Source organism: Eumetopias jubatus, unplaced genomic scaffold, assembly GCF_037043125.1.
Source record: "Eumetopias jubatus isolate StellerSeaLion01/CBP00866 unplaced genomic scaffold, mEumJub1_p1.0 scaffold_1, whole genome shotgun sequence".
Classification (NCBI taxonomy): domain Eukaryota; kingdom Metazoa; phylum Chordata; class Mammalia; order Carnivora; family Otariidae; genus Eumetopias; species Eumetopias jubatus.
In genome coordinates this window covers 167,373,978-167,632,172 of record NW_028274807.1, presented here as the reverse complement: position 1 = coordinate 167,632,172, position 258,195 = coordinate 167,373,978, and the positions used below count along the sequence as shown (strand labels likewise).

Genomic DNA, 258,195 nt, shown 5'->3' with positions numbered 1-258,195 from the left:
ATTTTAATTTAAAGTTGTTTTGTTTTTGTTTTTTTTTTCTGCAGGGATAACCACCTTAACTCTGGCATGTAGCCTTTCAGATGTCCAATGCAGATATACAGATACAGCTTTTTTCTGCACAAAATATTATTATATTAAATGCACAGCTTTGTCAACTTGAGTTTTCCGTTTGTTTATTTAACCATACATCTAGAGACCTCTCCGTATTAATAATGTACATATTTACCTCATTCTTTTTCATAGCCACAAAGTCCATAACATAGATGTACCACAATTTATTTACCTACCATACTGTGGAGCGTCTGGGTTATTTCCAGTTTTTCACTATTGCAAAGAGTTGCAATGAACACACTACCTATATAAATCTTGGTGCACTTGGGCCAAGATATCTGGGGGATGATTTCCTATAAATGGAATTACTAGGTCAATTTGTGAATTTGTTTCCTCTTTTAAAATTATGATAGCACTATATGATTTTCCAAAGAGGCTGATTTATATTAATACATTTATACATTTATACTCTCACCAGGCAAATATAAGAATGCCTGTTATCAAGAAGAAGAAAAAAAAAGAATGCCTGTTATCCAAATGTGAAGCTGACCAGCACACCGCCCAGTCTGCCCATTTGACTCAGTACTCACCCACTGCTTTATGTGGGTCTCTATTGCACCGGGTCTCAAGACCAGCTGGTCAGCAGTTATGTTGCTCAGGGCAGACCCACTGCTGCCCAACATCGTCCGTGCATTCATTCATTAAACAAATACTTTTTTTAGGTGCTTACCATTGTCCAAACACTTGAGCTACCCTATGAAGTAGGCAGAGGTAAAGTTGTTGTTGCCATCATACAGACAAAGACACTGAGGCTCAGAGAGGTTAAGGTTTTACTTTTTTCGGCTGTCTTCATAAGAAACTCTGGCCTCCAAGCCAGAGCTGTATTCAATTGAATTTTCCCAGCCTGTGCCCAAATATTCATTGGGCAATAATATTAACAGCATTTGGACAAAGGACTTTAATACCCATTACAATAATAGCTGACATTCATTAGGCACTTGCATGCAAAGCACTGTTCCAGGTGTTTTTATACAATCTGACTTATTTCAGACTCACTCCAACCAAATGAGGAAAGGGGACTAAAAAGATAAGTTGCTTAGGGCATTCTTCTGGTAAGTGGAAGAGGAAGGATTTGAACTCAGGCAGTCTGGCTTAAGAGTCCGTATTAACCACTACAGAATAGTCTCATAAAAACATATATATATATATATATAAAATCAGGAGAATTATTCCCATCTTATAGATGAGGCAACTGAGTCTCAGAGAGGTAAAGGGACTCATTCAAGATCACACAGCTTGTCAGTGGCAAAGTCCAGCCTTGAATCTGGGTCTTTTAATTCCCCATAAAAGATCACCCACTGACACTTTACAGAGGAGTAACTGAGCAGACAAGGCCACAAGTCAGAGGTCTGAGACTCCCAGGGTGCCTCACTTTGTGGGCCTCCAACAGGACGGTGGGGAGCGGCCGAGAGGGGTGGAGGGTCAGGGGGCTGCAAAGGGTTTGTATCAACCAATCAGAAAAGGGCATGCAAATGACCTCCAAGAGGCGTTGCCGGAAGTGGGTAATGGGGCGGGGGACACAGGCTTGGAGAGACTAAAAGCAGGTCCCAGGCCTGACTGCACTAGTGATCTCCCCTTTATAGTACTTGTAGGTTGGAGATGACAAAAGGCTGAGAAGGTGAGAGAAAAAGAAGAGAGAAAAGAGAAAAAGAATAAGGAAGGAGAAAGAGAGAGAAAGAAATGCATTCTTCCCAGTGATTCAACCATGAAAACAGATTTGGGACGGGCATCACTTGTTGGTCCTGGGCTCCAGATCCATCTCTCCGTCTCTGGAGAGCCTCCAGGGCAGAGTGAATGGCCCAGTGCCATTCATCTCTTGAGTTCCTGCCACCAGCTGCTCAGTGCGACTGAAGAAGTGAATCACCGGAATCAGCCCACATTCCCGCGAATCTCTTCCTCGCAGGCTGAACGATGCACACTTCCTGCCCTCTTCGACAGTGCCTACTCAAGCCTACCTCTGGGCCCGGGAAGGAAAGTCCAAGCAACAGCACAAGCAGCTTCTGAAAGCAGCTCGGACTTCAGGACAAGGCATTTGCCTTGCCCTCCCCATGGTATTTACCCGACCCCTTGGAGCTAATCTGCTCTAACAAGCTGCTGTTTTCGCAGACATTCTCCTTCTGTTAGATCAATAAAGAGACTGTACTTCCTTATTCAGGGTGAAAACAAAATGTTCCATATTAAAAAAGCAGGCTAATGCTCAGAAGAATCTCCCTTTGCACTTAACACAAAGTGACGATCTGGGGTAGGGCCACCAGAGAAAATACAGGATGCCCTGTAAATTTCAATTTCAGATAAACAGCGAACGATTTTTTCAGGCGCCTGGGTGGCTCATTTGGTTAGGCGACTGCCTTCGGCTCACGTCGTGATCCTGGAGTCCCAGGATCGAGTCCCACATTGGTCTCCCTGCTGGGCGGGGAGATTGTTCCTCCCTCTTATCCTCCCCCCTCCTGTACTCTCTCTTTCTCTCTCTCAAATAAATAAGTAAAATCTTAAAAAAAAAAAAGAACAGCAAACAATTTTTTAATATAAATATATCCCAAATATTGTACATGACATATACTTAAAAACAGATTCACCGGGGCGCCTGGCTGGCTCAGTCAGTAGAGCATGAGACTCCTGATCTCAGGGTTATGAGTTAGAGCCCCACGTTGGGCGTAGAGATTACTTTAAAAAAATAAAATAAAATCTTTAAACAAAAAAAGATTCACTGTTTATCTGAAACTCAAACTTAACTGAGAATCTTATAGTTTCATTTCACAAATCGGACAACCCTAATCAGGGAAACATCCTCCCAGGGGATTGTGGGGGGCAGCCAGGCTGCCCCCCGAGGCCTCCCAGGGCCCCGAGTTCCTTTGCAGTGTCTATCTTCATCACATTCCTCTCTGTTCTCCATTCTCTCCCCCTGAGGACCCATCCTTGCTCTGGTCCTGGGAGGGAGGACATTGAAGGAGCTTGGGACCTAACCCTCCTTTCTTCCTTTCCGCCCTTCTTCCCCTCCCCTATTGAGCCGCTAGGGGGTGCTAAAGCAGCCCTTCTTGTGGAAGGCTGTGGAATCACCTTCTGTGCTGGAAGGTGGAAGTGAACAAGAGAGCCGTGGTCCCTGCTCTCAAGGAACTGACCCCCTGGGGGGAGGATGGGGCCCAGACAGAAACAAGCAAGAATGTAAGAAAGTGAATAGAGAACTTAATAAAATGCTTAAGTGATACGCAAGCAAAAAATGATGATGTCATCAAGAGTGGGGAGCATTATAAACTGGCTGATGTGGGAAGTCCTCTCAGAGGGTGACATTGGTGTCAGGACCCAACTAATAAGACAGGGGCAGCCATGCAGAGACCTGGGGGTGGAAGGCTCCAGCCTTGATAAAAAGTTTGGATTTTAATCCGTGTTAACTCAGACAAGTTTTTGAACCCCCCTGCACCTCAGTTTTCCTATCTGTAAAATGGGGATGATAATAGTATTTGCCTCATAGTCATGTCATGAGAATTCCATGAGTTTTTGTAAGGAAGGTGCCTGGCCCAGTGCCTGGCAACTAAGGAGAGCTGTGTAAGTATCAGCTGCCATTGTTAGTATGCGGCTCTGGGCACGGAGGGAAGCCCTGGGGGGGGGCAGGGGGTTTAGGTGTGTGTGGGGGGAATAACATGATTTGACTTACATTTTTTTTTAAGATTTTTTATTTATTTATCTGACAGAGATAGAGCGAGCACAGGCACGGGGAGCAGCAGGGACAGGGAAAGGGACAAGCAGACTCTCCGCTGAGCAGGGAGCACGATTCAGGACTCGATCCCAATCTGAGAGGAAGAACTTCTAAGGGAGGGAGCTGTATTACTCAGGATTCTTTTGGTTACAAGTGTTGAGTTAGAAAGCCAACGCAAAATGGCCTCATCAAAAAAGGGGATGTATTTGTTTATGTAACTGGAAAATCCAGGAGTAGGTAGGTATTCAGGTGTGGCCTGATCCAAGTGTTTCCAGATTAGTCTCTTTCCTTTCCTCTCAGTCTCTCTTTCTTAATGCCTTATATCTGCTTTCTTCAGCGTAGGCTGAACAAGCAGCCTCCCCGGGTGTGGCGGCGAATACGGCTTCCAGAAGCTCCGAGACTGTAACCCGCTAGCGCAGCTGCCTGAGCAGGAAGAAAAGCCCTCATTCCCAGTAGTCTCCAGCTGAAGTACCGGGTTGAATCTCATTGGCCAGAATCGGGTCACACGCCCATCCTTCGCCCAATCATTGTGCCTCAGGTGGTCTAGGTCTGACTTTGAGGGTAGGGGTGGATACCCCAAATGAACACTGGGGTGCTGTATACAGTAAAAGAGGGAATGGCTGCCTGTAAACAGGCAGATTGCAAAGATGGTTGTAAATTCTTCCCCGTCCTGTATCCATGCCTATTTATGATATGACTCCTTCCTTCAAGACAGGAATCTGTTTTCCACGCCTTGAAGCTGGGCGTGGTCATGTGACTTGCTTTGGCCAATGACATTAACAAGGGCGAAGCAAGCAGAAGCTTGAAAAGTGCCTTTGCACTGGAGCTTGCCCTTTCTCTTGCTGCTCTTGGAAACCTTACCACCACCACCCGAACAAACTCACAGTTCCTTGGACAATGAGATAGGTGGCCAAGTCATCTTTGTCACCTCAGCTGACACCAAGCCACCTACAAGACATGGGAGTGAGGCCATCCCAGACCATCTAGCCCCAGCTAAATCCCTGCCGTCCCAGAGATCAGCTTGGCCAGCCCCCACCAGAAAACTGCTCAACGTACCCACAGGCTCATGGTAATAATAAATGTTGATTATCTTAAGCCACTAAGTTCGGGAGTGGTTTGTTACACAGCTACAATGGCTAACTGCTACAGTGAGCAAAAATCACAGTGGCCCTCCACAGGAATCTTCTGTCTGCCTGCAGCCTGCCTTCAGAGCCCCCGGGCACAGAACTGTGGGAGCCCTAGTCTTATTGGTCCGTCTTCCCCATAGCAGTCTTCTCCTGATCTCTGATCCAAAAACTTACCTCCACTCTGCTTCCGATCTAGTGGCAGACTTTATGGGTCCCAGGGGCGTGACAGCCCTTCTGGTGAAGAACAACTCGTACTCAACTCTTCTCTCTGCAGACTTCCAGCCATTCCTCCTTACAAGGAGGCAGCCAGCTATCAGGAACAAATTGAAGGATGTGTAGCTGAGTCCTGTGCCTCCACCATCTGTCCTAATGTCTGGATACACATCCCCCATTCAAGCTCCAATTTTTTGGTTCTTAAAGGCTGTTTAGATTCCCAGGGTTGGATGTTCCTCTGGGGGTGCTAAAACAGGATGCACCTCAAAGACACTCTATGGAAATGACTTAAGTCTCCCAACAGGACCATCCATGCCCTCACTCAGCTGTAAATGTGGAAGGGGGCCCCCAAGCACTCACAGGAGGGATCCCCTGGAAAGATGCCAAATGAGCGTTGGGACACAGGGAGCAAAGCAAGGAACCAATGAAAGGCAGGGTGGAAATCACCGAAGACAGAATTTTTTTTAAAAGATATTATTTATTTATCTATTTGTCAGAGGAAAAGAGGGAGAGAGCACAAGCAGGGGGAGCAGCAAGTAGAGGGAGAGGGAGACTCCCTGCCGAGCAAGGAGCCCAGTGCGGAACTCGACCCCAGGACCCTGGGATCATGACCTGAGCCAAAGGCAGATGCTTAACCAACTCAGCCACCCAGGCGTCCCCACCAAAGCCAGAATTCTTACCAACCATTACGGTCTTTAGTGTCTCAGGGACAGGACTGAGAGTCACACAGACCCCAATTTGCATCCATGCCCTTCCACTTGCCATGTGAACTTGCATAAGCCACTTATCGTTCAGAGTCTCAGTTTCCTTTTCTGTAAGGTAAGAATAAGAATGCCTACCTCTGTGGGTTGCCATAATGATTACGTTTTTTAGATGTTAGGAAGAACCTAGCAGGGCATCTGACAGTAGCTCTGGAAATAGGAGTAACAGTCCCAATTATTACTGTCATTGTCACTAATACACATTATTAACCAGAGGGCATGGAGGTTAAGAGCCCTAGCTCTGAAGTCAGGCTGCCTGGGTTCCAATCTCAGCCCCACTGAGTGCTAGCGCACAGACTGTGGTCTCCAAATACTGTTTCCATGGAAAGGAATCTGGGCTCCTTGGAGACATGGCTGATTTGAGGTCTGGGGGCAGAAGAGGTGCAAGATGAGCCTGAAGTATCTTATTGTGCCCCCAAATAAGGAAGGTGTCAAAAACTAATAGAACTGGATATTTATCAGGTTCCAAATGATCAGACCACAATTTACTTGCTGTTGATAGGAAAAACTCAGCTTTTCAATGGAGGGATGAGGGTGAATCCACCTGAACCTACTGGTCAATCTTACCGTCTGTAGAAGTGGGTACCACATGGCAAACACTTCCAGATGTGATACAAGATGGAGCACACATCATCTAGGGAGCATTCCTCCCAAAAATGGTGAGCCTGAATCTAATCAAACATTTGGACCCAACTTCTAGTCTACAACACATACATGGAGGATAGCAACCAGGGAATTGAGAAAACAACCAGACAAATCCAGACCATGGGGCATTCTATAAGAAAACGAATCAGAGCAATTCAACAGGTCATCAGCAGAAGTCACTGTTCTAGAATAAAATCTATAAAAAACTTATCAAACTCAACACCCAAAGAACAAATAATCCAATCAAGAAATGGGCAGAAGACATGAACAGACATTTTTCCAAAGAAGACATCCAAATGACCAGCAGACACATGAAAAAGTGCTCAACATCTCTTGGCATCAGGGAAATCCAAATCAAAACCTCCATGAGATACCACCTCACACCAGTCAGAATGGCTAAAATTAACAAGTCAGGAAACGACAGATGTTGGCAAGGATGCAGAGAAAGGGGAACCCTCCTACACTTTTGGTGGGAATGCAAGCTGGTGCAGCCACTCTGGAAAACAGTATGGAGGTTCCTCAAAAAGTTGAAAATAGAGCTACCGTATGACCCAGCAATTGCACTACTGGGTATTTACCACAAAGATACAAATGTAGTGATCCGAAGGGGTACGTGCACCCTGATGTTTATAGCAGCAATGTCCACAATAGCCAAACTGTGGAAAGAGCCAAGGTGTCCATCAACAGATGAATGGAGAAAGAAGATGTGGTATATATATACACAATGGAATATTATGCAGCCATCAAAAAAGTCTTGCCATTTGCAGCGACGTGGATGGAACTGGAGGGTATTACGCTGAGCGAAATAAGTCAACCAGAGAAAGACATGTATCATATGACCTCACTGATATGAGGAATTCTTAATCTCAGGAAACAAACTGAGGGTTGCTGGAGTGGTGGGGGGTGGGAGGGATGGGGTGGCTGGGTGATAGACATTGGGGAAGGTATGTGCTATGGTAAGAGCTGTGAATTGTGTAAGACTGTTGAATCACAGACCTGTACCTCTGAAACAAATAATACATTATATGTTAAAAAAAAAAAAAGGTAGTAGGAAGGGAAAAATGAAGGGGGGAAATCGGAGGGGGAGATGAACCGTGAGAGACTATGAACTCTGAGAAACAAACTGAGGGTTCTAGAGGGGAGGGGGGATGGTTTAGCCTCGTGATGGGTATTAAATAGGGCACATATTGAATGGAGCACTGGGTGTTATATGCAAACAATGAATCATAGAACACTACATCAAAAACTAATGATGTAATGCATGGTGATTAATGTAACATAATAAAATTAAATTTAAAAAAAGAAAAAAAAGACTTATAGCCATCACCCTGTTATACCCTTGTTTGGACCCTGATTTGAACAAACTAATCTTTCAAAGAGATTTTTGCAAATAATCAATGAATTTTGAATTTGAATTAGGTATTACATTATAATGAGAAGTTATTATTAATTTTCTTAGGTTGACAATGGGATTGTCATGTAGAAAAATGTCATTTTTAGAGATACATGCTGATGTATTCCACAGTAAAGTGTCATGAGACATCATGACAGTGATTTATCTGACATTTTAAAAAGATGAAGCAAATTCAGAAAAATTCAAATAATTGTTAAATCAGATAGACATAATGGGTTAATTATACTATTCCCTGTATTCTCCATGTTTGAAATTTTTCACACTAAAAATTGAAGAACATTGATCCCACCTCCCATTTTACAAATGGCCACATGGGGACAGTAGAGTACTGAGTTTGATGTGTTCGCAAGCTTTGAGTTACAAATGCCGAGGAGTAATCACCCTGTTCATCCTTTATTCATTTATTTCATCATCCTTGCATCTAATCCACCTTTAGTGAGCACCAACTTACTAAAGGATTCTGAGCTGGACCTGCAGGGGATAAAGAGTCAAATGCACCCCTACCCCGGCCTTCCCGCAGGAACTTACCTATCTGGGGGCAGGGACCGGGTGTCACCAGGAGCCTCTGTCTTGGTGGGGAGGGAGTCTGTGCTAATATGGGTGTCTCTATGTTTGATGTCACTGGAATGGAGGCCTTGGCTGGGCATGCCGAAAACAAAGACATTAATATGGACACCCAGACCTGGGGGTGGGGAGCTGTTGACCTCTTCCACACGCATTCGGGTTTACACACTTAGCAACGATATGATCTTGGACAAGTTCTTTTACCTTTCTGAACCTCATTGGGCTATGCAGAGTTCACACCTTATAGCTTTTCTGTTGGAAAAGAATGAGAGAGTCTATATGAATTGCTTAGAATGGGGTCTGGCGCATAGTAGGTGTTCAACGTGAACATATTTAGGTCTCTCCCTGTTCCCCTGTGGAGCCCTGGGTTGGAAGCAGGCAGTCAGGTGGTCTGATTTACATGAAGGCCCCAGTTCTGCTGGGGAAAATGATGACTGTGGCCTTGAGACTGGGGCACTGGAATTAAGACTGTCCAAAAAGCAAGATCGTAATTATAGGATTAGAGCAGCTACTTCTCTTGAGGATTTTGTCTCTGCTCAGCACTATCCCACATGTGCTACATGTACTAACTTACTTCTCTCAACAAGCCTAAAAGGCAAGTACTGTCACTATCTCCACTTTTAGGCTGTGGAGACTGAGGGACAGAGCTAGTAAAGAACTTTTCTGAGGTTTCTCAGCTGGTAAGGAGAGGCCAGGATTTAAACCCAGGCAGTCCTCATTCATATCCACGAGTCCTATTCATATCCATTGTACCCTGCTTTGGCAATGGGCGCTGCAGAAAGACAAAGCATTTTCCTAGAGAGAGAGTGTGTCATCCTGCCATTGACAGGAGTCTGTGGACCTGTGGAAGGGTGGCAAGAAGGGCCAAGGTCATGATCTGAATGCATTTCTCAAGAGCATCCCCTGGACAATGGGGACCACAATTGGCTTCTGGGGTTTGGTTGCCCAGCATCATTTTTTGATAATAGAATCCATCTCTTCCTTTCGGAGAACCACTCTTACCCTATTCTCAACCAGGTGGTCAGGCAAGGCTCATGACACCAACTACTAGTTCAAAAATGGCCAAAGGACGAGACCTGGTCAATGACAGTAAGGTCCGCCCTCAACTCGGGGATTGGTTCATGGGAAGCTTGTGACTCAAGCCCCACCAATCAGAGAAAATTCTTGTCATCACTTGGAAAGAGTCAGCCTGAAGGAGAGCAGAGCTGAGAGGTAGAGAGATGGAAGCTTGTTGACATTGTTGGAACACCTGGATCCAGTCCTGCCTGAATCCTGACTTTCTTTTCATTCAGATGAGGGGCAAAAATTATTCCTTTCCATTTACGCTAGCTGAGTTGGGTTTTTGAGTCCTAACTTAATGCATTTCTCAACAGCATGACATAAAGCAGAAAGAGCTGAGCTATTTATCAGGGCATCAAAGACCTAGGAGCACTGGTGTCGGTTCAGTTAAAAGAATGGGCACACGAAGAAGGAAAATCTTGTTCCATACATGATAGGCCTCTGTAAGTTGCCTATAAAGAAGGTCTGCAGGTCTGCTCCATGCCTGAGCCATTGATCTCCATATTGGGAAGAATTCAAAAAGACGCCTTAAGAGGTTTGATGGGTGGTATGTGGATGGAGAAAGGGAGCAAAGCTGGAAGTCCAGAAACAAAATAGGGTGGTGGTGCTCACAGCCCATAAATAACAACAACGACAATTGCCCCTCCTCCTCCTCTACATCAGACCTCAGGTGAAGAGAAGCAGGTTCATTATGACCTGGGCCCATGCAATCCTTGAATCTCCAATCATCACCCAAACCTCCATTGTTAAAATGTAGCTGTGATCTAGAAGCCAGACGTCATTTTTAAACAGCAACAAATAGGATCAAGTAATGCCCCTATTAAAACCTTCCAAAGGTTTCTTAGAACAAAATTCTCAAAGGGACTCTGTATATGCCCTCCTCCCTGCCAGCCCATTTTCTCATCTCTCACCCCTGCAGCCCCACACTGGCTTTCTCCATTCTCATGTGCCAGCCTCTTTCTCACCTCAGGGCATTTGTCCATGATGTTCGCCCATCTGGTCCCCGCTCCAGCCTCAGCTTCACCCCTGCACATGATGAGCTCCTTCTCAGGTTTCTATTCCAGTTTGAACTTCTTCTCCTCAGAGGGGCTGTCCCAACCTCCCAGTCTAAAGCAGCCCCCAACATCCTCCCTCCCCATACACTTGGTGATTCCCGTTTCCTTGTTGTCATTGTTTGATCTCCAGCGTTTGACCATGAACTCCAAAGGGATCTTGGTCTGCTTCATTTACAGCTATATCCCCAGTACCCAGTTCAATGCCTGGCACACAGTAGGTGCTCAAGAACAATCTGTTAAATGAGTGAATGACAGTCAAAGATGTGATTTTGTTTAGTTACCACAGGCTCCTCTCTCAGAAATGGCATTTGCCTCCAGTTGTGCATGAATATTCATTTTGTGCATAAATAAATATTCACTGAGTGCTTACTAGGTGCTAGGCACCACACCACCGTCAGGAGACAGTGTGGACAAATAGACAAAACCCCAGACTTTCGGACATTGCAAACATTCTAGTGTTTGCACTAGAAAAAATAAATTGCAATGATAGGGTGCAATGAGGAAAATAAAACAAATTAGCCTGATGGTGACTGGGGGAGGGGCAGCTTTAACAAGGTGGTCAGGGGAGGCCCCGGGGAGGCAATGACAACTGAACAGAAAGTGTAGGGAAGAGGAGGCGGCAGCAGGGGGAGGAGGCTGGGCGGGAGCGCTGCAGACAGAGGGCTGAGTGAGGACAAAGGCCCTGAAGTATGTGGCCCTCAGCGGGGCCCAGGGAGAGGAGAGCGGAGAGTGACAAGGACGGGGAGGAGGTGAGGTAGGCCAGATGGGCGGGGGCCGGTGCCGTGGGGTCTTGTGGGATTTGGCGTGGAGATTCCAGGCCCTCTGGGGAGGCTGGGGAGGCTGCAGGTGAGCGGGTTGTGATTTGCCCCAGGCTGGTTCTGTAAGCCGTCCCTCTCTCGTTATTTGCTTCTCGAATCCCAGGCTGGACTTCCTGAGGTAGCCCAAGAGGCTGGGAAGTTTCTTTTCCTCTCTGCCTCTTCCTAGTGCCCCTTATTCAGGCACAATCCCCACTCACTGCCAGAAGGACAGCTGCCATTGCTGCTGGTAGAGGTGGTCTCTTTTTGGTGCCCCCCACTCCCTCACCCTACTCCGCATGCCTCTACTGCTAAAGGGCCTCGCATGGCCGTTCGCAGGGGGGCCCTGCGGCTGTGTGCCCTGAGGCAGCACCGGGGTCATTTCTAGGCCTCGTTGGCTGGCGGGGCGGTGGGGGCGGGGAGCGGTATAGGTGTCTCTTGGAAGGGTCTTAGGAAGGCTTCCTTCACTACCCACACGCCCTTTTTCTCTAGAGAATTGTCCACTAGAAGATGTTTGTTCCTGTCAGAGGCAGGAGGTGGTCCCTGGCAGCAGCCTGAGGTGAGATGGCCTGGGAGAACTTTGAATCCATCCTGTCTTCTTTTTCTGAGGTTGTCTGAGCAATAGCCAGTGGCAGCACACCACCCATCCCCACCACATCTGCCCCCGGGGCCAAGCACAAGGGCTCCCCCAGGTGAGGTATCACAGTTCAAACGCACCCAGACCAGCGAAGCTCTCAGTCACACGCTGTGCTCTGTTCCGAGTCAGGCCCAGGGGCCTGTCTGGTCCTCTGGCCTGGGAGGGAGTAGCAAAGACCCAGCTGCAGCGTGAGACTGTCCAAGTGGGGACCCCAGCTCTGACCTCCTAGCACACGTCTGATGGTAAGTTACTTACCCTCTTTGTGCTATTTCCTAGTGAGTAAACTGGGAATAATGATAGAACCTATTTTATAGGGGGGTCGAGAGGATGAATGGTTAATTTATATGTGGAACGGCTGAGGAGAATGCCTGAAACATAGTAAGCCCTCCAAACACGTTGGCTATTACCATTCTTTCCTCTCTTTCCTGCTGGTTGGAAGAAACAGAAACCTACTCAGGTTACACCAGGTAAAGGCGTTGAGTGTAAGGTCTTCTGGTGAAGGAGAGGCTTGGGGCAGGTAGCAGATGGCTTGGCTCTCAAAGGCCACCGTCGCCTCCATTTGTCTCACCAGACCCATCGGCTTGCTCGTGTTCACCGGGTCTCCTCTCCCGTGACTTCAACCTCCATATGGTCCATAAGGGTCACCTCAATGCCTCCAATCTCCTCACCATTGTGGCCATTCATCTTCCTCTCTTCCTGCTAACACGTCATTTTCTTATTCGCAGCTCAAACTTGCTTAAAAAAGGCCATTTATTGACCCAGCTTACCAAGGGCCAAGGTTACTAACTAACCCACCATCAACTGCCATTCTTGCCCCAATCAGCTGGGGCCAGGGGATGGAGTGACATGACACCAAACGTGGCCACTGAAGCCACAGGGGTGATAAGATGTTCCCTGTAAACAGCAGGGTGGGCATGGCAGGGGATGGTTGCCGTTTCCCATGTGTGTTTCTATAGCCTTCTGCCCAGGCACCAAGTGAGCCTTCAGATCTGGAATAGTCAAGATCAATATCCTCAACCCCATTATTTTATAGATGAGAAAACTGAGGCTCAGCCGGGGGAATAGACTTGCTCCAAATCTGGTCGCCAGCAAGCGGCAGGATCCTGGTTCAAGACTTCCCTAAAGCTCGTTTGGCTCTACCACCCACTCTTCCTTTCTCAGACAGTGACAGCCACAGCAAAACCTCCTCAAGGAGTAGAAGTGACCCGGGACTAATACAGTAGCGCTGTGGAGTGCTTGGATGGCTTGGGCATGTTACACAGCTCTTACCTTCCAGACGTCACTCCACCCTGAGAAGTAGCCTCTCATTAGCCCCACATTCCTTAGGAAACGGTGGCTCTGGGAGGTTTGTGGCTTGCCAAGGTCAACCAGCTGATACAAGTCACGGCTGGGAGCCACGCTCAAGTCTGTCTGAACTCAGGGCCTTTGCACTTGCCCCCATGCCCAAAAGCTCACCAAGATCACCCAGTCAATGTAGAATGTGGGGGTAGGGTGTGCTAGGAGCGGGTGTTGGGGGGAGTAGCTAGATCCCAGGGAACATGGGCCCAGGGCCAGGAGAGCCAGAGGTGTCTTCTCTCACTTACTGTGATCCTGGGACTTTGGGCAAGTCCTGGCTCCTCTCTGATGCTCAGCTTCCCCATCTGGAAAATGAACATCTCATCCACTATCTGTATGTTCTTTGGGGAGTTGGAGTAAAAAAAAAAAATGAGAAAATAAATATGGCACTAATGCAAAGAATCCCTAATACTCACTTCTTCTCTAATATTTAGAGTTTAAAAGAAATTAAACGAAATTGATAAATAATAGAGTTATCACGGGTTTCAGGAGAAGCCGGCATAGACTTTAATCTTAAGGTGGTGGTCAGGGCAATGAGGCCTCCCTACATCCAGGTCTTGGGGGACCACATAATCCTGCCTGGCCTGAAAGGGCCGAACCAGTAAGTGGTGCCTACATTTCGTCTGGCAGGCAGGGTGGCAGAGCGGACGGGTTTGGGCCCCAGCACAGGGTCTGTTCTGGAATCCCGGACTGAAACCTCCTACACATCGATTTCCTCATATATAAAATAGGGATACGAACATAATTCAGCCCTGCAGGTGGTTTTAAGGGTTCGATGTGAAGTGTGCAAAGTATTTTGTACCGTGTTCTTAGGAAGAGCATAGAGTATGTACTCCATGTATTAGCTTTATTATTAAGTTAATCTGTTGTCCCTGCATAAGTGCAAAGTTGTAGTGTATTTACCTGGACATTTTTCTAGGGTATCAGTTAGCTCTTGTTGCATAACTAATCACTCTAAAACGTAGTCACTGAAAATAACCTCCCTTTGTCACTTCTTATGGGTCTGGAGGATGAGGACAGATTCCCTAGGATCTCCTTTGGGCGGCTCTTATTTCCTGACACAGGGTTTGGGTGGGGTCGACACCACCCTTGGAACCACGGACTGCTGAGGCCCATTGGTCTCTCCTATCCCTCGGGCCTGCTTCGGGAGCAAACCTGAAGCTCACTTCCAGCCAGTGTGAAGCAAACCTAAGACCTGCATTGTACTGACGCCGAGGAGGTGCAGGCAAAGGGAGCTTCTGCAGAGATCCCAGACAGCCTGTGTGAGCCTGAAGTTGACGCGTGGAGCTGAGGAGAGCCAACCAGAGGGAAGCAGAGAACCCCAGCCTGGAGGCAACACTCACATTCTCACGTCCTCCTGTATTTGAAGCCGGTCCTAGCCTAGTTTCCAGTTATGTGAGCCAATAAATTCGTTTTTAAAAGGCTGTTTGGACCGCATAGTTTGTCACTTGCAAACAAAGAGTCCTAAACAGATATGCCCAGAAGTGGACAGTCCAGCAATGGACTACTTTGTGGCTAGCAAAGCAGCCAAGCACTTAAAATGTGCCTTCTCTTTGTGCCTCGGTGGCACAAAGACACTGTCCTATTAATCATTGTCATAATGAGTCAAAGTTGACTTCAGAATCCTGGAGTGATCATTTTGTGCAATTAAACTGTGAGCAGCTTGAGGGTAGGAACTGGGTCTTATCCACCTGTTTCCCCAGAAGCTAACTCGGGGCACGGTGCACACAAAGGTGCTTCCCACACTCCTGTTGAATGAATGAGAGGCCTCCGATCTGAGGCTCTCAAGTGAGCATGGCTAGGAGCAAGTGAAAGGTGATAGAATGTATAGAAAATGTAGCCTGCCAGAAGGTTTCCCGGTACTGGGGCCTGGAATTAGCAAGAGGCCGGCACTGAGTGCTGGGAGCTTAGGGTGAGAATAATGGATTCCCTGAGGCTGGTAGAAGACCTCATTCTCTTCGGCACAGAAGCCCCTGCATGAAGACCCACCACAGAGTTCATCAGAAGGGAAAGGCCCAGAGCCTTCTTGGACTGCGGCAGGCCACAAGCTACCTTAATCGTGGGATGCTACCACCAACACTGGGGTGATGGGCGTGCTCAATGACAGGCAGCACAACAAACTTGTAGAGAGCATGGCTTTGGGTTCAGATTGGGCTCCTTCACTTCCTAGCATAGGCTTGAGCGAGCCACCTAACCTCTTAGAGCCTCAGTTTCCCCATCTGCAGAATGGGATTTAAGAAGGGTACTTACCTTCAATAACCATTATGAGAATTTGATGAGAAAATGCATGTAAAGGACTTTAATCTAGTGCCTGGGACAAAAATAAGTGATCAATAAACACTTCACAAACACACACACACACACACACACACACACACACACAGATTTAAAATAAAAAAAAATCCAAGGGGCAGTATCACATGTGTGAAGACACAAATGCTAAAATGTTGCATATGCCTTCATAGGGAACTCAGTCTCCTGTAGCCTCTGGTGACCGGTCTTAAACTTCTGAAGGCACTCTTGCAGATGACCACTCCTTCTCCCATTTCCCCTTCTTTGACGTTTCCAGCTCCACCTTCCCACAGTTACCTTTTTCTTTCTTTTTTTAAGGATTTTATTTTTTTATTTGACAGGGAGAGACACAGTGAGAGAGGGAACACAAGCAGGGGGAGTGGGAGAGGGAGAAGCAGGCTTCCCATGGAGTAGGGGGCCTGATGCGGGGCTCGATCCCAGGACCCTGGGATCATGATCTGAGCCGAAGGCAGACACTTAATGACTGAGCCACCCAGGCGCCCCGTTACCTTCTTTCAATTAGCTCTACCGTTGAAGCAGCCCTCCTTGGAACCTTGGCCTTCCCCTCCTTGGATCTGAGCTAAAGGAGATTTCAGGGACGGTTCCTGGAGGAAGCACACAGAAACACCCCTTTGGGACCTCCCCATCCCCCACGTGCCACCTCACCCTTCCAAAAAGCCACAGGAGCATGTTTGAGAAAAGTTAAGCTGTTTTATTTCACAGGATAGCTCCACGTCAAACCAGCAGGCACCATCAGAATACGCAACAGAGGATCCAGTCAGACACTCTATAGGACGGGCGTTGGGTGTTAAGGTAGAGAAACGATACCGGAGGAGGGCGACACTTATCATCACGTGGGGACAGGCAACCAGCAATTTCCTAGGGTTGTTTTCGTGGGGTTTTTTTTGTTTGTTTGTTTTTTGTTTTTTTCCTGACACAGTCTGGGGAGGAAGGAAACCAAAGGAAACTAAATTGACCAGCCACTCTGAAGCAATCAGAACCAAATCTATTGCCAAACCGTGTAAACAGTCACACTGCCCGGAACTAGAGTCTGAGCCGGAACTCTAGCCAGAATCGACTTCCGTCTAAGGAAGGCCAAGTGCACTCTGGTTGCTCTGGTTCAAGGAACAGCTTTGTTATTTGCCTGGGACAGTTCACACAGGAAGGAGGTGTCGGCAAGGGGCAGCGGTGGCCATTCGGCCAGTCCCAGAGGATGGGACAGCGGGACGCTCGGCAGACCGACCTCAGAGAAGCCAGGAGGAGTCCGGCAAGGCAGTGAAGCCCCTTCTCTCGGCTCCCCCCGGGCGGCTTTGGGTATGTGGGGATTTCTCTCCACGGCTGCTCTGAAGAGAGGAGGCCCCAGAGAACCGGGGAAGTTGACATGAAACGTCAGCATTAGCTCTGCATAGCAGAAAATCAGCTAAGCAACACCTCGCTCACCCCTTCCTGCCTTGTCCTCCCCGCCCGTCCTCCCGAGCCCCACAGGGCCCCCTGCCAGGGTTGGGAGCCAGCCATTCTTCTTTCTGGGATTCTCAGCAGAATGAGGCATTTGCTCAAGTGTGGAACCATCTGGACGTGTGAAAAGTTAGGAATAGAAAGACTGAGAGGAAGAACCATCACGTTAGTCCTTGTGGTTTTCCATCGGCCGCGGACGTGTGCTGAGTGCCAAGGAGCGACCAGGCCCCAGAAGTCCTCTGCATTCATGCCTCCTGAATGAGAAAGTATACCCAACAAGGCACTCCAAGGGACTCCAGCAGAGAAGCCGGCCCCACGTAAAGGCCCTTCCCCTCACTGGCGCCCCTTTGTGTACCACAACCCAGTTCTGAAGTGTTTATAAGGCAGATCTCTGAGGCTGCTACTTCCAGCCGGGAGCCAAACGCTGGCCCCGTTTCCCTGCGTCTCTTCCCACTTGGATTTCTTCGTTGAATAGAAACCTTTTTCATCCCTTGGGAATCCATTTCTCTCCTGCCTCTTGGCCTGGTGACCTCAGAGAAAAGACTCCCAACTCTAATTCCCAAGCTTACAATTCCCTCCAGTTGTGCGCTCTGTCCGGGGTTCAAAAGGCGCTTCAAGGTGAGAAATCGTTAGCACTGAAAACAAGGAAAGGCAAGAATTTTTCATAGAATCCCACAGCTCAGAGCAGCTCTTTAAGAGGAAAGGGGAATACAGGGAGAGAGGGAGAGTCGGGTAGGAAGCACGGCTTGTTCTCAATTTTATCGGAGAAAGGTCTTTAGCGGTGGCTGGGCCCCAAGGCCCAGGAAACTAGACCAGGAATGAATTGTCTTTGGTCAGTTTTAAATGAACATCTTGCTGGTTCATTCCTAAAATAGACTAAACATCGGTTACACATAAAGACAAAAGGCTTGACCTCAGGGTAAGTCGAAGGTTAAGAAATCATTCTGTGAAGAAAAAAAATAAAATGCCCGTTATCAACGAACTGATCAGTATAGCTCTCAGTAATGGCGATGAACAAGTAGGTAAACACCACTCCCCCTTGTACAATTGGTTATATTGAGGACTACTAACTAGGTTTACTACATTTCCCCCACACTCACTGTACAGTTAGGTTTCTGGTATTTGTTTTTTTACATTGATCTATCTACTAGGTGCAAAGATTTGGTGAGTGGCATTGGCTATAATTTAATCGTAGCCTTTTTAAAAATTACAGTTTCACATTTTAACACTTTCCAGCATTTAAGCAAATACAGCAAATATATAGTGGACTATCACAGGCAGGAGTCAGGAAGAGAATGCCAATGCTCAGTGACCGTGGATGGGACGGGGTATGCGTGGAGGGTGGTGGAGACATGCATAGTGGCCAGATGAGGGAGTGGGGGGCGGGGGGCCGCGGGAAAGGATTTTTCCATTTGGTTCTGCGTCAAGGGTCAGATCTGGGGCTGGATGAGTGGGGTGTGATCTTCCCTAAATGTGAACTCATCAGCCGTTTCCCAGTGGAAAAATAGGTGCTTTAAAAAAAAAAAACAGCTAAGGCTCTGCCTTCAGGTAATTTGGTGAAGGGCAGATCCATTTTCAGTAAGGAAAAAAAGCAGTGAATTCATGGAAAAACCCACACGGTCTGACTGGTGTTCTATGTATCAGGCAACAGATTTGTCAACTCAGATTTTCCTTTTCATCTGGTAGTCATGGCAGAGAATGTGACATCTGGCACAGGAGGCTACTGCATTTAAGGTCTGGGGGTATCTCTGGGGTAGAAATGAGAAGCCGGTGTCCTGGCTGGACGGCATAGCGTCCTTGCAGGTAAGTGTCTGACACGGCCCTCGCTCTCGGCCATCCATTAAATCTTGGGCACGTCAGAGCACATCCCAAGGCCTTGCTTTCTTTCCTAAGCTGTAAAATGGGGATGTCGTCATCTGCTCAAAGACAGAGGGGCTCCTAACTGGTTCTGAGGCTCTTTCATTTCCGGGGGCTCAAACAGAACGGTTGGTTTTAGGCTAAACAAGGAAGGTCAAGTTTGTCATTGACCTCTCTCTGGCACTCTCTGTGCCCTTTCTCGACTTTTCCACTGAGTGAGCAAACTGCCAATCCCTACAACAAGACAGAACGGCTTACCACTCCTACACACCCAGGTATTAGTGATTTAATAGGTCCCTCCCCCTGGGGTGTATTTACCTTTTTATGGAGGACCAGAAGAGATGGCAAAACTTAATCCAGTGGGGTGAAATGGTAATGACAGAATTTCAAGCATCAATAGGTAGTATCTCTGTAGGGCTGTGCTTCAGGGCTCTTAAGAAACTGTTAGGAAAATTCCACTGCCCAGTTCTCAAATGCCATTAGGAGACTTCAAAAGGAAGATCCTGGATGGGTTTTGATCTAAAAGACTTACCTTACTAATGATAATAAAAAGAGCAATCGTGTTGGGACAGTGCTTTCCAGCTTACAGAACTTGCTCATTTACATTTTACCTTTGTTACCTTCGTTTTATGGAGTAGGAAACTGGGGCTCAATGAGGTGGAGTGACATGCCTAAAGTCCCACAGCTCCTATGGGGTTGGGGCTGGGACGCAAACACAGGACTTTTGACTCCAAACCACAGCCATGGAGATACACTCAGAGGCCTCGGGAGAAAGAGAGAAAGCTTGAGAAGAAAAAGGAGACCCTTGGCTTGGAATGAGGGGATGAATAAAAGTGGTCCCCGTAGGATCTGATCCGCCTGTGTTCCATTAGCCAGAAACAGCCTATCTCTGAAAAATGAAAAGATCAAAAGAGGAAGTAAAATGGAACAAGAGTGATCCAGAAAAGCCTTTTCCCAGCTGAGAGGCAGAAGTCTAGCTCCTAATTCCTAAAAGTCACTCACCTCAGTTCAATCACCATATTTGCAATTACATTAAATGCTCTGGAGGTCGTGGGAGAAGCGTGGTGGGGGGTGGCGGGCAGGGGTTGGGAAGGGAGAGAGGGAAGCCATTTCACCTGCATAAACTCAACCGGAGTGTTTTCTGGGACGGAAAGTGCCAAGGATGGCCCCCCTCTGGCCCCTGCTGAGAGGCTCCTGGGCCTCATACAGGAGGGCACCAGCCAAAGTGGGTCATGGACTGATTTTAAGTTAAAATGATATGACTGAAAGCCTCCTTGCCTGTTTAGTTCCAGATCTGACACAGTATAATTAGTAGAAAGAAGAAAAGAAAAAATTAAATATTTTGAAAATGGTATAAGTTAAACCTCTATAGTTATCACAGGTTTATTCCTACAGCATGTCTAGATTTTGAAGTGTTCCACACCACTGTTTTTGTTTTTCCTTTTTCCCAACCACACAGAACACTGTGCTACGACGGGGCTTAGGTTCTCACTATACCCTTTTTCTACGTACAAACACAAGGATGCTGTGGTCAGGGGCCATCTCGCCAACATCCTCCCGTGCCTTCGGGGATACAGTTGGTCCTCGGCCTCCGGGTGGAAAGGCAGGGTCTCTGGGGTGGACGGGGGGGGGGGTGTTCTGTGAAGGGTTCCCCACCTCTAGGAGCAACCTGCTTGCGGGTACCGCCTGCCCCACCCTTCCATTAGGGGCAGACTATTCTGGAAGGCCACGACTTCTGGAGACAGTGGGAGACTATTTTTGTGTGTTTTTCTGCAGGTTAGTGGTGTATTGCTTCGTTCGAAGTCACTGAGGCCTCTAAATTCTCCCAGAAAGGTCCCTGCAAGTCCCACCAAGTAACTCAGCAGGAGGTGTTTGGTGGCATGGGTCTGAGGTAAATCTAAGTTTCATAAAAAGAAAAACGGAGATCCTATATACATTTAGTCGTGTGTCCAGATCTAGTATATGTATACAGATGCATAAATATATATATCTACACACACCGACACATACATGTATGTGTGTATATATGCACACACATATATACACCCATATTTATGTATGCAGAGAGAATGTCGAGAGAATAATTTTCCAGTGACCATACGCTGGGAAGCCATCGAACATTTTGGCCCAAACTTAGGAGATGCTTTAGTGGGGCCTCCTGCCCCACCCCCCGGGGGGCCTGCTCGCACACGGGAGGTCTGTGGGATTCACATGGCTGAATACCAGCTGCGGCCAGCGCCCGGGCCTCGGCTCTGCACAGACGCGCTTCCAGGCAACCTTCTGGTCCCTGCCCGACAAGGCCAGGAGCCCGTGGCAAGGCCGCGGAGGTCACAGAGGCCACCCTCAGCCGTGGCGGCGCCGCCCCGTGCTGTAGGTCACATGGTGCCCGACTTGTCCGCGGAGCTGTTGGGGAACATCTTCTCGGTGGGCGTCACGGCCGGGCTGCCCACGCCCGAGCTGCTGCTGCTGCTGGAGCGATGCTGGACCACCGGCCGCACGGGCCGCATGGGGGGCGGGCGCAGCTGGGCGCCGGCCAGCCGCGCCGACAGGGCGGGCTTGAAGGTGGTCATCATCTCGGTGGACGAGCTGCTGCTGCGGCGCATGGCGGCGTCCGGGTCGCGGATGACAATGGTGTGCAGGGGGCTGGCGGGCTCGGAGCTGATGGGGCCCGGCGGGTTCTTCAGGGGCTCCAGGGTGTCCAGCACCACATCTGGCGCCTGCTTGACCGTGTTCTGTCTCTCGAGTTCCCGCAACTCATGCAGAGCCGTGCTCATGGTCTTCTCGATGTCCTGCCCACGGAAAGAGCTCTGGTCAGCACAGGGGCCGGACACGTGGGCCCCAGGCCTTCCCCAGCTGCTAATCGGCCTATGGGCTTCGTACAGAGGTTTCCCCACACACGAGCCTCGCGCCTGGGATAGAGATGAAATCTCCAGGGTGTCCTACGACCAACTGAGGGAATCCGTGTGGGCATCACCTGCACACTTGCCTGCACAGGTAGCAGACTGCAATGAGGGTGGACTACTGCTTGAGAAGGTCGGCTCTGGAATCAGATAGGCATGGGTTCGAATCCTGACTCTGCCACTTCCTTGCTATGTCACTTTGGACAAGTTACCTCACCTCTCTGAGCCTCAGAATCCTCACTGGTGAACACAGATCATGATAACACGACCTCAGGGGGCTGATGAGTGTGTTAAATGATAGGATCCCTGTGAAGAGGTTCCCATGGCCCCTGACACATAGTAGGCACTCACAAATAATAATGGCAGTAACAATGGTAATAAGAGAGCACCAATCCAAGCCCTTTCCTTTCGTAGCTCATTTAATCCTCACACTTATAAGGTAGGAACTACCATTATGCTCATTTCACACGTGAGAAAATGGAAGTTTAGCCTGGTTAAGTAACTTGCCCAAGGTCACACAGCTAGTTAGTAACATAGCCCAAATCTCAACCTACAGCCCAGGCCCTTAGCCGTTATTGTTATTTTTAAAAAATTATTTATTTATTTAAGTAATCTCTACCCCCAATGTGGGGCTCGAACTCAACCCTGAGATCAAGAGTTGCATGTTCTTCTGACTGAGCCTGCAAAGCACCCCACCATTATTGTTATTTAAAAAAAAATCCTTGGGGCGCCTGGGTGGCTCAGTTGGTTAAACCGCTGCCTTTGGCTCAGGCCATGATCCCAGGGTCCTGGGATCGAGCCCCACATCGGGCTCCCTGCTCATGCAGGAAGCCTGCTTCTCCCTCTGCCTGCCACTCCCCCTGCTTGTGGTCTCTCCCTCTCTCTCTCTCTCTCGCTCTCTCTGTGTGTCAAATAAATAAATAAAATCTTTAAAAAAAATAAAAATAAATAAAAATAAAAATAAATAAAAAATCCTTGCCCATAGAAAAATTCCTTGGTGGTTATATATTAGAATGTCCACAAAGTTCACACCAGAATAATGCAACTGTCACTTTCTTCTCTGTATTGTAATCAGAAAAGTTTGCTTTTTTAAAAAATGTAAATTTTAAAAAGCAAAAAAACCCTCTCATTTGCCTATGCAATTCCTGGAGATTAAGAGCTCACCAGTATGAGAGCACTTTGGATGACAGAGAGAGCCATTAAGTCAGTCCAGGACCTGGGAGCAGCCAGGCCGCCCGGTCAGCCTGGGTGGGGGCTCATCATTCCACCTTCCCAGGGCTTCTGTTCCTCCTCGAGCCGGGAGGGGGCGCTGCAGCTGGCAGTCAGCATTCAAACCAGGAGCCCTGGGCTACGGCAAAAGGCCTGGATTTTTTAGTGGAAAGACTCCTCTGCCATTTGCTGGCTGTGTAACCTTGGACAAGTCTCAGGCCCTCTGCACCATGCTTTGCTTCTCTGTTACTCACCGTAAAGATGGGATGAGATAATGGATGTGGTGGAGCTTTGTGAACTGCCAGGCAGTGGTTTCACACTCCCTTTAGCCAGAGCCCTTGGCTCACACAGCTATTACAGGGATGCCTCCACACAAATGGGACACAGGGAGCCGCTCAGGCTGAGCTAGGCCACAGCCCAAGCGACACGGCCACTGACGGGACAACAAGGGATATTGCTTAAAACCACTACTAGAAGGCGCGGTGCACAACCTCCGGTGACCATGAGCACTCTTAAGACACATTTGCTTTTCTGCCCTGAGGCAAACCCAGAAAAACTGCAAGTCTGGTCACACTGATGGAGTTGGAGCCTAGAGATGTCCTGCCGGCCCCTTTCCGAGGCCGTGGCTTCCTTTACTCTCTCCTCCCCAGCCCACAGGCGGCCTCCTGCCTGCCCTGGGCCCCCACAATGGGCTCCAATCTGGCACAGGCAGGGTCCCTGCCTATCCCTTTTGGTTTGTTAAGAGACTATGGGATGACTGGTCAATGGCGAATAGTAGCTTTTATGCTTCTTCATGACATTTTATCCCTTGCCCAGAACACTAGTTACTTTAAGAATGGGATTTTTGTGCTTTTATCCAAAGGATTAGTTGTGGGGGACCTTCTATATGAGCGGAGAGATGGCAATCCTCTCCCCATCTTTACTATATCCCAGCCCGGCAGTGATAATGCCCGCTTTCCACGTCCCATTCCGCTTAAGTGAAGTCCCCGGTGGACTTCACTGCTCTCTGCAATGCTCCAGCATGAACTGAAAGGTAAAACTGTAAAAATAAATGCAATGATTACCCCTCTACCACCATCCCCGCCACCACTCCACCCTGGCAGAGTGTGAGCCAGAAAGACAGAAAGCTCAGAGAAAGAGCAGCTGAGTGGTTTAGGCATGAGCCTTGCATTAGTCTGAGAGGTAATGCAGCAATCTGCAGAGTGGGGCTGCAGAAAGGCGCTCAAGGAAGATGGACAGCGGAGGGCAGGGTCTGGGGCCATTTTAGGTCATCACTGTACTGTCAGTGCCTAGTGCAGTGACTGGCACACAACAGCAGCTTAATTGATATTTGTCAATAAAGGAACAAATGAATGAACAGATGAATGAATGATCAGACGAATGAATGAATGAACGAACGAATGAATGAATAACTCAACTGTGCCATCTTGGGGAGACAGACACCTGCCATGACCACATCCCTCTCATCCGGCCTGCCCCCAGGGCAGGCATTCCCCCTCCAGCCCTGGAGACTGGAGGTCTTCGGTTTTTACAGAATCCCTAGCCAGCAGCTGTACCCACTCAGCTTCCGCTCCCATGGGGAGGCCAGCAGGGGGACAGGAAGCCAGCTTGCTATCTACCTTGGGTTCTAGCTTAACCTTGAGCCTGGTGTGAAGGGCAAAGTGGCTCCCCAGTCTGCAGGCTCCCACCCGGCCGCCCCTCTGGAGTTCTCAGCTGGCCCCGCCTGCCTTCCCACTGGCCCTTACTTCTGCCAGGGCCTCAGCCTCCAGGGACTTGTGGTCCCCCAGGCTGCTGTGCCTGGTGGAGCCGCATGTCGACCTCATCGAGTGCCCTTCCGAGAGAGCCTTCTTGTCAGGGTAGTTGATGCTGCCGGCACTCCCAAATGTCGCCATCCTCCGCTTCTCAGGGCTCTCGATCCTCCCCCGGGTGAGGGGGATTTTGTGGGGGCTGCTGGGGCAGGCGGCAGCCCGGGGCGGCGTGTCTATGCTGGGGCCCAGGCCCCGGGGTGGGCTGTGGGTGTCGCCCCCGCTTCGGCGCCTGGGGATGGCCGCTCCGTCAGATCGTAACCGCACTCTGCAAAGGAGCCAGGGGGCGGGGGCATGGGGCAGAGGTCAACCCTGGCAAGTCTCAGAATGGATCAGCTAACCCCAGGCCACACACTACACATAGTCTAGGAAACAGGTATAGTAAAGCCTCATTAAGCCAAACTCAATTGTGCAATGAAAGCACAGGCTGAGCATGTAACTCCATGGCAAGGGGACGGTTTAATCTGCACACACGAAGGAATCGGAAGCATTCTGCTTTCCAAACTGCAGACGGTGGTGCTACTAATTACACAGTGAATCTTGTCTACATGTCAAGTCAAGGCCAGGAGAATTTCAACCTGGGAACGCTTTGGTGATGGTTAGTTGGGCTCATGATATGTTCTTATGTGGTTCAGGTATTTCCATGATTCTGCAGGGCTTCTTAATTGGTCTGAGGCATTGAGGCTTGACTGTACCAAAAAGTCACCAGCTCCCTGCAAGCACAGGAGGGGGTCCCGGGGAACTGGACACCATCCCGTGTTGTCACCCACCCCCAATCTTCTCAGCAAAGGGCTATTTCTATGGGGCTTTTCCAGATCTTGGGAAATTAGTCATTCAGGAGTAAAAACTGCATCACTCAACATGCCTTCCATGCATCTGGCCACTTTCACTCTTTAGGGAGGCTCTGTCAGAGTAAAAAGGGGACTAGAGTATCTATTAGGAGGGCTGGCTTTCCTGTGTCCTCTTTCAGACCCATTTTATTAATCTGGTAAGTGGGCATAATATTCCTTGCCCACCTTCCAGGGAGCTTTGGTGGGTGTGAAAGCCCTCTGAAGATAAAAGGCTCCACCCGCAGATGATTTTGCTACATCCTAGGGAGGTCAAGATTTGAAGGGAGGGGAGGCTGGAAGTGGCAAGGGGGTGGGAAGGAGGGGCAGACTGTTGGAACAGACTGTGACTGAAGGGCCAAGTTCAACGTGGTCAGTAGCACTTCAGATCCCAGAGCCACCAGCCAAGCTAAGCACCGCCTGTGGGTACCCCACCAGGACCAAAGCATAGGTGTTGGAGAGAAGGAAGTATTGAGAAAGAAGAGAACCAGAATAAAGTAGGAGAGGGAGGGAAGAGGGAGAGGAAGAGCAAGGCAGGAGAAGATATGGCCCTCCTAGAATTCAAGGAACCATGGCTTTGTCTTCTACCTACCCCAGACTTCCATTTTGCCCCCAATTCCTTTACCTATCACACTGCCTGAGCCGTTAGCTGAACTGAACGGAATATACTGAAAGGAGGCACGGAAACTTCTGCCAAAGTAAATTCATAAACATATGTTCCTATAGCGACTGTATCTCTGGCTCTATCTCCAAATACACATATGTGGAAGCTGATCCCATGACCACTCCGCCGAAAAAAACGAAGAATATGACATTTTGAGAATCTGATTAAGAAAGCAGCAAGAAACTGTCAGCTTCTCTTTTCTTCTTTTTCTTAAAATTTTTTAACCACCACATTCTTTGGACCATACAGGCATGCAGAATGATGGGCACAGCTTCTTGCCTGGCAGAAAGGTCACGTGACACAGCCCAGCCCACACACCGGGAGGGAAGAAATCGGCAAATGTGCTCCCACCAAATCAGTGGGGGGAGTCGAGTGTCAATTTCCCCCACCACAGGTGTGGGTGTGAGATTTCTGTGTGTGTAGTGCACTTCAGGGAGTACCTGAGCCTTACATTTTTAAATATAACAACTTAGGTCTTCAACAGAAAATGGGGAGGAGGTATAAGAACTGGAGAGAGGTAGGAAAAATACTTGTCAGTTTATAACTCTCTCTTTCTCCCCATTTATTATTACTATTTTACATAAAAAGCATTGATTTGCCAATATATGTCTTTTTTCCTCCTTCTCCACACCCCAACTCCAAGCTGGATCCTTTTACGCCTGGCATTCTGGGGCCAGTTCCAGCCAGGAACCCCCCGCCCCCGCCACAGTGTGCCTGATCCCACATCCTGCAGGGAACAAGGGGCCACAGTAGCCTCCCTCTCTCCCCTCTGCCCCCCTGCCTCTCCCAAATCAGACAGAGCTGGGCATGGCACTAGCAGGGAAAAATGAATCCGCATTTCCTACCGGCCCATCACCCCCCCAAAGCCGTAATCCGAGATGTGCTCCGTGGGCGACTGGAGGTCGTTTTTGGAGGAGGCCTTGTCATCCAGCAGCGGCCCACTGCTGGCCTCGCTGTCAGCCTTCTGGCTCAGGCTGTCGGAGAAGGCATCATCCCTGGGGAGAAGGACAGATGTGAATCGGCAGTGCTTTGCTCCAGAGAGCCCCAGATGTGCAGGGCTCCTGGAGACCTGTCTGAAGGGTGGATCCACACACACCTTACGGTTAACTTACGCCCATCCTCGGGATGAGGCACTTCCCACTCTGCACCTTAGCATCACACACACGCCCACTGGCTCGCTCTCTCCTAAGTTACTGTCTCGGGCGGGAGACCAGCCCCCCCTCTGCCCCAGGCCTACCTTCTCCTCTCCCCTCCTCTAGGTTTTTCTCTCCCGGGCTGCTCCAGGCTAGGACAAGCTAAACGCTGGAGGGAGTGCTGGAGTAATGCGGGGAGGAACCTAAAAGCTGAGCACTGAGAGCTGAGTCTCCATGCAGGGCCCTGAGAAGCAGTTTAGGGCTAAGCAAGGGAGGAAGAAAAATGCCTCCATCCCTCAGCTCCCGACCCAGGGGTTTTGGATAATTGTGAGGTGGCTGCCAACGTTCCTCCACTGGCATTTCTCTTGTTGTCTGCCTGGCCTTGGCCTTTTCTCTGGTTTCACACCATCTCCTCTGCCATCAAAGCTTATGCTTTCCCTTGGGAGCCAGTATGGTGGTTGCTTGCTTGATAAATCAGTTCCACCTGAGCCTGACTCAGAAGGAGTGCGTGGCTTTCAAAGAAGAGAAGGTGTAGACTTTCTGGATCTTCGGGTAGGGCTAGGTATTTGGGATGCAGGCCTTTCTTTCTAAAAAAAAAAACAATATTAAAAAAATAACAGTATCCCGCTGACTGGAAATGAGGGGATGACTGTTTCTGTGCATCCTCTGAGCGAGCCACTTGGGGGATAGAGACTGGTGGGCTGTGAAGGGGACGGTGGGCTGGCCGCTGAGTATAGGGAAGGCCCAGGAGGGTAGAGGAATATGGCAAGATCCACTGGATGCTGAGAACCAGGGCAGGTGATGAATGCCAGGTGGATCAGGATGGTGAGTCAAAGGCACCAAACGCTGCCTCTGTGTGCTCTAAAGGATGACCAGTTCGCTTATTTGTTAAGTGGATCACCATTTAAGGGGAAGTTAGATATAATCCATTCTTACAAAAGACCGAGTGTGTCATACCAGTGAGAGCAAATGGTTCGCACACAGCCCAGAACTCCTATTCCTGTGCCCATTCAAGACATCACTAATCGATTATGGCATTCTTCACAGAAGGTCTGGATTCCCACTCACATGTCCTGTACGACTATGTACTGATGTGGGATGAGTCCGTCCACGCCATTGTGACGACCCTCCCACCAATCCTCGGAGGCGCGGTGGTACAGTAGCAGCGAGGCCCCCTTCTTGAAGGACAGCTCACGCGGGGACCGCCCCACATAGTCAAACTTGGCGATGGCCTCGATCTGCTCCACTTCTAGAAGGAAAGCAAGGGAAAGAACAGCCATGAAGTGAGTTGGATGGCAGCCAGGAGCCTTGCTCAGATGGCCTTGGCTTCCGCAGGGCCAGCACAGACAGCAGGCCGATGGAAACAGGGTGGGCTGGGGGCTCAGGACACCAGGTTCTAGCTCAGATCTGTTCCCCATGCTGCGGCCTCAGGTAGGCCATCTAACTTCTGACATACCATATCTTTATTTTCCACTACCCCTCTTGTTTTCCGCTTTCTAAAACTAATTAAAATAATATCTTAAGAAATTTCTCCTTCTTCTACCTCTTGATACAAGTTCCATTTCTATTTGTCCATGAACTCTCTCTTTGTCTACCTACAATACTTTTAGTGGTTCTTATCTTTTGGGTGTATGTGGATTCCCATCCATGCAAAGACGCTGTACACAATTTTTAAGGGCTCCCAGAATTCTTCAAAGCTCATTGTAATGGACTGTTATGGTGTCCCCCCGCCCCCAAATCCATATGCTGAAGTCCCAACTCCCAATTTGATGGTATTTGGAGATGGGTGTTTAGGAGTAATTGAGGTTAAAGTGAGTAATTAGGGTAGGGCCCTAATCTGACAGGACTGGGGTCCCTCTGTGAAGAGGAAGAGATACCAGAGATCTCTCTTTTTCTCTGTAAATGTACACAGAGGAAAGGTCATGTGAGGACACAGTGAGAAGGCAGCTTTCTACAAGCCAGGAGAAGACGCTTCACCAGAAACCAGCCCTGACAGCACCTTGATCTTGGACTTCTAGGCTCCAGAGCTATGAGGAAATAAATTTCTGTTGTTTAAGCCACCCAGTTCTGTTCTGGCAGCCTGAGCTGAATAACACATTCATCCATGGACTTAATGTGGGAGGAGAGAGAATTCTTACTGGGGCCACAGCTCAAGCTTATCTCTTTGCACACACACATTTACCAATCAAACCTTTATTCTTCACTGGTTAGTGACAAGCCCTGACTGGATCAAGCAATGAGGCTAGGGCTCTTGCCCCTGAGGCACTCCTACGGCCCAGCTCCATCACCTCAGGCAGGTCACGTAACCTCTGTACACCTCAGCTGATTTTGGAGGATTAAAAGATAATGCATGGGGGAAGACATCCAGATGGCCAACACACACACGAGAAAGTGCTCGTATCACTCATCATCAGGGAGATGCAAATCACAGCCACCATGAGATAGCACCTCACACCTGTCAGAATGGCTACTATAAAACAACAACAAGAAATACAAGAGTTGGTGAGGATGCAGAGAGAAAGGAACCCTCCTACACTGTTGGTGGGAATGCAAGCTGGTGCAGCCACTGTGGAAAACAGTATGGAGGTTCCTCAAAAAATTAAAAATAGAACTACCTTATGGTTCAATAATTCCACTGCTGGGTATTTCTCCAGAGGAAACAAAAACACTAACTTGAAAAGATAGATGGATAAATGGATGAAGAAAATGTATATAGATACAGTGGAATATTATTCCATAATATTATGCCATAAAAATGAAGGAAAATCTTCTATTTGAAGCAACATGGATGGACCTTGAGGCATTATGCTAAGTGAAATAAGTCAGAGAAAAACAAATACTGTATGATCTTGCTTATGCGTGGAATCTAAAAATGAAAAGAAACCAAAGTCTCAGATACAGAGAACAGTCTGGTGGTTGCTAGAGGCAGGGGGTAAGGAGTGGGCAAAATGGGTAAAGGTGGTCCAAAGGCACAAACTTCCAGTTCTAAAATAAATATATTCTGGTGATGGAATGTAGAGCATGATGACTACAGCTAACAATACTGCATTGCATTGGAAGTTGCTAAGAGAGTAGATCTTAAAAGTTTTCATCACAAGAAAAGAAAATCTGTAACTATGAATGGTGACTACATGCATACTTCAATGTATGGATGTATGTTAACTAGACTCACTGTGGTGATCACTTTGCAATACGTGTATGGAATTGTTATGTTATCCACCTGAAACTAATATTTTATGTCAATGATATCTCAATTAAAAAGAAATATACTAGACTTTAATAGATTTTTTTTAAAAGATTTATTTGTTAGAGAGAGAGAGCATGAGAGGGGAAAGGTCAGAGGGAGAAGCAGACTCCCCACTGAGCAGGGAGCCCGAGGCAGGACTCCATCCTGGGACTCCAGGATCATGACCTGAGCCGAAAGCAGTTGAGCCACCCAGGCGCCCTAGACTTTAATAGATTTTTAAAAGCCATAATGAATGAAATTCCTTAGCATAGTACAGATATACATGAGGTCTTCAGCTGATAGTAGCTCTCCTGATTACAATTATTATTACTAGTGGCTTTACCCTATGGGGTAGGTCCAGCAAGAAATCTAGGCAGGTCACATAACCTCTGGATACCTCAGTTGATTCTGGAGGATTAAAAGATAATGCATGTGGTTTTACTTATTTTAGTTTATGTAGTTTTCCCAAAGCCATATAGCTAGTGAGGTTTGGAAAGAGACTTTTGGGGGAGCAGGGGAGCGATGCCTATGATTTATTTAATCTGTGTTAAGGCTGTACCCTAAGAGATGCCCATACTTGGTAGAAAACTGACTGTGAGCATTAATGTATTTATACTTTAAAGCAAGCACAAAGATGTTTGACACTAGAAAAATACACATATTTATGTGTATATTTACATATATAAAAACAATAAATGCCTTGAATTCTAAAGAACAAAAGAGTAATGAGAATGATTCCCTGCTCTCTCTAGCCTGCAGCTACCTTCCTTATGCTGACTCTCTATTGCTCCATTCTTTATGGATTATCTTGTATCTGTCCATCCAGCCATCAAGGAGTTGCTGCCTGGGTGTCTAGGTCCTGCCTTCCGCATCTCCAGAGCCTCCCACAGTCACTGGGGGTGGTCTGGAGTTGGGAGTGGGGGGACGAGGAGGAATGGGAAATGTAAGGGGGAAGAAAAGAGGAGGAGCAGAGCTGAGCCGCGGGGGCTGAGAGAGGGCACGTGTGATTGCAGACGCCATTACGGAAGTGTGTGTGGTAGAAGGAGTAATCATAGCCACCATTAATTAGGAAGTGTCTTATTTGGGTTTATCATACCTGAAATAGAATATGTGATTCTCCCCCTTATCACTAGCCCACACACCCCTCCCCAAACTTACTTAATTCTCTCGTCTTCCCCATCTTAGGAAATAGAACTGTCTGCCCGCTTGCTCAGGCTAAAGCCTTGCTCTTGAGCATCACACATCTTAGCCATGAGCAAGTCCTCTGAAGTGTCCCCTGAATCAGACCCATCCCGCCACCTCTCCTGCCACTGCCCTGGTCCAGACCACCGCTGTCCCTCTACCAGGCCTCCCCCTTTCATTCGTGCTTGGTAGAGCCATTTCTCCCCAGGGCAGCCAGAGGGATCTTTTAAAATCATAATCAGATCATGCAACTCTCTTGTTGAAATCCCTCTGAAGGCTTCCCTCTGTGCTTGGGGCCAACCCCAAATGTCTTCTCATAGCTGCTGAGGCCCCTCTGTGCTCAGGGCTTCGCTCCCTACTGCTCTCTCTCTCACTCAGTCCCTCCCTCACGGCCTCACTAGCCTTCTTAATGTTTCTCTTCCAAAACTGTATTCTGACATTTTTCAAACACAAAAGTAAAGTTGAAAGTGAACATGCATATACCTGCCACCTAAATTCTGTTAACATTTTACTGTATTAGCTTTATCACATATCTATCCATCCATCCATCTATCCATCTTATTTTTTAGTGAAATTTAAAGTAAGTTGCAGACATCAGGACACTTCACCCCTGAACACTCTAACATAAATATTCATAGAGCCTTCCTGATGTTTTTAAAACATTCCAAACCTTTTCCTGCCATAGGACCTTTGCACTTATTATTGCCTCTCCCTGGGATAATGTTCTCCCAGATGTTTGCATTCATTCACATTCAACAAATATTTATTGACCCTTGTGTGCCATTTCCTAATTTCATTCAGGTCTGTACTCAAATGTCTTTGCCTCAGCAAGGCCAAAGGACTTGGCCACCCTCAACTACAAAAGTACTAACTGTCAAATCACTCTAACATTTTCCCTTGCTTTATTCTTCTTCATAGCACTTAGCACAACCTGAACTTGTGTGTGTGTGCGTGCGTGTGTGTGTGCACTTATAGTTTGAAAACTTGTTTATTTTTTATCTTTCCTACTAAAATGTGAGGTCCATTAGGACAGGGATTTTCATTTTATAATCTACTATTTTCCCCCTTCTAGAACAGTTGCTGGGATGAGTTGGCACTCCATATTATTTGCATGAACAAATCAAGCTTTACTATGTGTTAAGTGTTCTACTTATATTATCACATTTAATCCTCACAACAATACATGCAGCACTATCTTCATTTTACAGATGAGGAAACTGACGCTGAGTTGAAATGATGTATCACACATGGATCAGAAGACTTAACGCTGTTAAGATGGCAATACTCCCAAATTGATCTACACATTCAGGGCAATCCCTATTAGAATGCTAGCTGACTTCTCTGCAGAAATTGACAAGCTGACTCTAAAATTCATATGGAATTGCAAAGAACCCATAATAGCCAAAAAAAAAAAAAAATCTTGAAAAAGAAGAACAAAATTAGAGGACTCATACTTCCTGATTTCAAACTTACTACAAAGCAACAGTAATCAAGACAGTGCAGTCCTGGTACAAGGTCAGACATATAGTTCAGTGGAATAGAACTGAAAGTCCAGAAATAACCCCCTACATCTATGGTCAACTGATTTTTTATAAGGGAGCCAAGATCATTCAATGAGGGAAAGAATAATCTTTCCAAATAATGATGGTGGGACAACTGGATAGCCACACACAAAGAAGGAAGGGAGTTGGACCCTTACCTCACACTGTATAAAAAAATTAACTTAAAATGGACTACCAGACATAAGACCTAAAACTTAAAACTCTGGGAAGAAAACGTAGGGTAAATCTTCATGATTTTGGATTTGCTGAAGGATTCTCAGATATAACACCAAAAACATGAGCAACAAAAAGAAAAAAATAGATGAAATGGGTATCATCAAAATTAGAAAACTTTTGTGCTTCAAAGTACACCATTAAGAAAGTGAAAAGCACACAGAACATGTTTGCAAATCATATATCAGAAAAGACACTTATATCTAGAATATATAAAGAATGCTTACAACTCAATAATAAAAAAAAAAAAAAACGGCGCCAGGGTGGCTCAGTCAGTTAAGCGTCTGCCTTTGGCTCAGGTCATGATCCCAGAGTCCTGAGATCGAGCCCTGCGTCAGGCTCCCTGCTGAGCAGGGAGCCTGCTTCTCCCTCCCCTCCTCACTCATGCTCACTCTATCTCTGTCTCTCTCTCTCTCAAATAAATAAAATAAAAAATCTTAACAACAACAACAACCACAAAAAAAAACCAGGGGCGCCTGGGTGGCTCAGTCGTTAAGTGTCTGCCTTCGGCTCAGGTCATGATCCCAGGGTCCTAGAATCGAGCCCCATGTTGGGCTCCCTGCTCCGCGGGAAGCTTGCTTTTCTCCCTCTCCCACTCTCCCTGTTTATGTTCCCTCTCTCGCTGTGTCTCTCTCTGTCAAATAAATAAATAAAATCTTAAAAAAAAAAAAACTGAAGTGACTGTTCCGTTTTATATTACCACCAGCAGCATGTGATCTTTCTCAACATTTGTTATTATCTGACTTTTTGATTCTAGCCATCCTAGTGGGTGTGAAGTGGTATTTCACTGAGATTTTAATTTGAATTTCTCTCATGACTAATGATGCTGAGCATCTTTTCATGTGCTTGTCATTTGTATATCTTCCTTGGAGAAATATCTCTTCAGATCCTTTGCCCATTTTAAAATTTGGCTATTTGTTTTTTTACTTTTATTTATTTATTTATTAAAGATTTTACTTATTTTCTTGAGAAAGAGCAAGAGAGAGAGCACAGAGGGAGAGGGAGAAGCAGACTTCGTGCTGAGCAAGGAGCCCAACGCAGGGAACAGGGACAGGAACAGCCCTGCTTGTGCACTCTCTCTCTCTCTGTGTAAGTGTCAAATAAATAAAATCTTTTTAAAAATGTATTAAAATAAGATGATGGATGGATAGATACACAATAAAATAAATATAACAAAATGTTAACACATGTAGAAATTAGGTGGTGGGTTTATGGGCATGACTGTACAATTTCCATCCACTTTCCTGTGTGCTTGACATTTTTTTCTTAAAGGAAATATCACAAACTGCAGGCCAATAGAAATGTTACCCTGATTTCTGGTAGACGCCTGGAACAATCTGATGAAAACTATGGACTGTTCTCAGAGGTACGCATTCCAACAGAAACAAAATGTTGCTCACAATGGACTTCCTAAAGCCCATTTATGGACCCCTCACATAGCCAAAGAGTTAATGGCTTAATGGCTTTCCAGATGTAGATGATGGGCAAGGAGTGGGAGGCCACTGGGAGAATTTCGGGGAAATATCAGTGAGAGAATGGTGATGCCATTATAATTGGAAACTGATGTATTATAACTACATGATCATGTTTCTGTTACTGATTTGGCAGCCTAGGTCCTCATTTAGCATCCAATTAATAAAGCTGCTATTGAGAGGCTGCCTCAATGTCTTCACTTGGCATTGTTCTGACAATCAAGGGTTCTTAGCCCAACCACGGTTTCTTTATAAATCTTGGGAGACCAAAGAGCAAGCACAAGTGAATTTTCCAGATATATACCCACGATGTGCTAATAGACTCCAGGCAGGGCAGCAGGCATCAGCTAGGTACAGAATATGTTGAGAAAGGAAAGGCCAAAGAACTAAGTTTTTCCTCCAGTTCGGATGGTCACTCACTGGGCGAGCCATCTATTACAAAGACATGGGGTCGTGGTTTTCTGGCCAATTTGACCTTTGAAGTCTACTGGGCTCCATTCATAAGGCTGTTTTCAAGAAAAACAAAGACACTGATGATCCCCCAAAGGAAATGTCTTAGAGGAAAGTAGACAAAGGTATCAGGAGGTTTAGGCTGCCAATGAGCAGTTAGATCTGTAAAAATCCCCAGGTTCAGTTTCTTGATCAGAATTAGAGGGTTTCTACCAGACACAGTGTAATGTTTCCTACCCGCCTAGTTGTCCCAGACACTGCGCTAAGCTCCTTCAGCTAGGTCACCTCATTTTAACCTAGGCCACAATTCTCTTGGTGCTGTCATTCTCATTTTACAGATAAGGAAACTGAGGTCTGAAGTTACATGGCTTCCCAAAGATCACAGGGCCATGAAGGTCTCTCCCTGTCTTTCAAATCCAGGTCTCCTTTCTCAGAGTCTAGTGTCCCTCAACTGTTCCTGCAACTCAGTATTTCCGTGAATGTTTTTGACTGGGGCAGGCGTGTAGGTAAACACTGAGGAAAGGCAATTAATTTTCCTCCGATGAATGCTCCTGACCCCACAGCCACCACCAACACACAGGAAGCAGTGAGGACCTTTAGGGAGCATGAAACTGGCTCCCCTGAAGCCGGCTTGTTGCCCTTCCAGGATGATCTTTCTGCCTTTGTCATGCTCAGAAACCAGCAACCCGACAAGTAACAATCGAGAAGGGACCTTCTGGGGAAGCAGACAAGAAGCTCTGACTTACCCTGTTCTGGGGATACTGTAGGCCTCTACTCCAAGAGGAGGGAGGCAGCATTTTATGAGGAGTTTCCCTTGATGGGGTGAAGCCTGCTGGGTGCGCCCTGTGGCTGTTTCCTCACGCACCCACCAAGAGCCGTTCCCTCTGTCCCTCTTCCTCCTCAGTCCTGGGCCCCACAGCAGCCTTCCAGCCCCCAGGCTGAGGAGCTGTGGGGAAACTCAGCATGTGCAGAATGACCCGCAGTGACCTCAGCCCCCAGGCAAGCAGGCTGCGAGGGTCCTCAGAGGGCACCTGACCCACCCTCCTGCAGACACACACTTCTGCCTCTACCAGCAGCAGCCCTAACAGATCTGAAGGCTGAAAAATCAGTCTACCTTGTTGGACAAGAGCTGTTTTCCCCCAGTGGGAGAGGAGAGACTGAAAGCAAGATCTAGAGCAAGAGGTGGCTACACGCGCACGCGCACATGCACACGCGCGCGCGCACGCACACGCACAGAGAGAGGGCAATAAAGCAAGCAACAGATAGGACAAGAAGGGAGAAGGAGAAGAGCTGGAAGTAATAGGGCAGGAGACAGAAAAAAGAAGGAAAGAGAAAACCAAACCGCTACAAACAAGCCGAAGGTGGCAGCCTTCACATCCCCAAACAAAGGCTCTGCAGGACCTTTTCCTCGGCTCAGGATGACTTGAGCCTCTGAGGAATCTGGCAGAACTGAAGGAACATTACGCCTAGATTTTCTCTTCCCTACCTGTGCCTCAGGCCTGACCCATGGGTTCCCTCTGGGGCCACAGCGATTGGTTCTTGGTGGGATGTGTGAATCCAGGCAGTCCTGAGACTATCCCAGGAGCCTTCTTGGAACTGTGATGAAAAGGAGGCTCTCTTCCACGGGGACTTTGGACAAAAGAACAATGAAAGCCCGGAACTGCCAAAGACCACACCACACAGGGATAGCCTACCTGAGAATGAAGCCAACACAGAGGGAAGCAGAACAGAAGATGGAGACAAACGTCCTGACAAGATCAACTAAGCTGGATCCAGCCATGCCTGAAGCTATGCCCAACCTGGGATTTTTCAGGTATATGATCTGAGGTCTTTAATGCTTAGGTCAGTTTGAGTTGGAATATCTGTCATTAGCAAGTGCAAACCCACCTATCAGTCTTGGAACCAGCTCTTTCACCAGCTCCCAGAAACCACACCTTAGTACCACATACCAGCTCTCCTGACAAAAATGGTGGCCAACAGGGCCTAGGACTGTCCCAGAGGGAAACACAGAAGCCCATAAGAAAACCTCTACATAATGATTTTTTCAAAGTAAAATTATCACAGGGAGAAAGGAGGGCTATGCTTGGTCTACACAGGATTGCACTATGGCTTTCATGGGTCCCTTCCTCCATTAAAAAAAAAGTTAAAAATTATATCCTACAACTGAATTGATATAAAATGAATACAATACAGACTGGATCATATTCCTTTTCCCTCATTATTTTAAAAGAAACTAAAACATTTTCATGGCTCCTTAAAAGTAGGCTGGGCCTGGGTACCATGCCCATTCTGTCTAATGGATTCATTGGTGTTGGGCCCATATTATCCAGATTGCTTGTCTACATGGTCCAGGTTCCCTAGAGATGAACCCAACTCTAGTCTCCTTGTCTAGAAGGGGTGGAAGCGTCGGATGAGTCCCTCAAAGCCCAGGCCCACCTTCCCTCTCTCCCACCAGCACTTCCCTGGGTCATCACTGCCTGGCTTCATCTTTGGGGCACCCACGCACTGGGGACACAGCTGTAGTTGGGCATTATTTCTGTGGGTCACAGGGAGCCGATCCTCATGTGTCAGGTAACAAGACTGGGAGCTCCTCAACAGCCCATGTGTCTTTCATCAAAGCACTCCAAGTCCTAGCACAGGCTGGAGGCAGAACAGATCCCTTGCGGGGGCGGAACAGGGGACAAAGAGTGCTTCCTACTTAGCACACTCTTGTTACTCAGGATTTGCACTTGGGCCAGGCAGGACACAGAAAGGGAGGAGACAGGCGGGTAGGAGTGTGGCAAATGGGAGTGCACATGTCTCCGAGATCTTTCTGGGTCCCCCCTCTATTCTGGAGGGCAACGTGCCGACTTGCAAAGCTGGAGGAGGTTGTGTGGGCCAGCCCAGAGGTTGGGCAGGCATGAGTCAGCATGAGAGGCTCCAGGTAAGCTCACTGGCCCCAGGTTCCCCCTCACTCACCTTCATCACTGGTGTGCGGCTCCGTGCCATTGTCGTGGTCAACTTCATCGATAGTCCCTGGCTCGCTGTGTGGACTGTCACTGCAAGGAAACACGAGAAGGCGACGCATTGGGCTCTGTACCCTCATGTTGTCCTCAGCTTCCCTTAGGTGCCAGCCCTGCCCACCTCTGCGCTTGACTCAGGTCAGGCCCAGGCCTCCACCATCCTATCTTATCCAACTGACCACCCATGGGCCCTCCTAATCTCCCAGCCCCTTCAATGGGAAGCTATCTTGAATAACCTCCCCCAGCTTCTCCCAGCCCTGGAATTTGCCGGGTTGCCAATTCCTAGGTGTTCCATATGACCCAGAGATCAGTGTAAAACCCTGGTATTTATCGTCGGAAGGACCACAGGCCAAAACAGGAAGGAAATTTGGAAGTGCGGTGAGTCATTCATCTAACCTGGTTCCATGTCTTACAGAGGACGTAACATGCCCAGCAAGGTGGAGTGAAGCTTGCAAGGAGCAGGGTTCTCAGGGCTGCCTCAGGATGCTGTGTGCAAAAGCCTGGGCCAGTCCACGTGGCATCAGCAGGCTGGCAGCCATGATGGGCATGGGAGGAGGTAGAGTGACTCCAGGCCTGTCAGATTTGTTATCAATACACTCGATAATTTCACCAGCCACTAACCCCTCTCTAAATGATAAGCTTCTTGAGGCCAGGGTTTATTCACACAGTCAGTGTTCTAACTGAGCCAGTGATGGAGTCCTGATATATGCCAGGCACTATGCTAGGTAGGAGGGACGCACTGATGGGTAAGTGGACGCATACTCTGCCCTCATGGGCCAGGAAATAAAGCTGCTGCAAGTTGAAGTGCGCTATGGAAGAGCAAATGAGCAGAGACAAGCACAGCAAAGGGGACCTGCACTGGGTGGTCAGGGAAGGCTTCTTGGAGGAGGTGACATTTGCAATGGCATTTGAGAAGATACGAATTTCATTATTAAAAATTATCCACTGCCTCCTGGATAAGGTCCAGACACTGCACAATGGCTTAAGACCTTTCATAACCTGGCTCCTGCTGGCCTGTGCAGCCTCCTCCCTCACCATTCCCTTGACATCTGCAACACTCTGGCCACACAGAACCACTTTCCAACCACTTGCAGGACCAAGTCCAGAACATTCTTTGCCCACTCTTCACCTGGCTGACTCTAGTCTATCCTACAGGCCTCCGTTAAGTCATTATTTCCTCCAGGAAGCCCTTACTGGCCTCGCTACATTGGCTCAGGGAGCCCCTCTTCTGGAACTGCCTGTTTCCTCCTCCCCCAGAGCTCCCTGCATCAGGGATTAATCCTGTTCAGGTTACATCCCTGCCTTCCTGCCTAGGGCCTGGCCTGGGACAGACACTCAGCAACCATCTGTCCATTCATTGAATGAATGAATGAATGTTGTCCACTACAGTGAGACCCTCAGCCAAATCCCCCTTTTTGGCTTTGAAAATACCTCCAATATAATTAATAGTTTTCCTTTCTCATGGGACACAAGTGGGATTAAGAAAAGTGTGGTTATTGTGTATTGTTCTTTGGTAAGTACAACAGATCTTGAGGACCTTCCCAGAACACTAATGATATATATTGCAGCAAGAAAAGAGAACCGATAATGGTTGCAAACACTGCATGAAAAGCTTCTCTTTGTCCAGAAAGTATGCTTGCTGGCTGTTTAATGTTTCTGTGACAAAACAGGGACATATGTGCTCCTGGTGTCTCAGATAAGGTTACAGAGCTGTGATTACAAGACAGCAGAGCCCGATATTTCTGTGGGGGACGGGGTGGGAAACAAAGGGGCTGGAATGTCTCCCGTTTTTGAAGCGATTTAAGAGCCCAGGAATGCTGTGATAATCAAAAGACAAACTCCCCTGTAGGCACCTAGCTGAAAGCAGTATGGGGAATACCTAAATATACAGCTGTGTGTTGTCCTGGATTGGGAATAAAGAATGAATAGGAACCCTTTGGCTGGTCTCTGTCAGCTGGTGTTCTGAATCCACATTTAAGAACATTTCCTATCTTTACCACATTTATCTTTACTACATTTCCCTTCATCTGGGAAATGTAGTCAGCCCTGACTTTGATTGGTTCTAACATTTTTCTCCCAAGACCCCATGTAGCACCAGGTACCCAGAGGTGCCCAACTACCAACTGCTGACCTGGCGTGGAGCTCTCAAAGAATGTGAACTCACTGTGTCTGGAAAAAACTCCTTTCTCAAGAGGTTGAGGTAGGGATTATTATCCACCCCCCTGATGCCTGAGATGGGTTTGTGACTCACTTGGCCCATGACAGCTGGACATCTCCTAACCAATGTGATTTGTTTGCCAGACCCGAGCCTCTGCAAGGGGATATAATTTTTGGATTTGTGTTGGGACATTTGGGAAGAAGAAGCCCTTTTTCCACTGGGGCCGCTGAGAGAATGTGCTCTAAATCTGGAGTTACCAGATGCCTCCCTGAAGCCACCAACGGAGAGACTGCCTAAGAATGAAGCCAACACAGAAGAAAGAAGAGCCAAGGGCTGGGGATTACAGGACCAAGTCCTGATGATAATAGTTGAACTCCTGGATCCAGCTATACCTGGAGCCATGATGCTAGACTTTTTAGTTAAGTAAAGTAAACCAATTACTTCCCATTTAGCTTAACCAGTTTGATTTGTATTTCTGCCCCTTATAAACCAAGAGAGTCTTGCTGATGCAACTATCTCTCACATAAGGCTACAGCAAAGCTCAAATGAGGAAATGCATATGGGAGTACAGACTATAAAGCAATAAGAAAATCGAAGGGTTTCTTACTGTTCCTGTTCAACAGCAACAACAAAGATAGTGATGATGATAGTAACAATATTAAGAAGAATGGAATCTTACCAATATTCTTCCCCTCCAGCCATGCATTTTTCATACACAGGTCCCTCTAGCTCCCGGGGGCTGGGGAAGATGGCTTCATGATGGATGATGATGGTTTTGATGACTTCATTGACGTGTGCCTGGCAGGACACAGGGTCCTGCCCATCAGGGATGTGCATGAGGGTGGGCCCGAAGCAGATGGCCAGGTTGTAGGGATCCATCATGTTCTCGTCGCTATACTGCGAGAGGCTACAAGAAAGGAGGTACTCACAAGTCACCCGGGAAAGGTGAGTCTTCCCCCCTGTGGGTTCTTTCTTTTGAGGGCTCTACTCAACTCCAGGAGGGTTCCATGTTCTATTTTAGGAACAGCTGCACCTGCAAAAGCCTCAGGACACCCCCTCCCAAAGGAGGCCAGAGCTGAGACAAAGAGGGGACCACCCCCCGCACTTGGCCAGGCAACTCACTGATTGAGGAAAGCAAAGAGGTATCTCATGACCACGATGACCACTCGGGGAAGGGTGATGAGGATTTGCTGGATCTGGTGCACCCTCTCAGCTGGGTTCTCCAGTTCTGTAATACAAAGGGGCTTTTCAGGGTGTCTTTCATCCTCAGAGAGCCAGACAGCCAACATCTGCTCCTAGATCAGGCCACATGGTTCTGAGGGAGTCAGTTCTCTCAGTTCTGGAGATTGATCTGTGACTCTTGTCTGGCCACTTGCAGCAAGTATATGAGTCAATTCATTCCCTTTTATGGATGAAGCCCATATAGATCGAGTTTCTGTCACCTGATACCTAAGAGCCCTGATGAATGCAGGCCTGGGCCATGTTCCGTTCACCTCTTTAAACACCAGCTGCACCACAGGCACGGCACATAGTAGGCTAGAAGTGAGCGCTGAATACACAACCAACTCTAGAGCTCTGTATTGGCCAATGAGCTTGGCAGATGCCTGGGATCCTGTCTCTGAGCCCGGTTTTCAGGCCTGTCCTAGAGAGAGAGACACTGATATTTTTGTCAGTTGGGCCAGGGGCAGGAGCAGCCAGTTGGGCTTAGTAAGGAGACAGGTTTTGTGGGCTCTGCCTTGTGGAGAGGGGAAGTTGGCGTGAAGACTGACCTGCCAGGGTTCTGATGTGTGTCTGCAGGGCTTATGCCCAAGCCTATGCCAGTTTCTTTCTCAGAAAATGTTTTTCTCACAGAGCCCCTCTCTCCAGCCTCCACATTCTGTCAGCATGTTTCTTCTAAAACACCATTTCTTCTGTTTCTCCTCCATATCCCAGGCCTTTCACAGCAGGGCTTCCGCCAACCTAGCCTGCCTCACCTCCTGGTGGCTGCCCCTTCCCCAAGTATCTTAAGATGATATGGAGTCATGCTTCTCAGATGAGGTGGTAGTGCACCTCTGGGCATTTACAGATCCACAAGGCATTCTTTGGGGTTGTCACAGTGACTAGAGAGTACCATTGGCATTTGGGATCCAGGGGTCAAGGTGCCAAGTGTCCTGAATGTATGGGACACACAATAAGGCACTGCTCTACCCTAAATGCCAATAGCACCCCCACTGAGAAACTCTGTGCCAGGTGGCCTTAGCCACGATCTCCCTCTCACAGAGGGCCTTCCTGCCCCTGGGCCTTTGCACACACTGGTGATCTCTCTACTCTGCCCAGCACACTCTAGCTTACCTTCAAAGTCTAGCACTGAGGCATCTCATCCAAGTCTCCCCACAGAGCTAAAGGTTCTTGGACATTTACTGAACCCATTGGCCTTTATACAAGCCTGTATAAAGTTGTCCCTGTCCTCAGGTTCAGTCATCAGTGCCCCAGTACCCCTCCACTTCGATACATCGTTTTCTTAAATGCATTTATTTAAAGAGGAAATTTTACCTCACTCTGTAAATGAGAAACCAGGACCACTTGCTATAATTAGGAGGTAACATAAAAATAGATATAATGAAAGCAAAATAATGTCACTAAATTCTAGGTAGGCACTGTTCTATACAAAAGTTTCTGAGACTGAGGCCCCATGTCTATGTTTAGAAGGGAGAATGACCGACCTCTGAAATTTTCTCCTTGATACAATCACAGGGTTTGGGAGGAAACTGAAAAGGGATCTTTTTTTTTTCCCCCACAGTGTGATTCAAGGTGTGATCCAAGGTATGCAATGTTATGAGCTTGTACCAGCGGTCAACAGCCTTGGCCACTCAGGGCTCTGCTCAGGAACTAGACTAATGGGGCTGAACATGCGACACTAGCTGAACATGCGACACGGGGCTGAACACATAACACGAGGTTCCGATAGGGTGGGGCCTTTGTGGCCTGGAATTTCTGAGGGTGATGTGGAGCCTGAAGTGGATCTGGAAAGATGAGCAGGAAGTAGTGTGGAGGGGAGCAGAGCAGAGGAAGGTCTTTTGTACAAGGCAGGCAAGAGGCTTGAAGCCTCCCACCTGCTGGAGCACTTTCCTGGCTGCAAATCCCTCTCAGAGCATTGTGAGAAGCATCCCTAGTACTACTGGGCGTGGGGCAATTTTCTGTAAATCAGAGTTTATTCTAAAATACTAACATTCTCATACTGTAATATTAATAGTTTATTTTTAAAAATTCCCAAAATGTTGCCTTGGACCTGGGCATCTTACAGTCAAGGTGCTTTTACTTCAGCCCCCTAGACTGGGCTTCTGCCTTCATCCACAGAAATACCTGCCAAGGAGAACTCTGATGGCTCGTGACATCAGAAGAAGCCCACAGTCAACTTATTTTCACCATTTTACTTGTCTGTTATGTTGCTGACCTGACTCCCAAATCCTCTATGGCTCCCTATTACCCAAAGGGAAAAGCTCCAAAATCCTTGCAAGGTCTTTCCCCTCTTGCTCTATTTTACCCTTCTAGCCTCTTGCACCATTCACTGCCTGGAATACCCTCCTACTGGTCCCATTAGTCTGTGTGTCCCCAAACTCTTCCCAGGATACTCCGTGCCCACTCCTCCTGGAAGGCTCAGCTCACATCTCTCTCTCTCAGCTGTGATCTGCAAAACCAAGTTTCCCTCTGCCTCTTCTGAGCTCCTTCCATACCCAGGGTTGTACCATGTCATTTTCCATTATAAACTGTCTTGTTATCTCTACAACTAGGTTTTAAGTTCTATGAGAACGAGGGCCCTACTGCTCCTTTCATACTATCCCTCCATGTGCCTAGCACAGAGATGAGCCCATAGTACAACTTTAATAAAGGTATGTCACACAATTGATCACTCTACTGGTCCACCTAGGAAATACTTACTAATAGTAGATATCAAATCTTGAAACCTTTCCTTAGGAAAGAGTGGGTTTTCCAGTCCTCGGAAATACAGTTTTAAAACACCAGCAACTGAATTGATATCTCGTTCATTTTGATCATCCACAAGGGGGTCTTCGCCTGAGAGGAAACAGAAGACAATAATTCAGCTTGGTAAGGAGGCAGAAAATGTGCAGATGACAGGAGGGATGGCCTGAGCTAGAGGAGAAGCAGATGGGACAACCTCCTTGACAGAGCAAGTTTAGAGTTCTCCCTGTAACTGATTTTGAAAATGTTCAAATCTACAGAAATATTGTAAAAATAAAATACTGAAATCACCCTTCACTCACGGTCATTAACTTACACTCCTCTTGCCATATTTGCTTTCTCTCTTTACTCATATTTATTGCTCAATGATTTGAGAGTATTTTGTAGATGTCACAAAATATAACTGCTAAATACCCAACACGTTTCTCCTGAGAATAAGGATATTCTCCTACATAACCACATAACATCATTACACCTAAGAAAATTAACAACAGTTCCAAAACACCATCTCATATACAGCCCACATCCAAACATTCCCAATTGTCCTTTCATAGAATTTTTTCAAAGGCTAAGATCTAATCAACACAATTCATTTGGTTATGTTTCCTTAGTCTTTTGAATGTAAAAGAGGCCCCAACATTTTTTAATCTTTAAGTTTTTTATAATATTGCCTCTTCTGAGGAGTCCAGGCCACTTGCCTTATGGAATGCCTCCCACTCTGGATTTGTCTTTGTTTCCTCATGATTAGATTTAAGTTAAACATTTTTGGCAAGAATAGTACATGGGTGATGTTGTGGACACCTCATTGGATCCAGAGGCACAAAACATCAGCCTCTCTTGCTCCTGGTGATGCGAAGTTTAATCCATGGATTAAGGGGGTGACCTCCAGATCTCTGCATCGTAAAGGTCTATTTTCCCCTTTGTAATAGTAAGTGTAAAATATAAAATATTTTTGAAAAATACAGGTGATCTGTATGCAAGTCATTGTGCTCAACATGTTTCACTCAATGCTTTTAACCTCCAATGATGATTTTAGCCTAAATCAATTATTATCCTGGGGTTGCAAAATGATGATTTTCTAATTCTGTCATTCCTTCTACATTTATTAGCTAGCATTCTTCCATAAAGAAGAGGTTTCCCCATGCCCCCTTACTTCTCCTATTATTATTATCAGTTATTATTTAACATCTTTGTGGGATTGTTTTTGTAATTTTTAATTTAATGTGTCATCACTATTCTTTGGGATGCTCAGATTCTCCCCAATTTTGCCAGGGACAAATGTCCTTTATAGGTGACCTTCACTGAGCATATCCTTGCTTTCTGCAACAGAAGATGTTCACGGATCACCTTATACTTTCCTTGACCCAGATCTGGAATCAAACATTTCTCTAAGACACTCTGTTTGCTTTTTATAGGGGATGGCATTTAGAGACCAAGATCTAAGTTCCAGGTGTGCTCATTGGTACAGGAGTGCTATAAAGAGCTTCTAAACCTTTTCAGTGGTTAGAGGGAGAATACATATATTTTTTTTCATGAGTTCACACAGTTATTTCTAATTCACATTTAAGATTCAACATTTTCTTTACCTTCATTTATTTTATATTTGTATTTCATTTTTCTTAGTGAAAAATCTTGGTTCTGAGTCACATTAATAATGTATTTCTGTATCTGCCTTATCCTACAGTATACACAACATAGTTTTGAAATTTTAATAGCAGTATCACCACTAACAATAAACCTACTACATAAAATTTAAGATTACTTTGCAGGGCTTTTGTTTTCATTTGTGGGGGAAGGGGTTAGTCTTAAGAATGTATCCCACTAAAGATGTGTGGTCAGAAGACAGAAAGTACATTAGTTGTTGCCTAGTGTGGGGGGCTGGGGTAGAGGGAGTCTAGGGAGTAACTACAAATGGGTACAAGGTTTCTTTTGGGGATGATGGAAAATTTCTGAAATCGGATTATGGTAATGATTGCACAACTCTATAAATATACCAGGAACCACTGAATTGTACAATTTAAAAATGGGTGAGCTTTATGGTATCTAACTCAATAAAGCTGCTAAAAATGTATGACCAGAGCACATGTTCAAAAGTAACTCTCTGTGTGATGATCAATTTGATACACAGCTTGTTTCTATTTCTATTCAATTTTAGGGACTGATTTTTTTTTTAGAAATCCTTTCTTAAAAAATTTGCAGTTTTTAAAAATATAAAGTATTTACATCGTCCAAAAGTCAAAACCAGATAAAAAGTTACATGCAGACAAGCCCTACTCTTTTCCTTCTCCCTTCCCTACCTTACATTTAACCATTTTCATCAATTTCTGGTTTGCCCTGTTATGTTTTCTTCTCCCAAAACAAGCAAATACATATATGAGAATTTTTTATTTCCCTTCATTTTTTACACAAAATGAAAGTAGTATACAACATTGCGACATACACTAGTTTCTTTGCTTCACAATAAATACTAGAAATCCCTCCATATCAGTTCATAGAGATTTTTCTCATTTTTCTTCTTCTTTCTTTTTTAAGTGGCTGCAAAGTACTCTATTTCATGGATCGACCATGATTTAGTCAACCAATCTCCTACAGATTGACATGTGACTTCTTTCCCATCTTTAGCTCTTACAAATATTGCCACAACAAATAATCTCTTGTGTGTGTTTTTGTATTTGTGGAAGTGCGTCTCTGGTCAGGTCTCAAAGTGGGATTGTGGGTCAAAGGGTACATTTCATTAAACAGAGCCAAATTCTCCCCCGCTGGGGCTGCACCATTCTCTCCTCCTACTGGCAACATAGGAGAATGCTTTTTTTCCACAGCCCTGCCCATAGAATGCTCTCAATCTTTCAATTTTTTTTCCCCCCATTGGACAAGGGAAAATGATATCTCAGGAGAGCAGCATTTTTCAATTTAATCCTGGGCTGCTCAGCTAAGATCCCCCCAAGTTTCCAGTGGAGGAGGTGAAAGGAAACATAGAGCAATCCAGCCCCTCCCTGAAGGTGCTGACAGATGTCTGCACAATGAGCTTTTTCTCCTCCCAGAACAGCCCACAGAATGTTCTGAGACTGGCAAGCAGTGAAGAGCAGAGCTGGAAATTCATACTTGGATCTGTTTACTCCACCTTCGTAGGAAAAGAATGCATGTCACTGCCAGGGCCTCTGCTAGCCCCAATGTGCTTTAGTGCAAATGAGAGAGGGCGCCCCCACTTCCTTCCTGAACCAGGTCTTATGGCTTACAGAGTATGAACCAGAGTTCAGCTCCCACCTGCCCCCTTTGACTGAGCACCCCTGCGCAGTGCTCAGCCTGAATGACTGTATGTGGTGGCCCAGACACTGATGTTCCTGAGGTCAACCTCTCAGATATCCCCACAGGAGAACAGGAGTCCTTGTGGGGAAAGAAGAGAGAAAACATTAAAAAAAAAATCACTTCCTATACTGATATAGCACTTCTCAAGTGAGAGGCACATTTGCACACATGATCTCCCTTAGTCCTCACAAGAACATTGCATGGTGCCGAGGAAGGCAGGGTTCCAACACCACCATTCTCTCACGCCCAACAAGCAAAACAATTTGCCCACATTCACACAGTCAAAACACACACCAGCAGCTCCCAGGTCTCATAATGCCTGGGAGATAGTATTCCTTTGACCAGTGTCTGTCTGTCCACTTTACATGCCTACATGCCTATCTCCCTCCCTTGCTCTCTCCCTCCTTCCTTTTCCTTTAGAGTAGAATCCCAACCTTTTCTTTTTCTTTTTCAAGAAAAAAGTTTCTCTGAATGCTCAACACATAAAACAAAGCTGTCTTAGTTGAATTGGGAGGAGAGGTCTACACCTCCCTCCTAAGCCCCCTCTCGGGTCCTGTAGCACCTCTTGAGGCCCCTCTAAGGGAAAAGAAAAGTTCAAAAACTCTGGACTATACTTAGCTATTTCCCTATTATTACCACATATGACCTTTGGGGTCTCATGATTCAAAAGCACACGGATTTTTCTTCTTCATAGTACATGTCAGCTCCCCTCATCAAGCACGATCAACATATGGACTTTATATATACATACATATACTACCTATGTGTACACACACACAACCCATTTGTTCTTGCTCTTCCTCCCAGAAGGCACTCAGTCCATAAAAGGAACCATCCAAATATTCCAAATATTCTCTCCTCCTAGCCCAGGCCTTTGGCTCTCTGCAAGGCCAGTCAATTTTGGCTCCAGAAACGAGCAGAATTCCAGAGCTCAGGATGAGCAGGATGGTTTGTGGGAATGATGGCTTCCTTGAGGAGAATTACAGCTAAAACTCTAGGCTAGTCTGAGAGAAAGCTGTGTTCACACTTGGCTGGCTACCGTCCTGGGGGCGGTGGAACTATTCCCCAGCAGCCCTGCCCACAGCGCCCTCTTAGCCAGGTCACCTGGGCACTGCCGAGGACTTGACGGCAGGGCTGTCCCCAGGGCAGAGTGTGAACACAGTGTGTGCTCACAGGCTCTCAGGAAATCTGCCGCCAGATGGTGTGCATGGCAGGAAGCTCGTGGGTGGCCTCTCACACAAGGGCAGTTAGCTCTCTGTGGCCACAGGTCCTCCCAAGCCCAATCTGTGGCTCCTCAACAGGACAAGCCCTCCCAGCGTCTCCCAGTCCCAGGACAGGATCTAGATCTCTGAAGGGCCAGCACTAGAATGTGTCAGACCCTACATGCCATGACTTCAGCCTCAGATCTAAAACCCTATCCTGACCCGCACCAGTGAGAGGGCCATGGCCTCCCCTTCCGGCCGCCCCTCCACGTAAGGAGGCCCCCCTGGCAGCTCTCTCCTCGTTGCATACAAAGAGGACAGCGGCTGGGTCTGTGGGGCAAAACAGAGTTTTCCCAGGAAAACTGGCCTAAGAGACAACAGAAAAGCAGGGCTCTCTCCATGGTGAGGCTACTGATTTCCTGCCCTCTTGTGGTGTTTCTCCTTCGTTTTGCCAGACTGCAGAAAGAGCTCAAAACTTGCGTGATGAACTTAAGGCTTACTGACAGAAAAGAAAAAAAAAATTGTATCATTAACATCACCACCTCAACTAAAACCCTGGCTGACTCATGTCAGAAGAAAAAGAAAGCGGGTTTAGGAATAATAAGCCAAGAATGAATTTCCTACATGTTGCAATTTTTCAGAACCTTAAAGAAAACAGATCTGTGCTCCTTTCAACAGCCTTATACAAGGAATGTGGGCAAGAACTTCACCCAAGAGAGAAGGAAGGGGGCCAAGGAAGAGAAAGACCCAAATCTCCTTGAACAAATGGCAAAGGATAGGCACCCTGCAAAGATTGAAGGACTTATATTTTAACAAATAAAAGGAAGAAAGGAAAAATGCACAACGTGCTGGTTTAGAGAGAAAATTCAGTCATAAGTTAGAGTGTGTGGGATGGAGGAGTGAGTGAGAAGAAAAATACTGAGCCTCCCCAGCCTTGGTCACCTGGCTGCCTGGGACTGGGATGCAGAGAGATGCAGCAGTGGGGGAGGGGGGGGGCGGTGGGGCAGGGAAGCTACTAGTTTCACGAGAGGTGGGAGGTGACCCTAAGGGTCAGCTGAGTAAGGAGCCAAACCCAAGGCAGTTGGTTGGTGAACTTCAAGAAGCAGAAAAAGTAAGTGGGAAATCTGGGCACTAGCCAGCCCAGAGAAGCCAGGAGTGGATTTTTCTAAAAGAGATACACCAGGAACTTTTTTTTTTTTTTTAAGAATAAGCCACAGTTCACCATAGGCTCAGGAGGAGCAAAAAGACAAGGCTGCCGCAAGAATGAGATTCATTCTGGAATGACGGAGAGAGGGAGAAGAGCCAATTTGCATACTTCAGGCAAAGAAAAAGAAAACATTTTTGCAGCTGAGATTTGGGTCAGATGATCTCTGCCCAGTAGAGCTCTGCCTGAGGTGATCCAAGGCCTGTTCGGAACAGGCACCCAAGCCAGGGACAGAAGGCACTGACCTTAGAAAATCACATTCAAGAAGGAAAGAAAGCAGTGCTCTTGGGGCAGGGATAGGGCCGGGCTGCCTGGTACAAGAAAGTTACTTACAGAGCCTAGGGAAGCAGGGAAATTCAAGGCAGGGGCTGTTGCCAGGCTGGATGCGATTTAAGGAATTCTGTATAATGTGATGAGCCCAAGAGGATGGAACCAGCAAAGATTCCAGACCCTGGTTCTGTTCATTTACAATGACCACAGGGCAGCAGGGGTGCTAAGGAGTTGGGGGAAGTGAAGAAACAAAACTTTGGATTGGGCTGTCCAGTGTTGTCAAGAGAAGCTCAGAGAATGACGAATGACACTTCCACCAGGGAGGAAGATGGGAGATAACTCTTGCTTCCTGGCCTTTGCACATGCTGTTTCCTTGGTCTGGAATGACCTTTCCCTCCTTTTTCTGGCTCTTACTCTTTAAGCCTCAGCTTGAGGATTTCCTCCTCTAGGAAGACTTCTCTGGCTTTACTATTCCTCCCCACCCCACCCAAACTGGGCTAGGGGTTCCCATACCACCCAGGATTTACTCCATTGTCTGCTAAACTGTCTCCCTCCTAGTCATGACTGTCTTTTGTTCCGGTTGTATTCCTAGGCTCTGGTCCCTCACCTCATGCAGTGGAGGGCCCAATAAATGCATGCTTGTTGGGAGGGCAACAAATGTATGAGTAGGACCTTGCAGCTGGGGAATTCTGGGGCTCTGTGGTTCTAAGTGCCCAAGATCCTGGAGCAGACTCCAAAACAGAAGCTCCGCAGGACATCAGGAGGCCACTGATCACCACATCCAGTCAAATCCTGCTCTCTAAACCCAGTTCAAAGCCAGAGTGCCACGGGCCACAGAGGTCTGTGCTGGGGGCTGTGGTACTGACTTCCTGGGGCTCACAGAGTGCTTCCTCCACTCTAGAGCTAGACGGCAAATGGAATTGGGGCGAACGGGGAAAGGGTAAGTTTGCTCAGGAGGCAGCCCCTCCAGAGGAAGCCAGGTAATAAGGAGGGAGAATTCCAGAGCTGGAACCGGGAGGAAGGCCTGTTCAGAGCACAGCCAACAGGGACAAACCAAATACCTTCCAAGACTATTAGGAAGATTGCGCAGAAGGAGGGATAAGAACATGCTCTGTAAATTGGGATGTGATTTATTACAGGGAAATGGGTTTGGATTAGGGTCCTCAGACAATACTTTTTTGCCAAAATACTACATAAAAAAAAAAAAGATAATTAGGATATTCTAAGAGCCACTCAGTGTTATCTGTATTCTTCCAACTTTTCTAAAAAAGCAGCAGCCTTTTTGCTCCACATCATAATTTCAAGTGCTTTCCTAGGCCCTCTTTCCCAGCAACTACTGTACAGTCGCTCGACAGAATTGCCCATGTGTGCTGGTAAATGTTTCACAGCTAACTCTTGAGATGGAAAAAGACAAAGAAAAGATCTTGGCATCTGCCAATTTCTGCAGTGTAAATACTCCTGCCTCGGCTGATTTCAAGCTACCAAGGGGGAAGGCACTGAATGCAGCCGGAAAGAGATGTCGATACGAGCCAGCCCCAGCACATTGCTGGCTCTAAGACACACATCAACACCCATCCTGGCTTCCTATGGACACAAGCTTGAGACAGTGACTCTGCACCTACCTCTCTCAAAGGAATTTTTTATGTCATTGACTTCGACCTGAGATCCTGGTACTCGGAAGATCCCTTGCTGCTGGAGTCCTAAAAGAAACAAACAGAAAATGCCATGATGCCTTGAGCTCATCAGACTGCTGGGGACATTGATGATTCTCCCCATTGCTTGTCTCCTTCTCCCACCACTCTTTACGAGAGTCGTTCCCAATAAAGATCTCCCGGCAGAAGCCCAAACGTAGCCTTTGCAATGGACTTCAGCTGGCCAAAATACTCTGCACCATCCTGTTTCATGTGTCTGTGATCTCTTGTTGGGGTCTGAAGGAAAAGGCCATAAATTAAGGTTGATATCCACACGGGACCAGTGAATAACAACTTCCAATGTAGCCAAGGTGCACTTTGCCTACCAAGTCTGCCAGGGACACTGGCACCAAGGAGCTTGGCCTGAGTTTACAAATGCCATTTCAGTGTAACAGCCACAAAGATTTTGAACAAGAATGATCAATATCATTCATTCGACCATTTCCACCCCCTCCCTATACAGACACCTTCTTCTTTCCAGGAAAGCTCAAGTCTAGAGTACATGCTGGCCTGGGATCAAGGAGCTTGGGGGACATCAAGTTATTATAGAAAAATAATCTTTTTTAAATATGCTTCTACAAGGCCGTAACAAGGAGGATACCCCGATAGCTGACATAACAGTAACAACACAGGATCAGAACCTATAGGGCTGAACAGTAACCTATGGAACTGAAGGAATTAAAGGGCCTCTCTCATCTTGAATGGGAATTCACGGGGTGACTGTGATCTCCCTCATGTTCAGTTTTTCTATATAAAACAACTCTCCACATTATAATTTAGGAAAGTGTTCACCTCTAAAAGGCAGGCTTTAGTCCAAGTTTGGTTTGTACATAGTATGTGCTCAATAAAGGTGTGTTTGTATCTTTCCTTAACCAATACTGAATCTCTACCACCTGTGTCTTTTATCCCATCCTCCTGGCATATTCCCATTCAGTCGTACTTGCTTCCTTCCCATATTAGACCTTTACACTTGCCACGCACGGCTGGCTTCTTCTACTCAAAGATCACCCCCTCAGAGACGTCTCTCCTTACCACCTTAGCCAAAACAGCCCTGCCACCCTCTGGCCATTCTCTACCCCCTTTTAATTAGTTTCTTGGCATTACCACTACCTGAAATTATATTATTTCTTTATCTGCTTATTTCCTTGCCCTTCTAATTGGTAACGTAAGTTACCGAGGGCCGGCACCTTACCTGTCTTATTCAGGCCTATATTCCCATTGTCAGAACAGTGCCTGCTATGCACTCTGAAAATAAATTTTTGGAGGAGTGAATGAATGAATAGAGGGAAGCACAAGGGAAGTGTTGGGGACACCATGGTTAGCACATCCCAGACGCTACATTTCCTTTCTGGAGCTGACTAGAGCCAGTTAACTGACCAATTGCCCAGCTACCTTCAGTGCTCAAAAGACAGACCTCTGAGGTTGGGTGGAGGCACGAGGGAACTGAAGTGCTTCTCCTATCCATGCCCTCCCTGATCATCAGTCTTCCTAGTTCCTGGGTCTTCTCACCACCACCTTCGTCCCCAGACATACAAGGCTCAAGAGAGCACTCAGCACGGCAGCTGTGCCAAGGAGCATTTTCTCTCTGGGAAGGAGGGCAGTGACAGGACATCTTCCAAGATGAATTAAAATCTGATTTCCTATGAGAACAGCCCAGCCCCTGTTCTGGAGAGAGCTGAAAACACTGTCCCAAGATTGAGCTTACCGTATAAATTGATGTACCGGATGCAGCTCTCGACTACAAGCGGTATAGCTTGTCCTGAATCCTTAAGAAAAAAAATCGTGAGTTGTACTGGGCTTGGCAACCACCACAGGGAAAAAGACATTGCAAACATAGGTTATACACTCAAGCCAGAATATTAGTACCATCGGATTAGTAGGAAAATAAGCAAGGAACTGCTAATCCTAAAGTCTCCACAAACAGTTAAACAGAAAATCTTCAGTTATGTGCAGAGAAAGGCATAGCTATGGTAACTTTAAAGAAATGCTCTGTCTTCTTACTTAGCTGGGAAGAAGTCAGGGCTCAAAGGCTTGGCAGGTGCACCTGGGAAGGGGAGGGAGCCCGCTGCTCGGAGAGGGCTGGAGTTCACTCTTGGAGAGTGCTCTGCCTTCCCCTCCACTTTGCCCCACTCAACCCTATCCTCCCAGGGCTCAAGGACAAAAAGGGAGGATCAAGGCCTCCTTCTAGCACTGCAGTACCTGACGCTTGACATAAGAACACACTACGGGAAGCAAGGATGGCCCCAAGGGTCCTATTGAGCTCTGAGAAAGGAAGGCCAGGTCTAATGAGGTTACAACCTAAACATCCAGGCAGATACTTTGTTTGACAATAAACGTGTTATAAGGAAAACTTCTAGAGACAGCTAATGTCAGCCATTGACCACTGAGTGGCCAACCTTAGTCAAAAAGGCTGAATAAGATGCAGTTCTAAACATACGCATGGCAGGGGGTGTGAATGAATTTTCAATTACATCTTCCTAGATGGGCCCACAGCCACAAAGAGCTAGGCGAGGGCTAGTTTTGTCTTGGATTCCATGACTAGTTGATCTATTATTCTGAATCACTTAAAGAGCACAAAATCTTTTTTTAAACTTTCATTAAAATGGGCCAAACTAAATTACTAACCTCCTCAGATGAGGAAACAACAAGGCACACGTAGTATGTTCTTGTAAAGAGACAGAAAAAGCCACGAATTTCGATGCCTTTGTGGTTCCTCCACACCCCACCTGTGAATCCTCTCCTTGGTTAACGATAGTCAGGGAGAGGGGGATAAAATGGACCCTGTGGCAACAGGCAAGGTGGGCCCTGCTCTAGAAGTCAGTACTAAAGACAGGTTCCATCCAGTTGAATGGGGCTAACGGACCTTTCTAGTAAATACCTGGTTCCTGGTTCGAGCATTTCTTCTTCCTCTGATAACAAAAAATAAACAGGCAGCAGAGCAGGAGAAAAAGAAAAGATTACGCAGGAGTAAGATCAGTTAGAGTAAGCAGATCCTTCAGAGTCCGTGAACGCGGAAATGCAATGGCAGCCAGCAACGGTCCTAGGGAGACTGCCAACCAGCCTGCTGGTGGGGAGGGCCGCCCCTGTGCCTCTGGGCCTCGTAGGAGCTCTGCACCCTGCCCCTGGTCAGCCTGCCGGTGTGCCTGCCTCGGACACCTGGTGGCAAAGGGACCTCTATCAGTCCTTGTCAAGCACAGGGCCGGTGTGTGCTGAGCCCCTTTCTCGTCCCACGTTTAGCTTCTCCTCAACACAGGGGCTGTTCACTCACCAACGGGCAAGGGCCCACCTAAGACACCTTAAGGTTAGCCCAGCTGCCCACAAGAAGGAGGGACAAACAACTTCAGGCATCTACTCTAACACTATCCCTGCAAGTCAATTCAGGAAACCTCATTCTTAGTAAAAAGCTAATTTCACCAAGATTGTGTTTATTAGGTGCCCTCTGGCTATAACCTGACAGGATTCCACCCGATTCCAAATTCAAACAGCTTCCCATGCTTTCCTACCAAACACCCTGGGTAGCTTTTCCTGGGTATCCATTGGCTTTGCTCTCCTCCCTGCTCCCTGACCCTCACACTGGTACTGAAAATACTGCAGGGAACCCCAAGGTTGAGCAAGGCCTGGGGGAGGGAGGGCAGTGGCGGGGGGGTCAAAACACTTTTATGATCTTGCAGGTAGAACTGGAGCCTTTTCTTTCACAAAAGCCACTGTAGTCATCCATTTTCAGGGGAGCCCCGTGTGCCCTTTCTTCCATGTCTGCAGCAGGTCAGGCTCTGGGCTGGGAGCTATGTCTCAACCAGGCTCCTTGAGAGGACAGTGGAGGAGGCGTGCCTTCTAGCTGGTGTCATCTGTCCGGTCCCCAGCATCTCCACAAGTGGAATTATATGTTGGCTAAACCTACCTGAATCCTAGAACTGAGCAAACAGCCTGTCAGATGGGACTCTATGAGCAATCTCCTAAAAGCTCGTGACCACAGTAACGGCTAGCATTTCCATGGTGCTTACTCTGGGCCAGGAGTGCTCTAGAAACACGGCACAGATTAGCTCATTTGAACTCGTCACACACTCATGAGGTAGGTAATCAATATTCTCATTTTATAGAAACAGGGTGGGGACTCTCCCTCCCAAAATTTATAATACAATTGAAATGGGCTTCAAAATTTATAAGAAAAAATGGATTTCCTTCTGAGGGGAAAAAAAAATGAAGGATTTTGAAAAGGGCCAATTCCAACGATCCTAGAAATCTATCAATGTAACTGTCATTCTTAACTTGGGGATGCTGCCTTGTCCCACTACACCCTCATCATCACGGAGTCCGAGCGATGTCATTTTACTGAAGAACCTTTCACAGGTTTGGCATTTCAAGCTGGGCATTCTCCGTTCGTGCAGAGTTTTCTTCCAGATAGCACGTGAATCATAAGAGAAAATTAAATTCCATTCACAAAGGTTGAAGGGTTGAATATATTATAACTGCCTTTTCCTTCTCTGAAAGCTAATCGTCCTTGAGGGCGAGCCCCTGCTGCATGAAGAGTTTTTCTCTGCGCTGCGTGCTTAGAGCAGGCGTGCGGAAGTTTGTTAACTGCCCTGACAGCACGTGGTATAAGTACAGTGTGACTATAAAGAAATGCAGTCGTGTTGAATAAATATACCTTTTTTTTTTTTTTTTGTCAAATGAGTGTGTTTATTCTTTCAACTAGTCCCCCAAGGACTTATTCCAACCACATGACCCATGCTAAGCGGCTTTTCAGAGCCAGTCAGCCAGCCCCACTGTAGCCTATGCCTCTTGCCATTTTGTACCATCAGAGGCGTTGCAAAGCTGAACTGAATGACGCTTTTCCTTCCAATGGCAAGGGTGTCCATTCTAATACGAAGTTTTGGCACCACCCACCAGGGCCATGCTACAGGCTCTAAGGAAGACTGACCAACGGGACCAATGACGATGTATTTAGAATAAGAATGTGGCTTCCCAAGGTGACTACCTCCTCCAAGGGGCAAACATGCAGTTGAGTTCTGATGTGTTTATCACGAGGAATAAAGTCAGATTGTCTGACAGTCACACATTTTATGTAGGAGCTATTTAAAAAAAACTATTTCATTAAACAGAACACCTAATTTTCAAGTCCTGTCATCTAAGAGTCAGTTCCTTCCAAGTGCCCAGACTGATCATCCGTTTCCAAAGAGCTGAGCAAATTCGGGAAGTCATGCCTGTCTCAGAGCCTTCATTCATTGTGTTCCTCTCCTTTCAGGGACTCCTGTCCCGCTCCTCTCCACTTTGTCCCTACCCACCCGCCAGAAGCCTCCTGTGCTCTGGGGCTCATGGCTCTTCATGTTCTGCGCTCTCACAGCACTTGCTTCCATGTGGTCATTCACAGACTACTCATCCTGAATAGCCTATTCTTTCAGTTTTCTGTGCTAAAAACCTCCTGAGCGGCACTATACGCTCCCTGAGGGCAGAGAGAATAGCTAGCGTATCCTCCTGGCTATGGAGAGTGGCTTTTCCGAGGGCAAGGGTGAATGAGATGAAGTCTTGGTGGAGACAGGAGGGAAGACAAAGAAAGAAGGACCCTTGACACAGCTGCATTTTCCCATGATCTACTGGATGGCAAACTGCTCTCTCAGGGTCCCCTCCAAACAGTACCTCTTTCCTGATGCACCCGGGGCACTCCTTCTTTTGGGATCCTCCATGCCTCACTCCTCTGAGGTAGCCTAAAGCAGCCCTTGTTGCTCCCCGCCCCTGGGCAGTCCCAACTGGTGCCCTACTGTTCCTCCGTCCCCTTCCCCTACTGTCCCTTCCCCAGAACCAAGCCCACAGGCAGAGACAGCTGGGACCCAGGCTGCTGGCCCTGCCTACCCAGTCCCATGCCTGCCCGCCCCCCAAACCCCATCCTGCAAATCCCGTGAACAGCGTGTCAGGACGGAGGACAGAGTACCTGAGCAGGGGCAGCCTCCACTGCTCCAAAATCGCCAACAAAGCCCAAGAGCATTTACATTTCTCCTGATTGACACCAGTCTTCTTTTCTGCAAAAAGTGTCTTCACTGGATAATGGAGGGCTCTCGAATAACTGGCAGGGACCTTTCCCCCCTGCTCCCTCTAACTCATGTTCCTCAAGCATCTCCCCTACCTGCTGCCCTTTTCAACTCTCTGGCCAGCTTCAGCTGCCTTGAGCTACTCATTCTATCTGGGATGCCTTGATTCTGTGCCCTTTGCCTCCGGGAGGCAAGAAAAAGAAACTCGCTGGGCTGAAACACTTCATTTTTAATTCAGGATGTACAGGGTTCACGTGGAATTCTAAAGGGACTACCTCAAGAAGCAAAACAAGGTGGGAGAGTTTTCTCTTAAAAATTATATGTGTTTTCTTTGTTGGTATATTCTCAACCAAAAAAAAAAAAATTACTTGTATAAAAACCCACTGTTACCCGCAGGAATTTTCTTTGTGTTGCTTCCAACCAACACTTCTTGGGAGGCGTGGATGCGAAGCGTGGTAAGGTGGTTTCTCGAACTGTCCCTGGGGCTAGCTAGGACCGCAGTTCCTGAAGCAAGAGAATAGGGCTGGCAGGGACCACAGCGCTGGCCTTTCAACCCCACTTGGGACTTCATGGGCTTCATCAGGATCTCATCCCTCCCCTGGGGCTGAGGATCACCGGAAAACACTTAGGATCAACTGGTCAGAGAAAAAAGCAGCTCTGCTTTGAAGCCCTGACTAAAGGTTAAGAGCAGGCTGCGTGAGGAACTATGTTGCCCCAGGCCTGGTCCAGGGCAGGACTGAAAGTTCTGGTTGGTCAGGGCAGGGCTGTGGGCCAAAGGGAGGAGGTAGAGAAAGGCTGCCATTACATTGGGTGCATTCGCGGACTCCGTGGCTCCCCAGCAAGTACCTTAATAAACGCTTCCATACAGCCGTTAAATAGTTTATGGCTACACACTGAGAGAGGCCTAGGTCTCCTCATTTTCTGTGGTTTAGGGGGAAGACAGGGGGGCCTAGGGAAAACGGAACAAAAGAAATCAAGAAAGCAACCAATGCAAACATACAACTGGGAAAGACGCTCTTAAAACCCATGACTGGAGAACACAAAATGCAAATGGAAACCCCTGAACCCCCAGCACATTGGTGTCCAATGCTCCATCTGAAGGCCTTTGGATGTTTAAGGGGAATCTTAATTTACCCACAATGTCAGGCAGGAGCAACGCTCGTATAACACAAATGCATTCTAGATCACAGGGGGGAAATAGTATGTATCCAGTAAACCACTGCAACTCCAATCAGAGGCTGTCATCCCGCAAAGCTGACCAGATGGAGGAGGAGCCAGGGGAGAGAGATGTAATCTGCAGCCTGAGAAAGCAAGAGACTTTCAATGATGATTGGAAGGGTTAATTCTCATTACTTTGGCTTAAATTCATAACCAAGTCTCAACTCCCAATGTACCAGGGCACTGATCTTTCTAATGCCTCTTGGCATTTCAAATGCACTTGACTAATCTTTATTGCATTGATCTAAGAGCCAGGCAATTATTATTCTCATTTTAGAGATGAAGGTAACTGATGCCTGGAGGGAGGCTACAGCTCTTTTGGGGTCCCCGGGTAACCCGGGGTGATGATTACACCCTGTGCTTTAGTCAAATACACTTTTGAATAAAGCACTTTCAAATCCATTATCACACTTAACGTCAGTTCAACCCTGTACGGACAGCCCCATTTTACAGAGGCAGAAACTGAGGCCTAAAGAGGTGAACTGGCAGAGCCAGGCCCCAAACTCAGGCCTCGTTGGCTCCAACGCCAAGATTTTTCCCACCAGGCCAGTGATGGAGCCTTAGGGACTGTTCATTTCCAGCCAAGGACTCATTTCATCCCATTAACCCTTGCCAGCAGAGGACCTGTTGGGTCAGGTTGAAAGTGTCTTGCTTTACTTTAGGATCTCCATTCCCTGTGCTCCACTGTTGGCTCCAGGGAGGGGAAACCATACCACAGTTCACCAGGAACAGTGAAACAGCCACAAACACTGGACCAGTTTCCAGAGTTGCTCACCATGCATATACCTGTGTTGGCTTATTTGCTCATCTTTCGCCACCCAAGGTTGGCCTGACTCAAGGCTGCTAGCCTTCCAGGGCAAAGGGCTTTCTGGGTTAGGAGGAGGGCCCCTAACCGAGAATGGCAATTCATTTTCAAATGGCTTGGTTCACAATTTGGGAGCAACAAAGTGGGGACCCAGCCTGGTACACATAATGTCCACACATGACGAGCAAAGACCTGGTCTCCCAAGTCTTAACTGATTTCTGTGAATGGGCAAGAAATCGTATGGATTGTGGAGCCAATCGCGGTGAAAGAGATTCACACCGCCTCTGCTCACTGGCCTTGTTGTGCCTGTGCCCCTCAGCGGCCTGGCCATCTAGGGAAATCTCAGGAGCTTCTCCGACATGTTTGAGTATTGAGCAAACGCTGCTGGCTCCAGGACATGCATGGGCAAAGACACAGCTGAATCCAAATATCATGCCACCCAAACACTGGAACCAAAATAACAGCACAGACCAAAATTTTAAAAAGAAACAACAGGCAAGACTATTTTGAGCCCATCTTGGATCTCTGTCAATTTGGTTAGCTAAGTCCATGTCATTTCTTTTCATCAGTTACCAATTTTTTGAGGATGTGGGTACGTGGGGGTGGTACTTCTTACAACTGATCTACTTTTGAGTTTCCAAATGCCAAAAGAGAGTGTAAAAAAAAAAAAAAATGTGACACGAGGCCACAGGTTTTAAATCTTGGGATTAGGAATAACTTGAGGATAGCAACTGCGCCACCTTGTTCCCCTAGTGTTTGGGGTTTCTATTTGTGAGCGTTCTCAAGATGGTTTCCTTATCTCACACTCCATGATACCCTCACAACTACCCTGTGAGGTAGGCAGGACTGATTAAATCCACTTTAAACATAAGGCAAATGAGCCCATGAGAGATTAAGAAACTTTCCAAGAGTCACATAAAATAATATGTGATTGAAGCTGAGAACTGAATTCAGTTCTTCCTCCTCCAGATTCTGGTGTGAGTGGGAAATTTGGGAAGTTGATTTTATCACAGAACACCCAGCAGTTGCTCTGAGTTATCTCTTAAACTCCCATGGCCAGCAAAAGTAGAGATTCTTAGTGCAGGGGCTGGACACCCAGCTGGAGAGTTTTCTTAAAATAAGTCTTAAGGAGTTTTTTTTTTTTCTTTAAGTTTACAAAATGGAATGAAGGGGGAAAAGGATACTTTCCCCATTTCTCCTGCCCAATCCAGAAGGCAAAGGACTGCTCAAATCACACTGGGATTTCTTTCTTTGTGTGGTGTTTCTGGGCACCGACCGGAAGTCTCTGACAAGGAAACGTAGCTATCCCAACTTCGCATGACATCAAATCGATTTTGACTTACTGAAGTGCTGGGTGGGGCACAAGGTGGGGAGCAGGGGGGCAGCTCAGCCAAGGAAAGGGGGGCAGCCTAAGCCTTCCATCTCTTCTGCTGCTCAGTTGCAGAGCAAAAAGGAAAGAAAGAGAGAGGCAGGGAAAACAGGAACAGAGAAAGCCACGGAGAGGAAGAGAGAGAAACCAGAGACCAATGTCCCCTTTCTGTCTTTCGACCAAGACGAAAATTAACATACATTGACAACATAGGAATTGGCCTCAAAATTCTTTTGTGACCAAAAGAATGGTGACTAAAATGTTCCCTAGATAACCCCATAGATGTGGGTGTTAACATCCAAAATGGTGGCAATACTGTAGTTCAGTGGCAGTCAGGCCCTTGGAAGCTGTGCGTGGGTATGCATCAGGTCACATCCTTTTAGACAAGAACTCTCACATGCTTTCATCGCTAATCCCGACCATAGGGACAAGCCAACCTGGGTTAGGGAAGCCAGTCTGTAGTTAGAATAATCACAATCAAACCTTACGTTTGCATCTCGCTGTCCCATTTATCATGCACTTTCCAAGTGCATTATTGCATCTGGACCATCTAGTTACAGGGTTATGAATTGGGATTATTCTAAGATCAGGTTCTTAAATGTGAGAAAAAATGTACCACGTTGCAGCCCATATGCAAAAATTGGTCTACACAGGCCAGCAGCAACTTGGCTGAGGGGACCTGCTCAACGGATCATCCAAAATGACACTAACATTGGGCAGGAAACCATGGAAGATACAGAGAGCCATAGCATAGAAACATCTCACCCAGGGGCCTTTAGGATTAAATTAAAAACCACCTCAAGTTGGCAGCGCATTGCACACAAATTTTAAATGATTTTTGGAAGTAAGGGGAAGTGTTTAGTTTACTAACAAAGTTGCCTCCGACCTTGGCCAAGGGCCAGAGTACAGATGGCTGGGTTTGCAGTTTAGTGTAGTATGTCTAAGTGGGAGGTCTGTAGTCGCAGCTTGCATTTCCCAGGCCCTAGGTCAAAGAGGGTATGGAAGACTACATCTCAGATGGCTTTATTTAAAATTAAAAACAACAACAACAACAAAACCCTCAACTTTTCTCTGAGGTAGACCCTGGGACCTAGCCAAGGATTTGATTACAGATCTCTCCTGCAATCTGCTGGAACCATCTTCCTTTGCATGAGTTCTAGGAATTAGGAGGACGTGAGGGATGGCTCAATTCGTCCCCCATCTGTTTTCCTATTTGCAGACTTTGGTGTAAAATGCGGCTTCTGTTGTTTGGGGACTACGACAACATCCTCTTGCCAGAAAAACTAACTAACTAACTAACTAAATAAGGAGTTTGTTTCTGGAAAGTTCTTAGAAAGTGACCCTGCACATCTGCTGACCCTCTGCTGGAAGGTCCTCGCCTGGCATTATGAATCATCCTGATATTCCCAAACTGCCGGGGCCCAGAGGAACAGCTGCACAGCTAAGCTTCTGGAAAGCCCTCTGTCTCCCCCATCCTGGGCCCAGCAAAGTGAAAACCTCAGAGCTTTCCAAGCCTCTTCCCAGCCAACTCTCTTCCAGATGAACAGGAGGGAGTTGAGGGTTCATCTTTCCTCTCGCCAAGTAGAACAGTTTTCCAGGATTCTGGGCCACTGGCTCAATTCGTGTTAGGCAGTGGTATAACTATTTGCTGGGAACCCGAAAGGAAAGAGATGGGTTCTAAGGAACAACTTGGGCAGCAACAGGGCTGCTTGGGGATCTAAACACTCTGAAAGTAGAGGAAAGGTCCAGTTCGCTGAAAGTCAACCCCTCAGCTACCAGCTGCTGAGTGGAAAGTGTTCACTGGCTCTGGTCTGCTCAGGAAAAAGCGCAAAGGGTAATGTTGAGCAAGCTGGAGAGAAAGCAGAAGTTGCCCATTTGTTACTTTCCCAGCAAGGGACTCCCCCATCAGTCCATCCACGTGCCCAGGAGGTCTGAAGCCAGGCTGCGGGCAGTAGGGGCATCTGGGCACACTTATGTGGCTATGCGCATGCATATGCCCAGATGTGTGCCATACGAGCCAAATCCAGAGCCCTGGCAAATGGGGACCCCAGGCTGGGCCCCCTGCCTGGGCTGGGCAGTTTGCTCAGCAGCCAAAGAACAGATGGGGAGACAGGTCAACAGTTACCCCACAGCCTCTGGCCTCTACTGGTTGTCCTCAGCCACTTTGCAATATACATTACCCTCCCACCCGATGGATAGCGCCAACAGAACATACCCCACTTTCCCACAGCAGCTGGGAAAGGCGCCCTCCCCACCACAGGCCTGTAGGGGGCGTGGCTTCACCAGCACGATGCTAGGACAAGCAGAACAGCCAGCCTTCTCAGCACAGCCACACCATCCTGGAGACACTGGTGAAGAGCTATCCCGCTCTAAAAACAGCCCAGCTTCTCTGAGCTCTCAGCAGCATCTGCCTTCCACCTTCCCGCCTTCCTGCCTCTCCTGCACCCCCCCATCGCCACCTCAGGCAGCAGGTGCAAAAAACAAGATGCCCAACTCTTACCTGGTTGTGCCACATTCTGCTCTCTCTCCTGGAAAATAAAGTATACATTGATGTTTAATTGTTTTTTGTTGTTGTTGTTGTTTTAACCAGCAAACATTCATCTTTTTCTAAAAACAAGGAACAACTGAACTTAATTATTTGTGAAATGGGAAACTGAATTATGCCTAAGAAATGGTCTGTTGGAAAGAACCAAGTCTTATTAAATCCCCAGGGCCTCCTATCTGTAAGGCTATGCTCACATAAATTTCATTTTGTATTGTTCATGTATATTTTTTTCAGTGACTTTCAAATTACCACTTGCATCAGAATCTTCTGGGGACCTTATTAAAAATGCAGATTTGGGGGGGCACCTGGGTGGCTCAGTCGTTCAGCGTCTGCCTTCGGCTCGGGTCATGATCCCAGGGTCCTGGGATCGAGCCCCCCATCTGGCTCCCTGCTCAGGGGGAAGCCTGCTTCTCCCTCTCCTGCCCCCCTGCTTGTGTTCCCTCTCTCGCTGTCTGTCTCTCTCTCTCTTGCCCCGTCAAATAAATAAATAAAATCTTTAAAAAAAATGCAGATTTGGGGGCTTTCCCATGGGCCTTCTGAATCAGAAATCTCTGAGCTAAGAAGACAGGAATCTGCATTTTAATAATCACCCCAGGTGATCCCTCTGTGCATGCCAAAGCTCAAGAACTCATGCACTGCTTTATATCAACAAAGGTTGGTTGATGGGGCGCCTGGGTGGCTCAGCCGGTTAAGCGTCTGCCTTTGACTCAGGTCATGATCTCTGAGTCCCAGGATCGAGTCCCAAGTTGAGCTCCCTGCTCAGCAGGGAGTCTGCTTCTCCCTCTCCCTCTAGCCCCTCTGCTTGTTCTCTCTCACTCTCTCTCTCAAATGAATATACAAAATCTTAAAAACAAACAAACAAACAAAGGTTGGTTGAGCACGCATCATAGACTTGGCCCTGAAGAGCAACATATATAAGATACCTCCTGTTGTTCCTCAACCCAGCCACACACCCACTCCAACCCTTCCTGCCTTCATTCTCAGCTGAAGACCTTCTTGCTTCCTTCACTGGAGAAGAAAATCAGTAAGACAGGTCTTGGCATGCCTCCATAAGACACACCCACCTACCTGTGCCTGCTCATTCACTCTCTACCTCCTCTCCTCTCCGGTACCCCGGAGAAGCATCCGGACTCTGTCAAGGCCCAAACCTCCGCGTGCTCTCGGTCCCAGCCTCTCTGCTCTTCTCGGGTGCTCTGTTTCTGCAAGTACCCCCCACCACCCCAACCATCACCGATCTCCTTTCTTCTGGATCATTTCCATCTGCCTATAAACATGTTCTGGATATGTATAATCTAGCTTTTCAACCTCCCCTGAGCCCCCTTTCTCCCTCTAACTCCATCCCCATTTCTCTCCTTTACAGCAAAGCTTGCTGAAGGAGCTGTCTAGGAAGCCCTCTTGCTTCCCCCGCTCACCCCACTGAGGTTGGCTTCTGGCCTCACCATCCACAGAGACTGCCGGCTCTGTGTGGACAAATCCACTGTCTTTTCTGCTCTTATCTGACTTCTGGGCAACAACTCAGTGAATCGCCCTTCTTCTTCTTATAAAGCTTTCTCCTTGATTTTCATGACTCCGCACTTGCCAAGTGTCCCTCCTGCCCTACAGGCTATTCCTCTGTTTCTCTTGCTGTCTCCTCATCTGCCCAACCTCTAACCTCTAAATGATGGAATGCCCCCAGGAGGTGTACCCAGATCTCTTTCTACAGAACACCTTATCTGCCTGACCGTGACCAAAGTGCTTACCAAGGACTCCCTACTCTTATCTCCAGATCTTCCATTTCCCTGGAATTCCAGACTCCTAGTCACTGCCTTCTTTTTTATTTTTAACAGCTTTGTTGAAGTATAATTTACAGAGCATAAAATTCACCCACTTGAAATGTATGGTTCAATTATTTAGTAAATAGTCAAGTTGTACAACCATCACTGCAATTCAATTTTAGAACATTTCCTTCTAAAAAGAGCCCTTGTGCCAATTCACAGTGACCTCGCCCCCTTCCATCTCCAGCCTACAGCAACTGCTCATCTATTCTGTGTCCATGGATTTGCTTATTCTGGACATTTTATAAAAATGGAATCATGTGATCCACAGTCTTGTGCATTTGGCTTATTTCACTTAGCATACGCTTTTGGGGTTCACCCACACAGCACAATTCAGTACTTCATTCCTGTTACGGCGCAGCAGAGAATGTCTAGGCCAGGGTTGTCCAATAGAAATGTAATGGAAGCCACAATTTCTAGCAGCCATGTTACAAAAAGTGAAGAGAAATAGGTGAGATTAATTTTAATAAAATATTGTGTTTAACTTAATACATGAAAAATATAATTTCAAAGTGTATCAATATGAAAATTCATAAAATATTATATGCATATTTTTTCTATTAACTCAGAAATCAAAAACTTTCTACCCTTTACCTTCTGAGACCTGTTGGGATTTTTAAAAATATATTTTATAGTTAGTGGTTCAGTCATCTTCAGAAGGTCAGACTGTCTGGTCCTGGTGGACACTGGCTCCATAATGTGCTATTAAATCTTGGTGTGAAAAGGTTATGTCCCATCCCTTTTATAGACAATGCACTCTTCATTCTTGAGGGGCTACAGTAAATTGAAAAGCCACCCATATCTTGGGTATAAACCCTGGAGCTTACAGACTACCCGGAGCAGTAAAAAGGTCAGAGATCTAAAATTCAGACATGATGATAAACTAAGAATCCTCTGGCCAATAAAACAGCATAGCAACAGCCAAGGGCATATACGGGTGTGTTCTTGTTCCCAAGACATGCCAGTGACATTTACAACAAGGAATGCCAATTTGCAGGACACCTAGAAGCATTTTGACTTGTGTGTCTGGGATCAATCATGTTAAAAAAAAAAATTTGCTTCTAAGTGAGTGCTTCTGTTTCCTCTAACTTGTGGCTTTGAGCTATGCTGTCAAAAGAGTACTTGAGAGAAATGGATTACATGATACACTTCATTAAAAAAACAACAACCTTGTATCTTCTCAATCAAAATATTCTGCTTGGCCCCATATTTCTCACCTGTTTCCAAAATTTTCAGAGTGTCCCTCCCAATACAAAATAGCCCTCTGAGGACATAAAAAGGCCACTGATGCAGGTGTAACCCTACCCCAGCCCACTCCTGGAAGAGCTTTCTACTGGATGGAAGAGTCAGTATGTGCAGGTAGAGGTGAATCATCCGCTGACACTCCGAAGGACGAAGGAGCTGAGATTTTGAGCCTGCTCTGGCCTGTGCAATTTTTTCATGCCCCCGTTGCCCAGTGGGCAAGAACTTGACCCATCTAAGTCAGTGCACGTTTTCCCCTTTCACCCAGTGCCCTAAGAATCCACATCTACCTGTATCAGGCAGCAGGGATACAAAAGTGACTCAACATTTGGTCTCAGCCTACTGTTCTTTTCAGTAATTTGGTAATTCATTAATTTGAGAGATAACAATGTACCAGTGTTCATTACTTGTGACAAATACACCATACTCACTGATGTCAATAACAGGAAATACTGGACGCGGAGTGTATGGGAACTAACTGTACTATCTTGTAACCTTTCCATGAATCTAACACTATTCTAAAACAAAGTCTATTCTATTTTATGTATTTATTTTTAAAAGATTTTGATTGTTTGTTTATGAGCGAGTGAAAGAGAGAGAGTCTGGGGGAAGGAGCAGAGGGCGAGGGAGAGACAGAATCCCAAGCAGACTCCACTTGGATCGTGGATCCCGACGCTGGGCTCAATCTCACGACCCTGAGATCATGTCCTGAGCTGAAACCAAGAGTCAGATGCTCAACCAACTAAGCCACACAGGCATCCCTAAAACAAAGTCTATTTTTTTTTTTTTTAAGGCAAAACCTCTCCAGAGCTGACCAATCTAACGAGGCCCATCCCAGTTTTCAAAAGAAGCACAGTGGGGCTTTTCCATGGCTGGGTTATTAGAGAAGAGCACTCTGGAGATTCTTTTCAATGGCTCTTTCTTAGCGACCCTTATACTTCAGAAGCTGCATTTTCCTGCAGTTTTTCATTGCTATTCAGCCTAAAACTCAGAAGGAGGACTGGTAAATCACATCTCAAAGCAAGGTGTAGCTTGGGATCATGATCTGAGCCGAAGGTAGACGCTTAACCGACTGAACCACCCAGGCACCCTGGGATCTTATTTTTTTAAAAAGAATATCTGGTTTTCTAAATCCAGGGCACCTGATTTTGAAAATACAAGTAGCCACCAACGCACATGGACCTGCCTTTTGGTGCATGGCTCTGAGAAACAGGCCCCGGGGGGTCATAAAACGAATCCTCCTCTTCAATGCTAGTTGTGGGAACTGCCCCTGTCCCCATCTGAGCTCCTCTCTAGGAGGAGCTTTCCCTCCCTTCTTGTTGCTTTGGTGCCCTCTTCGCTGCCCTACTCCTCTGCAGCCCCACTCACCTGGCCCAATGTGGCAATGTCAGGGATGGGCAAACTGGAGTGGGGTGTCAGGGAAAATGAAGAAAAAGCTCATTGCAACTCACTCCTCCCCACCCTCAGTCCCCTCCCCACCCTCACTGACCCCCAGTCAATGAGTTTTGACCAATGTATATACCCGTGTCCAACCAGCACCCAAATCAGGATACAGGACATTTCCATCACTCCCAGAAATTCCCCAGCTAGAAATCACAAAACTGATCTCTGCTGATAGAATTCTAGGCAGACCAGTGGTTGCTTGGGGCAGAGGAGGGAGAATTAACTGCAAAGGGATACAGAGGAGCTTTTGGGGTGACAGAAATGTTCTATATTGTGATCTGGGTGTGTATGTTTTTCAAAACTGATTTCTACGCAAAATGGGTAGATTTTATTGCATGGAAGTTACATGTCAATAAAGCTGATTGAAAAAATTCTACTGATATTAGTTTCAAAACCCTGGTTTTTCCTCCAAGCCCTAGTTATTCATCTTTCTTGAAGCCTTTCTGGCTCTTCTGGGCCTATGGTGATCCCTTCCTCTCCTGGCTCAGACCCCCAGAGTCTGTCCTGTTCATCTGGCAATTCAACCAGTGTTTCTGTGTGACTTAATGTTACTGCTTTTGATTTTTTATGAATTTGTGAACTGTCTCCTCACTAGATTATAAGAGCCTTGGGGCTGGGAAATGGTTTAACTTCTCACTGTTTCCTCTAAAGCACGGGGCTCACAAATGCCAAGCATCTGCAGAGTCCAGCTACCCACTTGACTGGTGCCGACTGCACAGCATCAGGGAACACTTGGGTGGCCAGGGCACAGCCACTAGAGTGTGCACCCCTCTGGAGAAGAGAGTGATCCAGTGGGGGGCAAGGACACATTGTGGATGGCAAATACCCAACGGCCACTGAGCGCCAGCCCCATGCCCCACTCTGACTCTCATCCGTCACACTCCTCCTTCCCCGAAAAACTCAGGTGATCCCTAGGCCTGCTTCAAGCCGTCATATTGGGATCTCCTGGCATCATCACCTTGGAAATTCCCTTCATCTCTCTCATGCTGGTCTCCTATTTCCTGGACCCCATGCCTTTTTTTCTTTAGGTAGAACACATCGTTCAGCCAATTGTCCTCGCCAACAGAATACAAGAATATATCTGGATGTGGGGCTCCAAGCAGCATCTAGCAACTTCAGAAACCCTAGGTCAGCTCCTCCCCTCAGAGAGGAGCCACACATCAGTTTCCAGGGCTACCAGGATTTGCTGCAAACCATCCCTGACCTTGGGGCCTAGTTATGTCCTAATGACCTTTCCATGCAACATTCACTTAGTGACTATTAACTGAGTGCGTACTGTGACTAGGTACTCTTCTAGGCACTGGAGATAAAGGGGTGGACAAAATAAATAAGGAAGTCCCTACTCCGATTGAAGATATGATACTGTTGGGGTGGGGGTGTGACCAAAGATAATAAGTAAATGAACAAATAATAAATAGGATAGTGATGAGTGAGATGACGAAAATCAAACAGAGAGAGTGTTGGGACAGAGGTGGTGATTTCTTGAGTTTGGGTGACAAGGAGAGTCTCCACTAAGGAAGTGACATCTGAAGGATAAGGAGCCACCCATAATGAGATCTGGGGTAAGGGCATTCCAGGCAAAGAGAACAGCAGATGCAAAGGCCCTGGGGCAGGAATAAGCTCAATGAGTTTTGAAGGGCAGAAAGGAGCTTAGTGGGGCTGGAGCTCAGTAAAGGAGTACAGAATGATAAATGAGCTCAGGGAAACAGGCAGAAGGCAAACGATGTGAGGCCTCACGTACCCTGAGACCACTTGGATTTTCTTCCAACTAGCACTGGAAGACTTTGTGTAGTTTTAAGCCTACTCCCCACACCCCTCAAGGACCAAACTTTGCCTTCCATATATGAAGTTTTCTTTTTTGGACCAAGCCTCCTGGCCAGGCACTCCACTAGTATTCCTGGCAAATAGCATCTGCTGACAAGCATCCATGTGGACCTCTGTGCTCCTGGATTCCCACTCCCTTCCTACTGGGGACCCCTTTCATCACTTCGCCTTGGACCCTCCCCCAGAACCTAAACTAACATTTCTGGTTTCCCTGTGTTTTCTGCAGCCAGACTAGACCCCTATCGGCATCTGTACCAGCCTGCCCCGTCCTGCCCGCTGGTTCTGGCAGCAGGCCTCATTCTGCCAAGTGCCCCAAGTGCAACAGCTCAAGGGGCCACAACAAAACAGGCACTCCTCATAGGCCTGTGCCCCCCAACCAACTCACCTTCACCCAGGGTCTGCTTGAGCAAGTCGTGCTTGGCCTGTAGCTTAGTGATGAGGTTACTCCCATTCACATATTCTTTAAATTTCTGTAAGACACAAGGCACGCGGGCATTACAGACTGCAGGGCCAAGTCACACAGTCTCCACCCCTGGAACCAACCTCTGGGCGCCAGGGAGGTCGAAGGGAGATGGCGCTGCCCTCCAGGACCCCAGCATGGGGAAAAGAGGGGCCTCTGACCTGCCACTCTGCTCTTCTCCATCAGACCCCAGCTCTGCCAAGCAAGCAGTCCCGGCCTACACATTTCAGGCCCGTTTGGGGAACACAAAGAAAGCTCGGGGGCAATGTGAGCGATGAAAGGCGCTTTTGTCAGGTGAGGACTGCGGGGCGGCGGGGGGGGGGGGGGGGTGGAGAGCCCTAGCAGAGGGCTTCTTTAGTCTTCAGGCTCCGCTGTGCTTCTGGGCCACGAGCAATAAAAATAGGAACCGTCTCTGGAGGCACGCAGCTGAGGCGAGAGCGCTTTATCAGATCCGTCACAGAGGAGCCTCCTAACGAGCCTTTCTCTCATCTGGCCCCACTCGGAAGGAGGAGGGGCTTGGCAGGCCCCTAAAGACATTCCTGTTAAAATAACGTGAACTGCATTGGGGGACACAATTTCCTTCTTTTTACAGAAGAGACAGGTGAGGCTGGTATAGGAAACTGATTTGCCCAGGGTCCCTAGGGCCCTCAGGCTGCCTCTCGTTCAGGGGTCTTGTCAAGCACAACGCACTTCAGAGCAGAACAGACGGACAGGAGCCACCAGAACAGAAACACATCTACCTCCGCCCAAATCCAGCTGGGCCTCGGCCACCCCTCTCTCCACACAAGTACCGGCTTTCCTTGGCCCACCCTGTATCACCCAAACCCAGGCCCAGAACCCCCTCTGATGGGGTGTCTTTGCCAGACTGTGAGCCGCTGTTGGCGGGGTCCACACTCAGTTGGTTTTCGGCCCCCCAGTGCCTACCGCTGTGCCTGGCATAGAGCCAGTGCCGAGAAACTTCGTGGGGGTTGACACAGAAGAAAGGGAAGAGAGACAACAAGCTAATAAAGTAAAATACAGAATTGGTCAGCTGCTGGTGAATGCTGTGGATAAAAATTAGGCAGGGATGGGGGGGACTACGAACAGGGCAGACCTCATGGCAGAGTTGCCCTGTGAATCCAGGCCTGAAGGAGGGGAGGGAGGGGCCTTGTGGGGACACACCGGCACATGTGGGATGGAGCGTTCTCAGCAGATGGAACAGCAATTGCAAATGCCCTGAAAATGAAGGCACAGGATGATATGATTGCCCCAGAGCTGCCAGCTAGTTTCTCACAAAGAAATCCATTTTATTGCCCCAGCCAGGAGGCTCAGAAGGGGGTGCAGAGGAGCAAACAAGTGAACCACAGCAGCTCAGGACACCCCGACATGACCTGTAAAGGAGCATCTGGAAGGCAGTTGTAGGGTAAAGGCCCAACTTGACAGGTTTCTGGAACAGTGGGGCTGGCAGGAGATGGTGGTATCCTCTCTCCTCAGCCAGAGTCCCTGGTTCCTAGGACCTTGTCTTCTGGTTATTAAGATCCACTCCCCCTTGTACCTGTAGAGCACTCAGCAGTTTTCAGGCTTGTACCTTTGGTCTGCATCACAAACCTGGATAGCAAAGGTGGGGGGCATCATTATTCCCATTCTAGCCAGAAGGAGACAGAAGCTCAGAGCTGTGGCCACTTAGTGTGGCACCTTGAGCAGAAGACCCCCTGCCTCCTGACAGCAGCATTTCTCCAAGTGTGATGCAGGCCAGTGGCTTCCTCCCCGGCTGCCTAGCAAATTCCTGCTCAAGAAGACTGTGAGTCGAACCCCTGATTTTACACCTGAAAAAGACACCACGGAGGCTCAGACGTTTTCAAATTTCCAGGGCCTACCTCGGGGCAGGTGGTATGCTGGGAACCTACATTTTAACAAGCTTCCTACATGATTTGAATGCATACTTCAGTGTGATAACTGCTGTCCCTCCCCGAGTGTGATAACTGCTGTCCCTCCCCCAATACTGGATGCTTCCAGTATTGACACCCTCTACTCTTATCCCATGTTTAAAAATTCGCCACAAGAAGCAGAGCTGAGCTTTGAGCAGGTATTTTCTCCATCATGCCCTGCTGCCCCTGGCAGTTGAAGCTCGAATGCCAAACACGGAACACACACCTTGGTGGGTTATTCACTGGTTAGTAGAAACTATACCCCAGGGCTCTGGGGCCCATGAACTCTGCCTGCTTTTTCCAAGCTTCATCTGGGCTTCATATGTGACTCATGATGGAAAGAATGCCATCAGATTGTATTGATGTTTGCATTAAAAGGAATATTATGTCCTCAAAAATGCCTAAGATAATGTCACATCAGGTCATGAAGTGTACTCGCCAACCAGGTTAATAGATGGAATATTAAAATTAAAATATAAAATCCATGACCCTTAATCATGAACATTGGTGAATTCTGTCTTTTAACTTCAAGCAGGCGAGACCCCATTCTCTGCTTCTACCACCTAGATTTCTTTGTTTCTGCTGCCAAAGGGAATTAATATTCATACACACTCCTTACTTAATCTTTGTAACCCATAAAATTCTCTTTGTACACACAGTAGGTCCTCAGTGGAAGTGCTGAAGCCCAGAAACTGGCATGGGCTGACTCACTAAGACCAGCTTCATTTTCTTTCTTGAAAACAACAAAGTCAAACTGTGATGCTTGAGGAAATGCTATCCGTGTTTTTAACAAGGGATTCGACAAGGCCTATCACAAGGTGGAGCTGGATGTCAGAAGTGGGTGGATTTGTGACTAGTTAAATGACCACAAGCTAAAAGTGCTGATTAGTGGATCAACATCAGCTATGGCATGTTTTAAACAACTCCGTCTTTGGCCTTGGCCCCGGGATACCCCCTGGTTTTTTTAAACTTTAAGGTGTGAAAGCCATACTCACTGACTCTGCAGACAACACAAGGTCTGAAGACACAGCACAGATGTTGAACAAATGGAACAAGATCTTGACAGTATGGAGCCATGAACTAAATCCATCAAGAGGGGACCTAATTGGTACCAACCCAAGACATCACCTTTAGGAGGAAGGTAGCCTGATTTAATGACAGTACGTAGGGAATAGAGATTTAACTGATACTGACTTAAAAAATATATACATATTAAACACATGTATATTTATATATCTATATAATCTTAGTTATAAGAGAGTGTTATGAAAAATTACATGCTAACAAATTGAACAAGCTAGAAGAAATGGATAAATTCCTAGACATATATAACCTCCCAAAACTGAATCAGAAAGAAATAGAAAATTTGAACAGACTGATCATCAGCAATGAAACTGAATCAGTCAAAAAGCTCCCAACGAACAAAAGTCCAGGAGCAGATTGCTTCACAGGTGAATTCTACCAAACATTTAAAAAGAGTTAATACCTGTTCTTCTCAAATTATCCCAAAAAGTAGAAGAGGAAGGAAAGCTTCCAGATTCATTCTATGACACCAAAATCAGATAAAGACACTACCAAAAAAGAGAACTACAGGCCACTATCAATGATGAACAGAGATGCGAAAATTCTCAACAAAATACTAGCAAACCAAATCCAACCATCATTAAAAAAAAAATCATTCACCACAATCAAGTAGGACTTATTCCTGGGCTGCAAGAATGGTTCAATATTCACAAATCAATCAACATGATACATCACATCAATAGAAGAAAGGATAAAAACATAGATGCAGAAAAAGCATTTGACAAAGTACAACATCCAGTCATGATCAAAACCCTCACCAAAGTAAGTTTAGAGGGAATATATCTCAACATACTGAAGGCCATATATGAAAAACCCACAGTTAATATCATACTCAATGGTGAAAAATAGAGCTTTTCCCCTAAGATCAAGAACAAGATAAGGATGTCCACTCTCACCACTTTTATTCAACATAGTACTGGAAGTCCTAGTCACAGCAATCAGACAACAAAAGAAATAAAAGGCATCCAACTGTTAAGGAAGACATAAAACTTTCACTATTTGCAGATGACATGATACTATATATAGAAAACCCTAAAGCCTCCGCCAAAAAACTACTAGAACTGATAAATGAAATCAGTAAGGACACAGGATACAAAATCAATACACATAAATCTGTTGCATTCCTATACACGAACAATGACATAGCAGAAAGAAAAATTAAGAACACAATCCCATTTACAATTGCAAAATAAAATACTTAGGAATAAATTTAACCAAGGAGGTGAAAGCCATAAAACCATACTCTGAAAACCATAAAACACTGACGAAAGAACTGAAGACAATACAAACAAAGGGAAAGATATTCCATGCTCATAGACTGGAAGAATTAATATGGTTAAAATGTCCACACTATTCAAAGCAATCTACAGATTTAATGTAATCCCTATCAAAGTACCAAGAGTATTTTTCACAGAACTAAAACAAATAATCTTAAAATTTGTATAGAACCACTAAAGGCCCCAAATAATTTGCCAAAGTAATCTTGAAAAAGAAGAACAAAACTGAAGATATCATAACTCCAGATTTCAAGATACACTATAAAGCTATAGTAATCAAAATTGTATGGTACCGGCACCAAAACAGACATATAGATCAATGGAACAGAATAGAGAGCCCAGAAATAAACCCACAATTATACGTTCAATTAATCTACAATAAAGGAGACAATATGCAATGGGAAAAGGTCTCTTCAACAAATAGTGCTGGGAAAACTGGACAACTACATGCAAAAGAATCAAACTGGACCACTTTCTTACACCATGCACAAAAATAAACTCAAAATGGATTAAGGACCTAAATGTAAGACTTGAAACCATAAAAATCCTAGAAGAGAGCACAGGCAGTAATATCTCTAAAATCAGCTGTAGCAACATTCTTCTTGGTGTGTCTCCTAAGACAAGGGAAACAAAAGCAAAAACAAACTGTTGGGACTACATCAAAATGAAAAGCTTCTGCACAGCAAAGGAAACAATCAATAAAACTAAAAGATAAAAGGTCAGTATCCAAAATATATTAAGAACTACAACTCAACATCAAAAAACAAATAATCCAATTAAAAAATGAGAAGACATGAGCAGACATTTCTCCAAAGAAGGCATCCAGATGGCTGACAGACACATGAAAAATGCTCAATATCACTCACGCAAATTGAAACTACAATAAGCTATCACCTCACACCTGTCAGAATGGCTAAAATAAAAAACATAAGAAACAACAAGTCTTGGCAAGGATGTGGAAAAAAACCCTCGTGCATTGATGCTGGGAACGCAAACTGGTACAGCCCCTGTGAAAGACAGTAATGGAGGTTCCTCAAAAAATTAAAAATAGAACCACCATATGATCCAGTAATTCCACTACTGAGTATTTAGCCAAAAAATACAAAAACACCAATTCGAAAAGACATATGCACTCCTATGTTTATTGCAGCATTATTTACAATAGCCAAATTATGGAAGCAGCGCAAGTGTCCACTGATGATGAGTGGATAAAGAATATATATACACACACATACATATACAGACAATGGAATATTACACAGCCATAAAAAAAGAATGAAATCTTGCCATTTGCAACAACATGGGTGGATCTAAAGAGTATAATGCTAAGTGAAATAAGTCAGAGAAAGACAAATACCATATGATTTCACTCATATGTGGAATTTAAGAAACAAAACAAACGAACAAAGGGGAAAAAAGAGACAAGCAAAAAACCACTCTTAACTACAGAGAACAAACAGATGGTTACCAGAGGGGAGGTGGCGGGGGGGCGGGGGGGCGGGGGGCAGATGGGTAAAACAGGTGAAGGGGATTAAGAGCACACTTACCATGACGAGCACTGAGTAATGCAGAGAACTGTTGAATCGCTATATTGTACACCTGAAACTAATCTAACACTGCATGTTAACTCTACTGGAGTTAAAATTTTTTTAAATAAAATAAGAACAAAACAAAAAGAATACGATTTTAGGACATATGAAAAACATCAGGGCAGGAGGTGGAAGGTTAGCTCTATTCTGTGCTGGTCAGACTGCTGCTGACTTTAGAACAGGCATCAACAAAAGGAACACGTTTGGGAAAGAGTCTAGGGCGCTGAGACCACTAAAAATGAAAGCTAACGACAAGGCAGGATTTACAAAACCAGGTATGGTTAGCCTGGAGACATGAAAACCCAGCTCCCTACAAGCAAGCCAGAGACTGTCTTATGGAATTAGTCTCTCTGGGTTGCCCCAGAGAATAGGATCAAGATCAATGACCAGAAATCCTAGTAAAGCAGATTTTTGAAGATAACAGAGATGAGGGAAGACATTATAATACCTACGGCAAGCCACAGGCCAAAACAAAAGGGCTATTTGGGGCAGGAGGGAAATTTTCATCCTGGGGCTATTCAAGCAGAGACTGGATGACTTCTTGGTAGGAATATGATTGAATGAGATCAAGCATCAGATAGAAGATCTGAGATCTCTTACAACCCCCAAATTCTATGTTCACTAAACACATGTTGAACTAAAGCCCCAAGGCCCCTTATCCTTGCTCTTCCTCGCCCCAACCGAATGGAATGTAAGTGATCTGGGATTTTACATGAAGGGCTTACAGCTCACCAGCAATTTGCACAGATCCCCCAGGGCATGGTTTCCAAAACCCACACCCCAACTTAAGACACCTCAACATGACAACCATACACTACACTTTAGGGCTGTTACCTGAGGCTTCCCCCAGGCTCCATTTGCCATTTTCCTCACACCTTACTGAACACAGCTCCCTGGTTTTTTCCTAGGTTAGCTGTAATAACCATTAATCCAGGATCAATGCTGATGCTCCCCACTGGTAATTCACTTTTTTGCATTTTACAAAGCCAAGCCAGACAACTTAATTTGAGAAGCGTGTTGGGAACGTTTCAGCTCTCACTGATTCACGTGGTGTTGCTGGCTCCTACTAGCTCGGGCTGCTCCCCAAAAGTCACTGCCAGTAGGTCAGCAGACAGTGGGTTCTGGGTCCAAGACGCCACTTACCGTAAAATAAAACATTTCTGTTTCCTGCTGGTTAGCTCTCCTTTTGGCGATGTTGATCTTGCTCATGTAGGTCTCGGAGGCGGCCGACTTCACAGACTCTGTAGATCGACTGTGCTGGAAGGCATCAGAGACATCGAAGTCCTCCACGGTCAGCATGTCCTGCAAGGTCTGCATGGTGGCATCCAGGGTTTTCCTAACCTGGAGAAACACAGCATGTCAACAAAAACCCTTCTGCCTCAGAACACCTTTGACCCCTCAAGGTCCCTTTGCCCACTTTATTTCTTCCATGTAAAGCCTACAGGAGGTGGGCAGGACAAAGATGATCATTCCCATTATACTGATGTGGAAAGTAAGGCCAGGGAGCTGGCTGGGGTGAGAACCCACGTTGCCCAATCTAAAGTCATTTTATTGGATTGCTTCTGCTGAGGAGAACCTTGGAGAATGTTGTGACGAACAAGGAACCTGGGTTTCTAGGTTTGTTTCTCTTTTCCTGATTATATGGCCCCAAACTAGCTCCTTCTATGGGAGGCAGGTCTCTTGAAGAGGGATGACATTAGAAATACTCTCAGGGCTCATCCAGAGAGAAGAGGGGACAAAGTCTAGATAGGATGAGGGGCCATCCTCAGTGGAGAGGCTCTCTGGCTATCCGCCCCTGACTTATCAAAAGGCTGACTGAGAAAAGAGAACTTGAGGAAGACACATGCTGAGCCAGTCCTCCAGGACTCCAACTTCTCTCCTGGAGTCAAGTAGGACCCACAGAAGGCTACACGTGCAGAGCACACGAGCCCTGACCTTGCAACAACCCTTCACTGACTTGTACCCTATACTTTGATGGAGGGTCACTCCAAAAACAGTGGGGTGGGGGTGAACTGTGTCTACATTCATTGTTCAATTGTTGTCACCCGAAGTCTTTGTTGTCATTCAGATCTCAACCGAAATGTCACCTCCTGGTGACATCAGAGCTCCCTGATTACTGTTCCTGACTTAGCGTGCATCACCATTCGATATTGTGCGTACCCATTCATTTGTCGGTTTGTTTGCTTTCGTGTTTGTATCTATCTATCTTTCCTCACTAGAATATAATCTCCATGAGAGGAGGTACCATGGTGTCTTGTTCACTCACTTTACTCTGCATCTAGCACAGTGTTTGGAGCATAGTATGTGCTTAATAAATACTTGAATAAATACGGGTTGAATGAATACTCGACGAATGTATAAATGAACGGATCAGTTCTTTCTAAGATAGCCTAACAGAAGTTCAGGTACAAAATTAAGCATTTCCATAGCTATACATGGCCCATGCAGAGGAGCATTTGCTTCATTCTCTCTGGGGCCCTGATTTCCAATTTAAACCCCATCAACATTGATTTGCATATACTGTTCCATGTAAACAACTGAAAATGCTTCAGGGGAGGATGTAGAACACAAATAAATACAGAAGACACTTTCTTCATCTCCTTTGTCTCCTCAGGTGTGCAACATAAATATATAATTCATTTCTGTATAACCCCCCCCGCGGGGGCAGCTTTGATTCGTTATCATCTCAAGTGATAATCTGTCTCATGTCTATGCTAGCTCTGTCCTTTGTGGAGACACAGAGCAAACCAGCCCTCTCTGCCCAGGACAGCCCTCTTGAGATCTGAAAACAGGGACCGTGACTCCCCACCTCCAGCTGGGATTGCACTCCTCGGTGATAAACCTGACCAAGATTTTAGGTGACATTCCCTGCATCCCGCTGTCCTTTCTCCAGGGGCCTCCAGCTGGTCGACCCCCTCCCCGCATGGAGGCATCCAGGCCGGAATAGGATGTTTCCCATCTGGCCTCCTCAGTCCACATCAGAATAGAACCACCGCAGCTGGTGTTTCCATTTGTAAACTCCCCGTGGTGATCCTGTGTCCCCAGCTCCATTGGAGGCACGCGGCCATGATAAGACAGACGTTCCTTGGAGCTCACAACCCATGACACATTTAGTGTGCCCTGGCTTATTTCATTGTGTCATTTAAAATACATGTAACTATCTTTGATGATAAAAATAACACAAACTCAACGCAGATCCTAGAGAAAAGCATAAGAAGAAAACAGAAATCACCTGTAATTCTTCTACCCAGGTATAACCACAGTGAACATTTCAAAGTATTTCCTTCCAGGCTTTTTTCTTGTGAATAAACACAGACACATAGGATCCTACTCTAGTTTCCCATCCTTAGGATAGTACTGAACACAGAGTTCTACTTTCTGTTTTTCTTTAACATCTTGTGAGCATCCCCCCACGCCATTAAAGATTCTTGGTGTGCCCAGTTTTAATGGTCATGTAATAATCCATCCTTTTTTTAAGACTTATTTATTTTAGAGAGGGGGCAGAGAGAGTGAGAGTGGGCGAGGGGGAGAGGGAGACAGGGAGAGAATCTTAAGCAGGCTCCACACCCAGCGCGCAGCCCCATGTAGGGCTCCATCTCATGACCCATGAGATCATGATCTGAGCTGAAATCAAGAGTCGGATGCTTAACTGACTGAGCCACCCAGGCACTTCCCCCACCCCGTCGTGTAATAATCTATCTTACAGATGAACCCTAATTTCTTATGCGTTCCGTGGCCAGAGTTCCAGCACAAGCCAGGCCTTCGTCAGGAAATCCCTTGCAGGGCAGAGGGGCCCACTCACCTCCTCATTCTCTATCTTGAGAGTGGCCAGTCTGGACTGCAGCTGGTGGTACCGCATGAGCAATTCCGTCTGGACGGGCTGCTGAGCACTGACCTGGCAGACCTGTGAAAGGACAGCCACCAACTGTGGTTGCCTGGGGCTCTTAACCACCTGGGTGGAGCCACGGCCGGGCCCACCACTGACGTCCCTACCAACGGCCAAGGAGACAGGCTTGGAAAGGTGAAGTGACCTGCCCAACATCACAGAGCTTGCACCTGGCAACACCAGACCAGAACTGGGGCTCTTCCTCCTCCGAGGGCCACCCTCTCACATTGCAAGTTGTGGCCTCTTTGTCATGGCCTTTGAGATGTGCGCAGCCCTTGAGGGTTTAACCAAGAGCTTTAATGTAATCTCATTAAGTGAGACTAGCTCATTTCAAGGCAGGAATTTGTGATAAAGCAACAGACAGACGCCAATGAGAAGAACGGTGAATGGAAACATTCAGTGGAGCACTCCGATGCCCCAGCAGGAAGGTGCTTCAGGGAGGCAGAGCACTCTCAGGGGGCACGGGAGGGAAAGGTGGATGCAAATACTGTTCTCCCTGCACCCACTCCACCCAGGGCTCTGCTACTACCCTGTGGGCTGGGCCACCTGGCGTGACTCAGGGGAGATCACAAAGGAGAACAGGGCTATATGATTGACTGTCATTTACCACTAACTAGGCAGTCACCCGTGGTGACTATCAGGCCAGAATTTTCAGGTCCAGATGATGGACCAAAGGGCTGGACGCAACAGCTGAGGGATGGGCCAGAGGCTGTGCGGAGGCCCCGCAGAAGGCCTCTCTTTTGCAAATGAAGAAAGTGGGGAGGGATGCAAAGGAAAAGTTCAAGGAGCTTTTTGCATGAGGGCCTTTGTACAACTGGAGGAATCAGTGCGGCCAGTAACAAGTGCCTTCCCCCAGGTACTTATTAATCTATTCCAGAGCACGGCAAGGAGCTGAGCAGCACAAGCACTGAAGGGAGCGCAGTTGGAGACACACCTCCTGGACCGGAGGACAGGCAGCGCCCCGGCAAGGCTGCTGGCCAGAGTGACTGAGGTGACGCCCAGCCTCCCGTGATCCGAGGTCACCCGACGGAAGACAGGGAGATGCCTGTGTGGCGATGCAGGACTCCCTTGGGGTCTACACATAACTAGGAAGGATCTGAGGGAGAGCAGAGGTCCTGCATTTCTGCGGGCAAGATACTTCAGCCAGCAAAGTCAGGATATTAGTGGTAAATGCCTAAGCTGGGCAGCCCCTGGACCGAGAACTTGACCTCAGGCCTCTGAGAGAAATGTCCCATATGTGAACGGGGGCTGGTGTCCCCCTCCCACCGATGTTCTGGGAGCCCCTGGGAGAAGAGGTGGAAGCAGCCTCCGGCATGGGCTCCTTGGAGAAACCTACCTCATCCCCCATGTGGGGCTGGAACTCAAACTTGAGCGGGGGACAGAAGACCTGGTTGCACATGTCCATGACTGTGTGCTTGTCACTTCGGGAATCCAGGTTGTCCACCGCGTTCTCGATGACGTCCAACCCCTCGTGGCGAGAGGTCTCCAGGTTGTACTCAGCCGAGAGGTAGGTCCGGAAGGTGCGGGCCAGGCTGGCATGAAAGCCCAGATCACAGCACTTGGAGAGAGGCACACAACAGAAGGGTGCGGGTAAGGGCTGTTACATGGAGGTGGGGGCTGCCGGCATTCCCTTTCCCATCACGGTGACTTAAGATGACCTCCCATTCCACAGTCAAATCTTTCATCCTGGAGGCCCTTGTACACTCTGGACTCCTACGGCACAAATCACCCCAAAGCCTTCAGAGGGAGCTGGGGAGTGTGATTTGGGCAGCAGCAGAACTTCTCCTAGCTCCCCAAAGTCATCACATTCTTTCTCATCTCTAGGCCTTCACACATGTATTCCCTCTGCCTGGAATAGAGTTTCAGTACAGAGGTGACTTCTTCCAGGAAGTCTTCCATGATATTCTCCCCACTCAGAGTTTGTGCCAGGCATCCCTCCTCTGGGAGTCCACATCTCCCTCCACCTCCCTCACTGGGACACCTGCCACCTGGCTTTGCAGCTGCCTATTAATGTGTCAGGGTTAGGCACCGCAAGTTCCATGAGGGCAGACCCACAAGTTCTTGTCCATTGCAGTGGCTCAAGACCTAGGGCTAGTAGATGTTCAAGAAAAATGTGGTAAATGAAGAAAGGAGAGGACTGGAAAGAGTGAAAAGTTTTGAGAAAGAGGAGGGGGTCTGGCCTCAGGCATGGGAAAGCAGAGCCAGGGCTGAGCAGCTCCCTCTCCTGGGGATGGAGGCAATGGGTCCCTTCTGCAGCCCTGGAAAAGCGGTGACCGTCTGACTTCCTGACAGAGGAACAGGATCCATCCACCAGTATGGAACCTGTCCTGAGCATCTGCGGGCCAGACCCCTGTCTGCGTGGGATGGGCGGGACCCAGGAAGCAGCCCCGGCTCCGACACAGATGATGCGGAAGCTCTCCTTGATGATGCCACTCGTGATGTTCTTTCTCCAACCCAGCCGCCCCTCCAGCGAAAGCTGGACAGCTGCTACTCAGGAGTCAGTGTTCCACTCTTCGTTGGCTAAAACTGCCTGATTACTCCCATGATAATAACCCCTAAACCTACACACATCTACACCACCCTGGGAAACAGTGTGCGATCACCCCTGTACCCCCAAACCCAGCAAAGGGCCTGGGGCAGAGGAAGGTACTTGGAAAGGGCAGGTGGAATAGAGGCCTGCCTGACCCAACCACGTGGAGGCTGCCAGAGGCCCACTCCCACCCATGGGCGTAGAAACCAGGAGGTGATACTCATCTCCCAGGCCCCAAACGCCCATTACCCTGCCCTGCCATCAGGGCTCAAGGGACATGCACATCAGCTTCAGACAAGGGCCGGTCTGGGACTAGTCCCGGACTCCCCAGGTGCTCACATCGATTAGGTCGGAGACGTCGTGGATGTAGTATTTGCTGATAGCTGCATTGGTGGCCGCCAGATTCAGCAAGTAGTCATTCCGGGCCTTTGTGCATTTCAGCTTGTTCTCAGAATACTTGGCCTGCCTCTGGAAGGAGAACAGAGTAGAGGTGAGAGCTGAGGCATTGACCTGGTTCTCGGCCCTCTCTTGAACCCTCTTCCTTCCGGCTCCGTGCTGCCCAGCCTCCTCTGCCCTTCCCTTAAGAGGCCAAGTTCACTCCTGCCTCTAGGCCTTCAGACTCGTTCCCTCTGCCTGGCAAGCCATCCTTCCAAGTCCCTACGTGGCCTGCTTCATCACATCCTTCAGGTCCTTACCCAAGGTCATGTGGTCAGAGAGGCCTCTTGTCTGGAAGTGAGGCTTCAGCGTCCACACTGCCCCCCACCCTGCATTCCCTTGCCCTGCTCTATTATTTTCATTTATTCAGTCTTTGTTCAATTTTTAGTGATTATTCTTATTTTAATTTACTTTTTCAAAGACTATATTTTTAGAGCAGTTTTAGGTTCACAACAAATTTGAGAGGAAGATACAGAGATTTCCCTTACACCCCATGCATAGCCTCCCCTGTTATCAATATCCCCCACCAGAGGGTACATTTGTTACAACTGATAAACCTACAGTGACACATCATAGTCACCCGGAGTCCCTAGTTACATTAAGGCTCACTCTTGGTGTTTTATATTCTATGGGTTTAGGCAAATATATAATGATGTATATATCCATCATTATAATATCAAACAGGGTAGTTTCCCTGCCCTACAAATACTCTGTGCTCCATCTATCCATCCTTCCCTGCCACCTAAGCCCCTGGTAAACACTGATCTTTTTCCTGTCTCCATAGTTTTGCCTTTTCCAGAATGTCATTTAGTCGGAATCATATAGTATGCGGCCTTTTCAGATTGGCTTCTTTCACTTAGTAATATGCACTTAAGGCTCTTCCATATCTTCTCAGGGCTTGCTAGCTCATTTCTTTGTAGCACTGAATAACATCCCATTGTCTGGATGTACCACAGTTTACTTATCCATTCACCTGCTGAAGGACATCTTGGTTGCTCTATTTTTCTTCATAAGCATTGTTCACCACCTGAAATTCTATTTTTTACCTCTTTGTTGACTTGCTGGCTTTTGGTGTCCGCCACTAGAAAGTAAGTTCTAGGAAGTCAGGGACCTGATCTGCCCTATTCATCACTGGGCCTGTAGCACCCAGAACTCTCTGCACAAAGTAGGCATTAAGCACTTTTCACTGGCTGGCTGGACATGAATGGTGGGAGAGGCAGAGTGGGCAGCTAGAGGTGCCAGTCTTGGCCAGGAACTGGACGGCTTCCCTGGGAAGCTGCTTCAGTCCTGGGCCAGCCTGGGCAGGTAGAGGTAAAGAGAAAGTGGGTTGGAGAGTTGTCCACTTGCCCCTTTCAGGTGATGAGTCCCATTCTGGGTAGAAAAACAGCTCTCCTTAAAGAAACAGGATTTCCCCCCTTCACCTAGGCACTCTTAAATCTTCTTTATTCCAAGCAAAACTATGGAAATGGTCCCAGTGTCCACTGATGGATGAATGGATAAAGATGTAGTGTGTGTGTGTGTGTGTGTGTGTGTGTGTGTGTGTGTGTGTGTGTGTGTGTGTGTGTACACATACACACAGTGGAATATTATTCAGCTATAAAAAGAATGAAATCTTGCCACTTGCAGCAACATGGATGGACCTAGAGGGTATAAGGCTAAGTGAAATAGTCAGAGAAAGACAAATACCATATGATTTCACTCATATGTGAAATTTAAGAAACAAAACAAACAAACAAAAAGAGACAAACAAAAAAACCACAACTCCAGAGCAAACGCACCGGTGTTTACCAGAGGGGAGGTGGGTTGGGGGATGGGTGAAATAGGTGACGGGAATTAAGAGTACACTAATCATGATGAGCACTGAGTCATGTACAGAACTGTTGAATCATTATATTGTACATCTGAATCTAATATACTGAATGTTAACTATACTGGAATTAAATTTTTTAAAAATTTAAAATTTTTAAAAAAGCACCTTTTTTATTCCAGATCGAGTTCTCCTAGCTATTTAGTAGAGATGCTTCCATGTCAACTTTTGAATTCTCTTCAGAGATCTCCTCTGACCTTTCCCCAGGGTCTGCCTAGTCTAGGAAACAGACTTCTCCTGGTAGTACAATCCCATACGAGCCATGCACCCGCCCCCTCACAGAGAGCTTTGACACTCCTCACCCATTTCCAGGGGGCTACAATGACCCCCCCAGACCACTTTCAGCCCTACATGGATTCATAAAACTTTATACCTAGAAAGGATATTAAAGGTATCTTAGTTTAATTCACCCATTTTACAGATGAGAAAATGAAAACCAAAAAGATTTAGTAGCTTGGGGGCATCTGGCTGGCTCAGTTAGTAGAGCATGTGACTCTTAATGTCAAGGTCATGAGTTCAAGCCCCACCTTGGGTGTGGAGATTACTTAAAAAAAAAAAAAAAAAAAGTGGCTTGTCCAAAAGCCAAATGGATAATTAGCATATAACTCTGAACTAAACTTAGTCTCCAGACCTCCCAGCAGGCGGTCTCTCTTCCCTTCTATTTATCCCCCACGTTGTAGTTCTGTAATTCCCTGCGTGCCTGTCTTATTTTTATTTATTTATTTATAGTATATTCACAGAGTTGTACAACAATCACCACTATCTAAATTTAGAATATTTTCATCAGCTCAAAAAGAAACCCTCTACCCATTAGCAGTCACTCTCCATTCTCCTGGGCCCCAGCTCCTGGCAGCCAATAACCTACTTTCTGTTTCTATTTGTCTATTCTGGACATTTCATATGAATAGAATCATAATATTGTGACTGGTTTTTTTCACTTAGCATACTGTTTTCGAGGTACACTGTGTGGTAGTCTTCACCAGTACCTCACTCCTCTTCCTGGCTGAATAATATTCCACCACACGGCCAAACCGCACTTTATTCATCCAGGTGGACATCTGGATTATTTCTACCTTTTGGCTATTATGAATAGTGCTGCCAGGAACATTCATGTGCAGGTTTTTGTGTGGATGGATGTTTTCATTTCTCTGAGTGGACACCTATGAGTGGAATTGTTGAGTCATAGGGTAACTTTATGTTTAACGTTTTGAGGAACTGACAAATTGTTTTCCAAACTGGCTAAACCATTTTATGTTCCCTCCAGCAATGTATAAGGGTGCCAATTCCTCTGCAACCGCACTAACACTTGTGATTGTCACCTTTTTTTTATTTTAGCCAGACTAGTGGGTATGAAGAGGTATCTCACTGGGGTTTGGATTTGTATTTCCTTAATGACTAATGATGCGGAGCATGTTTTCATGTGCTCCTTGGCCACTCCTGTAAGTTCTTCAGAAAAATGTCTATTCAAATCCTTTACCCATTTTTAATTGGTAATTAGGTCTCTGCCTAATTATTGGGGAGCTTGCTTTTCTTTGCCTTTGGAAATTACCCTGGAACCTTATTTTATTTGCCTACGGCTACTTTTCCAGCTCACCCAGGCCCTGGTGAATTTTGTTTCCACTCAATCTCCTATCATTTTTAAGAGCTACAGGATCATGTAATCATAGAATGAGACACAGAGAAGCCCAAATAAATATCTGGTGCAATGCTGGGCACACAGAAAGAGCTCAGGAAATGTTTACTGATTGCACGGAATGAATAAATGCAGAGAACTCAACAAGAAAGTCATAGCTTTTACAAAGAAACTTTAGAAGTAACCTAGGCTAGGATAACAAAAACACGTGTGCTGCCCCTCTAAATTCCCTGGCCATCACAGACATCATTAATTGATCACAGCTCTGTTTTTAACTAATGCCTGGAGGGAGCTTCACAATCTTCAACACAGAGCTCTGGGAAGCTACTACCAATCAATCAGAGTTGACCCGAGAGAGAAGTGTCATTTGCCCTCACTGTCAGATTTTAAAACCGAGGCTCAGAGAAGTACTGTAAATGGGGCACTTTCAAAACCCAGGCTGTGTGACTCCAAAACTATCACTCATTTCACTGTGCCCTACTAAAGCACTTATCCAGCACCAAGACACAGTGATTCTAAATCTCCCATCTTTGGCTTGCGAGCAGCATTCTGGAATGGGTTCTTTATTGGGTTCCCAGGTACTGGTTGGTAGCCCAGTGCTGTTTCCTCTTACTGGGACACGCTCAGCCCCAACCAGCCCTCCAGCCACAAAATGGCCTCCTGAGCAAGCCCCGGCCTCCACAAATGCCTGGTGATTCCTGCCCATCCGAGAATGTGCTTGCTGCGCGAGTCTTGTCACAGTTCAGCTCTCTTGTCAGCTGAGTGCTTTCCCTGCCTGTTGATCCTGGCACGAGGCCAGGCCTAACAAGTGCTAGCGAGGCACAGCCAGCCCTGCCTCCTCCATGACACTGACCTCCAAGAGTGCGTCTGCTGGCACCATGCTTCTATCCCCCCACCCCTCAGGGTGCAGAGGGGGAAGCCGAGGCTGTCAGCAGGGAGTATGCCCCCCTCCCTGCCCTGCCGGTTTCTCCTAGGCCCTCACTCACCTTCTCCTTCATCTTCTCAATCTTCTTCACAGAGCTGCGGCGCTGGGGCCGGTCCTCGTGCCGCAGCAGGTTCATGCTGAGGTCTCCCGACTTGTTGAACTGCTTCTCCTCCTGCTTCTCGGCCTCCTTCAGCTTGCTTTCTGCGCTGATGCTCTCCGCGTGGTACATGTGGTAGGTTTTCATGACCTGGGGACACACACGGGCAGGAAATCAGCAGCCTGCAGGCCTGGCATGCGGCCCCGGGGCTCCCGGCCCCCTTCAGTTTCTGCGTGCCAGTAAGCTGTACCCTGCCCTCTTCCCACCACAACTCTGAGCTCCCCATGGTGCTTTACTTGCACACAAGCTCTGTGGACTGGAAACGATGATGATCATCAGTAGCAGCTTCATTGCCATTATCATCCTCAGCAACATCATGGAGTCCTTACTGGATGCCAGGAATGGATGAGTACATTTAAAAGCCCCCATGCATTAGGGGGTCTCAGAGGTGATAAGACATACTTGGGCCTCCCTCAGCTCCCCTCTTTGGCCCTGCCAGCCATGACTCTTGTCCCTTTCCTCCCCCCTCCCCCAGGGTCCCTGGGAAGGCCCCTCCTCAGGTACTCATGGAACTTCCATGGGAACATGAAAATCGTTTTCTCAGCTGTTTCCTTATTGACCTGCAAATGGCTCTGTCCCCAAAAGGAGTATTACTGGATATACTAATTGCTATTCTATGCTTTCTGAAATAAACTCATCCTTGGCTATACAATGAATTCCCACAAAGCAAACCACACTTTGCTCTTCTACTCCCATAGTAAAAGTCAGATATTGTGATAACACGGGAGTCTTTGAGAGAGAAGAAATCCTAGACGTTATCTAATCCAAACACCAAATTTTACAAATAGGGAAACTCACGCCCAGAAGGACAAAGTGACTTATCCACAATTGTACAATGTCATCAGTGTAATCTCCAAACTTTGCAACCGTGGGGCCAACACCACAGTCAAGCTATAGAACACTTCCACTACACCACAAAGATCCCTACCCCCCTCCCCCAGCCCCAGACAATCACTGATTTGCTTTCTGTCGCTGTAGTTGAGTTTTGTGTGTTCTAGAACTTCATATACACGGAACCAAAGCATATAAATTCTTTGGGGTCTGCCCTCTTTCATTCAGCATAATTTTTCTCCCATGTTGTATCAGTTTTTTATTGCCAAATAGTATAGCATTGTATATCTATATCACTATTTGTGTATTTATTCATGTTAGTAGTTACTTGGGTTGTTCACAGTTTTGGTCTGTTATGAATAAAGCTGCTAAAAGTGTTCATGTGTAATTCTTTGTGTGGACATACGTTTTCATTTCTCTCAGGTAAATACCTAGGAGTGGAATGGAGGGTCGTATAGGAAGAGTACGTTTAACCAAATTAGAAATCTGGTCTCTGACTTTTAATCCACCACTCCTTCTACCATATCATACTGTTTCTGTAATTCAATACCATTTTCTCAGCAGGTATGAACAGTCTGGGCAGACTTAGAGCAAGCCGGGCAGTCCCATACCCATAGGACTCTATCTCCCGGTCCCCAACCAGGCGTACACCTTTCCTGTGCAATATCAACTTTATGATCATCCTTCTGTGCTAAGAAACACAAGAAACTTCTGGATTCCATGGCTCCTGAGCCTTGTTTGTTCTCTTTTCCTGTTTGGATAATTACAGCAGCTAATAGAACAGAAGCTTCTATGTGGGGCTGGGATATGCTCCTCCCTAGCGGGGCCATTTAAATCAGAGAACTTGGAATGGATTCCTGACCAGCATTATAACCTTATTCATTCCCGTCTGATGTCCTGCGAAGTGAGTTTATTATAATCAAGATTTATTCTGTAACTCTTACTATTAAATCACAGCAGTGATCTGTTGTAAGAAAGTTAATGGAGGGAACATCTGTTGTAGAACATGGGTAGGTATTCTAGAGTATGAACTCTGGTACAAATGTCTGGGCTGAATCCTGATGGTGCCACTTACCAGGTGTGTGACCTTGGGCAAGTCACGGAACTTCTCTGACCTCCGCTTCCTCATCCGTAAAATGGGGATAACCACGGCACCTACCTCATAGATTTGTTATGAAGACTAAATGAGTTCATTTAGGTAAAGTGCTAAGAACAGTAAAAGCCACGTAGACATCAGCTGCTAAAACCACCACCACCATCATCATCATCCCTGATTTGGGCTGAGGGTTTGAGAACCTTGAATTTACTCACTTGACTTCAGGAAAATGCTTACAAACTCTAAAGAACATTAGCTAATATGCAAAATTTTATTCTATACCATCTTTCTCCTTCCTCTTTCATCTTGAAAACCTTCCCAAATTTCAAAACAATAAATGAATAAAAGATGTATTTAACTTTTCTTCATTGGTCTTGGCGGAAGACCTCTTCTCTGCATCCCACCCACGGCTGAGTTTTTGAGTTGCCCTAAAGCCTCTAGAGATGCCATTCTCCGAGATTTCATCCACTCCTTATGCCAGTTCCACTAAGCTTATTTCCAAACTCAGTGGACCAAAGTGTGCCAGACTGATGTGTTCTCGACATCTAGTGGCCAAAAGGAATGACTGCAGGCTCATAGGTAACCAAAGCAATGACCAATTTTTCCACCATCTTTATTAGACCAGGGCTCCCTCAATGTCAGGCGGCTAAGACTTGGGACTGCCTGCTGAAGTCTGTCTCTCAGGCCCCTGCCTTTCTGTTCTCAAAGCTTTTCTCTTTTCCTCCACATTCACCACTGGTTTCTTTGCTTCTCTACCATGCTGCTGGTGGTGTTCATTTCTGGACTCACCCCTTTCTGGGTTCAATGATTCCTGCTAAAGCCACTTTTCCTGTTTCAGCTGCTGAAGTCTGCTTATCTCACCACTAATCTATCATCTGTGTTGAGCAGTTCAGAGGAAGAGAGAGCATTTCTATTTGTAATTAGATCTTCCTGTCCAATCATCCATGCATCCATCCATCTATTCACTCAAGGTCAGCATCCCAGCTGGGTGTTCTCAGCCTCCCACATTTCCCTTTGCCTAGTTTTCCACTCGAACCACAGAGTACTCTTCCTGCTCTGCAACAAACCAAGCTTCCCAGTACACTCTCTGAATTGAGTTACGAAAGTCCCATGCTTGGAGAACATAGCCAGAGGACCCTGGGACCAAACTGTCAGTGATCCAATCGGTAATTCCTGATCCTAAGAATAACAATGAACTTGATTGCCCAGGGTGATTTATGTCAGACAGCTGCCACGAAAGAGTTTACCTGAGGACCTCTCAGAAATCAGTCTAACTATATCTAGAATCCTCTAGATGTTTCCTTATTTAATTACCTGAAACATAGGCTTTAGCATGAAAGGTCCTTAGCTCAATAGCTTGGAAGAGTCTGTTCAATATTGCCAGTCCAGGATGCGTTAAATAATATTTAAACTTATCAATTACTTCACAGTCTGCAAACATCTTTTTTTTTTTTTTTTTTTTTACCTCCAAGGAGCATTTCAATTAATCTTCACCCCAACCCTGGGAGGCAATATGATACCAATAATGGTGATAGCAGCTAACATTTAGTGAGCACTTACTACATGCCCAGCCTTGTTTTAAGCACTATACATATATTAACTCTTCTGTCTCTCACAGAAACCCTAGGAGGTAGACACCACATGACCTCTGCTTTACAGATTCAGAAACCACAAAATAGGGATGAAGGGATCCTCTACCCCACAGGGACTCAGGAGACCTGGTTTTGAGACTCAACCCTCTCCCTTAAACTTGCCGGGTGACTGGCAGCAGCTCATCCTCTGTGTGCCACCTGGTGGAGACCAGAATGGGGGTGGATAGGAAGGTGCTCCATAAGTTGTGACTATAAAGTGACTGGCTGACAGCAATGTCAGGGCTGGAAAGACAGCAGAGGTGGATGCAAGAGTTCAGCTGAGGCCAAGACACTGAGACCCAGCCTTCACCTTGGCCCCTCTGAAGAGCCCCTCAGAGGCACACGCCTGGCTTAATGGGATGTTCACGTTCCAACCCTCCAGACCCTATCAGGGAGGACCCTTGGAACAAGTCTAGCACAGGCCGAGAAGGACCCTGTAGGGACATATAAATTGAGACCACTGTTCTTCGACACAGATCAGTTTCATACGTTCTCAAAAGGCTCTGCAGAAATCTTGGTGTATTAACCCCAAATTGAAAGAAACAGGCTCAGAAGTGACAAGTGAATTGTACAAAGTCACACAGCAAGCCAGATAGCTAGAACTTCTGAGCTGTGGACACTGCTGTTTGTAGTAATCAGGCTGCCTTCTGCTGCATACACTTTGCTTTCTGCATCTTCCCAAATCCTCAGATCACAAAAACAAGAAAGTCATAGTCCTTTGGACCCTCGTTTAAATGCAAAAGAAGCCAAAGAAAATATAGAAGTTGACAGCATCAAAAAAGGCACATGCTGGAGCGAGATAAGAATTCGCTGTTTGACAATAGGTTCTCGACAGTGAAGTTCACTTGCACTTCTCTACCCAAGAGGCGGGGCCATCTCTGAGCCATCCCAGAGCTGTGTATGGGTGAAATCCTGGGCCAGTGCATGCCAAAGACATCCTTGAAGGAAAAGCGAGTTCCCAAATTTCAGTATGACCGCCCATACTCTGCGTGGCCTACATTCTCTCTAGAATTTATAATTGTTATCTTATTTACTCGTTTTGCACATCTACACACTGTCTCACTGCAACTAGAGTGCAAAGTCCAGAGGGCCAGGATCTTGTTCATGAACATATTCCCTGTACTAAAGCAGAGAGTGGTACCCAGCAAGTATCAGCATATATTTGCATGAATGAATGAATGACAGCTGGCTGGATGTATAGGTGGAAGGACGGCTGGATGGAAGGATGGATAGATAGGGAGATGGTTGAATGGACAGATGGGTGGGTGGGTAGATGGATGGATGGAAGGATGGATGGAAGGAAATAACAGAGGAAAGAGAGGAGGGAGAATAAAGTGGGGAGGATACAGTTCCACTGCCTTTGACCCTGGTGAATACATTTGGAAGTAGGGAGACAGCTACATCTTTGATCAATATTCATTTGTTCAAATATTATTCAAATATTTGTTCAAATATTTGCTCAGTATCTAATGAACAGCTCATTATGTGCTAGGTTCTATACGAGGATATACTATAGTGTGAAAGACAGACAGGGTCTCCACCATCACAGAATACACTCTCTAGAGGGGACATGAACAAGTTTACAAGCTATCATCACATGGTGTAAGAAGTGCTCTAAGGGAAGCAGAGGGTGCTAAAGGATGGCTTTCTGGAGGAAGTGTCATCCAAAGTGAACTTTGAAAGGGGCACCTGGGTAGCTGAGTTAGCTGAGCGTCTGCCTTGGCTCAGGTCATGATCCCGGGGTCCTGGGATGGAGCCCCCACTCCCCACGTGGGGCTCCGTGCTCAGCAGGGAGTCTGCTTCTCCTCCCTCTGCCCCTCCCCCCGCTTGCACATGCTCGCTCTCTAATAAAGAAAATCCTTAAAAAACAAAACGAAACTGAACCTTGAAAGAAGAGTAGCTGTTACCTGGGTGAACAGGGCAGGAGCGGGGGTAGACTATTCCAGAAAAAGGGAGCAGTGGGAGCACTAAGCCCAGAAAGAGCAAGAGTAAAACAGGTTTGAGGAACAGCTTACAGATATATCAGGTGGTTTGCTGGAGTACTAGCCAATGGAGTCACCTCCATATTCTCCCCCAGATACTCCCCCTCGGTGGACACCTGTTGTTTTTCTCTGCCTAGGATCATCCAGTCTTCCTCCTTCTGGAACACCTTCCTGATTTTCTTTGAGGAAATCCCCAAAATTCCCCTCCAGCGTTCTAGTCCTGGCGGCTCACGGGAAGCTGACACCTCCCTCCAATCCCAGGGGTGGGCATGAGATGCAGGCCTGGCCAATCAGTAAACATGATGTTAGCCTGACCACAGTGATTGGAGCCCATGATCCAGCCAGGCCAATCAGAGACAGCCCGGGGCTCTGCCGGAAATGCTGGGAAGGGTATATTAGTTTTCCACCAGGAGGCACTGAGCTGATAAAGAGTGAGCTTGCACTGGGGACCACTTTTGTCACCCCGGGGGGGGAAAAGCCTGCCTGATCGTGAAGACATCACAGAGGAAAGCAAATGGATGGATGGATGGATGGATGGATGGATGAACGGATGGACGGTCGGACCGCTGGAAGAAAAGAGGGAAGGAGGACAGGGAGACAGAGAAAGGAAGGAGGGAAAGTGAGGAGGGAATAGGATAAAATGGAGGAGGTGTGGTCTCCTGCCTTTGATCTGGTGAGCCCTATTGAAGATGTGGGGGGAACAGCTACACCTCGATCATTAGGCATCTACTGAGCAGTTTGTGATACGCCAGGTACCATACCAGGTGCTGGCAATACTACTCCGTGGAAAAGGGTGTGTGTGCCTCACAGAATACACACCCTACTGGGGGGACAGCCAAACAAGTGTGTGAACCTCTGAGATTCAATACACTGATTTTTCACTCCCGTCAGCTTGCATGGATTCCTAGCCCTCGCTACCGAAGGAGTCCCTGCTTGCCTCCCCATTGCCCGCCTCAGTCCTGCGCCCAGCCGGCCCACCTCAGTGCCCAGCTCACACACAGACAGTACTGACTCCCTGAGCTCCCAGCCTCCTGCTTCACTGCTGCCTTCAGTGCTGCTCCCCCAGCCCAGGGAAATCCAGTGTCCTTCAGACCCAAATCATATGCCACATCTTCTCTGTGGCCTTCTTGATGCCCAGGTGGACTTCATCTCCCCACGCCTCCTCCCACTGTGTCCATGTCCCCACAAGGACACCTGTCACATGGTGTAGCCACGTCCCCCACTCCGGACACAGCGGAGGATCAGCAAATGCATGCTGAGCGAGTGAACGAATGTCTTGGAGGGAGAACTAGGAGAGATCAGGAGGTTGTCTGGAGGGAAACCTCGTCCCCCTGTTCTTAGGACCACTTCCATCCCTAGATGAACCTGGACCACACCCTGGCCAGCTGGCTGTGATGGTTCAGCAGAGCCCGCCTTGCCTCACCCTGAGCTGGAGACATGCCCTCGTCTCCCTCTGAGGGGAACATGACCTGAAGATAAAAGCTGGAGAGGAGCCTCAAAGTTCCTCTAGCCTCGTGCCTTCGTGCCACAGATGGGCGAAATCAAGGACTAGAGTCCAACTAACTTGCACTGGCTCAGTGTTTCTCAAAGTATGAGATGGAAACCACCTGTGTCAGCAAGATGATTTTTAGGTGTTACAGATGTGTTATTAACCCTTCCAGTTCTCTTCAATCCTATCAGAAGGAAAAACTTGGCTTGGTGCTCACAGGTCTAATGCCTCTACTGTGCAAGCACCAGTGAGAATGAACACTGTCATACCTTCATTTAACTTCTGGAACTCTTCGGTTCACGCCAAGCTGTTTGTCGTCCATTAATGTGATAGATCATATCCTTCCAAAACAAATGAATGGAGGACTTATATATATTTATGGAAATAGTTGAATATTTCTATAAGTAACTTCAGGGAATAGACTAGGAGCTGGCTCTGCCACTCCCCAGCCAGGTGACCTTGGGCTGGCTACCTGACCTCTCAGTGCCTCTGATCCCTCATCTCTAAAATGGGGTGGTAATACTATCAGCCACCTCAACAGGTCATGGTGAGGATGAAATGAATTAAGATACATAAAGCATTTAGCCCAGTGCCCAGCACATGATAAGCACCATATAAAAGGGAAGCCTCTAATTATTAGGCATATGAACCAATCTCCAAAATATAACTACAAAAGCAAGATGCAGACTGTAGGTCCCGTTGTTACCACCTGCATAAAAACAGAGGTGGGCAGGATACATGCATATGTGTATGCCCGCTGATGAAGCAGACATCTCTGCGAGAAGGTACTGCTGAACTAGAAACCAGGAACCAAGGTTGTATGGAGTAAGGGGCACTCGGGCAACAGGAGACCTACTTCTGTGTAACTCATACTGTTTAATCATTGCTTTTAACCAAGTGCATGTTTATCCGTTTCTAAATTTTTTGAAAAGGAAAGTGCCTCCGGGTGGAGTAGGGAGTATGCATAATAGAGAGCAAGCCTCAGGGATGGGAGAACGGTCAGTGAGTGATTGCCCTTCTTCAGGCAAAACAATCTCTGGGCTCTGACTGGCCCAGTGTCAGTGAAGGATGGAGGAGAGAGGAAAGATGCCCAGGTTCATAGGAAAAATATTTATGCTCCATTCTTTCACAAAATACACAACGATTTACCCCGGCATCATGCTATGCTCTCTGTCACTCACTCTTCTTAGAACAATCCAGAGATGTGTTGGTGGTAACATCCCCATAGTCAGAGGGTGTGACAAGGGACAGGGCCTTGAACCCAGGCCCAGCTGACTCTAAAACCTGTGATCTTCCCAATGCACAAGGCTACTTTCCCACTAATTCATTAGGACAGGGAGTTTTTTTTGTTTTTTTTTTTAAGTGAGTCAATTTAAAGAAAAATATTAAAGAAAGGAGAGAAGGCCCAATGACATGATGGAACCATGAATGGCAACAGACATGGAGGCGTCATTCCAGGAAGACTCACAGTGAGCCCAGGATGGAGCTGGAGACAGAACTCGGAAGGCTGGGCTCCTGGTCTCAGGCTCTCTCCACCACCTGTATCCCTGAGGGTGGACATCAGAAAGGAGATGCCTTCGCAAAAATTTGCCTGGGGGCCCAGAGATGATTTCATACCCCTGAGCCCAACACAAAATCAAATCAAAGCCTGAGCAAGTGGAAAATACAGTCCATTCATTACTCCAATCAGTCTCTACCTGTCACCAGCTGTGGCTGGGTGTGGACCCTCCTCGGGCCCCCTCCACGTCACCCCAAGCCAAGTCTTGGGGGCCCCTTCCGCAGCTAGGGGCCTGGACAGCAGGCAGCCCTGCCTGGGAAAGCCTGGAGAACAGCGACTGAGCACAAAGAAAGGGCCACCCGGGGGATGCTGCAGCATTTGTCGCTTCAAAACACGACAGATACATTTCATGATCCAGGACTATACTGAAAATCTGAACATATTTTTAGCTAAAGGATGAAAACACAGTGGGGTTTCTCGTTGTCTGTTTGTTTTGTTTTTGCCTCTTCTGGAAAGATTAGCACATTGGCCTACACTCTCAACTTCTGCCCTTTTTTCCTCCCAGGCCGACATATGATGATCAAGGGCTATATTGTGTCAGGCTGACTGATGGGAGTTCAGGGAAAAACAGGTGAGGTGGGGCGTGGGGGGGGGGCGTACACGCATGCTCAAACATGTACGTGTGTTTGCACACATGCTGGCATATTTTAGAAAGGAGGGCACCTCAAGGTGATGAAGTCAGATGGAAGGCTTCTTGAGTGAATGAATGGACAAATGAACGAACGAACGAATGAACGAACAAATGGCCAGCTCTGCAGTCTCCTCTGCACCCTGGTCTCAGATGGAGACAAGCCTTTTCCCTAAGTGGGGGACAGATGGCCCTTAGCATTTATCTCCATCATCGCTGTGCTCAGTAGTACCGCCTGACCACGTCCCCTCCTCTAGAAAACATCACAAGAACAAAAGTGAGGCTTACTGAATAATCTTTTCTCAACATCATTAGTTCCTCAGTCACCAGTGGTCGTGACTCCAGGGCTGGGAGAGGAGGGGAAGTTGTGTAACCAGGCCTGGTAACTAGAAAGTGCTTGAAAGAAATCCCTAATAATGAAGCAGGGGTTTGGGGTCCACGGTGTCCTTCGCAGCTGGGTGGCTGCCCCCCTGGCTGCAAGCATGCCCCTCTGCATTGTGATTTGGCATGTAACTCCCATCAAGAGGTGATGTTTATTCTCCGTGCCTCTGCCATGGACTTGGCTGTGTGACTTTTGGCCAATAGCCCATGTGCAAGTAGGACACAAGTAGAGGCTTGAAAAGTGCTGGCACACTGGGTATTTCCCACATGAGGCTCTTTTTCTAATTGGCCAGAAGCCTGCAGTCATGTCAGTGGCCCTGAACTCAGCCCGAACTGCCGACCTACAAAATCATGAGCCAATAAAATGGTGGTTGTTTTAAGTCACTGAGTTTTGACATAGTTTGTTGTGCAGCCACTGAAAACTGCTACAAAGCCCTTCAAGCAAGGTGCTTCTTTGTGCCTCAGTTTATCGGTAAAATACGTTAAGTAAATAATACATATGAAGTACCTATTACAGTGTGAGACCACTCATGAAATGGCCACAGTTGTTACTACCCTTGTTCTGGCAATAAAGAAAACGAGGCCCAAAAATGTCAACTGGCTTGGCCAAGCTGGTAGGTGATGCAGTGAGACTTCAAACCCAGATCGGTCTGTAATCAGTTTGTTCTGCTGGCATCCTGCCCTGCCGCCCCTGCTGAGAATTCCCTTTTCCCGCCTCTTTTCCCTTCTGCTTCTTTCATTCCTACCCCTCCAAAGGCACCAAGTTCAAAACTCACCCTTGATCACGGCAGCCCACATGGACCCAGCACTTTCCTGAAGTCTCGATCTCTCTTGCATGCACTCACTCTCCCTCCCGATTCTGCACTCGGTAAATAGGTGTGGGCCGCCTACTGTGTGCCAGCACTGCTCTGGGCACACAGCGGAGAACACGGGGCAGCCCTCACAGGGTTCACGGGCTTGGTGCCCCCCTCGGAGTCCATGTATCCAGCACGCACTCCACTCCATCTTGGACTGCTCTACCACCAGTTCACGTACTCTACTCTTGTCTCCCCACCCAGACTCGAAATTTGTGAGCAAAACCACTTTCTTTCATTTATTCATATATCCCTCTCCTCTCCTCTGCTTCAGCAAGCACCCTGGCAACACTGGGGATGTACAAGATACTTCAAAGATAACTCTCGAAATGTTCACAGCCCAGCCCGCTGCTCTGCCTCTTGCAGCACTGGGTCCGCGGCAGGTAGCCCCAAATGCTCGAATTTAAATGATTTCTGGGCAACCACAGAAGACTCTGTGTGCAGTCAATAAATGATTGGGGGGGGGCGTGCTGCTGGCCCTCTGAGGCCCTAGTCCTCCACAATTGGCTATAGGAGAGAGCTGGGGAGGTGCTGGCCCTTTCTCCTGCACCAGCTCTGAGGCCATCCCCCAGGCTGCCATGAGCCTGGTCTGAGCCTCTGCCACCAGCAGCAGTTCTGTCCAGGTGCCCTGCCCCGTGGCCAGCAGAGGCCAGTGTGCATGGAACGACTGCTGGATTCAGGGCACCGTGCTGGGCCCCAGCACCAGCTTCCCAATCCCCGCCTGCTTCATCCGGTTTACAACCTGCCAGGTCTGTTGATCACAGGTGAGACTGAGAGGTGAAGTGACCTGCCAGAGGCCACACGCTGGGTTCAAACTGAGTCCCTGGGCATTAAGTACAGTATTACTGACCAAGATCTGGCTCTCGGGAGATTACATGCCACTGGGGACATGAGGATAACATGACAGGTTTTTTTAAACTGCTGGAAGAATTCAAAGCCTGGAGGTAATAGCTTTCCAAAGGTGGAGTTTGGTCTGGGTTTGAAAAATAAGTATGACACAAACAAGCAGAGAAGGAAAGAGGGCAATTGTAAGCAGGGGGAGGGGCTGGGGTAAAGGAGCAGAGCAGAGTGGTACTCAGGGGTAAGCAGAGGGCCTGGAGGAGAGGAGCCCAGCTGGAGCCCAGAGGAAAGGTTAGAGACCTGGGTGGGAGTGGCTTGGGGGGGCGTCCCTGGCACCAGGATCCAGGTGTTGAAATGCCACAGAGGAAAGTGATCCATTCAAGGAGGTGCCTGAGGACCATTAAAAGGACCTAGACTGGGGAACGCTGGTCTAGCCAAATCCTCTGCAGAATTCTGAGTAAGGAAGGCGCATCTGGTGACCAGCTTTGCACATCTGTCACCACCCTTCCCCCACTGGGGAGGCACAACAGTCGGTTTCACATTCGCCAGGGAGGCAGAAATCATGATGATGGTAGTACAAGAACTTCTAATACACTGTGCCTTCTTGTTCTTTGTTCTATGCATGCTTTATGTATCTGGTATCCCTCAACTCCTGTGGGGTCTGCAAGACGTAGGTGTTATAATTTCTGTTTAACAACTGAATTTGAACCCAGGTCTCTGGCTTTAGGGTCTGGAGACGATTCTCCCCCCACAGTGCAGGTGACTCAGTCACTTGAGAAGCAGCAATTCTTCCTTTCCCCTAAGCGATGATCCAGCTAAAAACTGTCCGGCGCTCAGGTTGTGCTCCTTAACTTGAAATAACTGAAATGTGAGTTTCAGCTCTCAACAGGTTAACCTCTAGGGGCTCTCGCCCCCATTTTACTGAGTGGGAGACTGAGGCCCAGAGAAGTACCATCACTGGTTAGAATCTGAGGCAGGAATTCCAACCTGAGGTCCAGGCTCTTGGGCAATAGCTCTCAGCCTCTGAGAAGTCCACTACCTGCTGGCCACACAGGACGTGACTACAGAAAGATCCTAACACCAAAGAGAGGGGTCTTCTAGCAACCTATTGTTCTTTCCCTTCCTCAAATATAATTTTAGCAGCAGAATCCCCGCTTTTAATGAGAAACTTTAAAAGGAACCCTAACATATTTAAAATACAACAGCTTTATTCTACCCTGACTGTGTTTGAGGGTGAAGTGTCTGGAGCTCCCCTTGCGGGGGCTACCTGACCCTACTCCCCTAGGTTGTCCCTGAGGTTCACCACATTCCTCCATAAAGAAGCCCAAGGGCCCTCAGGGCAACAATCAGTAAACTCCTCCATCATAACTTGGTGTGCCTGCATTCCCCATTTCCTGACCCTCTTGGATTCTAATACCTATCCCAAGTTCAATGAGATCTTGCCTCCATGTAGGTAGCAAGGTCAGTTCTGGGCCAAGCTGTAATGTTCTGAAATCATTCCTTGGAGATGACAAGGCATGCTCACCTCCTTCACCTCATGTGACTCCTCAGAACAGTGCTCCATTTTGCAGATGAGAATGCTGAAACCCAGATGAGCTACATATCTGCCTAAGTTTCCATCACCAATAGGGAGCAGACCTCAACTTCAGCCCATTGCACCTGACCCCAAACCCACATCCCTGCCTCGGGAGGTTTTGTGTCCATGCTGTCCCCGCCTTGACCTTGTGTCTTCTGCTTTGGTAGGTAACACATTCCCACAGCTGGCAGGTCATGCAGATCTCTTGTGAACGTATACAAACTAAACATGCCCAGGGCCCCACCACAGGCATATAGAATCAGAAGCCAGGGTTGTAAACCATTACACCCCACCATGACAACCCCCTGTCACTCGAGCACAAGACACAGCAAAAATGCCCGGGGTCATCGCATGTCTCTGGTTAGACTTCCTTTGGCTCCTGGTACTGAAGAAAGAGGACCCAATCCCAAGCCCAGCAGCAGAGCCTGAGTAGGACTTACTGTGTAGAGCTCATTGGTGACCTTCAGGAGCTCCTCATGCATCTGCAGGCCAATCTCCTTGCTCTGGAATATGGAAGAACAAATGTCAGAGGGGGAGAAGGCCACTGGTTGCATTGACCAATTTCCTTTTCAACAAAGAAAGGGCAGGAATACTTGGTATGGGGTGGGAATAGGTACAGAAACGAATATAAACCTTATTGATCTCGACTTGAATTACTCAGCTCAACTCTAGACATGAAACAAATCCACAGGGAGAGGTCCCTTGCAAAAGGAATTCCCTGGCCAAATAAGTTGGGGAAACTTATACCTCCCTGCCTTGGTGATTTGCAGAGACATCACCATGTTAATGATTTTGAGAAGCCCACAGCCAATCAATCTGTGCATCTTTCTTTAATTCTGTGGGTGGGTCCTAAGCTGATGTGTCCCTAGCTCAATACTCATTAGCACCTCATGAGAGTGGGGTTCCATAGAACACAGTTTGAGAAATAATGATCTAGCATCTCATTTCATCATGAACTATAGAGGTTAACAGACAGCCTACAGAACACAAGGCAGGAGATCAAGGTTGTTACCTCCATTGCATCACTGACTGGCCATGTGGCCTTGGAGCCTTACTTACCACATCTACGAAAGAAGAAGCTTAAACTAAAGCATCACCTCCCAAAGCTTGGTCTGGGGGTCACTACTGAGTGGCTACACTAAAAAAAGGGGGCAGAGGCTTCTGTAAGCAAATGCATTTGGGAAAAGCTGGTTGGACCAAGGGAGACAGGTTTTCTTACAACAGGACTTTTCAGAGGCTTTCATACTCTCATGTACATGGGCTTTTTAAGGAGAGCTGTAGTATACAGTTTAGATGATCTTGAGGTAACTTACACATTTAGTATATTGAGAGAGACAATTCAGAAAACAATGAACAAATTTTCTCCAGGTCCCACCCAGCCTGAAGAGTCTAGGATTCTCTGTTACTTAAGGTTTCTTCTTATTATTATTATTTTGGTTAATACTCTTCCTGTTTGCCTGGACTATCATCATGTGAAGATTTCCATGTTGAAAATGGGAGACTTAAAAATCAAAAACACAAGAAATAATGTGTCTTGGCAAGGATGTGGAGGAAATGCGACCTTTGTGCACTGTTGGTGGGAATGCCAACTGGTGCAGCCACTGTGGAAAGCAGTATGGAGATTCCTTAAGAAATTAAAAATAGAATTACCACATGATTCAGCAATTCCACTACTGAGTATTTATGCAAAGAAAATGAAACCACTAATTCTAAAAGATATAAGCACCCCTATGTTTATTGCAGCATTATTTACAATAGCCAAGATATGGAAGCAGCCCACGTGCCCACTGATAGACAAATGGATGAAGATGTTGTATATACATAAAATGGAATATTACTCAGCCATCAAGAAGAATGAAATCTTGCCATTTGCAACAACCTGGATGGGTCTAGAAGGTATAATGCTAAATGAAATATCAGTCAGAGTAAGACAAATACCATATGATTTCACTCATATATGGAATTTAAGAAGCAAAACAAGAAAACAAAGGAAAAAAAAGGGACAACCCCCCCAAAACAGGCTCTTAAATACAGAGAACAAACCGGTGGTTGCCGGGGCGGGGGGGCAGTGGGGATGGGTGAAATAGGTGAAGGGAATCAAGAATACACTTATCATGATGAACACTAATGGAGAGAATTGTTGAATCATTATTTTGCACACCTGAAACTAATATAACACTGTACGTTAATTATACTTGAATTAAGAAAGAGAGAGAAGGAAGGAAGGAAGGAGGGAGGGAGGGAAGGAGGGAAGGAGGGAGAGAGGGAAGGAAGGAGGGAGGGAGGGAGGGAAGGAAGGAAGGAAGGAAGGAAGGAAGGAAGGAAGGAAGGAAGGAAGGAGGGAAGGAAGGAAGGAAGGAAGGAAGGAAAGAAGGAAAGAAAAAGAAAACAGGAGCCCTGATCTCCGCTCCCTGAGAGCCAAGTCATCCCGCTCCCCCTTTCAGCTCCCTCAGCTCAAGCACGACCAGCGGCTGATGGGCAGAGACCAAGACTTCCTCCCTCCCCCACAGAGGTCAGGAACCCCCGGACTCAGCAGTAGCAGATGAAGGCTCAGGACCAGACATGATACCTTCCTTCCTAGGCTCCTTTTCCTACCTCATAGCCTTTCTCTCAGCTTCTGGTACTTCAATTGCCAGAAAACACCCATCTGAAGGTCTCTTAAAAGGTAGCCAAAGCACTGGGCAGTCCACAGACCTGCTTAGACCTCCCTGCAGCTCTGGTGGCTAAACATAGGGGACCCAACCCCAAACCACGGCAGAGCCTGAGCAGAACCTCCTGTGCAGAGCTCCCAGGGGGACCTTCAGTTGCATCCCATGCATCTGCAGCGATGCCCAATGAACCCAACCAGCTATGCCCACCTCCTTCTATTCCGGATTCTCACAAGGAAGTGGACAGCCTGTGCCTCAGTTTCCCCTGTGGCCCCTCTCCCTGACTTTTGCCTCTCTGATTGGACTCTGGACTCTCTGACACCCAAGACCCAGTTTTTTATGTATTTATTTTTATGATCTAACATTTTTTTATAGGTAGTAAATGCACACGGCTAAAGAAACTCTAACAGCCAGCAAGGTAAAAAGTAAAAAGTAAGTCTTCCAAGCTCCCAGAACCTCACCCAGAGGCAACTGCTATTAGAAGTTTCTTTTGATACCTTCCAGAAACAGTCTATGAATACGCAAACACACATTTGGATAGCATATATTCTTTTTTTTTTTTAACACAAATGGAAGTATTCTATACCCATCTTTTCATCTTGCTTTTTCCCACCTAACCATATGTTTGAGATTTCTCCTTTGCAGTCACAGAGGTCCTGCATCCTCCTTTTTTAACAGCTGCCTGAGGTACCATATACCCGATGTGTCATAATGAATTAAACAGCTCCATAGCAATGGACATTTAGGTTGGCTCCAGTCTCTTAACATTTCAGACAACGAGGGGGTGAACATCCTTGTACCCTGTCACTGTGCACATGAGCAGAGACCCTTGCCCAATAAATTCCTATGAGCGGCTCTGCCAGCAAAGCCCTGCCTCTCAAACTCCCACCAGCCTTGCCTTCTCAGGCCCTGCCCCAGCCGGCTACCCCACACGCTTCTGCCTCCAGCTTCCACTTCTCAGGGACTTGCAGCCCTGTCTCCACTTCAGCAGTCCTCTCCTGGGCTCTGTCCTGCAGTACTTGGAGCCCCAGCTCAAAGACCTATAGCTCCAGCTGTTGCAAAACAATACAGTTTGAAGGTCTCCTCATCACATCAAACTCAAATTACCCAAAATCAGATCTGAAATTTCCCCCAGCCCCTTGAGTTCGGTCGATGAGATAATACCATCCCGAGCATGGCAATGGGAAACCTTGGAGTTGTTTCTGAAAAAAAAAACAAACCAAAAACATGTTGGTCTTTCCCCTTCAATCCAATCTGTCACCGTGTGCTGCCCTCAAACTGCTCAATCTTGTGCGCCATAGCAGGTAAGGCTGACTCCCTCCCCAGGATCCATCCCCAGCGCTCTTTCTGCTTCCTAAGAGAGCCATGAATTTGGTTCTGTATTGATTCCTCCCGCTCAGCTTCCAGGGAAGCTGACCCCATCCCAACTCGAGACGGTAAATTATTCTGGTATGACCTATTAGTCCAGGGCTGAGCATGTGACTTAACTGGATGGAAGAAAAGGACTTAGATGGTTGAGTGGAGGTTTTAGCTTTTCTACTGAGTACTCCAGTTGTGACGAGCAGGCACCTTAGGACCAGAAGAGGAAGTAACCTTGGGTAGCAGAGCAAAAGAAATCTGGCTCCTTCATGAGCTGCTGAGAAACTGGTTCAACTGAACCCAGAGCCTGACCCCAGGCAACTTCCACTTCTGTGGTTTTGCTGGTTAAGCCACTTGAAGCTACAGTTTTCTTTTACCTGCAGCCAAAAGCATCCTAAGCATCTGCAACCACCAGTCCCAGAACACACCATCATTGCAGGACTCAGACTTCTAAAGCTGTGCCTTAACTAAGTCGCTAACTCTGGTCCCCAGTTCTGCATGCCTGTGCCAGTGTCATTTTATATTTTCTTCCCTCCAGAGCCTCCTCAATCCCTACAAGATCAAGACCAGCTCTTTAGCTTGACTTTTGAGGTTCTAGGTGATTAGCACAGGCCTGATTACACAGTAGAGAGGGCTGAACTTTGTAGCTAGAGACCAGGATTGGAGATGGGGCTTTAAGTCATTAAACCTCTGGACATCTCAGCTTCCCTGTGTATAAAATGAGCACTTGTTTCTGTCCTTCTTTGAACTTATTAAGGGAAGTGTAATGATCTTGCTTGTTTACATGGTAATTCATTGATCATTTGTTTCCCCACCTTGAATGAAGTCCCCATGAGCACAAAGAGATTTTCTCTCTGACGGCAGATGCTCAGATATCCCAGCTGCTGGGAGGGTTAGCAGCAGACTGCCCCCAGCCAAGAGCACCCTTCAGGGACGGCCTTGGTAGACAAGGTGACATCCCTTCCAAGGACCGACAGGTTCTGTCTGAAGACAAATGTGGGGAGAGGGGGGCATAGAGGTCTGCCTCTCCCCTCTCAACTGGGAGGTTGAGAGGGGAGAGATCTGCTCTGAAGGTCTGCTCCATCTTTAGACCTGCTCATAGAGCTGTCCAAAATTTCTAGCAAGGCTGCCAGCAACATGGCTTGCCTTCACCCCGCTCCTCCCCTGCCCTCCCAAAGTGTGGACCCCAAGAATGCTCCCTCGCCGTTCTGCTAGACGCCAACTTCAGCCGTCTCAGAGTCTGCTTGCTGGGTGTCCCACTCCCATGTCCCTGTAACACCACAGAGCCTGTGGCATGGTGGGTGCGCTCATTAAACACGTTTGTTGAATGAGTCTATGAATGAAATGAAAGTTCCTCTAGCCTTAGCAGGATGATGTCACGAGTGTCACAGAGTCCCTGTGAGGATACAGAGAGATGACACTTATGGGAGCACCCGGCACCAGGCCAGGCACAGATGAAGAGCCAGCAGCAGGCTGAGTGGACACCCACCAGATGCCAGAGACAAGACTAGCAGGTTGCCCAGGAAAGGAACATAAAGTTGAATTTTTTAATCAGTTTTTCCCTTGAGAATCTCCCAGTTTGGTAGGTCAAGGGTCAAGAACATAAATAAGGAAGGAGGCCCACAGAGCTACAGAGTGAAAGATGAAGTGATGTGGGATGAAGGATGGGGGGAGCACCACCAAGGCCGTCTCACTTTGTGTGAATGGCCAGAAATGGCATGCTAAGTGGTGGAGGGGGGGCACAGCCCGAGCAAGGGCAGGAGACTGGGCCTAGGGCAAAGTTTGGCTTGCAAAGAGATGCGCACAGCAACAGAAGAGCAGAAAGTAAGCTTGAAATGGAGACTGGGTCAGATCACCCAGGCTAATGGAGTGCAGGCTTCATTCAGAGTAGAACTGGGAGCCATAGAAGGTTTCTGAGTGGGAGAGAATGGTGACCAGAACAGTGCTTGAGGCAGATAAAGACACCGGTGTGCAGAGGGTGGACTGCAGGGGGAGGGCTGTAGGTCTGGTTCTTGTGTTTTCTCCGCAGGATGGTTAAGCCTCCAGATGGACCCGCCCAAGTCTCGGCTCATCTGCCCTGCAGCACCAAGTGCTGGGCTGGCCACAGAGCAAGCCCTCAGCAAATCATTACTGAACTGCACAGAACTCAGAGACATTTTATTTTGTTATGGTTGGGAAGGGAAATATTCTCAACTACAATTCCAGAAATGACTGACTGAGGAACCCAAACTAAACATTCCACCAGGAACAGGGGGCCAAAACCCTGATAACGTCTAAAAGACCATCACACCCAGCCCTTGGGGACCCAAGTGGCAACGTATTAGCACTCACTGTCTGAATTTCTAGCATGACTTTCATGCCTGTAGAGATTGGGGGTGGCAGGCTGCTTTTCTACAGGAAGTGTGCACACTGTAGAAAACAATTCTACCTGACCAACAAGGGCCCGGCCACGGCAGCTGGGGCTCCTCGGGGTTGAAGGGCAGAGCCCTGTCTCTCTGACCCAAATAAGTCTGTAAAAATCAGGTGGCAGGTGTCTCCGGCGCTGCCTTTTTCTTCTGCCCACAACTCATGCCAGCTCAACTTCCTTTCTGGCCACATAACTCTTTGAGGGGGGAGCGGCGGCATGCGCATTGAGGGGGGTTAGCAGCACCCCGTGCCTCTAACCACTAGATGCCAGTAGCATTCCCCACCCTCACCCCACGCTGGGACAAGGAAACCAATCTCAGACGCAGCCAAATGTTCCCTGGGGTGCAAAACCACCCTGGCTGAGAACCATGGCCCTAGACCGAGGACTCCGGGTGGCAGCTCTTCTCTGGCCTACAGACATGTTTTATTTGGCCTTTCGGTGTTTTAAAAAATCTGACTTGTTTCTCAGCATCTAAAAAATCAGGAAATTCCTTTTGTAAGTCTTGATTTTCAGCCTCTCTTGAAAAAACTAGGAGACCTGGCAATATCAAGTCCCCACTTGGGAGTACGGCTCCCCTCTAGATGAGGCTTGTGCTCTCTGGTTGGCCGCAGTGCCCAGCATCTCCCTTCACCCGTCCATGTCACCCATCTGGCCCATGGAGACGTCTGAGTTTGTGACCCAGAAACCAGTGGGGTCTCTCAGGGGGCGGCCCTCTGAATCCTCTGGCACCCGTCAAGGATGGTGATCCCAGACCTGCTAAGATGGACCCTGGGAGAGTGCCTTTTTACCAAGTGCCCTGCTCCTATCTACCAAATGCCCTGCTCCTATCCTGACACTTGAGAGCCACTGAAGAGTCTGGCTCCCAAGACCCAGCCCCCTGGCTCCCCCGTGGACCCTGACACCATTGCCTGCTGCGGATTCTCAGAGGGCCCCCCCCTCCGCCCCATATCCATCCTCCGGCCTGCACTAGCTCCTCTTGTACCTGTGTGGCCAACTCCTCACCTGGCTTCAATTCCATCTACACAAGCACTTCCTGAATACTTACTGGATACCAGCCTCAACTAGGTACCAAAGACCCAAAGCTGAATGAGACACGGTCCCTGCTTTATCAACCGCAGCTAGCACTTATGAAGTACTTTCCATTTGCTGAATACTGTCCAAGGTCACTTCCCATACATTATCTAATGAAACCTTGAAGGTAGGTACTATTATTATGCCCACTTGACAGACGAGGGCTGGAGGATCAGAAGGGTGGGGCGACTCGCCCCAGGTTGCACAGCTAGGAAATGGCAGAGCCAGGATTCAGCTTTTGGTTGGTCCAACTCCAAAGACGGCCCTTGTCATGCCTTTCTGTGGTCAGCTTCTGTAGGTCTAGCATGAGATGCAGGCACACCGATGAAAGAAGCCATTGCAATGCTGTAAGGGCAATGAGTCCAGGCCACAAAGAAGGTATGAAGGAGGGTGTGCCCTCTGGCAGGACACCACCTGCTGTCCAATGTACTTCCCCACCGTCTGTGCAGGAATCTGCATCCTTGGCCCTCGTTCCCACCTGCGGGCAGACCTAGTTCTTCTTAGCCTGGTCGTTCTTGGCCCACCTGCCCTGCTAGAAAGAAGCCAGCCATGATGACTACCTCCCACTTCTCCCTTTCTCCTCCTTCTGATAACAGGAGGTGAGACATGGTGGGACTGACCCCTGCTTACATCGTCATACAGGATGGTCCATCAGTCATGGGACCCAGTCTGACCAGAGTGCTCCAGCACCTTGGGTCTAGTGACTGGGTCAGAGACAGAAATGTATTCCAGGCTGAGCCAATGAGAATCTTCCCCAGGAGCTTCCTAACAACCACACTCTCAGATCCTCGCTCCTCTGGGGTTGCTGAGCTAGGATGTCAGCAGTCTCGGGATGCCGGCAGCCATCTTGCCCACCACAAGATGAGTCGAGGCCTTGACAACAGGACCTTTGTCCTGGATCTAGCTAAGGCTAAACAAGACTTTACCTCTGGACTTTCAGTTTAGAGGGTCCAATTAATTGTCATTTTTGCTGATGTGAAAGAATACTGAAATAATCCATGCTTGTGTCAGTCTAAATATACCAGAATACCAGAATATACCAGAGCGAGAGAGCCTTCTGAAAACCCTCCACCAAATACAAGCTTTCTGGCAAAAAGACCAATTCTTACCAATCAGAGCATAAGCTCCTTAAAGGCTGGGACTGTGGCTTCCCGTAGTTCTGATCACAAAGACTTGCATACAGAGGAGCTCTGTAAATGCCTGGTTATGAGCTAACTAATATGCAGAAGCAACAGGAAACCAGAAAGGAGTAAAAGGGTATTTTTTGAATCTCTTTCATTTTTTTTTCCAAAAAAACCACACATTCATGTCAACATGGGATCAACTGGCAAAATTTTTTTTGACACACCAGTTCCTGAGTAAAATCAATTTATTTGCTCTGTAAAAAACCTTGCCATGGGTGACTGATTTATTTTTGCAGGGCTAATCATGCTTTTGGGGGAAAACCCTCAAAACTGTTACTATAGGTCCTGGGACTTTATGACTCTATTTAAGAAGTTCTATTTTAATTTTTTTTTAACATTTTATTTATCTATCTGTCCGAGAGTGAGATGGAGAAAGAGAGAGCACAAGCAGGGGAAGCGGCAGGCAGAGGGAGAAGCAGGCTCCCTGATGAGCAAGGAGCCTGACGTGGGACTCGATCCCAGGACGCTGGGATCATGACCTGAGCCGAAGGCAGCTGCCAGCCACCCAGGCATCCCAAGTTCTATTTTTGAAAAGCAAACTAAAAGGTGGGTCATTTCCAGTGCTAAAGTCTAGAAAAAATAACACCACCCTAAAATGTTGGGTTTTAATGACAAGACTCCGTCCACTTCTCTAAAGGAGACCAATCTAAACAATCCTCGAGAAAATGTTAAAGCCAGGAGTGAGATGGAGGCTTCCTCAACTCTCAGGTATCCACGGGGCCTCTCTTCCACCTGGGCAGGGCTGCTCCAGCGAGGTTTATCTCTCTTTGCTCGACTAGATGTTCTCATGTTGGGTGACTTTTGGGGACAGTTCTTGGCTTTCCTAGTTCTGGGGTTCCAAGCAAACAATAGGAAACAAACAAAACTACATAAAACAAAATTTTTTCTCTCCTTTAGTTCTAAATCCCACTGTGTTTCCACCCTCCTGCTTGTTTTCTAAGAAAATAACAAAACTTGAGACCCACAGATGTTCCCTATTTAAATATATGATATATGTACCACTGGCCATCTCCCAGAGCAATTGTGCTCCTATTTCCCAAGCAAAGGCTAAAAAGGCGTGTCTCAGAGGGATGGGGCTCCTCTAGATTGTCCTGGAAGGTCAGCTTATGCCTGGAAACAGCAGTTTGGACAGCTCTCTGGCTGTTTCTCCCAGCTGTGTCCTAGCTTGCCAATAACAGCTGCAGGCGTTCCGCCACGTCCCCGCCCCTTGTCCCCAAACATCATCCGTAGCCTAGTCTCTGTTCCACCTTCCATCTGAACCCTTGTTACTCTTCCCCCTCTCCTCCATCGTCCTCCCTTCCCTGCTCCTGGACACCTCCCTGCTTTTCCTCCCCTTCCCACATGAGTCTATGTCTCCTGGTGCTGCAGCTCCAAACGCTCTCATCTGCATGTCTGTGCAAGAGTCTGGACTCTCGCCCCTGTTGCCGGGGGGTGGGATGAGACTGCAGGAAGCAGGAAGGCCCAGGGACCACTCATTAGACGTTCTTGGCAGGGGTGGGCCCCACCAATGCATAGCCGGGAGCCCGGCAATGTCACCGTCCTCCCCCTGTAATCACTCCCAGCATCACTCTGGGACGCCGTTTGCACCGAGGGCTTCCATTTTCAGAAATGCTTACAATAACAGGTCTGAGGAAGTCCAAGCATACCTTGGAATGACTATGAGCAAGTGACCTCACAGGCTGGAGTTTCTGGATCTCTACTAGTAATACTAAGTATTATGATTAATAATACTTATTATCATTGTTAATAATACTGCAGTGGACTATTGCTACTAATACTTGTGAGTATAGATAATGATAATAATAATCACTATTGTTCATTGATCTCGCAGTATGTGCTAGGCCCAATGACACCTGCTTTACAGACGACACCTCACTTAAGCCTAATATCAGCCCTCTATGGGAGGCACCATTATTAACTGCCCCCCCTTAAAGGTTAGGACACAGGAGCTCAGGGAGGGTAAGTCATTTGCCCAAGACCATAGAGCTGGTAGATATGATTCCCTCAACCATTCACGCTGCTTCCTCCACTGGGAGGGATAGCACTCTCTGCGCCTTTAGAATTTTTTTCCCCAAACATTCCAAAATAATTATAAAACATGGGTACTCCTCTGCCTTTAGTATAAAAAGCATACTGACATTTACAAGGCTCTGCTTTGGATCATCGTAAATATCAGATAACACACAGTGCCGAGTGCCATTTTACAAAATCTTCTGTTATCTGTGACCAAGTCCCTGCCCTCCCCCGGGCCTCCAGGTCAAGGCAGAAGGACACGGGGTGGAATGCTAGCCTGAGTCTCTGTGGAGGCAGAACAAATTCAGGAGTAGTCTTTCTGGACTATGTCCCTGATGTCAGCCTACAATTTCTTTTCTTTTTTTTTTTCTTTTTCTTTTTTTTGCCTTGAATCTCTTACAGATACGGAGAGAAAAATTTGGAGTGAGAGAAGGGGAGTCTCTGTCCTGGGGAGCGTGACAAAGCTATCTTCCTAAAAAACCAGTACCTGTGAAAACCCAAAACCAGTGAGTTTTGAGCTATTTTTTTCCCCTTCTCTACATGATCTTCAAGGTGAATACAAATGTTGTCAGACTTATTTGTTGGATTCAAAACATGATTAATCGCTTATTACTGCTGCATCACTGACCCAAGACATCACTTTCACCTCCTTGTCATTTCATCATCTAATCTTCTATTTCATTTGCATTGTCCGTGAACAAGATGTCATGAGGATTGCGTTGGCACTTCAAAAATGTCTGTACCCGGGTCGCCTGGGTGGTTGTCAGTTAAGCATCTGACTCTTGATTTTGGCTCAGGTCACGATCTCAGGGTCATGGGATCGAGTCCTGCATCAGGCTCCACACTCGAGACGGAGTCTGCTTCTCCCTCTCCCTCTGCTCCCTGCCCCCACTTGCACTTGTTCTCTCTCTCAAATAAAGAAATAAATAAAATATTTGAAAAAGAAATGTCTCTACCCATCTATCCACCACCTTTGCACCCATTCACCCATCCACCAATCTACTCATCTACCCAACTCCTCATCCATCTACCCATCCACCCATCTACCCATAAGCCTACCCATCGACCTCTCTACTTGCCCATCCATCCCTTCCTTCCTTTCTGTTCCCGTATTCCCCTCCCTGATTCAGGCCCCTACCACCCTTCACCACCAATCTGTGTATCAGTGTGTACATATAATAACATTTAACTGCTCTCCCTGAGTCCAGCATCTCTCTTTCAAAGCCATCAGATACACCACATTAATCATCTTTAAACTTGGCTCTGACTATGCCATCCCTTATGCAAGAACCTTCGGTGGTTCTCCAGTGTCTAGGAAATAAAGCCCAACTTCTCATTCTGGCATCCAAGGGCTTCCTTCATCTGTCTCCAACTGGCCTTTCTTTCCCCCCCCCCCTTAATTTCAGTTCTCCAATATTTCAAACATCCAGGAGAGTAGAGAGAACAATAATAAATGCTCGTGAATAGGCCATCCAAACTGGATTTTTCCCTTTTGGCTTCAAAACTACTCTTAGAAAGCAAAATGTTACAATATTCAGATACAATTGGAGCGTTCTTTGTCCCCTTTTTCCCTCCCTTATTTCTCAACTGCTACCCTGCAGCCAGTGTATCTTCTTAAACAGCCCACCTTTGTATAGCTTTAGGTCACATAGGTGTCTAACAGTATAAACAATATGAACAATTACTTTCTGTTTTAACTTGTTTAAAAACATGATAGCTCACCTTGCTTTTTTCACCCAACATTGCATTTTCCAGTTTTATCCACAGTGATACATACATTTAGGTGATTTTTCTTTTTTTCTTTACTATAAACACTACTGTAGCAAACATCCTCGTACAGAGGTGTGTGTGTGTGTGTGTGTGTGTGTGTGATGCAAGAATATTTTGATAGGTTATACTTAGAAGTAGAATTGCTGGATCATAGGGAAGATCACAGGATCTTCCTTCCTGTTGCCAGACCCTGCCCAGTTGTTTTCCAAAGGGGCTGGACCCATTTGCATGCTTACTAGGAGGTTTTGAGAGCCCATGTTGCTCCACATGCTTGTCGGCACTTAGGACTGCCCTACCAATCTAATGTGAGTCAAACTGCGTCTCATTTTGTTTTCTCTTCACTTATTTGTTGTTGTAGGAAGATTTTTCATTTTTATATAATGGCATTTATCAGTATTTTTCTCTACAGTTTGTGCTTTTTTATGTTCCTTTAGGCAAAAGAAACATTCCTTTTTATCTTTCTTTTCCTACCACCAAGGTTTTAAATATCACCTCCTACATTTTCTTTCATAGTTTCAAAGTTCTGCTTTTTATCTTTAGTGCTTTCATCTATCTAGAATATATTTTTGTGAACTAAGGTAGAGGTCTTACTTTTCTATGTAAAAAAATATATGTGTGTGTGTGTATGTGTAAAATCATTTCCTAAAAATAACCCCCTACATGACAACCAATGGAATCCACTCTATTTCTAAATAGTCTACCGCCCCTCTGACCAATCCGGAATGCACCACTGTCACCTACTGTGCTCTCATTTGCGAAAGGTGCAGTTCTCCCACTAGTCAGCTGACCTAGTGCTGCTCTAGTACCTGCTATTTTCCCGACTATCACTTTAGAGGATATCGCAATATCTGATAAGGCAAATGCTTCAACAAAAATGCAAAAAATAACCTACAGATCTTATTTTCTTATCACACTGAGATAAAGTAAGTAAGTAAAAGCAAGTACAAAACGTTAAAAAAAAAAACCTTTGGAACTAAAATAAACATAATTCTGAATAATGCATGGGTCAAAGAAGAAGTTGCCATGGAAATTATGAAATATTTATATCTACATGACAATGAAAGCATCACTCATCAAACTTCTAGGATGCAGCTAGCTAATTTGTAGCATTAATGGCATTAATTTTCAATCATTCTTGTTTTCTGATGTATGTACTTTTTAAATTACATTTTCTAATTGGACATAGCTGACACACAGTAACATTATTAATTTCTGTAACCAGCCATCTTGCTGAATTCTCTTCAGCTGGAAGTATGATATTTGCTGTTGGCTTTTGGTAAATACCCTTAACAGGCTAAGGATGTTCCTATTTATTCCTATTTGTTAAGAGTTTTTGTCTTAAATGGTGAAAAGTTAGAAGCATGCCTTTTAAAAGTCAAGAATACCGGGGAGCCTGGGTGGCTCAGCTGGTTAAGCGGTCTACTCTTGATTAGGCTTGGATCATGATCTCAGGGTCCTGGGATTGAGCCCCACATCAGGCTCAGCGCTCATCGGGGAGTCTGCTTCAGGATTCTCTCTCTCCTTTTGCCCCTCCCCACACTTGCTCATGTGCTCTCTCGCTCTCTCAAATAAATAAATAAATCTTTAAAAAAACACAAAAGTAAAAGTCAAGAATACCACTTCTCTCCCATTTCCCTTCACACTGTACTAGATGAAGGTCCTAGCCAATATAATAGGGTAAGGAAAAGAAATAAGAGGTTATGAAAGAAGAGACAAGGCCACCATCATTTAGAACTAATCAGTGAGTGGCTTCCTGAGCATATTTTCTTATTATTGACCCTTTGTTTAACCTTTGTGAGCTGAATAAAATATTCCTTCATTCCATCTCCAAACTTAAGTCTCACTATGTTCTCTCTCAAAATCCCAATAACCATCCTAATAATAGCTAATATTTATTGATTGCTTACTGTGTATCAGGTAGTTGTTTTATATCATCTTTTTTCAATCCTTACAGCAACCCCACAAAGAAGGTTATTATTAGCTTCATCTTCAGAATGACAAAACTCAGAGATTAGGCTGAGCTCACATGGCCAGAAAGTGGTAGAACAGGGACTGAGCCAGAGAATCTGTCTGCAGCCCTAACCATGGCACTGAACAGCAACACCAACCTACCTGTTCATGATGCAGGACCCAGACATTTCCGTCCACCAGCCTCTGCTTTGGTCTGGATTCCTGTGTTTGACTTTTCTCAAATCCCTGCATATCTGTAGGGACACAGTGATGGGCCACCCAGGTCCCTTTCAGGAGCAGAGTACTTAGTTCCCTAGCTGTGAGGAGTGCTGTTGGCAGACACCCCAGCTGTTGGCCCTCCTTGGAACTGCCTTAGCTAAAGAGGTATCTGCTCAAGCCCATGTCATGCCCCCTTCTGGGAGCAATAAGAACATATAAAGACCCAGCCTCCTCGCTCCTACTCAGGAGAACTCAGAAGGGCCACCCCAGCTTTGGAGCTCCCCCAAGGAGTCGATTGAGGCTTTAGTTGTGATTGCACCATAGCCCAACTTCTCCATTCACTGATTCCTGCTTTCCTTCCTTTCCTTCTGCAGGTGGGGACCCCCAAGAGTACTCGCTAATACACTCCTGCATTACAATCACTCTCAGTCGGCTTCCTGGGGAACCCACAATGGAATAAATCCTAATCCTTCAAGAGTCACTTCAAATGCTGCACCCCCAACATTCAACCTTCCCTGAGCCCCAGCCCCCAGCCCAGATTAGAAGTCCTCCTCCCTCCGAACCCATGTCCCTCTCTGCTGTATTCGAATCACAGCTACACACCTGTGTCTTTGCTTCCATTCTACAGTGTGATCTCCCTGAGAGGGCGCTGGGTCTAACTCATCTCTCTGTCTTCTTTAGCAACTGTCTGCCACCAAGCATGGGCTCCAGTCAGACACATCTGGACTCAAATCCCAGCTCACCTTTATCAGCATCAGTTCCCTCACCTGTAAAATGGGATGATGACAGCTTCTTACCCTTAGGCTTTAAGATATCTGTGGACTGCTTAGCCCAGAGCCCAGCACACAGTCAGCACTCGCTGTTTGCTTTCTATCATTATTGTTTACCTACTGTCATGATGATAACACTGATATATGTTTATTCAGTGAGTCGAGAATGCCTGATGGTGACCAGCTCAGCAGGCTCTACTAGCAGAGTGAGTGTTCACGACTTCATCTCCCTGGTAGCCAGTGAAGATTGGCTGAAGGTTTCTCATTCCCTTGGCAGCTTGCCCACTTTGCTCTCTCTCTCTCTCTCCATGTGGGCCTCCTAGCTGGACCCGCCAGCATGCAAACCCTCACTCTCTCCTGCAACCAAGAAATAAAAAATAAACTTGGCTTTGAATCCAAGGCCATTGGTGCTTTTGATCTTGGTTACAAAGCAAGGCAATTATTGGACACAAAAGCCCTGATTTATTTATGAAATGCGACGGACATCTTCGAGGCGGGAACGAGAAAGCTCACTGAAGACCGAGACCTATTGCCACACAGTGAATGGCTGCTTTCAAACACAAGCCCCCCAGATGCCTTCTCGTCTCTGCTGAGAGTCTTTCCTCATTAGTGCTTCCTCCAGAACACCGCAGTTCCCAACAATCAAATTCACTTCACGGCCAGGCAAGTAATTAAATTCTGCAGGCATCACAGCACAGAATAATGGATGGCTATTGTTAAGGAGGCTGAGACTGAAAATGGAATGAATGGGCTTCCATGCCCGTCTCAGACACCGTAGGGGCAGGAAGGGAGAGCAGGCAGGGTGCAGATGGACCCTCCCCCCCGGGGCTCTGCAGGGGTCAGTGGATTCAGCACAGGAGCTGGAGTGGAAAACCTGCGTTTGGGGCCAGACACTGTGCTTACCAGAGGCAGGCCTCAGTTTCATCACCTGTAAAACAAGGAGGTAAGTCATTCTCCGTGTGTGGCCCCCAGCCCATAGCAGCAGTCTCACCAAGGGAGCTTGTGAGAAAGGCAGATTCTCGGGCATCTCTCCATTCCCCTGAATCAGACACTGGGGCGGTAGGGCCCAACAATCTGTTTAACAAGTCCTCCAGGTGGTGTTTCTGATGCTAGAATTTGTGAACCAGTAGATCACGTTTAAAAATGAGGTCACAAATTCAAATGCAGAAAGGGCCAGGGAGGCAAAATAAAGGAGCCACGCAGGTGTGCTGCACCAGACAACAGCAGGGACCCTAGCACGGTGGGGACAGTATGCCCTGCCTAAAGGGGCTAGCAGCTACTCAGTTCCAGCCAACTACTACCAAGTATGGATCCATGTGGATCTGATATTGGCAAAGTTTCTCCTTTTTTTTTTTTAAGACTTATTTATTTATTATTTGAGAGAGAGATCGTGGGGGGCAAAGGGTAGACAGAGAGAGAGAATCTCCAACAGACTCCCCGCTGAGCATGGAGCCCAACGTGGGGCTCGATCTCATGACCCTGAGATCATGACCTAAGTTGAAATCAAGAGTCGGATGCTTAACTGACTGAGCCACCCAGGTGCGCCTCAGAGCTTCTTATTTTTGAAGAGAAACACAAAGTGCTGATTTTTATGTGAAATCCCACAATTTTTAAATATTGGTTTAATTTCTCTTAACATAGTGATGAGGGCCATGCAGATTATCCTTAAGAACCAAATTCAGCTGAAGCCTGCCATTTTGCAGCCTCCCTTCTGAGTTGCCCTGGACCTCCATCCTCATACACTCTACCCACTGTGCTCTTGACTTTCTCGGAACACTGAACTCCAAACCCCCTTTCCCCATTTGGCAGACTCCTATTCATCCTTCAACACCCATCTCAAAGGTCATCTCCACTGTGAACTCATCCTCAACCCTCTGACCCACTTTCCACCTCTCCACTAAGAAGGTAAAGAAGACTCAAACATGGAGTTAAAGAATTGACACACAGCAGAAGGTAACACAAAGGGAGACATGGAGAAGCTATAAAATGGGCTTTCCCCACAGAGGAGGAATTAGGACCTCTTGGAAAAGTTACCCTCTTGCTGCTTGAAAAATCACTTAAATAAAAACACTGATCCCATTTGATCAGAATCTAATAAAATGGAGTTTTAAAAGACCAAATACAGAGAAAAAAGTGCAGAATTCGAAAGATAGATTAAAAAACAGTTGGCAGTCGGAGGGGGAGATGAACCATGAGAGACAATGGACTCTGAAAAACGAACTGAGGGTTCTAGAGGGGAGGGGGGTGGGGGGATGGTTTAGCGTGGTGACGGGTATTAAAGAGGGCACATTCTGCGTGAAGTACTGGGTGTTATGCACAAACAATGAATCATGGAACACTACATCAAAAACTAATGATGTAATGTATGGTGATTAACAATAAAAAAATTAAAAAAAAACAGTTGGCATGAAAATACCCAGGGATTCAAGTGGGGAGCTCAGAGGGGGCCAACCATGTGATGAGACTAAGGTCAAAAAGGCAAACGCCTGCACAGGTTTCATTATTAGAAATAATGTGGCTAGAGAGCCCTGCTCTACTCTTAGTTGGTCACACCTTCCTGGAGTATTCTGAATGGTTCTGAGTATTAACTTGTGCAGGCTGGGGAAGCCTGGGACATGACCTAGGTGGGGGGAAAACACAAAGCCAAATCACAGAGGAAAACTGAAGAGACCTGGAATATTTACCCAGAGGTGGGGAAGACCTGGCTGGGGGGTCATGATTTCTGTCCTCAAGCAACAGACAAGTTTCCATGTGGATTAATCTGTGTGGCCTTCAGGATGGGACCAGGACCATGAGTGTCAACACTGAGATTTCATCTCAACACTAGGGAGAATTTTCTGTTGATCATGATTGTCCCCAAATGGAATGAGCCATCCTGAGAGGTAATGAAGACCCTTTATGAGGGACATCTAGCAGAGGGAGAACAACCACAGAGGATGATAAAGGGACTGGAACAGAGGCCTGGTGGACATCTATTGTTTTATTTCTCCCTTCTTTTTTTTTTTAAGAGAGGGAGACAGAGCAAAAACAAGAGCAAGCAGTGGGGGGCAGGGGGGAGGAGGGGCAGAGGGAGAGAGAGACTCTTAAGCAGACCCCGATGCAGGGCTCAATCTCACGACCCTGAGATCATGACCTGAGCCAAAATCAAGAGTTGGATGCTTAATTTACTGAACCACCCAGGCTCCCTTCTCCCTTCTTCTTGTAAGAGTACTCCATGGGTTGGGTAGAGTTGAATGCACACCCGGCTTCAGGGGTGGGGATGTTTCCAGGCCCAGTCAGTCAGAGCACTGCATCTCACTGGCCGCTGGTGCAGCTTCAGGAGTGTGAGCCCATACTGGGCAGTCAGAGCCCAGAAGACTCCATTCTGGGAGAAGGGCGCTCTCACTTTCCACGGGACTTGAAGCAGATGGGATGTGAGCCCAGAGCTGCAGGGGGCCATGTGGTTGTCACATGGAGAGAGACTAAGAGAGAGCCCTTCACCGCACTCCAAAAAAATGTTAGAAAACAGAGAAAAGTGGAGCAGAGCTGCAGAGAGATGGAGTTCTTTTGTGCCCCTGAAGCCAGCCAAGCCTGGAGGTAAGTCCCTTTCCTCCTGAGATGGGTTTCTGTTGTTGGCCACCAGAAAAGCCCTGACCACTAGGATGGCCTCTAAGAGCTCAGCCAGTTCCTTTTGCTCTGACAAATCTTTATCTGACACTTAAAGCAAGGGCCACCTGCCCACAAGAATCTTGGGACGGCTTGCGGAATCTGAAGTGCTGCCTCTAGTCGTCCGAAGAGACTGCACTGCGAGAGGGGAACTGGAGACTCGTGAGGAGGAAAGGTATTAAGTCAAAGAGCATCCTGAGTCAGGGAGAAGTTGGCAGACAGAGCCTCTGCCCCAGACCCAAGCCCAGGAAGGACACCTGGCCTGGAAGCTACTCCCACCCCCTGCAGATGCGTGGGCAGAGCGTGACTTGGTGGGATGGTGAAGGAACACCCACCCGAGTGCTACCACCAAGCTCAGGAATGGGGAGGGGGTCCCATTCTTTGGGATCAAGATTGAGCCACCATTTAATGAGTACCTGCTGGATGCCAGGCCTGAGCCAGACACTTGGCCTGCCTCGGCTCTTCCAAGCAGCCCCCTGAAGTGGGCGCCGAAGTAGGCAAACATGGAGGCTCAGAGACTTGCCCAGGTTCATGAGTCAGTGAGGGGCAGTTCTGGGACAAACTCCCAAAGCCCAGCCATACTAGGCTCCTGCTGGTGGTGACCACAGGCCAAAAGTGGACAAGTCTAGGTTCTCCTGCAGGTTTGCAGGCTGGACCTCCTCATCTGTAGAATGGGGTGACTGACAATACCTTCCCCAGTCTGACCAGAGGCTGGCCTCCCCGTTGTTCCGAGGTCTGCGGGATCTATTAGTACAGAAGGAGTGCAGCCTCCGTGCCGAGATTTTCTCTAACTGATGTGACACAAAGGGCCCGCACTGTGCTAAATCAGCCAGCCAGGCCCATGCCCAGCTCTCTCCTGGCCCACAGGGGCCAGGTCGCTTCCTTTGTTCCACTGGCCCCGGCCTGGTAACAAGGCAGCCAGAAGCTCAGCTGTCGACCTTGTTTCATTATTTTCTACCCTGTTAACCTCCATCACCAGTGACGCTGCTGTCAGCCTAAATGAGAACTGAAAAGATTGATCTCACTTGTCCCAGGGCTCAGTCAGGAAAAAGACCCTTCATTTCCTAACGGCCCTGATGACCCTTTCTCTGCGAGTCCCTCCCACCCAGGACAAAGATGTGACAGTAGCAGCAGGCGGGGGCTTGGGGCCAGAGCAAGTGATCGGGATCACCTCAACCTGGCTTTGCAAAGCGCCGTGGTTTTTTCCTTTATTGCCCTGTATTTACCTCCCTAATTATGTTTGCTTACACAAATATTCAACTTGGACGACGTTTCATAAACACAGCCCCAGGAGGGGACCAGCGCGTATTGTGCCGTGGGAGGGAATGAGCCTGTGATTACAGTTCCGCTGCAGAAGTCGTCCTCCAAGTGGACAGTCCAAATACAGACCACAGACAGATCATTATATTTCAAATCAACTTGTCCTATTAACCATGCTTCTAGGATTCCCGGGTCACCTAATCCCTAAAATTGGCGCCTGGCAAGAACAGACGAGCTCGATAATTTTACTTTATTTATTTTTTAAAGATTTTATTTATTTTTTTTGACAGAGAGAGACACAGCAAGAGAGGGAACACAAGCAGGGGGAGTGGGAGAGGGAGAGGGAGAAGCAGGCTTCCCGCCGAGCAGGCTCCATCCCAGGACCCCGGGATCCTGACCTGAGCCGAAGGCAGACGCCCAACGACTGAGCCACCCAGGTGCTCCTTGATAATTTTAGTAGTAACACTCTTATGGATTGGTTGGTACAATGGTAGCCAGCTTTCCTGAACACTCATTCTCGGTGCCTTACTTGGGGTCAACACCCTCTTAATCTTCCCCACTGCCCTGTGGGTCTTTTTATCCTCATCTCACAAATGAAGAAACTGAGGCACAGAGTTAAAGTAACAACGCCCAAAGACACACAGCTGATAAATGGTGGAACCAGGATCATGAATCCAGAAATTTAAGAACTCTGGACCCAGAGACCACACCCTGAGCCACTCCCTCAATAATATACGTGTTCCTCCTTCACACGCGCAGGTTCCTTTAACCCTCACACTGCCCCTGGGAAGTAGTTGATCTTAACTCCTTTTGATCAACACAGAAGATGAGGCTCACAGAGGCTAGAGGACTAGCCCATTTTACAGAGGAAGAAACCAAAGTCCGTAGAGGTGGGTTCAGTTCTACAAACATTTCCACAGCATCTACTGTTTGCCAGGCACTGTGCAAGGAACTTGGGAAACAGAGACCTCAGGGCACATATAAGTGACTGCTCCCTGCACACTTGACTTCTGGGCATTTATATGGGTAAAACCTTCTGAAAACAACCAAGCACTTTGTTAAAAGCCTAAAAAATGGGCAAACTTTTGACCCAAAAATTCTTGTTGCAGAAAACAACCATAGAATAATAGCAGTGAATGTGACAAAAGTATATATACAAAGTAGCTCACCGCAGCGTTTTAGAAGAGTAAAATAATGGAAATAACTTAAGTGTTCAACAATAAAAGATTGGTTAAATAAATTAGGGTCAGCTCTATCATGAAATACTATGGAATCATTAAAAATGGCACAGAAATAAGTTTATTGACCTGGGAAAATTTTGTAATGCAGTGTTATATAATTTATTAGGTGAATAAGCAGACAGTAAAATCATATATGCAGGCTCATCTCATTCGGGAAATGTACACTGGAAAATGTACACATATGAGAACTTACAGAAAATGTATTTGCCTATGTTTGTATAAAGAAATCCCTATGGCACCAAAGTGATTATTGCAGTGATAACATTCCCAGTGATTTTAATTTTTGTGTGTGTGCTCATATCCATTTTTCCAAATTTCCTACAATGAACATGTGATACTTGCCAACCATGCAGAGATTATTATTTTTGTGTGGGTGGTGGCTGAAGTGGCTGAGGGCACCAGCCATATCTAGGATTCAGACTCAGGGTCTGGGACACCACAATCCAGCCCTCGGCCCCTGGCACCCTTCAACACACCTGCCCTCCTGGTCCCATGCCCCCAAACCAAATCCCACCCTGGCTGGCCATTTTGTAATGCTCAGCTTGGGGCAGAGATATCTGAGCAGGTGGAGTGGCCCCCTTGCCCACCTTTTTGAAGAGTCTGATGACATCCTCACTGATCTGTGAGAGGCGGACGATGACATTGTTCATGAAGATGTCATTGAGGGTGGCATGATCTCGACTCTCCCGCCTGGTCTGATGCAGGACCAGATACCAACAGTTCACGGGCGAGAGGAGGTACTGGTCCTTCCTGTGGAAACCAAGGCAGCTCAGGTTGGCTTCATTGGAACTGTCATCCACACAGTGTTCTGCATTGTCATCCACCGTAGCTCTTTTGACCCTCATGGGGCCCTTTCAAGCTCAGTTTCCTTAGAACACATTTACAGCTAGCGAAGTGATCCCCCCTAAGGTCCCAGAGCAGCGCTGAGGCCAACTCCAGGTCTTTCGGCTCTAAGGCCTAACGCATTCGCCTCTCCCCACTGCACGTGGCATCTGCTATGTGCATCACTCCCTTCTGGGCAGAAGCTGACTTCCCTGGGGCTAAGAAATACTCAACTAATTGTGTTTGAAATACTCGTATTAGTTCTAAAACCATGCAGTGGAAAAACAAAAAGTGGACCCCTCCTTTTCCCTTCCCTGCCTCCCCCAACCCCTTTGTCCTCTCCCAGGGCCATCTTCTGTCTTGGCCTCTTGGAAACGTATGTCTTTATCTCTCAATGGAATTGGGGGCTTGGAGAGTTTCAGGTTCTGTATTTGGGATGATGTTAACCCATCTTCCATTTGGGAAGATGGGTTAACATCATCCCAAATGGGATGTTTGGGTAAAGTACATATAAGACAAATAAACCTTTCTCCTGTAACAACTGAGAGATTCTTAGCATCCTCTAAGATGGGTGTTATGCTAAAACAGGGGTTCTCAAAGTGTGGTCCTCAGACCAGCAGCAACATCACCAGGAATCTTGATAGAAATGCAGATTCTCAAGCCCCACTCCAGACCTGCTGAATCAGAAACTCTAGAGGTGGTAGTCTGGGTTCTAACACGCCCTCTAAGGGATTCTGATTCACACTAAAGTTGAGAACCACAGATCTACCTAGCATACTTTCCCAAGGCTTGAGAAATGGGATGTTTCTGAAAAATGAAACGAGAGACTATTCCTCTCTTATCTATGCTTTCCCAAAGGCCCCTCTTTTATCCCCAGTAAAGGGTATATACATCCTATTCTCCAGGAAGAAAGAGGGAAGGGTAATTAGAAACCAAAATCAAACCCAGAATCTCATGTTGCCACAGGTGCTGTGTGCCTGCCCTCTGACCCTGGTTCTGCCCTCACTCCGCTTCCCAGGGGGGGAGGACAGGACCTCCTGAGGGTGGTGGTCTCCAAAGTCCCTCCCAGACCTGCATTGCTCCCCTCGTGCTCCAGGGTGGGCCACCTCCAAAAGCTGACCACGGACGTGCTCAGCCACCCACTAGCAGCGCTTTTGAGGAAGGGAATTCTGCTGACTCTCACTGTGACCACATCATCCTCCCACAGCCAAAGGGATGTGCTGGGGGGTGCAGCCCTGACAGCCTCTGGGCATCCGTAGCACTGCCATGCCCCACACCCCACCCCAATTCCTGAGCTTGGGAAGGACAGGTGAGGGGGCGCCTTCTGATTTACAGGGATTTTCTTGCTGTCACCAAATGAGCTAAAGATCTATCTAGGTAGCAGGAGCTGGGAAGAAGGGAATTTTGTTTAGAGGATGGTTATGGTGGAAAATGCCTAAAGAAAAGGGAAGGGACAGGCTGCCAAAGAAAAAATGAACAAATTGCTCCTTGCTTATAGCCTAGAGAAAAAGCTAGAGCATGAAAATTCAACCACCCCGCCCAAATCCCTCAGCATTTCTCTGTCAGGTCTCAGGTGGGCTATGGGTGGCAGTGACACCGATGTGCCTTGGAGGGGCTGCTTCCCAAGTGGCTGAGGCAGAAGGAAGGATTACAGTGGAAGGTGGTAAAGTGCTATAATAGAGACACATGCAGAGCGTCAGTTCTGCTTGAGAAGTTGGAGAAGGCACTGCTCTCCTCCTGTGCTCTCCACATCCCAGGGACACAGGCCCCTTTCCTTTGTGCCAGGTTCCCTCCTGCCTGGGGCCCTCACACATGCTGTTCTCTCCATCTAGAATCCATGAGCCCCAGCCCTTCTCATGACTGCCTTCTTCTCTTCTCTTCTCTTCTCTTTTCTTGGTCTCACTTTCAATGATATCTCCACAGAGAGAATGCCTGTGACCGCACACTAAGGCATGGGTCCTCAAACTGTGGTACCCGGACCAGCAACATTGGCATCAGTTGAGAATTTGTTGGAAATGCAAGTTCTCAGGGCCACCCCAAACTATTTAATAAGAAACTCTAGGGATAGGTCCAGCATCCATGTTCTAACCAGCCCTCTGGGTGTTCTAACACACTCAGGTTTGAGAATATTTGCCTTAAGGAGTTTCCACCCCCACCCTTCACCCTCCTGTAAGTTCTTTCAGAGGAGGGATTGTTCTGTTCCAGGCACCACATCCAGCACCCAGCAACGTGCCTGACTCAAAGTGGATATTATGGAAGAAAGACCCATGAGAAAAGTACACATTTGTGCTGGGTCTTGAAGAATGGGTAGGAGTTTTCCAAACAGCCAGAGGGGCGGAGAGAGATATAATTGTAGACAGAGGGCACGAGGGATAAAAGATAGATAAGAGCTAGAATTTCAAATATGTTAGGAGAAGACTGGTAGGACATGAGGCTGGAGAGACAGATTAAGGGTTTGATTATAGGGGGCAATGAATGCCAGGCTAATGAGCTTGGAATTTATTCTCTAAGCCACATGGTCTCTACATGGGTTGCACACTAGAATCACCTGAGGAGCTTTAAGAAAACACCAAGACCCAGGCCCCATCCAAGACCAATTAAATCAAAATCTCTAGGCACAGAGCCTTAGTATTGGTATTTTTAAAAACATTTTCTATAAGAGTCTAATGTGTAGCCAGGGCTAAGAATGCCCTAAGGAGTCATCAAAGTTACTTAAGCAGAGGTATGATCTAACCAATGTGTGTTTGAGGATGGACAGATTGCAGGATGGGTGATTGGATAGATGGACGGATGGATGGATGGATGGATAAACAGATGAGTAAGTGGAGGGATGGTGGATAGATGGGTGAGTGGATGGATAGATGGATGGGTAGATGGGTGGGTGGGTAGGTGAATGAATAGATGGGTGGATGGGTGGATGGATGAGTGGACTGATAGATGGATGAGTGGATGTGAGGATGGATGGGTGTGGGCACAGGCTTGGGGCTGGAGGGAGGACCAGTCAGGACTTGTTTAGTCCAGGAGAAGAGAGAGGATGAGGGCCTGGGTGGGTGGCAGTGTGGCCAGAGAAGGCTGGACTTGAGAGATACCTCAACAGAAGAGCAGATAATCTTGGAGACCTCCTGGAAATAGAAAGGAAGGAGGAGGAGGGAAGAGTGCATAGTGATTCCAAGCTTTGGATCTCAGGCAACGGGGTAGATGCTGATGACACGGACTGAGATAAGAACTGCAAGGGAGAAGCAGGTTTGGGCAGAAAACACTTTGCACATCCATTTTTCACTGCTTCCTAGGTGCTGATAGAAATGGAAAGATTAAAGGAGAGATGAGATAATTGAGCTGTTACTTAAATTACTTCAGGGGCTTAGCTCAGTCTGGGATGCAAGAATTGAACAGCATCAGGGAATTAAATGTACAAAATTTATGGAAGTCACAGCCAGAAGGTGAATTTCAGGCGGGGGAGAAAGAAGACGAGTGATCTTGAAAGGGTACGGAAATGCTGGCATGGCTTGGGGACCACTAAATTAGGTCGCCTGGTCAGAGAGGCTCGGTAAGAGAAAGACAGAAAGGACGGCACTTTCCTTATCAGAAGCTGTGGGCAGGAGGCAATCTGAGCCGTCTCAGACGGGAATTCTGCAGGGAGGCGGGGTGGCGGGGTGGGGGGGTGGGGGGGTGGGGGCGGAGGCAAGGGGGACAAAGTTACCTGAAAGCAACCGAGCACTCATCAAGCTAGAGCGAGCAGCTGCTGGAAAGACGAGGGCCTTGGTTCTCTCAGGCTTCACTCACCGTGTGTGTGTGTGTGTGTGTGTGTGTGTGTGTGTGTGTGTGTGTGCGCGCGCGCGCGCGCGCGCGCACTAGGCACAGCGAGACACGGAGCATGCAGCAGGGACCACAGCAGGCAAGACCCTGTTCCCACATGCCTTGCACTCACTCGAGTGAGGGGGACACACAAGGGAACAGAAGATGATGACACAGCCTCCTGAACGTAGGGATGAGAGGGAGCTGTGGAGCAGAGGAGGGCCCCCTTGCCCACATTTGGTGGCGAGGTGGTGGATGGCTTCCCAGAGGGAAGCACTTTCTAGCCTGACAAATAAAGGCTGCAATGGAGTTTGAAAGGGCAGAGCTTTCTAGATCAAGAAATACAGTGAACAAAGGCCAAAAGGGAGGCTGGAAAGATGTGGGTGAATAGAACGTAGTCAAGGAGGGGCTCGAGCGTGGTATTCTGGGGTGGAGGTGGGAGTGACAAATGAGGTTGGAGAATTAGGAAGAAGACACATAGCCAAGGTCCCATTAGAGAGTTTGAGCTTTGTTTTCAAGTCAGTGGGGAGCCATTGAAGAGTCTAGATCAGGGGAGTGAAAGGGTAAAATTGAATTTGCAGATTCTCACTTTGACTACTCTGCGGAGGATAAGCTCAAAGGGGCCAAGAGAGAAGTTGAGGGACTCAAGAAATACCTAGGTAGTGAAAAGACTGGGCCTGGAGATTGACTGGATGGGGTCTGGGATGGGGGTGAGGAGGGAGGAAGAGACGTCCATGATGAATTCCAAGTTTCCTGGGTTGGGTACCTGGGAGAGCAGACGTGGCATCTGCTAAGCTGAGGGGGAGGAGGGCAGTGGTGAAGTAGGGAGGGAAGGAGAGGAACTCTGTTTGAACATGACAAGTCTAAAGGGCTCCTGGAACACCCAGATGGTGATATCTGGGCTAGAGAAACAAATGGGGAAGCTAGCAGCAAGCACTCGGATGGTATTTGAAACCACCGAATGACGACGCGGAACTCTTTACAAATGCGCATGACCATGTGGCAGAAGAGGCAAATCCTTGGGAGGCCTGGCCAGGCTGCAGCTGGAGGGATGGGGCAGGGCTGGGCTCCTCCCTTCCCTTGGTTACCTAGGATGGGGATAATGGGCTAGCCCATCCTTCTCTTCAGAGAGGCTGCCCGGGCCTGCCATCCAACCAGCGGGCCCATCCTCTTGATTCCTCCCAGCATGGGAGACTGCTTGTTCTGCTCCCCTCACCTTCTCCCAGCCCTGGCTCCCTTAGTGTGGCAGCTCATTTGTAGACTAAAAGGCTGGGGTGAACAGGGCTGTCCATATCCAAGGTCAGGGGCAGAGCTGACCACTCCGTGGAAAGCTGCCACTTGTGGTCTTGGCCACAATGGTACCAGGCTCTCGCAGTATCAGAAAGAAGAGGCAAGAGCCATAGATGGGACCCAGCATGGCAAAACAGAAAGATGCTTGGACTTGAGCGGGGGTGTTCACCGGTGGCCACCACACTGCCTATGTGACTTTATGCAGGTCACTTAACCCCTGTGGCCTGGTTACTTAAACTGTATCATGAGCCTGGGGATTAAACGACAGAAAACAGCTCCATGGTCATTCATTCAGCTGTTCATCCATTCAATACATTTTTATTGAATATTTCATATGGACTAGACGCCAGGCACATAATTTTGAGGACAACAGACACAGTTCCTGCCTCCATGGAGTTTACAGTTTAGTGGGGGAGACAGACACCCCTCAAGGAATCCTGCAAATGTGTGTCAAGTTCCAACTCCAGAAAGTGCTAGAGAGGACATAGCAGGGTGCCATGAGAGCCCATAACAAGGGAACCCGGCCTGGGGCATCCCTGAAGTAATCCCTGAGGAAGGGGTCTTTGGGCTGGGCTCTAAAGGAAAAGTGTTGGGGGGGGGTAGCTAGGTAAAGGGGATGGAGCTCAGGGGACAGGGGCCCAGGCAGAGGGAACAGAATGGGCAAAAGCTCATGGCAGGGCAGGGGAGTTTGGTGCATTTAAGGAACTGAATAAAGGCCAATGTGGCTGGAGCCCGGGAAGCAAAGTGGGGGACAGGACAGGTGCAGGGGGTCAAGGGCTCCAGCCAGCGCATCAGCCACCATCCCACTGGCCATCTGGATTGTACCAGACCACACGAACAAGCACCCAAACCACACAGGGCAGAGCTGGACACTGACCTTCCTTTCTTAGGAGGTTACTTGTCCCTTTTGAGAACAGGACCCCTTTGACCTGAGACCCAGCTCTCCATGCCAGCAGCGATTTCTGCCTGTTGTGGCCACACTTTTGGAAGCTGTCACAGTGAACCTGGCGGGCGCTCTCTCCTCCAAGGCACATCTTGAGCAGCCTTTCTGCTTTTCCCATTTTGCATCCCAGTGTCTATGCAGCAGGCAGAAGCTGCTGAGCTAAGGCATGATGTGAGAACTTTCACATATATATGTATATCTATTTTCTTTCTTTCTTTCTTTTTTTTTTTTTTTTTTTGGCCAGAAAACAGCAATGAAAATTTCTGGTGAGTCACAACTTTCTTTCTTTGGCTAGGGGAGCTGGGTATGAAGCTCCAAGAGCCTGCAGCTAGAGAAGCGAGGTCTTGCCAAGCTGGGGAGCTAGGGAAATGAAATTAGCAACGAGCCACCTTCTCCAGCTTCTCAGCTGGGGGCCGGAAAATTCCGCTTAGCAAACAGAACCTATTTCCAGGCCTTGCAAAGCCCCACGCTGCAGATGAATCCAAACCCACTGCCCCGGGACTATGGTTCCTCTGGGAGAGAGGCAAGCTCGTGCAGCTGACACCATCCCCAAGATGCCAAATGCCTGCCTCTGGCTTCCTGCTCTCCTCCAGCACGTTCTTGGGTCTTGCTCAGCAGGCTGCCAGCAAAGCTGCCCCTGAACAGAGCTCCCTCAATTAGTTCCAGGGCCCAAAAGGTATGGGTAACTTCTTGCTACCTAAGCTGCCCCAAGCAGGATTTGGAATTCATCGCCCTTGCTTGGAGCATGATTCAGTAATTCCACAAATATTAACTGAGTGCTGTCTTTTGTGCCAGGCAATGGTAAGCAAAATGAGTCACACTTCCTGCTTCGTGGAATGTACAGCCCAGTGGGGGGCCTCAGGTGATAACCAAATAATCACATAAATAAATAGAAAATTGCATCAGTGGTGGGGGCTCTGAAGGAGAAATGGCTGGTACCTCAAGGGTCTATAACGGGGGTTACCTCACCCCAGGAAGGTGGAAGTGGGTGTCAGTTGACCATGCGGGTCCTTCCTGTCAGTGAGACTTCAGTTGAGATGTTTCTCCTGCATGAGGCCTTCCCTGACCCTCAGTGGCTCCCTGGTCTCTAGCACAAAACCCTACTTTATCGTCATTACTGCACTACCATTCCTGCGATCTGTCTTGTTCATTTACTTTCTGTTTCTGGTCTTTGACTCCTCTCAAGCTTCCATCCGTTATGTTCACCACTGTTCCTCTGGTGCCAGGCAGGCCTGGGCACACGGTTGGCTGAAGAGATGAAAAGTATCCAGAAGCATAAGCTGGAAACAGAAGGATGGGCAGGTTTTGGCACAACCCGGGGATAAGGGAGAGCATTCCCTACGGTAAGTGTGAAGGCTCTGTGTGCATGCATACCGTTGGAAACTGAGGGAAGGTATGCGTGGCCAGAAGGCAGAGAGGAGGCAACCGAGGGTGGAGACAAGGCTGAAGAGGGAGCACGAGCTGGGGCCTTGATGAACAGGGCAAGCATCTGGGCTGGCTACTGCCGTAACGAAGGACCACGCTGGGGACGTAAACAGCAGACGTGTTGTCTCACAGTTCTAGAAGCTACAAGTCTGAGATCAAGGTGTCAGCAGATCGGTTCCTTCTGGGGGCTGTGAGGGAGACACTCACATGCCTCTCCTCTAGATTCTGGTGGTTTGCTGGCAATCTTTGGTGTTGCTTAGCTTGTAGCCATATTATCCAACCTCTGCCTTTGAGCTCACATGATGCCTACCCTGCGCGTGTGTCTGTGTGCAAATCTCCCCTTTCCATAAGGACACCAGTCATGCTGGATTAGGACCCACCCTTACACTTACGTTAACTTGATGATCTCTTTCCAAATAAGGTCACTTTCTAAGATTTGGGGGGTTAGGACTTCAGCCTGTGAATTTGGGGAGGACACAATTCAACTCATAATAGACTGCTTCCCCAAGTGGATCAGGAGCCCAAGGAGAGTTTACATGACCACTCAGGCATCTTTCTTGTGGTCCAACCGAGGAGCAAATGCGCCCATGATGCAGAGGATAAAGTTTGACCCCATCAGCTGGCATACAAGGCCAGTCCAGCCCTCTCCCCCATCGGCTTCTCCACTTGCAGAAACCTTCTCCAGGCAATGGACAAAGCTCTTAGCCAGGGATGTGTTTCTTCATTTATCTATTTTTTGCCTCCCAAGGAATCTAAGGCCATCATACTGGGAGCTGGAGAAGTTCAGATCCTGACTCTGCTGCTAATCGGCTGTGTGTTCTTGGGCTTGTCACTCTACCTCTCTGAGGCTTCACTGTCTCATCTATCACATGGGTGGGTGAGTGATTCAGTGGCCAGTGAGGGCCTTCAGATATTGACAACATCGACTGTATTTTCCAAAACCAAAATGCTTACACATGATCTGACAAAGGCTTTCATGTTCCTGATCACCCAACTTATTTATTTGAAAAGCCTCATAAGAAGCACAAAAATGAAAGCAGTGAATGGCCATTACATAGGACCCTTTCATGTATTTGGCTTCAATGACAGGACAATGAGGCTACTGAAATCTGGGAGGGGGGGCCGCTCCTCCTAGTTCACGGGCATTCCTGCCTTGACGCCTGTGCCCATTCCATCTTCATGCGCTTGGAATGCCTTCTGCTATTCTTGCCACACAGCAAAAGCCTACTCTCAGAAGTCCTGTTGACAAGGCTCTTCCTTCAGGGATTACCTGAGATCTGTCTAAACCACTCATTTGGATCTACTCAGTTACCTCCAGACATCTTTTATGTTGTTGCTTAACTCCTCAATCACCACTCACATGTGTGGGGCTGGTTCCCTCCCTTATTCCATAAGCCCCTTGAAGGCAGGAACAATGTCTTGTATTTCTTTGTATTCCATCATAGTCCTTCGCAGAACCCAATTCATTCATTCATTCACCCGTTCACTCACTCACTCTTCTAATGTTTTTTGAACACCTGCCACATTCTAGGCGCTGTCTAGTCACAGAGGACTGAAAAGATGACTCGATGTGCCTTGAGAAGGCTCACAGTCTAGTAGGTAAAATTAATGCAAACCATTCCCTGCTGCTTTTTTTCCCCACAGCTATCCAAATAACAGCAACCAACACTTAACCTGCTAGAGAAAGCATTTTTCTCAGGTATATCCCCTGGAAGCATTTTTCTCAGGTATATAAGAGATACCACAAACTAAAGGCATCAGAATAGAGACATCACCTCACACACAAAGCGCTATTTGCATGTGGGGCTAATATTCTAGATGGAAATCTGGAACTGGGCTAGGACAGGGCTTTTCAAACTGGGTCCCAAGGAGGGCTAGTTTGGTGAAATGTTAATCAATATTACAGGGGAGAAAGAATTCTGTGGTCAAATAGCTTTCAGAAAGAAATCACCAGGCTTATTTATTGCACAGCTTCTCAGAGCCTTCCATACCCTAATGTGTGTCGGGAATCTCAAAGAGGAGGTATAGAGTGGGTAGTTGCTCCTAACTGCATTCATCTCCACCTCGCCCCACCCCCATCTAGAAGTCTCAATGTATTGGAGTCTTAGAAAACCCTCCTCTGGAGGAAGAGAAAGTGTTAGTTCCAGCAAACCTCTGGCTTCCTAGAACTATGCAACTTGTTCGGAGGACATTCACCTACACTGAGAGGCAGGTTTTAAGACCCCTGGTGTGCTGCCCCTCCCCCGCACCACACTCCTGCTCAGGAAGGGCCCCCAGTTCCAGGTCTTGAAGAGAACAAGCCAACCTCAGGCCAGGGCTGCCTGGGAAAGAGCAGTGGATTATGGATTTGACTCTGGGGAAGTAGAAGGTTCTAGAAGGCCAGTGTGGCCTAAAAGTGAGTTGTGAATAATTTATCATCTGAAAAATATCACAATGGGTGCTCTTACACATAAATAACCCTCAGAATCCCCTGGAGGGCTTGTTAAAATACAGATTGCTGGGCCCTACCCCTGGAGTTTCTCATTCAGCAGGTCTGCAGGGAGGTGCCAGACTTTGCATTTCTGACAAGTCTCCACGTGATGCTGCTGGTCAGGACCGCACTTTGTTAAAGGTGTGCTCTAGCATCAGCGGTCCCGGTTCCCTGGTCAGGGACAGCGCTGTGAAGCCCACATCTGTCCTCTCAGCAACACTGTGCTGGGCGCCAGGACAAGGAGTGGGTGACCCTTTGCCCAAATGGCTCCACCAAGCTCCTAAGGCAGCCAGAAGACAGACGTCCCCTCCCTTGCCTCCCACCAGCCCCACCCCAGGGCAATTCCAATTACCACTTGATCTTCATTCGTTCATTCAACAAACAGTACGTGCCAACCATATGCCAAACCTGGTGCTGGATGTTCAGGACCCCGGGTCAAGAGCCACCCGCTCTGCCATCTCTGAGCTCATCGCCCAGTGCTTGTCAAAAGGGGAACAGGATAGAACACAGGCGATTTCAGCACAGGATGGCAGCATCTGCCTCACTCTTCTCAAGACCTTCTGTCAAGTCAGAAAGGGAAGACATCCTTGATTCCTCTTTTCCTCAGTCCTGCCTCTGAAAGACTGCCCAGCACTGCCCACCCCTCCTGGTCTGCTCTGCCATGCTCCTGGCAATCATCACCACCACCTGCACAGCAATAATCCCACCCACCTGCTCCACTCTTGCCCCCTCCAACACAGGGTCAGCTTTCAAAAACAAAAATGGGGTCATGCTCCCCCCTACTCACAGTAGCCTCAGTGGCTTCCCACACTCCCTCACCACCGGTTCCAGCCCCACTGGCCTCTCCTCCCCTCCCGCTGCCCCCAGGGCTGCCCTTTCTCATCCCTCAGGTCTCTGCTTAAAAGCCACTGCCTCCAGGTGCCTTCCCTGACTGCTGTTCTGGCTCAGTGTGGAGGATCAAAGAGGGCTGCAAATCCTTTGATGGGAGAAGGGTTTTCTTTCCTATCTCCCTGAAGTGGAGCTCGGGCTGAGAGGCAGTGCCGGGCCATTTCCAGACCTCGCCTTGCAGACTGGGGCTTCCCCATGGCTCTCTTGGGGCCCTGAGCTATAGTGTCAGACACCCAGCTGAAATGCTAGGTACAGAGGCCCTGGAACCACACGGGGAAGGAGGCAGCTCAGCTGGGCCCAGCCTTGCGGCCATCCCCACCAAAGCACCAGGCACATGGGTGAAGCCATCTTGGACCCTCCAGCCCAGACCAGCCACCAGCTGAAGATCACTCGGTGATCCCAGTCAAAGCCCCATAAAGCGGAAAAATCACGCGACTGAGCCCTGTCCAAATTCCTGACCCACTAAACCATGAGGTACTGTGTTTTAGTACTAAGTATTGCTGTTACACAGAATAAATAACCAGAACATTCTGCATTATATTTATTTCCATCATAGCACCTCCTTGGGCAGCTATATATATTTTTTTGATTGCCCAAGCAGATAAAGAGCAAATGGAGGAACACTGAACTTAGAATCAAGAGACCTGAGTTCTTGTTATGGACTGAACATCTGGGTCCCCTTAAAAGTCGTATGTTGAAACCCTACGCCCAGTGTGACAGTATCAGGTGGCGGGGGCCTTTGTCAGGTAATTAGGATTTGAGCAGAGCCCTCATGAATGGGATTAGTGCCCTTAGAAGAGTCAGGAGAGAGCCTGCCTGCTCTCTCTGCTCTCTACCACGTGAAGACACAATGAGAATCAGCGGTCTGCACGCTGAGAGAGCTCTCACCAGACCCCAGCCATGCTGGCACCCTGTCAGGGCGAGGCTCACTGGGGCTGAGCTCCCTGTGGCACATGATTCAAAGAAAGGTTCAGGTGGTGGCTCTAAGGGTTTACCTGGGGCAGGTCGAACATTTGGAAAACGATACCATCACCATCTATTTCTTTTCTACCATCACATATTACACACACTGAGGACCTCTTATTTTCCTGGGCTGTGCTGTGTGCCGAAACACCTAGATTAACAGGACACAGTCCCTGCTCTCAGATACTGTCCCTTCTCTTGAGAGGGGGCATGCCCACAGTTGGTACGGTCGGGGCAGGCACCCAGTCCCTCTGGCCATGTCCTTTGAACTCTGCCACCTGCTTGCTCTTCAGGCGTCAATGTTTAAGGCCTGAGTCTGACCCAGTGCTTCCTCTGTGTGCCCATAATATTCTGTATTTGTTGATTTGCTTATTTAGCCAGTATTTACTGAGTACCTACGAAGTGCCAGGCCCTGATTTATCGTAGGAAACAAGACAGGTGGTTCCTGCCATGGTGGGATCTCCCATCTAGCGGAAGAGAGAGACGAACAACCAAACATGAAAAAGAGAAAAGAAAGAAACTATCAAATGATTGCTCTGATGGACTTCCAGCTTCTAGCATGGTGAGAAATCGGCTGACAAGCCACCTGATCTGTGGTACTTGGTTACAGCAGCGGAGTGAACTAAGACAGTTCCCATCCCAGCTCGGCCACTCACTTGCTGGGCTATCTTGGGCAACTCAATTCCCTCTCTAAACAAAATCTCTCAGCCAGAGTAGGTTTTACAGACCAAGTACATTTCCTCCCTTCCTTGCTCCTGCTCATTCACAAACACCCCATCTCTGTCTGGCACTGGGCCCATTGCAGTGGGAATAAAATAACCAGATCTGGGCCCTGCCCTCAAAGCCCTGAGAGGCTACCTGCCAGAGAGATGGACACTGTAAGACAGCAAGACAAGCCTTCTCTGGACAGCAGGAAGAAGGACCCAGAGCCCAGCACAGATCCTGTTCACTGAGCTCCAAAGAGGCAGCCAGGGGTCAGCACTGGTTGGCCCTGGGGTCAAAGGGCAAGTCCAGGCATCCCTTAGAGACTCCTGCTTCCAAAAGCCACATTAGCATGGTGCAGAAGGCCTATACCAGCTGCACTGGCCTGGGCCCACGCCCTAATTAGACTTTCATAGCGTCTCACGCAGCCTGCTTGGCCCGACTACCAGCTGGAGCTCCTGTTCCGTCTGGTGGCCTCTGGTTAATGAACCCGTGAGGGGCTGGCCGAGCTCATTACAGGCGATGCGAGGGAACAGGGGACCCCCCCCGCCCATGCTCCCCCATTTCATGTTCACACTGAAAATGCGAAGGGAGGAGACAGGTAGGAGCTGAGGCCACAACCTGACCACACAGCTCTGCATGGCTCCAGTGACGGCTCAGCCAGAGACAAGGGTTTCCGTGTGTGTGTCTGTATCTCTGGTTTTAGGGGAGCATTCTCAGGCTGCACCCAGCCATTTCTTCTCTCAGGCCAACGAGGCAGAATGAGAATGACAGTTCAAATCTGTCTCCTTGCAATTACTGGTCCATAGACATGTCTGGACAAGCTGCTTTCTCAGAGCTTCACTGTCCTCAGCTTTAAGGTGGGGCAGTAACCCCCACCCGGCCCCAAATGCTTAGTTACTGCCCTCAGTAAACTGTCATTACTGCTGTTATGACAAAAAGATAGGCCGGAGAAGGCACCAAAACGTGAGCAGCATTTGCTTCCGAGGGGCAGGACTGTGCGAGTGACTTCTTCCCTCCTATTTTTCTGTATTTTCTAAATTATATACAATGAGCATTTTACTTTCATAATTTGGAAAGAAAAAAAGCAAATTTTCTCAAAAAAATCTATCAGAAAAATGAGATTATGTGTGTGGAAGGGCCTAGACAGTGCCTGGGAGGACGCTATTAATAGAAGCTTCCTCCTACAGGCTAAGTTTGAATAAATGAGATAGGGTAGAAAACCAAGAGTGGTATTTACGAAGAGGTAATGCATTTTTGCTCTTTGATAAAGCGATTTCCACAAAAGTGAGTATTTAAATGCTGTGGCTCAGATGAGGGGAGTTGTTTACAGGAGTTTAAAGGAAGAGCGCTCCCCGGCCAGACCAGAAGGCAAAAAAATATAGGGAGGAGGGCGGAAGCAAGCTAGGGTCCCCTGACAGGTGAATAGATAAACACGATGTGCTGCATACATCCGATGGAATATTACTCAGCCTTCAAAAGGGCACAGGCTTCAATATGGAGGAAGCTAGAGGACATTATACGAAGTGAAATAAGCCAGACACAAAAGGGCAACTACTGTATGATTTCACTTCTCTGAGGTCCCTACAGTAGTGAGATTCATAGAGACAGCAAGTCAAATGGTGGTTGCCAGGGATTCGAGGGGGAGGGAACGGGGAGTTAGTGTTTCATGCGAAGGGAGTTGCTGTTTCGCCAGATGAAAAGCACTGTGGGGGTGTATTGTAGTGATGGTTGCACAACAGTGTGAGTATCCTTCACGCTACATAACTATACACTTAAAAATGGTTAAGACAGTAGATTTTATATTAGGTGTGTTTTACCACAGTTTTTTTAAATGTAGAGAGAAAAACAGGATCAGACCCAGAGGAAGGAGGAGTGGGTCAGAGGGTTGGAGCAAGTTGCTGATTCCCTGTGGTTGAGGGTTACTGGCTGGAGAGATGACAGGTGGAGGAGAAGGTCCCGGGAGCATGGCAGAGGGAGAGACAGCCGCAGAGTGGCGCCCTGCCCGGTGAGCGCTCTCCCGGTGAGGTTGCTACCTCCTACCTGCACTTAGGAGGCTGGCCCCAGCGGGTTCAGGGCAACGAGGTTTTGTTGCTGGCAGACTCAGAGGCAGCCCACGTCAATGCCTGAGGGGATCCGAGCTCACAAACCCAGAGTATGGAGTGTGAGAAATCAGGACCCAGGGAGTTTGTGTATTATAAATAAACGAGGCAGAGAAAGAGGCCCTAGCACCGATCCTCCAGGGGTGTAAGGAGGATGCATTGAGCATCAGTTCCATGGAGAAGAGATTCTGAGATCCCTGTGCTGAGGGAATTGGGAAGTGGACTGGCTGGCATCCCCCCCTCCCATAAAAGGGTCCGGATGTCCTGAAAGGAGGGGGGAGGTCACCTTAGCCCAAATGAAGACTAACGCAATGCCTGGGGCTTGGTAGGATAAGAGCAACAGCAAGGACAATTTACTGAGCATTTCCTGTCTGCCACAAGTACTTTTCTCGTTCATTCTCTGCAGCATCCTTATGCGTGAGAACTATCTCTATTCTCATTTTCAGAGGAGGAAGAAGCCAGGCACAGAGGGGTCCATAACCTGCACTCCCAGGGCCTTAAAAGCACATCGGTCGGCCTCCAGTGAGTCTTTGCCTCCTTTCTGCTTTGCTGCCTCCCCTCGGCCCCAGCCCCGGTCCCCTCCTCACTTGAACTGGTGCTCTCGGGAACTGCGGATCTTGGAGGAGAACCGCTCGGCCAGCTTCTCCAGGCTGCGGGAGTACTCCAGCTCAATCTCAGCTTTCCGGCGGAAGAACTCCTGGAGGTCCTGGAGCAGCTGCAGCCGGGACTCAGACTGCTGCTCCAGGCATTTGAACTGCTCCACCAGCTGCGTGCGGATCTCTGTGGGCAGAGGCAAGGGGCAGCGGGTGTTAGGCTGTGGTGGGCACCGTGGTGGGACCCGCCCGGCTGACCTGGGGCCCCTCGGCACAGGCACTGCGATTCCTGCAGCCCCCCTCCCCACAGCCACCCTGGTCCCCCAGAGCCTCTCCGGCATCGGCACGGAGATCTGGCACGGGCTGGCTTCTGTCACATGGTCTCACCCCATGTTTCCCCAAGTTGAGTCATGGCGTGTCACCACCATGGCTTTTGCCATATCCACATGCCGCCAGCATTATTATTTCTTCCATATGATCTAGTCAGTTGGCTCACTTTTCCTACTGAAACAAACGTATTTGAAATGAACGGCTTTGTGTCACTGCAGGGAGGGCAAAACCAGGACCACATGCCATCCTGCGACACAGAAAATGAACTCAACAAAAACAAAAAGTCTGTAAAAGTCTATCTAGAGACTACTGCTTACCAGAGGCCCTGAGCCCAGGCTGCCTGCTCTCTGTCAACAAAAGGAAAACGGGAGGGGGCGGGGCGCTAAAGACTTTCTCCAGATGCAGTTGGGGCTGAGAGCGGCTGAGAAGGGGATGCCAGGGGCTCATGGGTTTCAGGGTTACTTAAGGCCACGTCTGTGTTCCGCGTTAAATCACCTTGAGTTCCATGCATAAACATCTCAAGTACCCCTAGAGGACCGTCACCCACACTTCAGGAAATATGGACAGCAAACCAGGTCTGTGCAACCAGGGCGAAAGTTCAAAAACTGGGGAGGTGGAGATAAAAATCACAAGCAAATCCCAATAACGACAGCCAACCTCATCTTCAAGCCTGTAGCGTGCTGCGGGCCCTCCGCTTTAACTCCTTCCCCGCCATCCCACAAGCTGCTCAACACATCGGTCTCCCCAAAGCACTCTGCTCACACCAGCTCCCTGCTCAAAACACCCCACAGCCCCCCTCTGCCTGAGTATTAAGCCCAACTCCTTAGCATGGAATTCAAGGCCATCCGCCGCCCAGCCACAAACTTTACTTGTCAGGATTTACCCCCAGTAGACTCTCGAAACTGTTCAAACCAGTCTTTGACATGTCCAATCCCACCCGCATAAATAGGCACCCTGTCGGAAACGAGGGCCAACAGCATCTTAGCATCCTTCAGAGAAGTGGTCTTCACAGGGGGCAGCCCTACACTGGGGTACATAAAGGCTTCCCCAAGGGTACACAGGCAGGAAAAGTACAAGGGATTCAGCTGAAGATCCTGTTTCCATTTCCACCCTTCCCTGCTCTGCCTGAGAATGTGTCTCAGTCTAGATGACGTAACTGCTCTCCTTCCCCACTTCCCTCTTCACATTGGTCCTTCTCCTGCTTTGCAGAAGAAAGACCAACTTCTTCATCCAGAATCTGACTATGGCCTAGTGCCCTTAAATGTCAAAATATCTGGGTGCCAAAAAAAAATGGACAATTTAGAATGTTGGTGTTAGCAAATCTTCCTTTGGGATCCTGAACCCTTGCTACTCAAAGTGTGGTCTGTGACCAGCAGCATCAGCATCACCAGTGGGCTTATTAGAAAAGCAGAATCTCAGGCCCCAACCCAGAATTTCTGATTCAGAATCTGCATTTTAGCAAGATCCCCAGATGGTCCTATGTACCTTAAAGTATGAGAAGCACTGCCGTCAACTATCCCCATCCATCTCATTATGAGAAGCATTTCCCACACTATCTTACGTTTATGTTTAGTAATTATTTATCAGATGTATAAAATACCCATATTATTTTGATGAACTGTGTATGTGATCACTGTAATGATAAATCAATCCAAAAGAAAGCTACTTAGAGTTCTATGGGCAAAGGAATAGTTTTCAATGTCTATTTCAGTTTACATACATGTTTTAGATCAAAAGAAGTATGATAGAGTGGGGTGCCTGGGTGGCTCAGTCGGTTAAGCAGCTGCCTTCGGCTCAGGTCGTGGTCCTGGGATCGAGTCCCACATTGGGCTCCTTGCTCAGGGGGGAGCCCGCTTCTCCCTCTGCCTGCAGCTCCCCCTGCTTGTGCCCGCTCGCTCTCTCTCTCTCTGACAAATAAATAAATAGAATCTTTGAAAAAAAAATTGAGTTGCATACTGGAGATCTGTGCATTCTACTCTAGATAAGTAATCCTGCAATAAAAAAGCAAAATAAAAAATTGCTCTGTTATTTCATTTCCATTTGATACATTTAAGAGAGTAGTGTAATTTTATTCTACAAAATCAATATTTACAATATGGTAGAAATGATATCCTCTGTAACTACTTAAATTTATAATGAAACATTTCAGATGTCAAGTTAAAATGTATGAGGCAAGAGAGTTTCTTTCCCCCTGAGTTCACTTAGAGGGTAGGCAAGCAAAAAAGTTTAAAACCTGCTTTAGAGCCCACGTCAAGTACTGTTCCTCCCAGGGAGTCCTGGACTGCTTGACCCTCCCAGCCCTACTGTGAACTCCCATGGTACTTCAGTTTGTCTCTGACTGCCTCCTGCCGTTTCAATTCTTTCATGAACGTGTGTCATATCCACATTAGCTCCTCAAATGAAATTTAAGCTCTGAAGGTGGATTTTCCCCGCACATAATAGATCACCAGGAAATCAATATCTGTACAGCAAATTACTATTTATTTTTACCAAGTGCTTTTACCCAAGGATCTTAAGTTTTGTGATTATGGGAGTCTCGCTCGACACAAACATACACACAAACACCACACACACACCCCACACAACACATACACACCATACACCACATCCCACACACAGCACACCACAAACATACCATACACCACACACCACACTGTACACACACACACACACACACATATACAACATGACATTATTATCCATTTTTACAGAGGAAGAAAGCACAGCTCTGTGTAAACTACAATCAGGAACTTGTCCAAGGTCACATTTTGTTCCCTGAACTGTAACAAGTTACACAGGTATGCCTATGACATGGCCTATGTGTTGAATTGGATTGAGATGCCATCATTCCCCAAAGGGCAAGCCCTACCATATCAACACATAGTTATAAAAATGTTTTCCAAATATTTTTCAAATTACTTTCAGACCATCTACTATTTGGGACTCAAAATAATCTTAATAGTAATCATTAGCATTTATGGAGTCCATCATTTGTTGCAGGCCCAGTGCTGACTTCTTTGCATATTTATCTCATATCATCTGTCCCCCATAAGGCAGGTGCTGCTAGCGTTCCCCACTCTCCCCCAAGAGATGAGGAGGTAGAGGCTCAGGGGTAAGCAGCCTCTGTTCATAACAGCTGGTGTGTTGCAATTAATCTAGGAATCAAGCCCAGATCCCTCTGATGGCAGCAACGACCCTCCAGATACCTAACTAGACTGAGACCATATTATTTTTTTTTTAAAGACTGTAATCCATCTGTATTCAACCTCTTGTATCCTTTTTGTGACAAAATGGTGGTCTAAAGAGAATTAATCAGAAATGCTACAGCCACTGCTTTCCTGCTTTACAGGGCATAATCAGGAGCCAGTGTTCTCATATTTTAGAGGAAAAGCTCATAAATCACACTATGATGACAGAAGAGGATTTGGAAGGAGCAGAGAATCTCCCCCAATTCATACCACCAGCTGGAGCCTCCAGGCTGGGTCATGCATAGAACCTTCCTGCAGTTTGGCCAGCTCAGAGTCAAATCCTTCTAGCAGGAAACGGTCCTGGCCGGATCTCCGACTGCAGCTTGCCCGTGCTCTGGAACCCTGAAAGGATTTGATTACCCATCTCGTCATTTCTAACTCCCTTCCAAGTTGCTCCTCCTTGGAGCTGGCACAGATTGGGGTTTTATCCTTGAAGATTTCAAAGGAGTGACAAAAATAAAATAAAACAGAATTGCTCCCAAGGCTCAGACTCCATTCGGCAGACATTCCCCCCAGGGGGCGGTTCCAGCCACAGTACAGCACGGAGCAGCAAAAAAATTAAAAGCTGGTGGGGCAGGGAGGAAAAGGGGTTTGGAGAGTCAGGAAAAGCTCTGCTGTCAGAACCTTGGAACTGAAGATGACCTCTCCAATCACCTAGTGCAGCCCCCTGGTTTTACAGTTAGAGGCATGAGGCCCAAAGACGGGGCAAAACTAATTCTGACACCTGGACTCCTGAAGCACAGCTCTCCGTGGCACTCTCCTGATAAAATTCTCCATAGCTCCCTATTGCTTACAGGATCAAAGCCAAACTCCTCTGACATTCGAAGCCCAAGAATCTACAGCCTGCCTATCCATTCCCCATATGGCTCTTGCTGCTTCTCCTGCAATAGTCTCACCAAAGACCACTGTGGCTGTGCCAAAGCCACTGCCCATGGCAACACTCAGGGCCACCAGCCTTAGGGTGAACAAGGATCCCCACGCTCCCCACCCCATTCACAACTACAACCCCACAAGCAGAGGCAGCAGGTCTTCTTCAGGTTCAAGGTAATTAGAAATTCTATTTTAAAAAATTAATAGATTGTTTTTTAGAGAAGCTTTAGGTTTATGGAAAAATTAACCAGGAAGTACAAAGAGTTCCCAAATACTCTCTCTCACTCCCAGGCACTGTTTCTCCTATTATCCACCTCTTGCATTGATTGGTGTGGTACATCTATTACAACTGATGGACAAAGCTAATATGCTACTATTTACTAAAGTCCAGAGTTTAGGTTAGGACTCACTCTCGGCGTGTTTGGACAAATGCATAATGTCATGTGGCTATCATTATGGTATCGTACAGAGTATCTTCACTGCCCTAAAAATCCCCCATGTTCCACCTATTCATCCCTTCCTCCCTCCTCTCTACACCCCCTGAAAACTACTCAGCTTTTTACTATCTCTCTAATTTTGCCTTTTCCAGAAAGTCATATAGTTGGAATCATACATTATATACGCTTTTTAAGCTGGCTTCTTTTACTTAGCAATAAGCATTTAAAGTTCCTCCGTGTCTTTTTATGGCTTCATAGCTCATTTCTTTTTATCACTGAATAATCCTCCATTGCATGGAATAATATTCACAGTTTATTTATCCATTCACCTCCTGAAAAACATCTTGATAGTTTCCAATTTGGGGGAATTATAAATATTTTGTGCAAGCCAAATAAGTTTTCAACTCATTTGGAGACATACTTTTTGTTAACTAATAGACTATATTTAAGAGCAGTTTTAGGTTTACTAAAAAAAAGAAGTTCTACTTTTAGATAAGAAATATAAGAATTTAAAGACTTAGTACAAAATTCAAAAGGTAGACAGGATATAAAGAGAAAAATCTCTCTCCCACCTCTGTCCACCAGCCATCTAGTCCCCCTCGAATAAGGTAACCAACTTACCAGGTTCATGTGTATCCTTCTAGAAAAAATGGTGTATTTCAAATAGATTATTTCCCCCAATTTTACACACATGACAGCATATCATTCACAGCGTTCGGTACCTTACTTTTGCCTTTTAAGAATACATTGGGAAGTTGAAAAACAAACTGAGGGTTCTAGAGGGGAGGGGGGTGGGGGGATGGGCTAGCCTGGTGATGGGTATTAAAGAGGGCACGTTCTGCCTGGAGCACTGGGTGTTATGCACAAACAATGCGTCATGGAACACTACATCAAAAACTAATGATGTGATGTATGGTGATTAACATAACAATAAAAATTTAAAAAAAAAAAGAATACATTGGGAAGGGATGCCTGGGTGGCTCAGTCACTTAAGTGTCTGCCTTCAGCTCAGGTCATGATCCTGAGGTCATGGGATCATCACCCCCTCCCCACCCCCCCCACCCCCGCCCTGCCTTGGGCCAGAGTCCGCTTCTCCCTCTCCCTCTGCCCCTCCCCCTGCTCATGCTCTCTCTTTCTCTCTCAAATAAATGAATAAATAAAACTTAAAAAGAAAATAAGAATACATTGGAAAGATCAGTCCATATCACTTTATAAAGAACTTCCTCGTTCCTTTTCACAGTACTATAGAATTCCACTGTAAAATTTAAAAAATCTTAGCCAGTTCCCTTTTCTGGACCTTTAGGTTGTTTGTAATCCTTCACTATCACCAACAATACTGGAATGAATAACCATATGCAGGCTTCATTTTGCACTTGTGCAGGTGTGTCATTTGTGTGACGGACCCTTCACGTGGAAGTGCAGGAGCGAAAGGCATTTGCACGACTGTTTGGAGATTGCTAAAATGCCCCCCTCTGAAACTGTACCAGTTGGTACCTCCCAGAAGTCTACGTGGGAGGGGGTCACAGGGACTATTTAAAAAACAGGCATGTTGGGATTTGCTTCAAAATAACCTTGGGTGCGGGGCTGGGGAGTGGCAGGCTTATAGGTAACACAAGATTGGCCTTGAGTTGATTGTTGAAGTTTGTCTGTGGTGATGGATGGGAGGAAGAGGCTTGTTCTACTAGCTCCTACTTCGGTAATGTTTGGAACTTTCCATAATAAAAGAGAGGGAGAGAGAAAAGAAAGGCAGACAAAGCCAGAAACTTGAGACAAAGGCTGCAGCACTGGTTAGCAAGTCTGACCAGTTAGGAATGCCCACAACTTGTCCTCGGAGGCCTCTGCCCCCGGCCTGCAGATGGGTTAGAAAGAGGATCAGAGTGCGACCTTAAGAGCAACTTTAAATGCAGCTTCCCGGGCCCCACCCAATTCTAATCCTTGGGCCCTGTCCTGATAATATGGCAACTGTTCTGACACCTCCTGGGTGGTGAGACCCCACTTTTGCAGCACATTCATCCTGAAAATCAAGATCGAGCGGGCCCATGTCCCCCGCTCCACAGACAAGGCTGGTATACCCTCGCTGGTAGTTTCTGGAGCTAACAAGGGGGACGGACTGTATGGCATGTTGCCGCTGACAGTGCCTTCTCCTCACATCTGTGCACACACGGTCCCGCCCATTATCACCGTGTCCTATGAGGCTGCTGCTACTATCATTCCTGTCTCAGAGATGAAGCAATTGAGACTCAAGGAGTGGGGGGGGATTTGCCCCAGGCTCACCCAGAAATTGGCAGAGTCAGGGCTCAAATCCAGAGTAAGGGGCAGACGGGAACCAGGATTACCCGGGCTCCAGGTCAAGGCGCCCTCGCTGGGGGATCCAATGCCTCCGCTTTCAGGATCATGCCCCGCTCCACCTCCTGTCTCCGTCCCATACCCCATCTGTCATCCTGGTGCCATTCTCACTGGTCCTGGCTGTCACCGTATCCATCCCAGTGCATCCTGACCTCGACCTCAAGGAGGGAAACATCGACTTGGTAGCACAATGTAAAAGGCTCTGGGTTTACCTGCCCAGGGGATTCAAATCCCGGCCCTGCCACACAATAAGCTGAGTAAACATGGGCACGTCTGTTTCATTTCCCTGCAACTCAGTTTCCTCTGTAAAATGGGGATGGTAATAATCTATCTCGTATTGTTGCTGTAAGAATGAGTGATCATTCAAGAAAGCTCTTAGTTCAATGCTCTATTTTAGCACTGCCCTGTCTAACACAGTGGCCACTAGCCATAGGTGGCTATTTAAATTTGATTGAAATAAAAAATTCACTTCTCAGTTGCACTTGCCACATTTCAAAAGCACATGTGGCTAGTGGCTACTGTACAGGACAGAGCAAAATATGTCCCAGCACTGCCGCAAGTTCTAGTGGGTAGCACTGGATGAGAGGTTTAATAAAAGCTCTCAGTAGCTATGATCATCATTTATTACTATTGCTTTCTGTGGCCAGCCCAACAGCCAGCATCCCAAAAGAGTCCACTGCCATCCAACTCCAGCCTTAGGGGAGGGAGGTGGTGTGGCAGAGGGAGTGGAGAGACCCACAGAGCCTGGACTCCAGCCGCTGTCACAAGTTGGAAAATTGTCTCTGCCAGACACGCACTGGGAGGTCTTGGGCAAGCAAGCCATTTTCTCTGAGCTGTCTTCCCATCTGCGAAAGGCAGGTAACTATGCTCACCCCACAGGGGTACTGCAAGGATCAGACTAGAAATGTGTGCGAGGTGCCAGGCACCTAGGAGACCCTGGGCCAACAGCCTCCACAGAGGGGCGACACAGGCTCACAGGCTTTGGGGACAGCCAGCCTGGGCACAAACCTGGTTTTCTCCACTTTGTAGACATCACTTCAGCTCCCTGAGCCTGTTTTCTCATCTATAAAAAGGGGAATAATACTACCTTCCTCTTGGGTTTGTCAACAGAGAGATGGTGTGCATATAAAGTACCTGGCGTGATGCCTGGTGCACAGCAGATAAGCAGTAAGTGGCAGGAATGGGCCATCACTGCTGCTGTAGCTGTGTAGACGGAGCATGGGGCACACTGGGCACTAGGCTAGGTGCTCCCCCAGCCCATCTCACACCCTCCAAACACAACTCCGCCAAGAAGGCTATATTGTCCCTGGGCACCATCCCTGGGGCCGCTCAGTGCTGGGTTCCCTCCTCCTTCTGTCCACTCCAAAAGCCTGGGCCCTGCACAAAAAGGCTCCGTTGGCCCGGTGCGGGCTCCGCACCCCCACCCTTCTCCCAGCCTCCCATTTGTGAAGAGGCGGCTTGTCATAGGTGACCCGAGCCCCCCAACCCACCCCCCGCCAAGGGCACCTGGGCTCTGCGCCGCGCCACACTGGAGAGCACCAGCTGCTCGGCCAGTCCCAGCCACCACGTGCTGTCTCCCGGCAACGACGATGGAAGGCCCCCATATGCGTGCCACCCTCCCCACCTGCACTGCGGGTGGAGCTGACTGGGTGGGTGATGGGGAGCAAGCTCCTCAGTCTGCCCTCTCTGCTGACTTGAACCAGTTCCTGGCACTTTACTTTGTCTCCCTCTTTGGGCCAGGGACCCCTACCAAAGACAGTCCTGTATTAACCTTGACCAAGCCCATTTCACATCCATCATGGCTTCTGACCACCAAAAGCTCGGGGAGGGGCTGGGTATCACACCATCAGTGAGGGAACTGAGGCCCAAGAGAAGGGAAAGGACCTGCCCAAATCACAGGATTCAAAGTTGGGCTGGCCTGGCCCTGCCGGGCACTGCCCCAGTCTAGCTCTTCTCCCCACCAAGCACAGCAAATCATCCCAATAATAGAACGGTTTCTCATATCTTTTCACCACTTCAGTCCTAAATCAGTTGTGAGCTGGGTGATGCAATGCCAAGAGCCAGATCTGGGATCAGACTTGCTAAGTTCAGAGACTGGCCTTGAAGCTTGCTAGCTGTGTGACCTTCAGCAAGACAGTAACCTCTCTGGGCCTTGACTTTACCACCTGCAAAATGGAGGGAATAACAGTAGAGAGTTATTGTGCTGAGTGCTCCCCACGAATTGTCTCCTTATTCAGGCAAAGCAGCGAATATTATGCTACAGCCTTGGGAGTAACTACTACTATTACCTGATTTTGCAGAGGAGGATACTAAGGCACAGAGAAGCAAACTGACGTGCCGAATTTCACTTACACATTAAGGAGTCTTTGGGCTCTAAATCTATACCACTTACCAGGGATGTCTCCTGAGCACTTGCTGTACGTACTATATACCAAGTCAGCCAAATTCTTACATTCTGTCTTCAGCCATCTACTATTCCTAGAGCAGCGAAAGCCAGACTTAGCACAGATAATCAAAGCACATCCACTCCGGAGGCTTCCTTGAAGCAAATTACATCTGCTTCCAGCATTTTTGGAGGGTGAGGGAACACAAAAGCTGGGTGAAATGATTGGCATTTCCCCCCTCCTCCTCTCACCACCACTCCCTCCCCCAAAAATGAAGCACAGTATATGGGCTAGTGTTTTGAAAAACTAACAGTTATTTAATAATGGTGATGATAATGCTGTCAACCAGTAAAATCTTCCTCTAAGTAAGAGGAAACAATATGGTCCCAAACACACTAGGGAATTAGCATTAGATATACCTCCATGGCTGAAGAGATGGGAAATAGGAGATTCCCACTTCCCACTGTGGTCCAAAGGCAGAGACCCAGCTCCGAAGCCTCCTGACCGCCTCTACCTGGATTGGTAAACCAGAAACTGGACAGGAGAGAAGGTGGGAGAGAGGCTTCCCCACAGCATCTGTGCCGTGTCTAAATAATAGCCATTCCCTCTCATGAAGAAGTCAGACAGAAGTTGCCTCCCCGCCTTCCAGATGTTCAGCAAAATGCAAAGAATGGTCAGAATAAGGCCCCGCCTCCTATTACCAGAAGCTCTGAGTTAAAGTGGGCCGTGATCAATTTCAACACGAGATTAATATTCACGGCTTTGCTGCCCAATGGTCCCTGAAGGATCAGATGCATTTAAATGGGAAGAAATCAGGATTCATTAATTCTGAATTTCCAGCTGCGTCCTCTGACTGAGGATGCTTCTTTTTGTTTTCAATCCTACCCTGCTTCTAGAACTAAAGTAGAAGTCAGAGAGCTGGGGGCCAGCCTGGAAACATGGAGTGTTTCCCAAACGTTAAGGCCATCTTCACAATGTGTCCTCTCTATAAACCATCCATCCTGTGTTTATTCAACATATTTCTTTAAATCACCTTGCTTTCTACATGGAATACTTTATAGTACTGTCATCAATAGAAAAACTTGAATCACTCATCATTAATGGGAGGTGTCTGTAAAAATAAATACAATGGACACAAAATAATGTTATTAAATTCTACCTAGCTTCTGTTACCTGAGACCTGCTTTCTTTTTGATAAAAGGAGTTTGGCAAGGGGCGCCTGGGTGGCTCAGTCGTTAAGCGTCTGCCTTCGGCTCGGGTCATGATCCCGGGGTCTCTGCTCGGCAGGAAGCCTGCTTCTCCCTCTCCCACTCCCCCTGCTTGTGTTCCCTTTCTCGCTGTCTCTCTCTCCGTCAAATAAATAAAACTCAAATGTTTAAAAAAAAAAAAAAGGAGTTTGGCAAGTATTCAAAGAAGTGTCGAAGGCATGCTAGCACCTAATGGAGACTTTTCTCCTTAAGGTCATCAGAAGGGTTGAAGGACAATTAAAAAGCAAACAACTGTTTCTTTCTGTGAGTCATTGCTGTTCAGTTTTGCCCCTGTGAACCACCCAAAATCATCCTCCATATATACCAAGAATGGTGTTCTGTCCTCACTTCAGAAAATGGCAGTTGGGGGGTGCCTGGGTGGCTCAGTCATTAAGCGTCTGCCTTCGGCTCAGGTCATAATCCCAGGGTCCTGGGATTGAGCCCCCATTCGGGCTCCCTGCTGGGCAGGGAGTCTGCTTCTCCCTCTCCCACTCCCCCTGCTTGTGTTCCCTCTCTCGCTGTCTCTCTCTGTCAGATAAATAAATAAAATCTTTAAGAAAAAAAAAAAGAAAATGGCGGTTGGTCCAACCCCTTAATTCACAGAGGAGTCAAAGAACGGAGAGCCTCACCCAACGTGGTACCAGAATCTGGGTCTCCCAGCTGCTTGGCCAGTGCTCAGCTATTCTGACTACAGTTCTTCATACACAAGTCCTGTTGTGATGCAAGGAAGTTAGCACAGCGACAGTGCCTGCCACCAAGCTGGTTCCTCACAAAGATTTTTACAAGAATCAATTAACTAGACAAATGAAGTGATGTATGTGGTAGGCTGAATAATGACCCCCAAAAGATATTCAGCTCCTAATCCCTGAAAACTGTGAATGTCACCCTAAAAAGCTGAAGAGGGCTGTGCAGAGGTAATTAAGGATCTCGAGATGAGGAGATGATCCTGGATTATCCAGGTGGACCCTAACTGCAATCACAAGCGTCCTTTTGGGGAAAGAAAGTAGGAGACGGCACAGACAGAAGAGGAAGAGGCCAATGTGACCACAGAGGCAGAGACTGGAATTATGCAGCCATGAGCCAGGGAATCCCAGCAGCCACCAGAAGCAGGAAGAGGCAAGGCATGATTCTCCCCTAGAGTCTCTGGAAGGAGTTTTTGGGGGCTCTCACAACATTTTAATTTTGGCCAAGTGAAACAGAATTCTGACTTCAGACTGCGTGGCTTCTAGAACCTTGAGAGAATTCATGAGTGTTGTTTTGAGTCCCCACGCTTGTAGCGTGGACTGATACGATACACATCACACACTTTGAAAGCTCTAAAGAATGACAGGATATGGTCTAAGCAGTGAATGATATAGCAAGTCGGACGACCAGAAGAAGGAGGGACCTCATGAAGGAGGGGAGCCGGGGCAGGACTCACAGGATCTGTACAAGCAGGGAGGGCGAGGAGGACATTATGCCGTACACACCTACAAGCATTTACTGGTTGCCTACTATGTGTGTGTTCGAGGAAAGGAGGACGCGAGATGAAAATATGTATACAGGGCGCCTGGGTGGCTCAGTCGGTTCAGCGACTGCCTTCGGCTCAGGTCATGATCCTGGAGTCCCGGGATCGAGTCCCGCGTCGGGCTCCCTGGTCAGCGGGGAGTCTGCCTCTCCCTCTGACCGTCTTCCCTCTCGTGCTCTCTGTCTCTCATTCTCTCGCTCTCTCAAATAAATAAATAAATAATCTTTAAAAAAAAAATATGTATACAGTAGGATCCTCACTCTCAATCCCCGGTGTGCTGGGAGGATAAGCCACACCTAGGTGAAGAAATCATGAGCAAAATGAGATGGAATAAGGCGTACACAAAAAATGTATGTGCTGAGATACTTATCACAGCATTGTTTATAAAAGTGAAAACCTGGACACAACATAATCCAGCAATAGGGGATTGCTTAAGTATCCTGGTACATCCATGCAACTCTCATGCAGTTTATATATGTTTATATATGTTGTATAATAATAATAACCCTGAAAAATGCCCATAATATATATCACATGACAAAAGTGGGTTACAAAAATATGATGTATAGTTTAGCCCTCCGAAAATGTTACTCTAGCCATTTATACACAAAGACTAAATATTACACACCAAAACGTTAACTGTGGTTCTCTCTGGGTGGTGGGATCACAGATCTTTTCATTTCTTCAGTAAATATTTACTGAGCACCTATGAACTAAGCCATGGCTCAGCAAACTGTTCTGTAAGGGGCTAGATGGTAAATATTTTAGGCTTTGCAGGTCATATAATTTCCGTGTAACTACTCAGTTCTGCCCGTGTAGCACAAGAGTAGTCATAGACACTAAGCAATGAACGTGCATTGCTGTGTTTCAATAAAACTTTATGTACAAAAACAGGTGATGGGCTGTATCTGGTCAGTGTGCTGTAGGTTGCCAACTCCTGTACTAATCACTGTGCTTCTTCTATATTCTTTTTTGTTTTTTGTTTTTAGGAGAGAGAGGTAGGGAGAGAGAGGGTGGGGAGGGGCAGAGGGAAAGGGAGAGAGAGAATCTTAAGCAGGCTCTGCACTCAGCACAGAGCCCAATGTGGGGCTCCATCTCACAACCCTGAGATCATGACCTGAGCTGAAATCAAAACTCGGATGCTTCACCGACTGAGCCACCCAGGCGCCCCAGTGCTTCTTCTATATTCTTCAAATCTTCCACATAATAGGCATTATACCTCTAATATTGGGAGAAACAGTACATTTTTGAAAATACTCAACATCGGCTGGCTCTGGGAAGGCCATGGTTGGGTCTAATAGAGTGACATCTCCTCTAGGGGGTACAATCTTAAATATTCCCAGGGGCTGGGGTTAGGCGGATGACAAAAATGTGCCTAGGGACCCGGTGTAAAACAGTACAGAGCGCACAGATCGGATCAAATATATTCAAATTCACTCTTTAATGCTAATGCTGTATTTGCTAAACAAAAACAATCTATAAACCTCCAGCTTTTGACTCCAGAAAACCTTCCCAGAATATATCACTTCGGCCAGTGCCAGCCCTGCTGGATTCAAACCCAGAGCATGGTGGCCTCCCCTCTGCCACATCTGTCCCCACATTGACCCCCATTAACTCTGACCAGCCCAGGCAAGAGCTGCTAATCTTCACTAAGAAGGTGCCTCCGGCCCTGTGTGCATTCACCTGACAGTAATGGGATGCAGGATGGATTTCCCAGACCTTCTGATGAGAATGCCATATGGAAGAATATCCAAGGCCATAGTGAAGCCCAAATATTTTATGCACATAGCAGCTACTGCTCATGAAGCCTTGCCACGGGATGGGAAGGCACTACATCAGGCTGAATGATTTATGTTTCTGAAAGCCACATGAGTTATTGTCCATTACCTCATCCTGGCAACCTGGCAACTTCTTGCCAATTGATTTTTGTAAAGGAGAGAAGGAGAAACAAGAAGCGTCTGAAAACAAGAAGGGTCTGATTTCAGGCGTGTGTGTATGTGTGTGCATTTGCTTTTTAACCTTTGTAAAACTCTGCAAAGGTTTTCAAAGGGAATCTTTGTCCATTCCATAACAGGGGCAGAGATTAAATTTTCAAGGAGATCAGTGAGTGGGGCCTGGTTATTTGAAGGAGTTTCATTTTTACAATGCATATCAAGCAAGTCCTTACAATCACAGCTATCAATTCTTGTGGTCAGTCAGTGAACCTCCAAGAGAAACTCTTCAGGAGACCCTCCATGCCTCTGAGAATAGATGAAGGGCAGCAAAAACGTAAAGAAAGGGAATCAAGTACCTTCTCAAATGCTAAGTCCAGAAAACTTCTAGGAAAAGCCCCAGAAAAGAAATTAAAAGTCATTATAGCTGCCTAGTGACTTAATAATGGGTTACAAGCCTGAGCGCAGATAATGCTGGTGTACGTACATGCTGTGGTCTGGTCAGGTTATTTCAGACTCAAACATGGACTTTAGAAAGTAAGTTCTGGGTCAGTTCCAGCTCTGCCTCAAGGCATTAACCTCATCCCTGACCTGGGATTAACGATACCTACCTCTGAACTGTGGTGAAATCAAATTAGGAAATATATACATACATGAGAGAGTGCTGCAAACAGTAAAAAGTTATACAAACAGGTGTGATTCTTCTTCATAGTATAATTATTATTACTTTATGAGACTCCGTTACCTGCCAATTAGTAAAAAATGTTGCTTGCATGCCCACCGACTATAACAGCAACACAAGATCAACCAAAGAGAAAAAGGTTACAGCTCCCTTAGCAGACACATCTCCCAACGTAGTAGTGAATTTCCATGGTCAGACTAGAATCCAATCATTCACACTTGGGCTCAGTGCAAGCACTTACCACCCCAATATAAATCTGTTTGTCCTCTTAACGCAATATGGAACTCTTTGCCAAGCTCATATTTCATGTCTTGAGTCCTATTACCAAAGGGGAAAAACACCTCGTGTTTATGAGCTTGCCACTTGGCAGCACAGCGTAGTGGGTTCTTTCTGCTTGCTCCCTGTTCGGGCGATAATTCTTTGTGAGACTTTGGGCAAAGAGCTTCACTTCTCTGGGTCAGTCGGTCAATGGGTTGCTTTTGTGGTCCTACTATGAACCAAGTTCTGGGCCTCAAATTCCACAGAATGTGAGGTCATAGGATTGAGGTCAGTTTCAGCATGAAGAGTTTTATTATACGTCAAACAAGAGGGCAATTTCATACGCTAATACACTGCTGCGTCTCGTTTGGGCCTAAATCAGGTTATGTGCTCAAAAGTCCCATAAGAGTCATCTTACAGCCAAGGTGCCTGCACTGACCACATGGAGATGAGCTTCAACCCCCAGTCCTTCCCCTTCCTCCTCCCTTTGCCTCTGGTAATTTCTCCTTGGCACTGAGGTGAGTTGCCTGATGTAGTCTGCTTCAGCAAGAACACAACAGTAACAGATTCTAACTTCCAAAGTCTCACTCACCATTCTCCCTCCCGAATGAGGGAGGATGCTGTGGGTTGGGTTATCAGGGAGACAAACGGATAAAATGCCATTTAATTTTGCATTCCAGTTTCCAGGATGAAGCCTTTTGGATCCCGAAAGTACTTTATGGCAGGAAACATAAAGTATCAACAAGCACAGACAAATGCTAGTGATGCTCATTCCTGTTCAGTGTCTGTCTTTGAATGGTCAAGGGGCACTAGGCAAAACCATGATCATGACAAGCTCTCACCCATCACTCCCCCACAGGAAAGAGACATCATAGACCTATAGGCACCTGATACGGAGGGTGGCAGTCTAGCCCTGGTCCTACTTTCAGAAATTCTAGGGACCTAAGTGATCATCAAAGCCAGCATTTCCTCCCAGGGAGTTCCATAGACCCCTGTGCCCATGAGCTGCCCGCCACCGTTCCACCCTGAAACTCACCCCTCCCTGAATATTCCCTGTGTGAGGAATTGGCACCTCTATTTCCCTACATGCTTGAGCTAACATCTAGCCATTCCTTACCTTTTGCTTACCCCCATGCCTCCATCCATCACCAAGTCCTATCCATTCGATTGCCTTAACATTTCTGAATTTATCTATTTATCTCTATCTCCACTACCACCACCCTAGTTAAAGTCCCCATCATCTCTGAGCTGGACAAGCACAACAGCCCCCTAAACTAGCCCCCATATTACTGTTGCCCCCTTCCCAATATTTTCAAATCAATTCTTCTTTAGAAAGTAAAAACCTAATTCATACCACCACCAGCAAGTTTCTGTCTTCCCTACTCTCCACTTTCATGTGGCTTATGAGACTCTATGTATGGTCTCTCCCTGCCCCCACAGCCTTAGCTGGTTCCATTTGCCCCCTACTCACTATCTTCCAGCCCTCCCCCCAGCCTTCTCTCTGCTGCTTGAACATACCAAATTCTTTTTTGCCTCAGGGCCTTTGCACTTGCTCTTTCTTCTGCCTGAAATGCCCTTCTCTTCTTCTCTCCATTTCTCCATCCTATCCCATCTAACTCCTATTTATCTTCAAGTCTCAGGTTTGAAGAAGTTGAATAACTACCTTACAGTGTGCTAAAAGCATTGGATGAGATTATGCATGCAAAAGTGCTTGGCATGCTGTCAGAGAATTCAATAAATGTTACATATGCATTATAAATGTTTAAATCTGAAAGATCATTCTTATCCATGCCCCTGTATTTCTTTTTTTCTCCTCTAAGTTAATAGCTTTATCTTCAACTCTGGCAAGTCTTTTCACAATGCCCAGGAGGGAGACAAAAATTCTCTTATTTCTACCTAGACCTAGAAATCTCACAGATACTTTCTTTCCTCTCCATCTTATATTAATTTTACTCCAGTACTCAAAATCCCCCCTTCCTCCTCAGATGTGGATGACCCAATTCATATCTAACTTTCTGTTTCTATATTCATTCATTTCCACATTCACTCAAGATACATCAGCATCTGCTCCAGCTCTGTGCAAGGACAGGAGGACACATCTACAGGGATGACAGAGGACCTGCCTTTGAGGAATTCAGCAGAGACCAACATAGACAAAAAAAAATCACATTACAATGAGCTAGAACAGATATGCACAAAACTGCTTATGAGCACACCAAGAAGGAAGCAGGGATCTCTGCAGGGGGGATGGCAGTAGCCAAAGTGGTCAGATAGGCTTCCCCTGGCCTGGCCATGGAGAGCGCATAGGAGTTCACCAGGTTAGGGGACAGCAGAAAAGGCAGCATCACTAGGGCTTCTCCCACACTTTGGCTTAGAACAGGGATAAGTGAGAAGGCAAAGGCCCCAAGATCTGGAAGTGCACAGCCTGTTCAAACACTGGCAAAGGGTCTGATGAGGCTGGAAGTTGAAGTTTAGCAGCAGGCAGAAGAAACTCCGGTAGGAAGGGTTCCCTGGAGCCAGAGAGTGAACAACCTTGAAGGCCACATTCAAGGGCTCAGATTTTACCCCACAGTCAATGTTATAGGAAAACCCGATGGCAGCATGGAGAACAGGTGAATGATCGGTAGAGGAGATGGGAGATAAGGAGACCAGTTAGGAGGCCACTGCAGTACTACAGTCAGGGACAGGGAAAATCAACTGGGAGATATTAAATTCCTTCCTTAAAGTAGGCATTTCACATGTTGACTGGCAAATCCTGGTTTGTTAACTTTGACAAGAGCTCCGTGGATGTGCCACAAGGCCAATTTCAAATGTGGAGTTTCTAGTAGTAGAGGTCACACACAGCCTTCTCCCTTACAGTGTGCAGCTCAGAGTCCTGCTGCACCCGCGGGTAGTGGGGATAAAGATGTGATGTGCAGCGGCTGCTGACACAACGCGTGGAGCTCCAGCCCAAACCTCGAAGACAGGTGTAGGGGAGGCACCCCAGCATCAGTCTGCAGAACTGATTTCATAAACCTATAAAGAGGGCGTCAGTCTGAGAAAAAGGGCAGCTTCTAAGTAAAATATAAGTGTCATAGTTACCCCTCACCCTACTAGTGTGAACTCCTATTCACATGTCAAGGCCCAGTTCAGATGTGTTATGGGAGACACTGTGAATCTCATGACAAAGCGTGGCAGTTGGAGGTAAGGACTTCTCCCATACTTGGCCTTAGACTGAGGATGGCCCTGGTGTGACACAGACCCGCGAGAACTCAGTGGCACCTGAACGAATGGAGCTCGGAGAGCACAGGACCGGGTCTTGGAACGAGAATGGTAATCCCACAAGGGCACCCCCTGCAGGGTGCGATGGGGCAGTGATGCTTCACTCTTGGCGCCTGGCGGGAAGCAGACGTCAGCTACAGCCCCAGCAGGCTTGTTCGTAGCACACGTGAGACACTTTATGAAACCTGGAACTGCTGGGCCCTTGCCTGGATGTCCCCTTCTGTAGAGAACATGAACGTGGGGTTACCGCAGCCACCAGTGAAGTGAGGTGAGGGATCAGGGACCTCTGGGGTTGATCAGTTTTGAATCAGATTCAAAACCCATCTATGCAAGGCAATTTCACACACCTGATCTCATGTAATGCTGACCACAAACCCAGAGGAGCTCATGGACGAGAAGACTGAGGCTCACATGATAAGCTCCCCAAATCCCCCCAGCCAGCATGTGCCACCAGCCAGAATCTGAGCCCAATAAGTCTCACCCCCCCACACCCCACCCACAACGTCAGCTGCCTTGGATGATTGTTCACCAATGCACCAGAGTCCCCAGTACTGGGGACAGAATTATTGGCCCAATGAATGCTTCCAGGGAAGATTCCAGGCACAATGATTCATGAGAGAGGGAAAAGAAAAATAACAATGTGCTGTCAGTGAAGAGCGTTCGAGCGCTTCCTTTTGCGCTGCAGGAATTGGACGCACTCTGAGCCAGGTGTTTCCACAGGGCCAGCCAGATGACGGCCTTTGGAGAGATATGAAGCCTCAGGGAGAAAGGAATGCAGCCCGCGCCTGAGCCGCATGAACAGATGACATGGTGCGAGCCAGAGTCCACGCAGCTCAGATGGGCGCCTAGACTCTGAGAATTTATTACCCTTCTCTGGCCTCTCCCTCCCATCCTGCAAGACCCAGCTTTCAACCCCCCACTTTCTGAGTTCAGGAATGAAAGGCCTCAAGCCCCACCTTCCACCCCCGTGACCGTCTCCAGAGCCAGAGAGGGGCTGTTGTTTTGATGGGTGTTTTCCTCCAAAGCCAGTGGGAGAAATGCCCACGGATCAGGTTTAGCTCAAGTACCCAGCGAACCTCCCATTAGCATTTCCATTAGCATTTCAGAGCCGCTGCTAATCACCCAGGACCCTAAACTTAAGGGAGGGAGGAGGGAGGGAGGGAGGGAGGGAGGGAGGGAGGGAAGGAGGGAGGGAGGGGGGAGGGAAGGAGGGAGGAGGAGATGCCTGCTTCTCCAGAAACACAGACTTTTTTCTGAGGAGATGACCAAGCAGGACTTGAAAAAGAAACTGCCCCTGGGAAAACATCAGTCCTGGATTTCTCTCCCTGGGCAGGTAAGCCCAAGGCACGGTCACCCACAATTTTGCAGGTAGCACTTCCCAGTGTTCCTGCAGGAAAAGACCTAGTAAGTCTCGCTTGCCATTCTCTTGGGCTACAGAAACACCTTTACAGAATAATTTGCTCCCAACAATCTCATCTCCTGGTAAGACAGAGGAAGGGCTGTGGGCTAAAGCCAGACTTGTCTACTGTGGCAAAGGTGGTCCTGTGTCTAATACCTTACAACCACACAATGCTTCATGCGTTCCAAAACCCATTTACATCCATTATCTATTAGACCCCACATGGCCTCTGTGCACAGTGGAGGACCCGAGATGTCCAAAGTCTAGGTGCAGGGCTGGCAGGCTGGCTCCTGGTCTCGCCATGCCCCCTCTGGTGCCCCACACTCCACAACAGTTCTGTTGGGTGGGTGAAGACGGAGGAGTCTCCCTGCTTCCCACACCACAGCACTTCACAGTTTATCATCCTTCCCAAACTCTGTGCATGGGCTGATGAAAGAATGAACAAATCCCTTGTCATCATATGAGACGGGCAGGGTAGACATCATTATTCCATTTTCCAGGTGAGTAAAGTGAATCTCCTAAATCCATCTGACATGTGTGGCTTCCCCGAGGCCCCCAGTAGCTGTGAACTGTGACACAGGATTTTTGATGCCCAGTGTGACAGATTAATTGCATTAATGGCCCCACTTCCTCAGTCCTTCCTATACCCACAGTCTTTGCCTCATGACTTGACTGTCCCTCTCTCACTAAAGTCGTGAAATCTAGTTCCCCATCCCTTGAATCTGGGCAGGCCTATGACTTGCTTTGGCCAAGAGAATGTGGTATGCCCATTCCGGCCTGGACCCCAGAGGCTTTGAGTGTTTCCACTCACTTCTAGACCCCAGCCATCACCGGGAACACATGCCTGGGCTAACCTGTGGGAGGGTAAGACACAACGAGTGGAGATGTGTTGCCCTAGTTGCCTCTGTCAGCCCAGCCAAAAACGGCCCACCCTGGACATGTGAGTGAGCCCAGCCAAGATCAACAGAGCTGCCTAGCTGACCTCCAGATAACTCCAGAAGCATGAGCAATAAACACACGTTACTAGGGCACCTGGGTGGCTCAGTCGTTAAGCGGCTGCCTTCAGCTCAGGTCATGATCCCAGGGTCCTGGGATCGAGTCCCGCATCGGGCTCCCTGCTCCGCGGGAAGCCCGCTTCTCCCTCTCCCACTCCCCTTGCTTGTGTTCCTGCTCTCGCTATCTCTCTCTCTCTGTCAAATAAATAAAATCTTTAAAAAAAATAAATAAACACACGTTACTAAATGCCACTGAGGTAAATGTGGCTGGCATGCACAGTTCTGTGACAGTATTCACAGACTTGTAGCACCTGTTTTACCCATCTATTCATCCACCCATCCACCTGCCTATGCCTCCATCCATTCATTCAGTGTATTTGTTGAGTGCCTACTATGTGTCCAGCACTGTGTTAAACACTAGGGGTACGGTGGTGGGCAAGGCAGACCCCGCCCTGCCTCCATGAGCATGCAGACCAGGAAGGAGGACTGACAAGCAATTATACTTCAGTGAGATGAACACTGGGGTAGCGGTAGGACAAGCACAGGGCAGGCACAGGGCAGGTGCACCTGACTGACACAGGGGTGGAAGCAGGTAACATAGAAGCAGAAATCTAAAGGCTGAAGAAGAGCCCGTGGGGTGAGGGGAGGGTGTCAGGGAGGCTTCTTCCCAGCAGAAGACACAGCCTGGCAAAGGCCTGATGAGACACATAGCTGGTTGGTTGGACACCTGAAGGAGGAGGGTGGGAGCGGAAAAGGGAGTCCAGAGGGGCTGGCACCGGGAAGACCCAATCATCACCCCAAGAACTTTTTCTGTATTTACTTTCAAGGTCAAGTGAAATTCAGAAAAGGAAAAATAGGAGCCTTTTCTATGCACAGACAAAGGCCTCAGAACATTTCCAGTGCACCTTCGGAGGGGGCTGGGCCTGGAGACAGCCTTCTAAGGGCTGCAGGAGAAGTTCTTGCGTTTTGACTGTAAGGGACATTTGCTACCTGCCTAACGCTGCGGGTTGTTTGCTACTTCTCACCCCAGCCCCGTGTCAGGAAATGAGAGCTGACTGCTGGAGCCCGCAGCACTGTTCCCGAGCAGCCAGTCAGAAGGAAGCGAAAGTTATGTTTCACCTCTATGGAGAAAAAAGAGAAAAAGAAAATCCCAGGAGTGGCTGTACGTCATGGCGTTCCTGCATTCAGCCAACAAGGACTCCTTCCTTGGTCACATTCTGCAAGCCCCCGGACAAGTGCCACAGAGGCCTAACCCATACCTGGACTTTGACCTTGTCCTCAAAGGCCTCAAGTCTTTCTACACAGGTAGAGCCCAGTGGGGGGGCGATCTGTTGAAAGCAGACACTAGGGAAGTTGTCTTGAAGCTGGGTGAGAACAGTGACACCTTATTTTTACTTAGACTATATCTTTTTCTGGGGTGGCCTGGGGAAGGTACCTCAAGACACTGAGTAGGGAGCTCCACCGTGTGCGGAATGGCCTATAGTAGTTAACAGGGGGTTAGGGGTGAGATTCAGATGGAGTCTGAGGAGTTCAGAGGAGGACAAGATGGGCCATATCTGGCTGAGGGAATCAGGCAAGGCTTCTAGAAAGAAAGATGAGTCAAGGACTGAGGAGAATGGGGGAAAGGCCTAGAGGTGGACAGAAGCCCCCCAAAAGCACGGAGGTAGGGAAACCTGGGGCCTAGCTGGGGACTCCTTCTGGATGTGTGCAGCACAGCCATCAACAATATGAAAGAGGAGCGTCAGTTGGCAAGGCAACTTGGAGCCAGGTCAAGGAAGTTCTGAGAGGCCAAGAGAAAGAGGTTGAACTTTACACAGAGGATAATATCGAGACAAAGAACGTGACATCAGTGGTGCATTTCAGGAATATTACTCTGGCTGACTAATGCGAGGGGCTGGAAAAGAGAGACCAAAGCCAAGGGGGGTAGTTCGGCAGGTCCTGCCAGAACCCGTCAGAGAAGAGGAGACAGATGTGAGAAGCAGACGCCAAACGGCTTGCCGGCTGGCTAGATGGAAAGAGCAGAGCCACAGGTCATCCCAAGGTCTCACGTCTGTGAGGATGGCTGTGAAAGCCGTGGTCATGGGAAAGACGCGAGGGGCCACTGGTTTGGGGGGCGGGGCGGAGGGGTGCCATGGGCCCCGGGGTGCTGGATTACCTACGGGGCAGCAAGGAGCAGGAGGGAAAGCAATGGTAAGGAAAGGGCTGCTGCTCTTGAAAGGCAGGTTTGGAGAGGAGGATGAGGGAGCAGTGAGGGGCCAGCTGGAAGGAAACCTCCAGGCTTCAGGGGAGGGAGAAGCAAGGGCAGACCAGGTCCCAGGGGAGCTCCGGCCACTCCTCCCACACCGTCGCAGGTGCCCTGTGAAGACACTGTTCTAGATCCCAGCCCACCTCCATCGGGCCTTACTGACATCCTCACAGCTGGCCTCCCCCCTCCCACCATAGAATGTGTTCGCCGTGAGGGCCTCCTTGCAGCAACTCCTGGGCCTCAAATACTGCCTGGCACATCAGAGGTGCTTGGTAAGCCCCTGTCAAACGTTGCAGGGACACGTTCTACAGGACCTGTCTGGCCACAGCCCCAGGAAAGGGGGGTACAACGTGATCCAGCCCCCCACCTCCAGTGACCAGGCACGGACGCTGATCCAAGCTGGCGGTACGGAGAGGGTGTCTACTCACAGGCTGGTCTCTCTCCCAAACGTTTGAACTAAGACACAGGGGTCTTTGATGTCAGTCACGACAAGCCATGCAGACTCTGGGCTGGTGGCCATCTTGGGCCACGCGCAAAGTGAACAGGTAGAGGAGGCCCATGTTCATAGACCGAGGCAGGAGACTGGAGCGGACAGCAGCGTAGACAAAACTCACACAGCCCTGGCACATGAGCCCAGCAGTCTCCATTCCTAACCTCCCCGTTCCAGCCCTGGCAGGACTGCCTTAGTGCTGTTCTCAGTCCCTAGGCGTCGTGGTGAGCCACCAGATTCACCTGCAGGAAGGGAGGCCTCCTTCCCCCAGCTGCTGGGAGTGCTGTCAGCCCTCTGTGGAGATTGAAGAAAAGTGCTTCACCACAGGTCACACTGCCTTTCAGCGGCAGCCCACATCCAAGACGGATCAGCATGGGGGTATAGAGGCCTGGGCCTCTTGCTCCAACTTGAGACGACTCTGAGGGCCTCTCCAGGTTCCAGAGTGTTGCACAGAGTCGGCTGAGGCCTTCACTGGTACTGCTCCCTCTGCCTCACTCTCATGGGTGTTGACCCTAATAGATGTCCTACATAGTAATCTCCATCTCAACACCTGTTTCCCAGGGATCCCCACCCTCAGTAGCCCTAACATCACCTATTATATCCTTACAATAAACTCTTTGTACATTAGCAGCATGAGTACGTCTTGATTAGACTAACAGTACCGGTTTTCTAGAAATCCATTTCAATTGTGATGACTCCTCCTTTTGTATTCCCAAGAGCACTTACTCCAGTGTTTTTACAAAGAGTAGCAATAATAATAATAGGTAACTTTTATTGAGTAAATACTATGTGCCAGGCATCATTCTAAGCCTTTATAAGGATCATTTAATCCTCACAGCATCCCTATGGGGCAGATGCTCTTATCCCCATTTTACAGATTTTAAAAGAACAATTAAGCAGGGGTAAAGTCAAAATGAAAATCCAGCCCACCAGACAGAGAATCTGTGTCCCTAACCCCATTTAGCCATGCCTCCTGCATCAAGAACACACAATTACAATATCAAAGAGTCAATGATTTTGAGCTGGATGAGGACTTAGAAATTATCTAGGCCAGTCATTTTATTTTACTGAGGCTCAAAGGATGATTTTTTTTATGCTCAAGGTCACACAATCCAGCTGCAACATACAAGCCCTTGACTTATGCAAAATAAAAATATATATATGACAAAAAAGATGAAAAGATCATCTGAAAACTGTAATTTTCTCCATAATAAATTATCTTGTTACATGTACTCATGGCACATTACTATATATGTGTCTGTGTGTGTGTGCGTGTATATATATATATATATATATATGTATATATATATACACACACATGTTACTGTATAGTGTTATAGACGCTAAAAAGAATGTACACTATGCTTTAGGGGCAATTTCAGGAACTGGCATGGTCTGACATGCTGACTTTGGAATTCAAACCCCGGTAAGGCAGATCTGCCTGTGAAGGAGCCGATGGCAAGAACAGGACCAGAACCTGGGTCTCCTGACTCACGTCCCAGCTACCCTCGACCACTCCCACCCCCGCCCCCCTCCATTGGTTTCTAGGGTTCTGTTTCGAAGGAACCAAGCTGGTTCAGAACACTGCAACACTACCATTTAGAAAAACGCAGAGGCAGACACTGAAGCTATTGAGAAACCCACGTGAATTACCACACTGCAGCCATGCTCTCTCCAATACTGTTTCTAATTAAAGGACTGGCTAACACATTACATAGCTCCTTGGGAAGCATCCCATCCACCACATCTTCTCCCATATGTCCCTGGATTTCTCTTCTTGCCTTTTTTCATTGGCATTCTCACCCTCCTCACCAAAACTGTTTGGTTCATTTATTCACCACCGCCATCCCCGGGGAATGATGTAAGACACTAAACACTGCGACTCAAAATAGACCAACTGCCAGATGTTAAGGAGGACATGAGGATACAGGACAGCATCCAAGTTATCTCTGGCCCCAACCAACCTTGCCTCCTCCTCCCAAACCCCGCCCCCATCAAACTCATTATTGCCCAAACCACTCCAGGTCTCAAGTACCCTTCCCACCCCTCCCCACTTCCTTAAATTCCTCTCCTCCTTCGGTTCCCAGCCCAAGCACCACGTCTTCTGAGAAGGCATCCCTGTTCACGCAATAGAAACCAGAGAGCCAAAGGGACACTGAAATATTGCCTGTACCTGAGGTCACCAGTGGCAGGCTGAATGGCTGGATGAAGTTTTCTTTCTTTTCTTTTCTTTCTTTTTTTTTTTTTTCTGCCAAAACCTGGGATTGAACTGTGAAGTTTTCTTGAATCCACAAAGTGTGGAAGAGTTTGGCACATTAAAAATTTCTGAATTTGTTGCAAACCCATAAAAGTCAGGAGACTTCACATAAAAGTTCTGGCTTTGTGTCTTGTCTTGAAAGATCAGTGATCTGGCAACACCAGGCTTGCTTCTCACACGGCAAGGATCAGATGAAAGGAAGTAGAAACTGCCCTGTTTGCACTTTTTTGAGGGGAGGAGGCGCACAAAAGTTTTAATTTAATACAATCAACAGTTACGTAAATTTGCAACCAACATAATCACCAATTTTTAGGCTCAATTTTTTTTTTTTGGTCATGCCATTTTTAATCTCAATATTCACTTTTCTTCTGAATAAAGTTCACACTTTAATATTTCTTTCAGGAAGTGTCAGTGTGTACTAAACCTCCTCCTTTTTGTATATTTGAACATGCTTTGTACCATCTTCGTTCTTGAGTGCTAGTTTAGCTGAGCATAGACTTCAAGGTTGACAGCTCCTCTTCCTCAGCATTTTCAAGATACTTCTTCATGGTCTCCTGGCAGCTGTTATTGCTGATGAGAAGTTTGCTGTCAGGCTAATTGTTGCTCCTCTGTAGGTAATTTCTCTTTCCTCTGTGGAGCTCTTAAGAGTTTGTCTGCATTCTTGAGATTCTGAAGCTGCACGTCGATATATGGTGTAGATTTATTATTTGTCAGTCACCGTGCTTTTTTCGATCCCGACTCACGTCTTTCTTCAGTTATGGGAAAATGTGAATTCAAGAGCTAATACTGCTCCTCAGCTCTCTTCTTTTGGAACTCTGATTGACATACACTGGTATACATATTCTCTGTGTCTCTCAACTGCTCTTTCACATTTTCATTTCTTACTCTGATGCCTAAGTCACAAATCTTTCTTCGGTTATGTCCAGCATTGAGGCTCCCCCCATTTACTGAGGTTCTATTAAGAAATTCTAATTTGGGGGCACCTGGGTGGCTCAGTCATTACGCATCTGCCTTCAGCTCAGGTCATGATCCCAGGGTCCTGGGATCGAGCCCCGCATCAGGCTCCCTGCTCGGTGGGAAGCCTGCTTCTCCCTCTCCCACTCCCCCTGCTCGTGTTCCCTCTCGCGCTGTCTCTCTCTGTTAAATAAATAAATAAAATCCTTAAAAAAAGAAAGAAATTCTAATTTGTTCTTTTTACATCCTGCATTCTTATTTTGTTTCTGCTTACATTTTACTTCACTACTTATTTTTTTTTTTACAGATGCTATTCCTTTCTTCAGCCCTTGGAAGATCCTCATCACACATATTTTGAAGTCATTATTAGTTTTTGCTCTTATTTCTGTGAATTCACCTCCCTATTGTTGACTGCACTGACTATATTCCTTTCTTTCTCTTTTTTCCTTAGCCAAAGTTTTCCTCCCGAGTGTTTTAGAATTTAGAAGTGTATATTCATCATGAACAGGAGGTTTGTTTTGTTTGTTGCATACTCTCTCTCTTTCTCTCTCACCATAGCCCCCCTCTCCCTTGCCCCCTAGCATTTTGTAGTTGGCTTTTCTTGGCCCGCCAGAGTCCCCGGTGCAGAATGAGACCCCAGTAGCAGGGCTTAAATACCATGGTAATAATAGGAGACACTGCAGATCCTGCCATTGAGCTGCTGGGTGACTTTCCAGGTATCATCTGCAAGGACATGTTGGTGCATCACTCTGTATCTGCCATAAGCTTGGGCAGCAATCAAGAGAAGTTTTTTTCCAATCTTCTTCCCCAGGAGTGGAATTCCAGTCCCATATTTCAAGCCATGAGTCTGGCTCTGGAACCCTGCCCCTCATGGGGCACTTGGAGACCTATTACCTTCCCTATACTGTATTCCAGGGGTAGTTGTCACTAAAGCACTGAGGTTCCAGCCTAGGAGTGGGGAAGAACCACACTGGCCAGGGAAACAAGAGCTACTAATCTATCTCCCAATGGATGTCTACTAGTTCTGGGAAAGTAAGGGCAGAAGGGAAAAACCTGGGTGTGTATTTCAACACATAGGATGCAGCCCAGCACAGCAGGACTTAGCACCTCAAAGGGGCATCCCCTGTACCCTTCACTCACAAATAAATACAAATGTTCATCACAACTATACTCTGTACTGCCAAGCACCTTAGTTTGCTTTAATATTCCAAGTATGGATCCATGGACTTACGTGAACCTTTCAAGATGTTTATATTTCTAGGGGGTATATTTTTCTTTGGGGTAATGAATACCATATATGTCACTTGAAAAAAAAAACCATGATATTTATTGAGTGTTCACTAGGTACAAGGCACTGTTTAAGCACTTTACATACCTATGATATAACCCTATGAGACAGATACTCTGTCCCCAGAGCTCCCATTCTTGGCCATTCTACAATCAGCCTTCTCTAAACGCTGTTGTGGGACACCAGGAATTAAAGTAAGAGGACTCTAAGAGGAAAATACAAACCAGGTCACAGGGTTGAGGGCAACTCATACATTTACAGCCCATACATATGTAGACACCAAACAGATCGGATACACACTTCAACTTGGCAGCAGGGACAACTTCCGGTTACACCGGAAGTAATGCAGTGAGTAATCTTAGACGAGTATTTTCAGGCTGAGGGAAGATTCTTTAAGGGGAAACTCAGACTCAGAGATTGCTCTTATACCATTCAGTGAATAACAGCTGCTGTTATTTTCACCTAATCCTTTTGCGGTCTCTATGAAAATCAATCTAAAATAACTCTTGCAGGTATTACCAAGAAGTACTGAGCCTGGCTGGAACAGCAGGGCCGTGTAAGTGCAAAGCCCCTTTGTAGCGGGGCTGAAACCATGTGACCCGGGGATTCTGTCTGGCTGTCTTGTCTTCTCAAAGCTGGCAGGATTCTATATGATACTCTCACAGAAGACACCAACCAGTCCTTCACAAAAAGTTGGGGGCAAGGAGGGATTCTAGTCAAACTGGAGGGTTTTATTAGCCAGATTCTCCTTGAGTTTTTGCTCCGTGAGCCACAGAAGGGCAGGGAGTCATTTCTGTACCTCCCCTGTGAACATGGCTAGGATGTCCAGGATCCTATGTAAAGAGGGATCCACTGACAATATTAAGTTCTTTCGGCTTTCGCTGGGTGAAGTTTATTTCACAGTAATATTCCCTTAGGTTCACACAGCATTTGGCTGTTCAAACAATTATATTCACATGTCTGATTGAAGTGATTCTCCCAAAAATGCAGGAGGTGGGTATTAATTATCCCTATATCCCAGGTGAGGTATTATCCCATATCACCTACCTAAGGTCCTTCAAGAAGGAAGTAGCAAAGCTGAGGCTCAAATCACAAACTTAAACCTTCTCTATAGAGAAATTTAAGCAGTTATTCTATCTCTTTGCATGGTAGGAAAAGTACAGAATTGCAGACAGGCTTCCAAGGCAATTGTGTTCCTTGGGTCTCATTTGCACTATAGGCCCGGGTTTCTCCTAAGGAATCCAATACTAAAAGTCCCTTGCAAGTAGGTTCACCCTCACTCTAGTCTGCACCATAACCCAGAATTTGGGGGTGTGAAGGCCTCAGTCAACTGCAGGACACTGCAGTAGGCTGGCCCAAATGAAACCTTCTCCCCGCCTCCAAGCTCCCTCGCAGAGCCCATGGGCAGCCACAGGAGCCTCCCCAACTCACCCAGGTCCCTTCCTGCTCACATTCCTAACAGTGAACCCCTCTGACACCAGTTCAGGCCCATATGAGCTCAGAGGGCACCAAAGGGCAAAGCATGTCTGTCCCTGGCTCCAGCCCATGTTCTGTACTCTGGTCCTGGGACTGTAACTCTCTGCCTTTCTGCCTAGATTCCAGATGCTAACACCTGCCTGCCCCCCAGATTCCCCATGCCAGACCTCTCTTGACTCCTGGTATCTGCGTGTCCTTGAGTTCTTGGCCCTTTTCCTGGTGCTTGTCAAACTTTGTAGATCCCTGATGACACCTCCTCAGCTGTTGACATCTGCTAAGTCTCCTAATCCTGCCTTCTGAGGCTGGATGTTTCATAACCTTCACCTCTCCTGGCCAGCTCACCTACCCTTACCACCCACCTCCCTCTCGTCCCTGACAGTCACACCATGGTAGGACACCATCATGTATCTATCTGTCTTTCATTCACTTAACAAGCAATCAATAAGCAAAACGAGGCACGCTGCTAAGCATCGTGATGGGATATAAAGGCAACTAAGACACAACCACTGGCCCTATCATTTAACTGTTAATTATATGTAATCGGGGTCTTCAATAAATTTGTGTTTCTATTTTTCTCTCCCAAACAGGTAACATGCTCCTGAAAGTAAAGACCATATCTCATATCGTTTCATTTTTTTCTCCACTCCCCACCCCCCCACCACCACTATAGATATTCCATACCCAGCCTTCTCTGACACTTTGCCAAGAAAGGGAGGTCAGCAGGATCATCCTGCCCGTTTTTAAAAAACTATGTGCACTGGTTTTTTTTTTTCTAACTACCTGCAAAATGAACAGATGGAAAGCAGCAGGTGAAAAGACAGGCCTCCCCGCTATGGAGGGAGAAAAGGAATCTGCATGCAGGCCCCATCTGAGAAGACAGGTGGACATTCACCTCTCCCGTCATCCTGCACTCTGCTGCATGTTGCCCTCCACAAGGAGGCTGGATCATGTCTTTTTCCCCTTGAAAACCTCCAGGAATCCTCCATTTCCTTGGCTCAGCTTAGCCAAGGATTCAAGGCCCTATCGGATCAGGTAGTAGGTGGAAACATGGGCCCAGGAGCCAGGCAGCCTGGATCCAAATCCCAGCTTTATCACTCTCTGACCCTGGGCAAGGCACTTAATTGTTCAGAGTAATGCCTACCTCATGGAGTTCTGCTAGGGATGAAAGAGTTAATAAGAGTTCACATATTGTGTGGTGGTTTTATAATTTGAGCACAAATTCTTTGACCTCCTCTCTTCAAAAGGGGCCTACAAGTACCCTTCACCTCTCAAGTGACTTGTTTCTCATGAATAGAACGTGGCAGAAGCACTAGCATGACTTCTGTGACTGGGTCATAAGGGCATTGTGGTTTCCTCCTTACTCTTCTCTGGGGGATCACTCGCTCTGGAAGCTGGCTCCCGTGTGGTGAGGACAGTCAAGGGGCCCTATGGAGGGGTCCATGCAGCCAGGAACGGAAGCCTCCTACCAACAGACACGTAAGTTAGGTATCTTCAAAGTTAGAGAAAACAATTTGAGCATCAAAATAAATGATGCATGATTACAGATTATAACCCACTGAATAAAACAGAAATCCATGAGTCTATGCTGACATGAGTGAATGAATGAATGAATGAACAAATAGAGGAGAAGTGAAAGCTCTGCCTTGCAATAAAATTCCAAATAATGAATGTAGAAGGAATGATGGAATTATAAAATCAACATTTGGCAAAACACGATGCAAAAACTACAGGGTGAAAGTTTGATGAGGGATAGAATATTTATATAGTCTCAGAGCAGTTCCCACAAAATGCTTATTAAATACTAATTAATTGACAAGTATAAAACACTTGTTAATTAACTTTGCAATGGAGAAACCTGGCAGATACCACCTTAATCAACTGATAAATGTCAATATCACTGATAAGGGGACAAATCAACCTCATGTGACTCGGGATCCGATGCACTAAGAAGAACCCTCAGGGGCCAGAGCCTGTCTTGTTGGTCTCCTTATCCCCAGTAATGCCACATAGAGCTGCAGCTCCTTCTTCCTGTGGCCACTGTGTGCCAGACGCTGCCCAGGACACCCTGGACATGCAGCATCTCATTTGATCTTCACAGTGACCTGGGCTCTGAGAAGTGAACACCTTGGCCAAGGTCACAGGACCAGTGAGAGGCAGAGGTAAGATACAGACTCTGCTCTGTCCATCTCCACAGTGGGTCCCACAGGCACTCAATAAATGCAGACTTCAATCTTCACTGCAGCTCCAGGAGGTTTCTGGGAAACACAGGGCAGTTGCCCCCAAGACAGAGCTGCATTCTCGTTCCTTCCTCTGATAAACATCGGAATCAGCAGTTGGAGTGGGGGAAGGGCTGCATGCAGAGGATGAAGGCTGTAGTTTTGGCTCTGGCCCTCATGCACAGGCACCTGACTCACACTTGCTCAGTCTCTACCTCCCCCAACTTTGGACCAGGGCAGTGATTTTCAAACTTCTTTTAGCAGACAAATTTTTCTTTTCAAGCAAGCTTTTCCACAAACCTTAATATACAATGGCAGCATTATTTTGCAACTGCTAAAAGGCAGACACAAACTAAGTGTCTACAGCCAGATGAATGGATAAACAAAAATGTGCTATAGACATAGAATAGCATTCAGCCTTAAAAACGAAGAATATTCCGACACATGCTACAATGTGGAGGAACCTTGGGAAAACACACTAAGTGAGGTAAGCCAGACACAAAACGACAAATATTGTATGATTCCACATATAGGAGGTCCCTGGAGCAGTCAGATTTAGACAGCAAGTAGAATGGTGGGTGCCAGGAGCAAGGCAGAGGGGGAATGGGGAGTTCGTGTTTAATGGGGACAGAGTTTCAGTTTAGGAAGACAAAAAAGTGCTAGAGATGGATGGTGGTAATGACTGCATGGCAACGTGAATGTACTTAATACCACTGACATGCAAACCGGAAAATGGTTGAAGTGTTAAGTTTTATATGTTATGTATATTTTGCTGCAATGAAATAAGTACCTCAGTATATGCAATAGATAAAGCAAAAATAGCGAATGGGGTACTAAGATGCTCCCTTAACACTCCCCCTTCCCCATGGAGTAACTGCAAAGCATCCTTATCCTTGAGGAACCCGTGGACTATTTCAGTCCTAATATATGGGGCTCCAAGAGCAACACCTGTACGTGGAGCCTGCTGCCTACAATTCTGAATCCAGAGCTGTTTGTGCTCCCTCTCCTGCATTTGCAGGCTTCAGTGAGGAAGCCCGCAGGATAAACCACAGTGAGGACAACCCTCCCAACATGGAGACAAAGGGCTCCAGGACAATCTGGCGCTCAGGTGGGAGCACACACACGAGGGAAGCTGGCTTTGAGTGGGGCACTGGGGGTAGACAGGGCTAAGAACCATAAGCTCTACAACCTGGTGGCACAGGCTGGACTCCATAGCTTCCTGGCCAGACCCTGGGCAAGCCGGAGCCTCAGTTACCACATCTGTAAAAAGGGAATGATAATAGGAGTACCTACCTCATAGCGCGTGTTGAGGATTCATTGACATAATATACATAGTATACATATTATACATTATATACATAAATGATTCCAAAAGCACAAAACTATATGGCAGAGGCAGTGACCACAGTGGTCAAGGGTTGGGCTTTGGAGGCGGGCTGAATTTCACTCGCAGCTCTGCCACTTCCTAGCTACGTGATTTTGAGAAAGTTACTTACCCTACCTGTGCTTCACTTCTCTCATCTATAAAAAGAAGGTAATCATTGTACCCCCTTCTTAGGTCATTAGGAAGATAAAATGGGCTAAAGATGAGGTTGTTCAAACAATGTCTGGTAGAGAGCAAGTGTTCAATAAATGTGAGCGCTTACTAGTAGCATCCCCTGCCCCAGACCTGTGTGATCAGGTTTCGTAAGGCAGCAACCCTGGCTGAGACTGAGGGGGGTGGCACCCGCATAATGAGGCCTGGTTTGTCTGAGCCAAACCTAGATGAGATCCGGCCAAACCAAACACAGGCTGCGGGGCCTGCCCCCACAGCCCAACGCCCCCACTCCCAGGGGACAGAACACTTCCAACTGGCGGCTCGAGCTGAGGCACTGGGGTCTGAGGGCCTCCCTGAGGGCGGGTCAACTGCAGAGGCAGACCGGGAGGAAGTAAGATTGTCTTCCAGTCTTCCCTCAAAAACAAGCAGAGGGCGTGAGAGCCTCTCTGGGGGCCTAACAGTTGCCCTGTTTATAGTCTTGACCAAAGGTATCTTGAGAATGTGGCTGCCTCTTTGCTCTCCCGTTGGTCTTCACCTGTGGCTCACCACTGAAGCCGAGGGCTAAATTTAGGCCACTCTGCCGCTCAGCCCCAACTAGAGAGCTGCTGCTTTCAAAACAGAAAGGGCAGGCGAGGTGGGAGGCGGGGGACATACTGGAAAAAAAGCAGCAGACCCCACCAAAGGGCCTCTGGACACTGCTGGGATCCTGGCCATCAGCCTGGCCTGAACCACAGCAAGGACCGGCGCTCCAGGCCTCCAGCAAGCCCCAGCCCAGGACAGCTGTCGAACCCGGGGCCTGTGCATAAGCCGCGCAGGGGTGAGTCAGAGACCCCAGGATCCCACCAGTGGGGAACACTCATAGGAAACTCTGACACTACCAGTGGAAACCCTTGTCATTGTCATCCCTGGGGTAGACTCAGCTCAACTCTGCAACTGCGGAACTTGGGGCCCATTGTTTCCATTTAACGCACACTCCCTGTCCCAGACTGTGTGAATGAAGCACCTCCGATGGGGCGCCTCCTTTAAATCCCAGCAGCGAGTATTATTTCTGGGGTTTTGTAAGTCACACAGCTGGTAAACGGCTCAGCAGGCTTTGAAAACGGGCTGATCTTTTTCAGGACCTTGCGCATTTAAACAAACTAATCTACTATATAAATTGGGAAACGGAATTGCTCAAGATTGCCCAGCAACTACTGCTGATTCTGAGCTTGGACCCCAAATCCCCTGTCCTCCAGGCCAATTTACACACACACACACACACACACACACACACACACACACACACACACACGCGGTTATTCTGAAAGACACCTATAATGAAGACATCCGGTGTGGAGATTGCTAAGCCTCTCCTTTCAAGAATTATCTTCCTTTTCACTACATGATGTAGGCATTTCAGGTGAATGTCACTGCCACTCCGTACTCCAGATAGTCTATATTAATATTATCAGTGCCCATGATATGCATGCTGCACCTCATTGTTAGCTGACCTTCCCTTTGACCCTCCCTTTACAGAGAGGAAAACAGGTAAAATCCCCACACTTGGGAAATAATACACAATAGAGGTTCCCCTAGGGTTCCAAGTCCAGCACCCAGCTTAGCCTGATTCCCTGCCCTATCTCTGGGCCCACAGGCCTAGCCTCCTGGTGAATGGACTCCCATGATCCCATCAGTTTTGGAGCCAGCCTTGTGGACCCAGAGAAGCCCCCCCACCCCTTGCAGGAACTGGCTCACCTGCCAGTCACCAGTGCCACACTGACAGGGAGAAAGGACCCCAGCAGAGGCCATCCTCTCATGGTCTTCTCTTGCCAGGAAAGGAGGGTCACACCATCTGGGAAGGGGCTATGCTGGGATGAGGTGCCCACCATCATGGCCAGCAAGTCAGGCAGCCATGGAGCCCTTCCTGGGAAAGGCCCTGGCACACCACTTCACAGCTCAGTTCCAGAGAAAAGCCTGAGGTTAATGAGCCCCTGCCCCGCCCCTCCCTCTGCTCAGCTCCCCGCTCCCATCATCCCTGTGAGCTATAAACCCTACCCAAGGTGTCCCTCTGCCCCCCCTATTCTCTCAGTCTCTCAACCCCCTTTCAGCTGCAAAGACATTGCCTCACAGGCTTGGCCCTTTTCAGGGTTCTCATCATGTCACTCCTGCTTCAAACTCTTCTGTGGCTTCCCTGGGCTCTTAGGATAAAGGCCAAAACCCTTACCAGAACCTTGAGGCCCTGCGTGTGCTTGCCCCTGCTTACTTTTCCAACATCTCTCCTTCCCCCTACCCTACACTGCTTCAGCCACACTGCCATTTTTCAGCCCTTCCGTCCCCAGGGCCTTTGGGGGTGCTGTTCCCCTGGTCCGGCGCACTCCTTACCTGGTTGATACCCATTCATCTTTCAAATGGTCAGTCCTCCTTCCCTGAACCCTCAATCTGGGTCAGGTCCCTTTGGTAAAAGCTTTCACATATCTAAATTCTGCTCCTTCAAAGCCCTACCTACCTCACGTTGTAATTATTCATCCCATACATGTGATTATCCAATTAATGAGGAAGAAAACCCCATGAGAGCGGGCACTGTACCTGTTTTCACTCATCACCGTGTCCTGTTGTGAGTCCCTGTTGAATGAATGAGTGAATGAATGACTCTCCCTCTACCTACTGCCGAAGCCCAACTTTAGCCTTCCCCAAAGCACCCTTCCCCTCACAGCCCTCTCCTGGGAGGGCTGCCGGTCTCCTGGCCCTCACATGGTTCGCCTACAGCCAGCACTCCGTGGCCTTCTTTTCTTCCTCTGAAGACCACACCACCCAAGAAGCTGTGAGCTCCATGAGGGCAGGCATCGGGTCTGTCTCCTTCACCTCAGTAACCCCAGGACCTAGCACAGAAGAGGTGCTCAATAAATATTTATTGGATGAATCCTTAAAGCCATCAGTGCCAGATTGCTAGGGGGTCCCACAAACGTTGTTCCCCCTCTTCATCCACAGAGATAGAATGTTCACTGGGCTTACAGTTGACCCAGATAAAACCACCCCAGCTTCCCTTGCACTGAGGGTGACCCCATGACTGAGTGTTTTTTGGTGGAATGTGAGCAGACATCATGGGACCGAGCATCAGCATGTAGGTAAGGACAGCACCCCCAGACAACAGCAGAGCCATAATGTGAAGGGAGCCCAGGGCCCTGCATGACCTCACTGAGCAGGCCTCCCTGACAGCTAGAGCCAGCGGGACTGTCACATGAGAGAGAGATCAACGGCTGACATATTTAAGCATAGTATATCTGGGTGTCTCTGGCCTAACTAACAATTGTCGTTGACAGATCTCCAAGCCACACCTGTTAAGGGCAGCTGTGGACCTGGCTGCTGGTAGGCAGCTTCCTCATGACGTGTACTTCTGCCCTCGTCTGGGGCCCTCTGAACATCCATGCTGATGACCAATTATCACCCTGACTTCATTTCTTGGTCCTCACTAATCCAACAATCTTCTGCTCCACACCTCCTCAGAGCCCACCCTGACATTGTGAACTTCCAGGAACTGCCCTCTGAAATCCTGAACTGGCAAATTCCTCTTTCTAGTTGCAACCCCTCATTCCTTCATTTATGCCCCTAACTGACCCCCAACCACTCCTGTTCTCCAGCCTCCTGGAGCTCTCTAGTCCTGGGGTTCTCCATCCTTGTTGTGAACCAGCAGCCTTGAGAGACATGACTGCTCCAACCACCAAGAGCTCACCTGTGGCAGGAGGTGGGAGGAGAATGGGGGACATCAACCCTTAACGACTGAGCCACCCAGGCGCCCCTTGGGGGATGTCAATCCTTAAAGGGCTGTGTGTGGTCCCCTGCTGGGGCTCTTTTCAGCATCCACCTGTGGCCTGGCCCGGCCCGCCATTCTCTCCCACCATTCCAACTTGGATCAACCCACAGGAGGCCCTTATTCCTCTTGCTGGTCTCTCATTCTCCATCGCTAGTTCGCTTCTGAACCTAACCGTATGACACCTGCTGTCCTCAAGGCATCATTTCTCTTGCTGTCCTCTCCTCACATCTTATGTCATCCTGGGCTTGTGCCTCTACCTCACACGCATGTGACAACGCCTACATCCATGGGCCATCCTCTGGCTTTGCTCCTAAGCTGCAGGCGCTGATTGCCTACTGTCTCCAGGACAGCTACCAGATGCTCCTCACCCTGGATGTGTCTGATGAAACTTCGCATCCTCTGCTGTTCCCCTACTAAATGGGAGCCTTCTCCGGTGCTCCATGTCTTGAGTAATGGCACTGGATGTGTACTTGTGGAATGAATGGAGGTGTGAACAGTTCTGCAGCATGCATCTGATTTGCATGGGTGTGGGAAGGATGTGCTGGATGGAGGGAACATCAGAGCGATAGTGTGGAGGTGGGTGTGAGCATGAGGCAACCGGCAGACAGCAAAGAGACCAGCCTGGAGGGAGCAGAAGCTGGGACCTGTGTTCTTCTGCCAAGTCCCCAAATTTGGGCTGGCTCCATCCTTGGGATGTGCTAGTTTTAAGGAACAACCCCAAGCATCCAGGATGTCACATAAGGAAGGGGGAGAAGGCAGTTCCCAAACGACTCTGTGGCATCTGCTGAAGACCATCAACTTTCTCACTTCAGACTGAAAAAAGCAAAATCCACTCTCTCCACTTGCAAACAAGAACCCAGTCTAAAAGCCTTCCAGTCCTCAGCATGCCTTACTGTTTTCCTCCCCGCCTACTCCCCCCTCAACGCCTCCTCCAAGCTCACTCAGCCACTGCAGCTGGGAGCCAACTGCCCCCAGGGAATGGCAAGAAAAACCAGTTAATGACAAATAATGGTAGTTTTAGCATCTGTACAGCCCTTTCCAATTCACAAAGTACTTTTTCCATAAACATTAGCTCACTGACTCCCCATCACAATCCTCAGTAGCAGGTGACATTCCCCTCTTCTGATGGAGAGTACCCAAAGGCCCAGAAAGGCTAAGAGACCTGTGTAAGGATGCAACTAGCAAGTGGTAGGCCTCCATGTCAACAGGAGATATTGCAAAGTTACAAATCAGGTGCAAAATGCACTGCTTGACTTTTCAGACCAAAAGCCCATCAGAGAGAACTTTGTTCCCCAGGTCTCTCCAGACCCCAGCCCTGATTTGGACAAACGCAGACATTTCTGAAGTCATTTCATCCTAAAGCCCAATTTTTGCCTGTGACAGAGGCCCAACCATCAGCTCTGCTGTTATCAGCTGTTGCAAGCACTCTCAGAAAATTACCTGGCTGGACAGCAGCAACCCCATCTCGTTCAGGACTCAAGCTGAGGCCCGGCTAGAGGATCCAGAGTTCATGCACCATGACTAGAAGCAGAACCCAGCACACCACGCACCAGCAGATGTTCAGTTCTTGCAGCTGTTTTCAAAAAAAGCCCTGTTTCTGCTGGCCTATGGCTTTTTCACACCCCCTTAACAACTTTCAAAGGTCCAGAGTTGGCAGAATGAAGTTACTTAGAATAAAAGACACCTGAGTAACACTCAGAGCTCCAAATGGAGACTTCTTTCTGGGTTTTCAGCCATTTCTTTGTACCTGCTAGGAGGCATGTCAACTAAAAGATGTTTCTTAAACCAAGCAACCTGTTAAGTAATGGCCTATCCCTGTAGATATGAGTAAAAAGAGAAGGAGAAAAAAGGAAAAGCCTACTGGTTTATAATCTCACTTTCATCCCTGTCTGGGCCCCTACTCTGTGCCAGACACTGGCAATATAAATATATATATTTCTATTTCTAGTATGTTGCAGTGGTTAAGAGCTTGAAGCCTGGGGCTGGACCACATGGTGCCTGTGAGTCCCTTCCTCCCAACATTCACAGCTCTGTAGCAAGGTGAGAACAAGATTTCACCCTCTACTGGCTCCTCCCCCAGATACCCTTGTGCACTGTGCAGCCTGCACAACTGTACATGGCAGCAGTGATTTTAATCCTAACTTTGCCACCTACTGTGTAACCTCAGGTAAGTTTCTGAGCCTCTCTATGAATCTGTATCTTCATCTAGGAAATGAGGATAGTAGTAATACCTACCTTATAATGTCATGGCAGATGAAATGAGCTAATGCAGGTAAAGTGCTTAGCACAGAGCCTGGCTGCAAGGAAGCACTTTTTTTTTTTTAACATTTTATTTATTTATTTGAGAGAGAGAGAGAGCAAGAGAGCAGGGGGAGGGGCAGAAGAAGGAGAAGCAGACTCCCCACGGAGCAAGAAGCCCAATGCAGGACTCGATCCCAGGACCCTGAGATCATGACCTGAGCTGAAGGCAGTTGCTTAACAGACTGAGCCACCGAGGGGCTCCAAAGAAGCACTTTTTATCACCATGTAGTTCCTGCCCTCATGGAGTTTACAATGTAATGGGAGAGGCAGATTGTAGAAATACTGTATCTATTTATGCCACAGGTTGAGGGGAGGAATGAGTCAGGAAAACTGCTCTTGAAGGATGAGTAGGAATTCACCAGGCAGAGAACGAGAGGGGGTTGGGATTAGGAGAGAGAACATTCAGGGCTTTGAGAACAGTATGCACAAAGGAAATGAGGTGTTACATGTCACCGCATGTTCTGGGAACAGTGAGAAGTTCCTGCACTATTAACCACTAATTATGAATTTTTGCTGAGCTCAGGTGCATGGTAAATAAGCAAATAACTTCCTCAGGGTGCCTAACTTATGAATCTGGACACTTGACTTTGAAACTCAAAGTCACTGTACTTTGGATCAATGAGACCAAAGCCTTTTGAAGTAGACAATGGCTTGAATCAACCAATACCACGTTCACCAGGTTTCACTGGGCCCCACGATGTAACTGGTGGAGCAGTGCTGAATCAGGGCTCCCACCGGTACTCCCCAGGCAACGCCTAGCAGCATGTCAGTGCTTCTCTGAACGGGAGGATGGGGGAACAGAAAAAATCCTGGAAGTCAGAACACCCAGAGGTCAGTCCCTCCTTTCTAGGAAGTCACCATCCCCCTTCCCTGGGCCTCAGTTTCCTCACCTGCAAGATGAAGGGACTGGGCTAGAGCTTCTTGAAGACAGTCCAACTGCTTGGAATCTAGACTTTAAAGTCGCATAGATGTGTGTTTAATTTAATGTGTGGATTTAATATCCAGCAAGCCCTTCACCCTGAAGAAGGGACAGAAGTTTTGACCACTACCACCAAAACAGTGGCACTCTGTGGGATGTGTTGATGACTGTTTCAGAATGAACAGCCCCTCAGCCTCAACACCCCTCAAGTCTACAAACCGAAAGACTTTTGATGCTTGGAGAATGTTCAAGCCTGAAGAAACCCTGTGCCAGGGCAGTGTAATGAACTCAGTCGACTTCAGACTCAGGAATATTGTCTTTCTGTTTGACTTGAATGGGTTTTCCAGATTTTTTTACATGGAAAACACTCACATGACAACTTCAGAGTGGTGGTGGCAGGGAGGAGGCGGGGCGGACAGAGTAGGAAGAAACTCTCTGGTGATAGAAACCAGAAGAGTTTTCTAAACAAGCCAAAAACTGCAAAAGAATTTGAGTCACACCCTGACACAACAAAAGACAGGCAAACGGAGCAGAGCAGGCCTTGCCTTTAAGAAGTTGCCAAAGGTGCTTTATGGCTCCTCAGGGGGCAGCAGGATTTATGGCCTTTTCCCCAAAGACTCGACACATTCACTCTTACTATTATCATGGATAACACTGAGCTCAATCACTATAAAGTGCTCCCACTACATCCTTTCCTCCTCATCTCTGCCAGCAAGGTGGATGTACTCATCCAGCCATTTTACAGGTGTGGGCCCTGAGGCTCGGTAAGTTCAACGGACTTGCTCGAGGTCATACTCTGAAGAGGCTCATTGAAATCAGGCCTCAGACCCTAGTGAGGAACAAGCACTTTCAAGGTCCTGAGGAGTGCCACTAAGTGGCCCGGACCACACACTTGAGTCACCATGCTCCAGCTTCTAAGGTCTGGCCCACGAGATCTGGTTCTGTTTGGTCCCTCTACAGGAGGGCAGCTCAAGTCCATTGAATGCCAATCCCCCCCGCCCCCCCACAAGGCAGCCAGCTCCAACATGGAACCTCTCCCCACTTGCTGTGTCCTGTCTAAAGAACTCTATCAAGGCCCCCTGTCACAACGGGACATTGCTCTAGCAGGGGCCCAAGAACCCCACAGCCCACCCCCCAGCCACCATGGAGCCCTAGGAGAACCTGGAAAGGTCCTGGCAAGCTAACGTCCCCTCTTCCTCGCTCCTGAAAAAGGATCAAAAGAATGTGTTACTCCTCAGGCCACCAGGTGAGGGCACAGCTGTCCCTAAGCTGTCCCACCTGCTCTAAGTTCAGGGGCAGCTGTGAAGGCTCAGAAAGGACGCAAGACGGAAGTCAGAAGGCCGATGTTTAAAATCCCAGGGCTGCCACTGCAGACAATTAGGGAACATCTATGAGCCTCAGGTTCTCCTCTCCAAAATGGGAATGCTCCATGTTGCCCCGAAGGTCAAATGGATAACAAATACCAAAGCCTTCTGTAAACTGGAAAGCCCTATGAAAGTATATGTGGGTTACTGGTCTGATTGCCCCTTGCCCAGCTCTACATCAGTTGGAAAGATATCCAAGTTTCTTATTAAATGCCTATTAGAGGGGCAACTGAGTGGCTCAGTTGGTGGAGGCTCTCACTTCGGCTCACATCATGATCTCAGGGTCCTGGGATCCAGCCCCATATCAAGCTCCCTGCTCAGCGGGGAGTCTGCTTCTCCCTTTCCCTCTGCCCCTACCCCCCACCCAGTTCATGTTCTCTCTCTCTTCTCTCAAATAAGTAAATAAAATCTTTAAAAATTTTTTAAATTCTTATTAAAAGTTTTTTTTTAAGATTTTTTATTTATTTATTTGAGAGAGAGAGAATGAGAGACAGAGAGCACGAGAGGGAAGAGGGTCAGAGGGAGAAGCAGACTCACCACCGAGCAGGGAGGCCGATGCGGGCCTCGATCCCGGGACTCCAGGATCATGACCTGAGCCGAAGGCAGTCGCTTAACCAACTGAGCCACTCAGTTGGTTGCCCCCTAGAGTCTTATTAAAAGTTTTTAAAGGGCGCCTGGGTGGCTCAGTTGGTTAAGCGACTGCCTTCGGCCCAGGTCATGATCCTGGAGTCCCGGGATCAAGGCCCGCATCGGGCTCCCTGCTCAGCAGGGAGTCTGCTTCTCCCTCTGACCCTCTTCCCTCTCATGCTCTCTGTCTCTCATTCTCTCTCTCTCAAATAAATAAATAAAATCTTTAAAAAAAAGTTTTTAAAATTATTATTATTATTAAACTCTTTGTCTGGATGCCTTAAAATAGCCCCTGTGTGTCCAAATTAATAAGATGTGAAGAAACCCGATAACTAACGCACAGTGACCCGTAATCAGGGGTGAGAGGCTCTGAAGGTACTCGAACACTGTAGTAGTTTCCTGAGGCTGCCGTAACAAAGTATCGCAGACTGGGGGGCTTAACCAACAGAGCTCATTGCCTCTGTTCTAGAGGCTAAAGTCTGAGACCGAGGTGTCAGCAGGGATTGTTCCTTCTGGGGGCTGTGAGGGAGAATCTGTTCCTTGCCTCTTGCCTAGCTTCTGCTGATTTACTAGAAATCTTTGGCATTCCTCGATTTATACATACATCACCCTGATCTCTGCCTTTATCTTCACATAGCACCCTCCCTGTGTGTGTGTGTGTTGCCAAATTTCGCCTCTCTATAAAGACTAGTCATATTGGATTAGGGCCCCTCCTAATGACCTCATCTCAACTTGAGCATCTGCAAAGACTGTCTCTAAATAAGGTCGGATTCACAGGTAACTGAGAGGTCTGGCCTTCAACATATTTTGGAGGGACACAATTCAACCCATAACAAATGCCTTCCCCCAACTCTCTGGGGCACTCAGAGCCTGAATCCCCAGCTTACGTCTGTCTGCCTCCCCTCATGTCTACCTCATTCATCTGTTTTCAGTCAAGCTCTGGGCTAGGCCACTGTGGAATGTTCATCCCATGACTTCAAGATTAACCCATTTCTGCACCACCGGCACCCCCAGGAGCTAATCCCCTTGTGGGCATTCAATGGAGGAGCCCCAGATACAACATCGTAGGTTTAAAATGAAAAAGCGCACAGATCCCTCACTCACAGTGGTTGAGAGAGCTGGGGTGGGGGTGAAGAGCATGAGCTAGCAGGGTTAGCCAAAGACAGCACACACTCTGGAATGAGGCCACCACGAAGGGGGCACTGCAGAGACTGCGTCAAGTGTAGCAGATCAGACTTGAGGTGGCATGGGGACGCCGCAGGCAGGGAGGCCAGAGAGAAGTAAACAGAGAAAGAGGTCATGTGAGAGGAAGCTGGGAAGCTACCAAGGCCAACAGGAGAGGTGGCGGAGCATGGCCCACGGCCACCAACCCCCGAGCACTCTGCACCATGGCTGGCCAAGTCCACTCATCTGGCACAGCAGTCCTGAACATCTGCAGACCGGCGCAAATGCCAGTAGGCGAGGTTTGGCCACATCTGGCCCAGCCCTGAGCAGGATGCTTCCCACACTCCCCGCTTCGAAGGCAACAGGGCAGGAGAGCTTCGGTCGGCTGAAACCGGCAGCACTGCACGCTGAAGTCTGCAAGGGCTCAGCACACCATGGGCGAAGGCACAGAGGAAAAGCCTCCAGGTTGAGCCAAATGTCCTAATGCTGCTTCTACGTCCAGCTCTGGCAGGCCCCAGATGGCAGAAAGCCCCTTGTTCCTATGGTCTTAGGGAACTGTCAGCGAAACAGATGATGTCCTTCAGAGGGGTGTCTGAGACTCACTGACACCTACCAAGATATGCAAGCATGCCCCGCAAAAAATAAAATAATAGTTCCTGCATTCAACCAGCTCACTGGCCAGTGAGAGAAACAGCTGAACAAAGGAGCAGTATGAATGGATTGGAATAAGCACCAGGGTGGAGAAAGGGATGGGCCAGAAGTAATCAACTGGGCCTGGGGGTGGGCAGGATGCTCCCTAGAGGACAGCACAATAAAGTGACAGTCTGAGTACTGAACTTGGTCCAACTCCTCCAATTTGCCAAACCTGCTGCTCTTCAGTAGCTTCACACACATTGTTCCTTCTGCCTGAATGCTGTTCCCCACCCCATCACCCCTCCAACACCCCTCCCATCCTTCAGGCCACCTCCTGAGACCTCTTCATCATGCTGGCCGCCCACCTCCACACCTGCAGTTATTCTCTCTCCTAGATGCTGCTTATTACCTTCATAGGACGTATAGAAATTTCATATGGTGTGTATTGCCTTGTTTGCTTTTTAACATCACTCCCAGAAGCTATAAGCTCTGCAAGCTAGGGATCAAAGTTCATTTACCAGTGCAGCCCGCGCACCCAGCACAGCACCAGGTACGTGATAATGCTCAAAAGGTGTTCAACCATGTTCATGCCCACAGCAGCATGATTCATAACAGCCAAAAAGCAGAAACGACCCAAGTGCCCATCAATGGGTAAACAGATAAACAAAATGAGGTTGACACATATGATGGAATATTATACCTTAAAAAGGAAGAAAATTCTGACACCTGTGACAACATGGAGGAACCCTAAAAACATTAGGGGGCTAGGGGAAGAGGGGGATGGGGAGTTAGTGTTTAATGGGGACAGAGTTTCAGTAGGGGCAGAGGGGACCAGAACCCTCTGCTTCTCCTCCAATGGGACTTTCCTCCAGGTCCCTGACAGGTCTTTAACAATATGTGACATTTATAAAGCTCTTCTGTGTTGTGTTTCATCTCATTTGATGCTCCCAGCCACCTTGTGAGGAGGACTCTTGACTCACATTCGACAGATGAGGTCAGTGAAATGAAAAGCCTACACTTGTCTCTGAGGACTCATGTGAGTAATCTGGGGGAATGGGAGTGACCCAGCAATGCTGGACAGCACGGAGGTGTCCTCCCGTGGCCCAAAAGATCAGCATGCAGGGGCAGTGGGCGATGGCATTCTGTGCGTGCAGGCCCTGCCTAGGTGTAATTAGCAGCCCAGCCCAAGGGAGCCTGGTGAACCAGCACCTCATTCCCACATCCCTCCCTACCCAGGTGGGCACGAACTCCCCAGGGTGCTTCTGTACACAAGGTTGCTCACTGCCGTCAGTCAAACATCTGGGCTTGCCCATTATCCAAATGTTCCAGCAACATTTAGCATCATGAGCTTAAGTCTCAAACCAATATTAATTTGGTTTAAAAAAAAAAAAAAGAAAGAGGGGCGCCTGGGTGGCTCAGTCGGTTAAGCGACTGCCTTCGGCTCAGGTCATGATCCTGGAGTCCCGGGATCGAGTCCCGCATCGGCCTCCCTGCTCGGTGGCGAGTCTGCTTCTCCCTCTGACCCTCTTCCCTCTCGTGCTCTCTATCTCTCATTCTCTCTCTCTCAAATAAATAAATAAAATCGTTAAAAAAAATTTAAAAAAAAGAAAGAAAGCAATCACTCATATCTCAGAACTCATAGAGCACAGTGGTCTGTATCTCTAATGGGGCACTTCTCAGTTTATCCCGTACTTAGGTTTATTATGGTTTCCTATACACCAAACTGCCCCCCTCCACTAGACAGTAGATGTCCTGGGAAATGAGACAGTATTTATTTGCTTCTATATCCCCAGTCCCTACACACAGGCCCTAGAGCACAGAAGGTCCTCAGTAAACAACATTTACAGAACAAAGTTGTGTTGTGCTATGAACTAATTCACGGACATGACTCAGGGTAGTACTCCACTAAGGGAAGGCACAGCTGAGTGTTCTCAGGAAGACCCTGAGATGGGTGGGCTCTGGTTGGGGCAGCCCAGGAGCAAGGCTCTGGTCTGCTATGGTGACAAGCGGGGCACTGGGTAACTCTGGCCAATGAGGATATGGCTTTGTGCTCATGGTCTTAGCACCACGCCTGGCACAGGGGTGCTCCAGAACACTTGTGGAATTGGGTCCGTGGCAGGCCTACCTTCTTCCTGTCTTACTCCTATTCAACATGAATCGGTACTTCCCCAGCATGTCCCAAACTAGGTGTGATCTTTGAGATCCTTCCAACTGCTTAGAGAGAAAAGGGGTCCCATTATCAACAAAGATGAGTTAAACAAAGGTAAACGGGCCCTACCATAGTATTTTTCATATCTTCAGTGATTAAGGAGTTTGGACACAGATTGCCAGGGTTTGAGTTCCAAATCTACCAACTCCTAGAAGATAGCCTGGAATTCTTAAACCCTCCAAGCATTCATTTCTCTTCGGTAACATGAGGTTATGATGGCATCTATTATACAAGGCTATTATGAGATTATATGTGAAAATACATAAGAAGGACCTCATAAGGTACCTGGCACACAGTAAGCCCTCAATAAGTGGTAGTTATACTAACGATAATTTTGAAAACACATTCCTATTATTAATGTATGCTGTGTATCTCTAAGAGCAGGATATATTAGATTAGATGGTATTCCCCAAATGGATTTGACGACAGACTTTACCCAGAATTAATCGTCCACGGGACTCTACTAAAGTCAATAGCTTCTAGATTGTCAGGAAAGCTGGCCCTGGAAGGTCCTCAGTCTCATGGCCCTGCTTTGAGAAAGCTAACTGTCCAATGCCTTGATTTTTCCACTTTTTATTCTGAGGTTCTTAACCTGAGGTTCAGAGACTGATTCTACAGAGGTGTATGCCACTAGAAAATTCAGAGAAAAATGTGCTGAATGGCAAACATTCATCCTTTACTACTGAGCACCAACTTACATGCCAGACACTCTGCTGGGCACTGCGGATATGAAAGAAAGCAGAACCAGCTCCCTCTTCCATGGAGCCTCTGCTCTGGTGAGAGAGATGGATATTAACCAAATAACCATATAAAATAAAGTTAAAGCTGCCACACTGACATGGATGGAGGAGAGGTTCATGGTGTGATGAAAGTATACAAACACGAGGTGTTTACTAGGTCAGAGGGAACAGTGAGATCAAGGCCTGATCACCATGAACAGCATGGTGAGTAAGGAACATCTAAGAGGCCAGTGTGGCTGGCTGGGGACCTTGGGGGGGTGGGGAGGGCAGGAGAGACTGGCACCTCAGAGGCCATGCCAGGGAGTTCCAACTTTATCTTTCTAGGGAGAAGGCCCATGGCCTTCATGGTATTCTCAAAGGGCTCTATGACCCTAACACAATTTAGAGGGTTCCCACTGTCAGTGGCTTCATTTGGAGATAGTCAGACCAGCTCTTGGATGCTTGGGAGGACATCCGAGGTTTTGCCTGCCTGACATTCATTCCCCCTTCTTCTGGTGTCAGCACTTCTATGTTCCTTTGGAGAAATCATCCTTTCCCATTCTCAATCCATGTGGTTTCTGTGGGACTAATTCTACCCCTAACTCTAGGAATAATCATGTGACCCCAGTCTGACCAATGAGAGGCAGGCATCCCTGACCAGAGGAGAGGCATAGACTCAGAGATAGGTGCATGGCCAAGCAGGACCAATAAGCATCCACCCTAGGACTTCCGCAGGAACTACTAATAGATGCTCTCCCCCGTTCTCAAGGCTGTAGAAGACAAGCTAAGCCTGGAGCAGCTGGTAGTCACCTTGAGATCTTGATCGGTGACCTTGCCTGTGACAAAAGGCATTACAGAGGAGAGCAGAGCCAAAAGATGCAAAGAAATAGATACCCAGAGATACCATTTGAACATCCAGATCCAACCTTCCCTAGAATCAGAACTGTCCCTGGACTTTTCAATCGCATGAATCAAGAAATAATAATTATGAGAGCTGACATGAATCGAATACATACAATATGTCATTGGTTGCTGTTAATCGTTGCAATTCACTCTGTGAAGTGAACTTCGGCAAATAACTTATCCTTGCTGAGCCTCAATTTTCTCATCTGGAAAGCGGGCATAAATAATAGGCATGTAAAGGATTTAAGCTAGAACTTGGCAAAAAGTAAGCACCTGAGGAATGCCAGTTATTAATGCTGTAGTGGAAAATGTCATCAAACACTGTCACTCCTGGGGATACAGCTACACAGTAAGATAGAATAAGCCCACACCTGAACGCAAGCTGGTGCAGCCACTCTGGAGAACAGTATGGAGTTTTCCTCAAAAATAGAACTACCCTACAACCGAGCAATTGCACTACTGGTGTTTACTCAACAGATACAAAAATACAGATTTGAAGGCGTACGTGCACCCCGATGTTTATAGCAGCAATGTCCACAATAGCCAAACTGTGGAGAGAGCCCAAGTGTCCATCGACAGATGAATGGATAAAGAAGATGTGGTGTGTGTGTGTGTGTGTGTGTGTGTGTGTATATATATATATATATATATATATATACACATATATATATAATGGAATATTACTCAGCCATCAAAAAGAATGAGATCTTGCCAATTGCAGTGACATGGATGGAGCTAGAGCATATTATGCTGAGCAAAATAGTCAGAGAAAGACAAATACCATATGATTTCACTCACATGTGGAATTTAAGAAACAAAACAGATGAACATATGGGAAGGGGGGAAAAGGAGAGAGAGAGAGGGAAGCAACCCATAAGAGACTCTTAACAATGGAGAACAAACTGAGAGTAGATGGAGGTGGGTCGGGGATGGGCTAGAGGGGTGATGGGTATCAAGGAGGGCACTTGTTCTGATGAGCACTGGGTGTTATATGTAAGTGATGAATCACTAAATTCTAACCCTTGAACCAATTTTACACTATATGTTAACTAAGTAGAATTTAAATAAAAATCTGAAGGAAAAAAAAGAAGCCCACAACTAAGAAGCTGAACATTTGGTGCCTATACCTGCTCCTGCTCTGTACCCTCTCTGAGGCTTTGCTTTCTCATCTCTAAAATGGGTTTGCCAAGTGCTGCCATGCCTATCTCAGAGGTAAGTGAGAGAATCGAGTGAGAACTCATAAGTAACAATATCACCTCCGTAGAGCTTTATGGTTTGCAAGACACTTTCAAAGTGCCATTTCAGTCTTTGTGAGACATGACGGTGACACAGAGGTGAAGTGACCAGCTCACAGCCACACAGCTAACAAGGGGTGAACCAAGACTCACACACGGTCTTCTAGCTGCTTGCTGGGTGCCATGTCCCTGAGATCTAGCACAGGGCTAGGCACACAGCAGGTGTTTAATAAATACTTGAGTTCTCTCTACAGTGCCATGCTGCCTCCAAGGCTGAAGGCTACTAGGCCAGCATTTCCAGGACATCCCCACAGCACTGAGCACAGTGTGCACCCCAAGGCATGCAGGGGAAAGGAAGGGAGTGTGGTGGCTTTCACAGCTCCCAAGAGAGTTTCAGCTTGGGGAAGATACATTGCAAGTCACCTAGGCCATGCACGGAACAAGACTGAGGAGGGGACGCCCCAGGTTCAAGAAGGATAAGTGGAAATTGTTAAGGAACTTTTAATAGGCACACAGCTGCCCTCAAAAGACAGGCCCTTTGGTTCCCACCCACAGAAAGACAAAGAGAGTTAATAAGAGTTACAGTGGGTTAGCGGGGAAGCCACAGAAAGCAAGGCAGGGCCGGAAGTTATTCTCAGCCTGTACTCTTCTCTTGCCCTTCTGCTCTCCCACCACTGTTCTTTTGGCTGCAGAAGCAGGCAACCGCATGGTGTACCCTCAGCCACTACGATGGACTTGGGGGTGGGGTGGGTCACTTCAGGGTTGACCCAGTTCCTGCCTGCAAGTTTTATCAAAGCAACTGGAGCAGGAAGGCGTGGGCAAAAGACATACCCTGCAATCATGCCAGAAACCCAAACACAGCCATCCTCTCTCAGTCCTGTTCATTTTCCAAATCCTCGTGCAACTCTCACCGACTCTGTGAATCCATTTCCTGGCCAGTGCAATTCCCAGTGAGTTTCTCTTGTCTTAACTGTAATTCCAAAAGCTTCCCGCCCTTCCCACTGTAGGACCTGAAGTGAAAAAGGCATTAGCAGGCACCTGCCAACCTCCTCCCACGGATGGCAGGGATTGATTCCTTCTTCGGCATCCCAAGTAAATTGTCCACTGGCTTCAGCTTGAGCAAAAGGAGGCTCTCAACATCATCACAAGGTAGCCCAGCCCTTTGGACAGTTGTCACTGTGTGCAGACAACAGATGTTTTGGGAAATGGAGGCAGCTGTGGGCTGTGGCAAAAAGCACATGTGATTTGGAAGCAAGAAACCTGGCTTGCAATCCAGTTCCTGAGGCCATGAGCAAGGCACCTGCTTCTTTAAATTTGGGTTTCTTCCTTTGTGAAATGGGAAGGATAATATCCCCACATTTCACAAGGCTACCGAGAGATGCAAATGAAATTTTGTGTCAAAGATTTTGGGAGATATCACATTCTGCACAGGCAGATGGTATTAGTATTCAAAGACCCAAGAAAGTAGGCATGAGTGCCCAAGGAATTCCTAGCGTTGGCCATTTCTTTGGCTTTAGGCACTGAAGGGCCAGTGAAATGGGAAGGTGACTGTAGTCCTTTTGGATTACTGCTGGGACAAATTTCCAAGAATGTAGCAACCTAATACAGCACAAATTTATTATCTCGAAATTCTATGGGTCAGAAGTTCGGCTTGACTCAGCCGGTTTTCTGCTTAGGGTTTTGTAAGGCTGAAATCAAGGTGTCTTCTGGATGAGCTCTTATGGGAAGATTCTGGGAAGAGTCCACTTCTTTGTGGATTGTGGTTGGAGCAGAATCTAGTTCTTTGCAGTTGTAGGATTGAGGTCACCATTTCTTGGCCAGCTGCCAGCTGGGGGGGTGCCCTTAGCTCTCAAAGGGCTCTCTCCAATCTTTGCACTTAGACAGGGCCCCTACGTCTCAGAGCCAGGGCTGGTGCAGTGTGTCCTATCCTTCTGACTTTTGCTCTGGTACATCTCTCTTCTGCCTCCAGCCAGAGAAAGTTCTCAGGTTTAATGGCTCATGTGATTAGACTGGACCTATTGGATAATCCAGAGTAATCTTCATATTTTAAGGGTGTTATGGATTGAATTGTATCTCCCCCCCCAAAAAAAATACAGGTTGAAGTCCTAAGCCCCAAATATCTCAGAATGTGACCTTAATTGGAAATATGCTCTAACTGAGGTAATCAAATTAAAATGAGGTCACAACGTAGGCTCCCATCCAACACGCCTGGTCTCCTTATAAAAAGGAGAAATTTGGACAAGGAGACAGACATGCACAGAAGGAAGATGTGAAGACACAGGGAGACGATGGGCCATGTACCGGAAGTGATACATCTACAAGCCAAGGCACAGCTAGGACTGCCAGCAAACACCCGAAGCTAGAAGAGGCAAGAAAGGATTCTGCCCTAGAACCTTCAGAGAGGGCATGGCCCTGCTGACACCTGGATTTCAGATCTCTGACTCCAGAACTGTGAGACAACAAATCTCTGTTGTTTTATGTCACCTAGTTTTTGATGCTTTGTTACAGTAGCCCTGGGAAACTAATACAAGGGTCTTAACCTTAATTACATCTGCGAAGACTCTTTGCCATGTGAAGTAATATTCACAGGTTCCCAGAGAGTTAGGGTGCAGACATCTTGAGTGGGGGCATTATTCTGCCTACCAAACTCATCCAGTGGTAATCAAACCTCATGCTTCAGCATACTTCCTTCCCTGACATTCACTGAGCACACTAAGCCCAGAGGGAAAGGCCATAACTGGGAACCTCCGAGAAGAGGCAAAGGAGCCAAGATAATGGCCCAGAGCAGATGCCAAGTTGCAAAGAGAGCTAAGAGAGCCCCGCTTTGTTAGAAAGAACACATACGTGGCTGACAGGGAAGAGTGGGCAGCTGGAAGCCACATTTCCACATCTCTGCAACTTACTATTGTCTCGCTTTCTTCACCCTTTGGGGATTATGACATGTCACTTCATAGAGATGTAGGAGTTAAATGAGGTAATGAAAATAAAGAACACCTCGTACTCATTACAGAGCCTGGCATGTAGTAAGCATTCAATAAAACTTAGCCATTATAGTTACATATCTATTATACAGATGTTTAATTATGTGTACATAAAAGATCGTACATACGCACACGTACACACATGCGCACACAAGTCCGGGAGAATACATTCTACGGTGTTGACAGTGATGACGTACGGTGGGTGGCAAGAGCTTTCAATGTTTTATTTAGAGGTTTATATACCTCTATGATATTTCCATTTTTACAGTGAACATGTATTACTTTTATCATTTAAGACTGTTCTTAATTAAAAACACATATCTCTCTGGGAAACCAGTTGAGCACATCCTTCTACACCCACATAGCTGTGTTCTAACACTGAAACACAAATTTGTTATCTCACGCACACATGCATATACAGCAAAACAGTCCCTAAGGGCCTTCTCGTTCCCCTCAGCCTCCACTGCCACCCCCCAACCTCCGCCCCTCCGCCCCTCCGCCCCCGCAGCTATCCTCCTCAAGATGAAACTCAATCCTCTGCTTCTCGCCTCCTTTGTGGAGCCAGAGACCAGCACTCCAGCAAGTGCCCCCTCGGCTGTAAGCTCCTCCTCTAGGAGCTGCATTCTGAAAGGCTCTTTGTTGCTAGGCAGACTGCTTTTGGGGGGCCATTTGGAAAACACTCTCTGCAGACATTTCCATCCACTCCCAAGGGCCCCCTCTAGTCCAGGCCCGCCCTGGGCTGTGCATCCCCTCAATCCGCACCCCCATTCAACCAAGCAACTAATTCACATACAGAGATTATTGAGCAAGGTGATGCCAGAGTCCAAGGTGAGGAAGAAACATGGTAATATGCCACACAGTGATGGCCTTTAACAAAGACCTGTTTCAATAAGTTGAAATGATTTTGTTTCACAGAACAGCACAGGGATGAAAAGTATTGACTTTGCGTCGGACTTGACTTGAATCTGAACTATAACAGTTACTAGCTATGTGACCATTCAACACCAGGTTTTAAGTTCTGGGGGCCTCAGTTTCTTCATCTGTCAAATGGGGATCAGCTTGCCTCAGGTTTTAATGTGAAAGCTGAATGAATTATACATGTTAATACACCAGCACCTAGAGGAAGTGGTCAATAAATGGGTGCTGTTTATGTCATTATTATTATTAGAATTACAGACACAGACATAGGCCCTGCCCTGTAGGCATTTGGGGTCTAGATGGAAGCTAGGTAGAGCCACTTGAAAGTTCAATGAGATCTTGACCACAAAGTAAAAGGCATTTACCAACCCAAGAAAGTAGACATGAGGCCCAAAGGAAGCTAAGGGTTAAACAAACAGCAAAGAGCTAGTTAGCTACTTTAGGTGGAGGTTACCCAGCCCAGCTTGGCTCTTTACCCTGGCACCTCTCCTCCCAAGCCTCTTCCCCAGCTCCAGAACATCCCTTCCCAACAGAAGGTAGGAATCAGCTCAGGCCCCACCCTGTGGCTCCTACAGCGTGAATCCCAGCGTATCAGACAGAATAGAATCCCACGTTGTTCCCAAGCCTTGAGTGGGTGTTATTCCAGTCACCTGTCTGGTGTATCTTGCTCTTACCAGACTGGGGTCTTCCCCTAGAAGGCCTTGCACTAGATTCCCAAGAATCCCAGGTGCCTCTTTGTAGTATTCTATCCACCTACTGGGGGGCGAGAAGAGGGGCGGTCTGTGGTTTTGGAAACACCATGAATCCCTTTGCCTGCCTGGATTCCAATCCCCTTTGGGCAGGCTGGGCACCTTTGGACACCCTGCCATGCCTTTGCCACCAGGTTGTGCCTCTCTATCCCCATATGCCTGGGCTGGGCCTCTCACTAGCTACCCTGTATTTTGGAATAAGGCAGAGAGAATCAAAGCTGTAGTGGCTAGAGAGGGAGGCTCGGTGGGAGAAGGAGGCTTCTGTGAACTGGGCTGACTGCAGGAGGGGAGGGTGGACCAATGGCACCCGGTTTGTAAGAGGGCTGCTGAGCAAATGTTGAGAAATACTGATGTCTGAGATTAGAGGGGAAAAATGATGGGAGACAGAGTGTAATGAGCCCTGGATGCCAAGTCTGATCCCTCCCGAAAGGACCCTGGGAGGATTAGATGGGAGTGGGTAGGCACACGAAGCTCAGCAAGGCACAGTGCTGGGAGCACTCTACTTTAAACCAAACCTGACTGCTCAGCATCCTCCTTACAACCACCCCTCAAACCCTGGGGGCTGGCAGAAATGATTACCAAGCCCATTTCGATCCCCCCTTCCCAACATACCACAATAATTACACTTTCTTAAAGAGCACCAAGTTGTCTCAAACAACTTTGAGTTGTTTGAGTCCAACCTTTGGACTTTGCAGTTTCCTCTGCCAGAAACATCCTTGCTCTTCACTTTCAAGATCTAACTTACAAGATGCCTCCTTTAGGGAAGGCTTGTCTGCCTCACCCAGAAAGAATCCTTCATTCTCTCCTCTGTGTTCTCACAAAATCCTGAGTGCCCCTCTATTACTATAGTTACCACACCACCTGGTGATTATTTCCTGTGTGTTCTGAATCTCCCATTATTGCTACATTGCTGGCGTCCTAAGAACAGGGTCCTGTATTATAAATTCTATAACAGCACCTGGGACACTCAATAAATGCTTGCTTGTAATGGCATTAATACCACCTTTTGGGGCGCCTGGGTGGCTCAGTTGGTTAAGCATCTGCCTTTGGCTCAGGTCATGATCCCAGGGTCCTGAGATCAAGCCCCATATTGGGCTCCTTGCTCAGTGGGGAGCCTGCTTCTCCCTCTGCTGCCGCTCCCCCTGGTTGTGCTCGCGCTCTCGCGCTCTCTCTCTCTCTGTCAAATAAATAAATAAAATCTTCAAAAAAAAATACCACCTCTTACTGAATGCCTACTACATGCCAAGGACTCACTAAGTACATGAGATAGACAATCTCATTTAATCCTCATATAACTGTGCAAACTATGTATTACTTACCTCATTTTACAGATAAGGAAGCTGTCCTTTGGAGAACCTGAGCTAAATGTGAGATGAAACCATGAACCAGCTTGAGTAGGTCAACTCCAGTTCTCTCCAAACCCAAGCATGTATCCCAGGAATAATTATGCCATGTCCTTAGGTAGCCTGAAGTAGGTATTATTTCCAGTTATTGAAATCTACTCAATTTGAGTCAGTCCAGTCAATAAGCTGCTCTTGAATAAACATCAGGGGCATCTGTTATTCTACAGAGGAGCAGCCTGTCATCTGGACAGCCCCAGAGCAAGGTTAATTAGCCCTTTCTATAGCCAGTGGGTACTAAATTCTCCCCAAATCTTACTTTTTCTCCAGCAAAAAGAGCTTTAATGGCAATCTCTCTAAAAGGCAATGTGCCTCCAAGATAAAAAGTCAAAAAGCAGCAGCCCAGTCAGGGGATTAATTGAGGAATGGGCTGGGCAGGATTTAATCACTGTTGCCCAGGAATTGAGAGTAGATGGGAGGTGATTAGGGGGAGAACCACACCAGCACACACAGAAACTGCTGAGCGCTTTGCATCCATTATCTCGTCACACATCACCTCCCTTTCACCTCTTCAAAAAAGCACCGTCTTTGCCAATCTCCTAATCACAAATCCAGTGGGCTGTCTCAGCCCGGGTGCTCCTCATCCTCTCTTTCTTGCTGGAACTTGCCCCGCCCCACTGCCTTACATGAATCTTGTCTCTGCTGCTTCTTTCTCTTTGTTGCTCCTTTTGAGAATGTGCGCTCCATTAGGCCTCACTCTCTTCCTGTGTCAAGCTCTTCAGTCAGGGCCCTGCCCTCAGTCTCTGTCTCATTCCACTGGAGGTTTGCCCCCCTGGGCATCTCACCCCAGCCTGTGTAAGATATGGCTTGTACCAATCAGCCACACCCTTAGAATACCCACAAATCTTTGCATTAACCATAAGGGTGCTTAGGGAAACAGAAACCAGGTCCACAGTCAGTCTCCCAAACTCATTTAGCAAACAACCCCCTGCCAAAGGCCTATGGGAATAAGAGATTTGTTTCAGTGTCCATCCCAAATCAGAAGACGTGGCTGGTGGGAGGGGGAGCTGGGGGAGGGAAGGATACAAGAAGATGATCATAAAAAGCAAGGATCAAACCACACTTATCAAACATGTGCTTTTCTGTATATTACACTTTACACAGGTTTTTAAAGGCCCCAAACAGAACAAAGAGCAAACAGCTGAGAAATCCATGGTCTAGATCAACAACACTGGATAACTGAAGCAGGAGCAAGCCAGGGCAATATTAGTTCACTTTCCTGTTCCTAATAACGCCTATGGGAAGACTGAGCAAGGAAAACCTTATGGATTACAGGCAGGTAATTAGCGTGTCTATCTGTAGTGTTACGCAATTATATGTCTTCAAAAGACTGGTGGAGAGTTGCGGACCTAGAGGGAGAGGTGTAAAAGATCATCTAATCCAACTTCTCATTTTATAGATGCAGAAACTAAGGCTGGAAAGGAGAAAGAGTCACGTCTCAGCCCAGTGATCGTGTGCCACACATGCCTCCTCTACCTTTCCATCCACTGGGATACTGATCCAAAGCGCTATGGACAGGGTTGCCGAGGTGCTAGGAGAGTTAAGGCACAGTGTTTCCTGGACTAAAGGGAAGTTCCCTGCAGCTTGACATAGCCTGTTACAGCAAAGCGCATCCCGGCTCTTGGGTGCCATGTCTTTTCTCCCTTTGATATATGATCACTTAATTCCCTCCTTGATTGCTTTTCAAAAGCAATCTAAATTAATGTGAACCCACAAAGGGCCTGGCTCTCTGTGAATAATTAGTGCATGATAATAAATGCAAATAAGGAGAGATGCAAAGTTGGGTGAAGACCTAGTGCTCCTGGCTCCCTGGCCCACTCACTCTCTTCTCAATGGAAATTCTCTTTACATCATTAAAAAAAGGGTTTTTGAGGAAACTTGGAAAAGGGTGGTATTTCTGAATAGGCTGTTGGGTTCATTAAAGGATGGCAGAGGGGAAAAAAAAGAAGCTGAAAGAATCAGATCAGTGAGGCTACAGGGTCTTTCCCTTCTGCTGGAGACAAAACACTTGTCCAAATTTCTGCCATTTAGAGAGGAGATAGCACAGTCAAGGACCCACCATTCCTCAATCCCATCTATGCAGAATTTCTTCCTACATACCTTTAGATCTAGCTAATCTTGTCTCCTTCCTGTCTTTGCCTGAAACCAAATGGTTCCCACACCTAACTTTTACTCCTGTTTTTGCCCCCACCTGGAATTTCCCCACCTCCTGACATAGCCATGTCTTAGACATCTTTCAGAGCCTTTCTCAAAGCCTTCTCTGACGACTTCACTCTTTTTAGAAGTCTCCTGTTACTCCAGGGTGTGTGGCAGAAATTGTTAGTGCCCACCAATATCTGCGTTTCTTCCCTCTTTCCTGGGCACACAGTTGGACTACATTCCCCAGCCTGCCTTGCAGTCAGGTGTAGTCACGGTGTCTGAGCTCTTGCCAATAAAAGGTGAACACAGTAGTGCATCCCCTTCCAGGCCTAGCCTATAAAGAATTATCAGCTGTGGTCCTCTCTCTTTCCCTATCTATGGCTGAGTGGAAAGGACTCCACAGGCCTTGAGGAGGAGCCAAGCCACAGGATGAAAGAAGCCTGGGTCCCTGAATGACTGTGTGGAGCAGACTTTCCTCGAAATTTAAAATGAGTTCAAAATAGACCTTTAGGGGAGCCTGGGTGGCTCAGATGGTTAAGCATCTGCCTTTGGCTCAGGTCATGATCCCAGAGTCCTGGGATCAAGTCCCGCATCAGACTCCTTGCTCCATGGGGAGTCTGCTGCTCCTTCTCCCTCTGCCCACCCCCCTGGCTCATGCTCTCTCAAATAAATAAACAAAATCTTTAAAAAAAAAAAAAAGAGAAGAAATAGATCTTTATTGTGCTAAGCCACTGAGATTTTGAGATTTCTCTGCTACAGCAGCTAGCTTTATATATTTTATCTGACACAGGATGACACACAGATTTTATTTCATATGCCAACTCTGACCTATGGTAGTGGCTGTCCGCAACTTGGTGTTGAGAAGATTGTTGAGTAGCATCTGAGCGTGCTAGGGAAGTCTGTCATGATTCATTAGTTATGTCTGCCATGGCAAAGTTTTTTTTTACAAAAAGTGGCAATGATGTTTTGTTTTCCTATCTCTGACTTATGATGTATTTTAGTACGTAATTTAGCATCTGATTGTAGACATCCTTGTACTGTTCTTCCACTGCTCTGTGTGCTTCAATCTTACCTCCCCTATAAAGTTATAAACCCGAGGGCAGAGGCCACCTAAAACAGGACATATAAATGTGAATACTTATTAAGTTGATTTAAAAACCAAATTCAAAGGTAGAAATACAGTGTATTCAGATCTTCAGTAGGGCTGTCTGGAATATTACCCAGAGAAAACTGAAGTATAGGAAATGTTGCATCCAAGAGGGCAAGCTCTAGCCTATCCTTAGTTAAATGCTTACTAGTTCCTTCTGGAAGTCAGTTTTTATCTACTGTCATACTTAATGGGAAGAATTACGTGGGAAAACGATAAGAAGATGAACTCCCGGGGCACCTGGGTGGCTCAGTCATTAAGCGTCTGCCTTTGGCTCAGGTCATGATCCCAGGGTCCTGGGATCGAGCCCCACATCGGGCTCCCTGCTCGGGGAGAAGCCTGCTTCTTCCTCTCCCACTCCTCCTGCTTGTGTTCCTGCTCTCGCTGTGTCCCTCTCTGTCAAATAAATAAATAAAATCTTTAAAAAAAAATGGGGCACCTGGTTGGCTCAGTCGGTTAAGAAGATAAACTACCTGTGGAGGCTGAAAATAGGGGTCCCCACACCCCTTTATTTAAGATTACAGTTTTTCAAAGCTGGAATATCATCTAGTCCAGAGAGAGAAAACAGATGTCAACTCAGGAGCCATTTAATCAATTTAACATGGCTGACTGAGGGCTGTATTCAGAAGATTCTGAGATCATATCTGAAACCAGTAAGAAATGAGGGAGAAAACCCAGAAGTACTCCCCTCTTCATATATCTGTCACTCCTGAGCTAATCCACCCTCATCATTTTACTATAGCCAAATTAAGTCCCAAGAGGAAGAGCTGACTTACCCAACATCACTGAGTAAGCTGATGGAAGAACCAAGACTCAAACCCAGGTCTCCCTATATCTCCTTTTTTCCCATTATTCTGTTCAGAGTTTAAGATAGGAGATGGACTTGCGAGTATAATTTGGAGATATGGATAATCATAATACTCTTTACCATTTATTAGTGCTTCCTATGCACCAAGCACATTAGTGCTTTTCATATATAATCTCATTTACTCCTGCCAGAACAATTAGAAAGGGGGTACAATCATCCTCACTATACAGAGGAAATTGAGACATGGGAAAGGTTAAGTAACCTGCCCAAGATCCCAGGACTGGTAAGTGGCAAAGGGATTTAAACACAGAGAGGAGGAAAAATTCAGAAAAGAAAAGAACTGGATTTAGAAACATCCTCACATAATCAGTGGAAGATTCTGGTAATTTCACCAATGCATACAAAGTCAACTCACATTGGAAAAGTACCCCAGGAAGCCCTGGCAATCTTATCAAAGCTCCCAAAGGCTGCAGGAGGATAAGGAGGGAAAAGTCCTGGTTACAGGAGCAGGGAGCAGCAGTGAGTGATTTAGAAGACAGGAGATGAGACCAGGTGAGTCAGCAGGACTCAGGTAGGACACTGAGCTCTTGGCATGAACATTCAGGTCTCCTCATAATCCCAAGTATGACAAGTTGGCCCCAGAAAGTCCCATTTTGCTCAAAAGACTCTTTCAAACTAAAAATGTGGTACAATGGAATAGCACTGGCTGGCTCTGATCCCCAGGGCTTGCTGTTTCAGAACAGAGGGAGGTGCCCATCGATGTATTTATAGGCTTAAAACTGGCATGCAGCTAAGCTACCTGGGGATGCTCGGCATCTGTCTCAGGGCACATTTCCCCCATTTTTTTGTTTCACTATGTTTTAATCAGCCAGCGATTTTGAGCCTGAATCACGATTTTGCACATACCCAGGGCCAAATGACTGATAAATAAATAAATAAGCAAGCCCCATGACCAAAACAGAATTTGGGGCCAGCAGCTCGGCAAGGGCAGCCCCCTGGGAATAACCCCCACCTGGGATCAAAGGAAAGTCAAATGGTGTGTCACATCTGAGGACTGGGGACGCTGGCGGAAGGACAGGCCCACAGCCTTGGGCTCAGCCAGCCTAGGCCATACACTGCCACTCAGCCCTTTGTTCCATGACCCTGGCTTGGAAACTTCTTTCCTCCCCTCCCTGAGAAAAATCCTCAGTTCCTTCAAGGCCCAGCCCAAATGCCAACATCTTCGGGAAACTTTCACCGACTCCATCCCTGCTCCAGCTCTGCTTCCGGCCACAAAGCGTCACTCCTCCTCCTCCACACTGCCACGCCTCTCCTTCATGCCACTTCACTGCACCAGGGGGCGCCCTCTGAAGTTGGCCTCCCCCACCCCCCGCTTAGCTCCTCGGTCCAGGGGCTGCATTTGCCTCAATTCTATGTCCTCAGCTCCCAGCCCCATGCCACATGTTTCTGGAATGAAGGGGATGGGGGGATGGGAAAGGACACAGGTGTGGGCCACCCTCATTCACAACCTTAGAGAGTTTGGGGGAACAACCTGGACGCAGGGCCAGCCCCAGGCCCTGTGATCACCAGGATGATGATGTGGGAGGCACTGGAGAGAAAAAATTGAAATGTGACACACGGCCCCAATTTTTTTATCATGAGCAAGTATTACTTTTATAATTGGGAAAACATAAACATCTTTTTAAATGGACTTCATGTTCCCCATGTTCCCCATGCAACTTGTCACGATGAGCAGCGGGTGCTGTATGGAAGTACTGAATTACCATATTGCACACCGAAACTAATATTGCATCGTATGTTAACTAACTAGAATTTGAATAAAAACTTAAAAAAATCAAAATTAAAAATTAAAAAAAAAATAAAGGAGCTTACAGTGTTTCCTATTGTGTGGGCAGTGACCTGTGAATGACAGGAGGTATTTACACAGTGCTTTGGGTACACAAGATGGGAAAAACTTGGCCTGACTGGGGGCATTGAGGAAGGCTTCTCACAGAAGGGATGCTTTCCTGGAGATCTGAGGAAGAGTGACTAGGGCAGGAGAGGTGAAACGAAATTTCAAGCAGATGGAACAGTACATGCAAAGGCACAGAGGCATGAGAATGCAGGCTACATAATAGTGGGGTGCCTGGGAAGAGAGCACTGGATGTGAGGCTGGAGGGTGTACAATAAAGGGTTAACTCAGCAGGCCTGGGGCGCTCAAACCCTGTGCTTTCCAAAGAAAGGACTGGTCCTTGACCAGTTCCTGGGAGATAAACTCTGAGATCTTATTTGTCCTGCCTGGCGGTGTCTTTGTATACCTGGGGCTTTGGGCCACACCAGACGGTGTACACTAATAATGTGATTTATGGTGAAAGCCTGTATTTGTGTGCCTGGGGCCCTGGACCTCTGCGGGGGGCTAGAGACTGAGTAGCTGCAGTCAGTCAAATGAAAGATCTATGCCTATGTAACCGACCCTGATAAAACCCTAGACACCAATGCCCAGGTGAGCTTCCCTGGTTGGCCATATTTTGTATGCGTTATTACACGTCACTGCTGGGAGAATTAGCACTGTCCATACAACTCCACTGGGAAAGGATACCCGGAAGCTTATGCTTGGAGTCTCCTGGACTCTGCCCTACGCCCCTTTTCCTTTGCTGACTTTAATCTGTATCCTTTCGCTGTAATAAACCGTAACTATGAGTGTAATAACTTTTCTGAGTTCTGTGACTCCTTCTAGTGACTCATCAAATCTACGTGTGGTCTTGGGGACCCCCACCACAGAGGGTCAAGTAAGAGCAGAGCAAGAAGAGCTGGCAGGCTAATGAGTTTGAACTTCACCCTGGAGGCAGTTTATGGAACGGAGGGTTCTAACAAGAGGCTGGCATGACAAGGTCAGATACGCACTTCTGGAAAGCATTTCAGACCGCAGTTGGCAACGGCTGGGAGAAGGGGGCAGGGCCGGAAGCAGGAAGACCAAGACAAGGGAGGGGAGTGCTACACCAGTCCAGGTAAGAGCTGGTGAACCCTTGGTAGTGGGCAGTGGCCATGGAGAAGCACTGAACTCAAGAGATAATCAGGAAGTAGATGCAACAAGGCTTGGTAACCAAATAGACTTTGGGGTGAGGGCAAAAGTCAGGGATAAGGCCCAGGTTTCCAGCCTGAGCAACAGGACAGATGACAGCATCAGTCACTGAAATGGGAAATCCTACAGGAGGAAGCCGATGTTTGGGGGTGTCCTGACTCCCAAACCCAGCCTGGCTTCCTTCCGTATATTCATTTCTTAAAATTCAGGGGCAAAGAGGTTGCTTCAACTGTTCTTTCTTTCTCTCCTTGAAGCCATCCCTTCAGCCCTTTGTCTTCAGTGACCACTTACACATTGCTTCTCCTTAAAAACCACCAGAGCGTGTACTTGGGAGATCTCCCTGACCTCGATTTCTCTGCTGGCAGAATCACAAGAAAGGCATAAGCACCTTCTGTGAAATGGGGAGCCAGGCAGAGGAAATGCCCGGGTTGGGTGGCAGAGGCCTACAGAACCAAGAGATATACGAAGAGATTTTAACCACCAAGATGAGGTTCCGGGCCAGACACTGGGGAGGTAAGACTCAGATCTCTCTTACACTGGAGTAGGCTTGGGAGGCTGATTGAAGCAGGGAGAAATAAGGCTCTTTGGTCTGCACAGAAAGTCTCCCCTTGGCCTGGGGCTAAGCTGCACTTCGTGGGTTTCCCAGTAGCAAGGAGTCAGTGTGAGCTGTGGTCCCTCCACACCTGGCCCCAGACCCAGACACCACGAAGAGCAGCAGGGCCTTCAGGGTAAAGGTGATCCAACCTGTCACTAAACCCCAGGACAAATCCCACATCTCCTGGCTGTGCTCTGAGGGCCCCAACAGCCCCAGACAGCAGCACAGCGCCTGCAGCACCCCTTCGGAGGTATCACTGGGAGACACTCGTTACCAGACTCCTTTGCCCCTCCTGCCCATCACTGTGCATCCCAGACAAACGGCTAAATGCACAGCTGGCCTCTGCCCCCCTGGCCTTCCTCCTTCATTGGCTTATTCCACAGTTACAAAGGCCTGAGCTGCAAAAAGGCTTCCAATCCATTCCACCCAGAAGAGTGCCCAGAGTGAGAAAGGTAGAGAATAGGTGGAGGAGGAATGGAACCCAAATGGGGACCCTGATGCAGCAAGAGCCTCTCGCAAATTCTTTCCCAATAAGGGAAAATGGGAAATGGTTGAAAGCACAGGCTCTGGAATTAAGGAGACTGGGGCTGGAATCCCAAAATGCCCACATGCTGGCTGTGGGACTGAGCAAGTTACTGAATATTTCTGGGCCTCAGTTTTCTTCTCTGTAAAAGAGAAAGAACAAACCAACCCTACCTCACAGGATTGATACATGGATGAGAGCAGCTAAGGTCTAAAGAGTGTTCTATAAATGTTACCTTTTTATTGTTGGCCCTCTAAGCCTGGGGATCAGAGAGGAAACTTTTGTGTGTTTCACCGTGTAGGTAATACACAAGTCCTGGTCCAGTAATGCTCCCACTCACGCCGGAGTGCCTAAGAGCATCACATAGTCTGAGTCTGTGCAGAGCTAGAAGCCTCCAAGAGATCGTCTGATCCCTCTTTTTACAGGTGAGGAAACACATGCAAGGTAGTGGCAAAGCCAAGACCAGAAGGCAACTCCAGACTTAACATTCCATTGTTCCTTCCTCTCCGTGGAAACTTGCAAAAACAGAAGAGAGGGTGCTACAAGTCAGGACGTGGAGAAAGCGTCAAATGACATGCCACAGTACAGAAGACACTGTTGGTGCCCCATCAGCTCCCCTTTTCCAGGCCATGCCTGCACTCCCCTTCAGCTGCTGTGCTGGTTGCCAGTGGCTTCCAGCTGCCCCCTCCCCTGGACAACTCCCACCCTGCCTGCCCAGCTGGGAGAAGCTGCCTCCCCCAGGAGATTACACCCTGTGCTATGCTAGCAAATGTTTAACAACCAGCTCTCTGGTAGCGGGGGGAGGAGGGAGGCCTGGTTTGAGTGCCACTTTCCCTGGTGTAAACACTCCCACCCAGCTACCAACATGACATCACTGACTGTGGAGTTGCGAGGTGACAGACAACAGCCCTTTGCCCCATGGTATTTCCACCAAAAAGGTATTAGCAGGCAAAAAGAACCACAAGAGCACCAAAAGAAAACTGTAGTACAATAATTAGGAAGTGAGGAGTTTTGAACATTTATTACTATTACTATTGTTTTTAGTATTGTTTATTTAATTATATGTTTATATAATTTCATTTTAATAGTGGCTCACAAAATGCCTAAAAATCCGACAATCTGCTCCAGTGAGCCCTTAGGAGTCAGTTCCAGCCCATCACTGATTTACATTCCATTCCAGCCCTGACAGCCTGAGACCTGTGACTGACATGGGGGTGCAAAAGTCTGGCCGCCCCATCTCATCCAGGGAACAACTCAGGAATATGACTAATTCAGGAGCCCCCAGGGAATCAAGCCAAGGCTAGACTTGAGACCTCTTCCCCCTCAGCTTCTCCCTCTACCCTCTCCTGAGGCCCTCTCCCCTTACAGGTTTTTCCTGAAGGGCACACCTTCAATAAATCACACGCACCAAGCCCCTGTCATTCCTGACAGGAAAAGCTACCGCCTCTTTCAAATCGCCCTCACTGCTGGTTTTCAGTAAAGAAGAGATTCATAGGGGCCCCTGGGTGGCTCAGTTGGTTAAGCGTCTGCCTTCGGCTCGGGTCATGATCCTGGGGTCTTGAGATTGAGCTCCACGTTGGGCTCCCTGCTCAGCAAAGAGGCTGCTTCTCCCTCCCCCGCTCCTCCTGCTTGAGCTCTCTCTCTCTCTGTCAAATCAATAAATAAAATCCTTTTTAAAAAAAGAAGAGATTCATATAGATAACAGGGTGTGCTGGCCTGCGAAGGAGACAAATCCTCTTGAAATCTGCCACCTCTGAATTCATCATTCTGCTAACATCAGATGTCAAAAGCTGGAAGGAAAAGTTAGTCTTTTGATGCCAACATCCGCCGCTGGCTGTTTCATCAGGCAAAGAGGTAGCCTGTTTTCTAAACTAAAATCTACAAGCAGAGCTGGTTTAAAATATATCTTGAGGAGACTGCCTTTGCCATTTTGTGGCTCTGAACTCCAGATACCCTTCTTAACCTCTCTAGGCCTCAGTTTACTCACTCGCAGATAGAGACAACAGTTGCTATTTATTTCAATATCGTTTCAATAACCATGAAGTGTTTTGCAGGACAACTGAACAGTTTACAAAATGTTCAGACCTAGTGTCTCATTCAATCTATACGATTGTGTGATGCAGGTATTATTACTTAACGGGCGGGAAAACAGTCTCTGAAAGGCCTCGTAACTTGTTCATGGTTGTGAGTGGGTCTCAAACCTAGATCCCGTGACCCCAGACCATGCATCTTAAAAGTCTATAAGTGTTATCACCAATGTCTCCCACAGCATAGTCTTTAGAATCCGTTTTATACATAGATTGCTAGAGTTATACATACATTATCTATATAACTACATAGACATCCACAGAGATTATAGTTGCTAGTTATTACTCTTTAAAAACAGGTGTCAGGGCGCCTGGGTGGCTCAGTTGGTTAAGCAACTGCCTTCGGCTCAGGTCATGATCCTGGAGTCCCAGGATCGAGTCCCACATCGGGCTCCCTGCTCAGCAGGGAGTCTGCTTCTCCCTCTGACCCTCTGACCCTCTTCCCTCTCGTGCTCTCTACCTCTCATTCTCTCTCTCAAATAAATAAATAAAATCTTAAAAAAAAAAAAGTTGAAACTTTCTTAAAAAAAAAAATAAAAACAGGTGTCACAATCACATAATGTTGTGTTGCAAGTGTTAAGGGCTTCTTCGATGCCATGGGACTGTCACATGAATGGTAAATCTTCAAGAGAGAACAGAATCAAATTAACCAATTTAGATAGAATCTCTCCCTTAAAATTAATATTCTAGAGGACACTTTGAGAGATGTGAAACTACCTTCTTGTAGGTACTGTTAGTTCTATTACTACTTTCCACTAGGTGGCTGCTGCTAGAAACAGGTAAACTCCCTCCTCTGCATCACCACACAAAACGGGCATTCTACCAAAGCCTATTGCTCAGGGATTAAGTACACTTACCAGTAAACTGGTATAATCTTGTTATTTACTGAACAGTTGCTTTCTGGTAAATTTGCATAAAATACATTATCTTTGGTAATAACATCTTTGGGGGAAGAAAAAGAAAAAGAAAACTATTCTCAAAAATCAAGAAAGCAAACAACAAAAAAACCCTTCAGGCCCAGAGTAATTAGACTGATCAACTGCCTATGTATTTGCTTCCAAGGACAAAACTTTGCATGGTAAAGATTTCCTTTATCATATATTTGATTATGTCCAGATATTTTCAGAGAAGTTGACCATTCTGTGTATGTCCATGTGGCCAACAAAAAGGTATTTAATATTTACACTGACGGGGCGCCTGGGTGGCTCAGTCGTTAAGCATCTGCCTTCAGCTCGGGTCATGATCCCAGGGTCCTGGGATCAAGCCCTGCATCGGGCTCTCTGCTCGGCAGGAGGCCTGCTTCTCCCTCTCCCCCTGCTTGTATTCCCTCTTTTGCTGTCTCTCTCTCTCTCTGTCAAATAAATAAATAAAATCTAAAAAAAATATATCTACACTGTCTTTTATCTGTGTTCTACTGTCTCTCTATGCAGGCCCACTGAGTCAAAGGTAACACTTCTTCTGAGGCTGCTCAATTTCTGCACACAGTGATAAGGAAGACCGGGCCAATAAAGAAGGAATAAATCCCTCTTCTTATGCAACGTGCTTGCAAGAAACAACTTCAGGGCCAGCTTCCTGGATACACAACCTGCGTACATACAAGCTACCTAGTGCCCAGCGCTCAGAAGGGTGCTTGGTTTGGTGCTCTGCCAAACGCTGTTTGGAAATTCGTAATAATTTTCAAATAAGGGGCCTTGCATGTTCATTTTGTACCGGGCCCCGCAAAGTGGGTAGCCAGTCCTGAATAACCAATGTTTAATTTTAAATTCCATGAAGTCAAAGATCATATCTCTGTCTATTCCCAGCACCTAGCACTGTGGCCAGCACAAGAAAGGGGCAAGCTATGTATTATGTATTGAATGAATAGGTGCAAGGAAAGGAAAGAAGAGAAGCCAGTCCTTCCTCTTCTCAGAAAGGCCTAAAACCGCCCTTACATTTTGAAGGTCATTCAAATGTAAAACAGGATCAGTCAGCAAGTGAGGATGAAAACTCACACACAAACAAGCTGGTAGAATAGGCCAGCACACAAAACCAAAACTCCAGCCTGAAGGAAGGCGAGCAAGAGGACAGGAAGCGGGCAGACACACTGCCCTCTCCCCAGATGATGGTACGCTTTCCACCGCAACTCCAGGCGACAGCCAATTTCGGAAAAGAGCACTAACCTAATGGGATGCATTTTCCTTCCCGTCCCCATCTAATATGTGCCCCCCTTCTTTTCCTTTCTAAGCCTGCTATCTCCGATCCCCAGCACCTCTCAGCTGCTAAAAGCCTGAAAGGTTTAATCTCCAAGAAGGATGCTCCAGGGCTCTGTTATCAGAGTTACTTAATTCTGCATTTGCCACAGGCTTAATCATCTGCGTCAGACCACACTCCTGTGACTCACGCACACACACTTGCTCTCTGGGAGCTGAAAGTTGTTCTCACTTCATCAGCACCTCAGAAGCATTAATAAAGTGCAAATATGTAGTGGCAAAGGCGGGGGATGGGGAGGGTGTTCTCGGTGTGGTGTTTTTGTTTTCCAACACTGATGTTCTAGCAACACTGACTGAAATTTAAAAAAAAAAAAGAAAAAAATCACGGCATTTCACCCCCACCAACAACTGAACGGCATTCATTTTCCCATGTTTCTTCTCTTGCTCATTTCACATCATTGTCATGACAATAAAAACGTCTACATGTGGCTATATTGCCTTCAGAGGCCTTGTTTCTAAGGACTGAGTAATATTCCATCAAATGGTTGTGACCATCTGTTAGGAATTAAATGCATGTGCCTGCCTCCATACTCCTTTTTTGAAGTCCTAACCCTCAATGTCCTAGTATTTGGAGGTGGGGCCTTTGGGAGGTAATCAGATTCAGATAAGGTCATGATGAGGGTGGGGCCCCCAAAGAGGATTAGTGTCCTTGTAAAAAGAGGAAGAGACCAGGGCTCTGATGCCCACTTGCCTGCGTGCACACTCTCTCTTTCCCTCTCTTTCTCTCTCTCCCCACCATGTGATGATACAGCAAGAAGGCAGTCATCTGCAAGCCAGAAGAGAGCCCTCACTGAGAACCTGACCATGCTGGCACTCTCATCTTGGACTTCCCAGCCTTTGGAACTGTGAGAAATAAATGTCTGGTTTTTAAGTCACCCAATCCATGGTATTTTGTTAGAGTAGCCTGAGCAGACTAAGATGCCATCCAACACTTAGCTATTCTCTTCCTGTTGGACGTTATATAGGTTGTGCCTTTGTTTGTTATATTATAAGTGTTGCTGCAATGATTATTTTTGAAAGCATGGAATCTAGAAGGGAGGAAAATTGCCTTCAAATTTTGGATATGTCTTTTACTAGCTGGTGAGACCCTAAAGGGGAAATAATAGTATTTCTCCCTCAAAGCATGGCTGATGAGAAAGTGTTTTATAAAGTGTCTAACACTCTAGATGTTTCATTATGACTGGATGTGCCAAGCCCTGTCCAAAAACAATTGCAAACATGTGATACCTGTCCACTGGAAACCTGCCACTGAGAAAGAAAGCAACTGGAGGTATTAAACAGAGGAACTATGACAAAAAAGAAGCAGGAGGCCAATATTACTCTAGACATTAAAGTATAGATGTTTGAGAAAAAAAATCAAGGCTTCAAAAAAAAGACCTTAGGAACTACAAAATGCCACATAGGTTACAGGTTGGCTAGTAACCATGCAAATGGCATTTAAAAGCAAACTGACTAGGGTGCCCGGCTGGCTCAGTCAGGAGAGCATGCAACTCTTAATCTTGGGGTCATGAGCTCAAGCCCCACGCTGGGCATGGAGTCTACTTAAAAAAAATGTTTTTAATAATAAATAAATAAAAGCAAACTGATTAAAGCAGGGGCTGATAATATGGCAGTTACATGCAAGGCATCATTTATGTGCTTGGATGAAAAAAGAGCAGTAGCCAGAAAGGTAGTAAACTGTGTCCTTTGAGGATTAGAGCCATGAACCATGAGAAGAAAATTATTTGTCCTTTAAATGTCACAATATATTTTGTTTTTAAGATAAATAAGCTATATTATCAAAACTAAAATTGTCTTATTTGAATATACTTTATGAAGACCCTATTTACTACAAGGATTATTGTGTTCAGTCAATAAATATTTATTGGTGCCTATGACATGCTATTATGCTACGTTCTAGGGTAAATAGAAAGATGAAGAGGATGAGCTCCCTGCCCCCACGGAGCACTAAAAGCCCATGATAAATGTGAGTTGTGCTGTCCTATAAAAGTACCTGCAAAGTGCTATGGAAGAAAAGGAGGAAGTAAGTCAATCGCCCAATAAAAGGGCATTCAGAAAAGGTCTCACAGTTGAAGCCATTTTTGATCTGGATCTTATTGGATAAGCAGTTTCCCCGGCAAAGAAGGGGAAAAACAAACAAACAAACAAACAAACAAACAAACATGAATACGTATGTGCATCCCTGAAATAGAAAGCAGAAGAAATTCCAGAACCCCAAAAGACAGAGTTCCAGGCCACATTGCTTGGAATACTGTAAAGTTACCTGCCTGGTTACCTGGAATGTTTGCTTCAAATGCAGATCCCTGGGCTCCACCACAGACCTCCTGACGTGGTGGGGTCCAGCAGTCTGTGCCTTACTAAACTCCTCAGGTCACTCTGACACATGCCAATGCTTAAACCAGTGATACCAACAACAAAATGGCACTTTCAAAGCACAATTCAAGTCGCAACTGCCCCCTGAGATCATCAGCCATCAATGGTTTAGAAATGCATGAGTGAAGGCCATGGAGCAGGAAGAGGGGTGAGCATGAAGGTACCTCCTTCAAGTCATTTCCAAAGACTCTTCCCCACCTCCCTGCCCTGGACAGCCAGCCAATGTTGGTCCAGACAGACATATTCTCTAATCAGGCAGACACCATTCTTTTGGATTAAAACTGGTTTTCCAACAGGAAGGCACAGTGACAACAGACCAAACATGAAGAACAGTGACAGGAGGCAACCATGGACCACTCTTGTCCCCTCTCAACCACCACCTCTACCTCTCACAAATCAGGCTAGTATACCCCAAGACCCTGAGTAAGGAAAGGGGCAAGGGAGCTCCTCTGATGTCCACTGGTGGTGACTGAACCAGTGTTGAAGCTCAGGTGACGGAAAAGCCCGGAAGCCAAGGCAGATGTTCAGCCAAATTAAGTGGTTCCAGGAGAAAATGAAAGCTTGCCTGCCCAGACATCTGGTGTCCATTAACCTCCTAAGCAGAACTGCAGCAGAGCCATCTGCTGGAACAGACTCTCAGGAGGCAAGGAGCTTCCCCCACCTCTGTGTGCCTTTGCACGCTCCCAGCAAAGACTTGGCCTCAAGAAGGGAGAGAAAGACACTGGTCCATTTACCTTCAGGGCCCTATAACTGGTTCCTCCCAAACTTGGGGGCCAGCAGAAAGAACGGTTGAGAGACCCCCCTATGGGGCTCCAGTCAAAGCACTAGACGTTAGCCACCAGGGGAAGTGAACTGACATCAAGGACAGCTTATTCAGTATTAAGTGCATGCAACACACAAGGAGATGCTGTACAAGGATTGTGGGTGCTACTGGAGAACCCTGATTTCCGAGTGGCTCAACTGACAAAGAAAGAGAGGAAAGAAACTAACATTTAGTTAGGCAATGTGCTAGGCATTTTCAGATACATTTATCTTATTTAATCCCTACACCTCTATGCCCTAGGTGCTATTATTTGCATTTTACAAATGACAAGGCTGGAATTCAAACTCAGGTCTTCAAAACTTCCAGAAAAAAGTCCAATGCTTCTGTCAGTGGATGACTGTGCCACAAATTAAGCCAGTTTCTTTGGTTAGGAGGATGGGTGGGAGGGATGGGGGAAGGGCTATTACAAAAGCTGTTTGTGCAGCTATAACAAAAGATTATGCACGGATGGGGTTTGCTGCCTTTGATGCTTTTGAAGATGACCAGACTGAGGCTTGAAATGTATCCATGGAAACGGGTATGGTGGGAGCAGAGGCCAAATTAGCTCACCCTTGCAGCAGTTGGGTTGGGGATTCTGGAGACTGTTCCTTGATGAAGAGAGGGTGGTGTCAGCTCCCACTGTATCTTCTGGACTCGGCCTCTCCTGTCCCCACAGCTGGACCACCTAAAGGCTCAGTCTCCTCCCAAGACACCAGCTAATCCAAACACCAGGCTTTCTGTGAAGTCAAGCCTTAATCACCCTCTGAGCCCCCCCGTTCCAGGAGGCTGAAAACTCACCTGAGGAGGCCCCAGGACAAGCATAACTCTGACTTTCACTATCCTTCCCTGCTCTGGCAAAGACCTGGGCCCTCTCCATGACCCTTACCTGCAGCAGAGGTTTACTGCCCCTGTTCAGATGGAAACTGCCCATCTGCCTCATCCCGAGCCCTCTCCTAGATTCCTACCCCAGCTCCGTCCACCCCTTCGAAACTCTTCTTTCGCTCAGTGGGAAGCCCCAAGCTGACATTCTGCCTGATTCACCACTGAGCGTGCAGGCCTTTGATATTGGGTCTCACAGCGTACACCTCGATTTTTTCTCCTGCCAGCCTACGTTCCCCATTCCAGAACCTCGGCACCATTCCCTGGCTGCCTGCAGGGTTGGTGGCCCACAGCCTTCAGCTGAGCCTCTTTCCAGACATGCTCTAGAGGGTGAAGAAAGCATATACCTTAGGGAATGACTTAACCTTTCTGAGTCAGATTCCTATGTATAAATTGCTAAATGAACACTGGGGCTGTTATCCTTGAAGCTACCAGCATGTTTAATTATCTGATTCATTCAACAAATATTTATTGAAAACTTACCACATGGGTTCATCCCTGCAACTCCATTTAAAAGTCACTTCCTCCAGGAAGTCCTCCCCAATCACCAAAGCTGGGATAGATCACTTACTTCTGTGTTCCTGCAGCCCCTGACTTTACCCTTCCCTTAGCTCTTATCCTCTGCATTGCAATTACCTGTTTTTAGCCTTTCCCCTCCATTGGGCCATGAGCTCCATAAGGGCAGGGAATGTGTTCACTCATCTTTGTATCGTCCATGCCTAGCTCATGCCTGGCACATAGTAAGGGCATAAAAATATTTGTAAACTAACTCACTAAGTCATTAAGCAAGGTGTCGCAGGAAAAGCGAAGATAATATCCTGAGTTCACACAGCCCTTTAAAATGTGCAAATTGGGGGCACCTGGGTGGCTCAGTCGTTAAGCATCTGCCTTCAGCTCAGGTCATGATCTCAGGGTCCTGGGATCGAGCCCCGCATCTGGCTCCGCATCTGGCTCCGCATCGGGCTCCCTGCTCGGTGGGAAGCCTGCTTCTCCCTCTCCCACTCCCCCTGCTTGGGTTCCCTCTCTCGCCGTGTCTCTCTCTGTCAAATAAATAAATAAAATCTTTAAAAATAAATAAATAAATAAAATGTGCAAATTGTTTTCATAACCAGGGTCTCATTTGGTCCTCAGAACAACTTTGCAGGGTAGGCAGGGCTGGAACGGTTTTCTCATTCTACAGATGAAGACCCAAAGACCAGGGTGCACCAAAGTGGCTTACACCCTGATGGAGCCAGGTCTCCTGACTGCTCAGCCAGTATATCTCCCTTCCATCTGAGCCTCCCCCACCAAAACAGGAGGAGTCAGACCTCACATAGAATTTGACATCTCTAGGGAAGGCTTGCTTCCACCAACCCCAGCCCACTCATGGGATGATCTGGGATTTCCCTCACTGGGAGACCACCACCCTAACTGTGAATGCAAGAAGGCATGAAGCATCGGGTACTCATCTTGGAAACTAGACCCCAAGGCAGAAGATCACATGTAACAAAAATCCTAGGGAGCAGGGCCTTCTGTGCCACTCAGGAGAAGTGGAGAGGGTAGAGGGTCTGCCTGAATGACAGAATACATTAGTGGAAACCTGAGGGCGCGGCCTCTCAGCTCTGGGCAGCTCACTGGCCTAGGGGAAGCCACACCCCCCACACTCCCACTTCGTCTCCCGCACCCTCCAGCTGGAGCTGAGCCGTACGCATCTCTGCGCTTCCACGGGATTCGGCTCTGAACTTTATCTCTATTTCTGTTGAACACTACGCTGCCTCAGCTCCCTGAATATCCTATCGGCTGAGAGATAAAATGAGAGAAATGAGAGAAGAGGGAGGGGTACATACACAAAAGCTCTCTTCCAGCTGCAAAATAGAAATTCTTTTCTCTTCTAACCCCATAAGGGAAAAAAATTTCACCCAAACACCGTACCAAACGGATCTTAACTCTCCCTAGGGTCTGGTTTTTTTTTGTTGTTTTTGTTTTTTTTTTTTAAGTCCTAAATGAAAGCATGGTTTTTCCCTAAAGAAACTGTGATAATACAATTAGTGATACACAGAGGCCTGAGCTGGGAAATTGCCTGCCCTCCCCACCCCCCACAGCCCCAGCCTCTGTAGGAGTTAGGCTTTGAAATGAAGAAATCTATTGTCACTGGGGAACACGGAGCTAAATCACAAATCCCAGCAGAGTGGCGACGCTGAAACCTCCCTTTGTAGAGGGAACCGGGAGGCTGCACGTTAATGGCTGGACGTTTTTTGTGGCAAGACTGAGCCTATTCTCTCGGCTTGTTTAAGCTTCCATGAGCCATAAACATTGATCACCATTTAGACTGCAGCACCTTAGTGATGTAAATCATTTGTCCGCCTGGAGCTCTGGGAGAGAATCTCCTTTCAGACCCTTAACTAAGCGGGGAGGAACACCCAGAAAATTGCTGAGCCTAGACTGAAAATGCCCAGTGAAATCTAGCCCAGAGGTGTCCAATCAAAATATGAAGCAAGCCACATGTTTCTTTTCAAATTTTCTAGTAGCCACATTAAAAATAAAAGGAGGTGAAATTAATTTTAATAATATATTTTACTTAACCCAATATATCCGAAACATCATTACTTCAACCAGTAACCCATATAAAAATTATTATAGAATATTTCACATTCCCTTTATTCTGTACTGTTTTCAAAATATGAGTGTATTTTACATGTACTGCATGGCATAATTCAGACTAACCACATCTCAAGTGCTTGGTAGGCTGGTGGCTACCATATTGGATAGCATAGCTCTAAAGTTTGCAAAATATATCTAATTTGAGTTGTTGTTTTTTTTAAAGATTTATTTATTATTTATTTTGAGAGAGTGAGAATGAGAGAGAGAGAGTACATGAGAGGGGGGAGGGTCAGAGGGAGAAGCGGACTCCCTGCTGAGCAGGGAGCCCGATGCGGGACTCGATCCCGGGACTCCAGGATCATGACCTGAGCCGAAGGCAGTCGCTTAACCAACTGAGCCACCCAGGCGCCCTAATTTGAGTTGTTTTTTTTTTAAAGTAGGCTCCACGTGAGGCTTGAACTCACCACCCTGAGATCAAGACCTGAGCTGCAATCAAGAGTCAGAAGCTCAACCTACTGAGCCACCCAGGCGCCCCCTAATTCAAACTTTTATAACAAGACCCCTGAAGTAGGCATTAGCATCACCATTTCATAGATGAGAGCGTTGAGGCTCAGACTGAGTAAATGAGACGGCCTCATGCAAATCTAGAATTTATATCTCCTGCCTCCTGGTCTGGAGTACCTACCATTTCCCACCACTTATACAAATCAAGATCAAAATTACAGCAAAGATAAGTCCAGTGCTTACAGAACACAAGTACATGGTTCACTATAGCCAGAGGTGGAAGCAACCCAAATGTCCATCAGTGGATGAATGGATAAACATGTGGTAAATGCATACAGTAGAATATTATTCAGCCTCAAAAAGGAAGAAAATTCTGTCACATGCTACAATGTGGAGGGAACTTAAGCAGTGAAATAAGCCAGTCACAAAAAGACAAACACTGTGTAATTCCACTTATATGAGGTCCCTAACGTAGTCAGATTCATTGAGAGAGAAGGTAGAATGGTGGCTACCAGGGCTTGGGGGGAGGAGGGAGCAGGGAGTCAGTGTTTCATGGGGACACAGTTTCAGTTTGGGAAGATGAAAAAAGGCTCTGGAGGGGGATGGTCGGGATGGCTGCACAAGAAAGTGAATGTACTTAATGCCACTGCCCTGTACACTTAAAAAGAATTAAAATGGTCAGTTTTATATTTTACCGCAATTAAAAAGAATCAGCTATAAAAGAAAAGCAGATGCTCTGCTAAACTCCATGAGCATGATCACATTTCATCCTTACAACAAACCTACTTCGCAGAGCAGGTGTTGTGATTATCTGCATTTTAATGATGAGGAAGAAAAGGCTTACACATATTAAGCAAATAGTTTTAAGATCCCAGGGCTAGTGAGTGGCAGAACCCGGATCTGAACTCAGGGAGTCTGATTCCTAAGCCCGTGCTCTTAAATAATGATGTTCTCCACGAAACCTCTCTGATTGTCCTCAAAGAGAAATAGAAATAATCCAGGGAGGAAATGGAAATGACATCTGTTATCATCTATTCTCAGCACAACAGTCACGAAACCCCCTTGGAAACATGGACTTCATGGTATCACTCACCTCCTCCAAATCCACCTGCAATAAAACACAAGATCTTTATTCCCTGCCCCCAAGACCCGGCAGGATTATGGCCCCTTGATGCCTCTTCAATCTCTTCTCCCCCTTGGTCCATCATGTTCCTGCCACCCAACTTCTCCATCTTTCTTAAACCTGCTAATGCCCAGGGCCTTGGCCCCTGTCATTCCTCCTTCCTGGGATGCCCTGCACTGACATCTGTGTAGCCAGTTCCTCCCTTCATTCAGGTCTTTAGCCAGAGGTTCCCCCATTCCAGAAGGCTTTTTGTTCCCTGTTTCTAAAATAGAACACTTACTTGCCCTCAGCTCAACACCCTCCATCCCCTTATTCTCTTCATTTTCCTTCATAGCACCCACCATTACTTGATATTATGCATTTCTCTGTCTAGTTCATTGCTATCTGCCTCCCTCTGCTGAAAGGCAACTCCAAGAGGGCAGGGAGTTTGCTTTGTTTACTGCTGTACCTCTCGTCCCTAAAGTGATACCTGGGACACAACAAATGCTCAAAGAACATTTGTTGAATGAATGGATGACTGGCTGGATGGATTCATTGAGTACTTCAGTCAATCCTCCACATCGGGTGACCAAAAACCCTGGCTCACCAGTGAGTAAAGGCATTCCCAGGATGTGAGACTTTCAGGGCTGGATCTGAGAATCTCGGGTCCAGAGATGAAGGAACAGGAGCTCTAACCAAATGAACTTTGAATTTCCTACCAGCAATCTAATTTTATAACCCCATGGTTTCCGGTCCTTAAAGCCACACACCTACACAGTGGAGATATAGAAAGATTGTGCTTTGGGCATAACTGGACTTGGTTTGAACCCAAGATCTGCCATGTAATGCCACTGGGCAAACCATTCAACCTCCCTTAAATCTCAGTGACTTCACCTATAAACTAGAGTAAGTAATCCCAGCTCAGGGGGCTGACTGTGTGAGAATAGTCAGATCATCCATGTCCCATGAATGGGTCCCCCTGGGAAGCAAACTCCAAGATGAGATCATCATACGGAAACTTTTTTAGGGTGCGCTCTTTGTTTCAAACCCTGTGGAAGGAAGGAAAAGGAAGTAGGACTGGGTAGAGTGAGAAGTTGGGCCCCAACAGTCCCAGTGGAGGCACTGACATTTAGAGGGCCCTTCACAGTTATCCCAGGTTTGGGGGAGGGAGCAGGGCCTTCACACCTGCAGCTGAGAAGGGGGTGTAATCTTAAGCTACACAGCTCTCCTCAGGAGAGGCAGTTCTCCAAGGGGGTCAACAGCTGAGGGCTGTCAGCCAACAGTTCCCCCAGGACCTAAGGATAAGTCCTTCAATCCTGAAGAGGATCCCCTTGTCTGCCAAACCATGCAGCACATATGGTAAGTGCTCAACAAATGCTCTTGTTGTTGTCATTATCTTAGGACATAATTCAAGGCCTGGTCTATATCGCTGCAAAGTCTGTGCTCCTTCTGCTCTGCCTCCCAGCTCTTTAGCTGAACCTCTCAAGTCACTGCCTCTACTTTAGTTCAACTACTCTTTGAACAGATCCCTCTTCCCTACCCAGACAGTGAGTCCCCTGAGAACAGGCTCGATTCATCTTTGTGCCCCCCCCTCACGGTTGCCTTTGGCACCCTAGGCTTCTTGAGTAACAATAAATGAGCAAGGGTATGCCCATCTTTTCCCAGATCCCCAAGATTTTTATGTATTTTGACCATATTCTTTCTAGGTCTTCAATATCCCCAGACCTATCCAGGTTAGCCTAGGATTGTCCAGGGTCAAAATATCCCAGGCAGAAAAAAGCCCACCTAGAAACCATTTTGACTTCAGAGCTAGAGCCTGAAGCACCTCTCTTCTTTCATTATCCCAACCTCCCTCCATTGGGCCAAGATCTAATTGCCAACAGCCAGCTCATTTCTGCCATGTAGCAAACAGAAAACTCAGAAGGGTCTTAGAAACCCATCATCTACTCTTCCTCCCTCAACTCCCCAGACTACTGCAAATGCATGCCTTCTCTCCTCATTACAAGAAAAGAGAAGAGTTTTGGGGTGTTAAGAATAGAACCCACAGATGTTGCCAAGTCCCCTTCTAAAGCCCTCTTGAAATATCCTCTTATTGTCCAAAGCTAAGTCAATTCATGGAATGCTTTAGGAAGGGATAATGAAAGGAGTCCTAGTTAAGCACACATTCTGGTGTCAGGTGAACCTAAGTCTGAATCCCGGCCCCAGCATCTGCTAGCTGTATGACTTTGACCAAGTTACTTAAAAGATCCCTGTGCCTTTTTCCATGGGGAAATAACTGTACCTCTCTCACAGAGTGATTGCAACAATTAACAGCAACCAATGACATATTGTATGCATTCGATTCATGTCAGCTGTCATAATTATTATTAGCAAGGGGCTGGGAAGCAAAAAATGTCCAGATTTAGTTCTCAGGCTTTACACTTATATGTGGAGGTTATGCTTATATGACACCAAAACAACTACATAGAGAGTGGGGAAAAATCTTTTAACCGTCCAGATGTTTGGTAGATGAAGCGCATATAACGTCCCTCAGCTTTCTCTCCCATCAACATTTTACCTTCCTCACCTCCTTCTGGGGATATTATAAATATCTTAGTGATAGTTGTAAAATGTTCACAGATTATTTTTTTGTCCCTAACAGATACGATTACTTAAAAATGTAAAACATCTGTATAGCACAACGACCATGAACAGAATTTTTGAGGGGGGGGGGAAAGGATAAGCAGAGGAATGAAAAATTTACAGTAGATTTTATAAGCAAAAGGCCAATTTCCCAAAATACAGAGTTATTTCAAAGCTATAGGAAAAGATAAGCAACTCACTGGAAAATTGGGAGTGGACAAAAAATGGTCAAAACCTCTCTCATAATAAAAGAAATATCAATTAAAATGACAGTAAGACATCTTTCATTTATGATATTAGAAAAACTAAAATATTCATTCTCGCCTGCACTGACAAGTACAAGGGAAAATGGTCACTGTCCTGTGCTGTCAGGGGCGGGAGACAGAAGTTGGTGCAGCTTCTGGAAGACAATTTGATACTAGCTATTGAAATGTCAAATGTTTCCATCTGTTGACTAGGAACTTCCCCTTCTAAATATATATATCCTCCAAAAACATTCACACATATGCATAAAGATATATGTATAAGGATGTTCAATACAGGGGAGCCCAGGTGGCTCAGTCAAAAGACCATGCAACTCTTGATCTCAGGGTCATGCACTTGAGCTCCACATTGGGTGTAGAGACTACTTAAAAAAAAAAAAAAAAAGAATGTTCAATACAGCATTATTTGTTCATCAAAAACAAACAAACAAAAAAAGCAACAAAAAACAAGTAAATGGCCACCAGTGAGGTTTGGCTAAACACAAAATGGAAATCTGTATAGGCACTCAAAAAGAATAAGACATACATCCACATAGAGATATGGACACAAATGTCCACAGCAGCATATTCATACTAGCCAAAAACTGGTAACAACCCAAATATCCACCAACTGGTAAGTAAACAAAATGAAGAATATCCTAAAATGTAACACTGTTGAAAAGGAACAAAGGTCTGTCGCATGAATGAACCTCAAAAACACTCTGTTTGTTAAGAGGAGCTAGACACAGAAAAATACATATTTTTTATTCTACTTATATGCAAGCCCATAAAAGGCAAATCTATAGAGACAGAAAATAGATTAGTGGTTGCCTGGTGACAGAGATGAGGACAGGGAGTGACTGCAAATGGGCAAAAGGAATATTTTAGGGGTGACAGAAACATTCTAAAATTGGACTATGGTGTTAGTTGCACAATTCTGAAAATTTACTAAAAAAGTCAATTATACAGGTCAATGAATTAAAACAGGTGAATTTTATGGTACATAATTTATACCTCAGTAAAACTATTTTAAAAATAAAATGAGATAAATCAATAAATTCTCACAGGCAAAGATGTCCAAGAAAAACTTAAATTTTCCTAAAAGAAATGAAATAGTATGAATAATATTATATGATTGTTAAGGCAATCATAATATATATTAGTATACACACAGAAAAAATTCTGGAGGAATATATAGGAAACAGGTTAACAGTGGTATTCTCTCCAGGAGGCAGGATTATAAGAACCTTTTACTTTCTTTATGATGCACTTCACATATATATGATTTTCTTAGAACTAGGTATTTTTGCTATATGTTTGAACATTTTCTTAATAAAATATTAGGGGGAAGTGGGCATTACTTTTATAATCTAAAAAAATACAATGTAAAAATTAAAATAAATAGGTAAGGAAAGCAGTGTTGTTTTAAATGGACTCTGTTTTGTTGATACTGCTGAGTCCCAGTTAAAAATGCCACATCTGGTCACAAGATGTATGGAATCTCTCATTCTCCCAGCTCCACCACAGCCTGGAAAATAAAAATCTGAAAACCACCCATCTCTGTCTTTCTCTCATTCCAAGCTCCCCAAACAATGACTAATTCTGTTTCCCAGCCAGCCACCTTAAAACTGGGAAGAGGAATGCCCTGGAGAGATGTATCCCCCAGTGTTAACCTCTCTATGGATACCTTGGCTTATAAAGCAATTTCTTTTGAGTTTGGCTGGCCAAAAAAAAAAAAAAAAGGATTTCTCAAAGGTTGATAAAAATAATCTGATTATTCATTAAGCTGAAGAATGACATCAAGGGCCTAAGGACCCCATCAAGATACAGAGACCCCAGGAAGGCCTCACCTATATACCTGACCCGCCTCCCTGTCTTGAGTTCTCTAAGCTCAGACCTTGGCAGCTCAAAAACTTCAGTATTTTCTTAACTTTTACTGAAGTGTAACAGACATACAGAAAAGTGTACATATTTTTTTCAAAGATTTATTTGAGAGAGAGAGAGAGTGAGAGAGAGCACGAGCAGGGGGAGGGGCAGAGGGAGAGAGAACAGAGCGAATCCTCAAGCAGACTCCCCTGCTGAGCGTGGAGCCTGACACAGGGCTCAATCCTTGGACCCCAAGATCATGACCTGAGCCAAAATCAAGAGTCAGATGCTCAACCGAGCCACCCAGATGTCCCAAAAGTGTACATATTTTAAGTAGAGTTTTTATGAAGACTCTAAGTCTCAAGGATAAATCTTTCCCTTTACCAATGGAAACCATAGTGCTACTTTTTTTTTTTCTTCTCCTAATCAGAGGTGAATGAAGGAGCTGTGCTAATCATAACCCAAAGACACGCTGGTCCCACATCCCTGAAAATCTGGACTGAGATGTGTATTGTGGGTGGTGGTTTGTTCCCCAACCCCAAGAGGTGCTTCCAAGTCAGGTGCCAACATCTAATGACTCAGAGTAGAGGGGCTGAGATCAGCCCAGGCTTCCCCAAGAGGAAGCTCTCTAGCTGTTACAAAGAAAGAAAGATGGAGTGAACTCTATTAGACTATAAGCTTCATGAGGGCAGGAAGCATGTCTGTCTGTTCATCAATATAAACCCGCTACCTGGTACACAATAAGTAGTCAATAAATATTTGTTAAAAGAAATCCTGACTGACTCGAATAATTAAGGTGAAGACAAACCCTGGAAACCAGGCCACAGAGCAGAAACCCCAAGAGTTTTGGGGAGGACTACTGCTAAACCAGATGGTGCCTTGGTGCCAGTTAGAAAAAGACAGCCCCTTCTCCTGCTGATTTAGCTCCACACCAGAGCAAATTGCTTGGTGGAGTCCGGACTGGGTTTTAGGCCCTCCTCTCAGCCAGGTGCCCTTGTGTAGGGGACAACCTGCCCTGCCATCTGGGTGGCCCTGTGTTGGTTATCACTGCTGCTCCTTGTGCCCATTGTCAATACAAATCATGTAGACTATTCCTTGCCAGGTTTCTGGGCAGATGCCCCGTTTGTCCCCAGGAAAGTCTGAAAACCAAAGTTTTCACCTTTGGTGAAAACCAAAGGCTTAGAAAAATCTTCCTATGGTCAGTAAATGTTTGCTTATTTTTTTTTTTTAATCTTTTTTTTTTTATTATTTGACAGAGAGAGACACAGCAAGAGAGGGAACACAAGCAGGGGGAGTGGGAGAGGAAGAAGCAGGTTTCCCACCAAGCAGGGAGCCCGATGCGGGGCTCGATCCCAGGACCCTGGGATCATGACCTAAGCCGAAGGCAGATGCTTAACGACTGAGCCACCCAGGCGCCCCTAAATGTTTGCTTATTAATTACAGGACCATGTAGTCCAAACCCCTGCATCCTCTAAAAAGGAAATGCAGAATTTCCCCCTACTCACTTCAACCCCTTCCATACTCCTGAGAGAGAGCAAAGCAGATAGGCAAAAGGAAAAGAGAGAACACCGAACTTTACACCAGGAGACCATCCTTTTCATATGAAACCAATTACATGAGCTTCATACCCAAATACCTCGAGGATGATTTTAGCTGAGCTTGTTCTGATGTGCAGGCATCATCTCTTGCCCAGGTTGCTGTGATAACCCCTGACTCGCCTCACTGCTATCCTTGCCCACCAATGATCTCTTCTCCACATTCCAGGAGGACGGTCTTTTTAAAGGAGAAATTGATCTGTCATCTCCCTGCTTAAAATCTCTAATTGCACAGAGAATAAAATACAAGTTTTTAACATGGTCCACAAGGCCCTCTATGGCTCTATTCTGGCCAACCTCACCACCGGTTCTTGAGACATTCTCTACCATGCTCACTTTGTGCCTGCTATATCCACTTTCTTACAGTATACCTTCCCCCTTTTCTTTTCCTTTCCTTATTTTTTTTTTTTATTCTCCAAAGCTTGTTGCTCCTGCCCCAGGGCCTTTGCACTTGCTGCTTCCTAGGCCTGGATTTGGTTTCCCAGCTCTTCACATGACATTTAGGTGTCAACTTAGAGAGATTTTTCTTGCTCTTTTATCAAGAACTCCAATCCTCCTCCCCCCATTCATTCTCTATTCCATTACTCCATTTTATTTTCTTTGTAATAATTACCATTATCTGAATTTGCTTATTATTAACCTTTTTATTGCCAGTCTCCCTACTTTCCTTCATGCCCCTACACTAGCCACCACACACACACACCAGAATATAAGCTCATTTCCCACACTATCTCTGGTATCTAGAACACAACAGAAGCTCAATAAATACTTCTTAAAGAATTACAATAAGGATAATTGTAAGGTTCTTAACAGTTTGCAAAGTATACTCACATCATTGCCCTATGTAACCTTAAAAACAGCTGTAAAGGGCAGGTAGCACAACCCTCATTTTACAGATAAGGAAACAAAGATTCAGAGAGGCCAAGCAGTTTGCCACAGATCACACAGCAAGAAAGCAGCCTGTTCTGCACTCAAACCCAGGTTTTCTCCTTCCAAGTCCAGAGTTCTTCCCTCACTATACAGTTAACATCCAAGAGTGCTTCCCACTCACTGGGCATAAACTTTACAACACCAGATGAGAAAAAAAGCAGTTACTTGCAGGACTGAGTTAAGCTCCAAGACAAAAAAAAAATATGAGGCTTTGAAACCATTTTGGAAATCATCAAAATAGACAATTATGTGAAATGAGCCCCCTCTGAAATCCACGATGGTGAAGATGCACAGTGTCCAGATGTCCTATCTCAAGTTTGATCTGTGTTTATGGAATTCCCTGATTCAAATGAAGGACAGGGAACTTGGAAGTGGGGGGAAATGGAGAGAAATGAAAAAGGCTGTATCTCTACCCAAGAGTAGTAAATAGAAACTATGACTAATAGGGGAAACTCATTGTAGGAAACTAACCACATGCTACAGGAGGATCAAATTTCTCACCCTTCAGACCAGAAAGTTAAAGGCAGAACAACCACGGCATGCTGAAAACCATCTTCTCAGTCCTGGGTCAAAGAAACCAAGACAAAACTATCCCTGGGAGGTGAAACTGAAGTGGCCTTTGGGGCAGGGGAGCTGGGTGGATGTGAAGGAGTACTTACCATTATATTTATAATGCTTTGTATGTGTCTCTACTACATATTCAAAACATGAACTAAATTTAAACAAACAATTTAAAAACGAAGAGACCTGGTTTCGGCAGCCACTTCGGTCGGTCAGTTCTTCAAGCCCCGGCCTCCCCATCAGACTTCATCTTTCCCAGTCCAGACAAAGGTGAGCAGTCAGGCCTACTCCTCCCTCTTCAGAGCATGACAAGTAGCAGGTTCTTCCTTTGGTCTCACTCAAATCTAAGCCATTTCCCTTTTGATCCTGGAGCCAGAGAGGACCATCTTCTCCACACCCTTCATTTTACAGATGAGACCCAGAAAAGGAAGAGACTTTCTCGGGATCCCCCAACTAGGCAGTCGCAAAGGTGGAGCCTGAGTGCAGATTCCCTGTCTCCCTGTGCTGTGCTCCTTCTGTGACATCAAGCTCCTTCTCTGTTCAACATCCAGAAAACCAGAATACCAAGTGTTAATATGCACACTGTAGGAGTATCAGCCCACGGGGCCATTCCCTAAAGACTCCTCTTTTCCACACTCTATCTACTTAACTGTCTCAGACCACTCCAGAGCGCTCAGCCACTGGCTCTTCCCCTGAAGGCAGGACCATCCCAAGGGGAATGCGAAACTCGTGGGGGTATGCCCCAAAAACTGGGGCACAATACCAGCATCTACTGCACAGGGGGCCAGGAATGCTAAACATGTACAATGCACAATGCCAGTCCACTCAGAGAAGACTTACCTGGCCCGAAATGCGCCATGGGACCATCCCACCCATCATCCCTGCCTCACTTCTCTGAATCCTCTATCACCCTGCAAACACTGCATGTCTGCACAGTAGTAGAAGCCCTGAGAAGCACTAGCTGAATGTCGTCAGAAATAACTACAATAAAAAGCAGCATCCGATGGCTCCTTGCAGCTAAACAACGTGGCAAACAGTCATTCTCCTAACAGCCCTAGGAAAAGGGCACCACTGTTCTGATTTCACAAAGAAACTGAGGCGCTAAGGGGCCAAGTCACTTGCCAGAGCCATGCTAAAAATTGACAAGGCAGGCACTCATTAACCGAGTCTCCCAAATCCACAATCCCAAACAACGCCGCTTTTACAATAAATCGAGCTGTGGGAAATTTAAACTCCTAAAAAAAGTTACCCATGGCCCAATCCTGCGCCTCATTGGCCTCATTAGGATACCAGATTTCATCTTCCAGGATCCCTCACTACCCCACCCCCACCGCTCCACAATCCCAGGAAACATACAGAGTAGTCCTGATGGGCCTCACCTTGGACAAGGCCATAGTTTTCCGACCAGATTTCACAGGTCACTAAAATCCACCCCCCATCCCCTGGGGCGCCTGGGTGGCTCAGTCCTTAAGCATCTGCCTTAGGCTCAGGTCGTGATCCCAGGGTCCTGGGATTGAGCCCCACATTGGGCTCCCTGCGTGGCCCGAGAAGACTGCTTCTCCCTCTCCCACTCCCCCTGCTAGTGTTCCCTCTCTCGCTGTGTCTCTCTCTGTCAAATAAATAAATAAAATCTTAAAATAAAATAAAATAAGATCCCCCCACCCCCAAAAATGGTAGGGGGTGTGTCTACAAAGGGTGGCGAAAGTTACAAAAGGTATTAGGGAGAAAAACAACCCCGGTTGTTTAAGAAAGTATAATTTCTCCTTTCTCTCTCTCTCTCTCTCACACACACACACCAGAAGGGAAGGAAGAACATCATTTAGAATAAAAGGCAGGTCTTTAATCACACACAGTTAGCTTTATGGGAAAATCCCTGCATTGTCCTTATTTTTTTCATGTTGTTGCAGACTGAGAGACACTTCACAGACTGACAGAGGTCCAGGGACATTTAGGGCAGACAACCTCACTGTGACAGAAGGAGCCCTGTGGCCTTTGGACCTCAGTGCTGGCTGGAGGCCCTGGCCCTGTGGAAGCCAAACCGCCCAGAGTCACAGAGGCAAGGAGAAGACGGTGGGGGTGGGGGGGTGGGGGGGGACAGAGAACCGTGATGGCAGAAAATAGGTAGCGGGGCAGACCCCCGCCCCAGTGGAAGTTCTTCCTCCCTCAGTGAGCCCCGTGCCAGTGGTCATTACCCACATGCCACAGGGAGCTGGCACAGAAGGGGCAGGAGGAGATGTTGTCCTGGCTGGGTCTGCTCTCCTGCCCTTCCCCCCACCTCCCTCCGCCCTCTCCTCCCCGCCAACCTCAGAGTCAAGAGCAGAGTCTCTGAGCTTCAGCTTTACAAACACAGGGAGAAAGCTAACGCAACCTTTAAGCTGCATTAACAGGATCAAGGGATGTATTATTAGTCTCGCGGGCCTTCAAATTGTTCAGGGTATTTCGGAAAGACAGTGCTTAGCTTGATCTCCATATTCTAAGTGATGTTAATAATCTGGGAGGTTTATCAGTGGACTGCAGACTCAAAACTGGTCCTCCTCTATTTGGGAAGATATCCCAGAAAACACTGCTCTAGGAGAGACCCCAGCCCTGCCAGCCGGATTGGTTAAATCCACCCTAGAAATGAATTAGGTGGACGATATGGCAGCCAGATGGCTTTTAAAATATTGATAAGCTGAAATGTGGCAGGAAAAAGAGACCAGAGGGTCAGGGAACAAGTCATCTAGAGCATAATAGAATCTAAGCATCAGAATGCTTAGCAGAGAAAACAACACTTTGCATATAAACCACCACTGCCCACCCCTGAGCCCACGGCAGGTATGATATTTTTTCCTACTGACCTTGGAACACAGTCTCAGAACCCTTCTCAACACAGCCCCCCTAGCAGCCACTACCAATCCATCATAGTTGGCACTCGGTTGGGGATCATACCATCTCTAAACGGGTGGTCTCTCCATCAAGGGACACAGGTGACACATTAGACATAAACTATTCCCCACCCTTGACTTAGGAGTTCACAAAAGTGGTCTTCAAATCATGAAAATGTTACCACGAGTCAGCCAGCTTAAACTTACTCTGAGTTGTTCCAAAAGACAGAGGTGCCTTGCAGTTCCATCCGAGGAAGACCTTTCTAGCAAACCTTTCCAACAAGGGGATAGTCTGATTTATGAGGTGGTAGGTCCCTTGCTACTAGAAGTTCCAATCAGAGGCTTCCCGGCTGTCAGCGATTCCAGCCAAGGGTGGGCACCCAGGCAAAGGCTGTGACTCTCACTAGGACTGGCGATTCAGCTAGAACACCTATGTACTGAGCACCTACTGTGTGGCAGGGACAGGCACACAAGCTATCCCCGTGGATAAAGTGACCTCCAAATACTCAGGGGATTGAGTAACTTCACCCAGTGAGGGAGTGGCCCATCAGGAATGCAAACCCTGATGCTGTGACTCCCAAGCCCTGCATATTTTCCACCTGCCTCTCTGGGCTGCAAACAAGCAACAACACAAGGCCTCCTCTAAAGCTAACTGGCTCTCAGATGGTACCTATGCTGGGGGCTTTTCCTTCCCTAAAGGTGCTGCCCAGCTGCGACAGGATGGCCCTGTATCTGCTGCTCTCAGGGAGGCTAAAGCTGCCTCACTGCTACACAGCAGGCATTCTGTTGGCTCATTCTATCCCCAGTGAGAGTTCTTGCCACAAAGGGGCACAGATGGAATCTCTGACATTGAACTCAGTGTCTTTGTCCTAACATCCCAGGCACTGTTGTTTTTTTTGGTCTGAGGCGCTTATCGCTTCTGTTCCAATGCAAAAGTTCCTAAAATGGGGTGAGAGCTAAAGCCACATCAGTCATGGATATCCAGATGATTAGCTAATTGCAGGATGCAAGGTCCTGAGCAGTGGGAGGGAGGACAGGAAGGCTGCGAAGAGGGAAAGGGAGGACAGTTTGCAGAAAGACAAAGCAACTCCATTCTCATTGCTAGTCCTGCTGCAGCCTCACGGCCCATTTCAGATTCCTGGGGTTTCTGTCCTGTACCCCAAATCCCATCCTCTCAAGTCCCACCTTGTCCCACCCTCCGGTAACAGTACCTGTCTTTATTCTTCAGAGCCCAGGGCTTGTCCCTGACTTACCCAACACCATGGCCAGGCCCTGCTTTTTGCACGCACCATTTTGCCATCACTACAGAGTACCCCCATCTCAGATACCCAACACTCCCATTGTGTAGACCTGCACCTGCCAACTTGGACTTTCTCCAGCCACCTGGAGCTGGGGAGGGAGGAGGGCCCCTCCCCCAGGAGGGCGTGGCTCTAGCTTCTGACCCTTCCTGTGACAGCCCCACTTGCATCTGCTACAGTTAACCTGAGAACAGTGGACTCGCTCCAGCAATGGCCCCCACCCCTGAGTGTGCCTCCCACTGCTGTCCACAGTTACCCCCCTCCTTTTAAGGGAGCTTTGTGTTACGGAACCAGACCACATTTCTACCTATAATTCTATGTCTTTACCCATGCCCATCTCCCTAGTCAGAATTTTTTTGCTTCCCACCCACCTTCAGAGAACACCTTTGCTGCCTAAAGCCCTTTCTGGTGATGTGAGCCCACACAAGCCTTTCCTGTCTCTCTTTTTCCATTCAAAGTCTGTACGGCAAAATTAGTCCCCTATTTATACTATTATCTTCTCCACTGTTTAATGAAACAATTTAGCACATCTGACATTCTCATCACTACTATGTATTTGTTTTACTTTCCAAGTAGTTTATAAATGTCAGTGGATAAAAATATTCAACTTCACTTTGTACCTACTCAATGCCGAGCCAGGGCGGGGCTAGGGTAGACCCTCTTCTTTGGAAAGTGTCTACTCACCAACAGGAGGAGGATTCTGGCTGACACGATTCTGATGTTAACCCCACCTCACTGGCCACAACAACTTGGTTCAGGGACCACCTAAACCGGGCCAGTTAGAATCTCTTCCCCAGCAACACTGAAGTGAGGGAGGAAGAAAAGAAAACAAATCAGAAACAGAGAAAGAAGGAGCAAGAGAGACAGTCTTTCCATGTGTTCACCTCCAAGTGAAACATGAACTTGGGAGCTGTCAGCCACCATTGTTTACATGTCATGTAGAAATATCAGAAATGGCCAGAGAAGAAATAGCCAAGAAGGAGGAGTGAAGCTGATGTGCAAAGAGAAGCCAAAATGAGAGAAAGTACACCAGCTAGTATCTAGAACAAACCTGGGTCCCCTAGCAACCCAGTTCCTGGTCCCAGGCCATCCCGAGGCCAACTGCATTTCCCCACCAGGGTTCCACCGAACACCCTGTATCTTTAAATAAACTCTATTTTCATTACCACCAGCTTCAGCTGTTTCTGTTGCTTGCCACCAAATGTTCTAATTAAAGCAAGCTCACATGTTCCATGTTTTGTAAATTCTTGCACATTCATTGAATATATTACTAACATCACCACAGACCTCAATTCAAATAGCAGTGGTGAATTTGTTCAGCATCTCCCATTAGGTGCTTTGAAACAAAGACCTCTAGCTGGATAACTTATCTATCAGCCATATTCATGCTTAATGACACAGATACTATGGTCACACTCAGATTAACCTGCACACAAACACCCATATGTACCTACCTGCACATTACTTCAATTGCAAACAGCATGCACTCAGTGCATTTTGCCTCCTTCCCAGGTCTTTCACTCCAAAGGAGCAGAGAACAATGAAAAATAAATTAAAACTTTAGTCAGTAGCCTAGGTGACATCTCTGTGATGGTACTTAGCAGTCATAGGCATTCAATCTCTGAATCACATTCAGCAAGACATTGCCAGTCATACCAGCCATTCTGGAAGATGAGTCAGTCCCTTTCTAGGACCTCCTGGACACTTCAAACAGCATCTCCCAAAAAAGGTACTGCAGGATGCTCGTTCTAGAACAGGGGTCAGCAAACTATAAACTACATGAGTCAAATCCGGCCCACAGCCTATTTATGTAAATAAAGTTTTACTGGAGCCAGCCATGCCTATGCCCCTATCAACGGTTGCTCTTGCATTAAACAGCAAAGTTGAGTAGTTGCAACAGAAACCATATGGCCCACGAAGGCTGAAGTGTTTACTATCTGGCTTTTTACAGAAAACATTTGTACATCTGGAAGATGCCAATAGGTGTATCCTAAAGAAAAAATAGTACCTGGATTAATGAGTTCAAAAAACCATGGGTTAAATAATTTCTTTTCTACAGGACTTATCAGAGCCTTTACTATATGGAAGTACACTACAAATCTCTAAGAAGGGAGCACACTAGAATGCTTCCTACACTTACTTGAACAGAGCCCTTTCTATAGCAAACATCTTGAGGGAGTAGTGTTCAAAGTCTAGAGGGGTTCCTCATCTATAAAACAGACATAATATTCCACCTAATTTATGCTTTTCAAAAGTCATGGTGAGTGGGCTCCTGGGTGTGCACACAGGAAGATGGCTGAGCAGGTGCCGAAGTCTGTGCTCTTCGTGTGTCTGGGTAACATCTGTCGGTCACCCATTGCAGAAGCAGTTTTCAGAAAACTTGTAACTGATCAAAAGCTTTCATATCATGTTACCAAGGAAGACTTTGCCACATTTGATTATATACTGTGTATGGATGAAAGCAATCTGAGAGACTTGAATAGAAAAAGTAATCAAATTAAAAACTGCAAAGCTAAAATTGAACTACTTGGGAGCTATGATCCACAAAATCAACTCATTATTGAAGACCCCTATTATGGGAATGAGTCCGACTTTGAGACTGTCTACCAGCAGTGTGTGAGGTGCTGCAGAGCCTTCCTGGAGAAGGCCCGCTAATGCCACACCCGTTCTCCCCACAGCCCCTGGCTGGGCCCCACAGGCTCTGCTGTGAGGCCACAACTGTTTCTTCAGTTGACCCTCGGTTTCTTACCTTAAATAATTGTAGCTGGAAATCAGTTATTGTATCTGACAGACAAATAAATAAAAATGTTTCATCCAGACCAAAAGAAAAAAAAGTCATGGTATTCCAGCCACGTATAAATGAGAGGGAAAAAAGCTGATCCAGACTTGGGAATTAAAAGCAATTACTGTAATATTTTCCCCACTTACTAAATAGTAAAAAGGTGTGATTGTACAAGAAATATCTGTGTTAGTGGATGAAGCCTTTTTTTTTCCTTGAACAACTTTGGAAAATGGATTTGACAGTACATAATCACTTCTACTAACCAAAGGTTTATTTGGAAATTTACTTTTTGTAAAAACTGAATTATAGAATGCTTGAAATACCTTAAGTCCCTCTATAAGCAAAGTGCATAACACTTACTTTGTTTATACTGTAAAGTATATGTTAAATGCTTTTATCAATTTGAGAATAAAGAAAGTACTCATATAAATTAAAAAATAAATAAAATAGAGATAATAATAACCCTGACAACCATCAGCATCACAAGGCTGTCAGGAAGATCACATGCAACAAGGATGTGAGTAGGCTGTGCAAACCACAGGCAAAGGATAATTATACCTCCAGCCCCGTAACTTAAAGGCATTTTCTCTCCATTTCCCACCAGCCACTCTGAGGACAAACAAAAATGGTCTCTAAGAGTCAGCTGCTTCCAAGAACCTGCTGATTCTGAAAAACGCGCCCGTGCCTTGGTAGAAAAGTACATGATTGTGAGGTTAATGGGAAGGGTTGCTGAGAGATTCGATTTGTTTCCATTAAAGAACATCAATTAGTCTTGATTCTGGATGGAAGACAGGCAGTTCTCCTCTGGAGGTTTTGATTAGCTCTCCATACTACACAGGAGTAACATGGGCTCCAGATAGACTGTTCCCTCACGTACAGCCATTTCACAAGCCATGGGGCTCCAAAGGGGACAGATGCTCCTCTAGAAGGAACATCTGACCACCTTCCCTCCCCCATCGACCCCTCCTCACACTCTACACATACATGCTCTGTGCCCTTAGCCCTGGCACATAACGCCTACAGCACCAACTGGGATGGGTCCCCCACTATCACCCAAACCCAGCTAATAGAACAACTCCTAGAGATACAAACTTCTCTATTGCTGACTCAGAGCCATGAAAGCACCAGGGAAGGCCAAGCAGGTCAGGTAAGGAATGGCCAGCACCCTGGACTAGGAAGCAGCAATGACATGATGCTGAGATGTCATGCCATTTACAAATGGATGTCATCATTTCCTTTCCCAAAACAAGAAATGGGGAGTGTGGGCAAGGGGACACTGGGAAGAAAGTGGGAAGGAAGACGGCACTACGGAGACGCCGTCCACCCACCTGCAGCCCTTACCCTCTCCAGGCAGTTCAGGGGGTGCCTGCCCATCTTTTCCCTCACCCCACCACACAGACTCCAGCATCTTCCAGAGATGCCATGTCATCGTAGGGAGTCCTTGCCACTCCCAAGAGATAATACCTTCCTGGAATTCCCACAATTCACATGTACCACTTCCATCTCTGGAAGAAAGGCCCTAAGCAAGGGCAGGTCTTTAAAAAGAGAGAGAGAGAGAGAGAGAGAGACTGAGGAAAGGTAAAAGAGAAATAACACTCAAAAGATGACTCAGGGAAGGGAGTCACTGAAGTAACTACAGGAAAAACACAAGATGGCCACCAGATGCTACACCATGGAGAGGCGGATGAGACCCTTTGTCCACACTAGAGGTAACTCAGACCAACAGGGCATTTCCTAAGCCGTGAGCCTGAGGTCCCAAGTAGGGACAGGCCCACTCTGCAAAGAAGTGAGACTGGAGGGTGTCCCTAAGGGTTTCAAAGTCGTGGGTTGGACAATTTCAGTCTGAGAACCTAGGAGCAGAGACACAGGCTCAAGCAGCATGAGGGTCTAGCAAATTCTATCTTGGAGTGAGGAAGCCAATCAATAGGCCTATAAGTAGGCCTCACTCCCCTTGACTGGTAGCAGCCATCACACATTGAGCCAACTGCACTTGATGGTTCCCTGCTTCTGGTAAAGTTCTTACAATTTCTACCACCAGATACCAAAGCTTCATAAAAAGATTCAGTTCTTGGTCTCCCCCAGGACCCATAGCTGATAGAAAGGTTCAGAGGCTGGCATGAGGAGCCTGTGGAGAGGCTGATGCTTTGTGTGAGACTCAGGGCTTCCCAAGCAGAAACCGCCCAGCTCCAGACCCACCTGAAGGCAATAATGTCTCTCTTAAATCCCCTTGGTCTCTCTGTACCCCACGCGCCCCTTCTCCTCAAGGATCGTCAGCAGGCTCCCAAAACAGAGGAGACTGCTGTCTGCAAATCTCTGCAGAGCTGTGCTGTGGAAGAAGCAGCCATTGTTCTGCACGGCTCCAGAACAGGCCCACAGTGGAGAAGTTACATGAGGATTTGGGTCAATGTAAGAAAAACCATCAGAAGCCTTGGAGCAGTTCAAAAGTACAGCTGGGGATGTTTGCTGAGATGCAAGAACTGGGGGCTTGTGGTATTATATGAGCCACATGTGCATATTGGGAGCAGCTATAAAGGCATCTCTGCTCCCCCCACCGCACCCCCAACCCTCCCCTGTGGGGCCCCAGCTGCCGGCCCCACTGTCAGGAAGATGAATGAGCAGAGTCCATACAACTGCATCCTAAAGATGTCTCCGACAGTGCGGGTCATTTTGATATGGTCTTGAAAATAAGCCATTATCTAATGTATTAGTCAGGCTTAAATAAATAAATAAATCTCTTCTTATCATGAAACAACACACTGTATAGACTTGGCTCTGGGAGAAAAATTTCAATTTGATGCTCATGTTGGTACTGTTTGCATTCTTGGTCCACACTGTCTTAACACCTATAAGCAAGTCTTTCCTGAGATACAGTACAAATTTCACCTTGGTTCCAGCTGCTCTGAAGATGCCTGTTTCTCTTTGAGGTACCCCCAGACACACCTCCTAGAAAGTGCATTCCAGGTATGCCACAAAGGTTATACTTTAAGTCAGACCCATCCCAAACATGATAATTCTCTCCAAGGTTGCAGAAAAGTAATCAGTGACTTTTATATAATGAAAATAAAGTTCAATGATATTTCTGTTTAAAAAAAAAAAAAAAAGCCGCCACCACCACTATACCAGCGGGCGGTAACTCCAGTACCTAGGGGATCAGGTACATCAGGTGAACTAGTAAAGCAGGGGAGGTTAGGGAGACAACAGCAGCCAAGGGAGCTCAAGTCCTCTCAAAGGAGAGCTACGGGTGCTCAGCTCCAGCTGGTGCTGCCAAGTGGGAATGCAGACCCAGGCTGCCAGACCTTCTGACTTTTTTTAAAAAGGTGATGGAAATCCAGATTTTATGTAAAATCTCCTCATTTTTACATGCTGGCATCCAAATCGCATTTTTCAAAGACACAGTGCAGGCCAAATCAAACACATCTGAGGACTGGAGTTGGCCTGTACACCATCAGTTTGCAAGCTCTGCATAAAAGTGCAGCTTAAACAAATTACCAGTAATGTGCAAAACAGATCCTTCCCTCTCTCAGCCACCCCCTCCATCTCTGAGAAATGATGCCAGGGGTCAGGGATGGGGTTGCAGGTGAGAGAAGGTTCAGGGATGAAGAAGGCCCCGTGGCATCTGTGTCCAAATTAATGATGTAAGAACCGGAAGTTCACATTTCCATTTTGACAGACTCAGATCAAAATGGCTGCATCCACTCAGCTTCTTCAGCATGTCTGCTCTCCTCTATCAGGAAGCAAGAGTTTTTACTTTTATTATGGAAGTTATCTTCTTCCAGTGGGCTGCAGAAAGCAGAATCACAAGGTTGGCAGACGCCTTATGTGTCACCTTGAACAAATCTCCCTCTGATGCCTAAATCCCCACTCTGACCATCTTTTCCTGGGGCATATCACCCCAACCTCGAACACCTCCTATACTAGGGAGATCAAGGCTTCTGGAGACTGCCTGCCTGTCCCTTCAAGACAGTTCTAATTGTTAGAAAGGTCTTCCAGACACTAGACTTCTTATAAACCCGGGCCAGAATCAGATTAGGTTTTTGGCAGCTGCCTCCCCGTGACTCACACCAAACTTATTGTCAGCGAGAACCTTAAGTCTTTTTTACAAGCGCTACTGATAAGCACATCTCTCCCAAGTCTGTACTTGGCCAGCTGGGTTTTTAGACATAACGGCAAGACTTTACACTTTCTTCCTTATTAAATTTCAGCCCACCTACATCTTGCAATGAGGTGGGCATCTGTTCACAGGTACAAATCTTTGTTCGTTTCCCAGATTCTTTTAAGAGGACCTTGACCCTACCTCTGCCCCATGGATTGTTGAAGCTGATAGCTCTGCACTTAATCGATAACGGAGATGGCATTGGGGCATTTGCCAGTAAATACAACCTGGTGTCTGCCTCCTCCAAAGCCTGGCTGATGGAAATAATATTTATGGGGAATTGACTGAATCCTCCATAATGAGGAAGGAGGAATGGAGATTGGTCCATTCCTTTAGATCAAAAAACTGAAATGCCCCTAGGAGTCAAACAGGCAATAAAAATGAGTGAAATGGGTCAGGTGGGCCCTCAAGCGAGTGGAGCCCATACCCCATTTGAAGGGGACAGCCAATTTTTGCTTCTATCTGAGAATGAGGGCCCAGTATGCTTAGTTCTGCCCATATCACAAGAAATGTCAGAAATCTGGGTTTTTTTATGTGAACTCTCCTGACTTTTTAAAACGTTTTTTTCTTGATTTTTATTTTACTGTTTTTTAAAGTAAGCTCTACACCAAACATGGGGCTTGAACTCACGACCCTGAGATCAAGAGTTGCCTGCTCTACTGACTGAGCCAGCCAGGCGCCCCTTGATTTTTACTTTTTTTTTAAAGATTTTATTTATTTATTTAATTGACAGAGAGAGAGAGCGTGAGAGGGAACACAAGCAGGGGGAGTGGGAGAGAGAGAAGCAGGCTTCTGGCCGAGCAGGGAGCCCGATGCGGGGCCGGATCCCAGGACCCTGGGATCATGACCTGAGCCGAAGGCAGTCGCTCAATCAACTGAACCACCCAGGTACCCCGCCCCTTGATTTTTAAATGTTGGAAACTAATTTGCTTCTATAAATGTTCCAAAGGCCAAACAAAACACACTTGTGGGTCTAAGTTTGCCTCCAAGCTGCCGGTTCTGCTGTAGATGTTCTAAATTTCACTCTTGGAGCAAATCAAGCCCTCCAAACCTGAGTAAGAATAATAGAGAACGCTACTGAGTGTTTCCCATGTTCTAGACACTGGACTAGATACCAAGTGTGGATTATCTCATTTAATCTTCACGAGAATCCAATGAGGTGCCCATTTTAAGGAGACAGAAACTGCAAGGTAGAGAGGTGAGACGATTAGTAATGAATCTGGAATTCAGTCCCAGCTCTGTCTGATTTCAGAGTCTAACGGGGAATTCTGAGACCATGGTGTTTGAGCAGAATTGCTTTAAGTGGACTGTGCTTTGTTAAAACTATCAACTTACCTTGAGGGATTTTTAACTATTAAAAATGTGTCATAGGGGCACCTGGGTGGCTCAGTTGGTTGAGCATCCAACTCTTGATTTGGGCTCAGGTCATGATCTCAGGGTTGTGAGATCAAGCCCACGTCAACCCTGTGCTCAGTGGGGAGTCTGCTGGAGATTCCCTCTCTCTGTGTCCCTCTGCCCCTCCCCCCAGCTGGCTTGCCCAGGCACGCACGCTCTCTCTCTCTCAAATAAATAATCATTTTTTAAGAAAAAAAATGTGTTGTAGTGACTACACCTGAGGTAACTAAGGATACCATCCATCACATCACGGGATCTTTAATGGCCTCCAGCAGCTGAAGGGTCCTTGCCCCTACCTTCCCTACAGCTCCTCTCAAGGTGGGTCGGGGCAAACACTAGTAGCACTTCTCAGGGAAGAATGTCTTGTCCTTGACTCCAATGTCAAACTCATCCTTGAGGAGAAGTGAAGAAGGAGACTCTTAAATAATGACATTAATAAATTGTGAACCTGAAAGATGGTGGCAAGTTGAAGGCATTTTTATATCACAGATATTGAATTATTTGTTATGCTGTCCTTCACTTCTCCTTGTACAACCCCATCTGATGAGCATAATTTGAGATAGAAGATAGAATATCTTGGACTTATCCAGAAATGGCAATCCTGAATGCCTACAGAAACCGGGAAGCTTAGGTAAGTGAAACAGCAGCAGGGAGATAAGAGTGCCTGGGGACCCAAGAGCTCCTGCCCAGGAACCAGCAGGGACTCAAGGATGCACGCCTCATTTAAAAATGGGGGCTGCTACTCAGCTCTGGCTGACTTGTTAGCATGTGGGAATGGGGGCCCAGTACAGCCAGATCAATTTTCACTTTCAAAAACTGAAAAATACAGATTTGTATATGAAGTTGCCCAACTCTGCTGTGCATCTCAACAAAATACATCACTGGCCTGCAGACCACCTCCTGCCTGGTGATCAGTGTTGGTTAGAAAAACTACATTGAATTTTTCAATTTAGTCTTTGGCTGCTTTTACACATCTGGAAAAGGAGAGGGACATCAAAGAGGCATTCTTAAATCCTTGGGGGGTAAACTATCCAGCTCCTGGCTGCATAGCAGGCACACTATGGAGCAGAACTGAGGATGCAGAGTGATGTCACGGATTCTCCATTGATTTCTTCTGCAGGGGAAGAGAGCCACACACTGAGTTAATCAGAGGCTTGGCTGTTAAGCTCTTGGGGACAGTAGAAGAAAGGTCAACAAGGAGGGAATTCTGACCTTCAGGGAGCTCAAGGCCAACTCTATGCACTCCTAAGTCAGGGTCAAGATTAAGGGCATGGAAATCCACCCACCTAAAGGAAAGGTAACATTATGGATTGGCCAGGTTTTAGGAATACCTTCATGGACCAAAATTGCCAGAGGTTATACTTCCAAGGAGTTCAAAGGTCAAGTCTGGGTGGGTCCAGACTTCTGACTCTTCCCCCTTGTGGCAGGTTAGGTCTAAGTAGCATCTCAGAGAGAAGTCAGACCAATTGTCTAGGCTGGTCCCTCAAGGGAAGGGGTCAGAGTTTTGAGCTTCAGCCTGTTTTGGTTACTCTGGAGCAACAGAGTCAAGTTCAAGTATAGGCTTAGAAGGGAGGCCAGAATGCCTAACCCACCTCAGCTAAAGGAGTTCTCCAGGGGAGAACAGCTCAGCACTGGGGTACTGAGTGGCAGCTTCAGGATCGGTGTTCATTGCCCAGTCAGTGGCTTCTATCATATATTCCCTCTGGAGCCTCTTGGGGAGGGGCCAAGAGCTACCTGGCCAAGGGACAGAATGGGATCAGGGCCCAAGGTCTAGTATCCTATCCAAATGCCAATTTGTTCTCACCCCTATTCACATTTCTATCAATTCATAGGAGAAACTCCTCTCAGGGCTCAATAGGCAAAAAAAAAGTTGAGCTTCTCTTGAAGAGTTGGTGGTCTGCTCTTAAAGATACTATTAAACTTCACATTTTTCTATTCTATTCTGTTCTATTAAGATCTCTCCGCTTCCTGGTTCTGTCCACGGCAAGGGGTGCTATTTCTCCTAATGATAACCCACTGTTTATGGAGCATCTACTATGTGTCTGTTCTGGAGTAAATGCTTTATAGAAATGCCCAAGCTGGGTATTACTGTTCCTTGTCTGCAGAAGTCCGGACAGCTGAGCCTCAGAAAGGTTAAACAATTTTGCCCACAACTAATAAGCAGCAGAGCTAGAATCTGAGCCCAATCTACTGAACTCCAGAGCCTGGAGTATGACTCTTAACAGCTGCGAGTATTAATAACAACAGCTAACACTGACTGAGTTCTTACTGAGTGCAAAGCACTGTGCAGAGGGCTTTACATGTTTTATCTCCCTTAATCCTCTAGATTAGTTTTTGAGATAGGATTATTATCTCCACTTTACAGATGAGGAAATTGAGGCTTGGAGAGATGAAAAGACTTGTCCAAAGTCACACAGTTAGAAAGCAGCAGAGCTGGGCTGCAAACCTCAGGCAGTTCGATAGCAATAACCATGTTCCTGATTACTAAGCCTGCTGTCCTTGGTTTGCTACCATTCTCAAAGTGGATGGGCACACTCACATCTTCATCCAAATACTCGATTAAAACACTGAACAGGATAGAGCCTTTTGACAGACCACGGGAGACTTCACCTAGGCTGACAATGGTCCATGCAATCATTTGCACCAGTTTGGACAATTATGAACCCATCAAATGGTGCCCTCAGGCTGAACTGGTATAGGAGAAGAGAGAAGAAATCGCAGATTCGTGACTGTATAGGAAAAGGGTCCAGAGGACCAAAGCTGAGATGGGTCCCCTCTTTCCTAACTGCAGGTCTACCCCAGGGTTCTTTTTCTAGACTTGGCTCCAGTCCTCCCCCTGCCCATTCAGATGATAATTACCCAGGTCTTAGAGGTACTGGAGCCCCCAAGCTGAGCCTCAGATAATCCTTCCAGTTTTGTCAAGCAACTGGAAGTTTTCCCACTTCCAGGGGAAATGAGGGACTTTGTGGTTTACTGGCCAAGTTCTGGGGTAGAGGCCAAAGAAGGCCTTTGTCTGAGTTGCCCAGAGAAGGCTTGTTCCCGGGCTCTGACCAATAATAAAGGAGACTGGTGATCCAGGGGGCATTCCTGTTTCTTGGGAGACTTTTCTTCAGGAGTATCAGGATTTGCCTTTTCACAATCGCCTTTCATTCATCTTGCCCTCCTTGGAACCAGCCATCCTGCATTTGACACTAATGAGGATGGAGGGATGTGGCTCTGTCTCTTTAGAAAACTGGGCAATTAAATTTTCCTTAATGAAGTTCTTTTCTTTCTCCTAGCAATATCGTTTCTGTTGTGGACTTGGGTGAATTGATTTTTTTAATTCTTTTAAATAGAAGTGGAAGGCAGTGTTTCCTGGAAGAGCATCTTAATATTTTCATAAGCCTGAACCTAACTGTGCATGTATTTCGCTAACCTTGATAGCTACTCCAGAACTTGCTTTGCATGCCTCCTGTGTGGCAGGCACTAAGCGCAAGAATTTGGGAATGAATAAAACAAGGTCCCTGCACTCAGTGAGCTCACAGAGAGACAGACACATAAACAACCCCACGGTAATAGCAGCATGTCCAAGGGAGGAGCTAGGCAAAAATAGAAATAATTAACATCTCTGCAGCACTCTAGAGTTTACTTTCTCACACACCACCTCATTTCATCCTCACAGCAACTAGCCTTTAAGGTAGATAACGCCCTCATTTCACAGATGAGGAAGGAAGGATGCAAAATAGAGATGTGCCTTGCTCAAAAGACAGATCAGAGATGGAAAATCAGGTCTTACAACTCTAAACCCCAGATTCAACGGCTCCCAATATGAACCCAATAAATTAAATTGTTGGGCTTGACTACTCCACCCCATCCCCATCTCTTAGAATTTTGACAGAACAGGGAAAAACACCTTCTACTTCCACTGGGGAATCATCCAGTAAAGTAGTATATTTCATTTCAGCCATCACTCTTACAATATATAATGAATACCACAAGAAGTTAAGCATTACTTATATATCTGTTGCAGGTGTCTGTCTGTCTTCTTTTCTTTTCCACTTTCGTTTTACGGTTCAGCTGATATGTGAGCATCCTCCACAGCAGGAAATTTTGTCAATAAATTCCTTACTTATTGTCAACTTTGCGGGCTTTTTAGTTAGAAAAGTAATCATGCTCGTTATTTTAGAAATCAATCAAAATGGAAGAATATAAGGAAAAAAGGTCTCCTTTCCACCATTCCCTGTCACCAGCATCCTGCCCTCATCCCTGACCTACATTCTTTTCCTACTCCCCAAGAGTAAACAGCATTACAAATCAGTAAGAACTATCAGACTCTTATACACACCTAAAACATAAAGACACACACTTTTTATTAAAAAAAAAAAAAACAGGGCTGTATTACACACACATGCACGCATGCACGCACAGGATACACATACACACTGGGGACTTGGGTTTTTTTTTTCTCATTCATGTAATCTACATAATTACTAAATGTTCCTTTGCCTTCAAGAAAAAAGATACAAAGACAGTCAAATTGATGAGTTTATTACAGTTCAGGCCCAGATATTTTTCAAGTTCATAAAACCTGGGGCACCTAAAAAATGTAGGTTCCCAGGCCCCACCCCCCCAGAGATTCTGATTCAATAGGTCTGGGATAAGCCCCTAGAATCTGAGTTTGTTATCAATTCCTCCCTCATGATTCTGATGCAGGTGGCCCAGGAGCCACACTGGGAAAAACGCTGCAGTAGTCAAAGAAAGCATCATGGCCAGGACTTCCTTTCCCAGCTGCCCATGCAGGCAATTGCGCCTGTACTCATGGTTTCTTAGATGCCCCATTTTCCTCTCCTTTCCAACCGGTTGCACTTACTAAGTGCTTCAACTGTAGGTTTAGGTTCACGGTCCAGGGCTCCGAATGCTGGTGACCCTCTTAACTGGTTTAACTAACATTTTCATTTTTCTTGGTTCCTATGTACCAAGAAGCGTGCTGGAAATTCTGATGTGTGTTACTTCAACTAATTCTCTCTCTCTCTCTCTCTCTCTCTCTCACATACACACACACACACACACTCAAGTGAGGTATTATTATCCCCATTTTCCAAATAAGGAAATTGGTGAGATATTATCCCTATTTTTCTTCTCTTTTTTGGATAAGAAAAGACTTATCAAAGGTCATTCAGCTGATAAGCCATAAGGCAAAATTCAGACCCAGGTGCGTGCGATTCCATCCAGAGCCTCATCCCCCGCCTCCTTCCACAGTCCATATTCTCCACTCAACTCCCTCCTGTGACTTTAGCATAACTTGTTCAACCAGGATGGATTTCAGCCGCTTTCAGTTGATCCCTGGCTTTAATTTCCCCTTAATAGCACTTATCCCACAATTGTATTTACCATCTTGAGTATAACTACTGCAAAGTTCCTTTTCTGGAACCATTTTTGTCTTTTATACCAGGAGTTGTATGTTTCTCTTAGAAGTACCACTTCCTGACTCCTTCAATATTTTGATGGCTTCTGACTCTTCTCTAATCAGAAAGGTGGTTCTGTCTAGATCCTAAATAGCTCAGGAAATGATGGTTGGGAGATAAGCTTGGCCAATATGGTTCAGCTTTATAGATCAATATCAGAAATCACCTACGTTTTCAACTACTTACATCTATTTGTTGTAGGTTCCCCCAACAACTCTGTACCACCCCCTCATAACACTCAACATTTTTGTCATTACAAGTTAAAAATCCACCTTCCCCACAGAATTTTAAAGTTTATGAGGGCAGAGAACATAGTAGGAACTCAATAAATATTTGTTAAGCTAAATCAGAGTGAACTGGCCCACCACATTCTCAACATTTCTTCCCCACTATTCCTGATAGCACAACAATTGCATGTTTCTGGCAAAGAGCAGTGGGGCCTCTGCTGTTTTTGGCACAGAGTTTTCATGGTACTATTATGCCAAGTACGAGATCCGGCAAGGCAGAGATAGTCAGGGTGGGGCCTAAGCAGGAGGGTCAGGCCAAGACTAAAGCCCTGTATTAGCTAAGGATCAAGGGACAAGTAAACTCCAAAGACCACAACCAGGCAAAAGATCAGGAGCCCAAATGGCCAGGGTAGGAGGTCAAGGAGTTATCAGTTACCAGGTGTCAGAAGCCAGGAGGTAACTGTTGTTCTGCCTCAGTTTCCTCAAGAAGATATATCTTTGGGAGAGCCAAAATACTGTCTGGAGAGGCCACTGATAAAGTAAAAAGTAACGTAGTAGCCAACCCTTCTTGTAAATGCCCTACCAAGATGACAGCTGGAGAGCAGCCATGTTGCTCAGCCAATTTGCATTCTTTAATACAAACAAAATCAAAGAAGCAACATCCACTCTTTCGTGTCCCTGAAGGTGGCTCAGGTGTTTCATTGGTAAGGGTCCTCTCATGTCATCTCCCTCTGTCTCTCTTTCTCGTGTTGCTTTTAAAGCACCCTAAGCTATGGAAGGTGCCCCTACAGAGCTGTCCCCTCCCACTGTGCTCCAATCTCTGAGTGAGAGCTCTACCTACCTACAGGAATCCAGGCCTTTCTGTCTGACAAAGAGTTGGGAAACATACTAATCTAAAATAAACTATATTCCAAAATACCCCCACCAACCATCAGAAGCAAGAGGAAAGCAGGTTGTCACTGTTGGAAGCAGACCAGCAATCAGGAATCCCAAAAGTACTACGGGTGACCAGAGATGCTGGCAGAGAACAACAGGGAAAGGTGGACCAAAGGAAAGGTACCAGCAGGGAAGGGCAACCCACTGCTGAGGCTAAATTCTTTGTCCTAGACAACACTCTCCTTTTAATACTTCCTGCCAAAGGCAGGAATCGCTGCTTGGGTACCAACAGGAAGTGAGAGGACCGGAAAGGGGGAAATTTTCAGCTGTGAGTGGCTAGGACAGATGTGGAAGGCGGTTCTTGATAAGTCAACTCAGTTCCCCTCAATTTTACACAAATCCAGTGGGACAGAAGTGGCAACAGAAGCCAACCACCACAGTAGGATGGTTTCCAACAAACCAATCCCCTGTTCTAAAGGACCATCAAAACACGTAGAAGGTCATGCTTATAGATTAGTGTTCTTACTTGACAAAGTCTGTGCATTTTTAGGCCACATTCTATCCATTTTAAGCTCTAGGCCTATGACACTCTGCCCATCAGCTTTATTTTTATAACTTTTCATTAAAGATCTATGGTCCCATTTTTTTATCATATATATATATATGAATAAAACAGATTTGTAGATAGAGATATAAAGTCTGAAAGGTAATAATACATGGACTATTTATAGTGGTGGCTCAGGTAGTGGCTTCTAGATTCTTTTTTTTTTCCTTTTTTATATTTTTCTGTATTTTAGAAACTTTTAAAATAACAAGCATGTATTATATCCATAATCAGAAAAACAATGTAATAAAAAAAATAAGAACCTCATCCTCCATCTCCAAGGTCAAAGACTCACGGGATCCAGTGGTTAGAAAGGAACTTCAAGCTCTTTTCCTTTCTAGTCTCATCTCCAACTCCGACTCCATTCCATCTACTCTGGACTTCAGCCATACCAAATTTCTCATCATTTCCCAAGTCCCTAGGCTCTTCCATAACCCCCATGCCTTTGTACATGCTATTCTCCCTTCCTGACATGCCTTTGCCACCAGCTGAGCTTCTATCCATCCTTCAAAACCCTGCTCAAAAGTCCTTTCTTCTGTAAGAACTTCTCCAGCTCTCCCCGGCAAAGCTGTCACTTTCACTCTCAGTTCCCAAAGTGTGTGCGGTTCCAGCACTATCCCAGTATTTATGATACTTATTATAATCAATTAATCTATTTTTGTAACTCTCTTTCCTAGAAAACTATGAGTCCATCAAGACAGGGGTGGGGGCTATATTTTACCCATTTTTGTGTCCCCATATCAGACACACAGTAGGAACACAGTTAACAGAAAATATTGGATTCCCTGCAGTATCCCTGCAAGTGGCCACCTGGTCCCTCTAATGAGTTGGACAGCCCTGCCTAGATACAATTGTGGGTTCTTTGGGTTCTTCATCTTCCTGAATTACCTTTCCTTCAGGGCTTGGGGAAAGCCTAGATCTGCTTCATTATGTTCCTCTGAACTGCAGTTCCCAATACAACCCCATGTACCCTGAAGCAGAACATCTATACGCGCTTGTGCACAAAGTCCATCAAAAGGAAATGTACATTCATTCATTCATTTAACAAATATTTTGATCACCTATTATAGACCAAGGGCTGTTCCAAGTGCTAACAAAACACAAATGGGCAAGGGAAACAAAAGTCTTATTCTTAGACACTTTCAATTCTGGTAAAGAGAAGAAATAAACAAAGAAGGGGAAATATCATATAGCCATAAGTGTTCTGCCGAGAATTCAAGTCAGCTAATCCACTCGTTACTTCACGGCTATTTAAGGTTGGTAGTCATGAAGTGACATGAGAGCTGAAAGCTGAATACCAAGCAGGAGTCAGCCTTGTGACAATCCAGGGGAAAAGGATTCTAGAGAGAGGGAAAAGCTATGTGCAAACGCCTGGGTTACAAGCTTGGATTGTGGAGAGGTAAGGAGGCCAAGGTGGGCAGAACATGGCTTTGTAAGCCTAGCCAGGGGTTTGGATTCAACTTTTTTTTTTTATATTGTATTTGTTGGGGCACCTGGGTGGCTCAGTCAGCTAAGCATCGGTCTTCGGCTCAGGTCATGATCCCAGGGACCCTGTGTTTGGCTCCTCGCTGAGGGGGGAGCCTGCTTCTTCCTCTCCCACTCCCCCTGCTTGTGCTAGCTCTCTCTCTCAGTGTCTCTCTCTCTATGTTAAATAAATAAAATCTTTTTTTAAAAAAGGTTGGGGGAGGGGCAAGGGGAGAGGGAGAGAGAGAATCCCAAGCTGAGCATGAGGCCAATGCAGGGGCCCAACGCCGGGCGGGATCCCAGGACCCTGAGATCATGACCCAAATGGAAATCAAGAGTCAAGACACTTAACCGACTGAGCCACCGAGGCGCCCCTCGATTTGACTCTTATGCAATGAGATGCTACTGGACGGTTTGGACCCAGGGAGTAACATGGTTAGATTTAAATTGTGTAATGATTCCTGCTGGCTGCTATGCAAAGAACAGGCCATGAGAATACGAGAAGAATCAGGGAGACCAGTTAGGTCAGTGGCTTTCAACTAGGGCCTCTTTTGCCCCCTCAGGGAACATTTGGCAATGTCTGGAGACACTTTTGGTTGTCACAGCTCGGGGAGGGAGAGGGGTGCTACAGGAGTCTAGCGGGTAGAGGCCAGGGCTCTAACAACCCACCAAAAACTGATCCAACTCCAAATGTCAGTAGAGCGGAGGTTGAGAAACCCTGAGTTAGAAGGATGTTGCCATGGCCCCAGCAAGAGGTGACAGTGGTCTGGGTCAGGATGGTACAAGTGGAATTCACTACAATTAATATCTTGAAATATTGAAGGTTTTTCATCCATATTTCCTTAAGAGCTTCTGGACTAGATTCAGGCAAGGAGGGCTTTCTATGTTTGTTGCCTCTGGGGTAATACAGAGAAAGAGTCAATTCTTGGCTTTTGACTTTCAAAAGCCTAGCCCTCAGGGAGAACAGAAAGAATGTGGATTATGTACAGCAGCTTTGAGGGAATTTCTGATGACAAAGAGCCAGGATACCACCCCTAATCTACACATGGATAAAGATTTCCAGGAGTCAGTAAAGTGTATGTAGATTTTATGGATCTATAGGAAAACAGCCTGTACCCTGCCTCACCCCAAACAAGCCCAGGGAAAGAGGGTGACAAGGGAACCCCCATATAGATTTCTAGAACCTGAGAACACAGAGAGGAGCTGGGCTGCTTCCCCAGCCAGAGAGCTCTAGGGAGGCACTGGAGAAGCAAGGGCAGGGCATGGCAAGACAGGCCTGAGACAAATGTCCAGAGTTCTTCACAAGCCAGCATGGTACGTGAGCACCAGGATGATTCCTGGTGCTTGCAAACAGCATGGAAGGACTGAAGAGAGGGACACAGGAAGGAGTCTCGAGATTGGGAACAAAGAAGGATGGATCACTGGCATGGACAGACCACCGAAGGCCCGAAGAGAAGGAGGCTATTTCATTTGCCAAAATAGATTGTTGATAAAGCACAACAGATGTCCCTTGGCACTACCTTCGTCTCCTGGACCTTGGGGCACAGCATGGAAGGAAACAGGAGAGACCCCAAATTGACTTATATTTATTTCTGCCACCCCCAGCAGAAGAGAGATGAGAAATGGAAACCAAGCTACAGAAACATAAAGAAAAACACATTTCTCATACACCTGGATTTGTGGCTGATCTCTGTTCACTCTGAGGTGCACGGGCTGTGGGCTTCCATGCGTTCCTCAGCACCACTGTCACCTGGCAGCGACTGTACAATCCCAGGGGCAGTGCTGGGGTCCACTCAAGGCACCTTGAACGCAGCCTGCAGTTGAGGGCATCCCCTACTGTCACACATAGACGGGCACACGCCACGCATATTGATCAGGGGCAAGCTGTCGCCAAATTACCATTTAAATCAATGGTTGAGTGCTCTGTAATTGGAGATGTCAAAACCCACATTTTCTAAGTGACCTCAAAACACCACATCAATATCACTTAGCCGGGCTGGATACGCATTTGTTTTACCTCTTCTCCTCTTCAAACTGCCCTCTGAGAAAAGTATAAAAATTAGGGAACTGGGCAAAAGGCAAAAAAGAGAAAGAATCGGATAATCCACAAATTGTGTAGTCTGATACTTTCCAAAATGTAATCTCGGGAATACAGTCAGGAATAGTTTGTTGTTGTTGTTTAATATTTTATTTATTTACCTGAGAGAAAGAGCATGGGGTGGGGAGCGCAGGGGGAGAGGGAAAAGCAGACTCCCCACTGAGTAGGGAGCCCAGACACAGGGCTCCAATCCCTGAGCCAAAGGCAGACACTTAACTGACTGAGCCACCCAAGCGCCCCTCAGGAATAGAGTCGTGTGAGATATTCCATGAAAAATGTTTACGAGATTGAACAAGTTTGAGAAAAGTCCATGGCCCCTTTTTGGCACTTCATACTTAACACATTTAAGGTTCCCAGAAGTCCTGTGGGAAACAAACCTATTTAACTCAGTTTATGTTAGAACTTCCAAGACTCATTTGACCACAGAACTGTTTTTTCCAGCTAAAGCCTCTTTACATCCAGTTTCATGGAATACACCTCAGGGAACACTACTCCAAACATAAATTGGCCTAATGATTAAACAAATGAAGAGAAAAGAGCCAAAATCCCACTCCTGGCCAGCCAAGATATTTTATAAACACCAACAAGCCATCAGGAATGAATCATTTACAAGTGAAATCAAGCCCAGGACACCACTTGCTGGGTCCTGTATTAGGCCAGAGGTTCTGAAACTCAGCATCTTGAAGAAGTCAACCCCCATCCCTTCCCGGAAAGGACCCAATTTCTGACCCAGCCTAACCTCCCCGCCCTCCCATCCTTACCCTATTACATCCTTGCCTCGTCCTGTTCTCCAAGGTACCACTCAGCTCCTCCTCCCAGGCAATCACCACCACCTGGGCTTGCACCACTCACCAGAGGCATTCAACTCCATACATTTATGGATCACCAACTAGAGGCCAGGCACGAGCCTACAGCAATGGGCCTAGCAGAGAGAGCTTTCCCCCTCCTGCAACTATGGTCTATAAGTGTCTGCAAGCCAGAACCCTTCTCTGAACATCAGTTTCCACATCTAGGCGGGGAGAAGTGGGAGAACTGGACTAGAAGACCACTCAGGTTTCTGGTTCTATATTTCCAGGTTGACAGAGGCAGATATGGCAGCCTCAGTCAAGTCTACAGGAGTATCTCCTGTGGGCACTTTGCCAAAGGTGACTCCATGGGGGGGGGCAGGGTGAAGGTATCTGACACAGCTAGGTGGCATCCAGTGAGCACTAGGAAAAGTCAGATTAGAAGGGGAGCTGAAGTTTTAGGAAGAGTAGGAAGTCAAAGATTAAGACCCATCCCAGACTGGCCCTCCAATAAAGGAACCCCTAGGTTTCAGAGCCACATTGCCTTGGCATGCTTCTTGCCTCCCTTTACAACTAGAAGTCAGGAAGGCTCCGTTTAAACTCTAGCTCTGCCCCTGTTTGCCATGCGATCTGATGTAACTTTATTTCTCTGAACCTTAGAGCTTTTAACCTATAAAATGAGAATAATAATGACTACCTCAGAGAATTACTGAGAACACAAAATGAGATACTGCTATATATGACTGAAACCTAGAGCTAAATAAAAATTAATGATCTCCCACCGCTAAATAAAGTTATATAACCTGAAGCATAGCTTGTAACCATCACTGATGAATGAGTGAGTAAGTGAAGGAATGAATGAATAAGAGAGGTTTCTAGAAAGGAAAGGTTGTCTCTAAAAAACTCCGGTGGTGAAAACTCCAAAAACAGCCAATACAGACCCCAAACTGGAAAGAGCCTGGAATGCACACTCCACCATGATCATGGCAAATATCACCTCATCAAACATCACCTTGGCTTTTGACACATCAGCCTTCACCAAATCTCCACTATCAGGGACAAACAAGGAACTTCAGCAAACTATGGAGAATATTTCCTTTCTCAGTAAAACCCCTACTTTCAATGGAACAGAAAATATGGGTGCTGTCATAGGTTGAGTGTGTCTCCCCCTCCAGATTCATACGTTGAAGACCTAACCCCCAGTGTGATCGTATTTGGAGGTGGATGAGGCTTTGGGGAGATAATTAGGTTATCTAATTTAGTTTTAGTTGAAGGTCATGAGGGTGGGGCCCTCATAATGGGATTGGTGCCCTTATATGAAGAAGAAGAAGATAGCTCTCTGTCTCTCTCCACACACTGAGCAAAGGCCATGTGAGCATACAGAGAAAGGACAGCCATCTACAACACCAGGAACCAAATGTGTTAGTACCTTGATCTTGGACTTCCAGCCTCCGGAACTGTGAGAAATAAATGTCTATTGTTTAAACCACCCCGTTCATGGTATTTTGTTATGGCAGACGAAGACACATGTCAAAGAGAATAACTATGTTAGCTAAAAGTTGTAAGAGTAAAACTTTTTATTAGTAACTTACCAGCCACTCTCTCAACCTACCTTGTGCCAACCACATTGGGGAAACAAAATGACCATGAGCATTTCTGGCCTCAAGAGTTCATGGCCAAAGGACTAATCACAAGATTGTAATAAAGGATAATAAGGCTCAGAATGTGGGGGGGCAGATGTGAGGCAAGCACTGATTCTGCCTAGGAGAGTTATTAGGAAGACATCACGGGGGAAGGTATCATTTGGGCAGGCACTGAAGGATGGTCAGGAGTTGGCCAGACAAAGAAAGTGTGAGAAGAGGGGGACATTTTAAACGGAACAAAGGCACAAATGTGGAAAGATCTGGAGGTGGGAAGGGGCATGGAGGACTCAGAGACAAGGACTGGTTTCATGTGGTTGTGAAAGCACAGGCTTATTATAGAGAAAACAACGGAAGATAAAACAGGAAAACTGGCTGAGGCTCCATCACCAAGACCTTTTATGGACTTCAGCTGGTAGGCCAGAAGTTGCAAAGTGGTGGGCTATGGGCTGAAGATGTCCTACTGATGGGTTTGTTCAGGCAGCACAGTGTTTCTTAAAAATCTGAGCTATTTAAAAATCAGAAGCTTTTCATCATGGCCTTGGATTTGGCAAAAGAGTCCTAGATATGACATAAAAGCATGAGAATAAATAGATAATCTAAACTTCATAAAAATTAAATACTTTTGTACTTCAAAGGGCACCATCAAAAAAGGGAAAGTACAACCCACAGAATGGGGGAAAGTACTTGCAAATAAAAATCTGCTAAGGGACTTGTAACCAGAATAAACAACTCTTAGAGTGCAAAAAAAGGAACCCTTGTGCATTGTTGTTGGGAATGTAAATTGATGCAGCCCCTGTGGAACACAGTATGTTGGTTCCTCAAAAAATTAAAATAGAAATACCCTATGATCCAGTAATTCCACTGCTGGGTGTTTACCCAAACAAAACAAAAATACAAATCTGAAAAGATACATGCACTCCTATGTTTACTGCAGCAGTATTTACAATAGCTAAGATATGGAAGCAACCTAAGTGTCCATGGATGGATAGATGAATGGAGAAAGATGTGGCATATATATATATATATATATATATATATAATGGAATATTACTCAACCATCAAAAAGAATGAGGTCTTGCCATTTGTAACAACATGGATAGACTTAGAGGGTATTATGCCAAGTGAAGTAAGTCAGACAGAGAAAAACAAATACCATGTGACCTAACATATGTGTGGAATCTAAAAAACAAAACAAATGAATAAACAAAAAGCAGAAACAGACCCATAAGTACAGAGAACAAACTGATGGTTGTCAGAGGGAGGGAGTGGGGGAATGGGTAAAATGGGTGAAGGGAAGTGGGAGGTACAGGCTCCCAGTTATGGAATGAATAAGTCACGGTGATGAAAGGCACAGCCTAGGGAATATAGTCAGTGGTATTGTAATAGTGTTGTATGGTGACAGGTGGGAGCCACACTTGTGAGCTTAGCATAGCCTAACATACAGAGTTGTGGGATCACTACGTTGTACACCTGAAACTAATGTAACATTGTATGTCAACTATCCTCCAATTTGTTTTTTTTAAGATTTTATTTATTTATTGAGAGAGAGAGAGCACACACAGGAGCAGGGAGAGGGGGAGAGAGAATCTGAAGCAGACTCCACGCTGAGCACAAAGCCCCACGCAGGGCTTGATCTCACGACCCTGAGATCATGACCTGAGCCGAAATCAAGCATCAGAAGCTTAACTGACTGGGCCACCCAGGTGCCCCTATCCTTTAATTTAAAAAAGAACTCTTACAGCTCAAAAATAAAAAAGACAACCCAATGTTTTAATGTCTTTAATTTAAAATTTTTAAAAATTTAGAAATTAAAAATAAAAATCAGGACATTTTGTTTTAAAATAAAGATGCCCTTGAAACACTGAAAGAACTGACCACTCTGGGCTCATACCCTGCCTGGCAGTGAAGACTGGAGCCAAGCAGCAGCTGACTCCTCTAGGTGAGCTCACTAATCAGCCACAGTCCCTACTTACTCCCCGGTGTCTCCCCAACCCAGCGTCCTTTCCTCCTTGGAGCCTGTTGAGAGTAGTGAGGGTTCCTAAGGAGCTCGTCCACTCATGCAATGGCATAATCTCTTTCAAACTAAACTCATTCTGGTGTTCAGCTAGAAGTTTTTGTGTTCTGAGTTTTTTAAATTTCCTTCACTGATTTTATCACCATATTTCAAGAAAAATCTTAGAAAACCAAGAATATATCATATACTCTGCATCTCTCACAACCCCCAGCACAACACTAAGAACAAAGTAGATAATCAATGTTTATTGAATGCATATATAAATGAATGAGTAAAGAAATACTTCTTCTCTGTGATCGTCTTCAAAAATCTGCTCTTCTTCCCCCAAATTCTAGACTTTTGCTCTTAAGAAGATGGCCTAAAATGACTACGGATGCATAATAAAAAAACAAAACACTAAAGTCAATCACTGTGTTTCTATTTCAATTTTCTATTAGGATGAAATGGAAATGGGAACTCTGAATAAAAGCAGAATAGATCATCATGTCTGACAGCAATATGAATTAGAGCCAGGATACTAGGAACTCTGGCAAATAAGATTACCAAACACTATCAGTGATCTTTGAGGGAATTGTGAAAAACAGGATAGATGCCAAAACTCTGGAGATGGGCAAATGTTATTCTGATTTTCAAAAGGGGAAAGAAGTTATAGCTTGCCATTTCCAGGCTAGAGAAATGTGATGTCACTCTCAAGGAAAGTTCTTGAACAGATTCATAAAGGGACACCTGTAAGCACCTCAGACAGCAAGCAGAGTCCATCTGGAGCCAGCACAGGGTCACCAAAAACAAGTCCTATTAAATTCATTTCATTTTCTTTTCTCTGACAAAACTCCTAGCCTAGTGGATTGGAAAAATACAGCAGATATAAAAGATATGGTACAATGAGGAGGCGGGCAGTGAAAGGGCTAATTCAACCTTTGGGCTATATTAGTAGAAGCATTACATGTAGCATAAAGGAGGTGATAGCTGTTTTCTTTCTCTGACCACATCCAGAGACCTTCATCTAGAACTTGCTACCACTCTTGAAGAAGGTTTTTGATAGTATGATCTTTTGAAGGTCCATTTGGCAAAACATCTTTCTTTTTAAGATCTTATTTTTAAGTAATCTTCACACCCAGTGTGGGGCTTGAACTCATAACCCCAAGATCAAGAGTCACAAAACTTTTTTAAACTTTTTTAAGTAATCTCTACACTGAACTTGGGACTCGAACTCATGACTCCCAAGATCAAGAGTCGCATGCTCTACCAATGGAGTCAGCCAGGTGTACCTTGGAAAAACATCTTTAATAGCATAAAGCTTTCATCTAGATTTCTGGTATCTCTTGAGAAACTGAAAGATCTAGTCAGGCCTACATTCCTAAATGGCAACAACAGGCTGAACCCAAGTAGTGACTTTCCATTTGGACAGGACACATGCTCTCAAGCCTACCATAATCATCACCACCCTTTCTTCTATTGCCCTCAATGAAGTGGTGACCAACTACCACAAATCATCTTATTCGGCCAGCTTCACTCATTTTTTCTATCTGCCAAGCACCCAAAGGCACTAGAGTCCCAGTATACAGTAAATCCAAAGGAGAGAGAAGATGATTAAGCAGCAGATAAGCACCTTACATGAGCAAATGAGGATAATCATAGTCCAGGGGCTATGATCAGAGTCTCCAAACATCCAACGGGCAGTCATGGGGAAGAAGCAGCATCTGTCTTGTTCTATGAAGTCCCAAGGGGAAGATAATATAAAAGCAATAGGTGGACATAAACAACACAACGGCCAGAGCTATCCATAGGTAGAATATGTAGACTTGGGAAGTGATGAGTTCCACATCACTGGAAATGTAAAAGCACATGGTATACTACTATGTTGCAAATATATAATCAAAGGGATTCAAGTATTTGATGAGGCAAGAGAAGGCATGGATCTGAAATTTTTTACAACAGGAAAAAAGAAGCAGTTTTAAAATTTTTCCTTAGGTCAATAAATTCTTCAAAAAGAGATAAAAGAGAGTAAGTCAACAAAGAACTCAGTGTCATTTTTAAAAAACCACAAACTCTCCTCACTCGACTCACAGAGGACAAAATCTACCTAAGTGAAGTGTTTGCACCAAATTGGCCATATGATACCCTGGGAGAAAGGAAATTGGCATCAGGCGTTGTTTTTGGTGATTGGTCAAACATTCTTCAGAGGCAAGCAACAAAGGCAAGGGATAAAAGTAGGAGGGTAAACAATGGAACACGATCAAGAGGCAGCCAGTCCCCACCACAAAACCGCCATCTGCTACTAACATCAATCCTTCAGGGGGCAGCTTCAGGCAAACAATGTATTGGGAAAGATGACCGGCTGCCTTCACATTTCCAGCCTTGTGACCTTGGGCAAGTCATTCCTCAGTTTCCTCATCTCCAAAACTGAGCTCATACGAACCCTTTCTGTACATTGTATAGGCCACGAGTAGTGATGTTTGGGAGTGAGCCAGAGAAACTGTAGAGCCCTGTATGGACATCAGTAATTATGATGATGATTAACAGAATTTTGAGAGAAAAGATTCCAGACGGTTTCAGGCACAGCAACAACCTGACCTAAGCCGCGTGGGTGTCAATTCCAAAGGAATAAAATTGAATTCCTTCAACCAGAATGTAGGTTAGACCAGACCTTTAGAGTCTGGGAGAGACAAGATCATCTGGACAAATTTCCTGCTGAAATGCGTTACCTTGGGCTTGCTGAGTAGTTGTTAAAATAAAGGTGAAAGGTAAAAAGTAAAAGAATCAGCCGGAGCAATAAATGCTTAATTGATCCTCAAGCAAAGTTCACGGTCCCAGTGGCAGCAATCCAAAAATGAGACAAGCATGCTCCCTACCACGACAATGCTAATAAAAACCCCAAACTGTCCAAAACTCAACATCCCCTTCTCTACTGTGCCATTTTTCTTGGGAACTGCAGTTAAAAAGAACAATAATAATCAGCTACATTCGTCTTATAAAACATAAACTCCCTGAAAAGTGTGTATGCAAAGACCAAACCTAGGCTTTTGTATTGGAGCAGTCGGGTGAATTCAAATCTCTGACCAATAAAGGACTTGCTTCTAAGTCCTCAGCAAGGCTGAAACATCGTAAGTCACTGTTTTCCACACTGAACTGAAAACTGGAGAAGGGTTTTCTGCTTATTGCTGCCCTGGGGTCGACCCAGAGGTGATTAGCATGCCGGGTCTGACCAGAACTAAAAGGCACAAGACGGTTGGCGAGACTGGGGGAAAAAAAAAAAAAACAAAGCCCTCCCCTGATGGCTGTTCCCCTCCCAGAGGTTCCCAAGCATCTGAAGCATGGGCAGCAGCTGTGGATGCCGGCCTCCCGGTGCTCCTGGGGAGGCAACCCGACTTCCTGGGTCACCAAGTCTGGAGCTGCGGCAGCACCTAAAAGCAGGTGTGGCAGCCTCACGTCACCTGGGCCCCAAATAACCAACTTGCTCTAATAGTCCACCCAGAACCTCAAGGGCAGGCCTTGGTATCCCCTGAAGATGTATTTTGCCTTCAGTCTTTCCATGGAAGACCACAACACAGCCTGTGTCGCAGCAAGGAGATCCAGGACCAGAAAGAAACCAGACACTAAGAGGGGCAGGCCCAGGCTTCCCTCAGGGTACATCCTCAGAGAAAGGGTGAGCATGGTGCTTTTAGGTTTTCCTCACCAAAGCTGAGCCTAAAACTCACGAAGGTGGGAGAACCCCAGTCTGGCGTGAATGCGGATCCCGCCTGCATTTGTCTATGCCATTGTGTCCGGTGTCCTATTTCCCCTTGCTAGGGAGGATTTAGGGAGCAGCTTCAGAGAGGAGTGTGCCCCCCGTGCAGCAAAGCTGGACCAAGCAGCCAGAGGTCATCTCACCCTGCTGGCAGGCGTCCTCGGGCACTACGGCAGCCAGGCAGCTCCAACCAGCCGAAACGGCACACTGAGCTGTTGGCTTTGAATGAAGGCTGATGCCCCTACATGCTAGCAAGCAGCCGGATGGTGATTGGGGCTGCACACTGTGAGAGAATACATTTTCTGCACCGAGCTCCCTCTTTATGCTTAAATGCCTGCATTAGTTTGGATCAATATGCCCTATAACAGTTCATCCATGGCAACCCAGGCCAGCAGAGAGACACTGACAAAGAATGGCAGCCCAGGGATGCTGCTTCCCTGTGCATATGCATGTGAATCCCAGCCCAGAGAAAGGGGAAAGGGAAAGCAACAACAAAAACCAAAAAGAGGCAAGAAAAAGAAAAGCAGATTGTAAAAAATCATATGAAGGGGCTTTCGGCATGGGATGGGGGAGGAGGTGGTGACTGTCAAAATGGCCTTAGAGTGACATGTCACCACCAAGATGATGGAGTATCCGAGACACTCCTAAAGCCGGGCGTCAGATCCTCCCCACACACCTGCAATGCAGTGATTGCTGCCCATTCTATAATCCATACTCCCAGCGCCGGCGCTCTCTGCAGTTGAAACCAGTCTGGACTTGTGCGGCTGCCACTGTTCCCACTCACAATAAGATTATTGATGCATAACAACATTTCGTGATGGCAGGGAGGAAAAGGGTAAAAGAAAGCCAAAGCAAGAGAAAAAGGAAAGGGGAGGGGAAGCATGACTCCCCAGCCCGCATCTCACCTTTTATTTGGGCTTCATATTCGGCAATGATCTCTTTGTCTTTCTTGAACTTAGTTTGAGATGACATCTTCCAACGTGGCCAAAGGCACTGACAAGCTGTTTGATTTATTTCTCTTTTTCTTCCCAAGTCCTCTCTCAAGCCCTGGTAATCACACGGCTCTAGTCGATTTCACAGGTTTAGGGACTAATCTCTTTTACTCGGCTGCAGAGCCGGGGCGGGGGGGAAAAATCCCTCTCGATCCGGGAGGAAAATTCTCTTTACTCGCCGAAAAAAATGTCTCTAGTAGCTTGGTCTGGTCAGCTCTTCTTGCAAAAGAAGAACTACAACCCTAGGAGCACAGTAACCTGCCCCAGATTTTCAAGATTTTTCTTCCACAGAAATAATAACCGAGAGGGATCATACACACATGCACGCAAACACACTCACGCGTGCACTCACACACTCATCCGGACACACACACACATACACACACGTTCACTCACTCACACCGGCTCACCCACCCACCCACACACACACACACACACACACACACACACACACACATTCACGAGAGGCACGGTGCCTCCTTGGTCGGGAAGTCAGTCCCCAGCTGGCTTTCAAAAGCTCTGCTAAGGAGATGGTCAGGTTGCCAAAGGGCCGGTCATCTCGCATCCTCCCTCCCTTCGGAGCCTCTGGTCTGATGTACAGTGAGGATCAAAGCCAGGAGAGCGAGATGGAAGTTCTCCTGCTGCAAGCCTTAAGCTTCGGGTGAACCAGGGCTGGACTGCTCGCCCTGCAGGGCTGGCTGAGCGCTCCCCCACCCACCTCGTCACCAAGCTCCACCTCCCGGATTTTATAACAACTGACACATTGTAGCCTACAGGAGAGCAGAACTCACTGCAAGCAAAAAGGGGAAGAAATGCTCACAAAAGGGAAGGCAGCAGGAAAAAGAATCGGGTGGGAAAGGCCTGAGAGGCCCCTGCAAATTCCATTAGCAGTCGGGTTAGGAATTTTTCTTCCAAAAACTCCAAAAGGTTCACCTTTTCTTTGCACCTTGCAATTTAATTTAATTTCTCAAAGCAACAGCTATGTGACAGTTTGTTACTCTGTAGGGGTTGTCTAGCAAAGGAGAGAGGCTGACCCATGTAGGCAAGTTCATTAATATTTGTTGAGCAACTGCGGGCTGGCAGGGACAATGCCAGGCATTTCAGACATGCAGCTTTGCAAAGCTGTTGAGAGCAGGCATGCTGGAAACACCCAGCTGCCTCAGTGTCTCTTGGAGCTTTCGGCAAATCAATAACTCATTGCGCCTCAGTTTCCTCACCAGTAAAATGGGCTCTCTTTAAGCGTTTTTTAATTCATTCTTTCAACAAATATTCATTGAAAGCTTACTATAGATCAGGCATAGTTCCGGATACAGGGATACAGCAATGCTCAAAATAAGCACACACACATTTTAAAAAAAAGAAAGAAAAGAAAAGATAGATCCCTGTGCTCCTGGAGCTCCAGGTCTCCACATTACACAACTCGGGGAAATCCCCACCAGTCACGTTCATATTCTCCGTAAAGGCCAAATTCAGAATGCACAGTGAATGGTGCCTCCTGGAGTCATGCAAGGCAAGAGGTCCTGGAAGAGGAAGATGAAAAATAAACAAAATGAGTAAATGATACAATATGGTAGAAGAAGACTCTTGCTATGGGGAAGAAAATATTGCTGGGTAATATTGCTGGGTAAGGGACTTCAAGAATAAGGGAGCTCTTGGGAGGATCAAATAAGAATGTAAAGCTAAGCTTAGCACAGTGCTGGGCACATAGTAAGCACTCAATAAATGGTAGCAATTATTATTACCCCATGATATCCTCCCCAAAAAAACCCAACAACATAGTAAAAGCACCCCTCTTTCACAGATGAAGGAAGAGAGGCAGAGATATGGGAAGGGACTTACCCAAGGTCACCAGCATTCAAACATAGGCTATCTGACACCAGATTTTGGCCATGCAAGTGCTCAAGTATCCTGCATTCTACTAAAGAGATTAAACCCATTTCACATGCTCTTCGGTAGAGTGAGATTTGTTTTACAAAAAATGAAATCAAACACTATAGGGTTTCTGAGCATGGGAATTACACATATTAAGGTTGTCATTAATATGTTTATCCCCTCAGTTTGGTATTTTCACAAATTTCTCAAAATAGTCTCCCATTTGCCTATATCGGAGTGCATAATAAATGATTGGATTTGGGTTCAGAAATGAATCCATGGCTGTCCATTGAGGCTTCCCAGAGAAGGTGGCAGTTGTAATGGGTCTCCTCAGACAAGCATGGGGCCGGGGGGTCAGGAGGAGACGGGATATTCCTTTGCAGCAAACAGTCTGAGCTAAGCCTATAGATGGGAAGGCATAGGATCTGCTTGGAGAAAGCACAGGGAGAAGTCTGGCTGTGAATCACAGGGCTTATTACAGCTTCACGTCCCCAGATAGGAGGTCACAGAGTTGGTAAGTACTGTCCCACAGCCAGTGCCATCACCCTCTTGCTTCACCCTTCTCAGGGGCAGGCTCAGTCCCTCGGAGGTCCCCCTCAGGACCAGTTTAAAACAACAAAAGCCATCCATGTTAGCTGAGAATGATGTGCCCAGAGATTAGCATCCCTGCCTCAAGCATAGACCCTCAGAGGAAAAAAGTTAAGTGCTACACACCTTGAGATATGACAGACTAGATTCCCTGCCTGGCTCTGCCACTGTAGTTCTGAGAAACGGCACAAGTGACTTAACCTGCTTGACTTAACCTGTCAAAGGCAGGAACTAGTAAGTGTCAGCTATTCTCATCGTTACTAAAATTTTGAATCCACAGATATTTCTGGGAGACCCATGTGTAGGGCACTGAGCCACAGAAATGTCACAAAAGGCTCTAGAAACTGAAGTGTAGTATGGTATAGAGCTACGTGCTGAGCAGCAAAAGAGCTGGATTTTGGTGTAAGACAGATGGTGATTAAAATTCCGATTCTGCCATTTACCAGCTTGTGGGGGGCCCTAAGTCGCTTCTGTGCCTTCACTGAGCCTCACTCCAGTTTCCTCGTCTATAAAATGGTGGTGATGTTACTCATAGCACAGAATCCAAGGTGTTCATG

The 258,195-nt window shown here is 46.9% G+C and overlaps 1 protein-coding gene and 1 pseudogene across 1 annotated transcript; one reads left to right on the top strand and one right to left on the bottom strand.

Annotated features, from left to right (window-relative positions):
* Positions 1-16,415: 16,415 nt before the first annotated feature.
* SRGAP3 (SLIT-ROBO Rho GTPase activating protein 3) lies at positions 16,416-255,229 on the bottom strand. Its single transcript, XM_028101776.2, has 22 exons — positions 255,092-255,229; positions 138,872-139,064; positions 123,472-123,634; positions 101,788-101,850; positions 88,386-88,571; positions 83,804-83,932; positions 82,271-82,492; positions 80,851-80,952; positions 78,192-78,389; positions 71,118-71,202; positions 64,365-64,392; positions 59,319-59,421; positions 54,155-54,215; positions 52,381-52,458; positions 44,735-44,869; positions 41,939-42,044; positions 41,496-41,723; positions 38,615-38,694; positions 28,620-28,800; positions 27,264-27,413; positions 24,868-25,195; positions 16,416-21,802 (listed from the first exon to the last, which is right to left on the bottom strand). Exons 1-22 carry the CDS (start codon positions 255,156-255,158, stop codon positions 21,389-21,391), a joined length of 3,300 nt encoding a protein of 1,099 aa, XP_027957577.1. The 5' UTR covers positions 255,159-255,229; the 3' UTR covers positions 16,416-21,388.
* LOC114207757 (low molecular weight phosphotyrosine protein phosphatase pseudogene) lies at positions 229,267-229,776 on the top strand (annotated as a pseudogene).
* Positions 255,230-258,195: the final 2,966 nt, after the last annotated feature.

What these genes read in the sequence shown, in the direction of transcription:
- SRGAP3 (XM_028101776.2), bottom strand. Translation starts at nt 255,158, where the DNA reads ATGTCATCTCAAACTAAGTTCAAGAAAGACAAAGAGATCATTGCCGAA. An exon ending in AGATTTGATATCTACTATTA is followed by an intron (nt 42,045 to 44,734) that starts GTAAGTATTTCC and finishes TTTGTATTACAG; the next exon opens with AACTGGAGAACCCAGCTGAG. An exon ending in CTCTTTGCTTTCCTCAATCA is followed by an intron (nt 41,724 to 41,938) that starts GTGAGTTGCCTG and finishes CCTTTCTTGTAG; the next exon opens with CCTCTCGCAGTATAGCGACG.